The 217,908-nt window shown below is 44.5% G+C and overlaps 5 protein-coding genes and 1 long non-coding RNA gene across 15 annotated transcripts; 4 read left to right on the top strand and 2 right to left on the bottom strand.

Annotated features, from left to right (window-relative positions):
* Positions 1 to 7,424: 7,424 nt before the first annotated feature.
* Positions 7,425 to 11,126, top strand: LOC308470447. Its single transcript, XR_013982427.1, has 2 exons — positions 7,425 to 8,310; positions 8,672 to 11,126. It is a non-coding gene; the product is annotated as an uncharacterized lncRNA (long non-coding RNA).
* An 896-nt stretch (positions 11,127 to 12,022) lies between these two features.
* Positions 12,023 to 28,244, top strand: YY1 (YY1 transcription factor). 2 transcript variants are annotated; one of them, XM_080981453.1, is made up of 5 exons: positions 12,023 to 13,037; positions 21,480 to 21,642; positions 22,227 to 22,287; positions 22,633 to 22,791; positions 25,966 to 28,244. In XM_080981453.1, exons 1-5 carry the CDS (start codon positions 12,308 to 12,310, stop codon positions 26,146 to 26,148), a joined length of 1,296 nt encoding a protein of 431 aa, XP_080837579.1. In that variant the 5' UTR covers positions 12,023 to 12,307; the 3' UTR covers positions 26,149 to 28,244. The 2 variants fall into 2 exon arrangements, with proteins under 2 accessions (XP_080837579.1, XP_080837580.1); XM_080981454.1 differs by having other exon boundaries at positions 12,206 to 13,037; positions 21,492 to 21,642.
* Positions 28,245 to 32,256: 4,012 nt separating this feature from the next.
* On the bottom strand, positions 32,257 to 50,904 carry SLC25A29 (solute carrier family 25 member 29). The gene is made up of 4 exons (XM_080992335.1): positions 50,558 to 50,904; positions 46,898 to 46,941; positions 43,132 to 43,215; positions 32,257 to 37,694 (listed from the first exon to the last, which is right to left on the bottom strand). The coding sequence occupies exons 1-4, from the start codon at positions 50,589 to 50,591 to the stop codon at positions 36,936 to 36,938; spliced, it is 921 nt and encodes a 306-aa protein (XP_080848461.1). The 5' UTR covers positions 50,592 to 50,904; the 3' UTR covers positions 32,257 to 36,935.
* On the top strand, positions 49,737 to 91,382 carry SLC25A47 (solute carrier family 25 member 47). Of its 5 annotated transcripts, XR_013982126.1 has the most exons (9): positions 51,062 to 51,184; positions 66,983 to 67,229; positions 68,450 to 68,593; positions 79,587 to 79,630; positions 80,392 to 80,463; positions 82,008 to 82,190; positions 84,918 to 85,188; positions 88,171 to 90,324; positions 90,358 to 91,382. XR_013982126.1 is itself a non-coding variant. In XM_080992451.1 (8 exons), the coding sequence occupies exons 3-8, from the start codon at positions 68,566 to 68,568 to the stop codon at positions 88,449 to 88,451; spliced, it is 879 nt and encodes a 292-aa protein (XP_080848577.1). In that variant the 5' UTR covers positions 51,062 to 51,184; positions 66,983 to 67,229; positions 68,450 to 68,565; the 3' UTR covers positions 88,452 to 91,382. The 5 variants fall into 5 exon arrangements, 4 of the variants coding, with proteins under 4 accessions (XP_080848580.1, XP_080848577.1, XP_080848579.1 ...); XM_080992451.1 differs by having other exon boundaries at positions 88,171 to 91,382; XM_080992453.1 differs by lacking the exon at positions 51,062 to 51,184 and adding an exon at positions 61,557 to 61,575 and having other exon boundaries at positions 88,171 to 91,382.
* A 1,387-nt stretch (positions 91,383 to 92,769) lies between these two features.
* Positions 92,770 to 115,275, bottom strand: WARS1 (tryptophanyl-tRNA synthetase 1). The gene is made up of 11 exons (XM_080986741.1): positions 115,150 to 115,275; positions 108,040 to 108,246; positions 106,397 to 106,604; positions 105,479 to 105,587; positions 104,360 to 104,479; positions 101,498 to 101,680; positions 98,527 to 98,627; positions 98,057 to 98,169; positions 96,485 to 96,658; positions 94,568 to 94,708; positions 92,770 to 93,352 (listed from the first exon to the last, which is right to left on the bottom strand). Exons 2-11 carry the CDS (start codon positions 108,151 to 108,153, stop codon positions 93,194 to 93,196), a joined length of 1,422 nt encoding a protein of 473 aa, XP_080842867.1. The 5' UTR covers positions 108,154 to 108,246; positions 115,150 to 115,275; the 3' UTR covers positions 92,770 to 93,193.
* Positions 115,276 to 116,920: 1,645 nt separating this feature from the next.
* WDR25 (WD repeat domain 25) lies at positions 116,921 to 217,586 on the top strand. 5 transcript variants are annotated; one of them, XR_013980390.1, is made up of 8 exons: positions 116,921 to 117,455; positions 118,624 to 119,360; positions 175,462 to 175,609; positions 188,463 to 188,593; positions 204,746 to 204,916; positions 210,131 to 210,188; positions 212,346 to 212,486; positions 212,881 to 213,019. XR_013980390.1 is itself a non-coding variant. In XM_080985064.1 (7 exons), the coding sequence occupies exons 2-7, from the start codon at positions 118,701 to 118,703 to the stop codon at positions 213,100 to 213,102; spliced, it is 1,473 nt and encodes a 490-aa protein (XP_080841190.1). In that variant the 5' UTR covers positions 116,921 to 117,455; positions 118,624 to 118,700; the 3' UTR covers positions 213,103 to 217,586. The 5 variants fall into 5 exon arrangements, 4 of the variants coding, with proteins under 4 accessions (XP_080841190.1, XP_080841191.1, XP_080841193.1 ...); XM_080985064.1 differs by lacking the exon at positions 210,131 to 210,188 and having other exon boundaries at positions 212,881 to 217,586; XM_080985065.1 differs by lacking the exons at positions 116,921 to 117,455; positions 210,131 to 210,188 and adding an exon at positions 117,470 to 117,578 and having other exon boundaries at positions 212,881 to 217,586.
* Positions 217,587 to 217,908: the final 322 nt, after the last annotated feature.

Genomic DNA, 217,908 nt, shown 5'->3' with positions numbered 1-217,908 from the left:
ACTTACATCAAGTAAAAAATGAATAAGGTAAGCTGAGTCTGGCATCACTTTTTATGTTCAGTTAGGAATAATGTAGAGCCAGTTATGCAGTATAGAGACCTGATTATACAATGTGGTAGAATAAATGTGTATGCAATGCCTTTCCCCGTTACAGATGATAAAATGTCCCTGCAGGAATCTGGCAGCAGATAAGGTTTAAAGTTTTTGACCTTTTAGTAGACAAACCTGTTCACATTTTCCCAACAGACGAGCAGCTAAAGGACCACCAAAGGCACAAAGACTACCCCAAAATTATTTTAATTTTAATTATTATATGTTAATTCATTATATTTATTTTTATATTTACATTTCTAAAATTTTGGAGTGCCACTAAATAAAAGAACCTCTGGCATGCATACGTAGGCATGATTTAAGTTAGTCCTCAACATGTATAAGAATCACTCAAGGAACATAAATTATCAGGACTAAAATGTTGTGAGACACTTGCCTTCTGAGTCATGCTGGATTGCGACAGGTTGTTGAAGATAAAAGCAATCTTTTCCTAAACGTTTTCAGGGAATTCTTATGTTCACTAGGGCATACTCTCAGGTAAATGGGGCTAGTATTGCGATCTGTGCTGACTCTACCTGCCCTTGGTTCGTATTCTGCCTACCATAGGCTAACGTGTCCTTTGCCTTATGAGCTCCAGCTGCCACAGGGAAGTATGGATGCAGCGTTTTCCTGTGGATCAAAGAATCACAGTATTGTATAGTTGGATGGTACCCCAATGGTCATCTATTCCAGCCCCCCTTGCAATTCTGGAATCTCAACAGAAGCATCCATGATGGCCAGCCAACCTCTGCTTAAAGACCTCCAAGGAAGGAGAGTCCACAACCTCCTGAGGGAATCCGTTCCACTGTTGAATAGCTCTTACTGTCAGAAAGTTCTTCCTGAGGTTTAGTCGGAATCTCCTTTCATGTAACTTGAATCCATTGGTTTGGGTCCTACCCTCCAGAGCAGCAGAAAATAAGGTTGCTCCATCCTCCATGGGACAGCCCTTGAGATATTCCATATCTCCTCTGAGTCTCCTCTTTTCCAGGCTAAACATCCTCAAACTTACTGATACTGCCATGTTTCACTGTCACAGTGCTGACACAGCACTTCACGTTTCATTTAGATCAAGGCTAGGGGCCCTCAGACCTGGGAGCCAACCGTGGCCTCCAGTTCTTGCCATCCGGCCCCCAGAACCATTCCCAGACCACACCCCCTTTCCCCAATCCATGTCCCTCACCAGCCATACTTCATACTCTCCTTGAATCATAGAATCATAGAATCATAGAGTTGGAAGAGACCACAAGGGCCATCGAGTCCAACCCCCTGCCAAGCAGGAAACACCATCAGAGCACTCCTGACATATGGTTGTCAGGCCTCTGCTTAAAGACCTCCAAAGAAGGAGACTCCACCACACTCCTTGGCAGCAAATTCCACTGTCAAACAGCTCTTACTGTCAGGAAGTTCTTCCTAATGTTTAGGTGGAATCTTCTTTCTTGTAGTTTGGATCCATTGCTCCGTGTCCGCTTCTCTGGAGCAGCAGAAAACAACCTTTCTCCCTCCTCTATGTGACATCCTTTTATATATTTGAACATGGCTATCCTATCACCCCTTAACCTCCTCTTCTCCAGGCTAAACATGCCCAGCTCCCTTAGCCGTTCCTCATAAGGCATCGTTTCCAGGCCTTTGACCATTTTGGTTGCCCTCCTCTGGACACGTTCCAGTTTGTCAGTGTCCTTCTTGAACTGTGGTGCCCAGAACTGGACACAGTACTCCAGGTGAGGTCTGACCAGAGCAGAATACAGTGGCACTATTACTTCCCTTGATCTAGATGCTATACTCCTATTGATGAGGGAGGGAGGGGCATCCCTCGCAGAGGATTTGAATGCCTTTTTTGCCCGTTTTGAAGTAACATCTGCAGCAACACCTGCTGAGGCTTTACCAACACCACCACCACTCCCTGTGAAGACTTTGCCATCATCACACCATTACCATCATCAGTACAAAGGAATGCAGTAGTCTCTGTGGAAAAAGAAGAGATGAAGAAGGTGTTGAAGGGAATCAACCCAAGGAAGGCCACAGGGCCAGATGGGGTAGCTGGAAGGGTATTGAGAGACTGTGCAGATCAACTAGCAGGAGTTTTCACTGGGATTTTAAATCTATCCCTAGCCCAGGTTATTGTTCCATCCTGCCTAAAGTCCTCTATTATCGTTCCAATAGCAAAAAAATCTAACCCGGAAGATCTGAATGATTTTCGTCCAGTAGCACTCACACCTATAATCATGAAGTGCTTTGAAAAGCTGGTACGAAATAGTGGTACTTAACCCCAGTCAAGCTAGCAAAAATCTATCATTTGCCCGATAATAAGTGTTGGAAATGTAGAGAAAATGAAGGAACATTCTTTCACCTTTGGTGGACGTGCCCAAAGATCAAGGCCTTCTGGGAAATGATATATAATGAATTAAAAAAGGTATTTAAATATACCTTCCTGAAGAAACCAGAGGCCTTCCTCCTGGGCATGGTCGGCCAATTGGTGCGAAGGGAAGATAGAACTTTTTTCATGTATGCGACAGCAGCAGCAAGAATACTCATTGGGAAGTACTGGAAGACACAAGAATTGCCTACCCGAGAAGAATGGCAGATGAAAGTAATGGACTATATGGAATTGGCTGAGATGACCGGCAGAATTCGAGACCAGGGAGAAGGGTCGATGGAAGAAGACTGGAAAAAATTCAAAATATATCTTCAAAAATATTGTAATATAAAGGAATGTTAGAAAGAGGTTGAAAAAAGAATATTAGGTTGTTTTGGCAGATATGATATAATGGATTAAGTAAAAATGAGGTATGGAAATTGATGAAATAGAGGAGGATTAATTACAGTATTGAACGTTAAAATAAGTAAATGAAAAGAAGGTTAGAAGGATTTGCTGGAAATACGATTTGGACTAGAATACAAAGCTGGGGGGTGAGAGGAGGTCACGGAAATAAGTAAAGGGAAAAAAGGTTAGGTAAAGGTTTAATTTTTGTTTTATTTTAATGTAATGTATTATTGTATTTTTTGTTAAGTTTTTTTCACTGTTTGTTTTTTGTTATATGCTTATTTTATTTTGTATGGATGTTCTCTTCTTTTTTGTAATCTTAAACTTGGAATAAACATCATTTTAAAAAAAAAGAAAAGAAAAGCTGGTACGAAATTATGTCATTGCCTGCCTACCAGAGGGACTGGACACATTCCAATTTGCTTATAAAATGAAAAGATCAACAGAGGACGCTGTGGCAATTGCCCTCCATGCCGTCCTTGCACATTTGGAGCAGCGGGGGGGGGGGGGGGGGGGCTATGCCAGACTGCTTTTTTTAGATTTCAGCTCGGCATTTAATACCATTCTACCACAACGTCTGATGTCTAAACTGGAAGATCTGGGGCTTCCGTTATCACTTTGTGGGTGGATATTGGACTTTTTGTTAGACCGCCCCCAGAGGGTTCGGTTGGGCCCTTATACCTCTAATATGCTCAAGACTAACACAGGAACACCACAGGGATGCGTACTCAGTCCGCTCCTTTATATTCTCTACACGTACGATTGTGTCGCTACTCACCCTAGTAATAGGGTTGTCAAATTTGCAGATGACACAACCGTGATTGGGCTCATCCCTGAAAGGGAGTGTGAAACGGATTATAGAGATGAGGTGGAGCGGCTGACAGAGTGGTGCAGAGCTAACAACTTGCTCATAAATACAAGGAAGACAAAGGAGCTTGTGGTGGACTTCAGGAGACAGAAGAGCAACGTCCAGCCACTTTTGATTGATGGGGTCTGTGTGGAGAGGGTAACAACGTTCAGATTTTTGGGCATTGAATTACAAGAGGATCTGTCCTGGAGTGTTAACACAAGGGGGCTTGTGAAGAAGACGCAGCAGAGACTGCACTTTTTGAGAATACTAAGGAAAAAACAACTTCCGCAGAAACTGCTGCTTGCCTTCTATCACTGTGCCATTGAGAGCGTGCTCACTTATGGCTTATGTGTGTGGTACGGAAGCTGTACTACCCAGGACAGGATGGGGTTGCGCAGGGTTGTTAAGGCAGCAGAGAGAATTGTTGGCTGCCCACTCTCTACCTTAGAGCAGATTTATGCCACAAGGTGCCATAGGAAGGCACTGGACATAGTAAAAGATCCATCGCATCCTGGTCACTGTCTGTTCGAGCTCTTGCCGTCGGGACGGAGATACAGGACGATGAAGACAAGAACGAGCCGTCTTAAGAACAGCTTCTTCTCCAGAGCGATCTCGGCCCTGAATGGGAAGCCCGGACTTTGAAAGTCATCTAATCTCCCTTGCTGTATTATACTGTATTGATTAATTAGTGTTTTTATGGAGCAGTCAAGTTATTTCGTTGTCCCCGAAGGGGGCAATGACAATAAAGATATTATGATGAGGAGGAGGAGGAGGAGGAGGCGGCCCAGAATTGCATTGGCTTTTTTAGCTGTCGCGTCACACTGTTGGCTCATGTCAAGTTTGTGGTCAACCAAGACTCCTAGATCCTTTTCACATGTACTGCTCTCAAGCCATGTGTCCCCCATCTTGTATTTGTGCCTCTCATTTTTTTTGCCCAAGTGCAATACTTTACATTTCTCCCTGTTAAAATTCATCTTGTTTGTTTTGGCCCAGTTCTCTAATCTGTCAAGGTCGTTTTGAAGTGTGATCCTGTCCTCTGGGGTGTTAGCCACCCCTCCCAGTTTGGTGTCATCTGCAAATTTGATCAGGATGCCCTTGAGTCCATCATCCAAGTCGTTGAATAAGACCAAGATGTTGAATAAGATCCAAGATGTTGAATAAGACCGGGCCCAAGACAGAACCCTGTGGCACCCCACTAGTCACTCTTCTCCAGGATGAAGAGGAAGGAAGGTCCTTGCCTGTCTGGAATGTGTCCTTGGACTCTTGCTTGTCCACATGGCAGATAGAGTGTCTGTAGAAAGGGAGAGGGTGTTCTGTACAAAGGGAAACTTTGCATCAATTGCTTCACTCACATGGGCCTCAGGCCCCACCCACCCTTGGGCTGCAGAAGATTCCCTTCCCCTGATACAGATGTTAAAAAGTGTATTGAAACTGAACCTTGAGGCAGCTGATAGGTTCATTCATTCACAGGAGCCAAACACTGATCTTCAGCACCAACTTCTTTGCGGAAGGGACCAGACGCATGGGTAGGCAAACTAAGTCCCGGGGGCTGAATCCGGACCAATTGCTTTTTAAATCCAGCCCGCGGACAGTCCAGGAATCAGCGTGTTTTTACATGAGTAGAATGTGTGCTTTTATTTAAAACACATCTCTGGGTTATTTGTGGGGCCTGCTTGGTGTTTCTTACATGAGTGGAATGTGTGCTTTTACAATGGTACCTCGGGTTAAGTACTTAATTCGTTCCAGAGGTCTGTACTTAACCTGAATGTTCTTAACCTGAAGCACCACTTTAGCTAATGGGGCCTCCTGCTGCTGCCGCGCCGCCGGAGCACAATTTCTGTTCTCATCCTGAAGCAAAGTTCTTAACCTGAAGCAATATTTCTGGGTTAACGAAGTCTGTAACCTGAAGCGTATGTAACCCGAGGTACCACTGTATTTAAAACGCATCTCTGGGTTATTTGTGGGGCATAGGAATTTGTTCACCCCCCCCCAAAAAAAATATAGTTTGGCCCTCCACAAGGTCTGAGGGACAGTGGACTGGCCCCCTGCTGAAAAAGTTTGCTGACCCCTAGACCAGTGGATGCCCAGGTGGGTGCTACTCTGTCATAACTCTTGAGAAAAGGGGGTGGGGTGGGGATCCTGCAGACCTCTTGAAGTTGTTGGACTCCAACTCCCATAAGCCTCAGTGGCACAGGATGGGGGGTGTCTAGCAGTATCTAAAGGGCCTCCTGTTGGCTGCCCCTGCTCTGAAAATATAACCATGGTTGGTTATATTGTAGGGTTGCCATATGTTTGGAATTTCCCAGACATAGCTGGGATTTGGCCATCGCAAAAAGTGGAATTCGCAGAAATGTCTGGGAAAAGCTCAACAACTTTTGTGTTGGGATTTTCACTTTTTCAAATACAGTACGGCAACCCTACCTTGTTGAAATAAATGCAATTCAGCAGAATCTGTAGGAGGAAACGTAATTCCATTTCATTTTCAATTTGCTGAACCGCTTGGCTCTGACCTCTGATTATGAATTAACAACATTCCCAAAGAAAATGTATGATTTCAAGATTATATGGGTAAGAGCGCCCACTACAGCAGCCATGGATTACAACAGAAGGCTATACAACACAGACATTTCCTACGCTTTTGCATATACACAGTCAGAAGTACAGGATACAATTCCAAGGAAGGCTTTAGTCTTTTTGGATCTATCATTCCCTGAAATCTAAGAGCAGCACTAGCAGTGAAGAAAAAAAATATATGAAAGGGAATTGGCCAATATACAAAGTATTATTAAAAGAGGAAGGAAATTAGCTGAAACTAAAAAACTTCGAAGAAATTAGCAACATCTGTCAGGTTAGTTACAATATCACCAACTTCACGAGGTATTTAAACTAGACAAAAGAAATGGTTTTGCGATGGAACCCTCCAGATTGGAAAAAGTGTTGATATTTTCACCCCTCCCATTGCAAGAATCTCCTGGTCTGATGTTTTGAGAAAGGAGGGGGTGGAAACTGCTCTTCTACTCTTCCTCTCCTGACTGCCTGACTCTGTGTCGAGACAGTCTTATCTATGTTGTGACTAGATGGCTGAGTGGGAGATGTAACGCTCATGCAACCCAGTAGTTCTTTAGTTTGTAGTAGCTATTAGAAATAAAAGGAGTTATGCTTCACAGCTAGCTTCTGCGTTATTTATACTCTGCACGAGTCTGGTGCTCACAATGCACAGTTGTGAGTCCAGTGCACTGGGACCTGCTTTCCAGGATTGGAAGGTCTCCAAAAGTGCTCCAGTCGTGGCAGAACCAGTTATTGAGTCCAGTCGCTGGACATCGGTTTAAAGGCATACTGTCAAAAAGAACTGATCAATTCTAAAGTAAAAACTTTCTCCAAAATGTACCGACTCCTTCTTGACTTCCCAGTCAAGGACGTAAAATCTGTAATGGTCAAGTGGACTCAAGATTTTGGCTATAGTATCCCAATGAATGCCTGGGAAAATCTATGGAAGGTTAATTTGAAGTTCACAGCATGCTACACCTTGAAAGAAAATTTTATGAATTCCGCTTGTACTTAACACCACTAAAATTATCTAAAATGTTTAAGACCATTTCAAGTGAATGCTGGAGATGCGGGGATGCGGAAGGCTCAATGTGGTGGATCTGTAATAAAATAAAGGAATTTTGGGATGTAATTTATAATGAGCTGAAAAGAATGATTAAGGCATCCTTCATAAAAAAACCTGGAGGCTTTCCTCCTGAGGATACTAGGCCCAGACATACCTAAAAATGCGAGAGAAATATTCTTGTATGCCACGGTAGCTGCAAGATTATTAATCACTACGAATTGGAAAGGAGATAAAATTCCAACAAAGCTGGAGTGCCAAAGTAAACTGTTAGAATATGCCGAGTTGGCAAAAATGACAGAAAAACTGAGAGGTCATACTGATCAAACATTTATTAGAAAATGGGATGGGACATGTACAAAAATATCTTAAGGATTACTGTAATAACATGACGTCAGTGGCAGGCCTTGAATGACTTCTGTAGTATGATGGATAATTATAAGAGAATATAATATTGATGAAAATTAACAAAAGAAAATGAAAATAAGTAGTGTGCTAGATAGACTAAGTGGTAGATGCATGATGGGGTGGCGAGAAGTCGTTAGAAACCCAAGAAGAACATATTGTGATGTGATGTGACAAATATTACCATTTGATTTTCTTTCTTCTGGATAACCCTTTTGTTTCTTATTTCTTTTTAATTTCAATAAAGCATTTTTTAAAAAAGAAAAGGTAGAGATCTAAGAGAGGCAGTTGCCAACCTGCCTTCGACACAATTCCACAGATTCTGTGTAGTAAGGAAATGTTATTCTAGATGCTGTGCACTGATAATGAGATGAAACTGGGACATACCTTTTCCCCTTTCCAACTCAGTTCTGCTGCCCAGTACACCCCCATACTGTGGCTATTATTTGTCACTTAATACAAAAATAGTATCTAGGCAACTTACAAGCAGAATAAAATACACACTGAAAAACATAGCAATTATCAGCATATCTGGAGGATACTCCCCATCTTTTCAAGGGGCTCTACCAACAGTGTTGGGACGTGGGTGGCGCTGTGGTTTAAACCACAGAGCCTAGGACTTGCCGATCAGAAGGTTGGTGGTTCGAATCCTCGCGATGGGGTGAGCTCCCGTTGCTTGGTCCCTGCTCCTGCCAACCTAGCAGTTCGAAAGCACGTCAAAGGGCAAGTAGATAAATAGGTACCGCTCTGGTGGGAAGGTAAACGGCATTTCTGTGCACTGCTCTGGTTCGCCAGAAGTGGCTTAGTCATGCTGGCCACATGACCCGGAAGCTGTACGCCGGCTCCCTTGGCCAATAGAGCGAGATGAGCGCCGCAACCCCAGAGCCAGCCACGACTGGACCTAATGGTCAGGGGTCCCTTTACCTTTACTTTACTTTACCAACAGTGTTTTTAGTTTGGAATGTTCTTGTTGTCCCAAACACAGTTTCAGGATTGCATGTGGTTAAGTTCCTAACCTCCTTCTCTAGGCACGGAAGCCTGGTTCGGTAATTTACTCCATCTGTGCGCTGGCAACGTGGCTGTCAAATTCCAGGGACAATTAAAAGTTGTTAACATTAAATGCACTGGGACATATGTATCTTAGTACAGGAATGATCAGAAGGTATATGGTAGTATACTGGTTAATATTTTGTGGGATAAGGCTATCAGTGGCTACTGGCCATAATGGTCACTCTCCAGGGTTGCTTCTGAATTTCAGTTGCTGGGAATCACAAATGGGGAGAATGCTGTTGCATTCATATGGTCATTGAAATGTACAGCTGGAAAGGACCCCAAGGGTCTTCAAGTCTAACCCCCTGCAAGCAGGAATCACAGCCAAAGAATCTCTGACTGATGGCCATCCAACATGTTTAAACACCTCCAATGAAGCAGTCCACCACCTTCATATCCTGCTTGTGAGTTTCTGATAGGCAGTTGATTGATCAGTTTGCATAAGATGCTGAATGAAATGGGCCTTTGGTCTGATCCAGGAGGGCTCTTACAAACCACCTGGCAGACTCCCAAGGAACTCCCTGAATCCTGACTCTGCCCTGAGACACCCCAAAGCTTGATATTGCCCTTCACTTTGAACTGACATTTGCTTCAATGAATGGAGAGATCAAAATCTGCTGAGATTTTCAAATGGTTGTTTCTTTAACCCCCCAACAAAGCCAAAGGATTGCTACAGGAGAATACAAAGAATGGCAAAGTGGAAATCGCGCCTTATTAACGATGTCTATTGTCTTTCACAACATCACCTTTCCTCATACTGTATACAGGTACCCAGCAGAAGAACTATATTGTCTCAGCACCAGTTCTTCTTCTTCTGCCTATTGTGATATTTTCCATCCTTCATGTTTTGCATCTCTTTTAGTGGGTAGTTCTCTAGTCCAGATGGATGGCAGGCTGCCTGCTCTTGATGGGGTTATTCTCCCTCTCAAGGAGCGGGTACACAGCTTCAGGGTACTTCTGGATCCTTGCTGTTGCTTGAGGCTCAGATGGCCTCAGTGCAGCAGTGCCTTCCATCAGCTTCAGATGGTGGCCCAGCTGTGCCCCATCTGGACAAGGATAGTCCAACTTATGTTGTCTTATCACTAAAGCATAGTGCATTTTCCCTAATAATCCAATGACATTTAGTCAATTTGGTCACTCTGCATTCAGTGCTATCCACTCTAAGCCTGCCCTGAACACTATCTTAGCATCAGTGGGACTTCCTTTGCAAACAGACCAGAGGCTGTTTATTGAAATCCATTAGCCATCATTAACTGTACATTTAGTTTGTTGCCAGTCTGACCTTGGCACGCTCCTGCATTTATAAGCTCACCTTCATTTCTCTAGCTAGCACAAGCTAAAAGTAAGCTGTGATGGCAGGACAATTCTCACTTCTCCATATCTAAGTTAACCGGTGTGAATGCACAACACTCCATAACACTCAGTCTCCACAGCACACCTTCTGCCACAAAAATATTTTCCTAATTTAAATCATCCTCACCCTGACACATTTCATTTAGAATTTGGAAGGAAGATTGAAAGATACATTTGAAAAGTATGCTTGTTTCACATAAAAGTTCCATGAGTTATGTGTGCAATTTTTAAACAAGAAAATAAAGTATTTTAAAAGAAAGTCCCCCTTGTTCACTGAGATTTTCTACAAGATATGCTAAGTAGTGCCCCTGAAATGTTTTAAATGTTAGGAAACATTACTCTGGATCTCATAGAGGGAAAATAGTTAAATATTCTAAAGTATGAATATATAACCTCAAAATACAGGACTTCCAACTCCCATCAGCCAGCAAGATCAGGGGTGATGGGAGTCGAGTCCAGCAGCAGCTGGGGGGTCTTAAATTATAAACTATTACATTTTACACAACAGCACACATTAATTGAATTCACGCTAACATAACCATTAATATTGTAATCCAAATAAACACAAGTGGAGGAGGGAAAGCAACCGTTTCTGCACCCATTCTTGAGTGCAAAGTTTATTTATTCAAAGCATTTACACCTTACCCTTCAACCAGAGCAGTTTACAAATCAATGAAAACTACGCAGTCCATTTCCTCAGGTGCTGAATCCCAAAAAGCCAAGACGCAGAAAAGAAAAGCAATGGGAAGCAGAGATTACACTCTTTAAGCACAATTTACTGGAGCACTTTTACAAGCACCACCGAAACCAGCCTCCAAATATTATATGCATTCGTCCTTCACCTTGTCCCAGGAGTCCCCCGTTTGCATAGGATCGCGAGGCACGTTGCCCTGAGCTGTAAAATCATGTTAGACAAGAGGCACCTCTCCAGAAATGCCTGCGGGGCAGCGGCAGCTCAGTTCCCAAAGGGAAAATAAAGGCAGCGACGTCTCTTCAGACGATGCGCCGAGCATCCAATTGCAAGAACGGCAACCAGTTCGCTTCCCAAAACGGAGCGATCGCGGCGAGCCAAATCGGGAGTCTCCCGGAGAGAGGAGTGGTGCCGTTGCAGCTGCTGGCGGTTTGGGGAGGCGACGAAGCCTCCGCGTCACCTGGTGAGGAAGAGCTCCGCATCTTCTAGTCCTTTACGGAGGGCCCTTAAGGGAGGCGGCAGGATTCGGCGAAAGCGCGATACGGATTAGCAAAGCGAAGCGGCGAGAGGGAAGCCACGGCGAGGCGGCATTTTGCTCCCCTTGCCTCCAAGGTGGGGGAAATCCTCCGCCCGATGGAGAGGGCAGGAGGCAGTCTCCCCACCCTCCCGTCCCTCTTTTCAACACTGCCCCCGGGATGGCGACACGTTCCCATCCGCCACGGACGCTCTGAGGGAACCGACCCCTCAGAAAAGCCAGAGGCGCCCAAGTTGCCTCTTCCGTCGCCGCGCCAACCGGCCCAGCAAACCGGAACCAGCCAATGACAGTCGCGAGAAGCTCTCTCCAGAGAAGTGGGCGGGGCCGCAGAAAGCAACGGCCGACCCACCCGACAGAAGCTTCGTCAGAAGCCAACGGCAAGCTGAGTGGAACCCAAGAGGGAGATGGTGGAGGAGGAGGAGGAGGAGGAGCGGGTGGGTGGGCGTGGCTCCGCGGCCGAGCTCCTTCGCGATAGGCTGGGCGCCGAGAAGGAGGGGAAGCGAGGGGCGGCGGAAGACCAACCGGCCTCTTTGGCCGTTGGTGAGTGAGGCGTGGTTTGGGTGGTGGGCGGAGCCCTGAGGTCGAGCTTCGCCCGGCGATTGGCCCCCCGGCCGCGAGCGGGGGGCGTGTCCCGTCGGCAGCCGCGGCCTCCCCCGGGCCTGGATGGCGGGCGAGGGAGGCTCGGGGCGCCTGTCTCTCGCAGCGGCGGAAGTCTCGCGAGGCGGCGCGGGCGGGATTTGGCGGCGGCGGCGGAGGCTGCTGCCTGCTTGCTTCCCACCCTCCTCCCTCCCTCCCAGCGAGGAGCTGGTGTTTGTGTGGAAGGGGGAGGAGGCGGCCGCGGAGGAGGAGGAGAGGGAGAAGGAAGGCGAGCGAGAGGAGCCTGAGCCCCGCCGGCGTCGGGCGGACGAGCGGAGCCGAGGCCCGTCGCTAGGCTCGGGGCCGCCGCCGCTGCGCCCGCCGCCATGGCCTCGGGAGACACCTTGTACATCGCCACGGACGGCTCGGAGATGCCGGCCGAGATCGTGGAGCTGCACGAGATCGAGGTGGAGACCATCCCGGTGGAGACCATCGAGACCACCGTGGTGGGCGGCGAGGAGGAGGAGGAGGAGGACGACGACGACGAGTGCTGCGAGGACTGCGGCCCTCACCACCCGCCCCACCGCCGGCACCACCACCACCACCATCACCACCACCCGCCCATGATCGCCCTGCAGCCGCTCGTCACCGACGGCGACCCCAGCGGAGGCGGCGTGGGCGCCGGGGGCGGCCAGCTCCATCTGCACCACCACCCGCACCACCAGGAGGTGATCCTGGTGCAGACCCGCGAGGAGGTGGTCGGCGGAGACGACTCGGACGGCTTGCGGGCAGACGACGGCTTCGAGGACCAGATCCTCATCCCCGTGCCGGCCCCGGCCGGAGAGGACGAGTACATCGAGCAGACTCTGGTCACCGTCGCGGCCGCCGGGAGCAAGGGCGGCTCGGGAGGGGGAGGCTCCTCTTCGGGCGGCGGCCGGGTGAAGAAAGGCGGCGGCGGCAGCGGGAAGAAGAGCAGCAAGAAGAGTTACCTGGCCGGGGGAGGAGGCGGTGGTGGCGGCGCGGCCGAAGGGGGCGGCGGCGGCAGGAAATGGGAGCAGAAGCAGGTGCAGATCAAGACCCTGGAGGGGGAGTTCTCGGTCACCATGTGGGCCTCGGGTAAGTGGAGCGGCCGGGCGGGGCTCGGCACCTTGCGCGGGGAGGCCCCCAGGGTCCGGGGAGCCCTTCTCCGGGCCCGGCGGGCACTTTCCCCCCGTTTTGTTTTGAAGGGAGGCCATGTTTGGATGTGTGTGATGGGCGCCGCCATGTTCATCTCGCCAGGGCAAGTATGGCGGCTTCCCCCGAAAAGATGGCGGGGTCTGCGCTTGCCTCTGCCTGATTGCCCGGCTCCCTCCGGCGGGGGGGAAAAGGGAAAGAAAGATGGCGGCGGCCCCGCCAAGATGGCGGCCGAAAGGAAGAGAGAGAGAGAGGAGGGGAGGCGAGGCGGCGCGCCTGCCTGTCCGCGCGCGCGCGCGCGCGCTCTCCTTCCTTCCCCTCCCCCCCCATCTCCTCTCGTTCTCTGAGTGACTCCTGGACTAGGCCGCAATGGCGTAGTTTCTGCAGTAGGGGGAGGGAGGGAGGAGGAGGGAGGCGGGGCAGGCACGCGGCGGCGCGGGCCGAGCTCGCCGGCCCCTTCCTTCCCCTCTTCCAGCCTCTCTCCCCCTCCTCGAGCTGCCTCGTTTCCGTCCCCTTCCCCCCCGTGTAGCCTCCTTCCTTTCATTCTCTACCCCGTGACAGACTCGGGGCAACCTTTAAACGTTCCTCGCTGGGCTTTTCCCTTCGTCGTCTTTTCAACCTTCTTTCCTTCCCCCACAAGCAAACGGATAAGCCGTTTCCTTCCCTTCTTGCGCCCCGCCTCATGTCCGTTTCCTTTCCCCAACCAGCCGCCTCGACTTGGTAGCGCTTGCCTGACTGGTTCCTCCTCATTTCTCTCCTTCCTCCTGGGATTTTGGCTAAGTCCCCCTCTCCTCCCCATAAAAACTCCCGAATGAATTCCGACAAGAGGTCTGTTCAGGAAGCGCGGCTTTCAGTTTTACTGCCAGTAAGTCGGGGAAGCGCCCAAGTTGCCGCCTCCTTCCAACACCAGAACTGAGTCCCTTTATACGAAACACGTTTCCCAAACAGCCTATTTTCACGGTTCCTAGACTCGTGAGTGTGCTTAAAAGTCTCTTTAGCTGACATCTAGCGGGGTTTTTAATAACTTGAGGGGTCTGAGGCCTAAAATTAGGCGCCTGGATCACTGACATCTGCTCTGAAGGAAGGAGGTGGATCCTCTCTGACCCTGGAAGCTGGATCTCTGGCAGAAGACCAGCAGAGAGAGTGCCTTTTGACTTAAGAGGTGCTGCCACCTCTTCTCATTACACAGCAGGTGTGTGAAATTGACACTGCCGGCCTCCAGATCCAGGATATGCTGTTTCAAGGGAATTAACCTCTGCAGTAAACAGTTCTTGCGGTTCCTGCCTGTATAGATGGGTTAATAGTAAAGGGTACCAGCTGTAGGAAACTTAAGGGTTTTAGAGTTCTCAAATGTTTTTTTCAAGTTAAATAGAGTGTTAATGAATGGAGAACCTACTACCATTAATCCTTTATTTTTAAGTGTCCTAATCCATAGAATTGCAGAGTTGGAAGGGACTGTGAGGGTCATCTAGACCAACCCCCTGCATTGTAGGAATGTTTCACACAAGAGTCTCATGCTCTAACGAGTGAGCTATCCCAGGTTATACGCAAGTAGATCCCTTGAAGTATCGCCTACAGAAACATAAAAATGGGTATGAATTTGGCTCCTGGTGTTTTACAATATATGCCTGCTTGGCTGATTAGAACACAGTTCATGCACATTTCAGTGTGTTAAGTGAAAGAAACATAAATATTTGCTGAATTAGCTTGAGTTTCTACCTTATTACTGCATTGATAATACATAGTTTTAGAAAGTCCTGGTGTTAAAAGGGCAACTTTGTATATTATTAATAATAGCAGCACAACATAATCCCCAGGACAGAGTAATTGTTTTAATCATTAATAAAATAAACACTGCCAGCCAGGAGCACAGTCCAGAATCTATGACTATACAGTCTACATAACATTTGTGCTGTACTAATTTTGTACATGATATTTTTTCATTGAGTAAATATATCATTACATTGCTTAGAGACCAGTGACAGATGTGTTTGGTGTGCTCTCTGTAAATCAGTGGTGTCAAAACTTATTTCAAAGAGGGCCAGATTTGATGAAGGGCTATGTTTGTTGAGTTTTTTTAGGATTGAAGTTGTTGAGGGTTTTTTAGGATTTTATCCCAGGAAATAAACTGCCACAGGGGCCGGATTAGGCCCCCAAAACAGACTTTGGGCATGCCTACTGTAAATCCAAACTACTAAACACAATCACTTAATTTAGAACTAAGGCTTGTAATTCTTAGGAAGCAACTCACATTAGATTATGTGGAACATCATAGCTCAATCCTGTGTGCTGTCTAAAAACTATCCCAGAACAGATTTTATTCAGTGTTTTTAAAATTTCCAGTCCCCTTCACTATTGGTTATCTTGTCCTCTGGTACTTCAGAGAAACTGAGCAAGTGGCATTCTGTGACAATCTAAAATGATATTTTCATAGCCATATCACTTTATTGACCATGCTGATAAATTTTCAAGTAATTGGGTTTCATAAGTGGTTCACGGAATCTGATAAGTTAAATGGATAATTTCTGCAGTGACATACCCATGCTTTCTTAGAAGCAAGTACTACTGATATAAATGGGGCTTACTTTCTAGTGCAGATTGTAGTCCTATATGCTTTGTGCTTATGTTAAGCAGCTTTATCAAATATTACATGATGCAGAAGCTATTGCCAGAGGTGCCGAAAGTCAAAGATCAATTAGCTGCATTGAGCTGTGGATTTTCAGGCATCTAGTAAGGTGTTTGAAGCTACTGATGTTGATGGCCTAAATGAACTCTGTTAGTTATGGGCTCAATTCTCTCTGTTTCTGAATCAAAATCAGTGCATTAATCCAGGCTTGTTTTGACCTTGTATAAATAATGCAATAGCCTTTTCTGCTGAAATGTAATATGTATATACACCCATTCTTTTCTGTGGTGCTCTGAAGCCTTGATAGCTCTCGAAGTCCCATCAGCCTGCTTGTATAATTTAATTGAGTACCTGCCCTGTTTGATCACAATATTGTGCTTGCTCCTTTAAGGCACTTTACAGACCACTAGTTCAAGGTGTGCTTAACAGAAGTAGCATAATTGAATTCTCCATATATGCCTTACACTCTTAACAGTGGGATATATCTGAAATAATATAGTACAGTGGTACCTCGCAAGACGAAAAACTCGCAAGACGAAAGAGTTTTTCGTTTTTTGAGTTGCTTCGCAAGACGAATTTCCCTATGGGCTTGCTTTGCAAGACGAAAACGTCTTGCGAGTTTGTTTCCTTTTTCTTAAAACCGTTAATACCGTTAAAACCGTGCTTCGCAAGACGAAAAAATTGCAAGACGAAAAAAATCGCAGAACGAATTAATTTCGTCTTGCGAGGCACCACTGTATGATGATTAAACACAAAAAGGCTCAGATCAAACTTTTAACAGTTTGTACAAAGTTAGAAGAATTTTTCATGCTATCTTTCAGCCACCTCTTTACTTAGTATTATATCGTCTTTGTGCTATTATTCTCTTTTGGATTCTCCCAAGTTCTGAACAGGAGTGCTATGCATCCCTCAGTTTTGGGACTGGCTACCCAGAATATTCCTTTAGCCTTGTTTAAGGGAAATTTAATGCCCTCCTGCAGAAATAATTGTTGTAGGAAAGTTTAACACTTCTACCAGTTCTGAATTTGAATGTTATTGAATAGGGTAGGATTTGAGGAGGATGTGTTCAGTTACAGTACTATACATTAAATGGCACTCCCTTTTAGATGCTCAAATAGTTGAACTGGTTAAACTTCATAAACTTCTCAGATACCGTCTTCTGAAATCTTGAATGCATCTTTTTACATATCCTGTGTTTTATGATATGGAAACCAAGTTTTGGTAACCAGTTCAACTTGCTCCATAATTGCATTTATGCTGTGCCTTATCTGAACTTGTGACAGTGGAGGTCAAAAACAGTTTTTAGGCATTCTCTTCCCCCCTTTTCATGCACGTGGAAAGCCTAATAGTTTCTAGCATAATATCCTGAATTACTAAAAAAAATTGTGTTAATACACCAAATACCATGTACTTGCTCTCAAGTGACTTTTAATTTTGAAGTTTGGGGTTGAGTAGAGTTGCTTCTTAAGCAAGTTAATAACTTGCAGCTTTCAAATTAAGGGAAGTCCTTCTGTTGTCCTTCTGGGTAATTAGTTACATTCCAGGGTCCCATTATAGCACAATGCTATTTCTCAAACCATTAAGAAATCCCTCTCAGTTAGTAAACGGGAAACTATTGCATGGCTATTGCAGTGACCCTTGTCAGATAGCATCTTCTAAACTAGGGGTGGGTAGGTTGTGGCCCCGTATACTCTGTTGGACTCCATCTCCCATCATCCCTGACTATTGACCATGTTCTCGGGACTGATGGGAGCTAGAGTCCAACAACTTACGGGGGCCACAGGTTCCCCCAGTCCTATGTGCCATTCCTTTTTCACAAGCCTAGTACATCTATGCCACTCCAGAATGTTTCAATGCTCTTCTGAACTAGGCATTACTTCCACATAGAAATCTAGATTTCACTGAGAAGCATTTTAGCCTAGTTTCTCTCTCCCACCCCATTGTATAGTTTTCAGCAAACTGACGCGATACAGGCGTATCTCATTAATAAGAATTCACTGCAGTAAGATCTAGGTCATAATGCCCAGAAGTAGAAATGTAAGTTTAGATCCTAGTTATTAGAAATTCAGCATGTAACTGCATAATACAATGTCTTTAGCCACAACACCTGTGGCCACTGGCATCCTATCATGTTACGTTTAAGCCCCAAATCGTCCATTGATGCCCTTGACTATGCTTCTGAAACTTGACTGCATCCATCAGTTCTACTGGATTTTTTCTGCTCTGTTATCTTTGGGTTGCTCAAGCCAGTTTGGGGTGTTGTTATGTACAGAAGATAAATGAACCAGATGTTCACCAGAACAGAGAATGGCTATAACTCATTTGGTTTCCCAAATTTGGAAGTGGTCACTATGTGAACAGAATGCTGGACTGGATGGGTGTTTGGTCTGATCCAACAGTGTTCTTCTTAAATTCTTGGATTCCCCATGCTAGTGCCAGTAATCTGTTCTGCATGATAATATACACGTATTATTGCTCAAACTGTGCATACAGCTTGCTTCTGCTAGGTTAGATGATCTGTCAAGTTAGGGTCCTAGAACCATACACTGTGAAACCTAAGAGCAAAGCAACAGCAGCTCTTTAATCTCCATTCTTTGAAGGTATAATCATCCACCCTCAGATCCATTGAGGATTATTGAGGGTTCCTTTACCAGAGAGTATTCAACTCATCCAAGTCCAATAGTTCAGGATACTTGAAAACACTTAATATATATATTTCTTTTTTAAAAAAATTTCAGAATGTAAAATGATTTTCCCAGTTAACAGCAATGATTCATCCTAAGCACATAATTGGGGACATGAGCAAATAAGATTTATGGTGAAAGTTAAGAAGCACTGACATGCATGCAGACCAGCATTATATCTGATCTCATTTCATCGTCTTCTTTAGTGTGCATTGCAATCTTACTTGCTGCTGGTTACCTTTGCTTCTTTCTCCCATGGCTCCTTCTAGTTGTCTGTCATGTTACTTAAATCCTTATTCTTTAACCAGACTTACCATCTCTATTCATAAACTCAGATCCACCTTTCTAGAGCATTGATCACATTTGAATGCCAGAAGTGTAAAAAAATTAAAAAGTTATATAGGAATTCTTGAGATTTTGACGCTATTCAGGAGGAAGGAATTCCTGAGAATCCTTCATTGAACTACTACTTGAAAATTATATTTAGAGCTAGTGGTGGCATTCACAAAGAAAGAAAGAACTGTATAGGTCAGGGATCAGCAACCTTTTTCAGCTGTGGGCCAGTCCACCGTCCCTCAGACCATGTGGTGGGCTGGACTATATTTTCTTTTGGGGGTGTGTGTGAAATGAACAAATTCCTATGCCCCACAAATAACCCAGAGATGCATTTTAAATAAAAGCACACATTCTACTCATGTAAAAACACGCTGATTCATGGACCATCCATGGGCCGGATTGAGAAGGCGATTGGGCCGTATCTGGCCCCCTGGCCTTAGTTTGGTGTTTCACGTGGAAGAATTTTCAAGGGTGAGCTATTCTTGATACCTCTCCTTGTTAGCTTATTTGGAAACTAAAATAATGGGATCAATTCATGAATTTCCCCCTTTGCAGCAGACATTTGACAAATTAGCATATGGCTTATTCATTTCTTACATGCAAATATTATTTTTGGATAGTGTTAGGGGTAGAGCTATTCACTATTCTTTCTTACAGGGAGTTTAAACTAGCTAATTTCTTCTTCGGTGGAGGCAGTAATTCTTGCATAGATCTGCCCTCCCACTTGCAAGGTCATTGAAATTAGCGTCCTATATCCTCTGAGTGGAGAGAGTTCCTATGTAGTTTCTGGTCCTTCCCATCTTGGTGCATGGGTCTTTTCATTGCATTCCCCACCACCCACCCCTCTACCTAGCCAGGGTGGGTCATGAGGTGGGCTTTTGGCTGAATATGTGTTTTAAGTTTAAAGGAGGAGGCATTCAACACCATATCCATTCCGTGCACAGTTTCTGAGAGCCCTAGGAGAGGAAGAGGTTGCTCCTCTAGGAGAGCAATTGCTATTGGTAGTGATGGAGGGGAGCACCCAGATGGCCCAACCACCCTGTCAGGGTGGCTCTGCTAGGTTGGTGCTAACCCTCATAGGCAGGAAGGACAGATCAAAATGGGTGTAAGCCAGTGGATCTTTAGGCTACCCCACCCTCTGATTCTGGATAGTGGATCTGTCCACCTGGGGCTACAGAAGTGGATTAGCTAGTGCGTAGTACAGGAGCTGCCATGCCATCTTCTGAGGGGAAGGTTCAAAAGGTGGAATAGGATCTACCACCCGCTGCACCATTTGAAAAGTTTGCAGTGCTTATCTAGGGCCCTTGCCTGGTCTTCGATAGCTGCGACAGCAGAAGGGACAGAGGCGTTGCTGGGCAGCTTTAACTAGCAGGCTTTCCTTCTCCCCAGACACCTTTGCAAGCCTTTGCCCATGTCAACAGACATCAGGACCGAAAGCCTGATGCACACATTGACAAGATGTGAAGGCTTTTTGCCAGATTCTGATGCTTCCCCTGAAGCAGTGGGTGTCTACAGCAGCCACAGCACAAATTAGTTTCGAGATACAGATGAACTACCCAGCATTCAAGAGCAGGCAAAATATGTACTTGTTTGGACAGACCATGTTATTTCAAATACTCACAATAGCAGGCAGGGATCACAAGACCTTGTTCACTGCTGCAGGAAGCACTGTACCTGCCGTGCAATCTCCATGATCAATCCTCCTGGCTCATTCAGTTCTCATTCATTTCCAAACCTGCACAGCAATTCTGGGATCCTTGGAGATGCTTGGAACTTCTTGTTGGTTCTCAGCTGCTCTTTGGCAAATGGAGCTGTCAAGGAAGTAGGACAGCAGAGAGGACAAAAAGGAGGCATTCTGGGTTGGGGGTGGCTACTGTGGATCTTTAGGATCCTCCCAATCCCCCATCGCACCCTCTCACTGGATTTTAAAGGGTTTTAAAAGGACAAGCAGCCATTAAAGGCAAAATGGGGGGGGGGGGAATCACTTGCCCCTTTCTGTCCTGCCTGTAGGACAAAGGGGCTTCCTCCACCACAGTCTCTCTCTCTCCCTTTGCCCTTAGGATTGCTTTGTTTGTGCTGTGCTGTGCTGTGCTTTTGGTAGTTTAAAAAAGGAAGAAAATGAATTGATAATGAAATATAGAAACTGTCGAACACCTTATAACAAGCTATGGCAACAGATTTTGATTACCCAAAATGTTCAGTTAGCATATGTGCCCTGCCTGCTGTTCATATCTTTGTTGGGTTGTGGATTATTTTTCTAGCAAGGAATTGGCAGTTGAAGAATTCAGTTCTTTAGAATTAAAAATTCCGAATTCCTCTTTATTTAAGAGGGAATTATTATTAAAAGAAAGTGGAAGTTAATTGCCACCTTATTGATCATGCTGTTGCTAAATTAAGCTGAAATTGGCAGAGTTGCCAGTGTATATATTTATAGTTACAACTCATCATACATTGAATTTAGCATTGTATTCATTTGAAATAGGAAATATTTGCATGTTCTATAAAGCTAGTGCTTAGTACTGGGGCGGAGGGCAGAGGGTTCCGTAAAGTACAGATTTGTAAGCAAATGACCATTTGCTAATGCATTTTATTATCTTTTTGACCCTGCATATGGAAATAGCTTGAGGGATGTTTGCTAGCGCTAAGGGTGGGGGAGGTTGTGCTAAGGTACAAGCCTAGCCAACGGTGGTGTCCTTCGAGGATGTTAAATCAAAATTCAGTTTGCTCTAATCATTTCAGATGACAAAAAAGACATTGACCATGAGACTGTGGTGGAAGAGCAGATCATTGGTGAGAACTCCCCTCCAGACTACTCTGAATACATGACAGGAAAGAAGCTACCACCTGGAGGAATACCTGGCATCGATCTTTCCGACCCTAAACAGCTGGCTGAATTTGCAAGGTAAGTGGTAAGAGAATTGTTTTTCTAGTAAAAACATTATTCCATTATTCTCATTCATAATTATCAGATACTGAGAAATGATCTTTCTGGCATAAGAGTTCAGTCACTGAGATAGGAATTGTGACTGTGAAATTTCTTCAGAGTTCTCTCTCTGATTAGGTCATTCTGGAATAAATTCTCTGGCTTGCCTGCCAGATTCCTCAAGTTTCCAGATTCCTGTTTCAAAGTCCATTCTCTATTCCATCTTGCCTCCAGCCTTCCCCCTCTGGGGTCCATATCCTTAAATGTGCAGAGATAGGACCAGTCTCTTCTCACTTCCTAACCCTGTTCCTTAGAGGTTTTATTCCCAGCCAAAATAACAGCTTCCCCTCCCTCACAGAAGTTGAACTGTAAACTGTTTAGTTTCCTGGACAGTGGAATATTTCATGCCATCACACCAGCTCAGCCAGTCAGTTTGAGACTTTGCCATCACAACTGCAATACGATACAGTTGGGTTATGTCAGAAGATTACTTTGTTAATACAAAGCAAATAAGAATATATTTCCTTTTCACTGATCAATGCTGTTGTGCTTTTCTTTGCAAGAATGAAGCCAAGAAAAATCAAAGAAGATGATGCTCCAAGAACGATAGCCTGTCCTCATAAAGTGAGTAAAATATTATGATTGCTGATAGCCTGATAGTCAACAAAATGCTTTTTAACTTCAGAGTTCATGCTTATAAAGACTGCTTCTCTGTTCCTTTTAAAAATTAAAGTATGAGGAAAGTTGCATACATTTTGTATTGTATTAAAGTATTGTTTCTCCTGATGGGAAGTAGAAGGACCATGGCAGCTAGGAAAAAGGGAAAGCAGCTCATGTATTTAAAAAATTAAAAAAACTGAAAATGACTTGGCAAAAAATGTGAAGAGGCTGAATGTGTTTTAGTAGAGCACCCGGAAATCCTAGTTGTAATACAGTCCACTGATGTGTCATCTTTGTATTCTCTCGAAGGGCTGCACAAAGATGTTCAGGGACAACTCTGCCATGCGGAAGCATCTGCACACTCATGGGCCTCGAGTACACGTCTGTGCGGAATGCGGCAAGGCCTTTGTGGAGAGCTCAAAACTAAAGCGGCACCAGCTAGTTCATACTGGAGAGAAGCCCTTTCAGGTAACTATTTTTTTTCAAAATACTTTTGGTAGACATTTATGCTGCATGTAGAGATCATTCTGAGGCTCAAAAAACCCAAAGGTACCTGTTCTCAGATAAAATTAGGTAACACCAGTCAAAGGGCTGGAAATAATCTAAATGTGTGGACAGAGAATAATTCAAGCAACTGCCCAACAGGCATTTCACACTAAATCTTTTCCTATCCTGTCTTGTTGGGTCATTCATGGTGCTATCTTTCCATAGTTACCAGGAGGTTTGAGATCAGGTCTTATAACAAGCAGCAGACTTAATAGCTGCTAGGCAAAATATACCTAGCAAAATGTAATTACATTCACTCACTCACCCCCCCCCCCAAGCATTTCATTTGCTGGCTGCACACTTCATCATTGTCAGAGACTTAATTATTGGAGCACTTGCAAGCTGTTGATGTAGATGGAGTGCAATATATTGAGAACTGTTTCTCCCTTTCCTGACATGCTGCATTTTCCCACTACAGGCCAGGCCTCAGAGGTTATATAGGTGTGGGATGTCTTTCACTGATAAGTCATACTGTCTAGTTTGCCAGCTCAAGATGTACAAACTGGACAACATCATAAACAAATTGTATGTGTGTTTTTTCTCCTTGAGGTTTTTAGAATGTGCTTGTATGCAAACTTTTGTAATAGGAGCAATAAACAGAAATCTAGACAGTGGAGAAATTCTGTTCCTGTTGTGAAAGCTGGCGCTCTTAGAACTGTTGTTTTACCTCTCAGTAGTAGTAGTTTGCCATGGCTGTTATTCACCGTCCTTTATATAAAGCAATCAAGAATTGACTTTTGCCATGTTGTTGAAGACATGCCTCATCATCAAATGTTCCTCAGCCTTTCGTTGGCAAAAATCGTGCAAGAGGGCTATGAATGAAGCCGTGCATAGAAACAAGTGCATAGAAACAAGATAGTGAATGCCAACTTTGATTTCAGTGGATAAAGTGATCATTGTCTTTATCCTCCAGAGACGTACTTTGCTTGTTATGCCTGCTGAACTGTTCAGATAACACAGGCATTGCACCATAGCATTTATAGGAAGGAATGGGTGAATTCTTCGTGTCCATGGGATTCCTAAGTTCTTGGCTGGGAAGCCTGCCATTTGCAGTAATTTTTTTAATGTAACGTTGTGGTTAATTGGTGTACATTTATAATGTATTTTCCTGGGGAAATGTGGATTAAAGAGTAAAGGTGGTGCTTGAAGGATACCAAGAACTGCTTATAGGCTTATGTAATGTTACCTGGACTACTACTTAACTGCTTTAGAAATGTAAAGCTTTTTCTTGAGATATCTTACTGCTAGTAAATTCATGTCACGAGGTATAGAATCATACTTTGCATTGTAGAGTTGGAAGGGATCCTGAGGGTCATCTAGTCCTAGCTCCTTCAACCATTCCTCATAAGGCTTGGCTTCTAGACCCTTGATCATCTTAGTTGCCCTCCTCTGCACATGTTCCAGCTTGTCAACATCCTTCTTAAACTGTGTTGCTCAGAATTGGACACAGTACTCCAGGTGTGGACTAGCCAAGGCAGAATAGAGCAGTACTATTACTTCCCTTGCTCTGGATACTACACTTCGGTTGATGCAGCCTAGAATAGCATTAGCTTTTTTTGCTACTGCATCACACAGTTGACTCGTGTTAAGCTTGTCTACTAATAGTCCTAGATCTTTTTCGCAGGTACTCCAGGCAAGCCAGGTGTCCACCATCCTATATCTGTACAGCTGGTTCTTCCTGCCTAAGTGTAAAACCTTACCCATGTCCCTATTGAAATTCACTGTTAGTTTCGGCTCAGTTTTCCAATCTGTTAAAGGTCTGATTGAATCACTATTCTGTCTTCAGTGGCATTGGCTACCCCTCCCAGTTTGGTGGCATCTGCAGATTTGATGAGCATCCCCTCAATTCCTTCACCCAAGTCATTTATAAAGAGGTTGGAACAACAGTGGCCCAGGACATAACCCTGTGACGTCCCACTTGTTACGTTTTTCCAGGGTGACGGGAAACCATTAGTGATCACTCTTTGTGAGCCAGTGTGGTGTAGTGGTTAAGAGCGGTAGACTCCTAATCTGGGGAACTGGGTTCGCGTCTCCGCTCCTCCACATGCAGCTGCTGGGTGACCTTGGGCCAGTCACACTTCTTTGAAGTCTCTCAGCCCCACTCACCTCACAGAGTGTTTGTTGTGGGGGAGGAAGGGAAAGGAGAATGTTAGCCGCTTTGAGACTCCTTAAAGGGAGTGAAAGGCGGGATATCAAATCCAAACTCTTCTTCTTCTCTTCTTTGTATTCAGTCAGTGGCGGAGGAAACGGAAGAATTACCCCGCTTTGGTCCGCGGTAGCGAGGCGAAGCGGGGTGAGCGTGCGTGTAGACAGGAGTGCTCCGAAGCGCAGTTCCAGAGAAGCCGGCTCGGCGGCATCAGCAGCAGCAGCAGCGCTCGGGAGGGGGAGGAGAGCGGGGGGCTGACTGACTGACTGGCTGGCAGGCAGGGAGGGGGCGCGAGGGAGAGGGAGCGAGCAAGCGAGCGAGAGAGGGAGAGCGAGGAGTTCCCGGGGGCTCGGTTCAGCGCTGCGCTCCCCTTCTCGCCCGTGCCGCTCTTGCGCTCTCCGCTCTGCTTGGCCTGGGCTCAGGCAGCAGCCGGAGCTGAGGTGCCGCCGCGCCGTGTCCGGGCCCCGCTGCCAATCGCTGCGCAGGTTTGGAACGCGCGCCATTTTGTGAGCGATAGAAAATCTGCCCGGCCAGGAAACGCCGCGGATCCGCCCGCCGGGCCGGGCTGCCCTCCTCCCGCAAGAGGGAGGTGGGTGGTGGGCTCCGCTCCGGGGCCGAGGCCCTGCTCTGCTCCCTTTCTGCACAGGGCCCGAGCGTGGCGGACTAAGCGAGGTATTCAGTCAGTCAACCAGCAACAAATATGATCCTGTGTATGGAAGTCCATGGGTTTGCGTTTCAGCTTCATTCTGAATATTGTATGTTTGTATTGCATTTTTAAAATGATTGCCCGCTGCCTTGTGACTACTATGAGAGACTGTATAGAAATGGTGACTAGAAAGTGCCAGCGTGCCATGAGCAAACTAATAATAGTTTCATGTTCACAGTATTTGAGGCAAAAATATTAGTCTTGCTGAGACCTGCTCCTAATGCCCTGTGTTTTCATTCAACAGTGCACGTTTGAAGGTTGTGGCAAACGCTTTTCACTGGACTTCAATTTGCGCACACATGTGCGAATTCATACTGGAGACAGGCCCTATGTGTGCCCTTTTGATGGCTGTAATAAGAAGTTCGCTCAGTCAACTAACCTGAAATCTCACATCTTAACACATGCTAAGGCCAAAAACAACCAGTGAAACTCTGCAAGAAGAAAGCTCTTGGACTCAAAGCATCTTACTTTACAGGAGAATGGTTGAAAATGAATAAGCCTCCCCTTTGTATATTGTTTCTAGGAAAGAATTTAAAAAAACAAACAAAAAAAGAACCCTACACGCCTGAAGGACTTGTTTTTGATAAAGTGGCAAAATAAACTTTAAGGGTGCATTGCTGCAATGCTCGATTTTGCTCTATAATTTGGGTTTCGAGAGTACGGTGTTTTTGTAAAGCGTGGCCCCACCTGGAGGAGGCAAGACAGTTCATGGACTTGCATCAAAGACAGTTCTTTCTACAACAGTGCTAAAATTGGACTTTTCACATTGTTATAAATATGAAGCTCACCTGTTGCTTACAATTTTTTAATTTTGTATTTTCCAAGTGTGCATATTGTACACTTTTTGGGGATATGCTTAGTAATGCTATGTGTGATTTTTTTCTGGAGGTTGATAACTTTGCTTGCAGTAGATTTTCTTTAAAAGAATGGGCAGTTACATGCATACTTCAAAAGTATTTTCCTGTAAAGAGAAAAAAAAGTTATATAGGTTTTGTTTGCTATCTTAATTTTTTTGGTTGTATTCTTTGATGTTAACACATTTTGTATAATTGTATCGTATAGCTGTAATGAAATCATGTAGTAACAAATATTAGATGTGATTTAATAGTGTTAATCAACTTAAACCCATTTTAGTCACTTTTTTTGGGAAAAATACTGCCAGATGCTGATGTTCCGTGTACTTTCTCTTTGCCTGTTCAGTTAAGGAAAGTGGTGCTCAGTTGTAGAATGTATTGTACAGGCACTGACCTTTTAACAACACCTGATATGTACATCCCGTGTAATAGAGTGGGCAAAAAAATAAAACAGTGGTCCTGAAGAAAGAATATGGCAGAAAACAATCTGTAAGCACAGCCTATTTTTCTTCTGTTGTCCAGGACAAATTATAGTTCTTTAATGTCCCAGAAATTGGATGCTAAATAAAACTCAAGTTACCTTAACTACCCCCCTCCCCTGCCTTCAATTAGATTTTTAATGTAAGTGGTGTATCTTCATCACAGCACTAAACCCCCAACCTGAATAACACTAAGCAGTTGTGGAGATTTTGATCTCTCTGGATCATATGGAGCCTCCCATTGGGCGCTGCAGCTTTGACAGTGAAGTATAGCTTTTGGTTTTTTTTACATTCAGCAAGTGGTGGAGCAGGACAACCTATAGACCTCTGCTGCCTTGGTCTGATAAGGTAAGGTGATGACAGCTGCACCCATTAGTGGGGTGAGTCGTGCATGTGAATTGAAACACCAGAATGCTGAAGTAACCTGTCCTTGGCCTGGGGAGATGGTTCTTACCTTTGAGAATCTATAGAACAGTATAGTGCAGGTTGCATATTTTTTGTTGAACAGAGCTGTGTTGTATAGTTGCTGTCATTTTTCCTTCTTGGTGTCCCAATAGCTGCCCTAAGTACCAAAACAGCAACAAGCTTAACTTGGGATTCTGAGCCGAGAAAAGGGTGTCTTCTGCATCAGTGATGTGAATTTAAATGATACAACCTATTTTGTTTGACTCTGTAATGCGTTACTGTTGTACAATAATTCTGCATAACCTAATCAAGGGACAATGGCAAGAAGCTGTGCAGGGCACCCAAGCCCCACCCCTGATCAATGGAAATTTTAGTAGCTTTTGAGGGCACTCCCCATGCTCACAAGAATATGACGGGATTCATCCTGCACAAGGACTTCTTCTGGCACAGCAGAGTCCCTCCCCCCCCCCTGGCATGCTGCATGTTGGCTAAGGGCATCGGGACACTCTTCAGTACCTTGTATGTTCAGGAGGGGGGCAGACCAAGCCATCCGCTTAGCTCTACATTGAATTCCTCTACTTTCAACCTAAAGGGCTAGGAACTGAGGGCTAGAAATGAGTTTCTTGGCAAGCTGAAATCTGAACCCTGTACCGTGTGCTGCAACTTCTGTTTTACACTTCCGCAGAATTGTAGCAGCTTGTGTAACCGCTTAAGAGATTTTTAAAATATTAAGCGGTTTATAAATGCTTTTAAATAAACACAACCCTGGTTGTACAGAAACGTCATTGCTGCAATGAATCTGCAATTATTAACGAAGATCTAGCTTGCAACAGGACAGAGAATGGGTATATTGCTGCCAGTGTGCCCCCAGTGTCTGATTTTATATTCGAACTGGATGGGAAGTGGGAATACAATTTTCATGTGTCAGCGATGCAACTTCAAAATGTAAATCTCCTGGGCTTAAGTTCTTAATACGGGGAATGGAAACTAAGGTACCTGCTCAAGACTGAAGGTTTCTCATCTTGAAGCATCACTTCTGCAATAGTTTTGCTAAGGAATGGGATCTTGTGTTTCTGGAGAAACTTGCCCACCAATTAAATGCATCTTGGGGCCATCTCAAGCCAAGCCTTAGTTTTGTTTCTGTCTTGGTATCATCTGTCTTAACTCTGCTTACACTAACATAAGCCAGCATTGGTAGACAAGTGTTTCCGTTTATGGACTCAACCTAAAAAAATCCTTTTCTCTTTTACACTTTGCTGTGTAGCACTTGCAGTTGTGTATGCCTCCATAGAACCATATTTATGCCTAGCATAACATCAGGTTCTCTGTAAACAATGACAAATTCATGTACTACTTTCTGTACTGCATAGTTAACTGTACATGGTAACGCCATCTTATGTGTGAAAAGCGGCTTCTAAACTTGCTAAAGCTGATTAAATTTCAGTTTATTTTTTAAAAGGGAAGCAAGAGGAAGATGAAGGCAAGGGGAGTATTTGCTAGTGTTCCTTAATCACCGTCTTTGTGTGCTGGTGTTTTTGAAGAGTCGTGAAGATGAGTGCTCTTGTTGCAGATCTCTCCTAGAACTTAAGAGCGGGAGATGTTGATAGCTGTCAGTGCAGATGGGGAGCTGGTGGGAGTTTGGCGTCCCAACAATCTGCACAGCCACAGGTTTAGCCACCCCTGTGTGAGAGATGCAAGGATGCTACTTCATCATGGGACATGCCCCTTACAGGATGCATCTGAAGAATACATGCAGGTCCCACTTTCTGAACACAATGCGTTCCCAGGAAATTATTTGTTAGGCAAGCGTTTGCATATAACGAGCTGATGATTTCCATTGTTTCCTGTGAACAAATCACAGATTAGGAATGTTCACAATCTGACTCCCTCCCTGAAATGGCTGCCGCTGACCAGCAAAACAGAAATAAGTAAGGAAGTGGGCAAACTCTGGTTGTTTGGATATCTGAATCAGCTGTCTGTGTAGCAAGGTTTGGGTATGATTCTTGGTGTTCAGCTAGCAGATTTTGGATAACTAGTGTTCTGATAGCGGCACCTGCATGTATATTTAATTCCTAAAAAAGAATTTAGCTTCTGAATTCCAGCTTGGGCAATGTCCACTTGCATAAGTGGGACTTCCTCTCATCCTCCATGTGCCCTCTTGTCCTTGAGACAAGTTAAAGCCTTAGAAGCGTCTCCCAAACTTGGTTCTCGAGTTGTTTTTGGACTACAATTCCTATCATCCCTGACCACTAGTTCTAGCTAGGGATGATGGGAGTTGTAGTCCAGAGACAACCGGAGAACCAAGTTTGGGAGACGCTTCTAAGGCTTTAACTTCACCTTTAGAAATACCACCACCTTTTGCTGCATGTCTGAATCCTCATTTAAAAAATACTGCCCAAGTGTAGCTGCAGAGTGTGCTGAACCTGAATAGGTATTTCAGTCGTGGGGAACCAGTAGATTCCCTGTGCTGGACTCTCAACTCCCATCAGCCCCAGCCAATATGCCAATATACCAATTATGAGAGACTGGTAGGAGTTTTAGTTCTGCAACATCTGGAGAACCTCAGGTTCCCCACCTTTGATGTAGCGTAACCGAGGCTGAAACGGCACCCTTTGGAGTTCAGCAGCTATGCTCCTTCCTTCCCAGGACGTTGCCTTATTCTCTGGTTGCTGTTCATTTATAAAAAAAATACTACCATCTCCATAGGGTTTATAGGATAGCCTAACTATCAGTGTTGCTGGAGGAGACTCTTGAGAGTCCCATGGACTGCAAGAAGATCAAACCTATCCATTCTGAAGGAAATCAGCCCTGAGTGCTCACTGGAAGGACAGATCGTGAAGCTGAGGCTCCAATACTTTGGCCACCTCATGAGAAGGAAAGACTCCCTGGAAAAGACCCTGATGTTGGGAAAGATTGATGGCTGGACAGTGTTCTCGAAGCTATGAACATGCTCTGGTCCATGGGGTCACGAAGAGTCAGACACTACTAAATGACTAAACAACAACACCTATTAGTGTTATCAAAGAACCTGAATATTTGTCAGCAAACTAAACAGTCCTGCTATTGCTACTAGCACATGCATAGGCAAACCTGGCCCCCCAGATGTTTTGGGACTACAGCTCCCATCATCCTTGGCTAACAGGACCAGTGGTCAGGGATGATGGGAGTTGTAGTCCCGAAACATCTGGAGGGCTGAGTTTGCCTATGCTTGTACTAGCACCTCACTTTTGGTATATATGACTGAACCTGACAGTCAGTGAGCTGGATGAGTTGTAGCAGCAAGTAGGCATTTTACTTGTGCTGTAGGAACAGGAATGGAATCTGCTAATCACAGTTGCTGGGTCCCCATTTCCACCATTCATTGAGGACAATTCTAAGCTGCTCAGTTGGTGCCATTTTAGACATTGGAGGCAGGTCCCTATCATAACTGCTGTTCCCTTTGTAAGGTGGAACGGTCAAGCCCTCTTCCAGCATCGAGGGCAGGGTGGTTGGGATGAGTGTACTGGTTCCATCCCAAAGTTGCCATTCTGGTTGCCTTCCACCTTCTGAAGGAGGGAGCCCCAACGAGTACAGAAAGCTCTCTACAGATTTCCCTTGGAACCCTGGAAAATCAAGGATGCAAAAGACAGGAAGCCTCCATGATCATAGGATGCTCCCTACAGACGATCACTTTTTGTGTGGGAATAAGATGCCGGTGGTGCTGTAGGTTGAACTACAGAGCCTAGGACTTGCCGATCAGAAGGTCGGTGGTTTGAATCCTGTGACGGGGTGAGCTCCCATTGCTTTGTCCCTGCTCCTGCCAACCTAGCAGTTCGAAAGCATGTCAAAATGCAAGTAGATAAATAGGTACCACTCCGGCGGGAAGGTAAACGGCGTTTCCGTGCGCTGCTCTGGTTCACCAGAAGCGGCTTAGTCATGCTGGCCACATGACCCGGAAGCTGTACGCCGGCTCCCTCGGCCAATAAAGCGAGATGAGCGCTGCAACCCCATACTGGACCTAATGGTCAGGGGTCCCTTTACCTTTAAGAGCACATTTATCCCCCATGACTCCTTGCATGGTTACTGAAATTGTGGGCAGGAGATTATCCTTGAAAGCTAGCATTGTAAATAAGTTCTACATTACTGAAACAGCAGCTGCATTTGCCACAGTGACCAGAAAATTGCAAGTATGCTTTATGATTAATTTTGATATTTGAGTTGAATTTTATATATGGTAAGTTCTGTGGCTATGGATCTCGAATGGTTTTAAAATACGATGCTAATGCACATTTTGTAAATGTGATGTAAACGGGTGTGGGGTTTGCAAAGGACTTTGCTTATTGCAACACAGTATTTCTTCATCACTCCATTCACTTGGGTCGTAAACTTGCATGAATGGATGGAGAGTTTGAGGCATGGAAGGGACACGCAACTCTCCTTCCATTTCTGGAATTGCAAAAAATAAGAGCCAAGGGAACAAAACTACAGCAGCTTCCAACAGGTAACCTCCTGCCTTTGAAAATAATAGCACTTCCCTATGAGAAAAGCACCACAATCGCTTCTTTCAAGTACTTACTGTTTCAACCAACTCCCAATTCTGATTTGCTTTGCGCAGGTTCCGAAGACCTTTTATCAGCAAGAAATGTCTTGCAACCTGTGGCTGGTTTGCAAAAATTGGGAGCTCTGCAAGAACCATCAACAGATCTGTTGCCTGCATTGCACTGAGGTTGCCCGATAAAACATACAATCATTAGGTGATTGTCTTGCATTATCACGTGGGAGTGAAATATAGATGCACCTTTTGATGAAACTACAATATTATTTTAAAAAAAGATTTATTCATTCATTCTGCCTTTATGTACAACAGTTACAGAATACTGTACAAAAAAAGAGATAGTTGTCATTGCTTTGAATTTTTGTGCATAAACAGCTCGGATAGGTTTCACATTCAATTTGAGTGTCCTTGCCAAACAGGCAGCGAAACATTCAGTATACCTCCAAGGTATAGAAGCGATGAACCAGTTTTACAGGTTTCTCCAGAGTAACATTGGTTTAAAAATGCTGTTATCTAGGTAGGTATTTCATTAAAAGACCAGCCAGCCCTATTGCACCTCTGTCCCCAATAAAAAGGGTAAAATACCCACCATGGCCATCAGCTTGTGGGAGGTTCTTTATTATCAGTTGTGTTGTTTTATATCCCTTGCTTAAAGGTGGCTCCCACCACCACCCCCTGCCCAAAATTCCCTTCTCTAAATCTAAACCTTTTAGCACTTTATAGAGCATTGGCCTTCAGCAAATACATTGAGACCCTCAGCTGGGTTAGGCCTTGCTCTAAAGCCATTCACAGTAGTAGCAGCAACACTGCCATTTTCTTCTGGGCTTGCACGTTCTTGAGAGAAGAGCAGCAGAAAAATAACAAGGAGAAGAGCGAGCATATAAAGGAGGAAAGACATAAAAAGAAAAGGAATAGGTCTCACATTGAAGGCATGGCAAAGACAGAGTTTCTCAAAGTTGGGTCTCCGGTTGTTTTTGGACCACAATTCCCATCATCCCTGACCACTGGTCCTTGTGGCTACGGATGGGAGTTGTAGTCCAAAAGCAGCTGGGGACCCCAGGGTTAAGAGAACCATGGTTGGGGAAGAGCCATGGCTGAGTGGCAGAGCATCTGGTTGGTCAATCCCCAACATCACCAGGCAGGGCTGGGAAGGAGACTCTTGTCTGAAACCGTGGAGAGCTGATGCCAGTACTGAGCCAGATGGAGCAATCATCCGACTCGACATAATACAGCTTCCCAATCGTGCTTTGGATATGAAGGGTTTTGAGGAAGACCCCCTTTCAATAAACCATGGTTAACACAAGTGACTCTTGACTAAGAAGTGTTTGCCAACAGGTTCTCTGCATTGCCCTGTACGAAATAGAGATGTGAATATAACTCCTGCTCCCCCAGTTTTTCTAATTGGGTCAGATCTAGGAGTTATTTGCCTTGTGGAGCTTGGAATTCCTCTGGCTTTTGACCTTAGGAATTTCATGCTACCTTGCACATTGTTCTGCTCACATGGGAAGCGTTGAAAGTAAGGTTCACAAAAGGGGTCAAACCATTGCAAGAGGTGTTGAAATTTTGGGAGGTTGGATAGTTACAATGGAATGGTCTTGGGGGTGGGGTGCACATTTTTATTTTTATTTATTACTATTTTGTTGAAAATAATAAAATAATAAATCAACTTAATAATAATAATAATAATAAAAGGTTCACAGAGAACAAAACTTGGAAAGAGGAAGTATCCTCTAATTATTCCAAGGGAGAATTCCTGGCTTTCTTTTCCTAGCTTCAAATGTGTGGAAATTAGTCAAGGGCTATGCTTCCATTTCAATTTTACCTCTGTCCGTAGGATGTTTCTACACCAGAATTAAGAACACCTTTGAGGACTAGGAGGAAGGCTTGGGGACATGCCATGGGTTATGCAGGGCTTGTCTAAAACCACCTCCACAGGTGGCAACATTATGCCCCTAACAGAGCAATAGGACCTGTAACGTTCGTATCTGGCCTCAATGAAGTATGGTAAAATTCTCCTTCACTTGGCAGGGTAAAAGAAGACAGGTTTACAGCTCTTGGTAGGCTCTTAATACTGGTGACTGGCCAACAGCGATGGCTCCAAAGCATGACTCTATGCATACCTCTTCAAAAGTATTTGGAGTTCAATGAGACTCATAGCCAGCTAAGAGGAGATAAGACTGCAGCCTAAGCCTCTTGTCTCTAAAGAAAAGTAAATCTCACTCACTGACCATCCAGCTAATTTGCACGGATTCTAACGAACGTTTGAGGTCAACAGAGCTAGAACAACATACATGCCAGTGTTGAACCGTATGACAAATGTCCTGTTTGTTCCTGCACGACAGAACTTCTCCTCCACAACCATTCCACAGGGTGGGGGAAACCCCAGAACAAACTTGGGAGCCCTGCGAGGGGAGAAGTTCTATGGCCCAAGCAGAAGCTGTGGTGCAAACGGGACAACGTTGTTGGGCATAGCCCTGCGGAATAGGCCAAAAAGTTGCCAGAGGCTCTCTTGATAAGCTTGCCTTCCAAACTGCACTGTAACAAGAGAGAGATGAGGAGCTACAAAGGTGCTATATTGTCAATATGCACCTGCATCTTTCACACCTGCACTGGGAAGCTGCAGCCTTATAGATGTTGCTCATGTAAAAGTCCCATGGCCCTTGCTCACGCTGGCTGAGGTTAATGAAGCCCTGCTTTGCTCCCTCTCATTATAGTTAGGTATCATTCAATGCTGTGCTGACACACATCCCAGTCTCAGGAATGACAACTTTCAGCTCTGCAGCTCACTTTCCTCACAACAATCAGCGCTGTTAAGCTTTCTGGATAGGGATGCCTTGCATTATGCAGCAACTAGCAAGGTAGGTAAGCTTTATCAGAAGTGCATAGGACTTTCCTGCGTTCCTGAATGATTTTTAGTGCAACCTGCAGTACATTAGGAAAAGGCAAATTGCATCCTTCGTTGCTTGTCTAAGTGCATATACATGCACACACTCACAGAGGAGTCAGGCGCTTCCTGTCAAAAGTACAGCAAAACGGGGGAAGTGGGAGAACCCAGCAGGAACCCAGCTAAGAAACTTCACAACCAAGAGAAAAAGAAGGATGTTGATATGCTGTACTGAAAGGTTCACAGTATGTGGGATTTCCAATGACTAACGCACCAGCCTTGATAGCAAGAACAGTAAATGCTCAAGCATGTACCATTTACGGAATTTCTCATGGTAAGAAGAGTCAGGGACAGGGACCTGCAGGCCTTCAAATAGTGTAGGCCAGAGGTTTCCAAGCTTTTTGATTCCACTGCTCCCTTGACCAACTACATTTTTTTCTGGGGCACCCCTGTGGGACTCAGGAGCCCAGTTACGTCACCCCCTTGGCTGCAGAGCTGGCAGCCTCTCGTTCCTTTTCAAACAGCCTCCCTTGCGGAGTGTTCCCTCAGCCTCCTCGCCTCTCTCCCTGGAAGCCCTCTGGGCAGCCACTGCTGCTACTCCTAGTCTCTGAGCTTCCCCCCACTGCCCCAAAGAGAAGTGCCTCCTCAGACTGCCCCACAGGGGGCTGGGAAGCACCCCTTGGCCTGCCCCAGAGGCACCATCCGCTTGGGGAGCTTACAGCCAGGGCTGCAGCAACGAACAGCTGTGCAAGCCTTTGGGAGGCAGAGACATGAGAGGGCAAGGGAGGAGGAATAGAAGGAAAGAGAGTCAGAGGCCAGTGTTGCCCATGGCACCCCTGACTTTCATTCAAGGCACCCCAGGGTGCCACGGCACACTGGTTGAAAACCACTGGTGTAGGGACACAAGTTCCCTGATTCCCAGTCACTGAGTATTGCTGGTGGGATTCTGCCTAACAAAGGGGTGATTAGGCAATGGCTTTAGCGCCACCTGAAGCCAGGTTTTCCAGCACATCTGGATTCCTCTCTCTTTTCGTGCTGTGAGGGCAGGGGATTAAAACTGCTTGGGTGAACATTAGGGTTGCCATAGGTCCGGAATTTCCCGGACATAGCTGGAATCAGAAGCAGTGTCCGGGTGGAAATCAGCTAAAATGTCCAGGAAAATCTGGACGTATGGCAACCCATGCCAGCAGTGTCAAGTTTTTTTTTGCAGATTTTCATTAAAAATAGCTCCAAAAAGTCAACAACTTTGGGCAAAACTAAAAAAAAGCTGGACTTTCAGCTTTTGAAATATGGCAACATGTCCTGATCTTGACGAGGTTTCCTAATGCACTTAGCAATTCCTCTCTACATCTTCCCTCTCAAAACGGAAAGGTCAGAAATGGAGCCAGTCCACTGAGACATTCAGAGAGGGAGTTTTGTGTGCTTGCCCTTGCCCCCCTCCCTCCGTTTTATCCCACACACTTTCAGGCAAATGCCTGAATAAGGCTCACATCTCTATTCAAGCAGAAACACGTAAGGCAAAGAAAACCCATCCTGCTAGAATGTGCGCCAGCTGCCTTGCCATCCCAACATGCATGGCGCCATTGTCTGCAAGGGAAACCCACCAACATTCAACTGTGCAAGCATAACGTGCTGCACAGAATCAGGACCCCAGTGCTGCTCCCTGCCCCTTCTCCACCATTTATGCATGGAGAATGCTTGCATATGGGCTTATATCAATACTGAATGGGAATAGGGTAGGCTGGGGGTCTTTTATGAGGTTTGTAGCAGCAGCTAGGCCATGTGCCAAATAATGAACTGCTGGAAGGTAGGATGAGGTCTATTATTATTTTTTTAAGACAATGTTTATATATATATATATAAAAAGCAAGTCCTCTTATTACCTGGATTTCTAGAACAGATCTGCTGCTTTCATATAGGAGGTGAAATCCTAAGTAATGATAAAAGGATGCTTTATACAGACAGAAATTTACAGTTTCTACATCCAGATTTTTTTTTAAAAAAAAAAGAAAGGAAAAAATAAAATAAAAAGAAGATCACTTGCTTCCGTTTGGGAATCTAAAAGCTTGAAGGCTGCTGGATCGCCGGGCCAGCCTCACATCCACTTAGATCGCCTCGGATCTGGTTCTCTTCCGACCTCATGTACATGAGGAAGACAGTGACTGTGGCAAAAGTAGCAGCATTCACGGGGAAAGCTCGAAGCAGCGTGGAGGTGAGGCCTCTTGTGAATACCCTCAAGCCTTCGGCGTGGTAGCTTTTCCTGACGCAGTCCAGAATGCCGTGGTAGCGCACAATCCCGCCGACCCCATCTGCTTGGAGGCGAGACTTGATCACGTCTACGGGGTACGTGGAGAGCCAGGAGACAATCCCAGACATGCCTCCCGCCAAGAGCAGTTTGGGGATGATGTAACTGTCCTCCGCCTCGCATCCCAAGTACCTGGTGAGGCAGTCGTATGTCAGGAAGTAGAAGCCAAAGCTGGGCGTCTCCCTCATGAACGTGGAGACCATCCCCCGGTTGATGCCTTTCAGCCCTTCCTTCCGGTAGATCTTGACCAAGCAGTCCAGGGAGTTTTTGTAGTTCTTGGACTTCAGCTTATATTCGCCCGTCCCTTGCAGCTGCATCCGCGTCTTAGCCAGCTCCATGGGGCAGCAGATGACGCACTGGATGGCGCCAGCTGCGGAACCGGCAAGGAACTGGTTCATTGGAGTGTCCTTTCCGAGAGCACGGAGTGTGTTCCCTTGAACGCCGAACACGAGGGCGTTGATGAAGGTAAGTCCCATCATAGGTGACCCAATGCCTTTGTAAAGTCCAAGGGTCTAGGAGAGAGAAAACAGAAGGGAGAAATTGGCATTTGGTGAACCATCTTCACAATTCAAAATGTTACTGCTGACCTTTAAAGCTCGCAATGGCCTCGGCCCAGTATACCTGAAGGTATACCCATCGTTCTGCCCGGACACTGAGATTCAGCTCCAAGGGCCTTCTGGCAGTTCCCTCTCTGCAAGATGTGAGCTTACAGGGAACCAGGCAGAGGGCCCTCTCGGTCTTGGCGCCCGCCCTGTGGAATGTCCTCCCAGCAGATGTCAAGGAAATAAACAACTATCTGACTTTTAGAAGACATCTGAAGGCAGCCCAGTTTAGGGAAGTTTTTAATGTTTGATATTTTATCACTTTATTGTTGTTGTTGGTATTCTGTTAGGAGCTGCTCAGGGTGGCTGGGGGAACCCAGCCAGATGGGCAGGGTAGGTATGAATGAATGAATGAATGAATGAATGAATGAATAAATAAATAAATAAGAAAGACTTGGCTAATATTAGCCAAGTCATTTTTATTCAGTTCTTTTTAAAAACATCAGATTTAATACCAAATTCCAAAGTCAACTTCCTACCTTTCCAGGTTGCATTATACGTATTTATTCCACAATACTTTCATTACTGTTATATTTTATTTTGCATCCACTGCTGAAAATGTAATCCTGCCTGTGATTCCATTTAATGCATAAAAATCTTCACAGCCTTCAAAATGTTTCACTTGAAGGTTCCTGCAACCTTCTCTTCCGGTTAGGAAATAGGTTAGGCTAGCATCACCCCACGTGAGACCATTCATCTATCTAGTTAAGTGGTACAAAAAGGCAAAGGTAAAGGACCTCTGGACGGTTAACTTCAGTCAAAGGCGACTATGGAGTTGTGGCGTTCATCAGGCTGAGGGAGCCAGCGTTCGTCCACAGATAGCTTTCCGGGTCATGTGGCCAGCATGCCTAACCCCTTCTGATGCAACAGGAAACTGTGATGGAAACCAGAGCGCACGGAAACGCCATTTACCTTCCTGCTGCAGCAGTACCTATTTATCTACTTGCACTGGTGTGCTTTTGAACAGCTAGGTTGGCAGGTGCTGGGACAGAGCAATGGGAGCTCACCCCGTCACGGGAATCCGCATCTGCCAACCTTCTGATCGGCAAGCCCAAGAGGCTCAGTGGTTTGACGACAGCACCACCTGCGTCTACATTGTCTGGCAGACAGCAGCATTTCCCAGCCCTACCTGAAGACTGAACCTGGGAACTTCTGCATGCAGGGCAGAGGCTCTGTCGCTGGGCTATGACCCTGCCTCAGCTAACCAGTAAGAATTCAGAAATCTCAATCCTTTTGTCAACACGCCTTCCCTCAAGTTATTTCTCCCTGTGTCATGACAATGTTGTTTGAGTGGGTATGGATAGCAGTTGCAACAAGAAAGCTTTAAGTTGAGTTGGAAATAGACATTTATTATTATCTGCCTCCTTTACTTCCTTAGGGCATGCACACCCTTCAGTAGCTCAGTCAGCTAGAGCATGGTGCTCTTAATGCCATGGTTGCAGGTTTGATCCCCATATGGAACAGCTGCATATTCCCACACTGCAAGGGATCAGATTAGATGATCCTCAAGATCCCTTCCAACTCTACAATTCTATGATCCCAACTTTAAAGACTTAGACAGTAATCCCTTCTGGGCAAGGGATGGAGACAGGCAAAATTGCCACAAACTTCTCTGAACCCACAATAACTCATAGGGTGGGGGTCAAAATGTCCCATTGGGCTCATAGAAGGGCTTTGAAGCCAGCAAAGCCGTCTGCTAATGAAAAAGAGGATGCAATTTTTCAAAGAATCCCCATCTGCCTTCAGCCCTCAGCCACCACAAACCAGCTTGAGAGTTGGGGCCCCTCACAGTGTTTGAGCATCTGCTTTGCATGCAGAAGGCCTCAGGTTCAGTCCTCAGCATCCTCTGGCAGAGCTGCAAGAGACCCCTCTCCCAAACCCTGGAGAGCTACTGCCAATCGGTGTAGACTATTCTAAACTAGATGGACCAATGGTCTAACTCGTTATAAAGGTGCTTTCTATGTTCCCAAGACCGTGCCCAGCCTCTGTTTAGTTATCTTTCCCCTTAATGTGAGGAGAAATCCCAGCACACTTGAATGCTATCTTGAAACAAACCCCCACATCCTAAGGATGCTCACATCTTAAAAGGAGCTGCAACGTTTGGTGGGGTTTGTTTTATGAAAACCAAACTTCATGACCCCATTTCATATGGCACAGGGGCAAATATGTTGTGCTTAAACTCCATGAATAACATTAGAAAGCTCCTTCTGTCCCACTGAATTAGGTTCACTTTTCCTAAGTACTCCTTCGGAAATAGCTGCATTTAAAATCAGTACCTGGTAACTATATCTCAAAGAGTTTTTCTGGGCTACAGTGGTACCTCGGGTTAAGAACTTAATTCGTTCTGGAGGTCCGTTCTTAACCTGAAACTGTTCTTAACCTGAAGCACCACTTTAGCTAATGGGGCTTCCCACTGCCGCCACCGCACGATTTCTGTTCTCATCCTGAAGCAAACTTAACCCGAGGTACTATTTCTGGGTTAGTGGAGTCTGTAACCTGAAGTGTCTGTAAGCCGAGGTACCACTGTATTTGTCTTCCATCTATCATAAAGTTCTCAAAAACCGTACAGAATCGTACAACTGCGGCAACTGGTTGAGTACTTGTAAACGTATATTGGTGTGTGTACAGCTACGGAGGAGGCAGAAAGTTGATGACAGCAGCAACTGGCCATGTCTCCACCCCCATTGTTCTGCCTGGACACTGAGGTCCAGCTCCGAGGGCCTTCTGGCACTTTCCTCCCTGTGAGAAGTGAGGTTACAGGGAACCAGGCAGAGGGCCTTCTCGGTTGTGGCGCCCGCCCTGTGGAACGCCCTCTCAGCAGATGTCAAGGAAATAAGTAACTATTTTACTTTTAAAAGACAACTGAAGGCGGCCCTGTTTAGGGAAGTTTTTAATGTTTGATGCACTATTGTTTTTAATATTTGGTTGGAAGCTGCCCAGAGTGGCTGGGGAAACCCAGCCAGATGGGTGGGGTATAAATAATAAAGTATTATTATTATATGTCAAGTCATGACTAAGGAAGCGTCACATGACTGCCCATGTGGCTCTTTGACCAGCCAAGGAGCAGTCGCATGATTAATGGCTAGCTGCGGATGGGGAAGCCCCTCTTCCGATCACGCTTCCATTAGCATTTGGAAGAAAAGTCCATCATTGCGGCATGAGGAGTATTTATTGTGGCCAATTGGGGATCTTCCCTTACTGACCTGTAGAGCTATTTCGACACGTCCCTTAGGGAAGTTACTTAACTTTGGTTTCACTTCCCATTCAGTTATCAGATGCTAGTTACATCTGGGCAGGAGCGAAGCAAGATTAAGTTGTGCCTTCGCACATCACGAGCCCCTTCGTAGGGAAAACTGGCACACCAGGAACATGACTAAGCTAAACCTCTCTCTGATCTGCAGGGAGCCAAATTCCAAGGCAACTGTTACGGGTGTTGTGAGGAACTTCCCCTGCTTTAAAACAGGGGTAGAGGGGCATCTCTCAACCCAAGGGCCACAAAGCCCTGCTGGGCTACATTCTAGGGCCACATGCCAATCGTGGGGGTGGGGGAAGAGGCAAAAGTGGGTTGGTGAGGGGGTGTGGCCTGGGGAGAGTGCTGATGGCCACAGAAAGAGGTCTGGAGGGCCACATATGGCACCTGGGCCTAAGATCTCTGCTTTTAAGAAAACCACCCACATATTGTGGTCCTGATAAAAAAATTGCCCACAATCCTCACCACTAGTTTGCAGTGCCAATGTTGATTAGGGCCCCTAATCAGGTGCTGTTTGTAGTTTAATTTCTTTAGTTTGGTGTTGCATTTATCCTTTTTTCCCTAATTTGTCCCTTTGTTTCTTAGAGTTACTTTTGGGTTTTTTTCTCATGGGGGTCTGCTCTGCAAGTCTTCTCTGTTCCCCATTCCAAAGTGGAAGAGTCTAAGACTCATTCTCGGGGCAACGGCTCTAATAATTTGCTCCAGTGAGAGCAGGAAATATGCCAGTTATGGTGTGTGTGAGATGGCTAAAAACCAGTTAATGTGCCTGTACTTTACTTTTATAAGCCGAAACATTGAGCTAACTAGTTTCCACTGGAATCCATTTAGGCGAACTTCATTTTAACCGTAGCGATCGAACAACTGTCCGCCTTTCTATAAGGCACTTTTTGTACAGTCGTAAAAACAATAAAATCACGGTATAGAAACAAAATAATGAAAGAGATGGCACAATAAGCATCTACTAGTTAAAAACCACAAAAAAGGTTTTTTTAAAAACAGCAGACTTTAAAGCAAATGGCATCAGCAACAGAGGCAATTAAATCCTAATGGAACGTTAAAATTCTCACGAGATGCACTGAAATAAAATAGTCATCATTGTCCAATCAGTGATGTGACCAGACCCCACCCTGGGAGGCTGTTCTACTACTGAGAAGGACCTCCACAAGGACACTCTTGATGGTGAGGGAACCTGAAAGAGTGGCTTGGATCTAGAATGGAGTTCTTGAGCCAAGTCCTGTGGGGGGAGGTGATTCTTGAGATATTCTTTGATAGTTTAGAACTTTAAAGAGCAAAGAACAGCACCTTGAATGGAGCCTGGAAGCCATCTAGAGACCAGCACCCTAGAAGAAGATCAGCTAACATGAGCTGATGGAGCAACTCGGGTCATAACCCCTGACAACTACAGTCTATCCGAAATTTCTGAATCGTCTTCAAGGACAGCACATTGCAATAATCTAACCTGGAGGTGAAGAGATCAGGAAAGACCTCAGGCTGATCTGATTCCTCCAAGAAAAAGAGTCTATTTGGCATAGCAGATGAAGTTGGCTGAAGGCACTTTTGGCCTTCAGCTGTCATCTAGGCGTCCAAGTGAAAGGGGAACCCAAGGGTCAGATCTCTAATTAAAATTTGTAGTGTGAGAGCTGTAACGGGCTAGTTAATGCAAGATGTCAACCACAGATCGTGTGAGAGGATCCAGGTGGAGCTCCTCTGCACAGCCGCATTGCAAACTCCTCCCATAGGAACAATAAGAACAGCCTGCTGGATCAGGCCAATGGCCCATCTAGTCCAGCATCCTGTTCTCACAGTGTCCAACCAGATGCCTGTGCGAAATCTTCAAGCAGGACCTGAGCACAAGGACACTCTCCCGCACCTGTGGTTTCCAGAAACTGGTATTCTGGTCTAGGAATCCAAAGTGGCCTGGCGAATTCTGAAGTGACATGAAAGGTGACAGGAAAAGAGCCTTGCTGCTGCTGAAGCAGCTCCTGTGACACCCATGGTGAAAAGGAGCTCCTAGGCTTTATTCATGAAAGGCTCCTTCTCCCTTGAATACAGTGCAAAACACAAGTGAAGAGCACAATCACTGAACAAGCTACTCACCGTCTCTTGCTTTATGATGGACTGAAAACAGTGCAAGGTCCCCCGGTAAAGTGGCTTCTCCACATTTTGAACTTGAAGGCGTACCTACAAAACGTAGTGAGAATTTGTTGGCATGGCAAACAAAATAAATGAAAATCAGCAGGCAGAAGTATGACAGCACCTTTGACTGGGCACACATAAGGTGCATCGATGTGCACCCAGTCCTGACACCACAGTGCCATAGAAGGCAATTTAAAAAATGGTCAGTATTTTGGGAGTCACTCAGTTTAGTGCTCAAGTCTGCATGAGATGGGAATGATTAATAGGGGATGGTGCTTGTCCCCCTTACTTCAAGCTATCTGAGGTTTCATTAGCACATGTCATTATTCTCAGCTATGAAATAAGGCCAGCGAGGATCTACTCAGTGGTCATGAATGGCCAAGTTTAAAGGATGTTAGTTGAGGTCCATAAACAGCTACTTGTCTGGTTGCCTATGATGAACAAGAATATTCTACAGGTGATCACAAATGGAGTTCATAGTTTTTCCTTTTAGACCGCAGCTAACTAACAGATATGTGAAATATATCCACTTTTTATGAACCCTAAATCTTAAAGAAGCTGCCGGTAATTTAGACAATAGAGTCAGAAAATCCTGCTTTGAGGGACCTACAGTTTTTTTAACCAATAATGCTTTTTTAAGCATTGTGGGGCAGTCTCTCTTTGCGGCCTGTTAAAACATTACCACGCAGATGCTCTAAGGTTCTTACATTTTTGCCATAATGCAATTTTCTATACCATTCCCATTACATTATGCCAGTTTCCTTCTTTCAATACTGCTGAAGCTGAACCCTGGCATATAAAAACACTTAAAATTCGAATTGAAAACACACACTGAGAGTGAACCCCACAGACCAACCAAGTACCAATACCTAAAAATGCATCAATACATATATGGTTATAACATTTGTGTGTGGCAGGGGGGGGAATAAATAAATAAATAAATAAATATATTAAAAGTGGGAACCTCAATTTAAGGAGTGGCTGAAAACAGAATTCACAAGTTTTGTTCCACATAGTACATATATAAAATCTTTTTTAAGCACGTAAAAAAGCATATAAAATCTTTTTAGTGCACTCTAGGAAAACGAATGCAAAACAAAGTCAGGTTTTCTTTTAAAAGCTCGTATTCAAAATAAACCTTGCATACTGCAAATCCCCACCCCCTCCACTTCAGAGCACGAGAAACATTTTTAAACTAAAAAGGAAAAAAAAAAAAAGAAAGAGGAAGGGAATAAACTACATATGGTTTCCTGGTAATTTTTATTATTATTTTTTGTTGTCTTTATAAAACTTGAACTAATCATACATGTTGGAAAAAATTAAGACCGAGAGAAACAGAAGGTTCACCTGGTCTATACTTACTAGGTAACTCTCCCGTGATGAGGCTTATCTGTCATCTACAACAAAGTAACACTTTTGCTGTTAATGAAGACAGCCCCTAGCTCAGAAAGTAAAGGCAGTTAAGCAACAAAGCAATTGTACACATTACATCAACAAACTGGGGGGGAGGAGGAGGAGCAGGAAAGGATTTGCCACTCGAAGAAGACCTGCTTCAGGTTCAGTTCAACATCTCTGATGTTTTTTCATCTCCCCCACCAGGTTCCCACAAAACCCAGACATTGCTTTATCTGTGCAACTAGTGGAAAAAACAAGCTTCAGAGAGGAAATTAAGCTTTGCTTTGGATCCCTCCCCAAGATGTATTTATAGTCTCAAAATGAAAATTTGCTTTAAAAGATAAATTTAAAAAATAAAATGAAAGCTAAGAAATGTTTAGCCATCCAGACTCACAAGGAAAGAGTTATAGGGCTTAATGCAGCAACACGAGATTTAGATCTGCATAAACTGCCTTTGTACAAGACCAGGTTATTATTACCTAGCAGATTAAAGTACGGTAAGTTAGTCTAATATTTGCAATCCTGTGCAGACTTTCTTGGGAACAAGTCCCCCGATGGGAATGACTTCCAGTAAACGTGGACAGGATATGCAACTGGTAACTGACAGCACGATCCTCTCTAATGGTCCACTCGGAAATAAGTCCTGTTAAGTTCACTTACTCCCATGATAAGTGTGTATAGGATTGCAACCTTAAAACAGAATCCCTCTCTTTGCATTGTTAGTAATGTCATTGTACCTTCAACAACATGGTAGCAAGTTAACTGAGGGATTTGTATATTGCCATCATAATTAACTAATACCCCATCCCTGAATACATTGGCTTTGCAAGTATGCTCAATGGAATGTGCTTCTAAGTAAATGCATTTCCTGGTCCCAAGATGTGGTCCGAGGGCACATGCTGCAGGCACCACTCTGAAGCTAAGCAGATATGAGTCTGGTCAATGCCTGGATGGGAGACCGCCTAGGAATCCCATGGACACCACCTTGGGTTCCATGATGGAAGAAAGGTGGGATAGAAATATACTAAAATAAAAATAAAAAATAGGTTTCAGTTCAGGGTGCCAAACTATGCCTTCACCCTCTCAGTTAAGACCAATTCCATTAAGTTAAAAAAGAAGAAGTGAAGAAGATTAAGAAAACCAGACAGTCAGAGTTTTGGTTCTGCAAACATGTCCATAAAATGAAGGATCATAGTATTATCCCCTATGGGACAAAATGGGATTCAACGGAAATTCAACGGAATCAATGGAAACGGTTTCTCAAGCAAAGGATACACCATTGCATGAAATGACTGAATTTTACAGCTACAAACCAACAGACTTCACATTTCATCCATAATTGTTGCACCTATTAAGTATGGGATGTTTTAAGGTTATGAATGTTAATCAGCACATTTCCTCAGCCAGAAGATCCTTAAACCCTTGCTCCAACCCACACTTAAGCTGAAATTATTGGATTTACTTCATCCTGTGCATGGGTACTCAGAAGTAAGCCCTACAGCGTTCAATGAGGCTTGCTCTCAAGCAAGCGTGCAAATGACTAAAGCCCAGCTTAGACTCATGCATTCCAATCCATGGGCCAGTCCAGTCCTGTTTTGAGATGCTATTTGACTGCTGTACAGGCACAGATTTTAAGTGATATGCCTAATTGGATCTCATTTCCCACCCGCAATCGGCCACTTCTGTTTTGAGTTCAACCAATAAAATGTCAGCTTCCCGGACCAGGGTGGGGGGGGAAAGAGAAAAAGAAGAAGAAAAGTATTTCTTTGTGAGCTCACAATATTTCCCCAAGGGTGGGAGGAAGCATGTTAATTAGCAAGACTGTTTCATCATGTTGCAAACTGTCATCCGGGAAATATAATTAACAAATGTATGTTTCCCCAAAGCGAGTAGGAAAACAAATAATGTAGCAAACAGCAACAATGCACCTTTAAGTGCAGTGCAACCCCCCCACCTGCTTTTTGCATTAGTCCTAAAAATCTGCATTTTCCATAAGCATTTTTGCTAGATGCTGCTGGATTGCTGAGTTAAAAAAAAGGGGGGGGGTCCTGAAGACCCAATAATCAGAGCACTTGAGTCAAGAGGGACTATCAATTTGGAACTTTTTAATCTGCTGCTAATTTGGCTTCACTGTGGGATGTTTCAATGCTTCAGTATGTCTGAAAATCTAATTCAAGATCTCTATACCAGGATTTGGCCTATGAGGATTTTTATTTAATGGGTCCAAAACATCTGAATTCTAAAAAACAAAAACCCTTTCTACTCATAAGGGCTAGTGCTATCTTCGGCCTAAATGTTTAGGATTAAGTAAGCCTGTGGAAAATCAACCCACCTTAACAGTATCGAATGGATGTCCTACCAACACGCCGGCAGCACCTGAAATGAAGAAGGAGGAATTATGAGACAATCTGGCATTCTACCACTATAACCCACCACAGAAGCAACTATTTGCAAAGCACAGAAGACTACAGAAGTCACACGGTTGCTGTCTATAGGACTCAGGTAGGAGGGATGCGGGTGGCGCTGTGGTCTAAACCACTGAGCCTCCTGGGCTTGCTGATCAGAAGGTTGGCGGTTCGAATCCGCACGACAAAGTGAGCTCCTGTTGCTCGGTCCCAGCTCCTGCCAACCTAGCAGTTCGAAAGCACGCCAGTGCAAGTAGATAAATAGGTGCCTCTGTGGTGGGAAGGTAAACAGCATTTCCGTGCACTCTGGTTTCTGTCATGGTGTTCCGTTGCACCAGAAGTGCTTTAGTCCTGCTGGCCACATGACCTGGAAAGCTGTCTGTGGACAAACACTGGCTCCCTTGGCCTGAAAGTGAGATGAACGCCGCATTCCATAGTTGCCTTTGACTGGACTTAACTGTCCAGGGATCCTTTACCTTTACAGGACTCAGCCCTACCATATTTGTGGCTTCCCTCAAAGAATCCTGGGAAATTTAATTTATTAAGGGTGCTAAATGTTGTTTGGAGACTCCTATTCCTCCCTAACAGAGCTACAGTCCCAGAGTTCCCTGGGAAGCAGGACTGATTGCGAAACCGAAAACCCTGGAGAAGAATACCCAGAACAGATGAGTTCTCAAGACCAGTCTGAAGGTCTGATTTGTAGGGGTGACAACCACAATCTTGTTAGAAGGGAGTTCTCTAACTGAGGGTGGGGACACCACCGAGAAGGCTCCGTCTTTCGTGGCTGCCAACCTGACGGATGTTGTAGGCAGTCAAATGAGCAGAGCCTTCAAGGTGCATCTTAACACATGGGGAGATGGGGAAGGAAACTCCAAGCTCATCTTAAGACTGTATCCAATCAACTCATCCTATTCACCCAAAGACCTCTGCTTGTGCACCTCTTCTGACCCCCCCAGTAGAAATTATGGGGAAAGGGTATGGGTTGAGAAGAGGAGGAGAGGAAGTTACATTGCACAAGCAGAGGTCCTTTCACAAAACAGAATAACTTTACTGGATGCAATTCCTAGACTCCAGCTCCCATCAGCCCCAGCCAGTATGGCAGATGACCAAGGATAATGGGAATGACAGTCCCACAATATCTAAAGGGAAACACAGGTTAGCCACTGTATCTGAGACCAAGTGCTAGTGCTCTAATAAGATTGTGGTAAGCATGCAATTGCTGTAGGAAGTGATGCAAGTACTTAAAAAAAACAACAACCCCACATTTTTAAAGCAAGTATTTGAACAAGTATGGCTAGGGGGATTGATGTTTTTCAGCCTACATATTTTTAAATATTTTCTGCATAGCACCTTCAAAAATAAAGCAGGGTTAAAATGTCAACAGGCTCCTGTTAATTTCTTCCTTTAAGGATCCAATTGAGTGCCGCTGTGTTAATCTTATTAAAACCGATTTGGCAAGGACTTAAAAATCACACGCAAAGTGGCATACTTAAAACTGCAGCAGATGAAGATATTAAGTACAGAGTGTTCTACATAACCCCGAACTGTGCCTGCAGAGCGGGGGAGAGAGAAGAGGGAAGTCAACAACAGGAGGGAGAAGGAAAGCCTCAATAGGCTGAAACCAGCCAGCTACTCGCTGTTGTAACTTTCACTGGAGGAAGACGACATCTCCAGAGTCAGACCTGTATTGCTTCATCAAAATCAAGGCAAGGAGACACACACTTTGTTTCTTCTTTCTCTCTCTTTCTCCCCTCAAAACATACAATCTTGGGACATGAGCACCTGCCAAATTGTGTTTTAGCCCACAAGCGGTTATGCCATAATAAAGATGCTAGTTTTTAAGGCGCCATGATCTTTATTATTCTTGCTGCAAGTTCCTAATGCAGCTAAAATAAAAAAGGGGGGAAACCCATCCAGCACTATGAGGAAGCTAACTTTGAAATTGTAGGCTATATCCAAGCAAGTCATACTCAGAGTAGCCATATTCATTATCTTGAATGGGTTTATATTGGCTACAAACTTGTATGATTTTTTTTTGGGGGGGGGGGGGAGGACAGATTGTGTAAAGTGGCTGTCACCACTCCAGCGGTGCACACAATAAGGACACCTCAAGAATTTCAAAGGGGCAGAAATAATAAGATTTGAAGCCCCACACCACAAAAAACAGCGCCATCCTCTATGGGTGTAGCCAGGGAGGCAACTGCTCCCCCTAAACCGAGTAAATAAATAAAATTCTTGACTAAAAGTAGAAATAACCAGAATATTTGAGGTCACTTGGATGGTGTTGTGGTGCGTTCTATCAAAGATCCTGGCAGATTTTTCTGACCACTTGAGGTCAAAAGAAAGGAATTGAAAACAACTGTTGTTGAGGCATTTCATTCCGCCTCTGCCAGACTGAGGGTGATGACAGGTCCTGTCCCCAACATAAATCCTGGCTACGCCCATGCCGCCGCTCCCCCCCAAAAAAAAATGCTAGCAGAGAGGTGAGTGGCATCCCTTGGCAGAAGAAGTCCATTTGTTTCCTTTTTGCTCTGTCCCCACCCAAGAGGAAGGAGGTTCTTGCTTGTCCTTCCAGCACAAGACACTTCAGGAAATTGGTCCACAGCCCCACCTTCCTACAAAAGACAGCCCTATAATAAGGGTTAGAGGGGGGTGGAATGCTAGAGAACTTCCCTTCAGAGGGGTTAGGGGGAGGGGTCAGCTATGAGCCGCGGGGGCGCGCAGAAATACCTTTGCCCAGTTAAGGGAAAGGACCTTGCGCGAGACCACTCCCTCGGCCTCACAAAGCTCACATCTCACAGGGAAGGTTGATGGTGTGCGCTCAGTGGGAAGGGAGAACTGAACTCTGCGCGTGCTCAGAGGCACCCGCTACTTCAACAAGGATCACTTCGACAACAGTAGAGATCCAAGACCCGGCCCAAATAAAATCCCTGGCTCGGAGGGGAAAGTTTCAATAGGAGAAGCCCAAGGAAACAAGGGAGACTGGGCGTCTGAGCGCACAATGCCCGCTTCGATTTCGCGCAGTTCCAGCCCTGTTCGAGGAGGTGGCAGGCAGACCCCCTCGGAGAGTTTCTGGCAGGAGGGAAAAGGGAAGCCGATCGCCGATCGCTGACTCACCGGCTCTGCCTTTATGGGCACCGGTGCAGTGTCGGCGCCGAGAGGGACAATGGCCCCCTCGGGCCTCAGGGACAATGCGGGCAGCGGAGAGAGAGCTGGCGCCGGCGCGCCAAGGCACCGAAGCAAGTCACGGATTTGAGGAGGGAGACAGGGGTGCAAGAAGAGGTAAGGAGGCACCCATCGCGCCAAGGCTTCCCGCGGTGCCTCTTCCTTCCCTTCCAAGCGTGCAATGTGCCCCCACCCTCTCTCGGAGGCAGGCGGACGGGTAGGCAGCACATCCCCGCTGCAGTGCGCCAAGCAACGCGCGCACACACGAGGCTCTCCAAAGGCGCAGACACGGGCAGCCCAGATGCTGTGTCTCTCTCTCGCCCCCGCCCCGGCTTCCTTACATAACTGGATCGCGCAAAGATAGATAACAATAGAGCAGCTCAGCTTCTCCTGGCAGCGCGGAATCGCCCGCCAGCGCTTACCTCCTACGCAGCCTGCGAGGAAATCCAGCGCCATGATCGCGGTCTCCAAAGCGCGCCTTCAAACCCCTTTCGTGCGCCTCGTCCCGCTCCTCTGGTTTCTAATGCACCTCCCGGCTCCGTGCGTAATTATTACGAATTCCTTTGGGGCAGTTCGAGGAGGGGGGCGGCGGGATCGGCTCCCTCGGATCCAGTGAGTAGGAGGGGGGGCGATCTGAGATCTAATGTCAGGTAGCGGTTGTTGCTTAATTCGTTTTCCCTTCGTCGCCGCCTCGCTTGTGCGCGCAGCAAGCCCGCCCGGTGCACCTTCCGAGCCGGCACGATCCACCCTCGCCCGTTGCCAAATCCGATCTGGTCGCTTCTATTTCTGACGCCAGAGAGAGGAGGGGGAGACCGAGCCTTTTGGGGAAGCGGGCGCCGCCAATGAGACGCGCCTGGCCAGGCAACACCCTTTCAGGTCGGCCCTCCGCCCGGGCCTCTCATTGGCTGCGCGGCGAGGGAGGCTGCCGGGGATGGGAAGCCAGTGGTTAGGAAAGCAGCGCGGCGAGGGCGGGCCGGAGGACGCGGGCCCAGGCAGCTGGAGCTCCGCCCGCCAGACGCAGGAAGAGCACAAGCGGTGGCTTTGTGTCGGTGCGTTTTTGCGCGCGAGGCTGGCGCGGTGACGGCGCCTTTGGCGATGTGGCGGCGCGGGGAGGGAAAGAGGGAGACGGTTGCGCAGGCCCTGGAGCAGCAGCTGGGTGGATCTCGCGCCCAGGGGAGAAGTGGGAGCAAGGAAGGCGCTTGCCTTACCGTCGAGGGGGCGCGGGGGGGGGGGGAGTTGGACAGAGGCCAGAGACTGAAGGGAACGGAAGAGCTGCCTGTTGGGTAGCGGGAAGCCCCACTCCTTGGCATCTCCCTTGGTTCCGAGGATCGGATGCCTAGGATTGCTGGCTGCGCGACAAGCCACCGATGGGGATGCTTCTGGGCAAGCGCGTCCCACCCCCGTCTCTCTGTTACCCTCCAGAGGTATACTGTTTCTCGGCCTGTAGCAGCCTGGTGCCCTCCAACAGTTTCCGACTCTAGCTGCCTTTCTGGGGGTGATGGGAGTTGCAGTCCGAAGCTGGCACCAGGTTGGCAAATATTGCTGCATCAAGAACACAAGGGCCCCGGGATTAAGGTGAATTTTCTTATTGGGGGGGGGGTCCTCATTATGGACCCATCAGCCATGCTTTTTCTCTTGTGCTCCCCTCCCATATAATTGCATATTTACATAGCCTACATTCTGAAAATGATAAGAATAATAAAATCCTGATCCTTGAATATAATTGCTATTTTATTTTTAAAAGACATCTAATAGAATACCTATATTATTATAATTTATGTGGCCCTTCTGGATTTTGTTGGACTACAAGACCCATCATCCCTGACCATTGGCCAATTGTGGCTGGGAATGATGGGAGATGGAGTTCAGCACCATCTGGAGGGTACCAAGTTCCCCATCCTTGTGACTTAGATGCTGCTGCCAAGAGACTCTTCCAAGAGAGTGGCTTAAGAGAACTGTTGAGAGTGTGTGAAAAGGTTCTTCATATCTTAATGGTTGCACTGAACAACTGCTTGCTAAAGGCATCTGTTGGGCTACTGTGAGAACAGGATCTTAGACTAGCAGGGCTGATCTTGCATTCCTATTGGAGTGAGGTGCCATTGGGCTACAACTCACATCTGCTTCCATGAAGTTGGGCACTGTTTTTCTGTTTTCTGGGAGAAAGGCAGGCATTCCTCCCCTCCCCCCCCCCGCATCAGTAGGGCACTCACAGTTAAACCACAACAGGGGTTTAATATACTGGCTGGAGCCTTACTATATTAACTGGAGTGCTTCTGAGGGAACTCTACAGTGTAGAGTGTGTCATGTAATGATTAATTTTGACTTGGGATTTTCTTTCCGGACTTTTTGCGCCTATTCGGCATTTACTTAGCCTCAGCAGAATGTTAGGTGCTGCACAGAACACAAAAACTATGGTTTGGCCACAGAGGGGCAACTCCTGGATTCGCCATGGCAAGTTAACACACATTTTCCAAGTGTGCCCTTTCCACCACCACCAAGGAGTACAGTGGTACCTCGGGTTACATACACTTCAGGTTACAGACTCCGCTAACCCAGAAATATTACCTTGGGTTAAGAACTTTGCTTCAGGATGAGAACAGAAATCGTGCAGCGGCGGTGCAGAGGCAGCAGGAGGCCCCATTAGCTAAAGTGGTGCTTCAGGTTAAGAACAGTTTCAGGTTAAGAACAGACCTCCAGAATGAATTAAGTTCTTAACCCGAGGTACCACTGTATCTCTTAGTCATGCCTTGTGTAACAAATGGAGGACAGCCATATAGTTAGCAGCTAGCTAAGCGACAGCAGCAAGGCAAAAATGCTTCGCCTTTCATATGCCTGACCAGCTCCTTCCTCTATACAGTATCAGGGTTACAACTCCCATCATTCCTACCTAGCAAGACCAGAAGACCAGTGGTCAGGGATGATGGGAATTGTAGTCCCAAAACAGCTGGAGACCCAAGTTTGGGAAACCCTGTTCTATAGGCAGGAACAGCCAATTTCTGTATTCGTACATCTGTTCTCCAAAAAGTGGTCCAGGGCTCAGTTTATTTGCTGCACAAGCTGGGTCAGGGGCGTAAGAAAATTTGCCACCATCTCAAAGTGAAGACTTCACCTTCAGGAAGCAGAGACTCAGATCCAAAATGATGCATTCATACACCTGAAAGCAAAATGTGACATCATCATCATTATTATTATTATTTACCCACCCTTTATCCTAAGGTCCCAGTGCAGGTTACAACATTAAAAGATAGTATTAAAAACAGCTTAAAACAATTGACTGTCCTAGAAATCAGGTGATTATATAAGGAGGCATATTTATTTTTCCCCGGCCTCACTTTTCCTTACAAGTGACTTTCCATCCCTTGATTAAAATGCAACCAAATGATTTGCCATGCCTTAAAATTTGGTGGGGCTAGATCTGGCCCATCTTCTTCTATTGAACAACCCGTGATTTACAATGTCCTACTTGGATTGGACTACTGGCATCCTGGCCGTCTTGCTTTAAGGCAAATCAATGGCTGCTCTTGAGTTTTTATGGCTCTGCTCCTTTGGCCAAGACTGAGCATTCCAAAAACCATTCGTCATCTTCCGTCGTCTTAAAAGAAAACAACAACTCAAAGGAATCCTGTACATCTGAAAGGCATTTTCGCTGGCTTCCATATTTTGAACCACTGGAATGTTTTAAGCTTGTGGGCTCAGGGAACAAAACACACATGCACCCATCTTTTATTATTATTATTATGAAGGTATCTAATCTTTAGTATCTGTTGAAAAACACACACTTAAAAAAAACAAAAACCCTTGCAAACATTTTTTGCATTCCCCAAATCTTCCAGTAACTTCTAAACTTCAATAATATCCTTTGCTTTCACACAGAACTTTGGGCTTCCCGCCCCCCGGGCAAACCTTAAAGTGGGATTCTTATTGCTAAAGACTTCACTTCCTACTGCGTGTGCTCGCTTATTGACAAAGGATTGGTCCTTATTATCTATTAACTTTGTGACCCTAAACAGTTCCCACATATGTGATGCCAGTTATTGAAGTTAGAGATGATGACATGTCAGTCGTAAGTTGCCACCTGTGCTAAAAACTGATGACAAGCTTGGCTCTCGCTTTGATCTACAACTTCTGTATACTTTGCGACCATTAAGTGCTTGTATTCTTCCTGGAGGCAACCATTTATTATTAGACTTTGGGGTTTTTTAAAAAAGGATTTTCCTCATTACACTCTGGTTGCTTCTACATGACCTGTTTATTGAACCTTTATCTTATTTTGTGGGTTGGGATAGGGGGAGCCCTGTTGTCCTGGCCAGACAGGTTAGTTGAATCCAGCCCCTGTCTCCTAATTTCAGATACATATATCTTTCACAATGCTTGTAACTCGATGTTAGGAATTCAGATATATAAGCTAAATCGGCAAATGGCACCTTGAAATAGGTTAGGGTTGCCACAACAGAATGTCTAGGCACCTTTCCCCCAATAAAATTTATTGTTATTATTAGTAGAATAATAATAATAGAATCATCTAGTCCAACCCATGCAATGCAGGAATCTCAGCTAAAGCATCCATGACAGATGGCCAGCCAAACTCTGCTTAAAAACCTACAAGGAAGGAGAGCCCACCACCAGTGTGGTGTAGTGGTTAAGAGCGGTGGACTCGTAATCTGGGGAACCGGGTTCACTTCCCCGCTCCTCCACATGCGGCTGCTGGGTGACCTTGGGCTAGTCACAGTTCTCTGAAGTCTCTCAGCCCCACTCACCTCACAGAGTGTTTGTTGTGGGGGAGGAAGGGAAAAGGAGATGGTTAGCCGCTTTGAGACTCCTTAGGGTAGTGATAAAGCGGGATATCAAATCCAAACTCTTCTTCCAAACCTCCTGAGGGAGACCATTCCACTGCTGAACAGCTCTTACTGTCAGAAAGTTTTTTCCAAATATTTAGTCAGAATCTTCTTTCTTGTAACTTGAAGCCATTGGTTCGAGTCCTACCCTCTAGAGCAGGAGAAAACAAGCTCGCTCCATCTTGATAGCCCCTGGGATATTTGAAGATGGCTCTCATATCTCCTTTCAGTCTCCTCTTTTCCCGGCATTTCATTTCTATACCAATTTATATTTTAAAGAAAAAAGAATCAAAGCTGTTTACAAGTTAAAGCATCAAATGAAATAACAACAAAACAAATTCAAGCTTGAAGGAAAATATTTCAGATCCTTCTCTAAGGGACATTCTGCTTTCACCATATTTATTTACTTACTTAATTTATATAGCTGCCCCTAGCAGAAATATTCTAGGAAGCCAGTGTGGTATAGTGGTTAGAATGTGGTTAGACTAGGACCTGGGAGATCAGGGTTCAAATCCCCACTCAGTCATGAAGCTCACTGGGTTAGTCCATCCTAGCCTCCTAAGCTACCTGGTGGGTATGGATGTGGTGTAACTTTACACCAGCTTAACCTAACACCAGTTTGTGCATAGGGTTGCTCCTTAGGTCAATATTTAATGCTCCCATCTGCAGAAAGATCAAGCGCAGGGCTGTGGGATTGCGCCACTTGTTTGTTGCTGCAAAAAAAAAATACGCAAGAGAATTTAGTATAATCCCCTAATTATTTTTGGTGTTCAGGAAAGCCTCATGCTCTTGATGCTATTAGGATAACTCTTTGGCCTAGGCGATAATCTTTTACCTGAGAGCGAACCCTGTGGAACTCAATGGAACTGACAGATTGAGGTTGAATCCTGACAAGGCAAAAGTACTGTTTTTGGGGGACAGGAGGCGGGTGGGTATGGAGGACTCCCTGGTCCTGAATGGGGTAACCTGAAGGACCAGGTGCGCAGCCTGGGAGTCATTCTGGACTCACAGCTGTCCATGGAGGTGCAGGTCAATTCTGTGTCCAGGGCAGCTGTCTACCAACTCCACCTGGTACGCAGGCTGAGACCCTACCTGCCCGCAGACTGTCTCGCCAGAGTGGTGCATGCTCTAGTTATCTCTCGCTTGGACTACTGCAATGTGCTCTACGTGGGGCTACCTTTGAAGGTGACCCGGAAACTACAACTCATCCAGAATGTAGCAGCTAGACTGGTGACTGGGAGCGGCCACCAAGACCACATAACACCGGTCTTGAAAGACCTACATTGGCTCCCAGTACATTTCTGAGCACAATTCAAAGTGTTGGTGCTGACCTTTAAAGCCCTAGACGGCCTCGGTCCAGTATATCTGAAGGAGCGTCTCCACCCCCATCGTTCTGCCCGGACGCTGAGGTCAAGCGCCGAGGGCCTTCTGGCGGTTCCCTCACTGCGAAAAGCCAAGTTACAGGGAACCAGGCAGAGGGCCTTCTCGGTAGTGGCATCCATCCTGTGGAATGCCCTTCCACCAGTTGTCAAAGAGAAAAACAACTACCAGACTTTTAGAAGGCATCTGAAGGCAGCTCTGTTTAGGGAAGCTTTTAATGTTTAATAGGTTATTGTATTTTAATATTCTGTTGGAAGCTGCCTAGAGTGGCTGGGGAAACCCAGCCAGATGGGCAGGGTATAAATAATAAATTATTATTATTCTGAGTAGACACATAGAGCAGTGCGCTGCTATGAATTTTTTTCTTACAGCACACACATTGTTTGGTGACGATACCCTGTCCCTTGCATGCCTAGCCAGGTGATTCCACCCCCTTAACCACCCACCTTGACGCGTGCCAAGTTCAAGCCCTGCCAGTTTGACACAGACATTTTAATGCCGCAATGGGCAAACAAAACCGTGACACGGCATCAGAGATTTTGTTTGAGCTGGCTCTCCCCGTCAAGGTAGCCTGAGTGCAATGAGTGCAATGATTTGGACAGAACGCCAAGGGGTTGTGTCTGCCTAGCAATCAAAATCACCCGATGAGATAATAGTGGGAGAAGCAAATAATTTGGGTTGTTTCGTTATGTTTCCTCCAAAAACAAAGTTCTTAAAAGGATGACAGTGGACGGGTGAGTTCACAGCTGGATAGGGCAACAGCTGGATGCGACAGAGCAGTGGCGTTAATGCCACATTCTCAACTCTCCTTCCTTGCACCGATGGGCTGGGACTGAAGATGGGAGGAGAGAGGGAAATCAGTCAGAGCAGGGTTTTTCCAAAGGCACAAATTCCCTGTCAACCAGCTCACACTAAAAAAAGTACCGGTAACACCGAAACTAAGCAGGTAGGGCTGAGAGAGACTCCGTTTCTGAAACCCTGGAGAGCAGCTGCCAGCCAGTGTAGACAGCATGGAGCTGGATGGACCCCAACGGTCTGATTCAGTATAAGGTAGTTCCCTATGAACACAAAATGTTCTTTGCCCCTCGCTTTTACCCTGTAGCAGTGGCATTTTCTGCACGGGAATCAGCGGTTCTTATTCACTACTATGTATTTACAAGGATGCAATGAAGCATTACCTGCTGAAGGACAAATGTGAAGAAGAGAATGTTCCATGCAAAAAGAGTAAGGTGTTTTAATAGGGTCTGGGCGGTTAAGTATGGAAACTGAGCACACTCTGTCCTTATATAAATTGTGACTCGGGCCCTAACTAGAGCCAGTGTGGTGTAGCGGTTAAGAGTGGTGGACTCGTAATCTGGTGAACCGGGTTCGATTCCCTGTTCCTCCACATGCAGCTGCTGGGTGACCTTGGGCCAGTCACACTTCTCTGAAGTCTCTCAGCCTCACTCACCTCACAGAGTGTTTGTTGTGGGGGAGGCGGGGAAAGGAGATTATTGGCCACTTTGAGACTCCTTAGGGTAGTGATAAAGTGGGATATCAAATCCAAACTCCCCTTCTTCTTCTTCTTCTTCTTCTTCTTCTTCTTCTTCTTCTAACAACTAATGCAGCTAGAAACCCAAATGAAGTTGAGGGTGCAATAATTTTCATTCAACGCTATCAGAATGGATTCTGTAGCCTTTCAGAACTGATTCTGCAAGTGGCTATAGGTTGGTCAGGATATATTTTGTTTCAGGATCATGACACTTGAAACAGATTACAGCTTAATGCACAGAACAGGACAAACTGGCTCTGGGAGGGGAATACATAGAAGAAGCACATGTCTAATTCCAAATGCACAGAGCTTGCATGTATCAGTGGAAATACATAGGTAAATGCAGAAGACCGCCTAATATTTGCCTGCTTAGCAGCTTTGGTAACACTATATACATGAAGGTTTCATTTAGCCATTGATACTGAGAAGATCTGCGTGGCCTCTGCAGAAGGGTGACACACACATTCCATTCAAGAAGAGAAAAGAAACCTAATCTTTGGCTGCGTTGTGGCAAGATCCTTCAGAGCCCATTCAACAACTTTACTTATTAATGCTTTTGGCTACAGTGAAGAAGCAGTAACTGAGGAAGCCTGAGTCATGCAAGCTGGTTCCTCGTATAGTGGTACCTCGGGTTAAGTAGTTAATTCGTTCCGGAGGTCTGTACTTAACCTGAAACTGTTCTTAACCTGAAGCACCACTTTAGCTAATGGGGCCTCCTGCTGCCGCTGCGCTGCTGGAGCACGATTTCTGTTCTTATCCTGAAGCAAAGTTCTTAACCTGAAGCACTATTTCTGGGTTAGCGGAGTCTGTAACATGAAGTGTCTGTAACCTGAAGCGTCTGTAACCTGAAGCGTATGTAACCTGAGGTACCACTGTACATGCTTCCTGTGGAATGTGCAAAGTGGGAACCCGCACCCACCTCCCCCTGGTTTAGAAGCATAGTCCCAAATGCACGAGGGTCTGTGGGTAATAATAATAATAATAATAAATTTTATTTATATCCCGCCCTCCCCAGCCGAAGCCGGGCTCAGGGCGGCTAACAACAATCAAATAATCAAACAATCAAATAATCCAACATTCTAAAAACATTTCATTATAAAAATTAATTAAAATCAAATTAATGGCAACTGTTAAGCAAAATTCTGTGCAGGTTGCCAGAGGAGGGAGTCAGGCTGCGCCCTGACCAAAGGCCTGGTGGAACAACTCTGTCTTGCAGGCCCTGCGGAAAGATGTCAGGTCCCGCAGGGCCCTAGTCTCTTGTGACAGAGCGTTCCACCAGATTGGAGCCACAGCCGAGAAAGCCCTGGCTCTAGTTGAGGCCAGCCTAACCTCTCTGAGGCCTGGGACCTTCAGGATGTTTTTATTTGCAGACCGTAGGTTCCTCTGTGGAGCATACCAGGAGAGGCGGTCCTGTAGGTACGAGGGTCCTAGGCCGTATAGGGCTTTAAAAGTTAAAACCAGCACCTTAAACCTGATCCTGTACTCCACCGGGAGCCAGTGCAGCTGGTATAGTACCGGATGAATGTGATCTCGCAGCGAAGAGTGCATAAGGAGTCTCGCCACGGCATTCTGCACCCGCTGGAGTTTCTGGGTCAGTCTCAAGGGCCTCCATAGAGAGAGAGGTATCGAAGATTACACCCAAACTCTTAACGGATGGTGCTGGCACTAATTGCACCCCCGCAAGAGATGGGAGTTGCCCCCTCAATCCCATATCGTCCCGTCCCAGCCAGAGGACCTCTGTCTTCGAAGGATTTAACTTCAACCGGCTCCCACGTAACCATCCAGCCACGGCTTCCAAACATCTGGTCAGTGTGTCTGGGGCCGAGTCAGGATGGCCATCCATCAACAGATAGAGTTGGGTGTCATCGGCATACTGATGGCAACCCAACCCAAAACTCCGGACAAGCTGGGCAAGGGGGCGCATAAAGATGTTAAAAAGCATCGGGGAGAGTATCGCACCCTGAGGCACTCTACACACCAAGGAGTGGCGCGATGACAATTCCCCCCCAAGCGCCACCCTCTGTCCCTGACTAGAGAGAAATGAGCGCAGCCATTGAAGGACTGTGCCCTGAATCCCCACGTCGGCAAGGCGGTGGTCCAGGAGTTCGTGATCGACCATGACGAAGGCTGCTGACAGGTCTAGAAGAATCAGCAGCCCTGACCCGCCTCGATCCAGCTGCCTGCGGAGATCATCTGTTAGGCCGACCAGAGCCGTCTCGGTCCCATGACCAGCGTGGAAGCCGGACTGGAATGGATCCAGAGCCGATGTTTCATCCAGAAACCTACCAAGCTGTTCAGCAACCGCTCTCTCAATCACCTTACCCAGGAATGGAAGATTCAAAACCGGGCGGTAATTGGATAGATCTAAGGGATCTAATGATGTTTCCTTTAAGAGCGGGCGCACCACTTCCTCCTTCAGTTCCCCTGGGAATATCCCGGTGCCAAGGGACAAATTGATGATATTCCCCAGGGGGGCTCGCACCTCGTCTGGACACGCTCAGCCAAGACGGGCACGGGTGAAGAGGACAGGTGGTGGGCTTTCCAGCTTGGAGGAGTCTGTCCACATCGGCTGGGGATATCCGGTCAAAGTGGTCCAATACTGGACCAGAGGACAGTTGAGGGGCCTCCAGTTCCTTTATTGTATCCAAATTGGCAGGGAGGTCATGGCGGAGCAACAGAACCTTCTCCGCAAAAAAGCTCGCAAATGCCTCACAGCTGTGTGTCAGATTGTTATTTAAATTTGGCTGTCCTTCAGGGGACGTTAAAGACCTAATTATACTAAATAATTGCACCGGGTGAGAGCTAGCGGATGCAATGGAGGCCGAGAAGTAAGACTTCTTAGCGGCCTTCACTGCCATCTCATAGGTTTTCATAAAAACCCTATAAGATGTTCTTGAGGCTCTGTCACGGGCACCCCGCCATACTCGCTCTAGGCGTCTGAGGTCCCGCTTCATTTTCCGGAGCTCCTCGGTAAACCAGGGAGCCCGGTTTCTGCGGGGTCGCAGAGGGCGCTTAGGTGCGATCTCATTGATGGCTGCCAGGAGCTGGATATTCCAGCCCTCAACAAGCTCAGTCAATGAGTCGCCAGGGGGAGCAAGGTCCCGCAAGTCTTGACGGAATCTATCAGGGTCCATCAGCCTCTGTGGGCGAGCCCAAATCGGCTCGCCACCTAAGCAGGGTGGGGGTGGAAAGTCAATCCTGGCTTTCAGAGCGTAGTGATCAGACCATGGCACCTTCATCGAAGGAGACATGATCACATCTATACCGGCGCCAAAGATCAAATCCAGCGTGTGGCCTGCTTGATGTGTGGGGGCCCGAAACAAACTGGGAGAACCCTAGTGTCGCCATGGAAGACACCAGGTCCAGAGCCTGTGAGGAGGGAGTGGCATCAGCATGGATGTTGAAGTCCCCCAATACCAATAGGTTAGGGAACTCCAAGGCCCAGCCCGCCACCACCTCCAGCAGGCCTGACAGGGTGGCTGCTGGTGCGCTAGGTGGCCGGTACACCAGCCAGACAGCCAAGCTCACCTCAGAGCCCCACACTAGGCCAAAAAATTCAATGCCGGGGATCGATGGCGATGGTAGAGCCCTGAAAGGACAATCTTCCCGGATTAATAATGCCACCCCTCCCCCGCGGCCCACAGTCCGCGACTGGTGGAGGACGGAGAAACCCGGGGGCGCCATCTCTCGTAAGGTAACAGTTTCCCCTTCGCACACCCAGGTCTCCGTCACACAAGCCAGGTCGACCCCCTGCGAGGTAAAGAAATCTCGCAGGGTGGCGGTTTTATTGCCTATAGACCTGGCATTGCACAACACCAGTGACGGAGGTGAGTAATCCTTGCTCACCCTACCCTCGTCCCTCGGGATGGGGCGCAGATTGGAAGGGGTACGAGCGTATCCGTATCTTGATCCCCTTCACCTATAACATCTGCCCCCACCACCATACCTCCCTCGCCCCTCCACAGTAGGAATCCCAAGCCTCATACTAGCCTCCATTTACAAAATAGAAAAACAAAACAAACCAAAAACAATTATACCTAAACTTTAAACTTTATTATGAATCAGCAGCTTTTTGCTGGCTGAAATAATGGCTACTTTTTGAAAATACAGACATTTTGGACTTAGAAGGTTTTAACAGTGTATTTGGATGGCATGCATATTTATGGTATGATAAGGTCAAAGCACATAAAGCATTTAAAAATCATATTGTCAGGAAAGCACTGTTTAATGTTTGGATAAGATACAAGGATTTACTGGAAAATAAAACCCCAAGGTGGTTGTCACCGATGGAAGCGAAAGCTCTGAAAAGGCTCAATATGGAGGCCAAATGGCCGAAATATTGGGAAATTTTGGAACAAGAAGGAGACAAATTGAAATTGCAGAGTTTCGAGAAACTAAAAAACAAAGTGAGAGATTGGCTTCATTATTATCAGATAATGGAGGCATATAATTTGGATAAGAAAATTGGCTTCCAGGTGGAAAAATCAAAACTAGAAACAGAACTGTTAGAACCCAAAACTAAGAATTTGTCAAGAATGTATAACTTGCTGTTGAAATGGAATACTCAGGATGAAACGGTGAAATCTGCTATGATTAAATGGGCACAAGACGTAGGACATAATATTATGTTTGCTGACTGGGAACAGTTATGGACCACAGGTATGAAGTTTACGGCATGTAATGCCCTAAGAGAGAATATTATGAAAATGATGTACAGGTGGTACATAACCCCAGTCAAGCTTGCAAAAATCTATCACTTGCCCGATAATAAATGCTGGAAATGTAAAGAAACTGAAGGTACATTCTTTCACCTTTGGTGGACGTGCCCAAGGATTAAGGCTTTCTGGGAAATGATATATAATGAACTGAAAAAGGTATTTAAATATACCTTCCTGAAGAAACCAGAGGCCTTTCTTCTGGGCATTGTCGGCCAATTGGTGCCAAAGAAGGACAGAACTTTTTTTTATGTATGCTACAACAGCAGCAAGAATACTTATTGCAAAGTATTGGAAGACACAAGATCTACCCACTTTGGAAGAATGGCAGATGAAGGTGATGGACTATATGGAATTGGCAGAAATGACTGGCAGAATCCAAGACCAGGGGGAAGAGTCGGTGGAAGAAGATTGGAAGAAATTTAAAGACTATTTACAGAAATATTGTAAGATTAATGAATGATAGAATGATGTTGGATAGTAATTAAGCGGTTTCTAGCTGTAATGCTTTAAGAGAATATGAAAAAAAGGGTTATAAATGGGTTAAAATCTAATGGTAAGGATTTGCTGAACCAATAAATCGAAGTGGAATACAAAAAAGGGAGGTACGAGGAGGTCCGGGAAACAAGCTAAAGGAAAATAAGTAACTGAAAATATGTGTGTTTTTAACTGTTTTTATTTTGTATTTTTCTCTTTTCCTTTTCATTTCTACTGTAATATTTTAAAAAACCTTAATAAATATCTTATAAAAAACAAAAACAAAAACAATTATACCTAAACAAAACCAATCCCCACCCCAAACCACAATAAAACGGAACAAAATAAAAATACATAGATAAAAACCACTGTTCACGGTGGTACAACAAAGTAAAAAGTAAAAACACCTTTAAAACACTTTAAAATATATAAAAACATTTTTAACATTTGCTGCAGCAGCACCAGTGTCCTTAAAACTGTAGCGGAGGTGAGTCCAGGCCCCGCCCCCTAGGCCTGGTGGAATTAGCCTGAGGAGGGAGCGGCCTTCCCCCACACTCACGGTGCAGCAGCAGCAGCGATGTCCCAGTGCCTCAGTGAGGCCTCTTAAAGCTGTGGCGAAGGTGAGTCTTGGCCCCGCCCCCTAGGCCAGGTGGAATTAGCCTGAGGAGGGAGCGGCCTTCCCCCACACTCACGGTGCAGCAGCAGCAGCGATGTCCCAGTGCCTCAGTGAGGCCTCTTAAAGCTGTGGCGAAGGTGAGTCTTGGCCCCGCCCCCTAGGCCAGGTGGAATTAGCCTGAGGAGGGAGCGGCCTTCCCCCACACTCACGGTGCAGCAGCAGCAGCGATGTCCCAGTGCCTCAATGAGGCCTCTTAAAGCTGTGGCGAAGGTGAGTCTTGGCCCCGCCCCCTAGGCCAGGTGGAATTAGCCTGAGGAGGGAGCGGCCTTCCCCCACACTCACGGTGCAGCAGCAGCGATGTCCCAGTGCCTCAATGAGGCCTCTTAAAGCTGTGGCGAAGGTGAGTCTTGGCCCCGCCCCCTAGGCCAGGTGGAATTAGCCTGAGGAGGGAGCGGCCTTCCCCCACACTCACGGTGCAGCAGCAGCAGCGATGTCCCAGTGCCTCAGTGAGGCCTCTTAAAGCTGTGGCGAAGGTGAGTCTTGGCCCCGCCCCCTAGGCCAGGTGGAATTAGCCTGAGGAGGGAGCGGCCTTCCCCCACACTCACGGTGCAGCAGCAGCAGCGATGTCCCAGTGCCTCAGTGAGGCCTCTTAAAGCTGTGGCGAAGGTGAGTCTTGGCCCCGCCCCCTAGGCCAGGTGGAATTAGCCTGAGGAGGGAGCGGCCTTCCCCCACACTCACGGTGCAGCAGCAGCAGCGATGTCCCAGTGCCTCAATGAGGCCTCTTAAAGCTGTGGCGAAGGTGAGTCTTGGCCCCGCCCCCTAGGCCAGGTGGAATTAGCCTGAGGAGGGAGCGGCCTTCCCCCACACTCACGGTGCAGCAGCAGCGATGTCCCAGTGCCTCAATGAGGCCTCTTAAAGCTGTGGCGAAGGTGAGTCTTGGCCCCGCCCCCTAGGCCAGGTGGAATTAGCCTGAGGAGGGAGCGGCCTTCCCCCACACTCACGGTGCAGCAGCAGCAGCGATGTCCCAGTGCCTCAATGAGGCCTCTTAAAGCTGTGGCGAAGGTGAGTCTTGGCCCCGCCCCCTAGGCCAGGTGGAATTAGCCTGAGGAGGGAGCGGCCTTCCCCCACACTCACGGTGCAGCAGCAGCAGCGATGTCCCAGTGCCTCAATGAGGCCTCTTAAAGCTGTGGCGGAGGTGAGTCTGGGCCCCGCCTCCTAAGCCAGGTGGAATTAGCCTGAGGAGGGAGTGGCCTTCCCCCACACTCACGGTGCACCAGCAGCAGCGGTATTGAATGTCTGGGACACAGGCAAAGTCCAGGCACTCCCAACCACTGCTGGACCATCACTCGTGCACTTTTGTCTTGAGGGATCAGAGCCTGGGTGCATGGGATGGAGCAGACAGCCACTGCCCACAACAGTGTTTTGCTACAGGGGGAAGGATGATCATGGGCATTGCTGCAAGAGTCCGAAATATGAGAAGTAGCTGAGTATCCAGGTGGCACTGCTAGGTGGTATCCAGCTCCCTCGTTCCATCAGTGCAAGGATTTCTGATCGACTGCTTCAAGCCCAGACTGTGTGCTCAGAAATATTTTTCTGTATTTTGTAAACAGAAGATTTTTACCTGTGTTCATATTGCTGCTGCGTGGAATAACACATGTATCTGACCTTTGGGGTTTGTAAGTAAAGCATTTAAACTTGCTAATGGTGTGGTCTGTTCATTGTGAGAGGGGTAGAGAGGTGAAGCGTTGTAAGTGGATTAAACGGGACATTTAAAAGGTCTAGCAGCCTGTGTTCCTCACACTTCACCGTGCTGCATGATTCTGTGATTTTGATCTCTGCTGAGGGCTCTCTCTTGCAGGAGAGTGTGTTTAGCCCCATGTTTTGGATATAGGGATCCAGCCAATTCTTTTATTAATTATCCCACACGGGATATCGATCTATATCAAGTTTTTCCCCCACACAATATGAGCCAAAGTGATCAAGGCTATTCAGTGGGTCACAGGTGGAGAACAGGAACAAACAAGGTGCACTAGGCCAGAGGTGCCTTTATGATACACTGAGCAGATGTGCCCTCAGATGGCTCTTTGGTCAGGACAGACATCTTCAGGCAGAAGAATTTTCAAAGGAAAGCATCTCAGGAGGCACCTTCAGCCAGACTTGGCAACCTCTGCAGCATCACAGGGACAAAGGGAGAAGCACTCTTGTTAATAAGCGACACACGATCGTTAAGTGTTAACCTGGGAAAACTACGGAATAAACTCTTTCCCACACCATACCTTTAAAGCACAAGACTTCTCTGCACAGTTTCTGGGAACTGTAGTTTACCCCCCATGGCGCTTTACTTTCCAGGAGCCTTAAGCTATAGTTCCCAGGATTCTTGGGGGAGGGAAGCCATGTGCTTCCAAGCTGTGGATGTTGACAAGCTTTAATAACTTTTACTGTTGATTATTTTAAATGGTGTTTAACTGAACCAGTTGGACCAATTATTTTTATTTTTATTTATTAAATTTTTGTGCTGCCCTTCTTTTGTAGGTCTTAGGGCAGTTCACATCATAACATTGCAATATAGGTAAAGGTAAGGGACCCCTGACCATTAGGTCCAGTCGTGACCTACTCTGGGGTTGCGGCACTCATCTCGCTTTATTGGCCGAGGGAGCCGGCGTACAGCTTCCGGGTCATGTGGCCAGAATGACTAAGCGTCTTCTGGAGAACCAGAGCAGCGCATGGAAATGCCGTTTACCTTCCCACCGGAGCGGTACCTATTTATCTACTTGCATTTTGAAGTGCTTTCGAACTGCTAGGTTGGCAGGAGCAGGGACCGAGCAGCGGGAGCTCACCCCATCGCGGGGATTCAAACCGCCGACCTTCGAATCGGCAAGTCCTAGGCTCTGTGGTTTAACCCACACCGCCACCCGTGAACAACAACAAATCAATAATTCACCCCCCTTCCACAACACATTTACAGTGAGGGGGGAAAGTATTTGATCCGCTGCTAAATTTGCCCGTTTGCCCTCTGATGAAGAAATGACCAGTCCATAATTTTAATGGTAGGTTTACTGTAGCTGTGAGAGACAGAATAACAACAGGAAAACCCCCAGAAACCCAGAATACAAAAGTCAGAGATTGATGTGCATTATAATGAGTGAAATAAGTATTTGATCCCTTTGCAAAAGATGACTTGGTACTTGGTGGCAAAGCCCTTGTTGGCAATTACAGAGCTCAGACGTTTCTTGTAGGTGGCCACCAGGTTTGCACACATCTCAGGAGGTATTTTGTCCCACTCTTCTTTGCAGATCCTCTCCAAGTCAGTAAGAGTTCGAGGCTGATGTGTACAGTAAGTGGGCATTGGGTGTCCATCTGCCAAAGGCCGGGTTGAAGAGGAGCGTTTTTGCCTGGTGCCAAAAGGTGTCGAGTGAGGCTTCCTGGGGAGATCATTCCACAAGTGGGGAGCCACTACAGAAAAGACCTGTTGCCACCCTCCAGACCCCTCATGGAGGAGGCACAGAAAGAAGGGCCTCAGAAGATGATCTCAGGGTCCAGGTAGGTTCATATGGAAAGAGGTGGTCCTTGAGGTATTACGGTTCTGAGCCATTTAAGGTCCACATCAGTGAAAGTTGGCTTCCTATGTTTATAAAGCAGGCATACCAGAAGCCCTTCTTATAACAGCAATCATCTCTGCCACCAAACAGCAATGATAAGCTATTCATTCGTGGAGGAAAAATTAATTTAAGATTACCCATAGATTATATGGGAGGTAACAAATGGGGATAATCGAAGGAGAATTTAATTGGTTTGAAGAACGAGCTGTTGGGAAAATTAATGGATGGTAAATGGAAGAGGATTTGGGATAATCTGGGATTATTGATTGTTTATTGAGTATTATGACATATTCTTAATGAATAAGATAACCTAAACTGTTTATCTGTGGTGGCTTGGATAGGAAAATCACTTGGCTTGCATTCTACGACATTTAAAACCTGTGTATGAATATATGCATATAGCATATATTTAAAGCTTATGGAAATGTGTGTCTACGAACCCTTGTCCTAAATATTCTAATTTCCAGTGACAACCCCTGTTCTGAGTGGTGGAAGGAGCAGTCAAAAGGCCTCGTGCTTGAGGCCTCGGGTGCATGTTTAGAACATATAAAAGTAAAGGCACCTTTCTCAACCTGTTTATAGAGTCAGACTGTGGGCTGATTTTGCTCAATACTCTCTGCTCTGACTGGCAACCACATTTTGATGTCTTAGGCAAAGTTTTTTCCAGGCGTCGCTAAATCCTTCAAGCTACAGGTCTCAGGCACTGACCTTGGAACCTCATGCATTCAAACCATTTGCTGTACCGCTCAGCTCTCATGATGTGTTCCTGGATGAGGAGGGCCTGGCGAGATTCACATCTGATTGCCTATGACCACTTGACCTGAGAAGCAAGGCTTGGTGGGCATCGTCGCTCCTTGTCGAGCCAAGAGATTTGCCCGGTGCGGCAGAGGAACTTTAACACCCCAATGTCCCGAGTGCAAATTGACCCCGGTCCAGTTGAGCTGCAACGCTCTTTTGCCCTTGATGATTTGGAGAGCAAAAGGCAGGAGGAGGGAGGGCCTTGTCCCCGGCAGTGGTTCAGCCATGCCTTGTGGAGTTCTGCAGCATCGACAGGACTCCCGAGGCTGATTCAAAGTCCCAGCCTCCTCCTGCCGGCTCTCGGTTACGTATGCCTTGAAGCCGGTGCTCCTAACTTCAGCCTATTGCTCATCCCCACTGTAGATCCATCCAGAAGGGCCTCTCGTTCCTGGAAAGACGGAGCCTGTCTGCTTTCCTGCACCAAGGCTGAAGCATTTTTAATCGGGACGAGCAAAGGCAGCTGGCTCCCCTCCGCGCAGATGGATTTCATCGCCGGAGCCATTGGAGGTAATAAATAAATAAGCCACCCAGCAGCCCGCTGATGAAGAGAGACAGCTGTGTTTCCTTGCTGTTAACTTTCAGGCAGGTCCCCCACGCCGGAGGGAGAGGGCGAATGACCTTCAGAGCCCCCAAGGCGGAGGTTTTAGTGGACGCGAGTTCAGCGTGCGTAGGGGCACTTAGTGGAACTCAAAGCTGGCGGTGTCATTAATTCCAGGAACCATTGCAAATCGGATATTATTTCCGTACGATTGCATATACGTGGTGATCCCATAGAGAAAGGCAAAGACAAGGAGGGATCAGTCGCAGCCACAGGTGTGAATCGAAAGAGACTGATGGGGGAATTGAAGCAGAATCTCAAAGGGGCAGGAACTTAAACGTATGCCTGTGTTAATGTCTAGAGTGCCATCTTATGCATGAGGCCCCTTGTGACAGGTCCCTGCCCCTAGGGGCTTACAATCTAAATGAGATACACAAGGAAACCACAAAGGAGGTGGCAAATGGAAGCAAGGAACTAGGGCAGGGGAGACGACATGGTTATTTCAAATACATGTACTAGGGCAGGATGAAGGATGTGGAGTAGGATTGGGATCCCCAACATAGTGCCCATGGGCACCATGGCATTCTCTGATAGTCTCCTTGGTGCCAGCCAAGGTTGCTGCCCCTCCAGATATTTCCCCCCTGTTTTTGTCTTTTGGGAGGGTTGTTTAGTTGTGGGGGAATGCCTGTTTTGTGTTTTATTTGTTTTGGGTGTTTATAGGTGTTTTGCAGTTTGGTGGGGGGTTTTTTGGGTGGAGTTTCTCAGCAACTCCAGATTTCTTCTGTGCAATGGGTATTTTGTGGTGCTCATGCCAGTTTCTTAGGTTTCCAAATGTGCCCTGGGACATATGGACTAGGGGGATGAAGGAAAGGCAATTCCAGAGAGAAAAGGAAAAGGGAAGCAAGGGAGCTGGTGATGGTGGGACAAAGCAGGGATGAGATTAGTCTACACTGGCGAACAGCAGCTGTCCAGGATTTCGGGCTGGATTTCTTCCGACATCCACCTGGGGATGCTGGGAACTGAACCAGGGACCTTCTGCTTGACACTATACCAGTGAGCTACAACTCTTCACAGATGGACCATCTCGTAATAGATTAAGGTTACCATACCTCCCCGTTTCCCGGGGAAAAGTCCCTGGATTTACAAACCAGTCCCCATACAAAATCCATGGAAGTTGAAAAGTGTCCCCGGATTCATTGAAAAAAATCTGGTAACCTTATAATAGATGTCCCATGCATGCAAGTTGCAGGGATCCACAGTGCCAAAACATCATGCAATGAGAACATCCCGGGGTTCCCTAAGGCATGTTGCCCATTAGTCTCTTGTTTTATCTCTTCCCACCCCAACTTTAACATCAGCTCCAAAGGAGGGCCCAGGCAACAACCCCATAATTTCCGTGCACACTTGGCAAAAGGCAAAGGCCATCTGGTCAGGTCTGGCGTGTGCACTCTGAAATCGTGCACGCCTTTCCGAAGAAGGAACCTGTGGACATTTGCTACACGCCAGGTTTTACTGTGTTTAGTAATGCCACACAGATGTGCATTCAACAAACACATATTGCTGAGATTTGTTCTGGCTTGTCCTGGTGAAGTCTAGCTCTGATATAAGCAGTTTGGCAAGAGGCCAAGGCCTGATCTTGTTACTTGTAAGATTGCACAAGGCAAAAAAAAAAAAGTGTTCGGTGACTGTGATTCTGAAGAACTAGTGAAATGTGTGCGCGTCATCTTTACTAGAGAGGGTTAGATGAGCATGGCATATGGCTGCAGACTCAGTGCGTTATTGATTTACCTGTGCCAGTTCCTAATCTTAATTTTGGCAGCTGCCCTTAGCTATTTGCTCCAGGTGGTTATTTCTGTCCATTGAGAGATTATGGATTTAGAGTTGATTGACACCCATGTCCTGAAGGATCACACAGGGCGGTGCTCCTGGGATGGTGCCATTCAGAATACAAGAAGGGAATTAAGAGCACCAATTTGCATGACATGGCTTTCCCCGGCCCAGTGTCCTCCAAACATTTTGGACTACAACACCCATCATCCCCAGCCAGCATGACCAAAAGTCAAGGGTGATGGGAGATCCAATCCAAACCTTCTGGCATTCAACAGGTTTAAGAAGGATACCGTAGGGAAAGCCTAAATTGCCTTCAGGACTCTCTTGTGCTATTTATGCTAGTATAGAATACTGTATCTTTTAAAATGCAGTTGAATCTGCCTTTAAAAAATCCCCAGCAGTAAAAATAAAAACCCCAACCTAATGCTATGTCTGAAAACAGCCTAACAGTTCTACATTTAGATAGCAAGGATAGCAATTTTTTTTTAAGGGAATTGAAGAGAAATCTGGCAAACTGAAGTTAAGATTGGAAGAGACTGAGAAAGTGGGAGAAACCAAAACTGACAGATCTCAGACCCTCCAAGTGTCCCTATTTTCCAGGGACAGTCCCGGATTCACACAAGCTGTCCTGGTTTCTAATTTGATCCTGGAATGTCCCACTTTTCTTTGGGTCATGGGTACGCAAACTAAGGCCTGGGGGCCGGATCCAGCCCAATTGCCTTCTAAATCTGGCCCATGGATGGTCCGAGAATCAACGTGTTTTTACATGAGTAGAGTGTGTCCTTTTATTTAAAATGCATCTCTGGGTTATTTGTGGGGCATAGGAATTGGTTCATTCCCCCCCCCCAAAAAAAAATAGTCCGGCCCCCCACAAGGTCTGAGGAACAGTGGACCGGCCCCCTACTGAAAAAGTTTGCTGACCCTGCTTTAGGTCATCCCTATTTTCATCAGAGAAATGTTGGAGGGTATGCGTAAGTTATACAACCTCCGAGCCAAGGAGATAAGCAACTATACAACCTTTGGATGGTTACCTGTCATGGATGCTTTAGCTGAGTTTCCTGCATTGCAGGGGGCTTGACTAGATGATCCTTGGGGTCCCTTCCAACTCTACAAATCTACAATTCTTTGATTCTATGTGATCTGGCCCTCTTCTATTCAGGAAGCACTTGAAGGTCTGCATGGTTTTTATTCTTATTCTTTCCTGTTTCCAGACCTGGTATACAAGCTGATATCCCTAAGCTCCCAGATCCTAGGACTAGACGCATGCCTCCACAGCCTAACTCACAGGGATGTTGTGATAATAATGAGATTAGGATATGAATTATAATACATCCCGAGCTTTTGATGAAGGTGTAAAGCCAGTCTTAAGTAATTAGAGAAGCTCAATGCATGAACATGCTCTTCCTGTTGGGACACTGAACATAGTTTGAAGAATGGGAGGAGGCTCAATGAGTGTGAGAACCTCCTCTGTAACTTACTTTGTGTAATGATTAATGTACCTGCAGGCTTCCATCCAAATTGAGAAAAAAGAACAAGCTAGCTGCGGTTTAAACCAGCAACTTGGGTGGAAGCTGGTTTTGGGGAAAACACATCAAAATGTGGTGCTTCGTTAAAAAAAAAAAAGTGCAAGATACATACAGAGCAGACATCAGACTGTGTCTAAAATTATGCGGCAACTCACTAGATACAGAATAAATAGGAGTGTGTACACAGTCAAAAAATTAAAAGATGCCTGCTTCTTGGGAGAAAAGCAATGACAAACCTAGACAGCATCTTAAAAAGCAGAGACATCACCTCGCTAACAAAGGTCCGTATAGTTAAAGCTATGGTTTTCCCAGTAGTGGTGTATGGAAGTGAGAGCTGGACCATAAAGAAGGCTGGTTGCCGAAGAATTGATGCTTTTGAATTATGGTGCTGGAGGAGACTCTTGAGAGTCCCATGGACTGCAAGAAGACCAAACCTATCCATTCTGAAGGAAATCAGCCCTGAGTGCTCACTGGAAGGACAGATCGTGAAGCTGAGGCTCCAATACTTTGGCCACCTCATGAGAAGAGAAGACTCTCATGTTGGGAAAGATGACCCTGATGTTGGGAAAGATGGAGGGCACAAGGAGAAGGGGATGACAGAGGACGAGATGGTTGGATAGTGTTCTCGAAGCTACCAGCATGAGTTTGACCAAACTGCGGGAGGCAGTGGAAGACAGGAGTGCCTGGCGTGCTCTGGTCCATGGGGTCACGAAGAGTCGGACACGACTAAATGACTAAACAACAACAACAACACAGTCAAAGTAAGATTACTCAAATAGCAAATAATTTTGACTGCACCACAGGCAGGGTAGGGGTGATTACATGACTCCACCCTAAACCAGACACATCTTTTTTTTCTTAACCTTGTGATTTATTATAGATAAAATGTTTCTTGTATATTGGGGAGCAGTAGAAACTAATGAGAATCTGGTGCTGCCTGATAAGCTGTTGGCCAATGTTACAAGAAAAAACTGCTCCTTTTCCCTTATGGGGTACCCAAGAGCCTGTATAGAGTCCTTATGTAGGTTCTCTATCAGTAGGAGAAAATAACAGAGAATATTGAGAAGCAAAGCAGCTAGTAAACCTGATCTTTATTGATCTGTTGCAACAGGGTGCTCACACCCCCCCCCCATGCACACAGGAGGGAGGAGGAACCCAGAACAATGGTGTGCAAGCTCTTATATAGACTTTTGAAATTGCCACCCTGTAGCTCAAGACCACCCCCCAATACATCATACATACATCACAGAAGGGGCAGTCTACAGCAGAATCCTGTCTGGCAGGAAACCTGTTGATGGGTTTACCTGGAGAGCCTGGCCATTCTTTTGTGATGATAAATACATAATTCCTGAGTCTAGGTCACAGGCTCACCCTATTCATACACAAATGTGCCCTTAAAGCAAGATTTGTGAGCACAGAGACAATGGGGAGGCTTTTCCCATTTTCATCCAAACTGCAGAGAAATATTTGAGGTCACTGAAAGTGTCAAAATTGCTTTAGGACTGTTTTCCTGTACTGTTTCAGACATGTGGTTTATATATTTATGTATGTGTTTGCCTGGTACATTTATGAACATTTATTTTATATCTTAGACCTTAAAATTCTCATAACACCAAGAACAGCTGAGAACAGACCAAAGGAACCTTGGAAAACCGTCCCAAGCTCTTAATTTGACCTAACCATTAGCTTCTATCGATGGCAGCCAAGAGCTGCATGCCTGAATGAGACCTTTCTGCAGATTTTGCCTTCTCTGTGTGGTGTATTCAGTATTTTGCTTGTGTAGGTTGGGCTGTGCAAACAGCACAAGGGACTGGCTCGAGCTGTCTCAGTTCTGCTTACAGACTGTGTGGGTATCCGGAGACTCACTTTGGAGGGGAGGAGGGGCACAGCGGAGGGGGGAGGTCGGTGCAGTGCAGGTGCGCTGGTGGAGTCCTGCCACTGCAGCCACACTGTGCTGGCCTTCCCATTACCTCGCCTCTCCTGGTGAGCAGCAACAACACAGCTGCTGAGAACTTAGCACTGCACCTCCATCCCTCATTGGCCGAGCTTCATCCGACTCATGTCAAAGAAGAGGATCAGGGAAACACACTTGATTGTGTGTTGCAGTTTTGAAAATTGTGTTGCTCTCCCCTCCCGGGTAGAATAGAGTGCCATTATTTATTCTCCTTTCCCAATAATGCAGTGTGTTCTGTAATATGACATAGATGCAATAATGGGGAGATAGTGGTGGATTTAGGTAAGGTAAAGGTAAAGGTGGGACGCGGATGGCGCTGTGGGTTAAACCACAGAGCCTAGGACTTGCCGATCAGAAGGTCGGTGGTTCGAATCTCCGCAATGGGGTGAATTCCCATTGCTCAGTCCCTGCTCCTGCCAACCTAGCAGTTCGAAAGCACGCCAAAGTGCAAGTAGATAAATAGGTACCGCTCCGGCGGGAAGGTAAACGGCATTTCCGTTCGCTGCTGTGGTTCGCCAGGAGCAGCTTACTCATGCTGGCCACATGACCCGGAAGCTGTACGCCGGCTCCCTCGACCAATAAAGCGAGATGAGCGCTGCAACCCCAGAGTCGGTCACGACTGGACCTAATGGTCAGGGGTCCCTTTACCTTAAAGGTAAAGGTAAAGGATTCCTGTACGGTTAAGTCCAGTCAAAGGCAACCATGGGGGGCAGTGCTCATCTCGCTTTCAGGCCGAGGGAGCCAGCATTTGTCTACAGCTAGCTTTCCAGGTCATGTGGCCATAATGACTAAACCGGCTCCTGTGCAACGGGACACTGTGACAGAAGCCAGAGCGCACGGAAATGCTGTTTACCTTCCCACCACAGCGGTATCTATTTTTCTACTTGCACTGGCATGCTTTAAAACTGCTAGGTTGGCAGAAGCTAGGACAGAGCAACAGGAGCTCACCCTGTCCCAGGGATTCAAACCGCCAACCTTCTGATCGGCAAGCCCAAGAGGCTCAGTGGTTTAGACGCATCATTCCCCTTTATTAGCTGTTGTGTGGCGCTTCCCCAGTGTTGCGGCATTATTGCCGTCAGGAGGGACATTCTTGCACTGTAGCACAACAGACATGGGGCAATAAAATAAAATACGCCAGAACAAGTTGCAGGATTTTAGCAGGAAGTTACGAGGCTGGCACTGATTGGAAACAAAGCAGTATGCCCACCCTGAAACTTTTGCCGGTGGTGCAAACAACGTTGGTGACTGCCCTGCTTCTTGAGTCTTGAGACCTCTGCCCCAATATCACCTTGAGTTCAAATCATCATGGCACCATGAGTAATAGAGCCAAGTGGAGAGACCGGGAGAGGAAATGAGGGAGAGGACCACGCCTGTGCTCTCCCTATGGCTTACCCAGAGCAGACTGGCATGTGAGCCCACACAGAACTCAATACAGTGGTGCCCCGCAAGACGAATGCCTCGCAAGACGAAAAACTCGCTAGACGAAAGAGTTTTCCGTTTTTTGAGTCGTTCCGCAAAACGAATTTCCCTATGGGCTTGCTTCGCAAGACAAAACGTCTTGCGAGTTCTTGCGACTTTGTTTCCTTTTTCTTAAAGCCGCTAAGCTGCTAAGCCGTTAATAGCCGCTAAGCCGCTAAGCCACTAAGCCGTTAATAGCCGCTAAGCCGCTAATAGCCGCTAAGCCGCTAATAGCCGCTAAGCCGCTAATAGCCGTGCTTCGCAAGACGAAAAAACCGCAAGACGAAGAGACTCGCGGAACGGATTAATTTCGTCTTGCAAGGCACCACTGTAAAGATCTTAGTTCTAATCTAAAGCCTGCAAGTGCTTTGTCTTAGTGAAACAATCATGAATGCACAATGAACAGGACGTCCGGAAGGGCCCCATGTAAGACTTGCTTCAGAGTAAACACGCTTAGGCTCATGCTGTAAATAGAATTCCTTCTGAGCAGTGGAGAAGTTTCATTCACTGGGGCTGAGGAAGGCCTGCCAGCCTCCCATTGTGCCTGTTTGTTTTGCTTCTCCAGCTGTGGCAGCAGCTTTGAGCTTCCATCTCCCCAAGACTATTTTAGGCCCTAGACGCGTCTATGGGTTGCTATATCTGGAGTGTGGAAATCCCTGGAGAATGCTAAATCCATGTTTTTACTGCTGCTCTTGGAGCACTCGCAAAGGTCAGCTGGTGTCCAGAAGGGCTCTGTTGATGAGTCTGGCTTGGCAGATTATTCCTTTGCTTTGCCTCAGCATCAACAGTGTCACACTGGGACTGTGTTCTCTCTGTCTCTCTAAGAGCAAACTCCGTGCTGCTGCTGCGTCGACAGGGCTGGACCCGAAAGAAGGCCACTGTTAAGGGAAGAGAGAGGTAAGTATCAACACATTTGGATGAATCCCAAGATATGCAGAAGTAGGTGGGGAGCAGCCAAGGGGACAACTCCACCCCACAAACAGCCCAATGAGGATTGAGCATGTTCAGTGGTCACCTAGGAACTACTAGGGTGGAAGCAGGCATTGCATTACTTTAGCAAGATCCTAATACCTTATAGTTCTGGCCCGTGGACTGGATAGAGCCCTGAACAGCTTCAGGAACCTACCTTTGGTGACCCAATAATGTATGCAAAGTACCACAAAGCACATGAGTGCGGACTGTGCATTTGGAAGTGCAGGTTAATGTGAACTGCAAGCACTATGTTGCATGTCGCCTCAATCTCCCGAGTGGTGGGAGATTCCAGGGGTTCCTGGTGTTCACCTTGGGGTCGTTTTTCTTTTTGGAAATGAGGCACAGTGGAGACTGTGGTGTCTTTATGATATATGGTTCATTTACACATAGATACAACCTGAGCCTACAGTGTAGGGGTTCACAGCATTAAGACCCCAAGAGAGTTTTGATTCTCCCATAGCTACAGCTTTAGATTCAAACAGAAATAACCCATCGTGCTCTGATCTTGTCTTCAGCTTGCTGTCTTTACACTTAAGCTCTACCTCAAGCTTTGTCTTTGTCTTCTATCTTAGAGCTGAAGTAGGAGCCCCACCCATATGCCTCCTCTCCTTCGCTTTCTTAATGGCCCATTACCTTTCCTTTGTTCTCTCAATGGCCCATCTCCCAGGTAATCTCCTGAACATGGGAAGCTGGGTCCAGGAATTAGAAGTCTGGCATCCAGGTTAACTCCCCAAGCCTTGATTAAATACTAACACTTACTCGACCCAGGAATTTAGGGGAGGCCGGCACCCGCAAACTCATAACAATAAACCGGTTGTAGAGTAAAATGTGGGTACAGATGTCTGGATGAAAAGCAGCTTGCAAAAACCTAACCACATGAGAAGCATAACCACATCTGAGGTTTGTATTTACCTTATAATTACGCTTATGGTCCTTCACAATTTTCTCAGATTGTGGTACAGCAACATTCTCTTCTCTGTAAGAACAGTAGTCAGTTTATTAACTTTGCTGCTTTCCACATAAACAAGCCTATTAGGAAAGCTGTTGTATTTTTGTCCAGCATTTTTTGCCTTGTCAATGCTGTAGTCTTCACTATATCAGAAGGCTATAATATGCAGCAAAATGTACAGGGAGAAATCAATAAATACCAGCCCAATTGCTATGCTCTGCCTCACCTGTCAGAGACTGTATGCTCCTGAATTGCTGGGAATCACAAGTAGAGAGAGTGTTATTGTCGTCAGGTCCTGCTTTCAGGCTTCATATAGGCATATGGTTGGCCACTGTGAGAATGGGATGCTTTCACTAGACCTGCCTGATCCAGAAGTTGCAAAACTGGGCTTCTCTTTCCTGCAGCTCTTTCCCTAAAGCTCCCTCAATCTGCTCTGGAAGGTTGGGGGACTCACCTGGAACAAATTTTGCTGGGTGTGTGTGTGGAGAGAAGAGATATATGAGAAATAGGGCTGGCCCACGCATGAGGCAAGGTGAGGCAACCACCTTAGGTGGCAGGACCCACAGAGGCAGCAGATCCCAATGTAGATCTTTATTCCCCCCCTTGTCCCTGATGTAATCTTCACTCACTCCTTCTTCCCTGGTGGGGAGGCAGGTGCCATTTTGTGGTTCGCCTCAGGTGTAAAAATGTCCTGGGCCAGCCCTGACTGGAAGTCGAATTGTGCAACTGAATGGATTTCAGTTGCACAATTGGGTAGACCATCACTGGATACCACCCATAATAGTTCTCTTTTGTACAATGATCAGTTTGGTTTCCTCCTCCTCCAAGTAAACATATGTAATATTTCACATCCCCCTCCCTTTATTTATGTATAGTTCTCTTTAAAATGGTATGTATTTGTATCTTTGAATGTGCTATGTGGAAAGGCAATTTCCCACCAAACAGCCACATAAACGTCTTTGTATTCTTGTAAATATATATAGCAATAGCGTTTGTTGCTAAGGAAGTACAAAGAATGTGTACTGTTACCATTCTTTATATGTGCCAATCAACCTTATCCCCTCCCTGACCCATTTCAATGCTATAAGCTATGAGCTTAGTAGACACAATTCTCAAAACCTGGCTATACCAGTTTATGGGTTGAAAGACTGCACACCAACACACCCTTTATTGTACTTGCGGTGTTTGTTGTACAACATGAACCATGCATATTGTGCTGTAGCGGAGAGGTCTGAATGCCTAGGCCCTCATTCAGCAGCCTCCCCCAACCTGGTGCCCCCAGATGTTTTGTACGATAATTCCCACCAGTCCCAGCCAGCATGGCCAGTGATCAGGGATGCTGACCTACAATCCCCAATTTCAGAGTATATTTTTTGTTTTGTTTTGGAGGTGGGGTAGAATTACAAGGGTGGACCATGTGCGGAATTATTTGACAAGGTTAATGGTAAGGTTACCAGATTTTTTTCAATGAATCCGGGGACACTTTTCAACTTCCATGGATTTTGTATAGGGACTGATTTGTAAATCCAGGGACTGTCCCTGGGAAACGGGGACGCCTGGTAACCTTAGTGGTGCAATTCTATACTTTGCAAGGTGCTACTTGCAAGTAAGGGTATGTTCACATTAGCAGCTTAAAATGTCATGAGGTTATCTCCCCCTCCCCCATTGTGTTTTAAGTCACATCTGCATGGTGTTGTACACATCAGAGAGGGAGTGGAGATGTCTTCATCCAATGCACTTTTGGTTCTCCTTCAGCCCTGCCGGAACTCCTGTTCATGACATTGCCATCTGTCCATATGTGCTCATTTTGTGCATGTGCAACAGCTGTCTCAAATGTACACACCTGTCTTAAGTGCAAAGTGAATGTGGCTTAAGTTTTCTGGTGTTACTGAGGTTGGTTCTCTGTGAGGTGAATGTATTGCTTCTGAAACAATTTAACTTACAGATTCAGGTAGGTAGCTGTGTTGGTCTGACGCAGTCGAAATAAAGGGCAGTGTCCTTCAGCTCTCTATATTGGACAAACAGGCCAAACCCTACGCCAAAGGATAAATGGACATAAATCTGACATCAGGAATCACAAGACAGACAAGCCAGTAGGAGAACACTTCAATCTCCCCCCCCCCCCCAGTATATAAGGGTCTGGTGACTTCTGTTTCAGTGTATCTGAAGAAGTGTGCATGCACACGAAAGCTTATACCCAGAACAAACTCAGTTGGTCTCTAAGGTGCAATTTTTTAATTTTAAAAATTTAACTTACAATGTAACTGTTTCAGGTGGTGTTAGTGCTGCAGTCGGATATCCATTGGACACAATCAAGGTATTTCAAAGTTTAGTTTTCTTAACTACAATAAAATCTCCCAAGTCACAAGGCATAGCCAAGTCACAAGGTAAAATGGAGAGAACTCTTCTCCACCCCATTTCAGAGCTGAAAGCAGCTAGGATGAGTGTGTGGGGCGGTTCTCACCACTGCAGTGGTTTCTCTACCCAACAGCTAATAAACTATGGTTTGCCAGGAGGAATTCCAGGGCTCCTCCATTTTCTGCTTCCCCAGCTGCTCCCAATCCTTTCACCATACTCTCAGGACCAAACTAGAAATTACATTGTGAGATCTGTAGGTGCCTCCAATCTTGTCCCTCTTTTGTGGGAGAGATTCAAGCACATACTATAAATTTAGTTTTGCGCAATGGATTAAAGCATTCTGTTGCCCTAGTGCAGGGGTAGGCAACCTAAGGCCTGGGGGCCGGATGCAACCCAATTGCCTTCTCAATCTGACCCGTGGACGGTCTGGGAATCAGTGTGTTTTTACATGAGTAGAATGTGTCCTTTTATTTAAAATACATCTCTGGGTTATTTGTGGGGCATAGGAATTTGTTCACCCCCCCCCCCATATAGTCTGGCCCACCCCATGTTCTGAGGGAGGGTGGACCGGCCCACAATTGAAAAAGGTTGCTGATCCCTGCCCTAGTGCAATAAATTCACTTTTCATGCTGATTTGATGCCTTACCCACTTGCAGAATTACCAATGAAATGTTTCTTTTCCCCAAGATGAAATGAATGACGGATTGTCCCATTTAACAGGTGAGGATTCAGACTCAGACAAGTTATCGTGGAATATGGCACTGTATCAGAGACACATACAGAACTGAAAAAGTACGTATGGTAAAATTTCCTGTTGATGAAGGGGAAATTTGCTTCATCATGTCTGCTTGACTTGGGGCGGATCCACACCATACATTTAAAACAAATGACTTCCTCCAAAGAAACCTGGGAGCTGTGGTTTGTTAAGGGTGCTGGGAATTGAGGTTGATGGGGCAAATTACAGTTCCTAGCGAAAAACCCCCACAGTCTGTCCAACATTAAGGAATGGCTTTATTACAATGACTCTGGGACAGAGCTATTGTGGCCTAACACGGCATATTTCACACAGTTGTGTGAATGGCTGAATAACAGTTAATTGCAGACATGGGTTGGATGGAAAATGAGGGAAGGTATTTTTAACACTTTGCCCTCTGCAGCAGTCCTGAAGCAGATTGCTCCCCGCACATCTATTTTAGCAAATGGGAGCTTTCCACCTGCCGCGAGTGCAAATAAGAGACTCTCAGTCCAATTCAGGGATGTAGTGTGGGGGGAGGTCAAGAGGTTAAAAATCCGTTTCCCACACCAATGTTTCAATGTGGATTTGGTCCCGAATCCTGAATTCTAAAAACCCCTTTGTGCAATTGCTAACTGCATCGAGGGTTAGGGTTTGGCCCTAAGGCTAAGGTTGGTTGTGTTTAAGAATACCTGTGAACAAGAACCTGATTCCTGGTGCATTGGGCCTCATAAGCACCTAGAACAGAGCTGGGAATCCTGGTATCCTCCAGATGTTGCTACACTACCACTCCTATCATGGCTGGAATTGATGGGATTTGGAGTCCAACAATATCTGAAGGGCCACAGGTTACACATCCCTGAGCCTAGAGGTTTCATAGACTCATAGAACTGTAGAGTTGGAGGGGACCATGAGGATCTAGTCCAGTGTTTCCCAAACTTGGGTCTCCACTCGAGAGCCAGTGTGGTGTAGTGGTTAAGAGCGGTAGTCTCGTAATCTGGGGAACCGGGTTCGCGTCTCCGCTCCTCCATATGCGGCTGCTGGGTGACCTTGGGCCAGTCACACTTCTCTGAAGTCTCTCAGCCCCACTCACTTCACAGAGTGTTTGTTGTGGGGGAGGAAGGGAAAGGAGAATGTTAGCTGCTTTGAGACTCCTTAAAAGGAGTGAAAGGCAGGATATCAAATCCAAATCCAGCTGATTTTGGACTACAGTTCCCATCATCCCTGATCACTGTGTCCTAGCTAGGGATGATGGGAATTGTAGTCCAAAACAGCTGGAGACCCAAGTTTGGGAAACTCTAATCTAGTCCAACCCCCTACAATGCAGGAATCTTTCACCCAGCGTGGGGCTTGAACCCACAACCCTCAGATTAAGAGAGTAATTCTCTACTGACAGAGCTATCACCTTCTCCTTTTCCTCGATAAGTACCAAACCTGAAGACAAACTGTGGGGTGTCCTTTATTCTATTATAATTAATTTCCTTATTACCAGAAAGCCAAAGAAAAAACCCAGCTGCTGTGACTTTCATATTATGGAGACTTGGGAAGGTTAGGTAAGATTAGCTTGGTTAACACTTTCTTCTCACTTTTCTATGCAAACCAGCTGCTAGGTTTCTACCGAGGGGTGTCGATGACTGTCATAACTGCATCGTTTATTACATCGTTCTCTTTTGGCATCTACAAAAACATCCTTTATAACATCTGCAGATTTCGATATGGCTCTGCAGACAGAAAGCCATCAAAGGTAGACGTGTCTTTTGCAGCAGCTTCTACTGGTGCAATCCGGGTAGGTTACGAGTCAAATAATGTTTTGTTTTGTTTTTAACTGCAAGGAATGAAAGTTTATGCACAAATTCAATCCAGTTGGGAGAAGTCCAAAGCCACACTATACACGTAAAGCTAGGGCTGCCATACATTATTGGGATTTCAAAGGTGGAATTGACGTCCGGCGGGAACGTCAAAGGCAGTGCTTTGTCCTAGATCAGGGGTCAGCAAACTTTTTCAGCAGGGGGCTGGTCCACTGTACCTCAGACCTTGTGGGGGGCCAGACTATATTTTTTGGGGAAAATGAACGAATTCCTAGGCCCCACAAATAACCCAGAGATGCATTTCAAATAAAAGGGCACATTCTACTCATGTAAAAACACGCTGATTCCCAGACCGTCCGCAGGCTGGATTTAGAAGGCGATTGGGCTGGATCTGGTGCCCAGGCCTTAGTTTGCCTACCCATGTCCTAGATCTTAGGCAAGTCAATCAATTAATTTTGCCGTTTTTGGTCTTCGGGGATTTATTGAATGGGATGAGGGATTTATTCAAATACAGACAGGTAGACTTTAATTAGCAATAATGAACTGTTGTGAAGTTGGCGGAAGTCCACAATAAGTGTGTTTATTTTTTTAAAATGTCTGAGTTTATTGAAGAATGAACTAATGTTGTTTTATGTATACTCCCTTTTTTCTTTTTCTTTTCTTTTCTTTCTTTTTAAGAATTAAATGTACTTACAAAAGGTATATATTTATATCCCTTACTTCTTTCTTCCTTTCTGGAGTTTCTGCTTTTATTCTTTTATTTTTTGCTCTCTCTACATAAGCTTTTGTATTTTCTTTTTCTTTTTGTTTAAGTTTGTGCATTTTGATTTATGTATATGTGCAATACAATCAATTAAAAAAAAGGGCAAGTCAGTCAATTAATTTTGGCGTTTTTGGTCTTCGGGGTGTCCTGGTAAAGCACTCTTATTCCACTTTAACAGTCATGCCTTCTCCCAAAGAATCCTGGGAACTGTAGCTTGTTGTGGCTGCTGGGAGTTGTTAGGAGACCCTTAACAAACTACAGTTCCCAGGATCGTTTGGGGGAAATCATAAAGGTTAAAGTAGAATAGGGTTGGCACCTGTCTGTCCTGGGAGACAATGGAGGAGTGCGCCTTTGGGGATGAAGTGAAACCATTGGTGTGGCTGTAGAGACAGATATGGGAGAGGCATGTTTTACTGTAGCCGGGGCAGATTCTGCTATGTAGAAGTAGCTAAAGTGGTGCCTTCTGGTTATTGAGCACCAGCCAGTATGGCCAGAGCTCACAGATGACGGGAATTGTAGTCCAACAACATTTGAAGAGCACTAGTGTTAGGTGCGTGCCAGCGTGATTGCTTGAGCGCGAACAGGCAAGACCCCCACTGGTCTTTTCAAGGCTTTATTATTGGTGCAAAAACATTCACAGTGCAGAACGACTCACTTCCATGTCTGCTCAGTCACTAGCAGAATCTGGGAGTGGGCGGTCCTTAAACTTTCCCCAGCAGAGCAGTCTTTTGACCCCCATTCTACGCGTCCCCTCTCTGCGCGTAAAATGACTGTGCAGAGAGGGCATGGGCAAAGGGGGACCTGCCTTCCCCACCGCTTTGCTCAGACTTGGTATTATGGCTCTCCCTTGCATCCTCCGAGCCTTGCATCCCTTCCCCACTGGAGGTGTGGCTTCCTTCCTCCCCGGAAGAAGAGCTGCTTCTCACGCAACTGCCCTTCCACCTCTCACCTCTGAGCTGATGGCAGTTCCCTGACAACTAGATTTGGCTTCTCCTGGTACAGACCAGTAATGGTGTTCATGTAACGTGTTATATATTAAGCACTGAAGTTTCTTGATTACCGAAAGTGATCCCTGTGGAAAACATCCGTGTTATATCATCTGTCCCTCATCATTTTGTTGTTGTTATGTACTTTTGTGTTTTCATTGTGTATTTTAATGTTGCAAACCGTCCTGTGATCTTTGGATGAAGGGTGGCATATAAATTTTTATAAATAATAACAACAAGAAGGGCAACAAGATAGTATTACTTGTGTAATTAGTTTCCAGAAGACTATGCATGTTAGGCTCTTGCAGTGAAATGTCTGAGTCACCATACTTTTGCTCTGTAAGACGCACCAGACCATAAGACGCACCTAGTTTTTGGAGGAGAAAAACAAGAAAAAATAATATTCTGAATCTCAGAATCCCTCTTGCTGTTCTGGCTTCTGGGATAGCTGCGCAGCCTGTATTCGCTCCATAAGACGCACACACATTTCCCCTTACTTTTTGGGAGGAAAAAAGTGAGTCTTATAGAGCAAAAAATACTGTATATACACTAAGGCAGGCATGTCCAAAGTCCGTTTCAGGGGCCTAATATGGCCCGCTGGTCAATGTAATCCAGCCCGCCTGGAAGTATATGTCCTGGGGTAAAATCCCCAAAAAAGCTCAGCACTGTAAAAAAAGCTCAACAACTACAATCCTAAAAAAATCTCAACACCTTTGGGGTTAAGTCCTTAAAAGAGCTCAACAACTTTGGGGTAAAATTGTGAAAAAAAGCTCAACAACTTTGGGTGGCCCTCATGCAAATCTGGCCCTCTTTGAAAAAAGTTTGGGCACCCCATAATACATGAGTTTGGACCCTAGGCTCTGTATCTTCATGGTCTGGTCTGGGGATGTGTGGGTGATGAGCTTCTACAGGAAACATCTCTTTCTAGACCACTAATTCCTAATTACACCCTTCAGGTTGTGCTAATGTCACCTGCAGAGTTGGCCAAAGTGAGACTCCAGATCCAGAAAGATCCCTTGGCTATTCCACCCCACGTCCTGATCTCCAAGCCTAAGTACCAAGGAGCTGTGCACTGCCTGCGGACCGTCGTGAAGGAGGAAGGTTTCAAGGGTCTATACAAGGGGTCTTTGGCTCTGATGTGGAGAGACTGCTGCTCATCTGTCGTCTATTTCCTCACCTACAACGTCCTGTGCGACTGGCTTACTCCAGCGGGAAAAGACAGAGCAGGTGTGTGCATTAAATGAGAAGGGTTTATTTCAGGAGTTTTGAAAAACCTGTCTTCATAGCTTCTGCATTTGAGTCACCACAATTCTGCAACTTTCGTATAGAGTGTTTGTTCCCGGCACTAAGTTATCATGGCTAGCAGCCATTGATAGCTGCCTGCTCTGTAAATTTGCCCAATGCAAATTGGTTGGTGGACATTCTGTGGGATAAAGTTCCATAGTTTAACTCTGGGAGAAAGCGCTTTATTTTGTCTACCCTGAATCTCCCAGCCTACAGCTTCTTTAGATATCCCCAAGTTCTAGTGTCAAGTCCTCTCTCTACTGTTCTGTAACCCCTTGGGGTTTGCATGCCTACAGCAAACAGGGGAAGCTGGATGTTGACACATCCCTCTTGCCCATAGGTGCTGCTGCTGCTGTTTTGGCTACGTAAGCAGCGGCACTCAAACCGGAAAATAGATGGGAATGATTAGAACAGAGTATTATCATTGGCACAATTTGCTCCAGTTGTGTAATATGCTCGGAGCGCCTGTTATGAAATTCTATTTGAGCTTCTCTTGTGTAACTGGTTAACTCAGAGGCCGCGTCCTCTGATGTCATCCAAGAACTCTTCCTCTCCAACTTCCCCCTCGAATGCTTACTAACTGCAGTCATGCCGGCTAACTGCACCTTTCAAATGCATCGCTAAAGCCTATACGGCTCGGGTGTAGGGGCACCTTCTAAATGATGAAATGGATTTTATTTTTAGCTCTTCACTAATCCCAGAGGCATGATAGCCCATCTCATGCAACGTGTAGGGAAGGAGGAAGGGAGAGGAGAGGCCAGCGACCCTGGAAGCGTTTTCACAGGTGCCTGGGCCGGGGTGGGGGGGCCAGAGCATGACAAATGTTTCAAGTATTTCAGGCACATTTCTACATCTTATTAAATGGGGAAATAATAAAGCCATAAGCTATCTCAGTCAATATTGCTGCAATGAGTTGTATCACAATCACAGGTGGACCTGACTTTAGGAAAAGAAACCTGAAGAATTAGCAATTGTTCAAAGCAAAAATACAGAACGTGTTCAGAACATCAGTCAGCGTCCCTCCCCACACAAATAATCCCTGTGGGGTGGGGGGGGCGGAGTTCCATCCTCTCTGTGTTCCTCCCACAATTTATACAGTCTATGTAGGAGTTTAGCCTGAGGAAATAGGATAGCCTGTTCATGCATATGGGTTTTTATTTTATAATATAAAGGTAGAATATTTGTGCTGACACATGGAACAGGAAGAGTGCACAGCTACAAACATAGGGAGGAATTCAAGGTTGCACTGCTACAAATGATCAGTTTCTGCTTGCCTGGTGGAACAATCTCCCCTCTCCTCTCCCTGTGTGGTAGTTCGGGAGATCTCCAGAACAAATTTTTGTGTTTTTTTGCGGGGGGAGGCAGGGTGTGAGGAAGGAGTTGGCAAGCCCCGTTGTGCAAGGGGAAATCCTTGCGGATTCACTGTGTTCCATCCAAATTTCCTGCCTTATTGGGAAGCAGTGGCAGCTGATGCTTCTAGGGAAAATGGTCTTGGTACTCACTGTAACAGCTTCATGCTAAGTGCCACACTTTAAACCAGGGCTTTTCTTCTAGAAAGAAAAGGTGCCAGTTCTGTGTACTCCTTGAGTACCCCCAGAAAAAAGCACTGGTAATAACAAACAAAATAATAACCCCCCGCTCCAGTTTAAAAGGCCATAGATTGCTTAGACTCACTTTAATCAATGGGACTTGATTTTGAGTCTGGCTCTCACATGGAGATTCCCGTAAATGTTGTGTATGGATTGCACAAATGGCTGATTTAATTATGCAACCTGGTTTAACCAAGCCGTAGAGACCAATGCTGTGTACACACCATACATTTAAAGCCATGCAGTTTGTAAAGGGTGGTGGGAATGGTAGCTGTGTGAGGGGTAAACTACAGTTTCCAGGAAGCTGCTCTGGGAGAAACCATGTGCTTTAAATATATGGAGTGTAGTCAGCCTTTGATGTGGGAAAGCTGGAGGGATGTAAACGTATTTGGAACCTTTCCAAATCACATTTAATGAGGATTTGAAGAGAAAGGGAATCCACTTGTCCCGGATGCCGGAGAAAGGGGAAGCTTCAAAAAGCAGAGCCTCTTAAGAAAGGCCTGCCTGATGTTTCACAGAAGGTATGTCAAGAATCTTGTGCATGGACTACGGAGTGCAGGTCAAAGAGGCAGCATGACATATAATCCCAACAGGGGATATCTGCTCTCGAAGCTCATTAGCAGATTTCTCTGTGTGCCTAATCCCAATATGAGATACTTGCAAAGTATCTTCTTACAGTCTTCCTTCCATAGTTCAGAGCTGATTGGAAGCCACTGCCCATGGCCATCAACCTCTCTGCCTATTACCCCACAGTAGTGCCTTATCATCTTATCTGCTGCTTGTGGGAACTAGCCTTAGGTAGGACTTGAGTCAGGATAAGGAACTTGGCCAGGGGCAGCAGAAAGCGGATTAGCCACTATTTGGCATCTGCTTCAAGCTGGTAGACCTTGAGATTCTGGGGGCTGAAAAGAGTAGATCTCACAAGACTTAAGTCTGCCCACTGCTGATCTGGAAGACGATAATAATACCACTACTTAAGAGGGCATAGCTAGCTAAGTTATACTCAAGAGTAGACCCATTGAAATTAGCATGTCTATTAGCAGCTGCAGTCCCAAGGGCAAGCCAGGGAGTTTCTCCCACCCAAAATTAGTTTTAATGTCTCTATTGGGGTTTTTTTGTTTGTAAGTCACTTTGGGTTGCCACAGGCAAGATAAAGCGGCTAAGCAATTTAATAAGTGATAATAATAAATAAAAACAACTATTTCAAATGTCCAAAAAAATACTAAATCAAAATGTGTGTCAACATTCTGCATTCTAATTAAAGAGCAATGCCCATTTCTCCTCTGCAAACCTATCTCGCTGTCAGTTTAACGCTGCTTATAATTACGTTTTGCAGACTTATGGGCTGTGCTTCTTTCTGGAGGCTGCGCTGGAGTCCTGGCCTGGGGCACGGCCACCCCGATGGATGTCATCAAATCCCGGATGCAGGTGGATGGCGAGGGCCTGCGCAGATACTCGGGATTAGTACACTGCGTAAGGGACAGCGTAAGAGAAGAGGGGGTGAGAGTCCTCTTCAAAGGCCTTGGACTAAACTCCATCCGCGCTTTCCCTTCAAATATGATGGTGTTCTTTACTTATGAAGGTGTGCTTAGGCTAGGCGAACGCTGGATGAAATAAAGGGCACATTGCAGCCTTCGCTAGCTGGCATCCTTGAGAGCAAGGCCAGGGAACCTTTGCCATCAGAGGGCCATGTACAAACAGGGGTGGGACAATGAATGCTAAATTCATCTTTGTACAGTAGGGTAGTTTCTACACACAGTTGTGCACCCCTCTCTATCTTCCATCCAGACATTCAAGGGGCATTATTATAATTAAAGGACACATTCCAGCCAGGCAAAAACACTCAAGGACCAGTGAGGGGTGTGGCCTAGGGAGAGGGGTGTGGCCAGAGAGGGGCGTGGTCTAGAAAATCTCAAGGGCCAAACAGAGAGGTCTGGAGGGCCACAGTTGCCCCCTGTGCTGGAGGCTTCCCTGTCCCTGCATCTGAAGGACACCAGGTTGCCGAAGGCTGCTTCACTGCAATATCATCTCTCCAAAGCGGTCTTTTCCTTTCGGAATGCTCAACCGAATTTCTTTCGAGAAAGCCGTCTGTGCATTGAGAAATTATTATTATTTATTCAATTTGCATTGCACTTGCTACACAGAGAGTCCCTAAACAACTTACATAAAGCATGACATATTATCTGAAAAGAAGAACATCACATTGCAATAAAAACCATACAAAGACCCATGGAACAGACCCAGCAAAACAGCAGCAGCAAAAATAAAGTCAGAAGCAAGACGTATCATCAAGCAACATGACAGTCCTTCAGATGCCTGGGAGAAGAGAGATTTTACCTTTCATCTGGTGTGGAAAGGATGCTGGCACCAAGCTTGGGAAGGCATTCCACAGATAGGAAGCCACAACTGAAAAGGCCCTGCCCTTGTTGTCATTCGCTGAATGTTCTTTGGAGGGGCGCTCTGAGGGCCCAAGATGAAGACCTGAGGGCCCAGGTAAGCCACCCTGTGGTCCCTTGATAAAGGGCGGTATATAAATTTAATAATAACTTAATATTCATTGCACACATACGCCGCTCTGCTCACCTTTGCTTCTGACCCCACCCATCACTGACCGCTGGCCTTTACATGGCTGCTCAGAAAGGAATGTGGTCCTCCCGCTGAAAAAAGGTTCTCCATCCCTGATTTAATTCTGGGTTCATCTGTTTTCCATATCCAGACATGGATGCTTCACTTTAGAAACAGATGCACATGAATATCGCTGCCTGAAGTTGCTTAAAGCTGAAAACTTGCAAGTGTAAAGACAGAAGGAAAAATGGACACACACAGAGATCTGGATTTGCCAGTGATGGGCAATGGAAGAGTTTGATGTTCTAAACATTTCATTGACCCCAAATTACTCTTTACTGAACAAACAATAGAGCTGTTCACCAGAGAGGCACGAAAAGCTCAAGGCCACCGGCAGAAACAAGACACCACATGTAACATTCCATGTCCAAGAATTGCTTTGCTGGAAAACTGCAGCTTGCAGTGGGAAGGCACATGTTGCATAAAAGACTATTAATGGCCTTCCATTTACAACATGCTTTGCTTGACAAGGAAAAGTCGGCACTTTTAATTCTGCTCTCCCATTTATGCCATTGCAATCTCATTCATTCCCAGACAAGTGCTTTTTTACAAGCTCTGCAAGGGGAACTGGCTTTTGTGAGCACTAAGGGAATTTGGCACGCTGGATTAAGAGCATCACGGCATGCTCAGGCAATTGGAATTACCCTTAGGCAAACCTTTGCAAAAACCGTGCTAGGTGGTTCACATTAAATTATGTGAAACTGTCATTCTCTACCCTGCTCTCCCCAATTTTCATTAGGGAAGCTGTATTTGTCTGCTGCAGGCGTGAGCTTTCGTGGACTAGAGTCCTGTATCCTCAGATACAGGAAGCGTTATCTTAAGTTGGCAGGTAGATATACATGGTTTTGTGTGTGTGTGTGTGTGTGTGTGTGTGTGTGTGAGAGAGAGAGAGAGAGAGAGAGAGAGATTGATTAACTGCAAATAGTGAGTTTAGAGAGTAATTTTATTTTGTTAAAGCTCAAATGTATTAAAATCTTACAATGACAATTCTTAAAGGAGTGCTGAGAACAACACTGGGAAACTAACCCACATTTTAGGGTAAAAACCCATTATTTTCCTTCAGTACACAGGTGATAGAACTGAATTTCTTGATTCAGCCATGTGATCTGGTTTCACTGCTCATTTCCTGTTGAGATTCCTTTCCTGTGCAGCAGTGGCTTTCAGGCTGTGCACTGGGAATTCCTGGAGCTACTCAGAAGCTCATGAAAAGTTTTTTGATGAATAACAGCAAATAGGTTTCCTGAAAAAGACAGCAGGGGCACAGCTTACAAGTTTCCCTGAAATGCACTGCTCCAGCTTTGGGGCCCCAGACCTTGCTGGGCTCAGACTCCAGATACCCCCAGCTAGCCTGGCCAATGACCTGGGGAGCTAAGGTTGTTTGAGGTCATGCTCTCAGTTCACAATGGGCAAGGATGTAGCCCAACTGTGCCCCCGCATGAACGTGTAGCTCAATGGAAAGTGTTTCCAGCACTTTAATGAACCGCTGTACTATACAATTAGAAAGTGTACAGTCCTCAACAAGAGCATGCAAGTCCATCTGGCCCATGAGTTTACGGTGACCTGGGACTATTGCAAGAGCTAGCAAATATTGCTGCATATAGCGTCTGCTCCACAAACAGCTCACTACAAGTTTTGTTGTTCTGTATGGGACAATGACAATAAAGATTATTGTATCGTATTATTGTATTATAAGTGTCCCCTAAGCAAATTTAAAGTGATTTCTACCAGCCTATATTTATGTGCAACATCTGATAATAGTTGCATCTTTTGAGTGCTCACACACAAAAATGCACAAGTCTATACACTAGGTAATAACGGCAAAAACAGCCTTTGTTCTGCAAGATCTCCCTGTTTTTATTGCGTATGGTTTCAGTTTGTACAGTTGCTATGCATGATTAATAAACAATTCCCTTTACACCAGCATTCGTAAGCTGCTGTGCAAGATGTCTGAGCAGGGCTGGATTTACCGTCGCCCTTCTTAGCGCTTTTCAAAAACAAACTTTGATTAGCTGCACCATTGTTAACAAAAACGAAACAAAAGACAAAAGCTCATGAACCAGACACACCAACATGATTTGCTACAAGAACGTATGGCAGGTCACAATGCTCCAGTTGCAATTTCCCATCCACACTCACCTGTTGTGGCACCTCAACCTTCAACTAGTTTGATTGTAACTAGCAAAGAAATACTAGGTTGGTGCAGTGTGCTTTCAGTGCATGGAATACAGGTCCGATGCATATAACCCACACAGCAGATCTCTACTGATGCAGAGTTTCAATGAACTGTGGATTCATGCCGTATCTAATGCTCACTACTTAAAGAAGACAAAAATGGAAACAGGAAGCTTTGTTTCTGCTTGCATCACAAACCTGAGAACCTGTTGTGTAGGAAATACTCAATGAGAGTTATAGTTTGTGGACTAATTCATGCTGAAAGATTATATGAACAACAGAGAGGGAGACACACACAAAGAGAGAGACACAGAGAGAGAGATAACCAGCTCTTAATCTCAACAATATAAACACAGAAACAAAGATGTCCTTTGTCTTGCAGCCACATTGCTGATGTCACAGCATCGCTTGGCGATTTTTAACTTCCCAGTTATCAGAAAGGTTTGGTTTTTTTGCCCTTTGTATACACTGTCTCTACTGTGATAATCTCTTAGCAGTCCATGCTGCCCCTGAGAAATAATAGCTATTATTATTAGTTTCCCTTGCTTTGCAGGGCAAAAATGAGAAACAATTTGCTTGCTGGGCTTGACAAAACCCCCCAAAGTCCAGTATAGCCAACTTATAGATACTAGCCAAGTATCATTTGCAGAAAGACTCGTCAACCAACCGTCATATGTTCTTAGAACCACTGAGATATGACTGCCCAAATGAAACTCGCCAGGCTGTTAGAAACACAGCAGGTCTTTAGTTCACACACTACTCGCTTGTTGAAAAGGGGCTCAGGGCTGCACCTTTAGCTATGAAATAAAAGTTTCGTCCTCCTGCTTCCACCATCACCACTGATTGTGCTCAGTAGAATGTCTGAAGGGGTGAGGCTGCCTGTGCAATTTGCAACCCTGACTGATCAAGGTTCCAAGTTGCACTGGGAGCCTCCACTCACAGGAAAGAGGTTCCTGTTGCAGAGATCACGCTGGTCAGGATGGTGAGGGCAGAATTAGCAGCTTGACTTGGATGAGATGGTCCCAAGCTCCCTCTCAACCGGCTTGTAACAAGTGGACAGTGCTTTTGATAAGGCCAAATTGCAATCATGTCCACTGTAACTAAACAACCGAAAAAGGAAAAAACAAAGACAAATGTATATTCTGGATGGAAGAGTTTAGTTTATCTTTGAAACAGGCACAGCTCCTAGATGCAAAAACATGCCTAACACGGCTACCACGGTAGCAGAATCTGGCATTGCACCACCTTTTTAATCAGTGTTTTTCTTAATATTGCGTTCCGTGAAATAGGGTCCTCTTGTCGACAAAGCATCTCTTTTCCAGGTGATTGGGTTATCTTGCTAACCCGTAATTAGTCAAATGAAGTCCTAGGCCAATGTCTGTTTTTTCCAAACACAAACTACGTATTCCCAAAGTCACTGGTGACAACGGAGGGCAACTTTGAAAGTAACTTGCTAGAAGCAGAGAGGTACGTTGTTAGGGAGAGGCGGCAGACGATAGGCTAGGGCAACACCAATCAAGTGTGCTCTATGTGTACTGATAAATCAACATGCACTTCTGTAATTAGTAATCAAACGCCAGCTTCCGCGGAGTCATAAATTCCTTCACTATTTCATCGGTGATCTGCTTTCGCCTTTGCTGGTGAGCAGCGATCAAGGGCTGCAGCGTTTCAATCAACGCCTTCTTGAGTTCTCCTGTCAGCAGTGCTCCACTTGTATAGGCCTGCCAAGAGAATGCCAGGGTCATATCTGGTAACATCTGGGGAAAGAACCCTCCTGCAATTCTCCTGGAAGGAACAGCTGCTGGCAAGCAAAGCAATCTGTTTGTCTTAATTAGATACATCATTCCCTCTGACGTATCTCTCGAGCTGCCATAGAAAGGGAAATTTTTAGGCACAGAGGATCCTGGTTTAAGGCCTAGAGGTTTGAGCTGATGACTCAGTGAGGACTTTATTATTACTCCTAAGGGCACTTACTGAGGAACACTTTGCAGAGATTAGCTGCCTCTTACTCTAAGCCACTGCGTTGCGTTCGGAGCATAGAGGAAGAAGGATGGGGTTGCATTCAATGTAGCACAAAGGTGAATACTGTGTCAGTGTGAGGATTTCTTTGTGCGTGATGGAAAGTTCTCCTCTCCGCCCCCCATGCATGTCCCAAATCTCTTCCAGGTTTCTCCCCAACCCTCTGGAGCAGATTTGGTGATGGTGTGCATGGAGGGAGAGAGGGGTATCCATTTGCACTAGGGCTAATTCTTGCACTAGTACAAAACGTTGCATACATTTGTGGACTTTCCTACCCTTTTAATGCAGGCGTGAAGGATGGGTTCTGATGCCTCAACAACCCGCCATGATGAAAAGTCTGCAATTTTCCCCCAGGGTGATTTGTATACTGATTGTGCATTCTTCTTTCATGGGAAATTTACAGAGCATAGAAGGAAGCGTCAACTCGCTGCCGACACAGCTAAATGGAGGCCCTAAAAATGTTTCAACTGCATGCACAAACAGGATCAAATAAGAGCAGAACATAATTGGGTCTTCCTGATGCTCAGCCTTTGCCTGGCAACTGCAGCGAGTGCAGTCTGCCATCAAAGCTGGGTGAAGATGTGAAGTCTAGCCTGGGTATGACTAACACGGGCTCTCTCCCACTGTGTGGGAATAATAGACATTCTTTGAGACAGTTGATAGCTACTGCCTCTGCTACCATCGTTTTCAGAGTACTTATGTGGCTTCCATTCTTTCAACCAAGCTACACACACAACGAAGCCTGCACCCAGAACTTGCCAGTCAATTTGGACCCAGGAGAGGAAGATATAAAGGAGTGCCAGGAAGGGGGAATAAAATCTGTTGAGCTGCTATTGCAAAATCGTGATTGCCTATGTGCTTTTATCTGGGTAGTGAGGCATCTCACTGGGGGAGGGGGGGAGAGAGATAAGAATTACCTGCTTGATTTGTTCTAATTTGTCATCATCTTCCAGGAAGAAGGTGAGGTACATGTAGGACACATCCACATCACAGTTACCCCCATATTTCCGGTGCTCTTCCACTGTGTCTTTGCCACCAGAGAAGGCATGTTTATTGATCTGGAACAGAGATCCAAGGACTTCAGCAGGCTAGCTCTGGTCTAAAATCTGAGCTACTTTTAACTATATATAAAGAAATTCTGCAAATCCAGTCAGAAGGGATTGTCATGGAGCAACTCCAAGAATCATAATGCTTGAAAAGTCCAGAGGTCATCAAGTCTATGTAGAGGTTGTCAACATTCAGCTCACTCAACTAATCCAGGACATAGTATACCACCATGGCCTAGTTTATTATACCATGGCTGTTATGTGTTACTCCTGCTCAGAAGCTTAAGCATGGCTTGCTTAGCGCCAACAAATCTTGATGTGAAATCTTTTTTGCTTTACAAACCTTGATGTGTTTTAACTATGATTTAACTGTGATCTCAGTACCCTTCCTTTACTATGGTTTATTTAACCACCCTACCCTAGATGCTCACCAAACTACAAAGGACAAGCAGCTGGAAAATAAGCTAAACATTCGAGAAACAAGCCATGGTTTTTTTGATCATCTGTGGGACAACTTATGGTTAAGTGGCAGGCCAGAATGACTAAAAGTTTGTGTGTGTGTGTGTGTGTGTGTGTGTGTGCGCGCGCGCACACACACACACACGGGTTTATAGAATTGTTTTTAGGGGGCTTTTATTTTGAGATTAATTTTTTCAATTTGTTGAATATAAACTTTTTGCAGGGTGTAATGAAGGCTGGGGAATAAATTAATACAATACAGTAAAATGAGTAAGCATATGGCGTTATGCCAAAGGGTATGTGTATGCGCGCGCGTGCACGCACACACACACACACACACACACACACACACACACGAACCTCATAAGAACTGGGACTTTGCATAAGAGATTCATGCAACACACTGGATTCTCATGTCACAAAATAAGGGACGCCCCACCTAATGCCAAAGCAAAACTCCTACCTCTATCTATTATTAAACAACTGAATGATAAAAAAATTATTTGTCATGAGATGACAATCTGAAACTGACTGGCAAGTTCGCTCTTAAATTCTCTGGGAGGATATATCTGGCATTTGGGCAACAGCATGTGAAGTAACCTGAAGGTATTTCAGAAAAAAGCCAAGAAATCATGTTTTGTCCTGTTAAACCTTTGTTTTGTCTTGTTAAACCTTTGTTTTGTGCTTAATTCTTTATCCACGTACCACACTGCCACACACCCAGTGCACTTCCCTGGCAAAGAGTCATGCCGGATCGCCTTCAGGGGTCTGCAGACTTCATGTTGGAACACACTAAATGAACCATGTTTCAAGAGGAGAGTTGACTCGTCCATTCAGAGCCAGGCGGTCTGAGATTACAAACCACAGCAGCTTCAACACAGATTGATGCATTAAGCTTGGCTTGCCTAGCAACAGCCACCTTGTAGCAAGTGATTTCTGGTGCCTAGGACAAAACGAGTTCTGGTAGCTTGATTTACATCACAAGATGTCAATCTTTTAAAACCATGTGTATTTTTTAAAAAAATAGTGACACCACCAGGTGAACATTGACGTCAGCCCCAGACCTGTGCCAGATGAGCAAACAGGATGTTTAGTACATTAAATATTACATCTAGTTTAGCTGAGAGTGCAAGGAGCTCACTGTGTGTGTGATCCAGCCAGCTTCAGAATATTGCTTAGCTTCAGATATTTGTTAGAATATTTGTTTTGTTACAAACTGTGCAAGGAAACAAAGAAATTTGGTAAGCGGTTTGTAAAAGTAAGATGGTGCACTGGAACCCAGGTGTGATTAAAAATAATTGTATACACTGCCGACTTTTGTTTTCTTACCTTTGTTTTTATTTGCTTGGGTGTGTCAGTGAGAAAAATAGAGGAGTTGGGGTCACTAGAGCTCATTTTTGTTTGTGCACCTTGCAAGGCTGGAAAGAAGACAGAATGCAGCAACGCTGGCTTGGAAAAGCCGAGCCGAGGGGCCACGTCTCTCGTCATTCTGAAGTAGGGATCCTGGAAAACAACAAGCAGGAACAGGCTTGGGTGCGAAGCGGAAAACCAATGATTCACAGTTGTTTGCTGTGTGAGTTCAAGTGATGCAAAATACTACATAGCAAAGAGAAAGCCTCTTTCAGGATCTAAGGCACAATAGATAAGCTGAACCTGGCGAAGCTCTGAATTGATGATTTGCTGTTGGGAACAGAGAACAACGTCTTGTTATTTGTTAAATCGTAAGAGGAGCCCCCTGGATAAGGCCAATGGCTCATCTAGTCCAGCCTCCTGTTTTCACAGTGGCTGAACGGTTTGCCTGTGGGAAACCAGCAAGCAGGGTTTGAACACAAGAACATTCTCCCCTCCAATGGTTTCCACCAATTGATATAATAAATAACAACAACAATTTATTATTTATACCCTGCCCATCTGGCTGGGTTATCCCAGCCACTCTGGGTGGCTTCCAACAGAATATTAAAATACAATACAGTGGTACCTCAGGTTAAGTACTTAATTCGTTCCGGAGGTCCGTACTTAACCTGAAACTGTTCTTAACCTGAAGCACCACTTTAGCTAATGGGGCCTCCCGCTGCTGCCACACCACCGGAGCACGATTTCTGTTCTCATCCTGAAGCAAAGTTCTTAACCCAAGGTACTATTTCTGGGTTAGCGGAGTCTGTAACCTGAAGCGTATGTAATCCGAGGTACCACTGTAGTCTATTAAATATTAAAAGCTTCCCTAAACAGGGCTGCCTTCAGATGTCTTCTAAAAGTCTGGTAGTTTTCTCTCTCTTTGACATCTGGTGGGAGGGCGTTCCACAGGGCGGGTGCCACTACTGAGAAGGCCCTCTGCCTGGTTCCTTGTAACTTGGCTTCTTGCAGCGAGGGAACCACCAGAAGGCCCTCAAAGCTGGACCTCAGTGTCTGGGCAGAATGATGGGGGTGGAGACGTTCCTTCAAGTATACTGGACCGAGGCTGTTTAGGGCTTTAAAGGTCAGCACCAACACTTTGAATTGTGCTCAGAAGCATTGCTGTGTCCAACAGAGGCAGCAGAACACAGCCATCATGGCTACTAGCCATCAGTAACCCTATTCTCCATGAATTTGTATAATCTTCTTTTGAAGCCATCCCAATTGGTGGTCCTCATGACTGCCTGTGGGAGCAACTGTCACAGTTTAACTATGTGTTGTGTGAAGAAGTGCTTTTTTAAAGCATTACTGAACCTTGCAAGAGGAAAGGGAAGCATTCGTTCCATGGACTTCTTTAAGTTATCTTACGATCCAAAGCTATATAATTATAGGATGCAATTAAGAGATACGCAGAACTCATCGAGCTCCGGTATTTATACAGCTTTTTGGCCAGAGGCAATAGATTTAATGGAAGTGTTTTAAAAGATTTTAAGAAGAAGCGTTTCCTACCTGGTCAATTGCGCATGGGATCAGACACGGAATGTTGCTCTTGTTGTTGAAGATCTGTGGAAATGATGAGCTGAAGGATGGAGCTGCTTGAATAGCAGGAAAACTGATTTTCCCTGGAAGGGAACAAATCACACACATTTGTGAGTTTGCTTTCAGCAGCAAGCTAATGGCTTTAGACTTCATTTTGTGAGGCAACTGACAAAAGTGCACCTAGGACTGGAGTGCTAGCACCAGCTATTCCACAATTTAACAAGGACAAAATTCTTTCCAGTATGTTTACTGATGGAATTTTAATCTTGTGCTTCCTTCAAGGGGTTCAGGGTGATTGACAAGGTTTTCCACCCTCCATTTTATCACAACAACCTTGGTTAGGCTGAGAGTGAGCCTGATTCTTTGATATAGTTGCTGAACAACTCCCACTGGATTTTTGCTTCTATTCATGAATTGCTAGAATCCTATCGGGAACTCACCTATACAGTCACTGTCTGTAAAACCGAAGATTCCTTTCACTTGGTTGAATGTCACATGCTTTTGGATTTTAACAATGTTCCTATAGAATCCTGGGCTCATCCTGAGAAAGAAGGGGAGTCAAAACTAAACATTTAGACAAGGAACATAAAGCCTTCTGGAGAATATTCACAGGCCAGCACCACAATCTATTCTACTTTTCTTTTTTTTTAACATACTTTATGCAGAACTACAGATACAAATTATTTATACTTAAAGAACATTTACAAAGGAATATTTTTATTATTCCCCCTCCGAAAAGGTGTTGACAAAGATCACTATGACACTAAGATAGTACAGTCGTATCTTGCAAGTCGAACAGAATCCATTCCAGAAGTCCGTTCAACTTCCAAATCGTTTGAAAACCAAAGCACGGCTTCTGATTGGTAGCAAGAAGCTCCTGCAGCCAATCGAAAGTTGCGGAAGCCCCGCTAGACTTTCGGCTTCCAAAAATAGTTCGCAAACCAGAACAGTCACTTCCGGGTTTGCGGCGTTCGGGAGCTAAAACGTTCAGGAACTAAGCTGTTCGAAAACCAAGGTACAACTATAGTAAGTTATCTTTGCTCCGATTCAGTACTTTCTCAGCAGTCTTTTGTTTTCCCTCCAAGTAAAAATAATGCATAATTACTGCAATTGTCTTGGGATGCCCCTTTCAGACCAGGCTATTTGTAGGCTTGTCACTGTAAACCAAGTAACGAACAGAACATAATTAAAAGATTTAATTATAAACACAGCAATGGTCACCCTATGGAGGGCCATAGGCTAACTGCTCCCGGTTAAGATGTTTGTATGTAAGAAAGTATACCATGTTTCTCTGACCAAAAACGTATGGAAAAATATTCTAGGTCACTTTGAATTGCTGCCTAAAAGGGACCAACTTTTGCAGTCAATGTGCTTCCAAGCCAAGAGAGAGACAACACATGCAGTACACGTAAAGCTTATTTGTGCAACGCCATCTGCTTCTATGATAGGAACCCAGGGAGCTGCCTGAGGATGATGGAGATGACTGGCCCGTCTTGCTTAGCCTTGTCTCTGGCAGTAGCTCTACAGTAGGGGTCGGCAAGCTTTTTCAGCAGGGGGCCGGTCCACTGTCCCTCAGACCTTGTGGGGGGCCGGATTATATTTTGGGGGGGGGGGGAAATGATGCAAGAGCATCACGAGCCCCAGTGGCTGCTTACCTGGCGGCGGCGGGACGATGAGCGGCATGAAAAACGGCTCCGGAAAGGGGCTGCTTAAAATGGTGGCCGCTCAAGTGCTACTGCTGCTGTCACCAACAAAGCCCAGCCCCCTTCCTCCTCTAGGCAGGGCGGGGAGAAGCCAGGAGGAGGGAGGGAGGAGGTGCCGCCGCCGCGTGAGGGAGGGAGGGAAAGAATGTGTGTGCTGGTGATCCATTCGATGATTCCTGGACTGTCTGCGGGCCAGATCCAAAAGGCAATTGCGCCTGATCCGGCCCGTGGACCTTAGTTTGCCTACCCATGTTCTATGGGATTTCAGGCAGCAGTCTTCCCCTGCCCTACCTGGAAACGCTGGGGATTTAGTGCTGCTTTACCACTGACCTATGGCCGTTCCCATATCTCAGGTGCTGTTTTACAGTGGGCGTCTGTAAATAAAGAATTTTTCGTTTTCAGTCCCTCTCCCTGGCTACAATTAAGATGAAACCAAGAAAAGGCAGTGACTGCGGTGATTATGCTCTCCAACCAGACTAGTGTACTTAAAACAGAAAAGGAAAAAAAAAAGGAGTGGAGCCAGATTGACTCAAAAGTTTTACATTTTACAGTCCTCAGGTCTGCAATCCCTGGAATATTAAAACTCTACGGAAAACTACAGGCAGCTTCCTTGCTGGCCCGCCAAACAATCAAGCGCAACTCAACTTTTGATGAATTCCTATTTCCTCTGAAGCTGAAATGACCTCGAGGGATTGCAGAAGCACTGCGCCCCCTACTGGCACTTAATATGATAACCATATGCATGACCTAACACTCTGGGATTCTTTCTTAAGGCTCGAGGGCGTGATAAAGACACACTGGGTTAACTGGTGTAATGGAACCCAAAGAAAAATGCATTTACTTATTGAAATTTTTAAAACCGCTTAATCAAATCTCCCTCTACTACTACTACTACATCTGAAGGCAGCCCTGTTTAGGGAAGCTTTTAATGTTTGATGTATTACAGTATTTTAATATTTTTTGGGGAGCCGCCCAGAGTGGCTGGGGAAGCCCAGCCAGATGGGTGGGGTATAAATAATAAATTTATTATTACTGTTGTTGTTGTTGTTATTATTATTATTATTACATAATAATAATTAGTAAAAACACAAATAAAATCAGTAAGATGTTTAAAATGAATGTAGGCGGTTTAATTATGTTTCTGGGAAGGCTTGCTGAAATAGGTTTTCGGTAGGTGCGTATGAGAATATACCAAGGTCTACATGCAGGGAGTTCCCAAGCACAGGTGCTGCCACGTCGAGACAGACTCCTTGCAAATTGAACATTATACGTCATTTCTAAAAGTGCAAGTTCCGCAGATAGAAGTGATCAAATAGGCATTGCTATTTCCTTCTTTAGTAGGAGCATTACTTTTCAGTAATATTCCGTTTCTTCTTACTGAACAAAGCTTATTTAACATCTGAAGGCAGCCCTGTATAGGGAAGTTTTTAAATGTTTAATGCTTTATTATGCTTTCATATATGCTAGAAGCCGCCCAGAGTGTCTGGGGCAACCCAGTCAGATGGGTGGGGTACAGTTATTATTATTATTTATGATGATGATGATGATGATGTGTCATGCCTTGCCATGTACTGCATCTTGTTATCTTGGGCAAAATGGTTCATCTCCCCCTGCCACCCCAGGTAAATTTGATAGAAAGTTTGAGATCACAGAAAACAACAGAAGACTTTTGATCATGCAAAGTTTCAAAGAATACTTAGAAATGTACCCCAAATATTCCAGATCAGAAAAGATGAAGGTTTTATTTATGTCAAATCCGCAGGCTATAATGTCCTTGATGTTTTCTATAGCACACTGATAAGCCTTCTCAAGTGTCATATCCTTCCACAGGTACTTCTCATCATCAGTTATCTGTATGACTAGGGGAACATTAAATACTTCCTGTAACCACCTGGTTAAAAAAAATGAAACAGATTTAGCTTTAGGGTGGGTTCTAGTTAAATCATTAGCCAACATGGTAATCTTTATACAATAGTGCAATCTGGGTTGAAATTAAATTTATTCACAGATTCCTTTGACAGAGTTTACAGAATCGGTTTCTCAGCTGCAAAGACTCTCCTAAATTGATTTATTTTAAAGATGTGGTTATGCACACTATGGGTATGCATTGTCCACAATATTTGATTTGGACCTCAATTTGGCACTTTGGAAAACAACCAGCCTCAATCTGAAGTGCTTCAGAAGAGATCAAATCCATGCTGGGGAAAAGAGGCTTTTCTTCTATTCCCTGTTGGAAAAAAGCTATAATTTCCCCCCATTTGACAGAAGTGGATGAAATTTGCAGGCAGAGTAGCTCCTCCGGACTGGATCAAGCCTGCCAAATTATCTGGATACTAAATGCTGCAATTATGTCATGTAATCACAGAAATGGGTAAAGTGCATTTCCTTTCACTGCTACTTTGACGAAATCTTGGTTGTGCAAACAGCAAGAAAAATATTTTAAATCTGCATTCATACTTCGATAAATCGAAAGAATTCAAAGAAACATGCAGTTAGTTCCACAAGCAGGAGGGGACTTCAGAGTGGTGCTTTCTAGCAAACTGCTTGGGAAACAAAGAGATTTCAAAAGCAGATCATGATATGGCATGAGGGACAGGTATATCTGTTCATTTTACTTCAACCATTTGTACGCTGCTTAATCACAGTGGTGTATGGGAGACCCAATACAATAAGACTAACAATGTGTTGATGCTGTAAAATTAATAAGTGTCCTAGAATTAAAAATGTCTTTAGTAAGTGCTAAAAGTTCCACAGGATGAGTTTCACAAAACTGGGATCACAATACTAAGCTCCTTGTGGTACAAGCTACATATCTGAGTCATGGGGGACCACTAACAGAGACTCCCCCAACAACTTTATTGATCAAGTGGTGAAATAAGGGATCAGGCAGTCCCTGAGGTATCCTAGATCCAAGTTTTTAAGGGTGTTGTAAATGAATAAAAATAACTTTGAACCTGGCAGCCAGTGCAAGTATTTGAACACCTAGAGTTACGTGCTGGCCATAATCTGTCCCTCCATCAATAGCCTAGCCACAGCATTTTGCACCAGACTAGGCCCAACAGTAGCCCCACATAAAAGGCACTGTAATGACGGAGTCCTGCACAAAATAAAATAAAAAAATCCATTGAGCTACTGCAAGCCACTTGTATGAGCCCATCTTTGATGTCAGTCAGTTTTTTTTTATCCGTGTAAAGTTTTGCTGGCCACTGAATCGTATCAAATATTAATGTGGTTACGTTATTTGTCCCATTATGTGTTTTCTGTTATTTTCTTGTACCAGCAGGAGAATCCAGTTTCTGTTCTGTGTATATTAAAAAAGTCTTCAAACTCCCTCTTTTCCTCTCAACTTACAATCAAAAAGCAGAAGCAGAATTCCCTGGGCAGCCCTTTGTTCTTTCGGCTGCTGCAGAGTGGAACTGCAGAATCATTTACATTTCTCTGTGTTGTTACCTTGGTTCTTCTGCTCATCCACATTTGTACATTTATTACGGTGACGTCTGTCACCTAATTCAAGCTGCTTATCTTTGTGGCAGATAAGACAGAGAACAATGTTACAGACAAGTGTGGGGAGATGGATCTGGCCAGGAGGTCAGATTTTTAACCTCCCTACCCCTGGAAGGGCAAGTCTGACAGGTGGGTGCACCCACCTGCCAATTACCTGACATAACAATGGTATCAAACGTTTCCCCATGTGGTTTGCGTGCCTTGATGATCAACTGGTTGTCAGTGCTTGCAAAGTACTGTGCAAAGGGCTTTGCAGGCGCTACGGATCAGCGGTGCCTGCCAATACCCTTTTGCTCAACCACATCTTTCCCAGCCCCACACCTGACATCATATATGGCATCGGTTGTAGGGCAGGTGGGTGTGGCTTGGCCAAAACAGCCTCAGGGACCACGGGCCAGACGTTATCCAATGCTGTTGTAGAGAATGATCTCTCCTAGCTGAGCAGAGGTAACTTGTTTCCCATGTCCACAGAAGCCACAGCCATGAACTCAAATAATAGGATAATGAAATCTGCCCAAAGTCGCCCAGTGTCCTAAAGGGGTGTGCTGTTTGGGGGAGGGCACAGATGTGGTCCTCCAGGCATTGTTGGAGTGCATCTCACGTAATCCCTGGCCATTGGCCATGCTGCATAGGGCAAGTGGGGGCTGGAGCGAAGAAAACAGAGGTGTCAAAGTTGAGAATCAGAGAGAAAGGAAGGGATTCACATTTGGCAGCTGTTTCATTGCCCAGCCTATTCATGAGTTACAGTAGCAATTGCAGCCCTATTTCTGCTTACAAAAGGTGCCTCTGCTGGATTGTGTGTTTTTTTTCTTTTTTGCAAGCTCCCCCTGAATGCCACCCCCGTGCCTCATTCCATGGTCTTCAAGACGACCCCCCCCCCCCCAATCACCAGGTTCATTTGAATAGGCAAAAGGGGAAAGAACTCATCCATAAATTTCCTTCCATTCATGGATTTGAGCCCCAATTCTCTGAATCACAGGTTCTGACTGTCTAGCGCTGTGTACGTTGTCTTAAACGAGTAGCAAATATATAACATGAAATGTTATATACTTTCAGAGTTACTTACTTTGTGAAAGTAAATGGGATAAGGTGACCAACATGCATTGCCTCCGCTGAGGGACCTCGGCCGGTGTATAGGTAGAATGGCTTCTTATTTTCATAGGCATCAAGAATTTGGTTCATATCTCTGGAGAAAAGTAAAGATACAGAGTTTGACTTTTTTAAAGCAGAGCTTGAAAAAATGAAAAAAGCACGAGAAGTGCCAAAGAAGGCAACATGTCCTTTTTGTGACTGCAATTTGTGTTTTAAGGAAGATATTATAATTTAAATAGTGCAACTGGGGCTTGCATGCAGTGGAAATACACCCCAGCTATGCAATTTAAAGAATTATGCAAGACTCCTTTACCAAGGATCTAGGAATCTTGGTTGACCACAAACTTGACATGAGCCAACAGTGTGATGCGGCAGCTAAAAAAGCCAATGCAATTCTGGGCTGCATCAATAGGAGTATAGCATCTAGATCAAGGGAAGTAATAGTGCCACTGTATTCTGCTCTGGTCAGACCTCACCTGGAGTACTGTGTCCAGTTCTGGGCACCACAGTTCAAGAAGGACACTGACAAACTGGACCGTGTCCAGAGGAGGGCAACCAAAATGGTCAAAGGCCTGGAAACGATGCCTTATGAGGAACGGCTAAGGGAGCTGGGCATGTTTAGCCTGGAGAAGAGGAGGTTAAGGGGTGATATGATAGCCATGTTCAAATATATAAAAGGATGTCACATAGAGGAGGGAGAAAGGTTGTTTTCTGCTGCTCCAGAGAAGCGGACACGGAGCAATGGATCCAAACTACAAGAAAGAAGATTCCACCTAAACATTAGGAAGAACTTCCTGACAGTAAGAGCTGTTCGACAGTGGAATTTGCTGCCAAGGAGTGTGGTGGAGTCTCCTTCTTTGGAGGTCTTTAAGCAGAGGCTTGACAACCATATGTCAGGAGTGCTCTGATGGTGTTTCCTGCTTGGCAGGGGGTTGGACTCGATGGCCCTTGTGGTCTCTTCCAACTCTATGATTCTATGATTCATTCACCCCACAAGAAAGTTGGCTTTTGCTTTCTCTGGCAGAGAGGTATGTGAAATACATCTGTACAAAGTCTGAAAGAGGCTGACAAACCAGCAATTAAACCTACTTACCTGTGAGAAAAGAAGATTCCTCTGCGTAGGAAGTGGTGTGGTTTATGCCCAGTAACTCTTTCTATCCGGTTGATGAGGTCTTTATCAATTTTGCTGCTGCCAAATCGAACTGAAAACAACCAAAATGGGCAATAGATATTATTATTATTATTATTATTAATTAGTTGCTTGTTGCACAAAAAGGTCTTCAAGTGACTTAGAGCATATTCACATAGTACAGTATAGGTAAAAATACAATATAAAATTATAGACACATTCAGTGGTGATATGCTGCTATTTAACTCACCATTGAATTAGCAATACAGCATAGCAACATGATCCCACTACTCCAAATAAAAACAAGGGAATTGTTAAATATTTTGGCTTACCATTACCCTTAAATGTCTACAAAAATGTACAAAACTATATCTACACTCTTCTTTAAATCAGACTCCCTTTTCAAACTGAGCTACTTCATTCTCAGTAAGCCATCAGAGTTATAGTGCAACCTTTAGAAAGTTTATTCAGAGGTAAGTCCCATCAGATTCAATGGTTCATATTCCCTAGTGTGCTTTTGACTGCTGCCCTAGAAGCACAAATCACCCTCTGAAATTTCTCATTATGTCATTCCTTCCTTAAGATAGACTTTTAAGGCAATGCTGAACATAAGACCAGATAGATCAAGTCTGGGGAATATCTAGTTCAGCCTTCTGCTTCCGACCGTGGCTTGTGAGAAACCTCCAGGAAACCCACAAGAAGGGTTTGAAGACAAATGGTGTTAGGCAAAACTGCCTCTCGAAAACTGGAAATGGAAAGGGCTGCTTAAGCACAATGAAAAACTTGGTTAATCTGAGTACTTCATGACAAAAATGCAGCAGACAGAGTATGGTATATTATAGATTTTTAAAATCTTTTAAAAATGGACAGAACACCACGTACCTATAAGTTTATCATAATCCACTCCCTTTGCATTGGATGTCTGTACTGTCCAAGGGTCTACAAAATCATTATCTTCTGTGTCTCCTGGACCATTACTGACTGGAGTGAAGTCTGTTGGAGGGGAACCTGGTTTATATTCCTCACCTGTTGCTGTTTTATAACTCAGTTTTAATGACAGTAACAACTTAACTGCTGTATCAATTTCATCCTGGGGTGAAAGAAGAAAACACACACAAGGCAGTGTTCAGGTTAATAAAATGCAGAAAGCTGTGGCCTTGCAGCTACGTTATACAGAATAGGAAATGTTCTATATGCATGAAGTCATATGTGTGTTTGTGTGTGTGTGTTTATACATACATACATACATACATACATATATATATGAATGAGAGAATGAATAACAGGTTGAAGACGAAAGTGGATGGGGCAGAGATGAAGCAGCTGGCTCTCCAAACTGCACGTAAACAAACCAAATGACCTGCTTGTCTAACCTTGAGCAACGTCACTCAAGGTCTCCATTTCACTTTTCCACTTGCAAAACTAATACAAATATTTACTTACCTTGTAGGGGCTCTGGAGGACTTGAAAGAGTTCTTAAATGTGCAGAGAAGCTAATATTTCCTTTACAGACTTACCCTAACCACCCCTATCTGCTGTGATCAAATCCCACCTGAAAACTCAACTTTTCCACTGTTTCCCATTGGCTTAGCCCTTTGTTCAACACTCAACTGCATTCTTACCCATGCCTCTAAGCTATCACTAATCTAAAATGCCCTGAAAGTACAACCAGGTAACTAATTAACCTATCAAATACATTACCAAAACATGGGCCACAAACAACAGGTTTTATTAAAAAACAAAACAAAAAACCAGGCATGTTTGTAGAAGGTGGGCTTATTAATGGACATTAGGCATGAGGAGTCAAATGAAACATCCTGATTCAGAGCTCTTACTGTTGGACATGTAGGGCTGGGGTGGAAACAGCATGGCATGACTGCTGCACTGTATTCCAATATATCTGGATAAGCACCTTAGAAAGTAAGATTCTGGACTAGAGAGACCCTTTGTCGGATTCAGAAGGCAATTTTAAGTGATTTTGGACTCAGACACAGGACACTCCCGCTGGCGAAAAGAGTAGGTGGGAAGAGAATATATTTTTGCCAAGCCCACCTTCCCCTTGCAGTCTGAAAAGTGTTCCAGAGGGTTGAAGGACCCCCTAGAACAGTATGGGGGTAATGCAGGAGGCAGAAGGGGGAAACTGAGGCAAAAAAACCTCTCCCCGTTTTCCTCCAGTAGGCATGCCCACTGGATCTCAATCCTTTCACCAACCAGAAGGAGCTCTTCTGCTTCTGGAAGGGACATTCTAGATCAATCCCTTATATATTAAAATTCCCAACCGAGGAACTTAGAAATTACTGTTTTTGTGAGATAGCTACCTTTTTTCAAAAAACAACAACACCCACCCCCTTTTAAAGGAGCTTGTAGATGTAGAAATTCAGTTTTATTAAAATGCTACACACACACACACACACACACACACACACACACGAATGAGAAAATTGCATAACTAGATTCTACTAAAATAAAATTCTAACTGGAAAACTAATATTGCTAAGAGTTCAGTTAATGAACTACAATTTTACCTTTGGTGCTTTCTCAGCTTTTAGCGATCTGACTTTTTCTCCTTGTGCAGTCACTTGTTCAAACAGTTCAAGTGGATTAAGAGAGCAAAAGTCACAATTTTGAAGGTCTGCCATTTTCAGGAGTGTGAAGGATCTTTTCTGTTTATAATTTAAAGTGCAACTTGCAGCTTCTTTTTATCCAGAAACTTCAAAACAGCCTGGAGGAGTCTAGAAGATAAAAGACCATGTATGCTTTAATCTTTGGTAGCTAGTTTTATAAATATTGCATAGGTCAAGCATTATTTTTATGTGCAAACACACAAAATAGGATTCAAGTTTTTCAAACACATGTATTTTTAAATCTAAGAATACTGTATATGAATACATCGATTTAATATTTAGCATCCACCTGGTAGGCCCAACAGAGCTTTATTACCGGAAAACAAACCTCATTCCAAAATCAAAGTCAGAGGCCTTCCTGAAGCAATTAGGCATGGCATTTACAGAGAAGCTTGCTCAAGCCAAGCCAGTTTACAAACATGTTTGTCATCAAGGGCAAAGGTCCCTTAGCCTTCCCCCCATCTTTTTGATCTGACACTACTCTGGGCATCATTTAGCACTTAAACAGCTCACTCCTATATGTGCATTATCATTCTGCTGCTCTTCACTGTAAGGTCCCAGAGTGGGCCACAACAATTTAAAGTACATTAAAAACAGTTTTAAAACTTAAAATTAATATATGTACTCACAAAAAGGGTGGGTTTTGAAAAGATACATCTCAGGTGTCAAAGGCCAGGGTAAAGAGGTGTGCTTTCAGCATTCGCTCAAAGCTGTTTAATAAAGTTGCCAGACCCTCCTAGGTGGGGAGGAAGTTTTGCAATTTAGGGGCTGCCATAGAGCAGGCATAGGCAACCTTCGGCCCTCCAGATGTTTTGGACTACAATTCCCATCATCCCTGACCACAGGTCCTGTTGGCTAGGGATCATGGGAGTTGTAGGCCAAAACATCTGGAGGGCCAAAGGTTGCCTATGCCTGCCATAGAGAATGAATGCCCTCTCCTTGGCCACCCCTTTGAGGTTCTGAGGGCAACAGAACCACCAAGAGAGACTCCTCTGCCATTCTTAGCACCAGAGAAGTTCTGTAGGGAAGGAGATGGTCTTTCAAATATTTCAAGCCTAAGTTGTTAGGGGCTTTAAACACTACTTTGCCCACCTTGCACTGGGCTCAAAAAACGAACTCGCAACAAATGCAGCTGTTTTAAAACAGCGCTTCATGTGATCTACATGGAACCCTAGTCAGTAATCTGGCTACTGTGTTTTGGACCAGTTGAGCTTTCCAAGTCAGCTTCAAGAGCAGCACCACGTAGAGGGCATTGCACTATTTCAACCTGGAAGTTACCAGAATACAGTGTTTGCATTATTTGCGTCCAACAGGTGCTGTAGCTGGGAAAAGGCATGCCTAGCCACCGAGGCCACCTGAGCCTCTAGTGACAGCACCCCCAAGGTGTGGACCTGCTCCTTCCAGGGGAGTGCAGTGCCATCCAGGAAGGTTGTCTCCCCACCTCCTGTACATGAAAACTGGGGACACATATCATCTCTGTCTTTTCAGAATTCAGCTTCAATTTCTTGACCCCTATCCAACACATCACTGTGTGCAAGCACCACTCTAACACTGCATCTGCCTCTCCAGATTCAGATGGAACAGAGAGGTAGAGTTGGGTGTCATCCAAATATTGATGACACTTCATTCCAATGGCAGCTCCCAAAGGCTTCCTATAGATGTTAAATAGCATGGGGAACAAGGTGGAACCCTGCAGGACCCCACAGAACAGCTCTCACGATGCTGAACAGTGGCTTCCCAAGCTACTTTCTGGAAACAGGTCTGGAGACAGAAGAGGAACTGTTGAACCACAGTGCCCCCCATCTCCATATCCTAGAGATGCTCCAGAAGGACACCATGATCAACAATATTAAAAGCTGCAAGGGATCAAGGAGAATGAGCAGGTTCATACTCCTCTATCTCTCTCCTGACAAATGTCTTCAACCAAGGTGGTCTCAGTGCCATGGTCAGGCATGAAGCCAGAATGGAACAGACTTGGAAGTTAAGTCCCACAATTTTCATGGGGCTTACTTCCAAAGTGCTGTTGTAGCCTTCAAAAGGAAGCCACAAGTCCCAGTGTGTAAGCATATCCTTTCACAGCCTTGAATTTTCAGCAATTTCTCCACAATTCTCCAGTTTCCTTAAATCCCAATACAGCAATATCCCTTTTCACTGCAATACTCCTCCATTTGCTTGATTGCATCTCAAATATCACTTCTGGAACAAGCACACCATACAATGCATCAAACTAAAGCCAATCACTGTTTTAACTTGCTGAGTAAACCGTTATTCCTGGAACTTGACTTGGGAAATGAGTATCTGCTTTAGATATATTAATTACATTTCTGCCTAGCTCTGTGGCTAGGTGTATCATTGTTGCTTTTCCCTCAATGCTTAAAAAACAGGGTTTCATAGTATGCTTTGAGAATTCTATTCCACTCATCTACATGCCATTATTACGATGCCAAATGCTTTGCCTTAGTCAATTACGCTTAAGCAAAAAATTACATGTAATAACTCTTCCATCTCCACATCTTCACTCAAAAAAATCTATTCCCATGGGATCTAATTTCAGTCTCAATTTTTCTTAGAAATTTTCTGCCAATCATTTTTAATGCATTTTACTTATTCAACAAATAAGTGAAATGGCAAACTTACTTACACAATGTCTGCTTTTGAAATGAGGAAAAGACAATTTTCAACCTTCAGTTTGTTTTCCAGATGAGCTCCCAAAAACTGATGCAAACTCTGGTAAGCTCTATGCATTTGTGTCAGCAGGTTGTTCCATTCCTGAAGTGCTCACACAAATGCAAACTTTAGACCCCAGAAGGCAGAAAGCCTATCAGTTAAGGAAGTATTAAAACCCCACAGGTGCTCACTTTCGCTGGCTCCTGCTTAAACAGGACAGTATCCCTGCCTTCTCTGTATAACACAAGGGAACACTGCATTTTAATTGCCCTTTTAAGGCTATAATACAGGGGTTGGCAAACTTTTTCAGGAGGGGGCCAATCCACTGTCCCTCAGATCTTGTGGGGGGCCGGACCCACCGCCGCCTGAAAGCACTTCCCCTCCCCAAAGGCCCCCTGCCTATGCCACTCACGCCTTGTCTTCGGCAGTGTTGGTGTCCTCTGTCTCGGCAGGGCACGGAGCCCATGCTGTTGGCCTGGGCGGTGGAGGCAGCTTCCATGCCGATGCCGCTTACTTCCGCTTGGCCACCTTAGTGGGCAGCCTCTGGACGCCACCGCTTCCTCCTGCTTGGCCGCCTCAGCAGGAAGGAAGGGGCGGCGCCCAGAGGCACCTGCGGCTTCTGATTGGCTGCAGGAGCTTCCTGCAGCCAATCAAAAGTCATGCCACATCAAATAAGTCAGTCTCCGTGCGGTGAGGCCTCTGTGCTGTGCCTGTTTAGCACAGGGACTTATTGAGCGGGTGGCAGGGTCCACAAGGTTCGCGGGCCGGATTAACGAGCCCGGTGGGCCGAATCCAGCCCGCAGGCCTTAGTTTGACGACCTCTGTTATAATATATAAGAAGATTTACATTAAAGTTCTTTGCTCACTCCATTACAAAATCAATAAATATTAACGTGTCAAAGTGTATGATTAACAGTGTATTGTTAAATCACTAGCATAAGCAAAAATGCCCCAATCTTTCAGAATGAAGCAAAAGAATACAGATTTTCAGGCAATGTACCCAGGAGCCCTGGAATTCCTTGGAAGCTTACCAGAGCCTCCTCAATCTGAAAATCAATAATGGTTGTCAAGCTTTTCTGCAAGACAGCTTCCCTCCCCGTTTCCACCACCTGCAATGTGCAATAAAGTGCATATTGGGAGTATTCTAGGGCATATTCTCAATTTGTGTGAGTCCATAAGCCCAGCTGTTATATGTGAACCCTAAGATAACTCCCCAAACCCTCTGCAAGACACAGAGGTTCCATGGCAAATATGCAAGTTGTGTACAATATTCCTTATCAGGGAGATAGTTGTTGAAAGGCCTCCCAGAAGGTAGGAAATGTGAAAACCAGAGCAGTAACACACTCATGCGGATGGTCAGCCACAGTGCCCCTTCAAATGTTTGTTTGGAGGGCAGGGGGAAGCTGAGAGGTGACTGGGAGGCAACTTCAATCACTAGCAATGTTCTGTCAGAAAATAGCAAGCAGTTCAGCCTTCTTCCAAGTGTCTAAGTATACAGTGGAAGCTCGGGTTGCGAACATGATTCGTGTGGGATGCACGTTCACAACCCGCAGTGTCTGCAATCCGCAGCAGCACATCTGTGCATGTGGGGTTGTGATTCGGCACATCTGCGCATGCGCAAAGCGCAATTTAGTGCTTCCGCGACCCCCAAAACCCGAAAGTAACCTGTTCCAGTACTTCCGGGTTTTAGCGGTCCGCAACCCGAAAAAATGCAACCTGAAGCGTCTGTAACCCAAGGTATGATTGCACACAGCTCTCAATTTGGGCTCTTATTGTACACTTTGTGTTTTATCTTATTGGTCTGCTAAATGACTGCATTTTGGCGGGAGGTCTCTGCCAAAAAATGAACATTTTATGTTACATTTTATTAATGCTTTAAATTATTATCTTGTGTTTTAATATTGCAGTTTACTCTGTGCCCTGTAAATGGTACCAGGAACATGTGCTGATGGGTAGCTATATAAATATAGCAATAAATAGTAATAACTTTTTTTTAAAAATAGCTTGTAGCACTGTCTGGTGAATAGTAAGAAAGGCTTGGAACTATTAGCACTCAGTACTTTAAGTGTTCAAAGCACTTATATTACGTTATCTCAGTAGATCAATATTAACATATTCTGTGGAAGAGGCAAACTTTGAACCCAAGATTTTGGGGTTGACAGCTTAGTCTGCAAAGGCAGCTCTTTTTGACAGACATGATTGCTAGGTGCATGTTATTAATTCCTTCAATAATCATGGAAAGTCTGTATGACATATACATGCCTTAAAAAGACCTGTGCATGGAATGCTGCAAACCCTAATTGGGACAATGCTGATGACTCTCTGCCTGCTCAACTCACAAGTTCAGAGTCAGCCTTGTAAGCAAAGCTATTTCTCAATTGGATTACCCCACTTTTTGGAATAGGGCCAGGAGAGACAACCGCCATGAGATGCCATGACAGACCAGTGATTCACTGGTTTCCTCTGAATTGCAGCAGCTTTCCAGGATCTCAGAAAGAAGTCTCTTTGCTGGCCTGGCTACAGGAGATGTGACCACTAGGGAGCATGGATAGAGACTGTAGCTCATTAATCCAGGGCATGCTATGTAGGCAGAAAGTCCCAGTTTCAATACTCCACATTACCTTTAAAAGAGGGATCAAATAGCAGCTGACAGGAAAGATCTTTGCCAAAGACCATGGGAAACTGCTGAGCTAGATGAACAAAAGTCTAACCTTGTGTAAGGAAGCTTCCTATGTTTTCCAAATCCACCTGCAACTCCTTCTGCCCCCTCTCCTGGGTGAACAGCTTTCTTAAATAAATAAAAAAGCCTTTCGTAAAAGATGTAAGGGGAGACCAAATCCAAACGTTGAATAATGGTTATGAATTGTGAAGCCTCTGGTATGAATTTTGCCTCTGCCAAGAACTCACCAGGTGACCTTAGGCAAGCCACTCTTATCTCTGTCTCAGTTCCCCCTCTGCTGTAGCAGAGGTATAATAATGATGACTTACCTTGAGGTTGGTATAAGGATGATAGTACATGTGAACTTCAAGGATGTAAAGTGTTTTTAAAACACTGGCAAGGACTATACAAATGCTAAGTATCATCATATTTTGGTTAAGGTGATCTAATAAACTAAGTGCCCGGTCTCAGGGTGGACAAAAAGGTCACATACAATGTTTGCCATTCGGCAAAGAAAGTGGTGATAGTGGAAGTGGAAGCAGAGCTCATGCCCCCTCAAGATAGTCCAGACACACCAGTCTTCTTTCCTTCAGAAAGGGACTCCAAACAAGAAATTCCCCCATGAGGAAATGCTACATTTGGGGCATGATAGAGGTATATAAGATTACACATGGTGCGGAGGAAGTGGATAGGGAGACTGATTGATTGGTTGATTTCTCTCTGTCTCTCATAATAGCAGAATCTGAGGCCACTCAGTGAATGTTGGAATATTCAGGACAATCAAAAATTATTTTTTTCATTAAAATTATATACTGCTTGATTGCAGAAAAAACCTTAAAGCAGCTTGTACAAGAAAAACAAGACAACAAAATTTTCACTAAAGACTTACAACCATAATTTAAAACACAGAGGAAGTTAAAACTACAATAGAATAGACCAAAACAAATTAAAACTCCTAAAAACTTTCTAAACATCTGAGTAAAGGTAAAGGTACCCCTGACCGTTAGGTCCAGTCGTGGACGACTCTGGGGTTGTGCGCTCATCTCGCTCTATAGGCTGAGGGAGCCGGCGTTTGTCTGCAGACAGCTTCTGGGTCATGTGGCCAGCAAGACTAAGCTGCTTCTGGCGAACCAGAGCAGCGCACGGAAACGGCATTTTACCTTCCCGCCGGAGCGGTACCTATTGCTAGGTTGGCAGGAGCTGGGACCGAGCAATGGGAGCTCACCCCGTCGTGGGGATTTGAACCGCCGACCTTCTGATCGGCAAGCCCAAGAGGCTCAGTGGTTTAGACCACAGTGCCACCTGCGTCCCAAACATTTGAGTAGGCTTGCCTAAATAAGAAACATCTTCAGCAGGCACCGAAAGTAATATAGTGAAGACACATGCCTGATATCAATAGGCAGGGAATTCAAAGATGTTGGTGCCGCCACACTAAACGACAGAGTTCTTACAGATGCAGTGCAGGTATTATGTGGCACCTGTAAAAGTGCCAATTCTGTCGATGGAAGTGGTTGAGTGGGCACATATAGGGTGAGGAGATCTCGTAGTCAGCTAAACAGATCCCAAGATGTTTATAGGCTTTATAGTACCTTTCCCACACAGGGAACACTGCTGAACTATGGCATTTGTTCCTACAAGATATAGCCGGTCCTACTTTTCTAGAAAAAAGAGACGCTGGAACTCACCACAAACGCTTCCCTTGTTCTCTTACAGCAGCAATGGTGCCCACCTGAGAGGTGCCAGAACTTAGTTCTGGTGAGTTCCAGCTGGGGGAAAAACCCCCTGTAATTAGCAATGACTGAGGACTGCCAAAGGGGATTGCCACAACAGCTAAACACTGAATATCTGTTGCTGGGAATCGGTGAGTGGGGCAGAGGGCGACTGTGTTTGCTTCTGTGGGTTTCTCACAGGTGTTGGGGTGGGGAGGGGATGAAGTAGAGGGATCCTTTTTCCACATGTGGTGGTCCTGTAATCAGGGAAATCTGGTAAGTAATTTACAATGAATTAAAAAATATATTCAAAAAAATCTTCCCCCAAAAGCTGGAGGCATTCTTTTTGGGAATGGTAACAACCGAAGTCCCTAAAAAAACAAAAGAATTTATTATTATACGCCAACACTGTGGCTAGAACCTTATTAGCACAAACCTTATTAGAACAAAGGTGGAGAACAAATATGGTACCCACTAAGGAAGAGTGGCAGTTTAAAATGCTTGAATATGCTGAATTGGCAGGTATAACGAATAGGATAAGAGAAAAGGATGATAAGAAGGATTGGAAAATGTTTATTGAATATTTTAGGATCCGGTATAAACAAGTAAATAACCTAGCAGGTCTTCAGTAAATCCCGCAGAATAGGAGCTAATACAAATCAACGGAGGAAGGAATTAGAAGATTAGAAATTTGGAATATGCGATTTAATAGGAAAAATAAAGAAACCAGGAAAAGGGTGGAAGTGAAGTCACCAGGTATTGAGCTGTAAGTCCAGATTGGTATGAAAGTTGTACTTAAAGTGGAGGGAAGGGACTGTGGGGTGTGCTGTTTTTCTTTTCTGTCTCTGTATTAAAAATGCAAATAAAAAAATTACAAAAGGAGACAAGGTGAGGCAACTGCCTCAGGCTGCAAGATCCAGTGGGGGAGCAGATCCAGATGTAGATCTCTCCCCCCCCCCCGCTTGCTCCTGATGTAGTTCTTCCCTCACCCCTTCTTCCCTGGTGGGGAGAGGTGTGTGTGTCGGCATTTTGGGGGGGGTCTGCCTTAGGCAGGGCCGGGTTTAGGTTTGATGAGGCCCTAGGTTGCAATTTAATATTTTAATGTTTCAATATTTTAATGTTGTATTTAAATCTTGTTTTTAAGTTGTATTCATTCACCTTGTTTTTATTATTGCTTGTTAGCCGGCCTGAGCCCGGCCTTAGCTGGGGAGGGCGGGGTATAAATAAAAATTATTATTATTAGGTTTGATGGGGCCTTTTATAAGTCCAGCTGTCGGACCTAACAGATATCTAAAGCCATTTGCACATAACAAATAGGAGCCTACACAACCATAGCTGTCAACTTTTCCCTTTTCTTGCGAGGAATCCTATTCGGAATTTCCCTTAAAAAAAGGGAAACGTTGACAGCTATGTACACAACACAAATCACTATTGCTGTATGTAGGTTTTGTTTTATTTTTTTAATCTTGTATTTTGGAAATGTACATCCAGGGTTTTTTTCCTTTAATTTTTTTTTGGGGGGGGCCCCCAAGAGAGTGGAGCCCTGAGCTATGCCTTGGACCGCCCCTGTCTTTTTTGGGGGGGGACTACATGAGAGGAGAATAATGGGCCAGTTGGGCGACGGGTCGGACCCTCACGGTCTTCTTCCCCCGCCCAAAGACCTCCCGCTCAAAGGGTGGGCTGCAGGGGCGCCTCTCCCCCGACTACTCGCCTCTCCCCCCCCCCCCCGGCTCCTCACCTGCTCAGGAGACAGCCGCTTCTGTCAGCGCCTCTGGAAGAAGCCGCGACTCCCCTTTGCATCAGCCAAGTGCGTCGCTCATCGCCGTCCGGGCGGGAAACACGCACCTGAGCCCGGAACCACCGGTGAAGAGGAGCGAGAGAGGACAGCTAGGCCCATGCCCAGAACTGCGAAAGGGAGGAGGCGAGGTCTTCGGTGAGAGCCGCGCCGTAAGCCGAAGGGGGCGAGCAAACAAACAAAAACACAGAACGAAGGACGTCGGTGAAGGGGGTACCGGGGGGCCCCGGACCGTTCGACGCCGGGTCGAGTTTCCTGGGGGAACCGTTTCAGCGGGAGGCACCTGCCCACGCTGCGAAGCCGAGCGGCAAGCAGCGCGGAGGGAGGCTGCGTGAGGGCGGTGTTGCCGTGAAAGGGGTCCCCCCGTGCATGGAAACAGGTCCGGGTCCGTTCTTGGCAGACGTTGGCTGCAGGCAGTACAGGCGGAGCTGCTTCGCGTGGCACTCGGGCCGCTTTGAAGCGGGGGAAAGGAGGTTTTTTATGCAAAGTACGTGCTCGAAGCGCCCCTGTTTCACAACTCTTGTTACTGTAGCTAAGCTTAATATAGTTGTAGAAAGCCTTCCTATATGGCTACCTTGTAATACAGGCGCACAGTCCCCTCCCCCAAAGTGTATGTATGTTTGTTTGTGTTTTTTGGGGTTTACTGGCAAACACAGGTTTTGATATAGATTTAACAATTCTGCTAGTTTTATACATTCCGGCGTGGGGTAGGGGGAAAGGTATTTGCATGCCACACTCAAGTTTTCCTTCTTCATGGTGGTGGCATATTGATAACAGAATTATCTACAGTCGCTAGGTAACAGGAAAACGTGTGCTTTGAAAGCTAAGCTTTCCACAACATTTTAGAGAATGTGCCAGTTCCGCAGAAGTGGTTTTTTGACCCTTGGATGCTGCTGTTTTGCAGTTGTTTTTTTAAAAAAGTGTCCCTGGCTTCCAACAGATACATATTTCTTGTCATAATTCAGTTTCATTCAGTGTTTATGTATGGAATTGTTAAGAGCTGCCCTTGAAAGGTTCAGCTGTAAAAAAGAATAACGTGCTGCAGCAGGGTGATGCTTAATTTTAGCAGCAGCAGGTTCTCCATTCACTTAACTGTTCATAATTGATACATTATTAATGATAAGTTAAAAAACAAATGGTCACACATAGTCTTGAGCCCACTGCCAATTCATTGAGCAAAGAGTCAATTAAATGCATCTGTTTTATTTATTTTTTTATTTATCCATCTGTTTTATTATGTTTCAGTGATGGTTGGTCCCTGCACTTGCTTTTTCAGAAAACCAAATGTAGTGGGGAGCACGCATACATTCCCTTGCTCGTTATGATACAGGTTTGCTGCTGAGACGAGCCATTTGAACACTAAAGCTAGCTGGCTCTCTGATTCAGTACTTTCTCAGTAAATGTTTGCTTTTGAGTAAAAATATTCAAATTACTGGAATTGTCTTGGGATGGCCCTGGTATACCAGGTTATTTTCAGGCTGTTAATGTAAACTGGAATGTGTTAACTTAATTAAATATTTAATTATGAACATAGTAACGGTTACTCTGTGGAGGGTCACAAACCACCCTGGTGTAATGTTTGTAAGTATGAAAGTATGCTATGTTTCTTTGACTGAAAAATGAGTTATTTAAAGTGAATTTCCTTAAATTTGTAGATTTTCATCGCAGAAGCTTTTCACTGTTTATGAAGATCTAAAGGGAAAATTTAGAGGATTCTGTTGCAGCTGACTTGATGAATCCCTCACTTGTTGCTTACGAAGATTCAGACTCTGAGAGAGAGGATGGGAAATCTGAAGATGCCACTGCCAGTGGAATAAATGTTACAAATTCTGCTATGACTGCTGCTCAGTCTTGTGATGGGACAGTCAAAATTTCTGATAGCACATTCCAACCTGTGGAATACATTGACAGTTCCAGGAGTAACATGTTTCATGAAGATACTCTTCTCCGGCACCTAAAACCTAATAAAAACTATATGGCAACCACACTTCTTAAGAAATTACAGCCTGATACACCTAGACTATTTTCTGCAAATGAGAGTTGCTCTCAGAAGAGGCCCTGTGATTACAGCGAAGTTACTATACAAGGGCTGAGACCATATATCCCTAAAAGACTGCGGCAGGAAAAAAATTCACTTCTTTGTGAAGCTGAAGACAGTGGCCAGAGCACAAGTTGTGCAGCCAAACTTGATACAGCAGGAGAACAGATGTCCTTTAATACTTCCCAATATATTATGCCATACATAGGTTCTAAGTATGGGATAACTGAAATTCCTAGGAAACTGGTATTTCAGATGTCTGATCACAGCGGTCCAGTTAATGTGGTCCAGTGGTGCCCTGTGCAGAAGTGGAGCCACATGTTGCTCTCTGCATCTATGGATAAAACTGTCAAGGTAATATATTGCAGAGTGAATGTGTTTGTGTCTTTTTGATGGAAAATTAGCATTTTCCCCTCATAGGAAAAGAGGTGGGAATCTAATCAATTTCAAAGTCTCTAGTGTGTCCCTGTGAGCCTTTTTTTCTGTGGAACTGGCAGATTCATGTTGAATTGTGTAGGCACCTGTCTGTTATGCAGTGCAGTCTGCATTTACTCTGACAGAGGTTATGTGCTGGTGGAAATTATGGACTTCTGTACTGTCTGTGAAATTGGATTTCTGCAAGTTGAGAGGGTGGGGGAAAGTGCATACTCTGCTGAATTCTGACACTAGTTCTAGTAAGTCAGAGAGAAACTGTAGATGGAGCTGGTGCATTGTTCCTTTAAAAAACTAGAGGATTCCCCCCCCCCCTTCTACCTTCTTAGTTGTGGGAAAATGGGAGCAGCAGAATTCTCAGTGCTCTTGCAGGAGACCAAGGAGATCTATATTTAGATTCAAAGGAATCTAAATATAGCCCCTGTGATGCTGCTGATGTCAGCAGGCGCAACATGGCACACTAAAGTCCCTCCTTGCCCTCTGATCTGGCCTCTGGTTGGCTATATGAGGGCGCCTTCAAATACTTATTTCCCCAGGTATGGTAGTGGCTAATTGGCAGGTGGTAATGGTAGACCGGAACACCCACACAAGAGGAGCCAGCTTGTGTGTGTAGTAGACGGTGCCCCCGTTGCTTGCAAAAAATAAAAAAATAAATCCAAAGCTGTCATTTGCTCTTTAAGACGGGGAATCCAGGTGCATGTGTTTCTTACTGCCACCTGCAAGGAAATAGTAGGTTGAAGAGGCAAGGGTTTCTATGTCCCTGTCCTGGTTCTCCCAAGTAAATTGGAGCCACTTGCTGTAATTGCCCTGTTTACTGATAGGAAAGGGCTGAGGGGTGAAAAAAATGAAGGATAACCTCAGCTCTCCCAATAACATTTTGATATGTGCTGCAGGGAAACAAAAGGAGAAATGAAGGGAGTCCTATAAGGAGAAATCAACAGGTGATAATTTTAGGAATTTTCCATTACGGACTTTCCATGTAATCGATTTTGTGGCTTAAAATTACCTTGTCTGGCAACCTGGTGCAAGAGAGGGCATAAGCTGAAATAGCTAAGACTGCAATATATATATTTTAGGCAAGTGGAGTAGAGCCAGTGATGGGATCTTGAGGCTTCCCTGGAGTTTAGGTTTATCACTACTGATTAATACAAGAAAAAGTGGGATCAGAGCACAGGCATAGGATATGATTTTACATAAAGAGCCTGCTGTATTAGGCCAAAGACCTCTAATCAGACATTCAGTACTCACAGATAACAACCAGATGCCCACAGGCAGGACATGAGTGCAATATTACACTCCCCACTTATGACTCCTAGCAGTTGGTTTTCATAGACATACTATCCCTGATGCTGCAGGTAATGTACTGTACGGCTATCAAGGCAAGTAGCTGTTGATAACCTGATTCCATGTATTTGTCTAGTCCTCTTTTTAAGCCTCACAAGTTGGTGGCCATTACTACATCTTGTGATAGCAAATTCCATGATTTAACTATGCACTGTGTGAAGAAGAAGAACTACTTTTTGCCTGTTCTGAATTTGAATTTGTAGGGACATGATTCCCAAGCGCTGCAGCTGTCATGCCTACTGTCAGACATCCAGCCCAGTAATGTCTGCTCTGATTTGGCAGCAACTCTCCAAGGTCTTAAGTTGAGATCTTTTTCATACGGTTCATCTGTTCCATCCCTGATATCTGAGATCCTTTAATTAGAAATGTCCTGGTTTAGTCCTTAACATGCTGCATGCAGACCATCCTGAGAGGCTATCCTGAATTGCTCCCCATAACTGTTCCCTTTCCACAGATCTCACTGTACAAAGTTGGCTAGAACAGTTGTTGTTCATTGCTCCCACCTGCAGCCAACGTTCCCTTTGCTATTTCAGTGGCTTTTTCCAGACTCCATATCCTTGCACTGTACTGCATAGGCAGCTGTAACAACCCCTCCATCCACTTTTGTGTTGAAACAACTGAGCCTCAAATCCTAGAACAAAACGAATTATTAAAGAAGAGGTGAGCCCCCCTGTGTCATACAAAATTTCTAATTTGCCTCTGACTTTCTGAGACTTATTCCGAGACTTATAATTTTCCAAAAACTCCTTTCTTTGAATGGATACAAATGACTACTCATGTCAGCCTTATAATTTAAGTTCTTAGACGTTTCTTAGGTTTGCTGTAATGACGCTTGCTTTGCATTATAAGGTTTTAGTGGAAAGCTTATGTGGTGTCCTCCTGCTGCTAATTCTAGCTCTTTACATCAGCGGGTGAATAATCTGTGTTTTGCCTCATTTCTAGCTTTTGCAAAAGTACTTAGGTTGTCACAAAGGGATATATGTACGCACCACTTTTTCTTTGACTGACGTGAGACTTTGCTTTCTTGCACGGCTTTTCAATTAACTAGAGGAGATAACAGTGAGACTAGAAACCATGAACACCATCTACTTGGTATAAACACAGAAGCATTTATTTTATTGTATGTCTTGAGTCCAGGCTACCTGAAGGACTATGCCAGTGTGGTTTAGTGGTTAAGAGCAGTGGACTAGTAATCTGGTGAACCGGGTTCGATTCCCCGCTCCTCCACATGCAGCTGCTGGGTGACCTTGGGCCAGTCACACTTCTCTGAAGTCTCTCAGCCTCACTCACCTCACAGAGTGTTTGTTGTGGGGGAGGAAGGGAAAGGAGATTGTTAGCCGCTTTGAGACTCCTTAGGGTAGTGATAAAGTAGGATATCAAATCCAAACTCTTTTTCTCTTCTTCTCTTATCTATGAGCCTGCCTGGGCTTTGAGATCTTCTGGGCAGACCTTTCTCTTGGCCCTACCACCTCACAAGCACATTTGGTCAGGATGCAAGATAGGGAGTTCTTGGTGGCTGCTGCCAGATTGTGGAACTCATTCTAGTATGAGGCTAAGCTGGCCTCCTCTTTGCTATACTTTTTGTCAGTAGGTAAATACTTTTTTGTTCCAACTAATTGGCTGTTGTGTCAGGGTCTACTGAGGGTGGATGTTCTACTTTGTGTGTGTGTAAAGCCATCAGGTCCAGTCGTGACCGACTCTGGGGTTGTGGCGCTCATCTCGCTCTATAGGCCGAGGGAGCTGGCGTTTGTCTGCAGTCAGCTTCTGGGTCATGTGGCCAGCATGACTAAGCCGCTTCTGGTGAACCAAAGCAGCGCACAGAAATGCCGTTTACCTTCCCGCCAGAGGGTACCTATTTATCTACTTGCACTTGACATGCTTTCAAACTGCTAGGTTAGCAGGAGCTGGGACTGAGCAACGGGAGCTCACCCCGTCACGGGGATTTGAACCGCCAACCTTCTGATCGGCAAGTCCTAGGCTCTGTGGTTTAACCCACAGTGCGACCCGCATCCCCTCCTTGTGTGTGTATGCGCTTATAAATGTTTAAATTCATTTGCTGAGTTTTTATGCCACTCTTCTGAGTTATGGTCCCCTGCGTTGGCTCCCATCAGTGACAGAGAGAGACAGGTTCTGCAGTCGGGCTTGCAAGCTAAACAGACAAGACATGCTGGGGAAGAAGTATGGTTGTCTATGGCCAATGGTAATCGTATTAAGGTTCTGGAGCACATTCAGGTGATTTGTACCTTTAAAAGCTGGTGGTCTGTTGGCAATATAGTTTTGATTTGGCAAAGTTATTCACCGTGGTCTCTACAGTTCCCTCATAGCAGTTAGCCAGCACTGTCCAGCCCCTCTCTGAAATCAGAAGTGCAAAGTCAGCGGCAGCAAAGTCATTCTCATTGTATCAAGGGTGTGGCCACTTCTTGCATCACAGCCTGTGGGCTACAAACATCCTAATCACAATTGCCCCAAAGTTCAATTTCTAGACAACAAAGAGCTTAATAATTTGTCAAATGTACCAGGCAATGATTTGCAGCGACGCTGTTTCATTTCAAAGCTGCACTAAAGTGCTCTCTTGAACTGGTCCTCAGCCTCCTCTTTTAAAATGCAGATTGGTAAGTTCAGATATATAGAACATTCATTTTATTTTAGTGTGTTCCAAGGAGAGGCCGGCACTCACAATTAATCTCCTGCTGAGGAGGCAGAGAATGGGAATTATTGGCTAAAACGAATAAGCTCAAGTGGCAACCAGTGTTTATGGTATTGTAGAGTTTTAAAAATCAGTAGTCAGTAGAGCTCTGAGTCCTATTGTATGCTAAACAGTCCTTGAGAGCTATTTCATTGTTTGGAGGAATAATCACACGTATTTTTCTTTTTAGCTGTTAGTTCCTGCCCTCTTCGGAGTTCTTTTCAGGCCAGTAGAGGGCACAGTTAGATTAAAGATGAACACTGCAAGGGTGGGATACCAACTGCAGTTAACTTCTCTGTTTGGTCATTCATTGCAGAAAGGATGCTTTGCAATACAGATAGTAGCAAACAGCTTAAGGCAGAGTTTATAATTACCTCTAACCTCTTCTGGGCGCGGGGATGGTGCTCCCAATGTTAAACCTGCTCCCCATATTTAACTGTGCTTCATTTTACTTATTTATATTTAGAAAAGCATTTATAGACTGCCCCTCATACAGAACACCAGGGTACTGTACATCAAGATCCACAGAAAGCACGCAGAAGAATCATAAAAATGACTGGCTAATCTAAATAGTTTAAACAGCTGAATAGGCCTTAAAAATCCCTCAATAAGTATCTGCGATATTAGTGTACTGCTGAATTCCTCCCAAGGAGCAAGGATGCATGCCTTATCTCCGCTGGGAGAGTATTCCACAGCATGGGACCAGTGACACTAAGTGCCCAACCTCTAGTTAAAGCTAGTTGGGCCTCTGATACCCAGGGAACAATGAGCAGTGCTCTTCCAGAGGATCTCAGTGATTGAGCTGGAATAGAAGGGCCCAGGTGGTCCTTGCGTTGTCTGGGACCCAAGTTGCTCAGGGCCTTGTATATTAATGCAAGAACCTTGAACCTGATGCTGTCACCCATCTGCCTTCATCAGCAGTCTGGGTGCTGCATTCTGCACTGGTTGGAGCTTCCAGGTCAGGTCCATGGGCACCTCCACATAGCAAACATTGCAGTAGTCCATCCTTGATATAACTATTGCATGGACCACAGTGCCCAAGCTTTCCTGATCCAGATACAGCCATAGCTGGCATACCAGATGGAGTTGGTAGAAGGCACTCCAAGCCACAGAGGTCACTTGCGTATACAGGATTACCCCCAAGCTATGTACCTGCTTCTTCAGAGGGAATGCAACTTCTTCCAGAACAGGCAGTTGGCTTGTTTTATGGACACAGGAACCACCTATCCAGAAAGCCTTCATCTTCCTAGAATTCAGTCCTGACTTGTTCACTAATCATAGTTTAAAACAGCTAAGGCTTCCTCCAGTATTGATGCAGATAGTTCCAACCTCTTCCTTGCTGCTGCACCAGAGACAAGACAAGGCTCTCCTCTTCTTGTTCATCTAATGCTAGATCATATTATACCTCCTTGGGAATATGATTGAAGAGTAGTATAAAAATACTTACAATAAACAAACTTAGTGTTGAGAGCCAGTGTGGTGTAGTGGTTAAGAGCGGTAGACTCCTAATCTGGGGAACCGGGTTTGCGTCTCCGCTCCTCCACATGCAGCTGCTGGGTGACCTTGGGCCAGTCACACTTCTTTGAAGTCTCTCAGTCCCACTCATCCCACAGAGTGTTTGTTGTGGGGGAGGAAGTGGGGAGGAAGGGAAAGGAGAATGTTAGCCGCTTTGAGACTCCTTAAAGGGAGTGAAAGGCGGGATATCAAATCCAAACTCTTCTTCTTCTTCCTCTTCATCCAAAGCGGGCCATTACTTTCCTACCACTTTGGACAGCACCTTCAATCTGCCTCTTTGCAACATGGCAAAAGAAAATCTGCACCCCCATCACTCAGCCCAGACACTGAGGGTCTTCTGCTGGTTCCCTCACTGCAAGAAGCGAAGTTGCAGGGAACCAGGCAGAGGGCCTTCTCGGTAGTGACTCCCACCCTTTGGAACATGCTCTCTTTAGATGTCAAGGAAATAAAAAACTATCTGACTTTTAGAAGACATCTGAAGGCAGCCCTGTTTAGGGAAGTTTTTAAGGATTGATGTTTTTATTCTGTTTGATGATGATGATGATGACAATAATAATAATTTATTACTTATACCCCGCTCATCTGGCTGGGTTTCCTCAGCCACTCTGGGCAGCTTCCAACAAGAGATTAAAAATGCATTAAAACATCAGTCATTAAAAACTTCCCTAAACAGGGCTGCCTTCAGATGTCTTCTAAACATCAGATAGTTGTTTATTTCTTTGACATCTGAAGGGAGCATGTTCTGCAGGGTGGGCGCCACCACCGAGAAGGCCCTCTGCCTGGTTCCCTGTAACTTTGCTTCTCGCAGTGAGGGAACCGCCAGAAGGCCCTCGGCACTGGACCTCAGTTGTATGATATGTTGTAAGCCTTCCAGAGTGGCTGGGGAAACCCAGCCAGATGGGCAGGGTATAGATAAAATAATGATTATCATCATCTTCGACTTACAATTTAAATATTTTCATTTCTCTCATTGATAGATTCCAAGGTGGTTGAGAAAATATCAGAGAACCCCATGAAAACAATAAGGCTGTCACACATGACACATTTGCTATCTTTCAGACTAACCTTTCTTTGAAGGGTTATTTTGATGATAAAAGGCCATTTATGCCGCACTAGACTCTTTGGAAGAATGAGATAAAAAAATATAATAAAGAAAATTAAAAACGAAATGAAATAAGGCTAGATTTAAAATAAAAACTATTGTTACTATTTAATACTACTATCTTTGGCTTTGGCGATTATTTCTTCTGCTGGAGCACCGTTATCTTTTAAAGACATGGAAAAAGAGCATTTCTGTATAAGTTTCTGGCTTTCATTTGCATTTTTTGGAAATGGAACCTGGGCTGTCAAGGAGTATGCAGGCTCTGTTTGGAAGGATCGTGTGCAGAGGGGGGGACGGACCACAAACCCTCCTCTGCATGAAATAAATTGACTGAATAACTGTGCTCCAAATGGGAGCTTTTTCCAAGAAGACCTCCCTCCCGTCACCACTCTAAGAAATTAAATTGAGCCTCGTGGTGAAAAAGTACACTCTTTTACTAATCAATTCTGTTCCTGCTTTATAGCTCATTCCCTACATTGTCACCACATTGTTCCCAATATTTCTTTTTTCATTAGAAAAGAGTTGGCCTGATGCTTTTTCAGAGCACATTCCCTTAGAAATCCCTAGGTTTTCTTGTTCTGTGTTAGCCAGTCTGAGGAGAAAGTACATGTGTGATTGAAATCTAGTAGTAAGCCATGATTTATGAATGAGCTACTTACTATAAAACACTTTGCACACCAAAAAAGTGCTAGGAAAGGGATGAATAATGCATGGATAGCTCCAGGGTTGCAGTTCTTTGTTTTACCATCCACCTTCTCCACCAGTAGGTGAGTCTCTTCAGCACCTCGGAGAGTTGACTATGAAGAATCTCTCGTCTCTTAAAAAAAGGCATACAACAGTTGGTCCATTTTATGGAGAAGAAAAGAAACCCTCTCCATTTTTAAAAATGCTGTGTGCAATCAAATGGTGAAGCATGGCTCAGAAAAGCCTTCAGGGAAAAATAATAGGCTTACGAGGATGTGATGGGAGGAACATCACAGAAGAGAAATTGTTTCAAATCTGTGCATAATGAAAAGGACCAGCCTTTGACACTCTGGGTGAAAACTGAAACGGTACTGCTTTCCAGATTCTTGCAGGGTCTTCTTGCCTACATCTCAGCATCCTGTGGCTTACTGAGCTGCATCAAAACTTTCTACACGCCCCCTGCTTCATTCCTGCCCTATGGCTGCATTTGCCAACAATTCTCTTCTTGGGACCACAAGCTCACACCTGCTGCTCTTCTAGGGGTTTTTAGGAGGTCTGCATGGACTGCCACACCTATATCAAACATGTCTTGAGTTCTGGTCAGTGTTTTCTGTCCTTTTCCTGGTCCTTTCTTATCTCTGCCTTTACTAAGCCCTTGTTGCGTGCAAGCAACGGATGCATGCCCAGTGGGCTGAGGCAAGCAAGATTTCCTCCCATTGTCTTCTGTAGCAACGCTGTTGGTCCTGACAGAATGCTACCCTTGGGAAACTCCTAGGGTTGTCTAATAGGGTTGTCTAATAGCCTTGCAAGTTCCTTTTAAGTACTCCTCAGCAATGGGCTTTCCTTTCTTTTAGTTATCATTTTCAGAATGAATATTCCGTGCTGTTCTTGCAGTCACAGAGTGTGCAGAAATGTAATGGGGCTTTTATCAACAAAGGAAAACTAAGAGGAACAAGACAAATTGGAATGCAGGAGTCAGAGAACCAGAGAAAACTGAATATTTTTGCAGATTGGCTTCTGAACATCTTGGGGAACTATTCCCATGCCTTCCCCCCTGCAAATAGGTACATTTTATCCTAGTTGTGCAGCTCCTGAGTGCAGTGATATATAGAATATTATTTATTGTATATATTACAGGGTTTTTTTTTAATATTGTCTGTCAAAAAACAAACCAACAAACCAAGGGTGGTTTACATAAAAATAAACTGCAGAACATAATTTTTAAAGCACAATTATGCAAACTCAAAGAGTCCTGAAAATAGAAAAGCTAAAAGGCAGCAAGATATTAAGGCAAACAGAAACAAACACAGCTAAAACTATGGGTTGCATGCCTAGATTCAGAACAACATCTTATGGCAGCCAGAGCTGTCATTCTTTATGCTAAAAAAACCCCTTCCTTTGTGTTAGAGCATGACTTCAGCATGGGTCTGCATGAACACCTTGCAGAATGTTTCATTGTCTTAATGGCAATCCATCCAAGTGCACATTGGTGAATGATCCCCAAACTCTCTTGACTGGCATGAATAAGTTCTCATCTCAACTTGAGATTACTTTCAGAAGAGATCCAAATGATCACAGACCAAGAATAAACAAACTCAGTTCAATCAAGGATGTGGAACAGAAGAAAAGTGGAAACTGCTTTTTCTTGGATGATTAAGTGAAAAGTTGATCATCAGTTTATAAAAACGAAAACCTTGCTATATGAAATGCAATCAGGTTTTAAAATATTGCTCATTCCGGAGGCAAAAATAGAATGTTACTGTCGTGTAACATCTACTGCCCAGAAGCAGTGTCACAAGTACCACTTTTGTGCCGGACAAGGCTATCTTTTGGATGTAATATTTCAAAGCTGAAGTTATTACACACATGCTTTTTTACAACAGAGATATTTTGGTTTGGATGTACCAAATGCTAACATGTTTCCAATTCTACGTCTTTCAGCCGTCTTCTGTACAAGATAGTAAACAAGAAGCCAAGATATTGAAATTGGTATTTTAAAAGATCCTGACTTGCTGTAAACGAGGGTTTCATAAGTAAATGCCCATTGAGTCTTAAAAAAAAAAAAAAAAAACACCTCTATGGGTTGAATCCAGTCTAACCATGGGCAGAATTCCAACTATGGGATATCCCTGTCACAACCGATCACAGACTGTGCCTCAGGGCGTAAGCGTACTGAGCAGAGGCAGAGCCACATCCAATAAGATAGGGCCTTGAGAGGGAAGAGAAGTTCTTTCAGTACCCTGGATAGCACACTGTGGAAGATGCTCTCAGGAGGAGGGGTGTTGTCTCAGCAGAATGCAGAGGCCTCACAAAGTCTGACAGGATGGGTCCTGCCATGGACCCACCTTCCCTGCGAAGCTGTAGGTGCTGTGAAAAAACTGCTGTCTGGTTCTGTAGTCATTGGCTCCTATGGCATGGGGGCTGCACTGAAACAGCGTCTTCTGAGTCTGTCAAAGCAATACCCTCTGGTATAGAAGCTGGGGGCTGTTGCTTCCCTGAGTGGTGCTCTTCCCTGTCTGCATCTTCCTTCCAGGCTTGAAGGAGGGTTGAGGCTGGAGAACACGACTTCCCCCACAGCAGGAAAGGGGTTACTTTCAGCAAATTCCTCCTCTCCCCCCGCCGTGGATACTCTTATCCCTTGTGCTGTGCTTATATCCTTCCATTGAGAGTTCCTCACAGCTTTTCATCATTTAGTGCTGCTGGCAAGAGCTGAGCAACTTATTATACGGCGATGACATGGCATAAATAACAGGGCATAGGAATTCGTCTAATTATCCCCTCCTGCCCCAATACCTAGGACAGTGGTACCTCGGGTTAAGTACTTAATTTGTTCCGGAGGCCCGTTCTTAGCCTGAAACTGTACTTAACCTGAAGTACCACTTTAGCTAATGGGGCCTCCCGCTGCCACTGCGCCGCCGGAGCACGATTTCTGTTCTCATCCTGAACTTCTTAACCCGAGGTACTATTTCTGGGTAAGCGGAGTGTAACCTGAAGCGTCTGTAACCTGAAGCGTCTGTAACCCGAGGTACCACTGTATTTTGAAATATTTTGTCAACCAAAGGTTTGACTTGAAGCAGCTGCAATTTGGGTCCTTCCTTTCCTGAACCCTCTTATATAGCAGCTCTTTTTTTTTTTTTAATAAAATTTTTATTGGATTTTCACATTTTATAAAGACATCCCACACACAAAAAAGACACAGACAAAAACATGTATAATTTCAAAACCTTACTTTCTTAACCTTGTTCCTTGACTTCCCCCCACCCCCCCTTCCTACATCCCAATTCCCATAATTAAATCAGCAAGTTGTTATTTCTCCTCCTTACCATATTAATATTACATCTCTTATAAAAAAAAATTAAATTCTTTCCTAAGGTGGACCCACGTTCCCTTCCATCGATTTCCCATTTTATATTAAATATGGATCATATTAGCTAAACCCAAAAATCATAAACGTTTTTAAAATTCTATTTTCCCCTCCCTCCCAACCCCGGTTTCCGTTCCTTCCCTGATACGTGTCCACAATAACAGTTCTTAGCCTGGATTCCTCACGTCCGAGGCCTTCAAGTCTCTTTCAGTCCCTCTCCGCCGGTTTTGTTGGTAGTCCTTTGTGTTGGTCGTCAAGTCTCGAAGGAGTTCTGTCCCAATCAAACCAGGTTTTCTTCCCACAAGAATACTTGGTAACAGCTGCTGCAAAAGTTCCACCAATCCTTCATATTCAGAGTGGAGGCCCCAATCATATTTCTTCTTTCTTTTAAGTTCCTGTATTTCAAATACTCCAGGGGCCTCCTCCTTCATCTTTCGCATCTTTCGCAGATTTGTAATCCATGTAATCCAAGGGTCTTCTTCCTTATAGTCCACTGGTGTAGGCTTCTGGTTGGTACTTTCCATCTGTGCTTTCTCCATTCCTTGCTTGCTCTCCTCCAATTCTTGAGATATCTCTTCTAATTCAGCTGCAGATTTTTTCTCATTCAAATCCTTAGTGCATTCAGCAGAGCTACTTGTTCCAGAAGTCAAGGTCGTGAGTTGTTTGTTCATAGCCAGACTCTGCTCCTGTAAAATTCCCACGAGGAAAAACATTCTTTCTATCTCAGCTAGTAATTTTCCATCTGCAGCCATTGTAATGTCTCAGAATTCCCCCTAGAGGGATTCTGGTTACTTAGTAGTCTTTTTCCAACAGTCCTTTACCTCGTTGTTTGTTTCTTTGTTTCCAACAACTTTAATTCAATTATAACACATTTAGTCCAGAGAGATCTTAAGTAACAAACTTTTTAACTTTAAACTGCCCGTTTGACAGCTTTGACAGCTGTCAAACTCCTTATTGCTCTTCAACAGACTCAGACACAGGACGCTCCCGGGTCCGGGAGGGGGGGTTGCACATAAAAAAAAAAACTTCTAATGTTCCGCTCTCACACTCCAGCTCAAAACTTCTTTTATCAAATCGTGGAAATTAATATCCTTTAGCTTGCGCCGAGAAGGGTAGACTCTCCACCTTACTTCTCCTGTTCTTGCTTTAGATCGTTTGTAGGGGGGGGGTGCGGACTTCCCTTTAACACATCCCCCGGTCGTACCGAATTCAAAGGTAAACATTTTAAAGTCCAAATTCCGTTCTACTCACGGGTTGTTTCTTTTCAGGTCCAAATTTAGGGAAAAAAGTCAGCGCTCTCCGACCATGGCACACGGCTTCGCTCCACTGAAGTAGCGGTCTACTCCCAGCACCACGCCACTCTCCGTACCCTCTCCGAAGCCTTTAAAAAGGCTCTTCGTGGGTCGGAGGGGGCGCTTAAGGTGCCCACCAAGTCACCAAGTCCGCAGGCTTCCGCGCTTGCGGTTTCTGAGGGTCTCCGCGTCGCCGTCGCGGTAAGACCCGTCTCCAGCAGAGCCGATTCCCTCCGGAGCTCGGAGGGAATCCGCCATTAGTCGATCGCGCTAACCCGGAAGTCCTCTTATATAGCAGCTCTGGTACTCAAATCTTCTTGCTTTCCTTTCCCCTCCCGCTCCCCCTTTGTTTTTGTTGCATCTCCATCATACTGTTGGTCATTTTAAGCTGTGAACCGCCTTGAGTACTCTGCCAGAAAGACAGTATATAAACGTAGTAAACTGGTCGTATTGGGGCAAGAGAGAAGCTGGAGGTGGCAACCACAGGAGATTACATGCCTTGTTCTTACCCAGGTAACTAAGAACGTAAGAACACAAGAAGAGCCTGCTGGATTGGGCCAGAGGCCCATTTAGTCCAGCATCCTGTTTGCACTGTGTCCAGCCAGATGCCTGCAGGAACCCATGGAGCAGAACATGAGCGCATGAGCACTCTTCCTCTTCTGTGGTTTCCAGCAACTGGTATTCAAACCTAGGATATTGCTAGCCTAATATGGATTGTTAAAGGTAAAGGTAAAGGTACCCCTGCCCGTACGGGCCAGTCTTGACAGACTCTAGGGTTGTGCGCCCATCTCACTCAAGAGGCCGGGGGCCAGCGCTGTCTGGAGACACTTCCGGGTCACGTGGCCAGCGTGACAAAGCTACATCTGGCGAGCCAGCGCAGCACACGGAAACGCCGTTTACCTTCCCGCCAGTAAGCGGTCCCTATTTATCTACTTGCACCCGGGGGTGCTTTCGAACTGCTAGGTTGGCAGGCGCTGGGACCGAGCAACGGGAGCGCACCCCGCCGCGGGGATTCTAACCGCCGACCTTTTGATCGGCAAGCCCTAGGCGCTGAGGCTTTTACCCACAGCACCACCCACGTCCCTCATTGGATTGTTACATAGCTATAATCACCCAGCGAAGTGTCGTTTCTGAAACCAGATGCCTTGGGCTGCAATCATGTTCCCATTGAACTCCTGAGCAGACGCATATAAGATTGTGTTGTTAAGCTGCTGTTTTATTTGCCTAAAGCTTGTGCATCATCCCACTTGGAGAAGACGTAGCTGAATTTAGATTTACCAAATTGCCCTGTGAGGATACACATGTAGTATTATTTTTCCAGATTTATTTTTCTTGCATAATCTTTGGCAGTAAGTAGATTTCAGGCTGCTTAAGATGTTCCTTTGGTGCACATATTTTGTAGGTATTTTCAGAATTGACAGTTAGAAGCTTGGGAGGCAATGTTGTGTTGAAAACAATCAGCCGAACAAATTTTTTCCCCCATGGAGGTACCATTGAAATCAATAGGAGTGGTGTAGAAGCAACTCTCGGTCATATTTCTTATGAAGTGTTTTAAACATTTTGTTTCCAGGCATGCTGTTTCCAAGGAAACTGAAAGTAGTCCTTGCAAAGTGTAGTTCTATATTTTTTAGTGTCCCTCGGTGGAACAGATTTTTTTTGTAACAGTATTTATCGTAGTACTGGGTATTAATGATCTTCCCTTAAATTTTTTTTCCTTACCCAAAAAAAGCTTGTAAACTTGCATAATATCTAGCACCATCTAATTGTTACCCAGAAGATAAGCGGCTAGTTGAAAGAGGTTCCCACACCCATGTTACAGAACATAGATTCAGTCCTTGGCATATCTATGCCTGTCTTATTTGCGCTACGATATTTTAATTAGTTTTGAGACATCATTTCATGGAGAGTGTTCTTACCAGAAATAGCATGCATAGTGTCAAGTTTCCCAGCGAGGATTCTGGGGCGAAGTCTTAGGTCCCAGTGAGAAAAGATGCTTTGTAACTATGTGCTTAAGCTGTGCTAGTAGCTTGCTAATGTGCTGCTTGAGAGTTGGGTCTTGCAAGACTCTCGTTTGAATGGACAACACATTTTTTAGTTGTGTGGATCATTGGCAGCCCTGTAACTGTCCAACACAGTTAGCTGTTTTCGGCCTAAGCAAAAAGACCTCCTTCGTGTTATGCTCAAAGGAACAATCCCTTCATTTTGGACTTTTTAAACCATGTCCTGTCTTCTTTCAGCTCTACCTGAGTTTTTAGCACTATAGTCCAATGGGGCCCCCTCTTCTTATGCAAAGCACTGAAAGTTTATTACACAGAAATTTAGAAAGCCTTTGCACATTACAGTGGTACCTCTGGTTACGTACTGAATTCGTTTCAGAGGTCCGTTCTTAACCTGAAACTCTTCTTAACCTGAAGCACCACTTTAGCTAATGGGGTCTCCCGCTGCAGCTGCGCCGCCACCGCGTGATTTCTGTTCTCAACCTGAAGCAAAGTTCTTAACCCGAGGTATTATTTCTGCGTTAGCGGAGTCTGTAACCTGAAGCGTATGTAACCCAAGGTACCACTCTCTCTCTCTCTCTCTCTCTCTCTCTCTAATTGAAAGTTTTACAGTGAGTTAAAGAAAAAAAGAAAAAGGAAGTGTGTGGGGGGGGAAGAAACAAAAGAAAACAGGATTACAGCAATAACAGTGTAACATTAAAATGTACTTAGGCCTATGTTATATATATGTAAACAGACGACTTATCTCCCTCATGTATACGTCAGTTCACGATTCACTATGGTTTCGTTAAATACTTTCCAAATATGATTAAATTGGTCCATACATAATCTTGGTCTGAAAGCGATCCATTCAAAGGTTGCAAGCGTCGTCACGTTGTCTGTCCATTGATCAAAGGAGGCCATTTATTTTTATCCTTCCAATGTATCAATATCAATATTCTTGCAGATGGTGAGGCCAGGAGAATCCATTTACGTTGACTGATTTTCAAGCCCCATAAATTAGGTATGTAGTTGAAAGTGATGTTATCTTCTGAAATTTTTAATTCTTTCCCCACAACTGTATTAATACATCCTAGCATCCCACCCCCCGCCAAATAAATAAATGCTAACACCAGACACTGTATAAACATATGTTTCAAAGAAGCATTTTCCTTATTGCACTTTTGTTTCCTGACAACAAAATTGAGGGTCGGCCAGCGCATTATGCCAGCAAAGTAAAGGCTGGTGGAAACATTTGTCCCTGGTGGCAGTGCAGAGGCTCTTCGCGTTGAACAAGAGATGTGTGCCATGAGCCAGACACTGTGCACATTAAGTGGTTCCCATGGGGAAGTTGCTTTCATTCAGTCTCTGAATCTTGGCATAAAGTAGAGCCTAATTTTAAGAAACGTAGCAGAAAAAAAGGTATCAAGTATCATGTGGGGTTGGAACAGCCATTTCCCAACGTACTTTATTGGCAGAGCATTTTTTTTTTTGTTAATTAGGTGACTTAATTGTATTATTTAGTTTCTTTTCTGCATAATCTTGCTTTTTTGTATGAGATGGTTCTAGTCTAGTCTTACAAGGTTGGCTGCTTTTGTACGGGGGGGAATTACTATATTTGTTTTATAAAACGAATAAGTTGAGAATCTGAATCATGAGAAGCAAGCTGTCAACTTCCTAGTTCATAAGCCTAACGATTAACGTTATCTTTGGCTTGCATACATGCAAACACGGCCAATTTCATTTCAGCTAACCAGTGGTATCTCAACTTGATTTCCCCTCGCTGAAGAACTTGATATATTGATTGGGCAGAAGGATATCTGTGGATCTTACCGTGGATCGTGCAGTATGGTTGGGTGACCTGAAGATAATGGGGCTGTTGGAACGAAACCCAAATCCGTATGGTGTTCCTGTTGCTGGTATTATGTTGATTTTAACTCCCCACCCCCAACAAAAAATAATGGGAAGGAAAAAATTGTATGACCCCACGAGGCTTAAATTTTTTATTTCTGACTTGGTTTTGTAAACATGAGAAATGACCAAAAAATGTTATATTTTTATTGTATTCATAGAATCATAGAATTTTAGATTGGAAGGGACCCACGGGTCATCTAGTCCAGCCCCCCTGCCATGCAGGAATCTCAGCTAAAGCATCCATTATAGATGGCCATTCAACCTCTGCTTAAAAACCTCCAGTGAAGGAAATCACTATTTGATATCGCCATAATAACAATGCTACTTGAACTAATTTATCATTTATATGCTGCCCATCTGACTGGGTTGCCACTGTGGGCGGCTTCCAGCAAATTAAAACATCAAATATGGTGGAACCTCGGTTTTTGAACGTAATCCGTTCCAGAAGTCCATTCAACTTCCGAAATGTTTGAAAACCGAGGATCAAAGAGCAGGCTGCAAAGTCAATGGGGGGGGGTGGAGAATGAAAAAGGCGCCTCAGAAGCTGTTCGACTTCTGAGGCATATTTGAAAATGGAAGCATTCACTTCCAGGTTTTCAGTGTTTGGCTTCTGAAATTTTCGGCAGCCGTGATGTTCGAAAACCGAGGTTTGACTGTACACTAAAACATAAAGCATTAAAAACTTCCCTATATAGTGGTACCTCGGGTTACAGACGCTTCAGGTTACATACGCTTCAGGTTACAGACTCCACTAACCCAGAAATATTACCTGTTGGGTGTAGTGAAGGGTTAACCTTCTGTGTCTCGAGACTGAGGGGATGGGCTTACAAGGGAAATAAGCCAGGACGTGACGAAAGCAGCTTGGAATGCTGTGTACTGAGTGGAAATCGAAAGCAGTTTGTTGCGTCGCTGCAAGCAGAGGGAGAAGATGCAGCTTGAATCAGATGGAAGTTGGAGTTTGTAAATACGCTACTTTTGTGCCAATAAAGAGATATTAGGACAGAAGAAACGTTTGGGACTCATTTACTGCTCTTTCGACACACGCCGCTGTGTAACTCTGCTAATTGCTTTACGATCTACGGCTCCCAGGGGAAGTGTGGCTGGGCGCCGAACAATAAAGCAATAAATCTACTGAAGATTACCTCAGGTTAAGAACTTTGCTTCAGGATGAGAACAGAAATCGTGGGGGGGGGCACCAGGTGGCACGTTGGAAGATGGCTGACAATAACATCTCTCTGACCCATACGAGGTACTAAGGGGCTGCTATGGGAAGTAGGCAGCCTTCCTAATGCCCCCCCAGGATGCGGGGGGGGGGGCTCTGCCCTGCCAGCGGTGTTCACAATGCACCCCCTGATACAAGTGAGGGGGGTGCCGAACACTTGGCAAAAGGCCCTCGGTGAAGTCAGATCTTCCTGATGCCGATTCCAATCAGCGTGTGCTGGTTGCTTCAGCTTGGAATTATAATTGGAAACATATGATTGGAAATAAAGCTGAAAGCACATACATCAAGTAAAACTCGAATATAAGACTGCTGATTTACGGATCTCTGTGACCAGGAGTGACGGACGGATAAGTAAATCTTCTGATGAACTACCACAAGGAGATTGTATGTTTGGAACGAAGGGGGGGTGGAGGAAAAAAACTATTTCCCCCCCCTGCATTATGTGACATAAATAACCCTTCACCCCAGATAGAAACAAGATCGTTGCGTTTTTATGAATCACAGGCAGGATTTTAAGAACTATGTGGGATGGATTAAAACAGGAAAGAAGACTGGAGAATGGTGAGAAAAGTGGAAAATTCTTATGACGCAGTTAAAATATGGCGTCTCGCTAAGACAGGCTTGTCGGAGGAAGGACTGGGGGAGGAGAATCAGGACTGTTCGAACGAGAAGGAATGTTGGAATGCAAGTTTGACCAGACAGAGCCCCCAGACTCATTTGATTTATTTGAAAAATAAAGGACAGATCGGAGACTAATTTTGTGTATGGAAGCTTTGTACAGAGGCTGTCCCTGATCGATATGATTTTTGGAAGAGTACAAAAATCCACATAGAATGCCAGCTTTCAACCTGCTTGTGAAAATCATCAGAGATTGCAAAGAAAGGAATTTATGATAACAACAAGAAGAGAAAGGAAGTAATAAAGGACTATCCGGATCAAACTGGACAGAACTGTCTAATGAAAGCAGTAAGATAAGTGATGCTGTTTTGGACTCGAGCCGAGCTTGATGTATGGGCACCCCCAACAAAATTTAAAATTTGGCTGTATAATTTGGAACTAATGTGATATGATAATGTGATGTGATTGGCCTGTTAATAAAAATTATTAAAAAAAAAAGAAAAAAGAGAGAGAACAGAAATTGTGCTCCGGCGCGGCAGCAGCGGGAGGCCCCATTAGCTAAAGTGGTGCTTCAGGTTAAGAACAATTTCAGGTTAAGAACGGACCTCCGGAACGAATTAATTAACCCGAGGTACCACTGTACAAGGCTGCCTTCAGATGTCTTCTGAAAGTCCTATAGTTGTTTTATTTCCTTGACATCTGATGGGAGGGTGTTCCACATGGTGGCGCCACCACCAAGAAGGCCCTCTGCCTGGTTCCCTGTAGCCTCACTTGTCACAATGAGGGAACTGCCAGAAGGCCCCCTGAGCTGGGTCTCAGGGTCTGGGCTGGTGGTAGAGACGCTCCTTCAGGTATACAGTCTGACTGGGCAGCTACTAGGGTTGAATGTTTAGTAGAGACAGTATTTCCCCTCCTTTAGCTGCGTGTCCATAAAATTCCGTTAAAGTTAAACAGCTCTTAAAGAGAAACAGGAATAAGCTTTTAAATAACCTGTGCTAAATCTTTTCCTCCCCATTAATCAGGGGGTCAATTCATTTGTCTGTCTATCACAAACCTATTACGACAACCACTGAATTTCATTTTAGATGGGGTGGGGGACAGAGGAAAGAAAAATACAAATAGGAAGGGCTTTCACTGTTTTTTTTGGGGGGGTGGGGTGGGTCTTAGCTACATCATGAACGTCCTAGTTGAAATTGATCATACGTTTTAAACTAGCCCTGGGATTTTAAGTGAAATATTTTAAGCTCTTAAAAAGCATCATATAAATTATAGATGATACCATTAACATAGGCTCAGTCACATTTCAGTAAGACTATTTTGAACTAAGTTCAGCATGGGTAGTCAAGAATTTTATTTGTCTGTGGACTAATATGCAGATCAGAACACTTCATTTGTTTTCGCTTTTCTGAAATATGTGATACGGTTTGCGACTCAAACATTTACCAGATTTGTGCAAAAATGCATGCATTAGATTTAAAGTTTTTCTCCCTCCTCTCTGCATATCCCCCAAAATGGGTCTGGAGAGGGGATCAGGGCAACCCCTGGAACGGCATGCAGTCCGAGGAGAGCAGGGAATTGTTCTGTCTGGTAAGCCAAAACGCCTGCCCTGCCGGAACAATCCCTGTGGCACAACGTTGCATTCTTCCCACCATTAAAATGAATGAGGATCTTCCCAAGTGGGCAAGAGGTCAGTGCACATAGTGATTTCTGAATTGGGTTGCTTGTCTAGAGAAAGCACTAAAGGGCTACTGCCTTGTAAAGAACATGGCTAATAAATAATAATAGGGTTTTTGAAGCTTGCCTTGGCAGAAGTGATGCATTGAAGCAGGATTCTTGTTTCTCTTGATGATCTTGCAGCATGATAATGGGCCGCTGCTTTTCTTTTAAAGGATTTTTCAAAAAAAATAATAATAATGCAGAGGATAAAATTGCGTCATGTACCCTTATAGTGAATCCAATTGTCTGTGTGTCAGTCCTTCCATATCCAGAACAGCACCATCCATGCACAAGAGGGAGGAATCCACATGCTTTGGGAAACCCAAAGAGGTAGAAGAACTTGTTAGGAAAAAAATAAATCTGGTAAGTTGGGAACCCAAAAACAGCCCAGTGAAGACTGAGCATGCTCAGTGGACATTAAACATTGACTGACTATTGTGGCGAAGGATGGGAGTATGGAATGGAGTTCCCTGGAGGGGGACAAGACTGGCTGGAACTATGAACAGACAAAGAAGAAGAGTTTGGATTTGATATCCTGCTTTATCGCTACCCGAAGGAGTCTCAAAGCGGCTAACATTCTCCTTTCCCTTCCTCCCCCACAACAAACACTCTGTGAGGTGAGTGGGGCTGAGAGACTTCAAAGAAGTGTGACTGGCCCAAGGTCACCCAGCAGCTGCTTGTGGAGGAGAGGAGACGCGCACCCGGTTCCCTAGATTACGAATCTACCGCTCTTAACCACTACACCACACTGGCTCTCAGGAGCACTCCACGCTGCAACATTTTGTTATAGGCCACATGTTGTATAGTCTTAGGTTTTCCAAGCATGGGGGAAATTTATATGGTAAACTAACCCTTGTGGCAAGGCAAAGTCAGTCCAATTCTCCAGCGTGCAACTGTTCGGAATGGGGGTGTTTAAGATAGCAGCTTTCTTTTCCATATTTAGGAAGACGTGCAGCAGATATAATAATGCATTCTGCACAGGCAAAATGGTATACAAATGCCAGATGGTGTTGAATGAAGCTAGTATAGAAATGCTTCTACAAAACCCACCAGTATTTTTTTCCCTTTACTTAAAAGGCTGACATTCTTTTACCTTTTGTGAACTGTCACTGCCGTTGTCAAGGCAATCCGAATCTTTGAGAAGCTTTGCTCTCCTTTTCGGGTATTCTCTAGCTCACCTTAATGTTTAGCCAAGCAAGCAGGCCTTCCTGCGTTTCTGTAGTTTCTGTTATTGAAAATAAGTTCATCTTCTTAATTAATGTTTTGTTTGGCGTTTAGCTGCGCGCGCGCGCGCACACACACACACGCACACGGTAGCTCTGTTGTAAATGGTAGTTTGGGCTTGGAGTCAAAACACTTTGTGCCAGAGGGGTGGGAAAGCTTAAAGATACTTGGTGGGGAGGGGAATAAGTGCAGAACACTTAACTCCACTCTAAATACAAGCTGTCCAATGTGGTTACAATTATTCCACAGTGTCAAATATGAATAAAACAAAATGTGCTTTGATAAAAATTTAAAATAAGCACGTAAAATGTTGGATCCAGTCCAAGTTAGTTGACCTTTGTTCCGCTGAAGTTAGTGATCACTGAAGTCCCATTGATTCCAGTGGCAGCCAAACTGAACTGATGTGATGAAGGTGTGCAGGATAGGACTGACATGTACAGGGCACATGATGAAATGAGTACCCCAACATTAAAGCCCAGCATTCCAGCCCCTGCCCTATAAGCAATGTGAGAAATGCCCTTGGGTGACTTTGACATCTTTTTAAAATAATAGCACAAGGAATGAGCAGGTGGAGGCGTGAGGATATTATGGTTTTTTCCAGCTTCAGCATATCGCTGCCTCCTCTCCTCTCAGGAGCCCCTGTGTCGCTTTACTAGGCAGTGCAAGAGGTGGGATTTGCCCAATTTCTGTCATGGACTGGTTGGATGTAGAGGAAGCAGCCAGGGGTCTGAGGAACCAGCTGAGGAACCACCAAGGGAAGAAGGCTCATAGCCAGGGGATTGGTGGTAGGATGATGATGAGTGGTCCAAGGGAGAAGAATAGGAAGAGGAGGTATTGGAAACTGAAGAGGGAACAGGGCTTAATGAGCCGGAAGAGTCCATAGCAGAGACCAATCCAGAATCAGAACTAGAAGCTTCAGCAGGAGAGGAGGATTAGGGAGGTCAGGGGGCAGAGACGAGTCAGCCTGATAAAGAGGCACTCCTTCCTGCTGTGAAAAGGTCCCCTCCTCACTGGTTTTTCAAGACCAGGGGAGGCATGAAACGGGAGGAGCAAAGGCAGGCACTCAGGCACAGCCTCAGATTGCTGGGGGGGGAACCCTGGGGAGGGATGTAGGCAGCTGTGGAAGGTGGGAACCTTCAGTCTCTGCAACTGCTTCATAGGGGCAAGTGTTAAGTGGTGGGTGAACATATCAGATGACACAGCGATTCTTCAAACAGCTCTTGTTTATTCACAGGCCAGAACTGAACTGAACTGAACTGAAGAGTTCAGCCAGCCTGCTTATATAGAGCTCCACTAGAACGCAACAGTAACCATTTTCTGTAACTATCCAATCACTGAACGTCACTTTCAATCCCTTATTTGCATATGTGGACCTGAGTGAAAGCTATCTACAGTAACTCCCTGCTGGCCCAGGGTGAGAACTTCAGTACATAACAGCAAGACCAACTGAGGAGGAGTTGTTGTGCTCATTAGGCCTGGCATCCCTGTGCAGATCCTGTTTTTCTGATAAAGAGTTAACTTCACTTGGTCTGTGTGATTTACTGCTAGCTCACTCCTGACAATTTCAATGAACACATGGGTGCAAGAAATCTGTAGATGCAAGAAATCTGCTGAAATTATGGTGGAAAAGGTGGTGGTGGGTTTGAATGAAACAAGCCCTGCTCCCCTTGCCACCCCATTTTAGGGGGGGAAAATGTAAAGCAGTAGTTAATGGGTCAGCTCTCTTTCTGGCTCCTCTGCCACTGGAGCACTGGTTCAATTTCTTTTTTGGGTAGGGATGCAGTGGCATCACTATGTTTGCACAGCGCTGAAACGACCCTACTTTGCCGGAGAGATAGATAAACAACCATCAAAACAGATTGCCCCTGTTGGAATGTTTGTCCCCAAAGAATCCTACCTTTCCCAGCGTTTCTTGCCAATGAATAACAATTTCCATGCCCTGAAAATGCATAATTGTGTGAGCTGAATAGCCGTCGGAAGCAAAGTCTAGGTTTCTAACCATAATTGGTAGGTGAAGTCAGTTCCTCTGCTTTTAAGTGTTCCTTTGAATGACATTGTGCCATAATTGTATGCGCGGGAGGGAGCCTGCTGGTGCCATTGCTGCCAGTTGGGATGTTAAAGGTGTGATGCCAAAGCCAGGTCCATTTTGTGTGCGTGGCCATAACTGCTTCCTCTTTCAGCAAGTGGGTTTGATTGAAAATTGGAAGGTTAATTGCCACTTGGTTGACTTAGTGTATTGTGTAAAAATGCTGCCCAGTGAGTTACTGTACTAGAGCTGATGACGACTAAATGCATGGCAAGCCAGCACAGCTTGCTGTCATTTGTGTGTATGTGCAGCGTTCCCATGTGGTCGCTGGGTTGCCAACATTTGCTCATAATTTTCTCTGTTATACTTTCATTGAATAATAAGCGGGCAGCCCCCAAAAAGCTCCTAAGGCTCCAAGCTGTTTGTTTGTTTGTACTCTGTACCTTCCTGGCAGGTCATATATTAATGTTTCTGCTAAAGCTTTAGCAGTCAAATTGGATAATAACTGGTGCTGAGACTTGTATCTTTGGGCTTGGGAGTCCTTGGGAGGCTTTTAAGGCTTGCTTCAAATATGAGGTGCACATTATGATCTTGGATCATAATGGTCTTAATGGTGTGTCTGTAGGTGACTGTGGAGGCCAATTCTGGATCCTCACATCCTTCCACAGTGGGGACATCAGTTTCCGGGTGGGAGTTGATCACGGTGAGGGTTTGCCAAACGTGCCTTCCTCTTAGCACATTTCTCCCTTTCATCCTGAGTTCGTGTTTCTTCAAAGTCCATGATGCCTTTGAAGTGCTCGCAGGCCAGTGTTTCCCAGTTGTCGGTGTTTATACAACATTTTTAAAGATTTGCCTTGATAGCGTCTTTAAACCTCTTTTGTTGTCCCACCAGCATTGTGCTTTCCATTCTTAAGTTGGGAATACAGTAGTTCCTTTGGAAGACGATAATCAGGCATCTGAACAACATGGCCAGTCGAGCGAAGTTGATGTTGAAGAATCATTGCTTTGACACTGGTGATCTTTGCTTCTTCTAGTACACTGACATTAGTTTGCCTGTCTTCCCAAGTGATATGTAAAAATTATCCTTCGCACGTGCTCTTATATAACTGGTCAGGCTGTTAGCAAATTCATTTTCTTGTATTCGTATAATGCTCAGTGATGGAGAAACTACCATTCTTTTGAAAATCATTCATAGTAACAAGCTGGTGATCGATAACCCTCCAGATACTCGTGTAAAAATTACACCAAATTCTCCTTACCAAAATTCCGGCTTTCTACAGATTTTGATTCTGTAATGAATAACAAAGATGTATCACCTTAAAATACTTCAGTCTTTTTTGCAGGAATGTCATAAGTGGAGCTAAAGCAGACTGAGATTCCCTGTTTGTGTCAAAAAAGCTTTTTTTTCTGAACAAAAGCTTGGAATCAATGAACTTTGGTACACTGTTCATTTGAGTAAGCCTTGGGTGAGTAGCCGTTTCGTCACACATTTAGCTTTCAAAGAGGTTGGTTATCTGGAGCCTCACTGAAAATTTGAGCTCACATTCCTGTTTTTTTTGTTGGTTTTTTCAGGTAAGCAAGCATGCCTAATTTTCTAGAGCAAGAAAATACTTGATTACAGCTTTAATGATAGCTTAAGTAGTGTTTTCAGATGTTCAGGAATCAAGGTCTTACAGCAGATGAGCTGAATTATCCCTGTGACTGTTCACGATCACATTAATGTGCTTTAAATGTCACATTTGGAAATGCTGCCATATTGCTAGTTAATTAACAGTAATTACTGAAGACTGTACTTACGTTTTTGATGTTTCTTACCTACTGGGTTTCAGCAAATGTGTGTGTGTGTGTGTGTGTGTGTGTGTGTGTGTTTAAGTTTAACCCTTTCTCACAATTGCTGTGGTTCCATTGGCCAGGACTATTTGTTTGGTGGCAAAAATGCGCAAAGCTTGTGATAGGTAAAGAGAATTTTCTGCATAGAAGAGATGGGTCAGTATGAAGAGCTGAGTCAATATCCGTTTTATTTATGCACCATTTTTCAATATATATGATGCCCAAGGCAATTTATATCAAGCCTGACAGATATGTAGCAACAATACAAACATCAACAAGAAAAATTAATAAATCCACAGTATGTATGGAACATTCCACCAAACAAATTAATAAACCAAGAATATATATAAACACTGGAACACTGAATAATAGCAATCTGGTAAACAAGGTACAACTATGTATGAGGTCAGTAAAGTCAATCAGATAACATCAGATCAATATAATTTACGTGCGTTTCAAAACCAGCAAATCATTGAGAAGCCTAAAACAAAATCAGTCGAACACAATAATCACATAGTAATCAGGGTTCAAAATCCGTAGGGTGCCAGGCACATTTTGCAACTAATGATTCTTCATTTCTGAGCCCCTCTGGAGATGCCCCTTGCGACTTGTCTCCTTAGTGCTGCTGGGCCTCGGAGGTGATCAGAAAATTATCCGTGTTCCGTGTGACATCAAGCCCTTGCCCCTCTCCAGTGCGGCAGGTTTAGTGCTGAGCACAAGTTTTAGCTAGGTACCAAAGCCAGCTAAAAAGGTTGACCACTGAAGGGGTGGGGTCATGCCTGCTGGACTCTCACAGCTCCTCTAGGATGGATGTCAGCTGAGAAGTCTGAGATCACAGGGGACTTTGGATTGAAGACATCCCCAGGTGATTGGCAGTCACAATGTGTTGGGTTACCTTGGGCTTGGCAGGTCTTGTGTTGTGTGCAGGCTTGACATAAGTTAGAAGAACAAAATCAATATTATGCATTAGGGCTAGGTGATATATTGATATATCATCCAAAACTGGTTTGAAGTCCATATTGTGATACCAGCTTCATAATTTTTGACCTGGTTATGTATTGCATATCATGGTGTGTGGGTGGGTGTGCTTTGCAAAAATCATGATGAGGGAAAAACTGTGAAGCCAGCCAACGCCTCTACATAGCTCCATCCTTATTTTAGATGTCATGATATATCAGTATATTGCGATGTTTAGCTGGGGGTGATGTATCACGGTGTTGGAACCAGGTATCGCCCAGCCCTATTCCGCAAGCAAAATAAATACAGCAGGATGGTGTTTCCCTCCAATATCTCACATGTCTGTGATGAGAAAACAGGTGTGCTGCTTCTGAACTGGTTCCATCTTGGCGTTTTCCTGCTTCCCTCATATGACATTCTCATAAAGGCGTTTGGAAGAAAAAGAAAAGAAGAAGTGGGTATGTAACTAACTAACTTGTGGAAGGTTGCATTCAAAGATGGATGCATGGGGAGATATCAAACATTAGTCATACTCTGACTTAGCTGGATATCACCCACAGCAGTGAATCATGTTCAGCCAGAAGGAAGTAACAATTATAAGTAGACAGGGCATGCAATCCCTTGGTAAGAGACTGGAACATACTCATCAAATGTGAAAATAGGGCAGGGTCCCCTCCATATATCCTTCTTATTTATGCATTCATGATGATTTGTGTTCATGATGGTATTAGGGTAGTTAAACACAATCCCACTGTCAATACTATTTGTACCTGTAAAAGTTTTGGAGTGGCCATATTGCTTCATTTCCAATCAGTGCTTGTGTGCCCCGTAACTTCCTGCTGAAATCCTGTATTTTTTTATACCACAAATGTTCTATTGTGTGTGTCTGTCCCACTTTGTTGTGCTGTAGTACAAAAGTGCCCCTTCAAATGGCACTAATGAAATAACACCAGAGAAGCATCACAGAACAACTAATAAAGCGGAATGGAGATGGTCCAGTTTAAACCCACCACCAATGCACTATTTTTGCATCAGTGACAAGTTGCAGAATACACCTGCCAGCTCCCCACAGACAGGTCTGTGCTACCTGTCCTGCTTTCATACATTTGATAGAATAATATCCATTTACTTGTCTTTCGTCTTTGATTTCGAAAAGTTGTTTTCTGCGTTATTTCTGGAAACCTTGCTTGGAAAATGTGTTTGTGGGTTCACTAAATCCTGATCTTATGTTTGATAAATAAGTGTACTGCTGGGGGAATTGCTGCTAAAAGACTTAGGAGGGAAGGAGCAGTAAAGGCATTTTATCACCCAGTCTGCTTTGCTATGAAAGTAGCTCAGGAAGAAGTTTCATAACAGGCAGGGGAACATGAATTTATTCTATTTAACCCCCAAGTCTAATAGCTACCATAACCCTTAGGCTGCGGTCCTGCAAAAATTCATAGAGATTCCCAGAAATATTATTATATTAAACACCCGGGTACTTTATTTTTCTTTGTTTATTCCATCTCCTCTTGATAGCAGCCTGGGCTCCCTTTCCAAAGCATAGGTCAGGCCTTTCATTCTCTTATTCTTTTCTCTCTCCCCATGTTCTTGTTGCCAGAGGCAAGCTCCCTTAATGACTATTCTAAAGCAGTGACTCCTGTCTCCCTTCCATTCTTGTTCCTTGGCTGCCTGTTCTTCCAGACTGCCAGACTCCCTGTGCAACGTCCACAGTGTCAGTTTAATCACGGCACGCCAAAGCTGCAATAAACATCCTCAGAATTTTGCTGGGTCAGGGTAAAGCTCCAAATCAGGGGTGGTGGATCTCCAGCTTGTGTGGTTTATTAGGCATACCAGGCCTTCCCATTTTGCCTGTGAGGCCATTTCGTGTATGACCTCAGGTGCAGGTTAGGTAAAAACCCGACTAGGCCAAAAGGGGGTTTGCAGGCACCACTGATCAGAAAGCATTGAACAGGATAATGCTTTTCTTGGGAATCTGAGGTGAGATGACCACGCAGTGAAAGTTGCCCCTAGTTCCAGTCACAACACACAGGGAGTTTAAGGTCCAAAATACCAGTTCACTGCTGCAGAATGTTAGGCTTCAGTAATACAGTTCCGGACGTTGAAATATACATATAGCTTGTAGGCTTTACAGATACAGATATAAATACAGGTACAGGTAGATACCTTCTGCCCACCTAGCAGTTCAAAAGCACGTCAAAGTGCAAGTAGATAAATAGGTACCGCTCCGGCGGGAAGGTAAACGACGTTTCCATGCGCTGCTCTGGTTCGCCAGAAGCGACTTTGTCATACTGGCCACATGACCCGGAAGCTGTACGCCGGCTCCCTTGGCCAATAAAGCGAGATGAGCGCCGCAACCCCAGAGTCGGCCATGACTGGACCTAATGGTAAGGGGTCCCTTTACCTTTACCTTTTACAGGTAGATACAGATACAGATACTCAGAAAGTATTTCTGTTGCTCCAGCATTTCAAGACGTAACACAGACTTTGACTCACGGACAGACTGTCATACTGACATACCTTAATCACTTATATAGTTACTTATATATCAAGCTGACATACCTTAATCACTTATATACTCAGCATATAGTCAGCCATTATCACCTTAGCAATGGGCTTGGCTGACCTTGCACCTGCAGCTTATCTCATACATGGGGTGATTTGTGCCCATGAAAGCAATCAACCCCTTCCTTCATGTTCAGTTCCTCCAACAGCTCTGAGAGGGGCTTTGGCACGAATTTGTCCAGTTCTCAGCCATATAAGCTACTGGCTATCACCACATCTTGTGGAAGCATTCAGTAGGGGTGGAATCCGGTTGGCATTTCTTGTGCTTTTGTTCCAGGGGTTTGTATGATTTTTGCCAACTTGCCCTTCCCCCTGCAGTTACCCATGCCACCTTTCACCCTACTGTGGAGGACCCCCCCCCTCAAGCTCCCAGAGCAGATTTTTTGGGTGTGGGTGTGTGGCAGGGGATACAATGAGACAGGGAAATGGTCAAAAAAAGTGCTTTCCCCATGGGATCAAAAGCCATTCCATGAGTGAGAGGGCCCCAGATACAACCCAGTCCGCTGCATGAAGAGTACTTTGCTTTGTCCGTCTCCAATCTGTTATCTACCCCAATCAATTCCATTTGGTTGCCTCCCAAGTTGTAGTATTATGGGGGAAGGAGGAAGAAACCTACCCTTTCTGCACATGATGTGTAGGTTTATAAGCCTTGATCATGTCTCAATCCCCTAATTATCTCCCTCCTCACCAACGAAGAAGCCCCAAACAGGCTCCCTCTTGAGCTCATGGACTCTTCAAAACAAACAGGTAATGCAGTAAGCCTCTGAATGCTAGAGACTTCGCAAGTGGGTCGAGTGCTATTGTGCTCAGGTTCTGCTTTTGGGCTTCCCACCAGCATCTGGTTGGCCAATGTGAGAACAGGATGCTGGGCTAGATGGACCATTGGCATGATCCATCAGGTCCTTCTTATGATCTTAGGTCGTTATAAGAGTTTGGATTTGGATTTGATATCCCGCTTTATCACTACCCTAAGGAGTCTCAAAGTGGCTAACAATCTCTTTTCCCTTCCTCCTCCACAACTAACACTCTGTGAGGTGAGTGAGGCTGAGAGACGTCAGAGAAGTGTGACTGGCCCAAGGTCACCCAGCAGCTGCATGTGGAGGAGCGGGGAAGCGAACCCGGTTCACCAGATTACAAGTCCACCACTCTTAACCACTACACCACACTGGCTCTTATGGTTTATGTTTATTTATATGCTGCCTTTGTACAGAGAAAAGGCTGACAAAGGATGCAATGCGCAAACTCAAGTCCAAAAGATACAAAAAATAAAAATAATCCCATGCCATTTCAAAAAAATCTTAAAAACCAACCACATTCACGCTCCTCTTAAGCAGAGCTGGAAGCAATCAATGGGGCTGGCTGCTGTAACTATTCACCTTGGGAGGCATAGGCTAATGCTGAATCTATAAGTGAACCGAAGTTTTCTGGAGTGATTGAGCTGAAGGGCACGGAGGAATAAAAAACTTCTAGCAAGGAGCACATTTGAGTTAAAATAAGGCAGCTGAGAAACACACCGTCTGGCACTCTACTTCCTAGCTGGATTAATAGACGTTTAAAAAGAAAAAGCTGTGAAGAGGAAAGGAGTCTAGGAGGAGAGGGGAGTTCAGGAAGGAATATGTGCTCTATCACCCGGCAATTGCCTGCGCCTTTCATTTTCAAGGCAAGCTTGAAAGTTGTACACTGTGTGAGAATCATGGTGTGCCTGTGTTTAAGCATGCATGCATGCATTCTTAAATTTTGAAAGGAACATTGCAGTTAAATGACTTTGTGCAGAAATCTGAAAAGAGATTTTGCCACTGCAGTGCTAGGTGCTGTTTCGGTTCCAATTATGTCCCATCTTACGCCTTTCCCCGGCGAAAGCTCTAATGTATTCCTATTAAAAAAGGAAATGTCAAAATCCTACTTCACTCCTTACTACAAAGAATACGGAGGACGTTTTTAGTGGAAAGCGAGAGGCTGGAAGTCGGAGTACCTTTAGCCCTAATGCAACTAGACGTGCTAGGCGTGAAAGTCGTTTTATAATCAGCTGTGTTTAATATGTAGAGAGCTGCCTTATCTTAAGTGGAAAAATACAATGACCTTTGAATATGTAAAGTAGCTATTTTTGAGAACAATCTTCCACGTTAAAGAAATCCCTCCAGAAGAAACAACTGAGATAATTTTAAGGTACTTGGAAATGAATGTCATTTGGGTGAAGCAGCAGCCATCCAGTATCTTTGGGTTGTGCTGAAAGCTTTGAATTAAAAGTAGCTTAGGTAAAGAGGTGAATACTGGCAATCAACAGAAGCATTTAGAACAGAGGGCTGTATCCAACAGACTTAGGTTAGTCATACCTAACAAGTTCATTGATTTCACTGGCTCTGCTCTGAATATGACTTAAGGCTCATCCCCACTTCCTTTTGTGTCACACTTTCTAGACACAGGGATTTCTAGGTCCGTGTCTGAGCGCTTTCTTTCTTTCTTTCTTTCTTTCTTTCTTTCTTTCTTTCTTTCTTTCTTTCTCTCTCTCTCTCTCTCTCTCTCTCTCTCTCTCTCTCACTGCTTTTCCTGGGAAAATCCATCTACCCTGACAGACAGGCACTCTCCAAGGATCCAGGCAAGGATCTTTGGCAACCCTGCTATCTCAGATCATTTAACTTGTTGGCCTTCAAGTTAGAGATGGATGAATCAAACCATTCTATTCTGTCACTTTCACATGTGGTCACCCATAAGACCATTCTATCCCATTTCTGCATTAATCTGCAAATCTCTCCCCCTCTCTTAAATCTACACAAAAAACCTGCATCTAAATATGATTTTTTATTTATTTTTTAAAAAATCTTCTCCCAACGTCCAGGTTTCTAAACCCATTTTGACACATCTTTTTTTGAACTAAGCACTCTGTTTTAGAACATTGGGAAGTGTGAAAGCTGGGGAACCACTAAGTTCTGGTCTCTACATTCGCCTGGGAGGTGAAGATCAGGTCAGTTCATATTGGCATAAACAAAGATTCATCATGTTTCCCTGCCTCAAGTGGGTTGCATCCTGACCTAATGTGGATCACAGCCACAAAACGCCCACAGTTTGTTCTTTGGTTTCATTTTTAAAGAGAAATACGAAGTGATGGTTGTTGGAGGCCAAAGACAGAAGTTCTCCTGTACTTTTAAATATTTGGGTAGAAGAGGGAATTTCAGCAGGCAAAGCTTTTCTCACCTCACTGCATGAAAAGCGAGATCTACCAAAATTCTATCTGACATGTAGCTATTAAAGGTATGGGAGTCTTACTCCCCCCTCCCCACCTTACATTTGGTCCGTTTGAGAAAGAAGCAGGGAGATGGACTTGCATAGTTGCAGATAGATAGATAGATAGATAGATAGATAGATAGATAGAGATAGATGGGTCTCATGTTGCAGCCTGTAGTTAAAGGTGGGTCCCTGATCTGAAAAGGGCAATTTAACTTGCAATGAAACCTTGTGCATGCAAAAAATGTACTGCTCTGCTACTAAGCTATGGTTTGCAGAATGGGTGGGGGCTTGAATGCCTCTTCTAACAGCGGCAACCTTCGCAAGAAACCCAACAGAGAGAAAAAAGCCTGTCCCCTTGCTACCTCCTTTGGAGAGAGCATTGTGACAGTATGCCTCCCTGGTAGCTTTATTCCGATTGAGTGTGTTCACTGTAAAGAGAGAGAAAATCTGAGGTTGTGTACACAGAGCTTCTAGTAACAAAAAGGAAGCCACAATTCTCTACAGCTCCACCTGGTACCCAGGCTGGGACCCTATCTGCCCGCGGACTGTCTCGCCAGAGTGGTGCATGCTCTAGTTATCTCCCACTTGGACTACTGCAATGCGCTCTACGTGGGGCTACCTTTGAAGGTGACCCAGAAACTGCAATTAATCCAGAATGCGGCAGCTAGACTGGTGACTGGGAGTGGCCACCGGGACCACATAACACCGGTCCTGAGAGATCTGCATTGGCTCCCAGTACGTTTCTGAGCACAATTCAAAGTGTTGGTGCTGACCTTTAAAGCCCTAAACGGCCTCAGCCCAGTATACCTGAAGGAGCCTCCTCAGCCCAGTATACCACCTCCACCCACTCCATCGTTCAGCTCAGACACTGAGGTCCAGCGCCGATGGCCTTCTGGCGGTTCACCTCACTGCAAAAAGTGAAGCTACAGGGAACCAGGCAGAGGGCCTTCTCGGTAGTGGCACCCTCCCTGTGGAATGCCTTCCCATCAGATGTCAAGGAAATAAACAACTATTTGACTTTTAGAAGACATCTGAAGACAGTCCTGTTTAGGGAAGTTTTTAATGTTTGATGTTTTATTGTGTTTTTAATATTCTGTTGGGAGCCTCCCAGAGTGGCTGGGGAAACCCAGCCAGATTGGGAGGGGGGTATAAATAATAAATTATTATTATGGTGGTGGTGGTGTCCATTTCGTCCCTTTACATCTCTGTGACGAAACTTCTAAATACACTGCAATCAAAACCAGAGTGACAACTTAGCACTCGGTATAATAGGTGCTAATAAAGACAGCGGTGGGACTCTGCCCCCTTGGTGCTCGCACTGCCAATAGGTTCTGATATCTGAAGATCCCTATTATCAAGATCAGGACCCATCAACAGAATGGAATCTGAAAGCTTCTGCAGTGCCACAATCTCTTCCTGTTAGAGAATCAGATTCTGTGGCTTGATCTGTTGTGATTTTGGGACTGATGGGTTTTTCTGTTCTAATGAGGGTTGTTGAACTGGATTGATCCCTGACTCTTTATATGCAGTTTCTCTACATTTCCCCCCAAGCTAAGAACTAGGAGAATCTCACCTTCTGGCATTTCCCTTAAGATAGTGATGCCTTACTGAGAAGGCAGGGATGGAGCATTCCCTGGCTGCTAAAGGCTATGGTATTTTCAGCTGGGCAAAGGGCCATTGAGGGGGCGACTGCTTCGCCTTCTGCCAGTGTGACAACAATTGCAGTTCTAGGTGATCTGATGAGTGATATTGGGTGATGGGGAGAAAGGGTGATTATCTCTTTCTCTTTCTCCATTAAGCTGCTCACAATTTTAGCATTAGTAGGATATAGTGTATCTATGAGATCACAAATTAGCAATTGTTTAAACTATTTAATCACCCTAGAAACTTCTTCCTACGAACATTAGAGACAGAAATATAAGTACCCTATTAATTGCAGGCAGTTTCCATTCCAGTCTTTAAATGGTGGTGGTAGTGGTGGGGTTTTGAAACCCTCCATTATTAGCTTTACTTTTAAATCAAATTAAAAGTAATATAAACTGAATAAGAGCAGCAGAGGGATTATTTATTAAAGCGCCTTGTTCATTTTATGTATTAGCAGCTATTCCCTAAGGCTTGAATTACTTAGGGATGGAATAGTTTGTAGCCACTTGCAATATAATGAAATAGAGCATTTAAATTCAGTGCAGAACTTCCTTCATTGCACACAGAGTCCCGGGTTTTGCTTTAGTGACCTTGGTTTTTAATTTTCTTTCTTTCGTTTTCTCTCTCTCCCCACACCCCCAGTTGATGCTTATGCCTCTTGTCTTGCATCCTCTATTACAGTTAAGAGGATATGCTGTACTTCTTCACTGAATTGTCAGATTTGCTCATTGTTTGGGGGAAAAGGAAAGCAAGTTAGATATGGTTCAGCTTCCTTATTTAAGTTTAAATGAACTTGCCAGAGCTGGCTTTTCTTCTTCTTTTTTTAATCTGCTGAAAACACATGGGCCAGCCTTTCCTGACATTTCTCTTAAGGCAGTGTTGGGGGACACACTGACTAATATTGTTTTGCTGGGCTTACGCAGCTTCCAAGCATGCTTGCGGAAATGTTAGCTCATCATAAACTTAGCAGAATTAAAGTTAATTATTTTGTGGTTCTGAAGCAATTGTTATCTTCTGGAAAAAGGATTTACAGAAGTGCTATAGCAAGCAAAGAGAATCGGGAAGAATTGCATATGACAACCCCATATTTTTCAATGTGTTTTTTAAGGAAAGAGAACATGGAAAAGCTACACCAAGGTTATCTGTATCCTGAATGCAAACAATTTACCTAAAAACACACATGCAAGATTTAAAAAAAAATGTTTTATAGGTAGATCTTCTTATACTTCATAAATCGTTTAAACCAGTGTTTCCCAAACTTGGGTCTCCAGCTGTTTTTGGACTACAGTCACCAGCATCCCTGACCACTGGTCTTGCTAGCTAGGGACAATGGGAGTTGTAGTCCAAAAACAGCTGGAGACCCAAGTTTGGGAAACACTGGTTTAAACCAATAAGCCATTCCAGCTGTTTCTGTGAGACTCAAAGGTCTTGCCCATCTTGACACTCTAGAGCAGGGGTAGCCAACGTGGTGCCTTCTAGATAATTGTTGGACTACAGCTCACATCATCCCTGACTATTGGCCATTTTAGCTGTGGTTGATGGGAGCTGGAGTCCAGCCACATCTGGAAGGCATTCTGTTGGATGCTGTGCTCTAGAACCTCTCAAAGCTTCATAGAAATTTGCCTTCCACGAGGTCAGACTATTATGTATTCTGAGCTCTCCAAGGTCTCCTATAACCTGCTACTTGAGCCTTTTATACTGGGAGCTAGGAGGGACTGAGTAAGGGGACGCAGGTGGCGCTGTGGTCTAAACCAGTGTTCCCCAACCTTGGGCCTCCAGCTGTTTTTGGATTACAACTCCCATCATCCCTCGCTAGCAAGACCAGTGGTCAAGGATGATGGGAATTGTAGTCCAAAAACAGCTGGAGGCCCAAGGTTGGGGAACACTGGTCTAAACCACTGAGCCTCTTAGTATTGCCGAGCAGAAGGTCGGTGGTTCGAATCCCTGCGACGGGGTGAGCTCCCGTTGCTCGGTCCCAGCTCCTGCCAACCTAGCAGTTCCAAAGCACACCAAAAAAGTGCAAGTAGATAAATAGGTACCGCTCCGGCGGGAAGGTAAAATGCTGTTTCCGTGTGCTGCTCTGGTCTCAGCGTTCTGTTGCGCCAGAAGTGGTTTAGTCATGCAGGCCACATGACCTGGAAAAACTGTCTGCGGACAAACGCCGGCTCCCTTGGCCTGTAAAGCGAGATGAGCACCGCAAGCCTAGAGTTGTCTGCGACTGGAGTTAACTGTCAGGGGTCCTTTACCTTTAGCTTTAGGAGGGACTGAAACTACTTTTTATGCAGAGGAAAACCTGCTCCTTGATCTTAGGAACCATCATGCAAACATTAGTTTGTGGCATCTTAAGAAGTGTCTGAATGCATAGTGAACAAACAGCTTTTCAAAAGATGTAGAACAATTTATTCCATAACAGTGAATGGTATTTCCCCCAGTCTACCAACATGTAAAATAATGGTTATTTTCACGATTTGACATATGGCACCTTGTATCAGGCCTTCACTTCTCTGCTCTGCTAAGTCATCAATAAATCACCAGTTACATAGACTTGCTTCCTAAGTGGTAGGTGCCTGCCTCTCCCCCCCCCCATTGTCCAACGCATGCATCTCTCTGAGGAATATTCTTGGCAGATATGATGGCTGGGGTATTGAATGTAAAATGAATGTCAATTTATGTTAAGCAGTCATGATAAATATATAGAACCTCCTGAGATGGCTCAGTTTGCAGTTGCTGTAGAAAAAAGCTGAATTGCGCATTTTCTGCAAGCAAATGTGGTGAACTGCCAAGAGGATTTGCTGTCTTAACAGTCTGTGTATAAGCTTCCTATTTTAAGGATTGTATTAGTAGTTCGGTTTGCTCTTTTAGCAGCCCAGAATGATTACTGTAATGACTTTTGTTTGAGTGGCAAGCTATTTATTGGAAGTAAGAAAGGGGGATATGGGGCAAGGGTCCACAAATCCACTAGCTGTGCTTATCATGGTGAGAGTTAATCACTCTCCACTGGCAAGTCGTGGGAGGAGCCACCGCCTTCCTCTCATTCATGGAGCTAGAGAGAGGGAAGATTCTCATCCTTGCAGTTGTATTGTCCTCCCTATGTTTTCCAAGTGCCTTGGAAACGCGGTGAGACCAGCCAAAACCTAGCCCTTTTCCTGAGCTCGGGAGCTGGAGACTGGTCATTCCAGAAGTTCTGTTGCTGTTTATCTGCAGGCATAGCACAACTGTGGGGATGATAAGCTCAGCAGAAGGGAGACAGACCTGTGGACTGTTTTCACAGGAGTGCATGTCTAGTTTCTCCAGGCAAATGCCCTCTCTGCCCCAGGTTTGAAAGAGGGATTTCAAAGCACTTGCTTTGCCAAGTTAGTGGGTCGTTGGGTGTAAGCCCCACAGGACTCAGTGAAATTTAATTCTGAGTAAATGTGCATTGGGTCAAGCTTCCTTAGAATTTCATTAAAAGGGGTTGTTCATCTTGTAGTGAGGTACCTTTCGCCACTGGATTTACAATGTTGGCTTTTTCAAAGTTCACCAGCTTCTTGCAGGGGTTTGGCTGCAGCTTCAGTTAGTCACTACTGTCCTATTCTTGTGACGCAGCAACAAGTACCAATTTCTTGCTTGTTTCTAGAATAGCGGCTTCATTTTATTTAGTCCCTGGGCTTGTTGTTCCAGCAATGAAAATGGTGCTGTGGAGCAGGGGGACAGCACAGCAATTTGTTTTGGTGCCCTTAGCTGTAGGGCCGCATTTCCAATTTTTGTGAGCTTCATTCTACCAGAGTTCCCACGCCCCGTATTCCAGCAGATCCTGCATGACTCCTGCTATAACTACTGCTATAGCGTTGTTGTTGAAATCTCTGTTTAGTGCACAGTGTTCTCCAGCTTATAATGCTCAACTTTATTACCGTTTGAGTTCCATTTCCCTGAAGTGCTTCTCCTCCTCAGAATGGTAAATGAGATTATTTTTACTTCAATAACATTGCAAAAACATGACCCTTATTTTCTGTTCCCTATACAGAAACCATGCCTGGTTATTTTTCATTTTGACCAATGCAGTCTTCTTCTCTCTGGTCTCCTAATGTCTCGCCGCTCATGTCCATCTTGTGCTGTGCTGTCAAAATTATTCACCTGATTCTTTGCTCTGACCGTGTGGCACCCCCTCCTTAAATCCCTGCACTGCTTTCTGTCCACTCTTGGATCCTGCAGAAGCTTCTTGTCTTTAACTTCAAAACTTTCCTTGGCTTTCCTCACCCATCCATTAGTTCTTGGACCTTATATCCCGATATAGATGACACTATTTCACTATTAATTATTTTGAGCTTGCACGATCTGCATTCAGTAGACTACGTGCCCAAAGTCAGCTTCCTTCCAAATGCATGCTCGGATGTTCCTCAGCGTTAACTCCTAATTTCCATTGCAACGTTTTAGTACCACCAGTACATAAACGGTAACATTATGAAAAGGAAGAGAGCTCATGGAAACCAGAGAAGCCTTTTCTGAATTATCACTGATAACGGAGTGATCACATTTTCTGAATTCACATTTTTCAGAAGTGACATGGGCTCTACTTAGAAAACTTAACATTTAATATATGGGCAAGACAGGGTGGTGTGGTAAGTGTAGGGTTCAGAGTATGTGGGCAAATAATGGGCACTAGAGGAGCAGGTAATGTGGGGCTTAGGTGATTTACGTAAAGGTAAAGCGACGCCTGACTGTTAGGTCCAGTCGTGACCGACTCTGGGGTTGCAGCGCTCATCTCGCTTTATTTGCCGAGGGAGCCGGCGTACAGCTTCCGGGTCATGTGGCCAGCATGACTAAGCCGCTTCTGGCGAACCAGAGCAGCACACAGAAACTCCGTTTACCTTCCTGCTGGAGTGGTACCTATTTATCTACTTGCACTTTGACGTGCTTTTGAACTGCTAGGTTGGTAGGAACTGGGACTGAGCAACGGGAGCTCACCCTGTCGCGGGGATTCGAACCACTGGCCTTCTGATCAGTAAGCCCAAGAGACTTTGTGGTTTAGACCACAGCGCCACCTGCGTCAATTGGCAAATGTAACATAACTTTGGTTCAGGGGGAGTGGTGACTGGTGTTTTTTTTTGGGTTTTTTTACGAAAAAGACTGAAACAGTCACCAGGAAAGGGTAAAAGGGTCCTTTTACCTTTTCTTGTTGTTGTTTAGTCGTTTAGCCGTGTCCGACTCTTCGTGACCCCATGGACCAGAGCACCTCAGGCACTCCTGTCTTCCACTGCCTCCCGCAGTTTGGTCAAACTCATGCTGGTAGCTTCGAGAACACTATCCAACCATCTCATCCTCTGTCGTCCCCTTCTCCTTGTGCCCTCCATATTTCCCAACATCAGGGTCTTTCCCAGGGAGTCTTCTCTTCTCATGAGGAGGCCAAAGTATTGGAGCCTCAGCTTCAGGATCTGTCCTTCCAGTGAGCACTCAGGGCTGATTTCCTTAAGAATTGATAAGTTTGGACTTCTGGGGTGGCGCCATCGGCAATGGCGGATTCCCTCTGATCTGGAGGGACTAGCTCCACGTGAAACGGGTCTTTTCCGCTACGGCGAAGTGGGGACCCATTCAAAAATCACAGGCGAATGAAGCCTGTGACCATGGGACTCGGCGGGCACCCTTAGCGCCCCCCCAACCCGCAAAGGAACCCACTAACGGGCTCCGAAGCGAAGAGGGGGAAGTGGCGCGGTGCTGAGAGTCAACTGCTTCTTCCATGAAGCGAAGCCGCACAGCCGTTGCCGGAGAGCACTGCCTTTTTCTGGAACAATTTGGCTTCTAAAATAATCACCCGTGAGTACCTAAACTCGGACAATTGGACTTTAAATAAGGACTTGTGAGCAGAAAGGAAAATTGGACTTAAAAGTTTATCTCAATTTGGCACTGAAACGGGAAGGTCTAAACAGGATGTCAGCCTTCTGTTTCTTTGTAGATAGATTAAAGCAAAGACATGGCAAACTAGAGCTCAGAAAATCGCCTGTAAAAGATTAACTTTCATCATTTAAAATTATTGAACCCCCTTCGGAAGCAGGAGAAGAGGGGGGGATTTTTTCAGACTGTTTAAACCTGCAGAAGTGAGGGTAAAGTAAAGTAACTTTCCACCGTCCTGATCCTGGAGCGGGGTGTTAGGACTGACGTTTTTTGAAGCTCATTGACCAGAGACAACGTTTTTGACAGATAGCCATAAGAAGAGAAACATTGATTCCATTGTTCCCCCTCGCTTTTTAAAGGAACAAATATTGACAAGATATCTGAAAAAGGAAACTTTGTTGCTAGACTTGTTTTTAAAAGAAAGAACAAATAGAAGTTTTCCCCCTAGAGGGAGACTGTGAAACTGTAACCAACTCCGGGGAGCTTGCAGCTGTCACAGATTACAATCGTGGGAATAGACTTCTGACTTTGCAGGACAATGTATTCAGAAGCTCTGTTGTGTGCTTTCTATAAAACAAATGCCCTACTGGAACAGTTACATGAGAAGACGAATTTGATGACTGATTCGATCAGAAATTTTAAACAGGCAGTGGGAAATTTTGAACAGGCAGTGGGAAAATATATGGAGCCCACCCAGGAATTAAATCAGGAGTGTGCCCAGACAGAACAGATGAGGGAAGAGGATGTTGCTGAATCTTGGGCGCCAGAGATGGAGGGAGCTGTGGCCCAACAGGAACATGAGCTTTTGGATTTGACAAATGAACTTGGAAAAAGCCAGATTTGGAAAGAAAAAGTTTGGTTTGGTTTGGAAATGGGGGGCTGGATAGACCCCCCTATGCAGGGATGTTTGGACTTTTCAAGTCTGGCAATGGGCCGTGAGATGTTTGGGGTTGTGGGGGCTCCTAATTTTGGAGGGATTTTGAAACATGGAGTTTAGTGTGGGTTATGGAAAAGGGGCTGATCTGTCGAGAAGGGTCAAAAACATGGTTAAGCTGGAGTTCCCACGAGTGAAACGAGCAGGAGACAAGGGAAAATACAGTTATAAATATGAAGAAGAGCTGCGGAAGGGACATGGAAGAGACTTAAGGGCCTCAGATATAAGGTTACCAGGTTAATGCGCTAGATCGATGGGATAATAAGGACTGACAAAACCCGGGACCAGGAGGAAGGGACACTGGATGAAGATTGGATTGTTTTTATTTCTTTTTTACTACTAGGATTGTTTTATAAAATTGATGAATGTTAGAAAAATGTTGGAATGAAATTACTTGGCTTTAGTAAAAATGTGTAAAGAATTACGTAATATTATGGTTATGAGAAGTTGGTAAAAATAAGATTTAAGTTTTAAGGTTTTTTATAGTAGGATAAGATTAAAATAGTTTAAGGTAATGTAATGACAGAATATTATGAAATATGGAAAGGATTTGCTGCGACAATTAATAACTAGGATACAAAAAAAGGGAGGAGGAGGAGGTCAAAGAAAGAAGGTAATGACAGTTGAGAATTTGAGAATAATGGATTTGTTTTTAAATGTTTGTGGTGTATTTTTGTTTTTTTGAATTTGTATTGTCTGATGTGGGTTTTTTTTCTTTGCTCTTTCTTTTTTCTTTTTCTACCTTGTTCTCTTCTGTAATTTAAATTTCCCCCCCCAATAAATATCATTAAAAAAAAAAAAAGAATTGATAAGTTTGATCTTCTTGCAGTCCGTGGGACTCTTGAGTCTCCTCCAGCACCATAATTCAAAAGCATCCATTCTTCGGCAATCAGCCTTCTTTATGGTCCAGCTCTCACTTCCATACGTCACTACTGGGAAAACCATAGCTTTAACTATAAGGACCTTTGTTGGCAAGGTGATGTCTCTGCTTTTTAAGATGTTGTCTAGGTTTGTCATTGCTTTTCTCCCAAGAAGCAGGCATCTTTTAATTTCGTGACTGCTGTCACCATCTGCAGTGATCATGGAGCCCAAGAAAGTAAAATCTCTCACTGCCTCCATTTCTTCCCCTTCTATTTGCCAGGAGGTGATGGGACCAGTGGCCATGATCTTTGTTTTTTTGATGTTGAGCTTCAGACCATATTTTGTGCTTTCCTCTTTCACCCTCATTCACCTTTTACCTTACCTGTTACCAAATCAATTGGTTCATGCAGACAAATGGTGCTTTACCGAATGGCCTTTTGTGTGACAATTTGCACCAATGCTAACCTGTACCAGTGGACAAGATTTTGAAGTAGCAGCACTAAGCTTTAAAGAAGGCTCAGTTATAAATTCTGTTACGCACCAATGCATCCAATTTAGGTTAGGTTGGGAACTTTCCAACCTGGTGTCAAAGCTCAAACTTTGCTAGCCTAAACTTGCTGTTTAGTCATGCTATACAAGACAAGGCTGCTCATCCCTCCCCTTCCAGTATCCATGGCGATTGCCTTCTGGGCTCATTTCAAATTTGTGATGATAACACCCGGCATCCCTAAGAGATGGCCTCAATCCTTATACAGTCTTTAAGATTGGCTAGGGATGCTTCCCCTTGATTTCCAACCAAGTCAGAACGTGTGTGACTTTCAGAAGAAGTACAAGGCTGAAAATGAATAATTAGGACAATCAGCACATTGTTAAGCTAAGGGTACCCTTCCAATTAAGTACATAAATTGCAGATGTTTTCATAGGTGTGGGTGGGTGGTGGTGTTGTTTGTTATTATGTTAGGCATTTTTTTGTTTTTATATTGTAAACCACCCTGTGATTCTCTGATGAAGGAGTGGTAGAAAAATATAATAATGGTAATGATGATGATGATGATAATAATAATAATAATAATAATAATAATAATAATAAGTGTGCTTGGAGCACTTGGAGTTCTTTGGCTGCAATATCCTTTTTTCAAAAACGCTCCCACCGCAAAATGATTCTGGACAAAGCCATACCTGCAGAGTAGAATTATTGTGTTTGGAATTACCTTGGTATTTCTTCTGAAAGCAATCCATTGCGCTTTGTTAACAGGTAACACAGCTTTCAGTTTGAGGAAGGCCAAACTTAACAAATACTTATATGTTCCAGCTGAAACCTAATCTATATTAGAAATCTCTATATAAGATTTCAGTCATTTCTCTGTAATGTTGCCCACTGCCTAGATGTCTGAAACGGGCTGGGGGGGGGGGGGGAATCACTGAAGCTGAATGTTCTGTGCTTCAGCTGAGACAAACAAATGTTATATATATGTATGTATGTGGTGCCACTGATGCATTATGATGTGGTAATGATTTTTAGTGGCAGAAAGACTGCTGGCTCTGTACATTTGAAGTTGATTTGTGCTTTCAATTTAAGTTTGCTGAGAGATTTTTCTCTTTGTTGAGTTTCAGGTTAGGTTAAGACTGATGAATTATTAGATACTTTATAGTTTCCCTGAACAGATGGCCAACAGCAAGCATTTTAAGTTTAATAGTTATATTAATTAAAGCTTCACTACGAACACTGCGGTTGTCACATGAATCAGGAAGTATGGTTTGTCCTGTACTGGAGATCCTTATGAAATCCTTGTTTGTTTGGTATTTTGACTTAAAGATATGGAGCCTTTTTGCTCGTGAAGTTTTATATGAATGAATTCCTTCCCTTTAAAGAGCAACACAGCTCCATTTTGGGATTTGGAAAACAGCTTTATTCTGCTGAATTAAATTGGGCTTCAGAACAAGTGTGGTTCAGAGTTGTTTAATCAGTAAGCCACTTAGAGACCTGGGTGATCCTTGAACACTTGGAGGTTGGGGATGGGGTCGGTGGTTGCAGCCCCAACCACCCATTCCTTAATCCGTTTACACCCAAATAAAATTTGAAGATTTTACTTCCTGATGCGCCAGCTTAAAAAGCAAGAGAAAAGAAAAGGAAAAAACCTAGGATTTTCCCTTGTCTCCTTCTGTTATTATGTATTAAATGTCAGGAGCTCATCCTACTCTCGAGTAGGACCCTGGCAGAGACACATGCCTGACTGGCATGTTCCCTCCCTCCTGGTTGATCGTTTGGGAGCTTCAAAAGATTTCTTCTGCCTGAACATCACAGCGACCGATGGCAACAGACATTGGCACACTTAGGGATCCGCAGAGTTTGCGCATCATGCGTAACAGACCTCAGCAACTCAGCATTTTGGCTAATCTACTTTATTTACATATAAACACACACACAGCACTGCAACAGTTCTCCCTCTCTCCCTAGCATCAGACAACAAAGAGAGAAAACAAAGGACAATAGTCCCACTTCACGGAACACAGTAACACAAACATCCTGTCTCCGTCACTTCCCACTCTGTTGAGTCAAAACATAAACCGTCATGTGAAAGACAACAATCCCATGACTGCAATCATGGAGCAGGAATTCTAACATTAAACCCCTGATATGCATGCTTTATTGCTTGATGTAGTTCCCACATTTTCTTTTCAATCCAACACTGGCGATCTTGAAGTCTTGCCAAAACAAAAGTGTTGGGAATTGCGAAAAGCTTAAATTAAGCAAGCCTAGAGCCTACAAATCTTGTTGGTGTAAAACCAAAGGTGGGGGAGCTGCTGTACTTTGGGATGGATGCACCCCTCCCCCTCCACATCCCACCCTTCCTCTCCTGCAGCTCGTCTTGGGGGGGAAAGCATTCTGTTTGAGGTAACCAAAGACTTTTCTCAAGCCTGAAGGCAGCCTGGGATGTGTTGGGCAGATGGGAGAATTACATTTGGAGAGGGAAGGGTTAACTTAATAGCTGTTGTGGGGGGTTGGACTGTCTGTGTTTATCTGGATCATGTCCCTCCGTAGGTCTGCGTGGATAGATAGACAGAGAGACAGATAGATAAATAAACACATAAACAGATTAGAGATCGATAGATAGACAGACATATAGATAGATGGGAAGCTTTACCAAGAGATCAAGGTAAAAGTCAGATCCAGTAGAATTAATTTGAGCCTTGAAAAGCTGAAAGAGGAAGTGGGAAAGAGTGTCACGCTCCTAGCTTTCTCTTTCAGCTTCATGTACTTTTCATGGCCAAGGGGGCAGGGAGTGGAGAGAGCTTGAAGTCTTTGTGGGCACCAGGGAAAGACCTCAGGGGCACCATTGCACTCACGGGCACCGCCTTGATGACCCCTGGACTACATTTAGGGGTGACTTATCCATTAAGCCCAAATTGGTTTGGCTGAGCAAAAAACTATGCAGAAAATAAACATCACAAGATTGTATTGTGAGCACTTCATTAAAAACGACAACTACTCTTTTTTCTGTATGCTTGCTTCCGCGGCAGCATCACACTCGCTCCAGTGCTGGGAAAATAGGGAGATGCTTGTAACACCCCAATTCTCACAGCAAAGGAAAGCACCTGAGCTTGTTCTCTACCTTGCTACTGCACATTCCGGAAGGTTCCTCTCCTTGCGCCCCCACTGCCCACTTGCACTTGTTTATCTTGCCTAAATATCATTTAGCCTTTGTTGTTGTTTAGTTGTTTAGTCGCATCCGACTCTTCTTGACCCCATGGACCAGAGCACGCCAGGCACTCCTGTCTTCCACTGCCTCCCACAGTTTGGTCAAACTCATGCTGGTAGCTTCGAGAACACTGTCCAACCATCTCATCCTCTGTTGTCCCCTTCTCCTTGTGCCCTCCATCTTTCCCAACTTCAGGGTCTTTTCCAGGGAGTCTTCTCTTCTCATGAGGTGGCCAAACTATTGGAGCCTCAGCTTCATGATCTGTCCTTCCAGTGGGCACTCAGGGCTGATTTCCTTCAGAATGGAGAGGTTTGATCTTCTTGCAGTCCATGGGACTCTCAAGAGTCTCCCCCAGCACCATAATTCAAAAGCATCAATTCTTTGGCAATCAGCCTTCTTTATGGTCCAGCTCTCACTTCCATATCATTTAGCCTATCCTATAACAATTTAGAGTATAAGAGAATGTTTGTTGTTTGGGATTAAATACATTGCCGTACAGTATGTTTACAGTAGTTTGTAGGGCATGAAATGGAAGGCTGCACCGTGCCCTAGTGTTTGTTCAAGCATGCGGATGATTTTACATAGATCGCCAACGTGGTACCACAGGTGCACATGAACTCTCAGAGTTGCTCCCCCCCCCCTTTCTTCCACTGAAGGAGGCCATCTTTAGCCAATAGACTTTTCCCCAAGCCTACTTGTGATGTAGGAGACTATTTTGGGCAAGCTACATTTGGGGATGGGAAAGTTGTGGTGTTCACAACAGTTTCTCAATTTCTCAGCTTTTCAAATATGCTCACAGGTCCCAAAAGGTTTGTAACATGAATCTGAGATGTCTAATCCCTGCAGTATAAATAAGGTTGCTTTCCTAAATTTCACTTGGTCAGAAGTTTTTGCTTCAAAGTTCTAGTTACAAAAGTCATACATTCCCATCTCAAGAATGAGCACCTTCAATATTTCCTTTAAACTGCTCTGTTGGAGTTTCTTTATTCGCTAACATTTTAGTATATTCAGTTTTGATCATAGAAATATCCCACTAACTTTTATTTTGTCTCTGGGCCATTGAATTATCCCACTATAATATCCTGTATGTGCTTTGCTTTTAACTGATTTGACCCATTTAATGTTCTTCACTGCATGGATAAAATTGAGTACATGGAGGTTTTTCCTTTTTCTTTTTTTAACTCTCTTAGCCTTTTGCAGCACACTATGAGGGAAGCAACTTCTGAAATAACGTGCATTATTGTTGCCTTAAAAAAAAAAAGTACTGTTGAAAAATTAAACAACTGTTTTCAACTGCAAATGTTAACTGTTTCTTTTCCTGTAAAAATGATCATTCAGTTGGCAGCCTGAAATGCATATATTTTAAGCTGTTAACTTTATCCAATCTGGGTTTTCAGAGAATAAAAAGGCAAGCCAAGTTGTTTTTAAAACTAGCAAAAAACTAGTCTTGAATTTTTTTTTCTATATGCAACTTTGGAATTCTAGGACGTATTGTATGATATGACAAGATTTGTTCTATGGTTTGTCGGGGAGAGCTAAAACACAACCACTGGTCTGGACTACACACATGGCTTAGCTCAGTGCAGCAATAAAGTGACAGAAGATGCCTCAATCTCTCCAGGAGCTCAAACATTTGCTCGTTGCCACTGTGCCATGGGCTGGCTAAATGTTACTTGTGAAGAAGGACATTGTGTAGATGAAAACAGTGTATGTATGCAAGTATTGCAGTAGAGCAGGCACTTCCAACTCACAAGAGAATGTGATCTGCTCCTAATATAAAAGAAATGGCAGTGATCTACCCCTTGTCATTGGAGGGAGGAGGAGCGTGCATTTTTTCAGGGGGTGCCAAGAGTTGAGCTTTTTTTTAGGGGGGAGTACCCTGAGTTTTTGAGCTATTTTGGAGTGGAAATCCTTAAGTTGATGAGCTTTTATGGAGCGGGGATGACAATAAAGCAATCTCCTGAAAGTACAGCGCTGACAATGGCACACAGCGCTAAAGCCAACATTGCTTCCGCTAGCCACCTTGACCTGCGCTCAATGCTACTGCGCAGCCGGTGGAAGAAACTAGGGAGCGGCGACATTACTTGCCGATGAATGACCCCAATCAACCAAGATCACCCGGCGATCTACCTGTCAATTGCGGTCAGCCGGTTGGACATGTCTGCAGTAGAGTATATAATGAATCCTATCCTATCCTAGGCTTTCTGTCTCCTTCCTTATCATGTATATTTTTCAGACCTGTAGCCGCACAAAAGTCTACAGATGTGCCCTCATGCTTCTCCTTCCAGGTGAGCAAGATGCATTTCCAGGGTTTCTAGCCAGGAAAAAGGGCACAATGCAGAGCCCAGTGGCCTGGGGAGTGAGGGCCGGAGAGTGGGAGCTGGATGGCCATGTTTGACCTCAGAGGTATGAGGTTCCCTACCCTTTGCCTGCCATGAGCTGGCTATCACAAAAGTTTTTGCTAAGGCACTGCACTTAAAACCTGTCCCCAGGTGGTAGATTTCACTGAGATTTGTTGCATGTGCCTCACTCAGCAGCCACAGATAATTTTCTGTTGCCGACAGTTATTAAAGCGCTCGCATCCTGCATTCCAGTTCTGCAAGGTGGTTACCACTATTATTAAAACTACAAATCTAGAAACAATAAAAAATTCAAAACGGCAACTAACATGATTTGATCCGCGGCGTCAAAAAACCCCATCAGGAATTTTTTTAAAAAAGACTTTAAAATGTTTTCCTTGTGATCAGACGCATTTGTTGGTTTACAGCTGATATGTGGAAGGAATTGAGGTTTATTTGAATTAGCTCACGGAAAGTTAGGCATGAGCCAGACCAGAGTCTGGTGATGCAGTTCCTCCTGAAATTCCACCAGAGTGCCAGGGCCTCTCTCTGATTGGCTAAAGAGTCAGCTAGTCACACAAGGGGGGAGGAGCAGCACTTTGGGAGGGAGAATAAAAGGAGCAGTTTCTGAGGGAGAGAGTTAGAGAGGGCTAAGGTTCAGGTTATGAGATAGGGCTTGATTTAAGAGGAGAGATGGGGCTGAATATGAGAAGATGGATAGGGCTTGTTTTGAGATGGGGGTTAAGGAGTGAGGTAGGGAGTAGGATAGGCTCTGACTGAGGGAGAACTGGTTCTGAGTTCAGTTAAACATCCAAACTGAGGAGAATATTCATAGCAAGAGGACAGAGCCTGACAGCTTAGATAGGGAGACCGGGTTGAGGGTCTGGGAAACGTAGACAGACAGGAGCGTCCCCTGGGTCTGTTATGCAATTTTGGAATACCTCAGGAGTGAGATTGTTAAGTGAGTGGGTAACTGGGGAAAAGTACCCCTCGCTCCTGAACCAGGGTAATAAATCTGTGAAGGAAGCTGTTCTGCAATAAAGATATTTAACGGAACCACCTGTCATAGCTAAGTAACAGAAAGTGATTTAAGCATCTTACCAACTGATTAATAGCGACTGGAGTTTAAGAAGAGCTGTGCCTATACTAGTGTATTTAAGCCTGTGACATCTTTTTTTGCCCACTTCTAGTAATAAACTAAGTTCTCTTTGTTGAAAACACTTTTCTTGTTTGTTTGATCAACTCCTGCCTGGGACTCTAAATCATTCAATTTTCCCTCACACAAGTCCCCCCTCCCCCCACGGCGGCAACCTGTGGTAAATTTGGAAAACTTCCTATTAATTGGTGGACAATGAGGATTGTGCGCTGTATTTAATAGGGGGCAGTTAGCGGGGCAAATCTGCCGCATTATTAATTGGTGATAGGTGGTTGGATCCGCTACATCAGGCACCCTTTGGTTTTAAATAGAATATGAGCTTGCAGGTGCTGGAAATACAAATGGAAAGCAGCAGGGCTGGGTGGGGGGGGGAGGGACAAGTGATGGCAATCTCTGATCTGTCTCAACAGACTAGAACACATTCATTAATTGCCTTTATATCCTGCCTTTCCTCCAAGGAGCTCAAAGTGGTGTACATGGTTCTCTCACATTTTATCCTCACTGCAGCCTTCTGCGGTAGGCTGTGCGGAGCTCAAGGTAGTTCCCCCCCCCCCGATCTTTATTGAATTTTTAGTTACATACTGTACATAAACATACATTATATTTCACATTTGTTCTTGCTCTCCTGAGCTGACTTCCCTCCTTCCTTCTTCTGGCTTTTTTGTGTCCTCTTTAACTTTTCGCATTGTCTTTGTCCATTTTCCACAAGATTGTTCTTCTTTATTTTTCCCATTAAATGTCTGTAAACAAATAAATCTGTCTATATATACAAATTCTTGCTGTCTGTCTATATTCATTTACAAATATTGTTCAATAATAATCCTAATATACATTTTTAATTCATTTTGATATTATTATCCAGTAAATTTCTTGTATTTTCCCGTTATGAGATATTATTTTAATTCTACTGGTTTCCTTATTTCACATCATCTTCTCTATATATAACATAAATTTTCCCCATTCTTTTTGATATGTTTCATCCCCCTGATGTCAAATTTTTGCTGTTAATTTGGCTATTTCTGCATACTCCATAACCATAATAGAAGAATGGCAGTACAAGGTTACAAGAGCCCAAGGTAGTTCAGTGAGCTTCATGTTTGAATAAGATTTTGAACCCGGGTCTTCCCATTCCTGTTGCTGATGCCATAACTACTGCACCAGTTTCTTATCAAGATACAGTCTTGCATGTGTTTCAGCCTGTGCCAGTCATTATCCGACTCCTGTTTAGCACAGGAACCTCTGGTGTGGTTTCTTGGCAAGTGTGAATCTTGTTTAGACTCTGACCCTGAGCACCGCGCTGGCCTCTTGGTGTCCCCTTGCTGATCAGCAGATTACCCTTCTGTGTATCTTTTGCTACATACCCTTGATGATTATAATTGGCTTCTGCAGGGTCTGTTTCATCTAATCTCTTTGACAATCGCAAATGCCATTGATTACCTTTAAGTCTGAAGAAAAAGAGAACTTGCCTTTTATTGCTCAGTTGCCTCTGAGGCCAACACAGGGCAAGCTCTTTTAAGAGTATGGAGTAAATATACTGGTGTCAGACCAATTACGGTAAACGAGACTTCTGCAACTTGGGGCCCTCCAGATGCCCCAGCCAGCCTGGCCAACATTCAGGGGTGATGGGAGTTGTAGTCCAACAATATCTGGAGGGCACCAGGTTGTGGGTGGGCAGTTTAAAGCCTTGTCTCTTGGGGCCCAGAGACAAACAGTGCTGTGAAAGCCAGCCAGCATCTGCTCTGCATGCAGAAGGTTCAGTCCTCGGCATCCCCAGGTAGAGCCAGAAACCCTGGGGAGCCACTGCCAGTCAGTGCAGACAGTACTGAGCTAGTTGTACCAGTGGCCTGGCTCTGTATAAGGTAACTGTTGGGAAACTGTATACGTGCAGCTACTCACACAGAGTCAATTAAGGTTTGGCAGACAGCCAGAAGGTTATGTCTGCCTGGTGATAACAGAGACATGGAGACAGCTCCCTGATTGGTCAAGCTCTCTCAAGGGAGTGATAATTAATAGCCTACTAACTGGAATGTGTTGGTTCGTAGTTCAGAGTTCAGTAGCTCAGTTGTTCTGTGTCAGTGTAGGAGTTGTGAGTCGTGTATGAGAGAGCTAGCTAAAGACCTGTGTTCTGTTCCTGTAAATAGTCCACTGTATATAATAAACACCTAACTACAAGTTCCTGGTTCCTGCTTTGTCTATCCTGTCTGCAGCCAAGTTGCCAATTGCTTCTGTGGATTCTGTGTGTACTCTGCTAGGTCTGGCTAAGGTCCTGCAACTAGTCGGAAAGTTGCGAAACACCAAATAGGTTTTGCCAATAGTCACTTCTTATGCTCCTATGAAATTATATCTTCCTCCTGTGTCAGCGGCACCGACTCACTGGCTTCGAAAAAGAGAGGAAGGCAGCTGAGTGAAGAGGAGAGGTTTGGTGTGCAGAGAGAGCTATCAGAGCAGACAGATGATTCATAAGCAGGACTGGGCCTTCTGACGGATAGTGGAGCCCATCCCTTGGCAGAGGAGAAGTGATTAGGTCTTGAGGAGTGAGAAAATGAGCATGGTCTGAACGAATCTTATGTGCTCTGTAGAGAATATCTCATGCAGTCTTGGTATCTCATTAGAAAAAATACCTGCTTACAAGTTGGGGTGCTGGGTGTAAAATACTGAACTTTGTGACTTTCTTATATGGTCAGTCTTTAATGGGATATTTGTTTGTCTACTCTGAAAGAACAGAGAAAAGTGTGCAGCACAGCCTCTCCCCTCTCTTACACACACACACACACACACACACACACACACTTACACTTACTTTTCTTGTGAAAATTGCCTTTTTATAGTTAATCGTTTAAGTACACCAAATATCTTCTAAGTAATTTACAGCCTGTCTTTTCAACTTTACTCAACCATCAGCTCTCTCAAAAACTCCCCTTTTCCAGATTCCACCTGGGTATGATTTACTCTTTATTAGTCTAGTAAAATGTGACAGGATCATCAAGTCTTTCTGAAGAGTTATTTCCAACAGCATTTTTTAACACTTCTCCGCAAATAGGGCAAAATAAACTATATTGACAGCGTGACTTGCCTTGAATCTATTCTCAAAGACTTTGCAATACCTGATTGCTCAATATAGCATCTTTTTGAAGGTACAGAAATAGAGCAAAGGCCCATCAGTTGCCATGTCAAAGAATGATTTTTGTGTCCTAAGAAAGAATTAAGTTGCACCATGGGGAGCCCAAATTGAAGTTGTGTTGATTCATTGAGACAGCATGCAGTCAGGGTCTGGTTCATGCAGTTTCCTGCTCAGCACATACCCTCTTAGCATTCCCCAGAGATGTGCATGTGTGATAAAAAATAAGGCATGATTCAGACATTCAGAGATTTGATGGGGACTAACTTCTATGGTTATCTTCCCACCCCTCAAGCTACTGGATCACAGAAAATTACTCTTGGCCAATACACTTTGGTGTTTGCATTATATGATATGTTTGTCCATGACAGCCTCTCCCAACCCTATGTTGAGTGTTGTGTATGTGCCACAGAAGTTCAGTCAAGCGCTTAAGTTCACCACAGGAAACAACTGTGTAGCAGAGATAGCTTTTACTTAGCATACACACACACTATAGATGCACACTACAGTTGCTGCAAGAAGTCTTCACTCTCTGAGCCCAGAGAGGGTTCCAGCTTATAAAATTCTTGCTGGGACAAAGTCTACACAGCAAGCGCAAAACCCAGTTGCTAACAAAGTCCTACAACTGCTAGAATTCTCTCAATCCAGAAGTCTTGCAGGTTGTCCAACTTTTCTCAGATAAGCTCTTCACAAAGGCTTCCACACTTTCACAAGATTGTTCCAACAATCTCCGCATCTCCAAAAGATTCTCCTGTACTTCCCAACAATGGATGCTGTAACTTGAGCCTTGTCTACCCAATGCTACATGATAGTTTGCCCAGCAGCTCAGATAAGACAGTCACAAGACACCTGTAGTTATACTTTTCTTAACACCCCATTCCTTTCAGATGTTTTAGACTACAACTCCCACCACCCCAGCCAGCAAGCTAGTGTAGACTGGTTCTCCCCAATTCAGGAATTTGAACACTAATTTATTAGGTATGCTAACTCTGATAGTAATTTTAAGGTGACCTGAAAAACCAATTGTACTATGCAGCTTGAAAGCTAAATAGCCAAAAAGTGATCAAAAACCAAGTAGAAGATAGTAATCCTGCATGTTAATCCAACATTTTTATTGCCATGGGATATTAGCATTACGCTCTTAATACAAAACAGTAAATCAACATAATGTCTCGTAAAGAGACCCATTAGCATGTTAGCTGGGTATTACTGTTCTGATAAACTTTGGAGATATATTTGTTATTAAAATGTGCTAAAAATAATGACTATAAAGCTGATAGCTTTTGATTAATGGGATATCTTGATTATCCTGAAACCCAAAGTATAATTACAAGTTGTAATTCCCACCGTCTATTCAAATGTTGTGGAAATTAAATCTCTTATTATTTCCGACCTTTATTACAATGATTTGTTATTGTTGTCTTATATGAACTAGCCAGAGAAGGGGAACCTCTGGCTCTACAGATTTTCCCATCAACCACAGCCAAAATGGCCAATGGTCAATGGACTTTCCATACCTCTAAGGATGGATGGATCAGTCTATTTGTGCTCTGTGTCACTTTTGCATGTGTTGATTCGTAATTCTCTTCCATACCCTTTCCACATTCATTTGCAGTTTATAAAAAATATGTATGAAGGTTTTCAAAGTATTTCTTATCAAAATTAAAATAGGCATTTCTAAATGTATTTTATCGAAGCAAGCATTTCTAAATGTATTTTATCTCAAAGTACGCATTTTAAAACATATTCCTGCTTTTTGTTGAGCTGAGAACTACACTGCGACATTTGCTGAAGTGTGATATACGATGGGCAGCACTGTTGTGATCTGTGCACCATTGTGAAATGTGCAGATCAAGTCAGTTCTTATTGAAGTTTGCAAAGGTCTGTTTCTTCCAGCCTTCCTATATGCTTCTGATAGCAATTCACTTCATGGGAGCCTGTCTTAACTCTTGAACACTGTGGTTTGCAAACCAACCACTTGGATTCAGACCTACGCAGACTGATTGTGACCATCTGAACTCTGATTTTCACTAAAGTAAAGCTAGGCTGAGATTTAAACTAAACAGATACTCTATGTCACATAGAGGAGGGAGAAAGGTTGTTTTCTGCTGCTCCAGAGAAGCGGACACGGAGCAGTGGATCCAAACTACAAGAAAGAAGATTCCACCTAAACATTAGGAAGAACTTCCTGATAGTAAGAGCTGTTCGACAGTGGAATTTGCTGCCAAGGAGTGTGGTGGAGTCTCCTTCTTTGGAGGTCTTTAAGCAGAGGCTTGACAACCATATGTCAGGAGTGCTCTGATGGTGTTTCCTGCTTGGCAGGGGGTTGGACTCGATGGCCCTTGTGGTCTCTTCCAACTCTATGATTCTATGTGGTTTAGGAGCGAGGGGCACCCTGTAAATAAAAGATGTCCTCTAAAAACTCTGCTGGGTTCACTGATTGCCTTATATATATATAAAACTAATGCCTTGCTATGTGTGAATCTTACTTCCAATTTCAGTCCACAGAGTCACCGTCATAATTCCATAGCAAAGTTATTTAATAGTAAGGGCATCAGGCAACTACTAAAGCTGCATTGCTTTTGTGGAGATGAAATATAAAGTATAGATGGCTGATAAGTGATAAGATTGTTTCTTGAACTAGCCGAGGATGATAAATGTGGCAACAGAAATCTTTCATGATCAGTTCCAACGTTTTCAGGAAATTTTCAGGAAATTGTGCCTGCCACACACTAATTTATTGCCTTTAATATAGTTTCAGAATGCAAGGTTCTCTCCTTTTACTTTAAATTCAGTCTTGCAAGCTAGTCTAGACAAGATGTTTGGAACACTTAGCCTGTCCAAATTTGAAATACAAGCTTAAACTGCTGTTGCCGAAGGAAGAAGACAAGGTGATTGGAAGCCCGAGGCCAATTATTTGGGTTCCCTTGACTCTTGCCCCTTGTGACCAATGAAACCTGCCTGGTCCAGGTTATGTGTGCTCTTCAGAACACCATATCAGGGCACCATATTGGTGAACCCTCCTCTACACTGGTTCTGGATGATGGGCTTCTTCCTGAAGTGTGGAAGGAAATGTTATTTCATACATATTCTGAAATATTTAAATAATTGCAGGTTGGTCTCAAATTAGCCACGCCCTCTTTAATTTTTTTAAAAAAGCAAGGTGAATAAGTTGGCTGTGGTGTGACTGCTTAATGAATTCCAGTGACAGACTTCCTGGAACATGCCAGCTGGGCTTTAGGGAAGGTGTCAGTACAGAGACAGCATTGCTTTACCTCTTTGGTGATCTGCATCTAGAGATGGACAGAGGGCATGTAACCGTGTTCAGACTTTTCAATCTCAGCATTTGACATGCTTTGCCACCTAATCCTTCTGAACTGTCTGGGATTGATGGGAAATGGGGACGCCACTAATAATATACTAGCTGGGATCCTAACTAGTGCTCCATGGGTGACATGGAGGAACTTGGAGTCCAGTGGAGGCATTTTTCACTGATCCACCCTTCCCCATGCAGACCCCCACATTGCCCCTCAGTATCCTCAAGAACTTCCCCCAACACCCTGGAACAGATTTTCAAGGGGGCAAAGGGGGAAGGGGAGAGGGGTGAAAAATGCCCCCCTTCTGCTGGTCTGGTTTGTGGAATCACACCCATGGGATGCAGCCACCAGTGGATGCAGCCATATTTCTGTCAAAATGTGCATCCGTGTGTCACAGTGTGTATGTTCTCATGTATTTCTTTTTATATTTATATGCCACCTTTGCAACAAGGAGGCCATAGTTCTCCTCCCCATTTTATCCTCACAACAACCCAGTGAGGTAGGTTAGGCGAAGAGACAGCAAGTGGTCCAGGGTCACCCAGTGAGCTTTGTTGCTGAGCAGAGATTGGAACCCTGGTCCCCTCGGGTCTTAGCCCAGCACTCAAACCACTGCACCCCACGGGCGCTCCCTTCTGTTTGGGTGCAGGCAAACACAGGGCTACACAAAAGGCTCTTTCACGAATACTGCTGAATATGTATGTTGTTGTTGTTTAGTTGTTTACTCATGTCCGACTCTTTGTGACCCCATGGACCAGAGCACGCCAGGCACTCCTGTCTTCCACTGCCTCCCGCAGTTTGGTCAAACTCATGCTGGTAGCTTCGAGAACACTGTCCAACCATCTCGTCCTCTGTCGTCCCCTTCTCCTTGTGCCCTCAATCTTTCCCAGCATCAGGGTCTTTTCCAGGGAGTCTTCTCTTCTCATGAGGTGGCCAAAGTATTGGAGTCTCAGCTTCAGGATCTGTCCTTCCAGTGAGCACTCAGGGCTGATTTCCTTAGGAATGGATCGGTTTGATCTTCTTGCAGTCCATGGGACTCTCAAGAGTCTCCTCCAGCACCATAATTCAAAACTGAATAAGAGCTGTTCGACAGTGGAGTGGTCTCCCTTGGGAGGTTATGGACACTCTTTCCTTGGAGGTTTCTAAGCAGAGGCTGGAAGGCCATATGTCATGGATGCTTTAGCTGTGATTTCTGTATTGCAGGGGGTTGGACAAGATGACCTGGGGGTCTCTTACAATTCTGCAATGCTATGACTCTAAGACCTGTTTCTAGTGCTAACTGAATGTGGTTATCTACCCCTTTTATGTATGTCCTCCAGCTAGGAACTACATCTAGCTTTGTCATCCTTGTATGTTTTGTGCAGTTGTAGCCCAGGAGAGGATCTTCTCTGTATAGAATTTCCTCCTCACAGAGACTCATCCGGCACATTCATTCCTGCATTGCAGGGGGTTGGACCAGATGGCCCTTGCTGTCCTTTCCAAATCTATGATTTTGTTGCTATTGTTGTTGATAGACTTCCTTCTGCAGAATAGCCCCCTGCCCTCCTGGTTGCCAGATATTCTATGGCTCTGAATAACGTTCCATCTTGAATGGTGTGCGGAGGCCATTTCCCACTTCCCGTTATAAACACAACTAATGTGGCTGCTTCACCTCCGAGCAGTTTCTTCATTTTAGGTGTTTGCATTCCATTAGGATGCAAAAGTGTTGCTTCCTAATGATACTCTCAAAGAGCTCTTAAAGTGATCAGAAGCCACTGCTATTCCCTGTTGGCCCTTGCTGCAGTTGGTCGGCTCATCTTTTTTTAAGTTCATTATATTTTCCTTTTAGGTTTGGGATGCTGTGGATCGGGGCCGTTGCTTGAAAACATACCTTTGCCACACCTGTGCCGTTCGAGCCGCCCAGTGGACCCCCTGTGGGAGAAGTGTTCTCAGCGGAGGGTTTGATTCTATGCTTCATTTAACCGATATTGAAACAGGTAAATATTAATATAGGCATGTGTTTTGGCTTGCATGTGAAATACTATTTTCTTACTACATGGAACATTGTGGGGCTTAAAATGTTATTTTAAAAGGTATTCAGGTCCTTAGAAAGTTTAGTTAATTTTAGTCAGTTTTAGTATTTTAACTTTTGTATGTTTTAAAGTAGAGTCGCAAACCTTTCTTGATTTTACTGTTTTATCTTCTATAAACTGCTTTCAGGGTTTTTAAAATCAAGTGGTGAATAAATTTTATGAATGAATAAGTAAATAAACACAGGGAAAGGGGCCAAACTACACATGGCAGTAGTAAATGCATATTTGCATCTAAGGTGCAGCTTTTAAAAAATGCAAATTGAATCAGCTTTTTATTGGCTGGGTGGGGGGGCAAGGTGAAATGTTAATTAATTGGATCGGAACAGTTATGGAAGGGAGATTTCACCATTTTCTTCAGTGCTTGGTTCCAAAGAAATTCCCTCATCTGAAGCTAGCTGCATTGGGAGGTAACCTCCCTTAAGCACTAGTGAGTGTCCTCTGCCTTCAGAGCAAATTCCAGCTTCAGAAGACAAATTTTCTTTGAGACATTAGCAAGAGAGGAAAGAGTTAAATTCCCCTCTCCACATGCTTTGATTCTTTTAATTATCAGGCCCCCACCCCACCTCAGCTCCTGCAATCTGCATTTTTTTCCTAACCCCCCCCCCCCCATATTGGATGCTAAGACACATTTACTGCTGTGTCTAGTTTGGCCCTAAGTTGTACTGAAATCAATAGGTCTTGCTTCCAAACAAGACTGTTAAGGACAGCCATTTAAGCGTTTAATTACTTCATCAATCTGTTTTTCTAGGAGGCCTTTTCTAACTTTCTGTTGTTTGTTTGTTTAGTTACTTCCAGTGGTTTTTAAACTAATTCCTCCCATGCAAGCTTGACTGTTACATTAATGCTGGAGTTGCTCTGTCCCAACTCCTAGCAGTTCAAAAGCACGCCTGTGCGCAAGTAGATAAATAGGTACCGCTGTGGCGGGAAGGTGTCCGTGTGCTCAGGTTTCCGTCACGGTGTTCCCATTGCACCATAAGTGGTTTAGTCATGCTGGCCACATGACCTGGTAAGCTGTCTGTGGACAAACGCCGGCTCCCTTGGCCTGAAAGTGAGATGAGTGCCGCACCCCATAGTCGCCTTTGACTGGACTTAACCGTCCAGGGGTCCTGTACCTTTTTAATGCTGGAGTGCAGGGGCATGGTGGCAATTCAAACTAAAGGATGGCTAGTAAGCCATGTTAATATTATGTGGCCCCCTCATAGTACCTTTATATTACAGGGCTGTGTGTAGATGTTTGAATTTTAAAAAGGGTAGGAATTTCTCTTGATTTCTTTTAGAAAAACAGCCATGAAACGAGCCAAAATGAAGATTGCCTGAACATAATTTTTCAGCGTATGCAGTGATAATCAATTCCTTCAGTTTTGTTATGGCATGTGTTTTTAATACTTGCAGCTCCAAGGGCATACCATACTCCGAATATAAAATCCATTAAAACTTACGTTGGAGTATTCACATTTCTGGGTTAATCAAGCTTTCATATTACCACTTACGAGTTTTATGGATCCGCTTTGCTTGTAGTTCAGTGGGAGAGCGAGTAATGTACCGAAACTTTCTTTTCAGACAAGTCCATTTCTGCATTGTGTCTTTGGGTCATTTTCCTTCTTGCAACCGCATTTCTCTGGTATTTTCTTTCTCGCCGTCATTATAGCGCAACGCCAATTGTAACTGAAGCTAATGGACTGAGTTCCCCGTGCTCGGAGCAGTGTACCCGGTGGCTTCTGTTGTTAGTGGATGCTGGAGACAAAAGTAAAAAATTGGCAGCTGCTTTTCTAAGCTGTATGGCCTTTATATGCGCGTAAAGCATCAAGTGTCATACAAATTTGTTTTTGTACATGCCCTTCAGGAAGCACAGTGCACTTTATTATGTAAGATATGAAGTCAATTTAAGGCTGTTGTTATGTGAATTAACAAGCAAATTGGCACATGTGGAGAATTAGTTCCTTGGGTGGGCTCTAGGCAGATTTTTGAGCCATCATCATCAATATTATTATTGTTGTTGTTGTTGTTGTTGTTGTTATTATTATTATTATTATTATTTGCACCCCACCCATCTGACTGGGTTGCCCCAGACACTCTGAGTGGTTTCCAGCATATACACAAACATAATAAAACATTAAACATTAAAAGCTTCCTGATACAGGACTGATACTTCCTGATAATAATAATAATAATAATAATAATAATAATAATAATATTTTTTTATTTTTATTTATATCCCGCCCTCCCCAGCCGAAGCCGGGCTCAGATACAGGACAGATGAGATGTGTGCATGGGTATTCCTATCTAAAGGTTGTAAAGATAGGCCAAGAATAATAATAGAATCATTGAATTATAGAGCTGGAAGGGACCCTGAGGATTATCTAGTCCAACCCCCTGCAATGCTGGAATATGCAGCTGTCCCACACGGGGATCGAACCTGCAACCTTGGTGCTATCAGCACCATGCTCTAATCAACTGAGCTATCCCTTCTGACTAAAGAGAATAAAGACTTATTTGCTGCTGCCCTAAAGGGTGGGATTAGATCTAATGGGTTTAAGTTACGGGAGGGCAGATTTCAGTTGAACATTAGGAGACGCTTGTTAATGGTAAAAGCAGTTTGTCAGTGGAAGCAATAACTTGGGGTGGTGGCCAGGGAGGTCTTGAAGCAGAGGCTGGGCAGCCATCTCATGGGGCTGCTCTAGGTTTGGATTTTATGCATAGAAGAGGAAGTTGGACGAGCTTGCCTACAAGGCTCTATCAAACTATTATCATCCTGCCTGTGATCTATGTGGTAGATCACATAAAGTAGATGCACGATAAAGAAGGCTGATCGCCGAAGAATTGATGCTTTTGAATTATGTTGCTGGAGGAGACTCGTGAGAGTCCCATGGACTGCAAGAAGATCGAACCTATCCATTCTTAAGTGCTCACTGGAAGGACAGATCGTGAAGCTGAGGCTCTGATACTTTGGCCACCTGGAAGACTCCCTGGAAAAGACCCTGATGTTGGGAAAGATGGAGGGCACAAGAAGAAGGGGACGACAGAGGACGAGATGGTTGGACAGTGTTCTCGAATCTACAAACATGAGTCTGACCAAACTGCGGGAGGCAGTGGAAGACAGGAGTGCCTGGCGTTCTCTGGTCCATGGGGTCACAAAGAGTCGGACACGACTAAACGACTAAACAACAACAACAACAGATCACATGCACTGCATGCAAAATGCTCTGGGTTCAACCCCAGACAACTCCAGATAAGGCAGGGAACGACTTCTGCCTGAAACCTTGGAAGAGTTGTTGCCAGTCAGTGTTGACAATACTGAGCTAGGTAGACCAACTGACTGATTTGATCTAGGGCAGCTTTCTAAATCACTGGGTAAGTAAGACTGCTCCGAGGTTCTGTAAGATAGGCAGGTGAGAATAAGTGGTGCTCGGAATCAACCCCGCCTGAAGAAGCAGCTTTCAACATCATATTAAAATGTTTATATTTAAACAGGCATTTCAATTCATTGGCTTTTGACTGAATTTTACAAGATGTTTCTGTTTTATATAGCTTGGGAATTTTTCAGTGTATTATCATGCATCTATTATGTCTGTGTGTGTGTAAGAGAGAAAGACACACACAGAGAAGCAGGTTCAAACAACACAGCCAGTTTACTCTGAACACCTCCCTTTTTCCTTTCTTGTTTATTGTTATTCTGCATTTCTCACCGATACGTCAGTAGTGCTTTCAGTAAAAGAAAAAACCAGAACAAAAACAACCCAGCTTGTTACTGGAATCCAAATTGGGTGCATTCTCACTTGAAAAACATGAAGCCAGCTGTACAGATTAGAGCAGCCTTATTTCACTGAACCGTTCATTCACCTCTCTCCATCGCTCTTCACCAGTGCGGAGCTTATTTCAGCGTTCGATTAACTTCGCTTAGATGTCTTCCATCCACGGCGTCATGAGCAAACTTTCCTCTCTTAATTACTTTTTTCACGCCGGCTTGGAGGAATTGTTCCTTGCTCAGGCCTCCACAGCACTTCAGGCCCGTGGACTGACGGAGTCCTTCTCCCTCTTCTGCCACTTGTGTGGAGAAGGTTGAAGTGCCTTCTTTGCTTGGAACCCTTCCGTGCTTTCTGGGGAACAAGTAAGGTCCCACCTTACAGGGCTGGCATCAAGGGCTTGGCGTGGTTGGGCATCTGCTGAGGGCCATGCCTCGTGGTGTGGTGGGAGCACTGACAAGAACCCATTGAACCATTTCCTCTTCCACCATTTCCTTCTCTTCCCCTTCCTCCTTTTCACCCTTGCAACCTGCTTGATGGTGGGAAGGAGGAGGAGGAGGAGGAGGAGGAGGAGGAGATGCCATTGCCTGCTTGCCTATTGGTTCCCTGCCTGGCAAGCAAGCAAGTGGTGATTATTTATTTATTTATTTATTTATTTATTTATTTCATAGAATTGTAGAGTTGGAAGGGACTCCAAGTGTCCTCCACCCTCCAGAGCAGGAGAAAACAAGCTTGCTCCATCTTCCACTGACAACCCTTTATATATTGGAAGTTTGCTATCGTATCTCGTTGCAGTCTCCTCTTTTCCAGGCTAAACATACCCAACCATTCCCCAGTTGGGGCAACTGGCTAAAATGTCATAAACGGTTCTAATTTTGGTTCCTCTGTTTCATTTTTGTTGGGTTGGTGTTGGTTAAATGTTTGGTTGGGGTTGGCAGTTACTTTAATTTGGGTATAACTGTAAACTGTATTATTATTGTTATTATTGTTGTCGTTGGTTTTTATTGATTTATTGGTTGGTTTGTTGCTTGTACAGTGGTACCTCGCAAGACGAATGCCTCGCAAGACGAAAAACGCGCAAGACGAAAGAGTTTTCCGTTTTTTGAGTCGTTCTGCAAGACAAATTTCCCTATTGGCTTGCTTCGCAAGACGAAACGTCTTGCGAGTTCTTGCGAGTTTGTTTCCTTTTTCTTAAAGCCGCTAAGCCGCTAATAGCCGTGCTTTGCAAGACGAAAAAACCTCAAGACGAAGAGACTCGCGGAACGCATTAATTTCGTCTTGCGAGGCACCACTGTATAGGATATCTTGTTTTTAAATGTTTGATGATTTGGTGTGTTTTATATTATGTAAGCCACCCAGACTGGCTGGGGAAACTCAGCCTGATGGGCGGGATATAAATTAAATTATTATTGTTGTTATTTAGTCCAACCCCTTGCAATGCAGGAATCTCAACTAATGCACCCATGGCAGCAGTGGCGGACTTTGCGGGCCTCAAACTTCAGCGTCGCCCTGTGTGACACCAAAATCCTGCATCCCTCTGCCTCTCTTGCTCCATTCTAAACGATAGTTGCGGCATCCCCTGCGGCAACCCTGCAGCTCCAGGCACAATGCGACCAGAGTAGTCCTACTCCCCTAAAACTGCCTCTGATGACAGATGGGCATCCAACCTTTGCTTAAAAACTTCCAGTGAAGTACAGTGGTACCTCTAGTTGTGGACACGATCCGTTCCGGGGTGCCTTTTGCACCCCGAAAAGTCTGCAACTAGAGTGGCGCTTCTGCGCAAGCACGGAGCACGATAGAGCATTTCTGTTCATTCGCGAAGCGTGCAGAAGCGTTCTGCGTGTACGCACAACGAAACCCGGAAGTCTACACTTCCGGGTTTGCTGCGTTCGCAATCTCAAAAGCCGCAACGTGAAGCCAACGCAAGAAGAGGTATGACTGTAGAGTCCACCAGCTTCCCAGGGAGCCCATTCCACTGTTGAACAGCTCTCACCGTCAGAAAGTTCCTCCTGGTTTTTAGTCGGAACTTCCTGTCCTGTAACTTAAAGCCACTTAAAGTTCAGGTCCTGCCCTCCAGAGCAAGCCAGCTCCATCCTCCATGCGACACCCTTTTAGATATTCGAAGCAATCCTTTGCACGAAGCCTAGGTTCCGCTGTCCCAGCATGTAATTTTATATATTATTATTTAGTCATTTTTGAGCATGTTGGCAACTCCTGCTGGTCACTGAAGCTCAGCGAAACCCGTCATACTAATGTAGTTTTGAAATTTATGTTTATGTGTTGTGGCATTTGCATAACAGCGAACATTTTTAATTAAACTGCCGTCTCTTTGTCACAAAGGAAACAATGCCATTGCACCTGCAGATTGCTGAGGGGGGGGGGAAATCTTGTTATTTGGAATCAAAGACTTGTAGGGTTGGAAAGGGATCCTGTGGGTCATGTAGCCCAACCCCCTGCAATGCAGGAATCTCAGCTAGCGCATCCATGACATCTGTGCACCCAACCATGACAGATGGCCATTTGCCTGCCATGAATGCAGCGTTCTGATTATCGCAACTGAGCTGCCACTCTGGGATGATTTAAAAGCACTTTCTTTGGTGCACTGCAGATTGCCTAACATTACATTACATTAGAGTTCATGAATTAAATATAAATGCATGCCCGTCATAGATTTGTTGGGTCTAGATTTAAGAGGGAAATGTAGGTTACTTAAAGGTAAAGGTAAAGGACCCCTGACAGTTAAGTCCAGTCGCGGATGACTCTGGGGTCTCACTTTACTGGCTGAGGGAGCCTGCGTTTGTCCGCAGAGAGTTTTTCCAGGTCATGTGGCCAGCATGACTAAGCCGCGAAACCAGAGCAGCGCACGGAAACGCTGTTTACCTTCCCACTGGAGCGGTACCTATTTATCTACTTGCACTTTGACGTGCTTTCAAACTGCTAAGTTGGCAGGAGCAGGGACCAAACAATGGGAGCTCACCCTGTCGTGGGGATTTGAACCGCTGACCTTCTGATCGGCAAGCCCTAGGCTCAGTGGTTTAGACCACAGCGCCACCTGCTTGCTTACTAGGTTACTTAGAGCTTGCTTTATGACTTTGCTTCATTTCTCCCCATTTGTATCCCACTTTAAGTGCTGCTTTAAAACAGAGAATGCCCAGATAAGTAAATTAGTCCAGAATCTGAAGAAGCCCTGTAGTTTTAATGGTGCTCAAGGTGCAGACAGAGATTTTCCTTATGCGTCCAATAATTAGGATTAAAAGTGGAGCCATCCATATCATTTCCACTTCTAGAGGGCAAAGCCATACTTTTCCTTCAATGGCCAGGGGCAGGGAACTTGTGACCCTCCAGATGTTGTTGGACTAAAGCTCCCATTATTCCTGACCATTATCCCATTATCCCTGGGGCTGATGGGAGCTGTAGTTCAACAACATATGGAGAGCCATGGGTTCCCCACCCTTCATTAAGGCACAGGACAGCAGAACCTTCTTTGTGGTTTTCCTAGCAAATTCTGTTCAGCCACTTCATTTTTTTTAAAAAAGATTGTATTAAAACTTCTGGAGCCGCTGCATGCAAAATGCGTGCTAAACTATTGAGTTATGGCTGCTCAACATAATTTAAATGATGATTTTAATGTGTTAACTGTTAAGTTGTGGGTGAACATATCAGATGACACAGCAATTCTTCAAACAGCTCTTGTTTCTTCACAGCCAGAACACGACTGGGCTGAAGGGTTCAGCCAACCTGCATATATAGAGCTCAACTACAAAGCAACAGTAACAACTTTCTGTAACTATCCAATCACTGAACGTCACTTTCAATTCCTTATTTGCATATGTGGACCTGAGAGAAAACTATCTACAGTATCCCCCTGCTGGCCCAGAGTGAGAACTTCAGTACATAACATTAACAAATGAGGACTACAGCAATCTTTTGCAGTTCGTAATGCTGCTGTTCAGGATTTCAGCCTATCTGTTCCATTTCCCCCACCCTGTTTCTCCCCTCCCCTCAAAACAGTCAGCATTCTGTGGCAACTAAGCATGCTCAGGTCCTCACTTTGGCTGTTTTGGGCTTCTTTCCCTCCTGCTGGGTTTTTTTTTTTTAATACGTTTGTATTTCTGCAAATTTTCAAGTTCCCCCAGACCTGCTCACACCTGCCTCTCGTGCACGAAAGATACTGTTTGGACTAGGCAGTAATAAGAATTTGCAAGGTGGCCTCTATTATTATTATTTTTAAAATACCTTCTGTCACTGCATATCACAGGAAACACTGCTTAGCCTACATTGGAAAGTGTTCCATTGTTTCTGTAATTCTGGGAAGAACTATACCTTTGGGAAGAAAAGGGATTTTTATTGTGTAAAATGTGATGGTAGTTACTCAAGCAGCCCACATCTGGAGAAAAGCTATAAATCATCAACTAGAACATTAGGTGCACGTTAAAAGTTTAAACAGCTTTTAATAATGTAGACAGATCTGCTGTGGAGTTGCCAACATATAAATGAGACCAGGACCTGACTTTATACTACAAAATTTTACTAAGAGTAGGGGTGGGGAAACTGTCATGAAAGGGCAGGGCTCTGAGGAAGGTGAAGAGGATCCCAGGAAGGGGTGTAGCCATGATTGGTACACACCAGGACAAGCTGAAGATGGGGAAGGGGAGGTGGGGACTTAGGACAGGGGTCAGCAAACTTTTTCAGCAGGGGGCCAGTCCACTGCCCCTCAGACCTTGTGGGGGGCCGGACAATATTTTGAAAAAAAAAAATGAACAAATTCCTATGCCCCACAAATAACCCAGAGATGCATTTTAAATAAAAGCACACATTCTACTCATGTAAAAGCACGCTGATTCCTGGACCGTCCACGGGCCGGATTGAGAAAGCGATTGGGCCGGATCTGGCCCCCAGGCCTTAGTTTGCCTACCCATGACTTAGTAGGTACTTAGGCATCAGAGGATGTTGAAGGGGCAGCTGACAGTTCATGAGAGCTGGGGGACACATCTCCAGAACCAGAGGTACCCCCCCCTCCGTGAACATGACAGGCTCTGAGGCGCCGTGAACAGCGAGAAGTGCTCTTAAGAGACTGAGACAGGTGAGAGTACACAGCCCAGCTTACTAGTCAAGGGACTCTTTGGGTAAAATGCTTCATGTGGGGAGAGAGGCACAGCTACTCAGCTGGAGCAAGCTCAGGTGTGTCAAATAAGATTGGGAGGAGTAAAAAGAAGAAGAAGAAGAAGAGTTTGGATTTGATATCCCGCCTTTCACTCCCCTTCAGGAGTCTCAAAGCGGCTAACATTCTCCTTTCCCTTCCTCCCCCACAACAAACACTCTGTGAGGTGAGTGGGGCTGAGAGACTTCAAAGAAGTGTGACTGGCCCAAGGTCACCCAGCAGCTGCATGTGGAGGAGCGGAGACGCGAACCCGGTTCACCAGATTACGAGACTACCGCTCTTAGCCACTACACCATACTGGCTCTTCTTCTTCTTCTTCTACTGGAGCAAGCTCAGGTGTGTCAAATAAGATTGGGAGGAGTAAAAAGAGAAGCAATGCAGAGACTCTGGGTCTGCTCAACTTTCACCATTGATGGACCACAGCGTGGCGGTTTTGGGAGCTGCACCAGGTTGCGATTTCAGAACTGCTTTTCCAACAAGTTCTTTCTTGGAGATTCTGGTCTGTTTTGGTGGAATATTGAGGTTTGGTGGTTGTTCGAGATGTGATTACTGCAGAATAAAAAGGTGTGATTGTATGGGTGCTTCCTTAACTACCCGAGGAATCCTCAGGCATGTTAAGAAAAGACAGGGAGAAGTATTCTTGGGAAGCGTTAGCTCGTTGTCATAAGTTAGGAAATACTTCTTACATCCCCCCTCCCCTCCACAGGCATAGATTTATAGAAAAACAAGATTTTCTTATGCATAACGCAACCCCGTGTGTGTTATTCATCAGGATATAAAAGGGAATGGAAATTGTGAAAATGCATTTGGTTTCACACCTTGGAGTGAACTGTTTATTAACATCATTAATTTGATAAGTATAATGGCAATGAACAGGAGATAAAATTCAAATCCTTGTAGCTGAATTTCCTGTGGCATTAATTTACGGCCCTGGAAAGGTTGTTTACAAAGACGATTGGTATTAAGCCACAGGATTCTGTGAAGATTACCACATACAATTAAATTTAGAAAAGAGTGTCTCCATGGGAACAGCCAGTGCCTTACTTGAGAGGATATGCAAATCCTTATTTGCTTTGAGAGTAAAATTCTGTCTCCCTCCCCTATCCTAAATCAGCAACAAAATATATTTTAATCTATTGAGGTTTTGCCAACAAAATGTATTGCGTGTTGTGCTGTTTTCTCAAAGCCCAAACAGTTGGAGAAAAGGCGACCGGAGCATTCATTCTAACGAGAGGGCTTTTCTGACTCTTGTGGGAGACATTGCTGAGATGCGTTCAGTGGTTTGCTTCATGATCATTTGTATAATTCACCCAATTTAATCATTCCAAATGGCCAGCGTTTTCCCGAACTTCATTAACACAATGGATAGCAGACTTAAACCAATAATTTCCAAACTTGGGTTTCCAGCTGTTTCTGGACTACAATTCCCATGATCCCTGACCTCTGGTCCTGCTAGCTAGGGATGATGGGAATCATAGTCCAAAGACAGCTGGACACCCACGTTTGGCAAACTGGACTAAAGTATTGCCCAAGGGCAACATGAACTGCTAAACCACCGTCTACGTTACACTTTCTTTGTTTCATTTGAATGCATTCTGGTGAAAGGACAAGTAGAAATTCAGAACTGATCATTTGTCTAATGCAGCCTCGGCCAACCTGATGCCCTGTAGTTGCTTTGAACTACAGCTCCCATCAGCCCCAGCTAGATAGAGGGCACCGGGTTAGCAAAGGCTGACTTCTTCCCAACTCCCATCAAACATAAAGCTCCTGTTTTTTCCATGCTCATTCTCCTTTATCTCTGCTGAGCGGCGCTGCTCTGTTCTGCTCCCCTTTACTTTGCATGCTTTTTGCTGCAGTATCTTTTGCCGCGCATGCTGCCTCTCTAGCTGCCAAATCTCTTCCAGTTTGAGAATTCTTCTACATTAAGGAACAGAACTAAGTTCTGCTGCTTTCCTACTTCCTCTCCATCCCCACTCAGTTCTTCCAGGCTAATGACTTTTTTTGAGAGATGAATTCTCCAGGGTGTCCCATTACAGATTATCTCATTTTCGTATTAAACTGCATTTTTGTTGCTGCTGCTAGGGAAATGATCCCACCCACCCTACCAAAGTAGCCTCATAACTGCAGTTTTGGATGCAATGCAGATGCACGTGCCACAACTGCTCATAGGATGGTGGCTGTGATATCATCAAAGGAAAGGGATACATTTTCTCACCCTATACCTCTGCTAATTTAATTTAATTTTTAATTGTTCACATTATTTCTTTATTCAAAAAAATCTCCAGTAATTGAGCCACAACTCCGTGGTAGAGCATCTGCTTCGCATGCAGAAAGTCCCAGGTTCAGTTCCAGACGAAGCTTGGAGAAGACCCTTAATTAAAATCCTGGACAGCTGCTGGCAGTCAGTGTAGACAATTCTGAGTTCTAGAAGGGCCAGTGATCTGACTCAGCATGAAGCAGTTTTCTATTTTCCCATACTGCCCACTGGTCGTAATAATTTCCTTTAAGGACAAAACAATGGTTGCTTAAATAGACTAACCTCAAAATGCATCTAGTTGTATGGTTTATAAGCATTCGTTGTCTCGTTCTTCAGTTAAAAAAGGATTACCGCAGCAATTTCTAATAGATTTTTAAATTTTATGTAACAGGGCAACAGAACAGCATAAAGTTAAGAGAGTCTGTTTTGTGAAGAAAATGAGGATAGAAATATTCAAAATAAATAAGCAAAATTCAGAGCTAAAATGACTGGAAAAAAGCTCTAAGTTTGGTGGCAGGCGAGCACCACCTGCCTCAGTTCTAGTGGTAGTTGTGACCTAGAGAAGGGCATTTGAAGATGGTCTTGATGTGCCAGCAGGGAAAGGTAGTCCTTGAGAACCTGGACCCCAACTTTTTTAGGGCCTTCTGTTTTAAGATCAAGTGGGGTTACAAATGGACCCATTTGTTCTATTGTCTGGGGCCAGTCATTATCCTAGCTGTTGTATTTTGAACTATCTGTACATCCCAGACAAAGTCAGCCCCAAGTTCAACATACATGCAGTCAAAAACAACCACATATGTCTTCCCTCCATTTCCCTCATCTTCCTCTGTTTCCCTTGAATTTCAGATTGTAAGCCCCTTGGGACAGGGACCTGTTTCGTATTCTCTAAAACTGCATGCACCCCAATGGTTAATGCAGTTAATGGGTTAATTCTCCAGAGTCAGCTGAGATGACTCATTCCCCACAATGCATCTGCTCTCTTAGGGCTCTCTTATCTGTGTTATTGGGCAGATTTGGCAAGTGACTGTATAAAAGGGCTCAAGTTACAGCATATTGTGAGGAATATTGTGTGGTAGGAGATTGCAGGAAATGTTGCAGGCTATGTGTTGGAATTCTGGATTCAAGCGAAGACTTTTTGAAAATATTTTTTTGTGAAAGAAGAAAGAAAGAACTCAGAGAACTCTATCAGTTGCAGGACTTTGCAAGCAACTGAACTAAGGATTTGGTTATGAACTTTAACAGAGCAAGGACTTTGAAGCAAAGAACCCTCTCTGGGTTCAGAGAAAGAAGACTACTTGTAACATGTGTAGATAGTGTGTAGATAGTATGTATAGTAGTGTATGTTGGTGTTGGCCTAGTAAAGACAACTGTCTTAAACACTTGACTCAGCTTCTGCAGTGCATTTATCCCAACCCTCCCCCCCCCAACATGGTGCTATATAGACAATGCCAACTTTCTGATGGCATTCAGGAAAAAGTCAAAGAATTTTTATTGAGCATTACTAGCACGTATAGTTCTGAAATAAAATTGTGAAACCGTAAATCCTTACTTCCAAAAAAAGTAACCTCCATTCTTCTTTTTTTGTCACTATTTTAGGAGCACAGACTTTTAGCAGTAGGACTGACTTTCGAATTAGCACCTTGAAGTTTCACCCTCTTGATCCGAATGTTTGTATCTGTGGAGGATTCAGTCCAGAAGTCAAGGCCTGGGATATCAGGTCTTCCAAGGTAAAAATAAAATTGAGTAAAAAAATTACTTGTATTTGCTTTTGATAAGCACCCTAGGAAGGGAAGATGCATGTGGATAGGTAATGATGCTTTTCTGGAATGGATAATTGTCATTTTCCATTGAAGCAGCATGGGAACACAATTTTATCATTCTTGCTGTCTCTCAAAAAGGTAAACAGTCAACTACAATCTTTGATGTGCTTTCCCTGTAAAACAAATTAAAAAGAATAAAGAAAATATGAACACATCTAAAAAGTTTATTTTACATTCAATTTTAAATATCATTTCACCTCTCTGGTAAGTCCAGGAGTTGTCTGCTGTTAAAGAATACATATTCACTAGGAGACATCAGTTTGTAAGTAAGCACTTGACTGCTATAATACTCAACTGTGAGGTTTTCAAAACTATCTCTGTTTTGTCTGTTCACTTGTAAGAATCTTTTTCATTTTATAAGCTCTACTCTACTAATAACTATGTCTGGATCTGACAGCAGGCAATTTTGTATTAAACCACCACTTGGGCTCCCTATGCATGCTTCCCTGGGAGCAAATTCTATTAAACCTATTGGAGCTTACTTGTGAGTAGGCACGCATAGGATTGTTCTGCTAGGATTCCTCTTGCCTGGGAGCAGACTTCCTTGAACATAATGGGACTTACTTACAAGTCATAGCTGTCAACTTTTCCCTTTTTTAAAAGGGAAATTCCCTTATTCTGAATAGGATTCCTCTCAAGAAAAGAGAAAAGTTGACAGCTATGTTACAAGTAAATGTGCATAGGATTGCACTATTAGGATGTGGCTCAAATTTCTGCTCAGTCATGGAATATATAATGCACAAATATCAGGAAATACAGGAATTGTACTTCTGAGAGAGATGAGGCTAATTAATTATTAACTTCGCAAATTGATTTGTATGATAAATATAGCCGACTGCATTTTTTAAAAACTGACTTAATTAAGAAATAATGGTAATATCTCATTGTGGTGCAAGGCAGCAATCAAATTCCCAGGATTGCAGACCAAGACTGTTGGTTTGTTATGGCAGAGGCAATTGATTAAGTAATGTAAGGTCTCTTGTGCTTTTCTATCCATAGATAGACTGAAAAAACTGAAAGCTTGTCTGCATATTCTGAAATTTCAGTCAGCCCTGCTTAAATCCACAATGCTGTGTCTCTTGGACCTGCTGTATGTGTTCTCCTTGGAAGTCTCAAAACCATTCTCATACAACTTCAGAGTTTGTTCTGTATTATCAGTATAGTTCTTTACTGACTTTAAAACCCTTTTGTTCAAAGCCTTTTCATTCAGTGGTCTTAATGGTATTTTTTATTAAGCCCTCTTGCATCCAACTATCTGCACTAATTCTATCTTGGCTTCCACCTTCTGCACAAAGATCCATTTAAAGCTGGAATGTTTTGTGATCTCCTGCCACCCTTGGGGCCAAAGTAAATGTGACGTCAGAAAGTTCATGCATTTAAGGATGAATATGGGAATAGTGAGGCGCTGGTGGTTAAGCTTAGCTTTCAGCAGCAAAATAGGTGTGTGGATGAGGAGCACAGATTTCACCCACTCCTTTTGCCTGTCTTTTACCAACCCATAGTCCCTCTTTTCAGTCCCTCTTCTCCCAAGCCAGTCATATCAGAGTGGGTTTGACCGTGGTAGTTGACCTCCATTGGGACAGTGCTGGATTAAACCCAGTGGGAGGCCCCTAGGCAGTTGAAATCTTTGGGGCGAGGGGCCTCTCATAGATCATCTCCTAATATGCCTTTGATTTTACGCTTCTACATGGCTACTCGTGAATATTCTAGGATCTGGAGTCGGTGGGAACTCGTGACACACCAACAAAGCTTCATATCTGGAGGTTTCTTATGCATGCACTCTAGTGGAATAGCAATGAACTTGATTGTAGTTTTGTTCCAAGATCAAAGCAATATTATTATGATCCATTGTCATGGGGGCCCTAAAAGACATGGGTCCCATAGACTGGTGCCTACTGTGCCTATTTGGTAATCCAGCACTACACTGGGACTTGGAATAATAATAATAATAATAATAATAATAATAATAATAATAATAATTTATTATTTATACCCCGCCCATCTGGCTGAGTTTCCCCAGCCACTCTGGGCAGCTCCCAATCAAGTGTTAAAAACAGTACAGCGTTAAATATTAAAAACTTCCCTGGTCGGAGCCAAACAGTACAAACAGAGCATTTGCAGATGACTTAGTATTGACGTTACAGGAGCCAGAATCTAGTACTAAAAGGGTTTTAGAACTAATTCAAGAATTTGGTCAAGTGGCAGGATTTAAACTGAACAAGTTAAAAACTAAGGTTTTAGAGAAAAATTTAACACGGATTGAAAGAGAGAGGTTTCAGAATGAGACAGGTTTGACTGTGGTTAAGAAAGTGAAATACCTGGGGATTAATATGACAGCCAAAAATGGGAACTTATTTAAAGATAATTTTGACTAATGCACACATATTACACATTTGCCCCAGTATAGTGCGTTTTGTATTTTATTTTCACCAATATAGGCACGCTTACTCCAAGATTGGTAAATGTTGTTTGGTTGGATGGTGCGAATTTTGAAGGATGTGTTTTGGTTGGTGCATTAGTTTGAGAAGTGCGAATTGGGTTGTTCCTCATTAAAATGCAGGCAAAATCAAACTTTTCCATCATCGCTGTGTGCATTTGTAGGTATTATTATTAGCTGGGGCTGACTGGAGTTGTACTCTGTAGGGCACCAGGTTCATGAAGGCTGCTCTAGCAGATTAAGAGTTGTTGACACTTTATTATTAAAGTCCATTGTATACATTGGTACAATTTTGAGATTCATCTCTTTTTCTCCTACAGGTTTGTGTGTGTGTGTGTGTGTGTGTGTGTGTGTGTGTGCTGCTCTTTTCACTAGTTGGCTGCAAGCCTCCATTTTGGCCTAATAACACTTTTATATATAAAAAAAGTTGTAGGAAAGTTCCTGTTAAAGAATCCAACCAACTTTTTACACTAGTTTACCTTTAGTGACTTTGACTGGTCATAAATCATTGGGGAGTAATTTCCAGCTTAGGGTAGTTCAGTATGGATCTATTTTCTTCCATTTCCCATCTTTATATCAAGATTGTTTGTGCAAAGCGGCAAGCACAATTTCCTCTTTTTCCATTCTTGTATCCTTATGGTCACAAATGAGATAAGGAGGGGGGATGTTCTGTCTGGTGTATCATAATTTTGTCTCCAGTGTGCTCAATTTATCCTTAAGTTGGAAAAAGTAGGCTAGGGACTCACTTCCCAGTTGCCTTGTCATCGTGATGCATGCAAACTGCCTATCCGTACAGCGCATGTATTTTAGACAGTGCTTTCTTCTCAGTTCATTCTTAAGATCCATGGCATTTATTCCCTTTTATATACTTGCTGCAGCTTTGATCTTATTTTGCCTTAAATTGCACTTCTAAGTCTTTCCACTTGTCATTTAGCTGAGAAGAGCAGCTGATGTGGGCGAGGCAGTTTCCCCCAACCCTCTTCCTTTCTAATTGTGGCACATGCATTGGTTATCTTTGCCAGGTCTTGGCAAAACCCATTCGCTTAATGCCAGGATCCCGCAAGAGTCATTAGCCATAGGTGTCAGTTTCATGACAATTGTCAGATGGCAATGGTGGTTGCTCGTGAGTAACCAGGCAGGTAAGTAAAAGACAGGTGAGTAACCTGTCTTTTACAGGTTTTATTTTGGTGCAAAACTATTTGCAGTGCAGAACCACAAGTTCATGTCTGCCTCAGTCGCTAGCAGAATCTGGGAGTGGTCCTTTCTGGGTCCTCCCCCAACATAAGAACTTAGTCACCCCCAGCCGTTTCCTTCCTTCTTTGCGTTTTACCCCTCTGCGCAAGGTGGGCAATGGAAGAGGTGTGTTTCCCTCCTGGCCGGCTTGCAAGGTGCGGCACTGGGGCTCCCAGCAGCATCCTCTGGTCCCTCTCCTTCTTCCCCACTGGAGGTGTGGCTTTCCCCACCACAGGAAGAGGAACTGCTTCGCAAGATTTCTGGAGGTTCCCTGTGTCCCAACGGCCCCTCTGCCTCCCTTCCCTGTTCCAGTGGCAGTCCCCTGACAACAATCTTGGCTTTTGTTTTTTTTTCAGACAATTAAGCATGTTTCAAATCCTCATCCATGTGAAGATAAGCTTGAAAATAAGTGGGAAGTCTAGGAGCCACAGGATGGTTGAATTAGCATAGTGGGGTTGGAGAAAATAATGCCACCATATCTGGCAACCAATGTGCCCCTTGGGTTTCGATAGTACATGGGTTGATGAGTCTAAAAAGCTCAGGGCACAATTTTCCATGTCCCTCCAGTGGCTATGCTGACTCATTTAGCATAAGTAAATGTATCCTCCATGCAGGAAAGCAAGCAGTAATACCATAATTCAGGGACACATTCCATCCAGACAAAAAAACACTAAAGGAGGGTGGTGGCGCTGTGGGTTAAAAAACAGAGCCTAGGACTTGCCGATCAGAAGGTTGGCGGTTCAAATCCCCACGATGGGGTGAGCTCCCGTTGCTCTGTCCCTGCTCCTGCCAACCTAGCAGTTCAAAAGCACATCAAAGTGCAAGTAGATAAATAGGTACTGCTCCGGCGGGAAGGTAAACAGCGTTTCCGTGCACTGCTCTGATTCGCCAGAAGCGGCTTAGTCATGCTGGCCACATCACCCGGAAGCTGTACGCCGGATCCCTCAGCCAATAAAGTGAGATGAGCGCCGCAACCCCAGAGTCTGCCTGACTGGACCTAATGGTCAGGGGTCCCTTTACCTTTACCTTATGACCAAGGCAGAGGTATAACCTATGGAGGGTCCCAGGAGCCTGGCTTCTGACATTTGCCTCCTGGGCCTGAGGCTCCCTACCTTTGTGGCAGGTCACCTTTTAAACCATACTTCCCCCTCCCTTCCCTCAGTTTGCTGGTGGTGAATCATGTTTTCACAGTGAACTTCCGAAGCATTGCAGAGTTGTATTGTGCCAGCTAAAAATACCAAGATCACAGATATTGGAGAAGTCTTGGGGATTCTGTTTTTACGGCTTGATATTGTTACCATAAAGCACCAATGCTGCAGCAAGCAAAGGCTCTAGCAGCTCAGCCAGCTGCTTGTGGCTGGAAAGCCAAACAGGATGTTTGTGACTGTTGCCATGGGAACAAAGGGGCAGTCCATTCTGTACTGAGCACCGGATGTTAGCTCAGTGTGTGTGTGTCATATGACCCGTACTGGATGTACTTGGGAGGAGTTTTTCTTCTTGCTGTTGTTGAGTGCAGACATGTTTCTCTGTACTGATGTAAGAGGCAGAAATAAATGATGTAAATAGTTTTCTGTCTGCTTCTTTCCCCTCCCTGGGGACACCAAAGGGGAGAGAGGAAGAACGGTGTGTTCCTCTCATACATCTGAGAAGAATCGCCGGACCTCGCCTGCTTATCAGCAGAGGTTGGGAGACGCGGGGAGGTCGACAGGAATATCTGCCGGTGCCTACGCTTGTGGCACATTCCTCTGACCCAGGCAGAATTCCAACAGTGGCAGCCTTCGGATGGTTGCGATTCATCGGACATCTGCATGAGAGGCTGGTGGATTGTCCTCCTCTGCTCCAAGGAGGAAGAGAAGCGTCTGAAAGCAGCCAGAGGCTCCACAGACAGCTGATGGAAAGAAGAGGTGTTTTCCAGAGCAACAAAGTTCAAGGTATGCTGCATTTCGGGCTAAAAGTGTGAACGCAGGAAGATTAATTCCCTGGTTCACGGAGCTGCGTTTCAAAGAAAACAAAAGCTCCGGGAGAAGAAGCCTGCATTCCACAAATTTTTGTGGTAGATAAGGAGTCCCAATGAAATGCATTGTTGCTGGGTAACGGTCCTGGGAAGTTAATGGCAAAGGGGCTGGACTCTGTGTGTAAGCCTGGGAAAGCGAAACAAACCCAGAGAATGTTTTGGCTACAAGGTTTACGAGCTCTTGGAAGGGACTTTTCAATAGCAGCCTGAGTTTAGCTGCCAGGTGCAAAAAGCATAAACAATTTGCAGTTTGCTGCGTGAGAAAGGAAAAAACAACTGTTGGATTTTACAGTTTGTTTGACATCGTGAGCTGGAGGCTTGGCTTCAAGATGGATGCCAAGAAAGGGGGAGGTTTGCCTTGCCCTCCTTGCTTAACCAATGACAATTATTCATCTTGGTCTGTAAAGATGAAGGCCCTGCTGCAGAATCAGAGGCTTTTTGATGTAATTGAAAACCCCATCCCTGCAGCACCAACCAGAGGTTGGGAGTCACGGAACGTAAGGGCCAGGACTGCTATAATTCTGTGTGTCTCAGATGATCAGTTGGTGCATGTTCAGCATTTAGAAAATGCGAAAGAGGTATGGGACACGCTGCGTACAACGCATCAGAGAGATGCTGGTTCTTCAGCGTTGCTGTATTTTGAGAAATTGACCAATCTGAGACTTGCGCCTGATGGAGATGTTCAAGCGCACCTGACAGAAATGAAGTTTCTGCGTCAACAGATGGTGGAACGCAATTTCCGTCTTCAGGAGGAAGTGTTTTGCTTCATGATGATAAACAGCCTTAGCCGCACCTACAAGGTTGTTGCCAGTCAGCTTGGTTCCCTACCGGCCGCGCAGCTGACCGCGGAGAGAGTTTGTGCTGTGGTCCTGAATGAACACGACAGACTTGCTGCACTGGAAGAAAAAGACAGGGGGAGGGAAGAACAGAGTTCTAATTCCCCCACTGCTGATGCTACTGGAGAGCATGGTGTAGCATTGAGTGCTGTCCGATGCTACAATTGTGGACAGACTGGGCATCTACAGCGAAACTGTAAGAAGCCGCGCCAGTCAAGAAGAGCAAAGAGCAGCTCTACGAAGCCTGAGGTGTCAGGCAAAAGCCGCACCAAGTGCCAGGTGAAACCTGCAAAGGCTATGATGGCGAAAGGAACCACGCCAGATGTTGGGAACTCGTTCATAATTGACACGGGCGCCACGGTTCACATGTGCCCGCACAGAGGACTGTTTTCGACGTTGAAGAAGCAAAGCTTCACTGTGAAACAGGCCAACGGTCAGGAGTTGGAAGCGACTGGAATTGGGACTGTGTATCTTGAGAGTCTGAACTTGACTATAAGTGATGTTTACCTGGTTCCAGAACTGAGATTTAATCTGCTGAGCGTGTCGCAGATTGCAAAGAAAGGACTGAAACTGTCCTATGATGCTAAAAGCTGCAAGATCTACAAAGATGGAGAACTGTTTCTTACTGCCAAAGAGAAAGATGGACTGTATTTGTTGACTTTTGATCAAAGTGATTACATGAAATGTAATTCTTCTGTTTCTAACGAAATCTCTCTTGTAGGTGTGACCAGTGTGAGCACCAGAAAGCTGACCAAGAAGGTCGACAGAGCATTTCAGCGGGTGTATGCTGATGTGATTGGTCCTCTAGAACCATCTAGAGGCAGTGCAAAGTATTACCTTGTGTGTGTGGATTGTTTCACTAATTATTCTTGGGTTTATATGATGGAGAAACCGCAAGAAACTTTAGAAAAGTTTCAGGAGTTTTGTGACAAGGTTAAAAGTATGCATGATGCTAACATTGATTGTCTTTTCACAGATGAGAAGCAAGTTTTTCTGTTACAGAAGTTTCAGAAGTTCCTGGATGGAAAAGGGATAGACCACAAAGTGGCAGTTTCACAAGAAGCGTGGAACAGAGGGGTCTATGTAAAAGTGAACAAAGAATTGCAAAAGGGGATGAATGCGCAATTGCTGAGTTCACATTTGCCACATGAATATTGGGCCGAATCGCTAGCGTCCTATCTTCATGTGTGGTTGAGAAAGGTCTCAACAGAGTTGGGATGTTCTCCTTTTGAGAAGCTGTTCAATAGAAAACCTTCTGTTGCCTATTTTAAGGTTTTCGGGTCTCATGTGAGAACAGAAGCTCCAGGTGGTGTAAAGAATGCCAGAGGCATTTTTGTGGGTTATGAAAAGGGTCTCTACAGAGTAATTTTGTCTGAATCTGGTCAGGTGATTCTCACAAAGTTCCTAGAGAGTGCTCCAAAGCAAGAGCGGATAGTACAGACATTTCCCACAGGAAACGATTCAGATGATGATGATGAGTTTGATCTTATTGAGTTCAGTAGTACTGATGATGACAGCGATAGCTCAGACAGCTCAGTTGTCACAGTCATTGAGAGGAAATCTCACATAATGACTAGACCCTCAGAAGAGGAGGATGAACCATTGATTAAGCTTAGTACTGGTTCTCCAGAGAGTTCAAAGGTTGAACCAGTGAGCACAGAGGATCAGAACCTCTTACGTAGGTCTGAGAGAGCAACGAAGGGTGTACCACCCAAGAGGTATTCAAAGGAGTTTGCTAACCTTGCATATGTTGCTATTGTAAACGACCAAGGACAGATTGAAGCTGTGTCTGAGTCAGAGACAAAGGCACAACAGAGAGTTGTTAACCGAGGTAATGCGAAGTCACACAACCAGAGAGGTACATTGGTTAAACCAGTGGCGGGTAGTTCCAAGGGTGGAACTGAAACAACAGGGGAATGTTATAAATATAACAACTGTTTGTTTTCTTCTCTAGATGACGCTTTGCTCGCAGCACACATTGATACTTTAGGGGGAGTATGTTACCATAAAGCACCAATGCTGCAGCAAGCAAAGGCTCTAGCAGCTCAGCCAGCTGCTTGTGGCTGGAAAGCCAAACAGGATGTTTGTGACTGTTGCCATGGGAACAAAGGGGCAGTCCATTCTGTACTGAGCACCGGATGTTAGCTCAGTGTGTGTGTGTCATATGACCCGTACTGGATGTACTTGGGAGGAGTTTTTCTTCTTGCTGTTGTTGAGTGCAGACATGTTTCTCTGTACTGATGTAAGAGGCAGAAATAAATGATGTAAATAGTTTTCTGTCTGCTTCTTTCCCCTCCCTGGGGACACCAAAGGGGAGAGAGGAAGAACGGTGTGTTCCTCTCATACATCTGAGAAGAATCGCCGGACCTCGCCTGCTTATCAGCAGAGGTTGGGAGACGCGGGGAGGTCGACAGGAATATCTGCCGGTGCCTACGCTTGTGGCACATTCCTCTGACCCAGGCAGAATTCCAACAGATATACCCATTGCCAGATATTTAACCCTGTTGAAACCCCGGAAAATGGTTCTATATGAAATGCATGTAAATTGAGTTCTCTGCATACCAGGCTTGCCATTCATAGGAGAATTCAGCAGCTATGAAAACCAACCGAGAGATTCTTCTGCCTGTATAAGAGATGGTGGCAGATAAAGAACACTTTCATTGCTTTCTTTTTTACAGCAAAGCTTCTTGAGGGTGTACTTATCTTTCTGAAAAAAAGAGAGTTAAACATTTGAATGCCTTTTTTTTTTTTTTTTTGGCTCGTCATCAAGAACCATTTCAGTTTATCAGAGTGGGCTTTATCACAGCTGAAATCTGTATTAAATCTACTTGGGGATTCGTAAAAGATACCTGGTGAAATTATGCACAGGGATGTGGCTGAAACTGCACCAGAGACTATTATTGCTTCAGATGGAAGAGACATTCCTGCCTTTCAGAGCGATGTGGCTTATGGCGCTGGAAGCACCTCTCTTTCCTACCTGCAGAGCATTTTAAGAGCCAGCCTGGCTACCGGAAAGAGTATATGTGCTCTTTTGGATCAATAGGTGGGAGTGTGAAATGCTGGTGCTGATTAATGTATTTTACACAGTGCAACAATGTGCATGGCAGCTTAACTCAATGAAGAGAAGAGAGAGAAGTACAGTGTAAGGGTATCAGGGGGTTGCTCGAGAGCCATCAGGCAAATGCCTTCCTGGTCGGCTGTAAAGCCTTGTTTTTGGTGCCAGATAAACCTTCACCATGCAGAGTGCCACTCTTCCGTGGCTCGCTCATTCACTGGCAGAATCTGAGAGTGGGCGGTCCTTGAATCTTCCCCAGCAGAATAATCGCTTAACCCCCAGTCTACGCCTCCCTTCTCGGCACTTTAGCCTACTGCGCACGAAAGGCGTGGGCAACGGGGGACCTCCCTCCTCCCTGCTTTGCTCAGGCAAGGTGTCCCGGCACCGCCTTGCAGCCTCCTCCTCACTAGAGGTGTGGCTTCTTTCCTCTGCTGAGGAGGTGCTGCTTCCCACGATCCCTGGGGGCTCTCTGTAATCCATCCGCTCCTTCCCTTCTCGTCCCTGTGCCGATGGCAGTTCCCTGACATACAGTCTGAAGTTAGACTACTGGCAGTGGTGTGTGTAGAATTACATGTGAAGGAATGGGGTAGGGAATACAAAGACTGATAGTCAATACATAGAATCATAGAATCATAGAGTTGGAAGAGACCACAAGGGCCATCGAGTCCAACCCCCTGCCAAGCAGGAAACACCATCAGAGCACTCCTGACATATGGTTGTCAAGCCTCTGCTTAAAGACCTCCAAAGAAGGAGACTCCACCACACTCCTTGGCAGCAAATTCCACTGTCGAACAGCTCTTACTGTCAGGAAGTTCTTCCTAATGTTTAGGTGGAATCTTCTTTCTTGAAGTTTGGATCCATTGCTCCGTGTCCGCTTCTCTGGAGCAGCAGAAAACAACCTTTCTCCCTCCTCTATGTGACATCCTTTTATATATTTGAACATGGCTATCATATCACCCCTTAACCTCCTCTTCTCCAGGCTAAACATGCCCAGCTCCCTTAGCCGTTCCTCATAAGGCATCGTTTCCAGGCCTTTGACCATTTTGGTTGCCCTCCTCTGGACACATTCCAGGACACAATACGATTTATTTATTGCCTGCATATCGCCCTAAGGTCATAGGGCGGGTAACAACATTAAAACACAATATTAAAAACAGCTTACAACCACAAAAACAGGCAGGCCCTAAAAACATGGACCTCAAGTGCCAAAAGCCAGGGTAAAGAGGTGCATCTTCAGCATTTTCTGGAAGCTGTACAATGAAGGTGCCGGAGGATCTCTGTATAACCCCTGGACTACCTGCAGCTTCCAAACTGTCTCCAAAGGCATCCCCATCTTAAGCTCTTTGTGGTAGTCCATGGAGCCTTTAATTTACCAAGGCATGGATAACTGTGGCTAGACTGTCACTGTCTAGGGGTGCAGTTGGTGGATAAACCTCTACGGATAGAAGGTCCTTTATGCCTTTCAAAACACAAGAGACAAAGACAAGTTCAACACCACTCCCCAACTGTGCACCTTATTTTGCATGGAAAGTAGAGTCTCTTCTGGAGCTGATTGAAACAGCTTCCCTGGACAGCTGATCAACAGAGCCGCCAACTTGTCACGATTCTGTTTCAGTTTCTTGCTCCATATCCACTTGACTATAGCTGTGACCCCTCCTGGACAGAGCTACCCTTGTAGCAGTTATCAGTATATTTGGTTCACATTATTGCAATACCCGCTATGTGGGGCTGCCTTTGAGGATTGCCAATTAGAGCTGCGCGCTTATTAACAGAGACCAGACATGGAGATCATATCCCATCAGGTCTTGTGAATATACATAGGCTTCCAGCCCATTTCCAAGCAAAATTCAAGGGACTGGTTTTGACTTAAAGAGCCCTATATAACATGGGACCAGAGTATCTGAAGGATTGGCTTTAGACCTCCATTAACCTGTAATTTTGAGATCAGCCACCGAGGCCTTGCTCTCGGTCCCTCTGCCATCTATGGTAAGGGGGGTGGTGTTTGGAGACAGGGCCTTTTCAGCTGTGGCACCCACTTCTCAGATTCCCTCCCCAGAGATCACCTGGCATGATCTTTGTTTTCTTTTTAGCTCCCAGTGGAAAGCCTTGTTCTTTGCCCAGGCCTTTTAGCTTGTGTGACTTATTTTTACGCTGGTGTTTTGTTCTGCTGCGCTCTGCTCTGAACCTACTTTTCTATATTTACTGTTATATTCTTTCTATCAGTTAATTTGTAAGACTTGCTGAGACCTTTGGCTGAAGGGCAGCGAATAAATATTACAAACAAGAACATAAATATGGGTGTGAGAGAGAGAATGAACAGAATTGAAGTGCTCTGCATTTCCCTGTGAAAGCCTGTGGGGCAACTTCAAACTGCTGTGTGGTCAGGCTTGATGCTTTATAGTCCGCTACTCCTTGCTCATGCAACGAGTCCAAAGCTGCAAAAATGTGGAGTCCAGATTTGTTGCACTCATTTCTGGAGTTCACAACTGCAAATCGAAGGAGGCAGTGCATCAGTACAGAAACAGCTTTTGACTCCAGCTCAGTGTATGCTTTTCACAGTATTAAAAGTGGACGAGTCTCTTGTGTGGCCAAATGATCTTTCTTGAAGTAAGCCTTCAGCTTTGAACTCTCTTTAAGTAAGAAAAAAATCCAGCATAATACTGGGGTTTTTTTTGTTAACATCTGACACTATTGTGCCTCTATCTGAAAGCCGTTTGTGATTGTCCGGGAATATTGAGCTTCAGTAAGCAGGCTTTCGAAAACCTGTTTGTATGTGTGAAATAAACCTGCTCATATAAAGAAGCAAAAAACCCCCACCAACAACACATTTCCCTCTTCTACCAAATGGATGAGCTTACTGAAGTATGCCAGGATTTTTAAAGTGCAGAGTTTAAATAGCAGTATTTTCTTTCAGAAACCTACCAGAGCACAAATTTGGTGAAGTATCTTAGCACTAAAGCAATGTTTTCCGACATTTTTAGTTTGCTGTTTCTTGTAGGCCTGGTAGCCTTGTTTTCAAGCTTTAGATTTGGAGAGATGAACAGCCAACTACAGGCCTGAGGAAGCCCTGGATCTCCTAGCACACATAATAATAATAATAATAATAATAATAATAATAATAATAATAAATTTTATATCCCGCCCTCCCCAGCCGAAGCCGGGCTCAGGGCGGCTAACAACAATAAAACAGTACAAAAGTACAGCATAAACAACATTCTAAAATCATTCATTCTAAAATTAATTAATTCAAGCCACTGGCAACCATTGGGCCAGAGCTCCGCGAAGATTGCCGAGGGAGGGAGTCAGGCTGTGCCCTGGCCAAAGGCCTGGTGGAACAGCTCTGTCTTGCAGGCCCTGCGGAAAGATGTCAAGTCCCGCAGGGCCCTGGTCTCTTGTGACAGAGTGTTCCACCAGATCGGAGCCACAGCCGAAAAAGCCCTGGATCTATTTGAGGCCAGCCTAACTTCTCTGTGGCCTGGGACCTTCAAGATGTTTTTATTTGAAGACCGTAAGTTTCTTAAGGCTTCCTGGAAGGAGAGGAAGTGCCTCTGTTGCTGTGGTGACGGATCCACACTTCCCTGCCATTTTGTTCTTCCTCTTGACTCTCCTCAGCTTTGATTCTACTGCCAAGATGACTGAGGCATTGTCACTGTTCCAGCAGGCTTTGGCATGCATCTCGGTGGGTTCTGAGTACAGCCTTTTGCAGAATTGTGAGCCCAGATCACGTTGCAAGTGGCTAATTCCTGAAATGGATATTATATGTTTTTTAAGTTGGTGTGTTCAATACTGCAAGTATAATGTGGCTCAGTTTAGGTGAGAACAATGTGTTCCCATGCAGTTCCCATCTTGTTTAGATGGTTTTGTCCCGTGTCTGAACCATGACACAGAGGTAGGTAGGTGGATTACAAACCATCTGAAGATGTTTAAGGTTTCTTGGGAAAGAGCTGGAGGTCACTAGTGTAGAGCACATGGTTTGCATGCAGGTCCAATCCCTGGAATCTCCAGGCAGGTCTAGGAAATGTGGGATGTAAACACAGGAGCAGTCAATGACAACATTCCTAGAATGTACATGTTAGAACATGGGGAAGGATGTCAGTCCAGCAAGCAGGTAAACTTCCTGGGACGGACTTCCTCCGCATGTGACCCGAGGTGGGTGTGGCCTCACCTGTGCAGGTAATGATAAAAGCACAGGGCAGGCAGCCACTCTCTCTGCCATCTTCCTTCGATGAGGAAACATCTAAGGATGCTCTCTTGGCTCCCAGCCAAGAGAGGAGATAAGGACTATCTTCGCATAAGATAGATTCTGAATGTATGTAACCTTTTTAAAGCTGTCTGCCTTCTGGGATCATATTGTGAACAGAACGTGAGTAAACTCTTTTATACTTTTATAAAGACTGTGTCGTGTCTTGTATTTTAAGAGGGAACAAAATGGGAAATTACCAGAGTAATTATTATAGAGGTTCTAGCGAACCTGTGCAGACGTTACCGTTGCGAACTAAAAGGGGAATGTCTATAAACTCTGCTGATATTTTGGGAACTTGTTAGCACAAGTTGGATAAGGATATAATTAGTCAATATATCCTCTCCTGCACCCCAGAACATTCCCAACAGGAAAGACCATCTAAAAGCCATTCCTAATTGGGGAATAGATGCTACGGGGCTAGACACACTGAACTACTGCAGTGTTTCTCATCAATCTTAGGTCCCCGGCTGTGGTTGGACTACAACTCACATCATCCCTGACCACTGGTTCTGCAAGCAGGGGATGATAGGAGTTGTAGTCCAACAACAGCTAGGGGCCCAAGATTGATGAGAAACACTGGACTAATGGAATGGCTCAGGGATAACAGGGATGGGTTACCTGTGGCCTTCCAGATTTTGCTGGACTACAACTCCCATCATCCCTGCTGGTTGAGGCTGAAGGGGGCTGGAGTCCAACCATATCTGGAGGGCAGCATACTCCTCATCCCTTTGATAGAAAAGTGGTTTCATACATTCCTATGATCAGGTTCCACCTCCCCAATGGGGCCAAAATTCAACCAAGAGGTGACAAAAATCAAGTGAGCACAAATAGAAAGGCAAGTTGCTGTCTAGTTCCTTCCTACCTCTCTATGTTTTTATTTTTTTATTTTTCACAGCTCTTTTGTCTTGATGATGCAGTGTTAAGCATCTTCGAAACAAGAGGGGGAAAGATCCATGCGGCATTCCTCGGGTGCAAGTACAACATATTTACATCCGGAGGCACATTCTGCAGGGCTTTCAAGTAAAACACTGGGTTTCTGAGCGCCCTAATTACGTATTTTGTTTCGTTTCTGTTTTGGAGCACCTTAATCAGAGATTAAAATACAAACGCTTAGTCTGAGACTCCCAGCCACTGTTTTTTCTCGCTTCTTCTCCCTTTGCTTTCATGTCCCCCCCGTCTGCAACTAATTAGCTTCTGTCCCTCTGCCTGCCTGTCTAGCGCTCTCTGCACTTTTGTGCTTTCCTCCCTTCTGATCTTTCCAACTGTCAATATTAACTCCTTTCCCTTCCAAAGGGTCTTGTTGCCAGGCAACCGTTTCCTGTACTGCGTGCTCGTCGGAGCGCCCCTCCCTCTCCCACTAGAAGGCCCACGCGTTCCTTGTGCAACTTTAAATAATTCAGAAATGTTGCTGCAGATTTTCCGATTGCAAGCTCTTCCCTCCCTCCCTCCCTGCCGGCCACCCCTAACCAAAATTTTCATTCTCCGGGCAGTTGCTGTGCTAGCGGTGGAGACCTTTTTTTTAAATATGTAAACTGTTATTTATTTTGACAGTCATTTTCCCAGCCAGTAGCTTACAAGTTCTCTTCTGGTAATGCTCCTTGACTTTCCCAGGGAGTTACCCATGTGTGATCATTTCTTTGCAAAAATAAAAATCAATTTACTATTAGCATGCAGATACTGAAAAAGAAGAAGTTTTAATTGCTTTGCGTGCCATGCGTGATCCCTTGGAAGTTGTGGTGGAATGCAGTTGTCTCATTTTAATAGTATCCTGATTGAGAACCAGTAACTATGGGTTACACCAACTATATCTCTTCCAAAAGCAGCATAGATTTCTCAGCTTTCACCTAAAAAGGTGACTATGCATTTAGAGCCTATGACTTCCCTCAAAGAATCATGGGAACTGTAGTTACTTAAGGCTGTTGGGCATTGTAGGAATCATTGGGGCAAAGTCATGTGGTTTAAATGTATAGCATATCTGCAGCCTTAACTGTGAGAGATGACGATGTTTTGGTATGTGTGCAGAGATTAGAGAGCATGCTAAAAATGTAAAAGCCAATGTGGTCCCACCTCCATCTTGAGTTCTTCCCCTGAACTTGAATGGACTTTCTCCCTCCTCTTCTTGCGGCCCACTAATGTTTTGCATTAAAATAGCCTTCTTCTGCTTGCAAAGACAATATGTCTTGAGAAGCCCCCGGAACAACGGTTGTTTTATGGTTTTTAATTATTTTTTTTTAACCACAGGTAATAAAAGTTTACAAAGCTGCGGTACAGCAAACCTTAGATATCATGTTCCTCCCTGAAGGGAAAGAATTTCTTACCAGCACTGATGCAGTAAGCCAAGATTCAGCTGACCGTACCATCATTGCCTGGGATTTCCACACAGCTGCAAAGATCTCCAATCAAATCTACCATGTGAGACTTTTATTTACTTTTTTATTTACTTCTATGATGGCTCAATCACTATTCCGTTAAAAAAGAAAAAAGCCCACAGCAGTTTTTCTCTGGAAACCGCTGAAACAAATTTGCTTCCCGCCAGTCAAAAGGATGCTGAAGAATTCATCCTCAGAACTAGGAGGTGGGAAGATGGACTGTTTTGGATGGGATTGCAGTCCCTTGGAAGGAGCAGGTCCATAGCTTGGGGTAGTCTTGGATCCAAGTATTGTCGCTGAAGGTTCAGGTGACCTTGGTGGCTAGAAGAACCAATTGCCAACTACGGCTGGTTTGCCAAAGTTGGACAGAGATCACTTGGCCACTGTACTCCTTGCTCTACTAATTTCTAGACTGTGCAATGCACTTTCTGTGGGGCTGTCCTTGGAAGGCAACTCGGAAACTGGTCCAGAATTTTTTTAAACAGCTGCACTGGTTGCCTGTTCGTTTCTGAGCCCAATTCAAGGTTCAAAACCCTAAATGAGCCCAATTAGCGTTCAAAACCCTGAGCCCAATTAGCGTTCAAAACCCTAAATGACTCAGGCCCAAAATATATGAAAGACTCCCTCCTTCACTACAGACCTTCTTGGGTGTTAAGATCAGCAGAGGGGGCGGCGGCTCTTAGTAGTTTCACCGCTCTCAGGTATTGTGAGTGTTTTTACAGAGAGGATAGATGCCCCAGGACAGGGCCTTTTCCGTGGCAGCCCCACAGAAATGCATCTGGTACTTTCATTGTGAAGTTTCCTTTGTATGCTGAAGGTACATTTCTTTACCCTGGCCTTTGACCCTTGTGAGAGATATATAAATATTAGGATTGATCCTATTCATGAGGTTGTAATATATTTTAAACTGTTTTTAATACTGTACTCTGGGACGTGGGTGGCACTGTAAGTTAAACCACAGAGCCTAGGACTTCCTGATCAGAAGGTCGGCGGTTCGAATCCCTGCGACGGGGTGAGCTCCCGTTGCTCGGTCCCTGCTCCTGCCAACCTAGCAGTTCGAAAGCACGTCAAAGTGCAAGTAGATAAATAGGTACCACTCCGGCGGGAAGGTAAACGGCGTTTCCGTGCGCTGCTCTGGTTTGCCAGAAGCGGCTTAGTCATGCTGGCCACATGACCTGGAAGCTGTACGCCGGCTCCCTCGGCCAATAAAGCGAGATGAGCACCGCAACCCCAGAGTCGGCTACGACTGGACCTAATGGTCAGGGGTCCCTTTACCTTTACCTGGGACCTTATGGGAAAGGATAGCTAAGAAATTGAATAATTGTTATTAGTATTGGCATTATTACTATTTCATCCTTCATCCAACAGGACTCTGCTGCATTATGCTGCAATCTGTAGGTGCAGAGCTCAGGAGAAACAGCAGAGCACCCTTCATTATTTTGCATGGATAGTTGGAAGAAGGCCTCATTAAGTTCAGTGGGATTTGCTCCCAAGTTCTTGTCAGAGCACTACAATATTAATTTCTTCAAGGTGTTATTATCCTTGAATTGATAGCTTTACATCTTGAGTTCTGGATCAGCAAGCTGCCTGAAAAATGGCACCTTGCCCGGGAGTCTGCTATGGCGGAGGATTGTGACTCCAAACTATTGTTTGTGTATCTTGTTAGCTTCAGATTGTTAGGCCCAGGTAGTGCAGTCTTAGCAATGATAACAATAATCACCTCCCCGCTTTCCACAGTGCCAAGTAAACTTCCCAAACTCTTGTCAGCCTGGAAAGAGCCCAGTTTCTCAACAGTATCTTGGAGCCTTATTAAGTTACCGTATTTTTCGCTCTATAAGACGCACCAGACCACAAGAAGCACCTAGTTTTTGGAGGAGGAAAACAAGAAAAAAAATATTCTGAATCTCAGAAGCCAGAACAGCAAGAGGGATTGCTGCGCAGTGAAAGCAGCAATCCCTCTTGCTGTTCTGGCTTCTGTGATAGCTGCGCAGCCTGCATTCGCTCCATAAGACGCACACACATTTCCCCTTACTTTTTAGGAGGGAAAAAGTGAGTCTTATAGAGCAAAAAATACGGTAATTAAGTCCGTCTGTGCAGCACCTGGTCTAGAGATTTTTTGGTTCCATTTTGCTACGCACTGATCACATTTGCTTTACAATGGAAGGTTGCAACTGACACTACAGCCCAGCATTTCTGTACTCAAGCCATTTTTGACATTGTTTTATTTTATTTTTGTATGAAGCACATTTAAGACAATAATTATGCTTCTTTAACAGCCCTTAATTTACTCTTTGATTATAAATGTCAAACGAACCAGAGAACTATTCATGCATTTGTTTCAAGTATATTTATATTTCATTTAGTATGCATGCTCATCAGGGAGTGAACCCCCATTGAACACAGTGGGACTTGCTTCTGAAGTAAATATGCATGGTGGCGCACCGTTAGAAATGTCAACCTGGGCTGATTAGTGAGGTAGCAAAGAGCTGATTCACGCATGCTAATCTCTTGATTATTCAGTCCTTTGTTCCTCTGACTCCGTGGGCTTGGAACCAGACGGCTCTCTGCCTGGCCGCAACCGTTATTTTATGGTTGAGGTAGGATTGGAACTCGGGAACATCAGACATATCGCTCTGTCCACAAGTCCCCATTGGTTCTCTAGCACATTTTTGGGTTCCAACCGGATTCCTTGTAGCTGTCAAATCATGAAACATATTATTCATCACACTGCTCAGTTTTGGGGAGAGGATGCAGAAGTTCAGTCTTCTATTCACAGGCAGGAGGAGCTGTGGGTCAGTGTTAGAGCACGTGATTTGCTGGTAGATGGTCCTAGGTTCAGTCACTGGCAAGGCATGTTAAAGGGAATTAGGTAGCAGGTGGCAGGAAATACTTCTAACTGAGACTCTGTAGTGCTCTTTCCATTTAGAGTAGTCTGGACTGGGCTGCTGTACTGGGCTGGTTGGGCAAATATTTATTTATTTATAATAAATAAATTATAATTTTTCAGTTTTTCAAAAATATTTTGACAAAAATACAGATCCAATATTTCCCAACAAATATGTTTATTTTGACTCCCCCCCCACTCCTTTTGTGGTTTCTTATATTTTTAAAATTTGTAACACTGCATTTCCTTCATTATTCCAATTATTAATTACTCCCTAGTTTTCCTTTAGCATTAATTTTAACTGTCTGGTTTAAGTTAAGCCTGCTAACGAACTTATATGTGTACAGTGCTACCTCGGGTTACATACACTTCAGGTTACATATGCTTCAGGTTACAGACGCTGCTAACCCAGAAATAGCATCTCAGGTTAAGAACTTTGCTTCAGGATGAGAACAGAAATCGTGCGGCAGCAGCGGGAGGCCCCATTAGCTAAAGTGGTGCTTCAGGTTAAGAACAGTTTCAGGTTAAGAACAGACCTCCAGAACGAATTAAATTCTTAACCTGAGGTACCACTGTACAGTAACATTTCAGATAATCCACAAATTTCTCCCAGTCTTTGATGAAGTTTTTTGGACAAATATTTATTTATTAAATTTGTATACCTCCCTATACCTGTAGATCTCTGGGCAGTTCACAGCATAATAGTCTGATAAAAGGTAGGTCCCTATGTTCCTCCTAGGAAGAAATCCTCCTTATACTAAATATCTCTAAAGCCGATTCATAACTTTCCTTTGGTGTGTAGGGTCTACACACAGTGGGACACAGGAGCAAGCTTCAGGCTTGCATGGCTATCGCTATTGCGTTTAAAATTCACCTGTGAATAAGGGACTCAGGCACCTCCACTAAAAATGAGAGGACAAGGATCATAGGTGTTGTGTAGCCATATGTACCCTGGGAGTGTTGTGTTATGTCTGTTGTTCCCTCAGGGCAGACATTGCTGCTTGCCAGGCAGAATGATCGCCCCTCTCCTCTCCCCACGTCCTGTTCTGGGGGGTTCTCCCGATCTCTGCAGGGCTATTTTTTGGGGGGTGCACGTGGGGACAAAAGGGGGAAAGCTTCCTGTTGCAAAGGTGGAAGTTAGGCTTCTACAGATGGGAATCATTAGCTGAATCCACAGGAACCTTGGGTTCAAGGGTTCAAGGTCCCTTCACTTCCCCCATAAAATATTTGAGGAGGCAGTGCCCTCTCAAAATTGATAGGCGTTGCCATTCAAATGGTGTGTGTGTCTTGTGATCAATTATGGAGTTTATTCAAGTTGATGCCCCTGGCTGAATCCCGCCCTCTGCAGTAGCTTGGGGGTCATTCCTGTGCACTTCTGTGGGATGAAATGTGAACCTGCTCTCAGATTTCAGTCTTGGGCTTTTGGCACAGTTAGGGAAGCTGTGGTCATTGGCCTAGTATCAAATTCCAAGCATTTAATCTGGCTCCTCCCACTTTGGTGTTGCTCTGGCAACTGCTGGCTGTGACCCCACCCACTATTCTCAGGTGCCCCTAACACAGGCTTCCTCAAACTCGGCCCTCCAGATGTTTTGAGATTAGGGATCTCATGGGAGCTCATGACAGCTAGGGATCATGGGAGTTGTAGGCCAAAAACATCTGTAGGGCCAAGTTTGAGGAAGCCTGCCCTAACAGATTATTCTGTGGAAATGAGGCTCTTGACAGCAAAAACAGATTCCCTACACCTGTTTTTTTAGGAACAGGAAGTTGTTAGACACCTCCCTGTTGTGAGTTTCTTGCAACTTCCTGAAGAATGAAGCTGGCTGCTTTTAGAACCGCCATCTTGTGCAGTGTAATGATTTTGCACCATTTTTAAAAGGCGTTTCCTACATAAATCCATCCGTTTCACATATAGCAGGAAGTCTGCGGAAACTCAAGTCTCTTTTGAAAACATAAAGAATCAGGGTCAGTTTGCATCCATTTATCTCTGAAAAGAACAATTCTGTCCTCGCGGAGAGATGGAGTGGATGATTTAATAGAACTTGCCCATTCCCAACTTTCCGTGATTGCCTTTGTCCGGATTTGCAGATGCACAATCCAGTGCATAAATTGTGATAGTAGGTTAGTCATTTGCACTTCAAAAGCAATGCGCTTCACTGAATAAGAAACTGCAGAGCACTCAGTTCTGATGTATTCAGAAGCTTAAACAAAATGATTTCCTTGGGAGTTAAAAAGGAGAGTGTTATTGAATGGGGCAGTTTACTGCGCTCTCTAGAGCTAGCGTGAAATTGAGGGTTGGTTTGGGGGTTTTTTTGGTAAACAATTACAAAAAAAAAATGCCTTTAGTTTCATAAATTTCCATCTCTAATCTTACAGATGGAAGGCTGCGTGCACTCCCAATACACTGAAAAGTCAATTTCCACTTTCATCAAGGGTAAACACCATTCATTGAGCCAAAACAACTTCCATGGTTTGCCTTTCTTTCTCTCTTTTCTAAAACAGCTGACTTTTGCATCTGAGCCTCTTGTCCATTCTACACCGGAACAAATGACCAGATCCATCCTTTATATAGGATAAGGCTGTTAATGGCTACCAGCCATGATGTCTAGGTAGATAGATGATATATATGGATTATTTATGGATTATTTTATTGATACACCAGAAGAAGTGGTTAATTCAATTGAAACACTAAGTGTCTGGGTTCAGACCGTTTAAGAGCTGGTATGGTAAAAACCTCAGACAAAAACAGTTGAGCTAATAAATATGGAAGGAATAGCTTAGATTAAAAGTGGTGAATCTCTTTCACTGTTGCGGCTTCCTAAAAACTGGCTCCAGGGAGGAATCTGTAGGAAATAAGCGATGCTCATCTTGGTGGCCATATTTTAACTATGTGCTATGTGAAGAAGTTACTCCTTGGACTTCTGCAAATGTCACATTACTTCTAGGTTGCTGATACCTCCCTCTTGTGCTTAGGAGTCAACTCCTAGGAGCCAACCCCACCCATAAAATATTTGAGGAAGTTGATGGGCATTGCCATTCAAATGGTGTGCATGTGCCACATCATGTGATTGCTTATGCTGGGCGGGGCTTACCTGCCGCTCCCCCCAATATTTAATTCAAGTTGACACCCCTGCTCATGTGTATGGGGGCTGATCATCAGTCACAGCCTGAGCACCACAATGAGAAGGAGTGAAAATTAATGAGGAGGTCACGGAAGATCTGCAAAATATATTGAAAAAGCACTGAAAGTACTCAATTAATTGAGATTCTCTCCCCCCCCCCAGCAGATGCCTGCCCCCCAAACAAATCCTGCCCACACCCATGGTCCTCCATGGTCATATGGATTTCCTTCCACCACACTCCTGTTGGATAAATGCAGAACAATTTCCACCAGATTAGCACCTGGAAAGATCTGCGTTTTGTCTTTACGCACTATCACATAGAAAAATTGGGAAAGATGGTTACAAAAGTTGATGTCACGTTCCGGCGTGAGCAAGTGGTCAAAGGAAACGAGGCTGGCGCTGGGATGTCCTGAAAGGGCAGCTTGAGTCCTGTTTTGCAGGAGTGCAACTTTCTTTTAAGACGCACTTCTCATTTCCTCCATCAACATTTTCTGCTTTCGTTGTTAAAAGGGAATAATTTGCAACACGTGTCCCATCTCCCTGAAGCAACACGATCATCAGTTGTACAAATTACTCCAATACGGCTGTGCAGCAAAGCGAGCAGAGCAAATTGTATGCAGGGTTGATTTTTGCTGCTGCTGCTGCTAAATCATATCATAGAAATGATTTCTGATTGTTCCGACACATGTGGGATTTCTTTGTGCATTTTCGAAGCATCAACTAAATAAATACTGCGTGGTTCATTTCTAACGTAAATTTATTACTTGTTGTAGGGTTGGATCAAATTCCTCGACTCAGTTTGTAGGTGGTGAAATCAGGGGTTGGAGTATTTTGCTCTGGGAGAGTGTAGTGTAGTAAACAGGACACCCCCCCCCCCCAGCAAATACCCAGAAATTTGTCTTCTGATTATTATTTTCTGCTCAAAACTCTATTCCTTGTTCATACAGGTAGATGAAGGAAGTGGTGGGGAAGAGTAGGGCACAGATACTACTGTCAACAATATATAAATTGGGTTGGATCCACATTTGCACCCAGGTTTTCCACTGTGTTGTCGTGTAGAAGGTGCATTTTTCCAACACTTCAGCTGGGGGAGAGGGCAGAAAAGAAAACCCTCAGAGAGTTTGTTAGAAAATCATTTTCAGGTTTCCTTTTTCCATTTAGCTCTGCTCACGTTTATATAGTAGCCGTCACCATGCACGGCATTCTACAGAAGACAGGCCCCTGCCCTGAGGAGCTTACAATAGAAAATTGGATGCAGGTGAAACAGAAGAAGGGCTGGGGAAGATTCCTGCATTGCTGTGGGTTGGACTAGATGACCCTCGGGATCCCTTCCAACTCTGCAATATCACGATTCTGTGATTATGTGGTTTGTTCTGCTCAGGCTGGATTATAGGCCTGGTACAATGTTGGAACTAGAACTTGGAGCCAAGGCTTTATCCTTCTGCCGTTCTTTCCAATTCTCCACACAGGAACGTTACACCTGCCCCAGTTTTGCACCGCATCCTAAGGAGCCTGCCTTCGTTGCTCAGACAAATGGCAACTACCTGGCCTTGTTCTCTAGCCTGCGGCCCTACAGAATGAACAAAAAGAAGATATACGAAGGGCACAAGGTATCCTCCCCTCTCTGCAAACTCGTAATAGATCTTGCCCTTTTAAATGCCTGCTTATGCTTCTGATTTACAGCGGGGATAAAAATTAATCGACTTCAACCCTGTTCTATATTTTAGTTAATTTAGAACTAAACTGAGGAGCGAGTAGAGCTTAAAATACCTGCAAGTGTTATTAGTTGCTAATAGCCTTGTCACGTATAAACCGGCTGCCGCTAACAATGTAAAGTCCTTAATGGGACTGTCTTAATAAACACCTAGGGAAGCAATTAGGCCATTATGGTAAAAACTGACATGTTTATTACACTATGAAATTTTGGGAGGTTATAGATCATATCCCATTTCCTTAATTAACATCTTGATTTATTTAACCTCTTTCGATTCCGGATTCTTGCAGGTTGAAGGATTTGCGATAGGCTGCGAGTTTTCCCCCGACGGAATGCTGCTCGTCACGGGGAGTTCGGAGGGCAAAGTGTTTTTCTACAACTATCGCACGGCTCGGATCATTCGCACGCTGTCCGCGCAAAGCCAGGCCTGCGTGTGTGCAACTTTCCATCCAGTCCTTCCGTCGCTCCTTGCTACATGTGGCTGGGACGGAGTCATCAAGATCTGGCAATGATAATATCAGTGATCTTAAAAATCAACTATATATATGTCCTGTGTTTTGAAGTTTGCTTCCAAGTTTACTCTAGAGCAGGGTTTCCCAAACTTGGGTCTCTAGCTGTTTTTGGACTACAATTCCCATAATCCCTGACCATTGGTCCTGATAGCTAGGGATCATGGGAGTTGTAGTCCCAAAACATCTAGCGACCCAAGTTTGTGAAACCCTACTCTAGAATGCTGCTGGCTCAACCATACAGGTGCCCAACTTGCTTAGCTCGTTGTTGTTTTCAAACGTTGCCTGGAGCTGTGATACTCTAGGGCAGTGATTCCCAAACATTTTGAGAGCACAGCCTCTTTGGTTCCATAAACTCATCCCCAATGCCCTCTACCCTACCCTACAAAGTGCATTGTTCAGAATAGTGGTTTGCATGACCCACTAAGGGAGATATTAACACAATGAAACTCGAAGCAGGAGCAATGAATTGCATGTTTATTCAAAACCCGGTTAAATCTATTTAATTCAACAAAATTGGTGAACTTGATCTAATGGCGCCAGCTTTTCAAAGTCTGATAGCAATTGACACCTCCAGCACCCCCTTCCCCGCTACCCTCTTGCCTCTTAACGTCCACATTTGGAACCATTGCTCTACTGCGTCTTGATGCTCACTGAGCTGTGGTTTCCTTGCAGAATACTACTAAATCTGTACCTGTGACTAGTTTCCACCCTCTTGCTGCTGTAGTTAATGAGGGAAAGAGCTTCCAAAGTGAATGAGTGACTAGCCTGCAGCCCCATGCCTATACAGTCTAGCTGCCATGACTCACTACAGAATGCACAAAACCTGTGACTAGAAGTGATTAAGAAAGGTTCGGAGTCAAGGTTAGGTCCCACTGGGAGCATCGAAATGTGACCCTCTTTAAACTTGGTTGAATCTACACTTTAGCCTTTAAACCTTTTCTGTCCTAGAGACTAGAGGTGATTTTCTTTCTTTCTTCTGCTTAGCTAAAGCTGAACTTAAGTCCTTTTCTCTTTACAACAGTTCCAGCCCTTTATCAGTACATGATTTGGCCTTGCAGGAGTTTCCGTTTTGAGTCCTCGGCTAAGTCATGCTAATGGGCTCAGCGCTGTGGCCGATGCAACCACAGAGACTTTTCTGGCACAGGCTACTGCCATTAAGGGTCTTGCGGGGAGTTCTACTTACAAATTGCGTTTGGGACCTGTATGATTTGGATGTGAGTTGCTTCCATATGAGCAGAAGTTTCTACAGAGGAGCTGCACTTTTAAGACTGTAGCTTTCATATAAGACAGAGATTGTCATAGCAGAGCTGGCAGTAGAAAGGAAAACGGAAACAGTATTTTAAGTTCGTGATCCCTGTTTCCATGCCACTGATGTTCAATACTGGATAGGCTTCTTAGCCCAAAATGCAGTTATGTTTATGTATTTAACAAGTCTCAGCCAGTATGTTTTCATTATGTGTGCTGAGCACCAGTGTTCTGTGCACTGTGGAGGATGTGTCTTCATCAGCTGTGGCATTTCTCCAGGGTCAAGGCATGGCTTTATATTATTATTATTATTATTATTATTATTATTCCCCTCCCACCATCTGCCTGGGTTTCCCCAGCCACTCTGGTGTGAGCCATCACTGAGAGATGTCAAAGGCCAGCTTTTGTGCAGAGTGATTTGCATGAGAACCAGCGGAACTTGCATTGATCTGCCATAGATGGCAAGTAAGAACTCAGCCATTTGTACTACACACCTTTCATGCCAGACAAAAAGCGCTTGTATACATTTATTCTGTGTAAATAAGAGTGCATAGTTTTATGCTGTGCTGAGGTGAAAGTTGTTAAATGTTGAAATGTATAAAGGAATCAATGAAGATACTGTAAAATGTCAAATAAAAGCTTTTTTAAAAAAGAAAATGGCAAAGAAGGTAAATCCTTGCTTCCTTGTTTGTTTCCTGTGCTCATATTCCTTGGCAAACCTATTTACTCTTTTTTGTTTTTTGCATTGACTGGGTGTGTTTATTGATCAGGTTTTTTTCTGGGCATAGCTGTGATGAAAGTTATTGACACAATAGCATTTTAGTTCTTTACATTTTGTAGGACATGGACTTCCATTGAACAAAGGTTACGTTAAGGACATGGCTGACTTGGATGTGTCTTTCTTTCTTTCTTTCTTTCTTTCTTTCTTTCTTTCTTTCTTTCTTTCTTTCTTTCTTTCTTTCTTTCTTTGAGGTTATGTTATTTTCCTGTCACACGCTTCCAAAAAGCTCTCGGAGCCGCTTACAGTATATCGTAAAAACACTTAGCAGCCATAAAACATATAACAGCAATAAGTAAAGTGCAACAGAGCCCAAGTCTAAAACAGTACAAGTCTAAAACAGTACAAAAGCAACTTAAGAGAAACAACCAACACAATTTAAAAGGAAGTACTGCCTTCTCTGCCCACCTACAAAAAAGTTTTCTGAAACAGGAAAGGAAAACCCTTGCAGTTTTCCTAAATATTAGGATAGAAATAACCTGACAAGTTGCTCTACAGAGGGAATTCTGCTTAAAACAGGAGTAGGCAAATGAATGAGGATAAGACTTTCAGTGGCTACCAGACATGATGCCTATCCTGTGCCTCCACTGTCCAAGACAGAATGCTTCTGAATATCAGTTGCTGGATTTTGCGGATGGGGCTCAGGTCCTGCTTGCAAGCTTCCCATCTATGGAGAGCCAGTGTGGTGTAGTGGTTAAGAGCGGTGGACTCATAATCTGGTGAACCAGGTTCGCGTCCCCGCTCCTCCACATGCAGCTGCTGGGTGACCTTGGGCCTGTCACACTTCTCTGAAGTCTCTCAGCCCCACTCACCTCACAGAGTGTTTGTTGTTGGGGAGGAAGGGAAAGGAGATTGTTAGCCGCTTTGAGACTCCTTAGGGTAGTGATAAAGCAGGATATCAAATCCAAACTCTTCTTCTTCATCTGGTTGGCCACTGAAAAACTTTTGTGGAGTCAGTTCCATGCTGGTTTTGACCTTTAAAGCCCTATGCGGCCTAGGACCCTTGTACTTACGGGACCGCCTCTCCTGGTATGTCCCTGCAGCAGGACCCAGCAACTTTAATATCTGTACCATCCATGGCAGATTGCTGGAGTAGAGACCTGCTGGCCTGCTCTATGCTGTACTACAGCATCACCCTTGCAAATGGTCAGAGGAGGTACTACAACTTCTTAGAGGTTGGTACAACAAATCATCACGAATCAGTAGATTATAGTCTGGCGCTGCTTTGACTCTTCAGTCTGATCGGGGTGTTTCTTAGACACAGAATGAGTCCAGTCTGCTGTCCCTGGCTTGTCTCCCCACCTCCCTTCCTTCAGATCCATCAGCGGGAAACAGAAGGGACGATTTCAGAAAGAAATCGATCTGATTTGTTGGGTGTTTCACTGACGAGAACCGAGCGCCTAAGCTTTCCTCCCAGGTCTTCCTCCTGTTCAGTTTTGTCTCGGAGACTCTTGTTTCTCCACTGCGAGGCTTTGAATTAATTTGGTACCTTTTGTATTTGAGCGTTTACAGGTTGGCGAAGTTTGAAAAGCACAGGAGTAGCTATTTGGGCCCACCTGTGGGTTTGCAGAGTGGCAGAGTAGGTACAATCTTCATTTTAAAGCCTCATTTTCTGAATAGGTCTGCTGCTGAGCTAGGAGTGTGGGCCTGGTGAGCAAGACAGACCATGCCACTTACGTCTCATAATAGGACTTGAAGTTAGGGGGATCTAACAGTTGGGCTTGAGGCGGGAGGTAAGAATTCCTGAGGATTTACGCCTCCCTTTCTGTACTCATCACTGTCAATTTTCTCTTAGCCAACCTTCTTCAGCATTGAGTCCCCAAAAGCTCTCCATCCCCAGCTGGCTTAGCCAATAGCAAAGGTTGATGGGATCTGTGGTCCAACAGTGTGTAGTGATCAGGTGGGATTGCTATGAGGAATTATAACAAATATAGAGTAAGCCATCTGTGTCAGCAATGAAAGCATTGTGTTGACTGGGTTTAAGCTATTTTGATATGATTCTTGATCAATCCACAAGTTTCTTCACAAGTCACATACACACTTAGACAGGCAGGCGTCCTAGGTCATCAAAGACAGTGGGCAGTTTCTTTGCTGTAGCTTTTCTGATATGTTAATCTTAGGATGTTAATCTTAGGGCCAGGAAACAGGTCTCACATAAAGGTGATAATGATTGCTGTCCTCCTGGCCATCCTTCTTATCATGTGTATTGATTGTTCATGACATCCAGGGTTGCTGAATGCACTCCTTTGTAGTTTTCATTCATTTACCCAAAAGTATGCATGCCTAACTAGTGTTTGTAGTTTAACTTTGTCCCCACGTGGGGTTTGTTGAAATGCTCAGAAGAAATCTGATTGATTCTTACGAACACTGTAAAAGTTCTTTTGTGAATAAAACGACCTGGGCTGAGGGGTGGGGCAGAGAGATTATTATACGCACCCTTCCCAGAGTCTTGCTGGTTCAAGCCTCTGTGTGTATTCTTATTAATCAGAGTTCAATCCTTCCTTTACTTTGAGAACTCCTCACAACAGCATCTTTGGAACCAAGGCTAAGGAATGCCGTAGTAAGCAATATTAATTTTCTTAATGAAGTTATCGTTTATCCGGTCCCTCCTACGTTGTTTCAGAGATCATGGCAGCCATGGACGTCCTCTGTGTCATCCTTCCCATTATCAGCAAATACAGAATTATAGGGTTGGAAGCGGCCCCAAGGGCCATCTAGTCCAACCCCCCGCATGCAGGAATTTCAACTGAAGCCTCCATGACAGCTGTCCATCCAATCTCTGC

Source organism: Podarcis pityusensis (genome assembly GCF_964106645.2).
Source record: "Podarcis pityusensis genome assembly, chromosome: 1".
Classification (NCBI taxonomy): domain Eukaryota; kingdom Metazoa; phylum Chordata; class Lepidosauria; order Squamata; family Lacertidae; genus Podarcis; species Podarcis pityusensis.
Note: the sequence above shows the minus strand (reverse complement) of the source record. Positions and strands in the feature narration are given on the sequence as shown.

Coding starts and splice junctions, on each gene's coding strand:
- WDR25 (XM_080985064.1), top strand. CDS start 118,701: ATGAATCCCTCACTTGTTGCTTACGAAGATTCAGACTCTGAGAGAGAG. Junction 188,594..204,745: donor GGGATATCAGGTCTTCCAAG/GTAAAAATAAAA, acceptor TTTTAACCACAG/GTAATAAAAGTTTACAAAGC. Junction 204,917..212,345: donor TCTCCAATCAAATCTACCAT/GTGAGACTTTTA, acceptor TTCTCCACACAG/GAACGTTACACCTGCCCCAG.
- SLC25A47 (XM_080992454.1), top strand. CDS start 50,162: ATGCGGGCAGCGGAGAGAGAGCTGGCGCCGGCGCGCCAAGGCACCGAA. Junction 50,253..68,449: donor AGACAGGGGTGCAAGAAGAG/GTAAGGAGGCAC, acceptor TCCCCACTGTAG/ATCCATCCAGAAGGGCCTCT. Junction 79,631..80,391: donor ATCCATTGGACACAATCAAG/GTATTTCAAAGT, acceptor CCCATTTAACAG/GTGAGGATTCAGACTCAGAC.
- YY1 (XM_080981453.1), top strand. CDS start 12,308: ATGGCCTCGGGAGACACCTTGTACATCGCCACGGACGGCTCGGAGATG. Junction 13,038..21,479: donor GGTCACCATGTGGGCCTCGG/GTAAGTGGAGCG, acceptor TAATCATTTCAG/ATGACAAAAAAGACATTGAC. Junction 21,643..22,226: donor CAGCTGGCTGAATTTGCAAG/GTAAGTGGTAAG, acceptor TTTCTTTGCAAG/AATGAAGCCAAGAAAAATCA.
- WARS1 (XM_080986741.1), bottom strand. CDS start 108,153: ATGGCAGACCTTCAAAATTGTGACTTTTGCTCTCTTAATCCACTTGAA. Junction 104,480..105,478: donor GGAATCTTCTTTTCTCACAG/GTAAGTAGGTTT, acceptor ACTTTTCTCCAG/AGATATGAACCAAATTCTTG. Junction 94,709..96,484: donor CCAAGCAAATAAAAACAAAG/GTAAGAAAACAA, acceptor TCTCTGTTCCAG/ATCAATAAACATGCCTTCTC.
- SLC25A29 (XM_080992335.1), bottom strand. CDS start 50,591: ATGGCGCTGGATTTCCTCGCAGGCTGCGTAGGAG. Junction 46,942..50,557: donor CCTCGCAGGCTGCGTAGGAG/GTAAGCGCTGGC, acceptor TCTTCATTTCAG/GTGCTGCCGGCGTGTTGGTA. Junction 43,216..46,897: donor ATCCATTCGATACTGTTAAG/GTGGGTTGATTT, acceptor TACGTTTTGTAG/GTACGCCTTCAAGTTCAAAA.